At 47.6% G+C, this 240,898-nt stretch overlaps 2 protein-coding genes across 5 annotated transcripts; both read left to right on the top strand.

Moving 5' to 3' along the window:
• Nucleotides 1-4,997: 4,997 nt before the first annotated feature.
• On the top strand, nucleotides 4,998-122,401 carry LOC141167125 (very-long-chain 3-oxoacyl-CoA reductase-B-like). Of its 3 annotated transcripts, none has more exons than XM_073654493.1 (11): nucleotides 4,998-5,225; nucleotides 94,742-94,788; nucleotides 94,859-94,934; nucleotides 97,406-97,516; nucleotides 97,984-98,051; nucleotides 98,226-98,270; nucleotides 98,858-98,892; nucleotides 101,858-101,939; nucleotides 102,145-102,210; nucleotides 108,569-108,718; nucleotides 121,873-122,401. In XM_073654493.1, exons 1-11 carry the CDS (start codon nucleotides 5,069-5,071, stop codon nucleotides 121,987-121,989), a joined length of 954 nt encoding a protein of 317 aa, XP_073510594.1. In that variant the 5' UTR covers nucleotides 4,998-5,068; the 3' UTR covers nucleotides 121,990-122,401. The 3 variants fall into 3 exon arrangements, with proteins under 3 accessions (XP_073510594.1, XP_073510595.1, XP_073510593.1); XM_073654492.1 differs by lacking the exon at nucleotides 4,998-5,225 and adding an exon at nucleotides 79,805-80,133; XM_073654494.1 differs by lacking the exons at nucleotides 4,998-5,225; nucleotides 108,569-108,718 and adding an exon at nucleotides 79,801-80,133.
• A 12,677-nt stretch (nucleotides 122,402-135,078) lies between these two features.
• On the top strand, nucleotides 135,079-225,723 carry LOC141167123 (very-long-chain 3-oxoacyl-CoA reductase-B-like). Of its 2 annotated transcripts, none has more exons than XM_073654490.1 (11): nucleotides 135,079-135,477; nucleotides 138,202-138,248; nucleotides 138,319-138,394; nucleotides 140,850-140,960; nucleotides 141,445-141,512; nucleotides 141,662-141,706; nucleotides 141,806-141,840; nucleotides 142,457-142,538; nucleotides 156,508-156,573; nucleotides 219,547-219,696; nucleotides 220,013-225,723. In XM_073654490.1, the coding sequence occupies exons 1-11, from the start codon at nucleotides 135,321-135,323 to the stop codon at nucleotides 220,127-220,129; spliced, it is 954 nt and encodes a 317-aa protein (XP_073510591.1). In that variant the 5' UTR covers nucleotides 135,079-135,320; the 3' UTR covers nucleotides 220,130-225,723. The 2 variants fall into 2 exon arrangements, with proteins under 2 accessions (XP_073510591.1, XP_073510592.1); XM_073654491.1 differs by lacking the exon at nucleotides 135,079-135,477 and adding an exon at nucleotides 135,514-135,675.
• Nucleotides 225,724-240,898: the final 15,175 nt, after the last annotated feature.

Genomic DNA, 240,898 nt, shown 5'->3' with positions numbered 1-240,898 from the left:
TCTCGCTGCTCCTCCTCGCTTCCCCCCTCTTGCTCCTCCTCCTTTCTTCCCCCCTCTTGCTCCTCCTCCTTTCTTCCCCCTCTTGCTCCTCCTTCTCTCCCTTCCCCCCTCTTGCTCTTCCTCCTCTCCCTTCCCCCCTCTTGCTCCTCCTCCTCTCCCTTCCCCCCCTCTTGCTCCTCCTCCCTTCCCCCCCTCTTGCTCCTCCTCCCTTCCCCCCCTCTTGCTCCTCCTCCTCTCCCTTCCCCCCTCTTGCTCCTCCTCCTCTCCCTTCCCCCCTCTTGCTCCTCCTCCTCTCCCTTCCCCCCTCTTGCTCCTCCTCCTCTCCCTTCCCCCCTCTTGCTCCTCCTCCTCTCCCTTCCCCCCTCTTGCTCCTCCTCCTCTCCCTTCCCCCCTCTTGCTCCTCCTCCTCTCCCTTCCCCCCTCTTGCTCCTCCTCCTCTCTCTTCCCCCCCTCTTGCTCCTCCACCCTCTTGCTCCTCCTCCCCTCTTGCTCCTCCTCTTGCTCCTCCTCCTCCCCTCTTGCTCCTCCTCCTCCCCTCTTGCTCCTCCTCCCCCTCTTGCTCCTCCTCCTCCCCCTCTTGCTCCTCCTCCTCCCCCTCTTGCTCCTCCTCCCCTCTTGCTCCTCCTCCTCCCCCCTCTTGCTCCTCCTCCCCCCTCTTGCTCCTCCTCCCCCCCTCTTGCTCCTCCTCCCCCCCTCTTGCTCCTCCTCCCCCCCTCTTGCTCCTCCTCCCCCCCTCTTGCTCCTCCTCCCCCCCTCTTGCTCCTCCTCCCCCCCTCTTGCTCCTCCTTCTCCTCTTGCTCCTCCTTCTCCTCTTGCTCCTCCTTCTCCTCTTGCTCCTCCTTCTCCTCTTGCTCCTCCTCCTTCTCCTCTTGCTCCTCCTCCTCTCCTCTTGCTCCTCCTCCTCCCCCCTCTTGCTCCTCCTCCTCCCCCCTCTTGCTCCTCCTCCTCCCCCCTCTTGCTCCTCCTCCTCCCCCCTCTTGCTCCTCCTCCTCCCCCCTCTTGCTCCTCCTCCTCCCCCCTCTTGCTCCTCCTCCTCCCCCCTCTTGCTCCTCCCCCTCCTCCTCCTCCTCTCTTCCTCCCCCCTCTCTTGCTCCTCCTCCTCCCCCTCTTGCTCCTCCCCCTCCTCCCCCTCTTGCTCCTCCTCCTCCCCCTCTTGCTCCTCCTCCTCCCCTCTTGCTCCTCCTCCTCCTCTCTTGCTCCTCCTCCTCCCCCTCTTGCTCCTCCTCCTCTCTTGCTCCTCCCCCTCCTCTCTTGCTCCTCCTCCTCCCTCTCTTGCTCCTCCTCCTCCCCCTCTTGCTCCTCCTCCTCCCCCTCTTGCTCCTCCTCCTCCCCCTCTTGCTCCTCCTCCTCCTCCCTCTCTTGCTCCTCCCCCTCCTCCTCCTCCTCTCTTGCTCCTCCTCTCTTGCTCCTCCTCCCTCCCCGCTCTTTTCTATACCCCATCGTAGTCTACTCTTACTGCCCTTACACTTTATTTCTAGAGGTGACTTCACTGCAGATTTTGCTGTGGAAATTTCTGCGCACTGCAGATCCTCTCCATTCCCCTGGATGGGGTCGTCTCCTATGAGTTGGACACTTGCAGAAGTTTCCGTAATGAAATCTGCAGCTTGTGAACCTGGCCCTAGCCTCAGCGTAGGAGCCCCCCGTGCTGGTTGCCTCCTCCAGCCCAGGGGTGCGGCTGCTGCTTGTCGGGATTGGAGGTGCCTCATAGTGAGGAGGTTTATATACAGCCAAACAATTACTAAAGACCCCCAGATATAAGAGAGCCCCGATCTACCCCCAGACACCCCCAATGTGTGAGCTTGGGTCACTCCAGACCCCCCCACATCTAGAATGAGACAATCCAGGCTGAGGATCGGCATTTGCTATTTTTGTAAACTCGAGAGAAGAATTATAGGAGGCGGAAAAAATATTTTATGTAGCAAAAATTGTATAAAGGATTGAATTTGAAAAAAAAAAAAGATGAAATTGGTTCTATGTTCTTGATCTTAAATAAAGTTATCTCTGCTAGTAACGCTGCCTGCGTGTCAGTCTTCACTGCATTCCTGGTGTTCTGCTCGTGAACCAGGAGGCTCTGGATGAACCCTTGTTCTACAGTACTGGTAATGGCAACTGGAAGAAATAAATGCTAGTGAGTGAAGTGGAAGGGTGCACAAACTTTTGCACATAACCCGTTGCTTAGATTAAGAGGGTTGGTACACAGGTCACCTTTAATACTTTATTTTTGGGGTTGGGTTTAGGAGGCGTAACGAGCAGAGTTATCAGTCCCTATAGTAATACCAGACGGGTGCACAAACTTTTAAACCCATCACATTCTATGTTTAATATTTGTTGGGGATGAAAAGTGACACGGGGGAAGGTGGGGAGCAGAATTGTACATTCTCCATTTCATAAGCTGTAGGGAAAAGGGTACATAGTGACATTGGAGGGGTGCACTGACTTTTACAGATGCCAATTTTTTTTGTTTGTTTTCCAACCTGTGGTTGTATGTGAACATTTTACCAGATTAAGATCTAACCTGCAACTTGTCCTTATATCTTACAAAAAAAAACTTGAGGGGTTCATAAACTTTTGCACAGGCCACTTTTCAGCTCCTTAATTTCCAAGCTGTGATTTTATATTTCCATAGGTCATCTCCATTGATGCTTACTGTAAACTTGATCAGCCAACTCTGCGCATATCAAAAAGGGCCCCCTTTGTAGAGCATGGGGAGGCTGTGGGGCGGGGGGAGGCTGAGGACCATGTGGAGGCTGAGGGGTGGGGGGAGGCTGAGGACCATGTGGAGGCTGAGGGGCTGGGGGAGGCTGAGGACCATGTGGAGGCTGAGGGGCGGGGGGAGGCTGAGGAGCGGGGGGAGGGTGAGGAGCGGGGAGGCTGAGGAGCGTGGGGCTGGGAGGCTGAGGAGCGTGGGGCTGGGAGGCTGAGGAGCGTGGGGCTGTGGGAGGCTGATGAGCGTGGGGCTGTGGGAGGCTGATGAGCGTGGGGCTGTGGGAGGCTGATGAGCGTGGGGCTGTGGGAGGCTGATGAGCGTGGGGCTGTGGGAGGCTGATGAGCGTGGGGCTGTGGGAGGCTGAGGAGCGTGGGGCTGGGGGAGGCTGAGGAGCGTGGGGCTGGGGGAGGCTGAGGAGCGTGGGGCTGGGAGGCTGAAGAGCGTGAGGCTGAGGAGCGTGGGGCTGGGGGAGGCTGAGGAGCGTGGGGCTGGGGGAGGCTGAGGAGCGTGGGGCTGGGGAGGATGAGGAGCGTGATGCTGGGAGGCTGAAGAGCGTGAGGCTGAGGAGCGTGGGGCTGGGAGGCTGAGGAGTGTGAGGCTGGGAGGCTGAAGAGCGTGAGGCTGAGGAGCGTGCGGCGGGGAGGCTGAGGAGCGTGGGGCTGGGGGAGGCTGAGGAGCGTGGGGCTGGGGGAGGCTGAGGAGCGTGCGGCTAGCAGGCTGAGGGGCGGGGAGGCTGAGGAGCGTGGGGCTGGGGGAGGCTGAGGAGCGTGGGGCTGGGGGAGGCTGTGGAGCGTGGGGCTGGGGGAGGCTGTGGAGCGTGGGGCTAGGAGGCTGAGGAGCGTGGGGCTGGGGGAGGCTGAGGAGCGTGGGGCTAGGAGGCTGAGGAGCGTGCGGCTGGGGGAGGCTGAGGAGCGTGCGGCTGGGAGGCTGAGGAGCGTGCGGCGGGGAGGCTGAGGAGCGTGGGGCTGGGGAGGCTGAGGAGCGTGCGGCGGGGAGGCTGAGGAGCGTGGGGCTGGGGGAGGCTGAGGAGCGTGCGGCGGGGAGGCTGAGGAGCGTGCGGCGGGGAGGCTGAGGAGCGTGGGGCTGGGGGAGGCTGAGGAGCGTGGGGCTGGGGGAGGCTGAGGAGCGTGGGGCTGGGGGAGGCTGAGGAGCGTGGGGCTGGGAGGCTGAAGAGCGTGAGGCTGAGGAGCGTGGGGCTGGGGGAGGCTGAGGAGCGTGGGGCTGGGGGAGGCTGAGGAGCGTGGGGCTGGGGGAGGCTGAGGAGCGTGGGGCTGGGGGAGGCTGAGGAGCGTGGGGCTGGGGAGGCTGAGGAGCGTGGGGCTGGGGGAGGATGAGGAGCGTGATGCTGGGAGGCTGAAGAGCGTGAGGCTGAGGAGCGTGGGGCTGGGAGGCTGAGGAGTGTGAGGCTGGGAGGCTGAGGAGCGTGGGGCGGGGAGGCTGAGGAGCGTGCGGCGGGGAGGCTGAGGAGCGTGCGGCTGGGGGAGGCTGAGGAGCGTGGGGCTGGGGGAGGCTGAGGAGCGTGCGGCTGGGGGAGGCGGAGGAGCGTGGGGCTGGGGGAGGCGGAGGAGCGTGGGGCTGGGGGAGGCGGAGGAGCGTGGGGCTGGGGGAGGCGGAGGAGCGTGGGGCTGGGAGAAACGGAGGAGCGTGGGGCTGGGAGAAACGGAGGAGCGTGGGACGGAGGAGCGTGGGACGGAGAGATGGAGGAGCGTGGGACGGAGAGATGGAGGAGCGTGAGACGGAGGAGTGTGGGATGGAGGAGTGTGGGACGGGGAGATGGAGGAGTGTGGGACGGGGAGATGGAGGAGTGTGGGACGGGGAGATGGAGGAGTGTGGGACGGGGAGATGGAGGAGTGTGGGGCGGGGAGATGGAGGAGTGTGGGGCGGGGAGATGGAGGAGTGTGGGGCGGGGAGATGGAGGAGTGTGGGATGGAGGAATGTGGTTTCCATTTGCAGATTTCTCATTGGTGAAAATTCCGAAGGTTCTAGAATGCTCATGTGCTGCTGACTTGAGAGCTTTTGATGGCCCATTTTTGGGAGTTTACCCTCCACCCTATGGACAGCACCTTTAGGGATGGAGCCGAGCTGAGTCACGATGATGCCGGTAGATCTTCTGTCATTTATCTCGACACTTTCCACCAGTAAGGGACATTGTCCTCTGCGTGGATCTCATCACAGCCACATGTAATAATTTACCAACATTGTAACTCCACCCTGGTCGCCGGCACTTGCTCCACCACCTGTCAAGGACAATATATGTGCTGCTGACTTAGATCTCCTGCTATTAGCTGGAGGTGGGACTGTGGAAGTTTACGTGCCGGTATAACCAGGTGACGTCCACTGATCAACTACACGAGAGAAGAGATGGAGTGTCTTCTGTCTCAAGGGCTCAACCTGCTGGGACAGCTGGCACTGTGCTACCTGGTCATCAAACAGTTATGGATCGTCCTAAAAGGATTCAAAGTCCATTTCCTCTCCAGGGTGTGGAGGACAGACCTAAAAAAGTATGGAGGCTGGGCAGGTAAGTGGCATCTGGCACGGGCACTCTACTTCTATATTTGCCATGAGATTATGTGGGACACATGGTGGAGGGAGGGCTTCACTGCAGCAGAATAATATAGAAATCCTGATAAAAACCTGCTGCGGGCCGCAAGAAGGCTGCAACCCTAAACCACTGGGCATGGAGGATGGACCTGAAAAAGTATGGAGGCCGGGGCAAGTAAGTGTTTGTGGGGGTATTCTGAAGAGGCGTATCCAACACATACGTTGGCCCCTTCCACTGTGCCGGGCTAGTAATGTGGGGAACAGCCCTAGCGGTGGGGCGGATATGACAGCAGCAAAGAGATGCAGTCATGGCCGAAAGTGTTGGCACTCTAAATTGTTCCAGAAAATGACGTATTTTTCCCAGAAGATTGTTGCAGTTACACATGTTTTGTTATACACATGGTTATTTTCTTTGGAACAAAACAAAAAAAAAATGGGAAAAAAGGCAAATTGGACATAATTTCGCTCAAAACCCCAAAAATGGGCGGAACAAAATTGTTAGCACCCTATACTTAACATTTGGTTGCACAACCTGTGGAATAAATAACTGCAATCAGTCGCTTCCTATAACCATCAACAAGCTTCTTATACTTCTCACCTGGAATTTTTGGCCTACTCTTCTTTTGCAAACTGCTCCAGGTCTCTCATATGTGAAGGCGTCTTCTCCCAACAACAATTGTAAGATCTCTCCACAGGTGATCAATGGGATTTAGATCCGGACTCATTGCTGCACCTTCAGAACTCTCCAGCGCTTTGTTTCCATCCATTTCTGGGGGCTTCTTGAAGTATGTTTGGGGTCATTTTCCTGCTGGAAGACCCATGACCTAGGACGCACACCCATCTTTCTAACACTGGACACTACATTGCGACCCAAAATCCTTTGGTAATCTTTTTATTTCATGATGCTTTGCACACAGTCAAGGCACCCAGTGCCAGAGGCAGCAAAACAATCCCAAAACCTCTTTGAACCTCCACCATATCTGCCTGTAGGTGCTGTGTTCTTTTCTTTGTAAGCCTCATTTCGGTTTTTGGTAAGCAGTAGAATGATGTGCTTTACCAAAAAAATCTATCTTGGTCTCAAGACGCTTTCCCAGAAGGATTTTGTGTTACTCGCGCACATTTTGACAAACTGCAGTCTAGCTCTTTTATGTCTCTGTGTCAGCAGCGGGGTCCTCCTGGGTCTCCTGCCAGAGCGTTTCATTTCATTCAAATGTGGACGGATAGTTTCTGCTGACACTGATGCCCCTTGAGCCAGCAAGACAGCTTGAATTTCTTTGGAACTTGATTGGGGCTGATTATCCACCATCCGGACTATCCTGGGTTGCAGCCTTTCATCAATGTTTCTCTGCCGTTCACGTCCAGGGAGATTAGCTACAGTGCCATGGGTTGTAAATGTAGCAACCGAACCCTCGGGGCGCTACAGGGGTATTGCACCTCAACCAAAGGTGTGATATTCCACTCCCAGGTAAGGATGGAGTGTGGACCAGGGCTCAGTTAGCTGCATGCACCACACACACCCCATTTCCGAGGGACAGCTCAACGGTGCTCCCAGCTGCAGGCACAACTGACCATGTCCCTGGCTGGAGTGGGGAGGGGGGAGAGAACTTAGTGGTGTAGGAGCAGGAGGGGACGGTTTCTGGAGCATAGGAAGGAGCTCATTGGGTGCAGGTCACCTGAGCTCAGACACAGAGAAGCAGATAAAAGGTGGGAGCCATCTTAGTCAGTAGTAGTTCAGAGGAGAGAAGTAGTTCAGTCAGTCAGAGCTGACAGGGAGCTGAGGCTCAGCCTGAGCTCAGCTCCACGAGGCAGGCCTAGAGAGAAGGCCGGGGCCAGAGAGGAGAAGAGACAGAGGAGTGGAAGGGCTCCAGAAACAAGAAGGCAGAAGGGACCCTAAGAGTGCAGAACGGACAGCAACCGTTGCATACCCCATTATACCGGGTGGATCAGGCTGTGGAAGGGTACCGGATTCCCAAGTTGGTGGAGGTAAATCATCCCTCAGCCAAGAACCGGAGGTCGTGATCATTTATTGGTGCGACCCCCCCCGTCAAACCTGCTAGGAAGGCGCCATATAGGATAGTGGGAAGCGGAGGCCAACACTTACCCGACACGGTCCGCGGTAGCTGGACAGAAGTTTGGTCACTGGTGGGGCACGAGAGGCCAGAGAAAGAACAGAAGGGGGTCCTGTGCCATACTCCTGAATTGCCTGGGGGTTGACCGAGCTCCTCATCTGGTGGACGTAGCCCGGCATGGGCAGTCATTGCTGACAGAAGTAACTTGGATAACAACTGTGAGTAAAAGACCCTGGACTGCATGATTGGCGTGATTTCTTCTGCGCCTGCACCATCACCCCCAGCATCCACTTACACTGCCCTGAGGCTACACTCTTCCCGTGGGGAGTTATCCTACCCCTGTGCTGCACACCAACACCAGCCTCCGCGGTCTGCCTTGCAGCGGCGGTTATCCCTGACCGCAATCCACGGGTGGCATAGTCGGACATTCACAAAACACTGATAAATAGACTGCCACAATTTGGTCTGACCACCCCGAGCCACGGGATAGGGTTGCCACTACTACCCCATCAGCACCGTACACTAGAAGGCCCGGTTCCGGGTACCCCACGGCCCAGGGGGCGAGTCATAAACTTCTTGATTATGTTGCGCACCACAGATAAAGGAACATCAAGATCTCTGTGGATGGACTTGTAACCTTGAGGTTGTTGATACTGTTCAACTATTTTGGTTCTCAAGTTCTCAAACAGTTCTCTTCTCCTCTTTCTGTTCTCCATTCTTAGTGTGGCACACAGACACACAATGCAGAGACTGAGTCAACGTCTCATTTTATCTGGTTTCGGGTGTGATTTTCCTATTGCTCACACCTGTTACTTGTCATTGGTGAGTGTGAACGAGCATCACATGCTGGAAACAATGTTGTTTACCCACAATTTTGGAAAGGTGTCAACAATTTTGCCCGGCCCATTTTTGGGGTTTTGTGTGAAATTATGTCCAATTTGCCGTTTTTTTTTATGGTGTTCCAAAACACACAAAGAATATAAATATGTGTATAACAAAGCAGGTGTAATTCCAATAATTTACTGAGAGAAATACTTCATTTTCGGAAACAGTTTCAAGGGTGCCAACACTCAGCCATGACTGCAGAGATGGACAATGAAAACCTGCAGCAGGTACCAAGGTGGCTGCAAACCCAAAGCGTAACTCCTAGGGTGTGACCCGTCCAGCTCATGCGTGGGTGGGATACTGGACCCTTGTCGAGGCTTTACTGAAGAGCAATACCTAGTAATCTGCAAAATAAGACAATCCCAAAATGCATATGGCCTCTGGGGTGTGGGGAGCCGACGTCTGGAAAAGACATATCCAACACATGCATGAGACCCCTGTTTCCCTTTTTCGATAGTATTAGGGTGGTTATGTGGGACGCCGCCCTCGTGGCGTGGAGGCTTCACTGCAGCAGAATACATAGAAATCCTGGATGAAAACCTGCTGCAGACTGCAAGAAAACGGCAACCTCAAAGCTCATAACGTCTCTAAGGTTGGAGAATGATCCTTGGAACCTTTGGAGTAGCTGTGCAACTATTATAAAGAGGAATATCCAGTACATGCATGGGCCCTCTACTCCCCCTTTCCCCTATGATTATGGGGTATATGTGACCCTTGTGATGGGGAGGAATTACTACAGTAAAGCAGATAGTAATCCTGGATAAAAACCTGCTGCATTCTGCAAGAAAACCCTCAACATTCATGTTGTGGAGGACGGACCTGAAATAGTTTGGCGGCTGGGCAGGTAGGTGGCCCTGGGGCTATTCTGAAGGTACACATCCAACATATACGTGGGCTGTAACGGTGCCAATGGTGGTAGCCGCAGGTGAGTGTCATGTCTCCGACACCCCGGCATGTTACAGACAATTGTGCGTCCTGGCTGGGTGTTCGTATTGTGAAAGCACTAACCCCCATGTGAGGCAGTGACCGGGATCGTATACGAGGGACGTTATATCTCCCCCAGAATGTGTACAGAGACCTATTAAACCCATTGGAGTGCATTGCAGTCATAGACACAGCTGCGGCTGCAATGCAGGAATGAAGGTGAGCATTGACCTGGTCAGGCTATCTGGCTAAGGCAGATTAAGTAAAACCCGGCAGGGCCTTCATTTCTTGGAGGGGGCTACAGGAGGCAGTGGGGCGGCCTCCTCCCTCCAACCCGGGTTTTCCAGTGGCTCTTGTCACAGGTCCTTTAAAATCCCTGCACTAAGGATTAGTGTTGTTCTATGTTGGGACCTGCTAGGAGCAGAGCAGGAAAGCTCAGCAGGATTGAGGGTGGCTGAACCCACGCCTGGGAAGGCTCTGCACCCGTCAGGCTCTGCGCGGCCCGGCGCGGCCGTTGCCCCTGGCAACCGGTGTTTATGGACTCATGTTAACCCGGCTGCGAACCGGAGGACTTTATACTTTAGCTGTGAGTTGCTGAATAAAAGCTGTTTATGTTGGACTTGCTTGGGTCACTGCCTCAGTTACTGCACGGTGTGAACACCGCCGCCTTACACCGTGCAGGCCGCTGGTAGCTGATGGTATTGGTTGGCCAGGACCACGAGTGCCACAGATTAATAAAGGAGACTTCTGTTCAAACATGGGAGCTTTATTGAACTTGACGAGGGTTATGTACAAGGAATAGCAGGTACACAGTCTTAAGCACTTTTCATTCACCTCAAGAAGCCTTTTCACTGACATCGTTTCCTTCCACTGTCGTCTACTCGAGGGCTGCTAGGGCACACTGCTTCACCCTACATCTTCACAGCCTACCTTGTCGCCACTGTACTGTACTGTTCAGCGAGTCTCTCTATATCCGCTCAGTGGCTCCGCGTCCTATTGCTATGGATGCCCTAGATCTACCGCTCGGGACCCTCACTAGTCCCACAGTCTCAGTCCTCTGTAGGTCCGTACCTTCAGCGTTTATCAAGCTCAGGGTTTCTCGTGACACATCGTCCTATCCAAGAACCCCTTTAAGATGGAAGGCCACTCACTCTCTTCTATCAGCTCCTGGTCGCGCTACCTCATTGTCACTTTGTCTCTTTTGCTGTAGTTCACCCAAACGGCAGCACTGCCCACTTGTCACTTCTTGAGACTCTAACTCCTTTCTCACTAACTTCAGGAAGTAGGTCACTTGCCCTAGCACTAAGCCCTCCCCCTGTGGGCTAGTCCCAACATTAACACTCACCCTGACCCTGCAGTCTGTTTCTGGGGAAATGTACCCTTCACCTACATTCTATGCAAACACTACCTTATACTCTAAGTTCTAACCTATGTCTTTCATGCAGGGCTACCACCAGGAATTTCAGGGCTCCATACTGGCAACATTTTGGGTCCCCCTGAGACCCCGCCCAGACTCAACCCCAGCTCCACGTCCATCCCTCAAACCTTCCACAGTCCCAGCACACACTCTTGGAAAAACTCCACTTCTGCACCACATCCTCACCAATCACACAATAACAGTTCCCATCGAACACCATATCACATGCACAGCCATCAGCTTTTGTTTTGGACAAAAGATTTTTAAGCCGCCACCACGACAAGGTAGACTCTTCTGTGTTATGATCTGTAACATAAACTAAGGAAAGATAAGGAAAAGCTGTCCCTACAATAAGACTAAGCTGAATCCCTACGATGTAGCGGGCAACCTGTTCCTTGTGAACAGACCCGCCTTCGTCCTCGGCTAGTCTGAACGGAGACCTATAGAATAAAGGGAGGGGTCCCTAAAGAACTAAGGACTGGGACAAAAATGGGACACCTCCTAACAGAAGTTGTTGCAGAGAAAAAAGACAAACTGACAAAAAGTACTAGAGGTCCCAGAGGACCAAGCGAACTAGACAGAGATAGGCACCGAAGCACCTGGCTAGAGAGACAGTCAAATAACACTTAAGTCCAGCAAAGCCAGTAGGGCAGAGCTGCAATATATAGGCAGCAGGTCACGTGACCGCAAAACACAAGATAGCAAAAACTAACAGGAGGGTTCTAACAGTACCCCCTCTTCTATAAGGATCCTCCGGATCCTCCAGGCCCAGGCCTATCAGGAAACCTCGTGTGGAAAGCTTTAACAAGCCTAGGAGCAGAGACATCATCTGTCCTTACCCAGGAGTTGTCTTCGGGACCGACACCCTTCCAGGAGACAAGATACTGTAATCTCCCTCTATGCCATCTAGAATTCAAAAATACGAGAAATTTCATATTCGCCGTCTTCCACCACAGGAGGAACTGTGACAGTGGCGTCCCTATCAGATACGTCAGCCTTTTTCAACAAGGAAACATGAAACACAGGATTAATCTTCCAGGAGGTGGGAACCTCCAACCTAACAGCAGACGGGTTAACAACCTGAAGCACTTTAAATGGTCCCATAAACTTAGGACCCAGTTTCTTAGAAGGAATCCTCAACCGCAGGTTCCTAGAGGACAACCAAACCATGTCACCCACAGTAAACAAAACCTCCTTACGTTTCCTGTCAAAATACTTCTTGGACTTTTTGTTAGCCTCTTGCAGGTTATAACGTACATTAGTCCAAACTCTCTCCAAATCACCAGAAAAATTCTCCTCCTCAGGCACAGCCGACTCCAATTTGGAGAACGAACCAAAAGACGGATGTCTCCCAGTGCAACAAAAAAAAGAACACCCAGCAGAAGAGGATGTATGGTTGTTAAGAGCAAATTCAGCGAGTGGCAGAAACTCAGACCATCCCTCTTGATTGTCTGCCACAAAGCAACGCAAGAACTGCTCAACATCCTGGTTCTTCCTTTCTGTCTGGCCATTACACTCAGGATGATATCCGGATGAAAATGACAAATGGACTCCCAACCTGTCACAAAAGGCAAGCCAAAAGCGAGCCACAAACTGAGGTCCTCTATCAGAAACACTATGCGTGGGAACGCCATGAAGCTTGACAATCTACTTAACAAACGCCTCAGCGAGTGTCTTGGCGCCGGGCAACTTAATGAATGGAACCAAATGACACATCTTACTAAAACGGTCCACGACCACCCAGATGACAGTAAAACCCTCGGACACAGGAAGATCAGTAATAAAATCCATAGTGAGATGAGTCCAAGGTGCACTAGGAACCTCCAGAGGGCAAAGCAACCCCGCAGCAGGAGCATGCGAAGCCTTTGACCTAGCACACACAGTACATTGAGGCACCCACTTGATGACTTCCTTCTGCCACCCAGGCCACCAAAAACTGCGACTGATAAGTCTCTTAGTCTCAGAAATTCCTGGATGACCTGCCAACCGAGACTCATGACACTCCACAAACAAATCTCTCCTAAAGGCTCTAGGCACGAACAACCTCCCATGGGGAGTGTTAGATGGAGCATCATCTTGAGCATTCAGAATCCCATTCTCCAAATCGGAGTCCAATGCCGAAACCACAACTCCTTTCTGTAAAATGCTCTCCTCCTCCTCGGCACCGACCGTAGCAGAGAAGCTGCGAGATAAAGCATCGGCTTTAACATTCTTAGTACCAGGGATATAGGTAACAGAAAAATGAAACCGAGAAAAAAAAAGTGCCCACCTAGCTTGACGGGCATTCAAGCGCTTGACAGCATCAAGATAGATCAAATTCTTATGATCTGTGAAAACCTGAATAGGAAATCTAGCGCCTTCCAAAAAATGACGCCAATGTTCAAACGCGAGTTTAATAGCCAGCAACTCCCGATTTCCAACATCATAATTCAGTTCGGTTTCCGAAATTTTTTTTCGAAAAGAAGGCACAAGGATGTACTCCACCCTGTTCTCCTGAGACAAAACTGCTCCGACCCCCACTGATGAAGCATCGACCTCGACCAAAAAAGGCTTGGTCTCATCAGGCTGCATAAGGATAGGGGCAGAGCTGAACCTCTCTTTGAGATACTCAAACGCTTCAATAGCCTCAGAAGTCCACTGGACCGTATTAGCACCTTTCCTGGTGAGATCGGTCAGAGGTTTAACAATTACAGAAAAATTCTTAATGAATTTCCTGTAATAATTGGCAAAACCCAAAAATCTCTGTATAGATTTCAAACCAATAGGCCTAGGCCATTCCTGCACAGCCTGAACCTTCACCGGGTCCATCTCAAAGCCCTCGTTGGAGACAATGTTGCCCAAAAACCTAATTCTCTGCACAGCGAACTCACATTTCTCCAGCTTAGCAAAAAGCGAATTATCAATCAATAACTGCAATACCTCACGTACACTCTGCCAATGAGACTCCAGATGTGGTGAATAAATCAAAATGTCATCCAAATACACAACCACATTCTTACCAATCAAAGGTCTCAGGATGTCATTAATAAGGTTCTGAAAAAACGTTGGTGCATTGGTAAGACCAAAAGGCATAACCAGATTCTCAAAATGACCTACTGGAGTGTTAAAAGCAGTTTTCCATTCATCACCCTCCTTCACTCGTAACAAATTGTATGCCCCCCGGAGATCAATTTTAGAGAACCACTTGGCCCCCACTAACTGGTTAAACAAGTCAGGAATTAACGGCAATGGGTAGGAATTGCGTACGGTAATCTTATTAATTTCACGAAAATCCAGACAAGGACATAAACCGCCGTCCTTTTTTTTAACAAAGAAGAATCCAACTGCCACAGGCGACTTAGAAGGTCTAATGTGACCAGCAGCCAAGCTCGTCTGTATGTACTCCTCCACGGCCTTTCTTTCAGGGATAGTCAGATTAAACAAGCAGCTTTTGGGAAGAGTAGCTCCAGGAACAAACTCAATGGCGCAATCATAATCCCTATGAGGAGGTAAAACTTGTGACTCCTCCTCCAAAAAAAACCTCCAAAAATCTTGAATAGGTACAGGTAATTCCCCTCTTTCCACAGCCGCAATGCGACCATTACAACATTTATCATAGCACTTCGGACTCCAAGACTTAATCACATTAGTAGACCAGTCCAACAAAGGATTGTGCAGTTTTAACCAAGGTAAACCTAAAACGACTGGAGAGGGTAAATTATCCAAAACAACCAAGTCCAAAATTTCTTGGTGAACACCATTGATAGTGAGGGGAAATGCTGCAGTCTTGTGAGTAATACATTTCAAAGGAGTGTTATCAATTGCAATCACAGATATAGGTGATGACAACGTTTTGGATTTCAATTTAAGTTTTTCCAAAAACCCTTTATCAATCACATTAAGTGTTGAACCACAATCCACAAATACCTGAAATTCAATCAAATCTCCCTGCAGAGTAGTACACCCAGAAAGAAATACTCCTGCAGAGCGTAAACAAGCTATACGGGCGTAACTGACCTTTTTTTTTCCTTTACTTAAACGACGCTCACAATACTTAATCAAATGGTCAGCTTTACCACAATAAAGACACAAACCTTCGGCGAATCTCCGATCTCTTTCTTGAGAGCGGAGTGACATCGCCCCAACCTCCATTGGTTCTCCGCTGTCAGAGCAGATTTTCTGGAAACTAGGAACTGAAGTTACAGGAGTTTTTACATCATTGACCCTGGACCACACGAACAGCTAACTGCAGGGAATGCAATTAGCAAATCCTTAACCCTTTCACTCAGACCAGCAAGAAATAAACTTTTCAGCGCCGAATCATTCCACTTAACTTCTGAAGCCCACCTTCTAAAGTGTGTGCAATAATTTTCAACATCATCTGACCCCTGATTGAAACGTCTAAGTTCTGATTCAGCAGATGAGATTCGATCAGGATCGTCATATAATTGCCCCATAGTAGAAAAAAATTCTTCAACAGAACTTAAACACGGATCATTAGGCTGGAGAGAAAAGGCCCAACCCTGTGGTTCTTTGCGCAAAAGTGACATAATAAAACCAATGCGCTGTGATTCATTCCCAGAGGATCTTGGTCTCAAACGAAAATATAACAAACAAGCATTTTTAAAGGAAAAAAAATCTTGCTGTTTACCATAAAAAACATCAGGCAGTCCTACCTTCGGTTCCACAAAATGCGCTCCAGGACAGCTACTCACGTGTTGCTGAAGCTCGGCCACCTCCAGAGACAATCCCTGCAGGCGTTGAGCCAAATCCTAGACGAAGACCATACTGATCCCCGAATTTCTTTCCTTTTAGTTTTTTTTTTGGGCTGGACTTACTGTTATGGTCTGCAACATAAACTAAGGAAAGAATGGGAAAAGCTGTCCCTACAGTAAGACTAAGCTGAATCCCTACGATGTAGCGGGCAGCCTTTTCCTTATGAACAGACCCGCATTCGTCCTCGGCTAGTCTGAACGGAGACCTATAAAATAAAGGGAGGGGTCCCTAAAAGAACTAAGGACTGGGGCAAAAATGGGACACCTCCTAACAGAAGTTGTTGCAGAGCAAAAAGACAAACTGACAAAAAGTACTAGAGGTCCCAGAGGACCAAGCGAACTACACAGAGATAGGCACCGAAGTACCTGGCTAGAGAGACAGGCAAAAGAAACTGAAGTCCAGCAAAGCCAGAAGGGCGGAGCTGTAATATATAGGCAGCTAGTCATGTGACCGCAAAACACAAGATAGCAAAAACTAACAGGAGGGTTCTAACAGCAGGTGACTCCCACGGGTCAGAAGGCAGGGACTGACCGGTACAGCCGATGAGCAAGGCAGGCAGGCTGACGGGTGATCCGGGTAGACGGACTGGTAGACACGGCAGGTAACAAGCAAGAGCCTCCAGGTAGGCTGGCTGGTAGGCACGGCAGGTAACAGGCAGGTGCTTCCAGGTAAGCAGGCGGGCAGGGCCCATAGACAGACTGGCGGACTGGACTGTAGACACTGTCGGGCTTGAGAGTAGACAAGCTAGCGGACAGGACTGGTAGTCAAGCTGGCGGACAGGACTGGTAGTCAAGCTGGCGGACAGGACTGGTAGTCAGGCTGGCGGACAGGACTGGTAGTCAGGCTGGCGGACTGGACTGGTAGTCAGGCTGGCGGACTGAACTGGTAGTCAGGCTGGTGGACTGGACTGGTAGTCAGGCTGGCAGACTGGACTGATAGTCAGGCTGGCAGACTGGTAGTCAGGCTGGCAGCGGGACCTGAGGGCTGAAGCAGAGTTTAACACACAAAGCTACAACCTTGCACGGGCACCTCCATTTTTGAGGAGGTGCCTTTTATATGAGAGGTCCTTTCTAAGCACAGTGCCCGGGAAGCAGCGCGCTCCGGCAGCAGCAGAAGCAGGAGCACTGGAGGATGCCGGGCGGGGAGCGCAGCGGTAAGAGGGACAGCGTCTCTGCCTGTCAGGGGGCAGATACGCCGATACTACAGTACCCCCCCTTTACGCCCCCTCTTTTTTAGGCCTGAAAGAAATTTTTTAAGGAGAAGCGGGGCGTGGATGTTCTCCCTGGGTTCCCAAGTTCTTTCCTCTGGGCCAAACCCCTTCCAATTCACCAGAAAAAAGGTTTTTCCTCTTACCCTCTTGGTGGCCAGAATGTTCTCTACCTCATAGACGTCCTCAGCGGAGACCGGAGCTGGGGAGGTACCTGGATTGTCGGAAAAATAATTAAGCACAACTGGTTTGAGAAGAGATACATGGAAGGAGTTGGGAATCCGTAAGGTGGCCGGGAGTTTTAACTTGTAGGCTACTGGGTTGATTTGCTTGAGGACTTCAAATGGACCGATGAACCGGCGTGGACCCAACTTATAGGATGGTATTTTGAGACGAACATGTTTGGAGGAGAGCCAAACCTTGTCTCCCAGATGGAATTGAGGCGGATCCAGACATCTCTTATCAGCATGTTTCTTCATCCGCTCGGAGGATTGAAGAAGTGCGGATCTAGTGTCCTCCCAAATAGTGGAAAATTCGCTGACCAGAGACTCCCCGGCAGGGTTGTCTACAGAAGCGGAAACAGGAAACGGAATCCGGGGATGTTGACCGTAGACCACAAAGAACGGGGACTTGGAAGAAGATTCGCTCTCATAGTTGTTATAGGAGAACTCGGCCCATGGTAGGAGCTCCACCCAATCGGTATGGTGAGCATTGACAAAGTGCCGAAGGAAGCTGGTAAGGATCTGGTTGATACGTTCCACTTGGCCATTGGACTGCAGATGATAAGCAGAGGAGAAATCCAGGGTGACATCCAGCATCTTACATGTAGCTCTCCAGAAGCGCGAAGTGAACTGGACCCTCCGATCAGACACAATGTGGAGGGGTAGGCCGTGGAGACGAAAGATGTGATGGATGAAGTCCTTAGCCAGCACAGATGTAGACGAGAGACCAGGCAGAGGGATGAAGTGGGCCATTTTAGAAAAGCGGTCAGCGACCACCCAAATGACCGTACAACCGGCAGAAACAGGGAGATCAGTAATAAAGTCCAAAGCAATGTGTTGCCACGGGGCAGCAGGCACGGGAAGATTCAGAAGACGGCCGGTTGGAAGATGTCTGGGAACCTTGTTGCGGGCACAGTACGAACAGGCCGTGACGAAGTCTACCACATCCTGGCACAGGGTAGGCCACCAGTAATGCCGGTTAATGAGCAGGAAGGCCTTCTTCTGGCCAGCATGGCTGGCTAGTTTGGATGAATGACCCCAGTGAAGAACCTTCTTACGATCCGGAACCGCTACAAACGTCTTACTGGGTGGGAGATGAGACAGGTCCAAGGGGGCCACATTCATCACTTTGGAGGGGTCGATGATGTGCATAGGCTCCTCCTCTTGATCGGAAGACAGGAAGGATTGGGACAAGGCATCGGCTTTAACGTTCTTGTCTGCCGGGCGGTAATGTAGGGTAAAGTTGAAGCGGGCGAAGAATAAAGACCACCGGGCCTGGCGTGGATTGAGTTTTTGGGCATTCTGTAGATATGCCAGGTTTTTGTGGTCAATATAGATGACCACCGGGTGCAGAGTCCCCTCGAGCAGGTAACGCTACTCCTCCAGCGCCAATTTGATGACTAGTGTGTCACCCTGGCCTGGATGCCACAAAGTGTAATAAAGCTGTGTCTGAGAGCAAGGGGGAGGTTCTCTAGTCAGGGGAACATTAGCATGCAATGCCTCCTGTCTCAGGCCAGTAGAGGGAGCAGGCTGCCCCTATAAAAGCTGGTACTGGAGGCAGGGTTAGAGAGAACTGGACGACCTGTCTGAGGATTCAGGTCCCAGAGCAGAGAGGGACAGTTGTATTGCACCTAAGAGGAAGTGTGGCAGGAGGAGAGCCACAAGCCAGAGACAAGAGGCGAAGTGAGCCTGTCTTGGCAGATAAAAGACTTACTTTACCAGTCTTTGGTGTCTGAGGCTGGGAGGATTCCACATCCCCCAGCAGATAACCAGTCCGCAGGGGACTGTATATTCCTTGGCCTAAGAAGCCTGGAGGCCCTGCCACAACCGAAGGGACCTGCAAAGCCGTACAAGGCTGGGAGCAGAAAGGAACCCACGTCGCAGGCCATACAGGCGAGAATACATGGAGAGCTCGGAAGCGTGGGCTGTTATCCTATAAGGAGGAGATAGCCAGAAGGAGCGCAGAAAGCACGGTAGGCCTACACCCTCACCCTGACCAGGGCCAATTTCCCCATTGCTCTCAGACATCCAGGTCCCCTCCTAGCCGGGACTGTTTGTGGGTCAGTTTACCTGTTCAAGTAAAGACCCTAGACCGCAACCTGTTGTCTGTGTGCTCCTTCACGCCTCCAGCACTACCGGTACTGGGACTCTCACCACCATCACTCCCACCATCCATTATACTGCCCTGGGGCCGCACTCTTCCCGTGGGGAGCCACACCATCCCAGCTGCATACATCATCAGCCCCAGCGGTCTGCCTTGCAGCGGCGGTACCTAATAACCGCAAATCCACGGGTGGCGTAGTCGGACATAACCAACAGCACATAACAGACTACCACTGTTCTGACCACCCTGAGCCACGGAACCGGGTTGCCACTACTACTCCCATCGTTCCTCTATTGCCCGGATCCGAGTGCCCCACGGCCCAGGGGGCGAGTCAGCTTTGGCGTAGTGGGCAGGATAGAAACCAACCCGCCACAAACGGGTATTGCGTGCCTAGAAAAGACTTTGCACTTACCTGAAAAGAGGTTTCCCGCCATCCGGAGCCGTTTCCCGCCATTTCCAGCCGTCTCCCGCCATCTTCCGCCGGTTCCCGCCATCTTCGGCCGTTTTCCCGCCATTGGACGCCATCTTCAGGACGCTGCGCAGGAAGAAGAGGGGCGTGGACGTCCAAACCACGCGAGACCCGAAGCTCCGCCCCACGTACCGACGCTGCGCAAGGTCCTGGAAGGGAGAGAGAGCGACGCTGACGTCATCGGGACGCGATGCAAGGTCCTCGTCCAGAGCAGCAGCAGCGGAGCCGCGGCCTACAGAAGAGGATCGTCGGAAGGTAGGCCACGCTTAACTAGGGGGGAGGAAGATGTCGGATACAGAGGCGCCCACTACCACCAACGCGGCTGCAGCAGCGGTGATGCCCTTTTCCCTGCCCTACATCCCTGGAGCGGCCTGGCTGCCTAAGTATTCAGGGGAGCCCCATGCCCTAACTGACTTTAAGGAAAGGCTATACAGTTTGTTCCAGGTTTACCCCCTGACAGAGGAACAGAAGGTCAGCATATTGACAGGGCAGTTAACTGGCGCAGCCCAGAGGGAGGTAAAATCATGGCCCACTGAGGAGAAAAGGACCGTGAAGGGTATTCTGGCCCGGCTGCGGGGTACCTTTGACACACGTACCTCCGCTGAGATTAAAATGAGGTTCTATGGATGTAAGCAGCGGGCACAGGACAGCATCAGAGACTATGCCCTAAATTTGCAGGAAGCCTTGAGGGCTATTCAACAAACTGACCCTGGCAGTGTGCAGGAAACCGATAAGCTGCTAACAGAACAATTCATAGAAGGTCTTCTGTCCAGCGCCCACAGGGCCCAGCTGCGCCTCATGTTCTTTCAGAACCCCGACCTGACCTTTGCCCAATTTAAGGACAGGGCCATAAGGGTGCTCCGTGAATCTGCAACCAGTGGCGCTATAAACCCCCGGCGCCATGCTCTCACCTACCACCAGGAGGCGGCGCACTCCTCTATGGACTCCGTGGGGGCTGATGCACAGGCCCTGAATCAAGCCTCGTTGAAAGACCTGCACCACCAAGTCCAGGAGCTGACCAGGAGCGTTGCGGCGTTGACCAGGACCGTCCAGGCATTGCAAGTGGACCCGTCAAGGCCCATCGAGTTGGCTTCAAGTCCGGAGGATGTCCCGTGGCGTTGACAGAGGAGGATCCCGTCGTTCCGAGGGAGGCCCACAGACCGCTACGCAGAGGATGGACAGCCTATTTGCCGTCGATGCAACCAGCCCGGACACATTTCCAGGTACTGTAATTTAAACGGGTCCAACCTGGGGCAGAGGGCCGACCCCCAGGCATAAGATCACCAGGCCCTTATAATTGGCGTGATAAGTACGTTGGGGGGCGCCCGGTTTTACCCGTGGTGCTGGACGGTATCCCCATGAGCGCCTTGCTGGATACTGGGTCGCAAGTAACCACAATCCCTTATGTACTTTTTAAGCAGTATTGGACTGACGCTGATATCACACAGTATCCAGACAGTAACTTGAGCATCATCGCCAGTAATGGCTTACCCGTGCCGCAGATGGGGTTCAAGGAGATGACCATTAAAATTGGTAAAGTTGAACTGCTGGCACAGGGAGTGATTATTGTGGACATTGACCGTCATGAAAGTCACCCTAAAATAACTGTGGGTACTAACATAATTGAAAATTGTCTTTCAGAGGTAATTGTAATTCTACAACAGGTGGCGGTGAATGCTAGTTCCAGCCAACAGAGAGTCCTCAACAAGGAGATAAAAGCCCTGATGAGACGGCAGCAGGTAGAACTGTCTGGTGGTGAGATCGGTAGCGTAAGACTGAGTGACCCATTCCCCATTTCCATGCCTCCCAAAAGTGAAATGATGATCTGGTGTCGGACTGCAATCGGGTTGAGAGGTAGAGACTACCAAGCCATGGTAGAACCCGTGTACTCAGACAGCAGGCCCACCATTTTGACAGCCCGGGTGGTGGTTGATGTCCATCATGGGAGGGTGCCCGTCCGCATTCTCAACATTGGGGAGAGGGAAGTACACTTACCCAGGTACGCTACACTCGCCAAACTGTTTGTTGTCGAACACCAAGCTATCAGGGCCGTGGAGCCCTTGCCTCCATCTCCTCAGGCGGAGGGTAATGGCTCCCAGAAACACACGGAGGACTGGTGCCAGAAACTCCACGTGGGTGCTGACTCCACTCCCCTGCACCAAAAACAAGGAGTCTACCGGGTGGTACATGAGTACGAGAGAGTCTTTAGTAAGCACCCGCTAGACTTCGGCCGAGTAAAGGGATAGAACACCACATCCCCACGGGGAGCCAACCACCAATAAAAGAGAGGCACAGACCTGTACCCCCTGCACATTATCAGAACGCAAAGGGCATGCTAAGAGAAATGAAGGAAGCTGGGGTCATTAGAGATAGCTGTAGCCCCTGGGCAGCCCCCTTGGTTCTGGTGAAAAAGAAAGACGGCACCATGAGAATGTGCGTGGACTATAGACAAATCAACCATATCACCCACAAAGACGCATATCCGCTGCCTAGAATAGAGGAGTCTTTAGCCGCACTAAAATCTGCTAACTTCTTTTCTACTTTGGACCTTACTAGCGGGTACTGGCAGGTTCCTGTGGCAGAGGCTGACAAGGAGAAGACCGCCTTCACCACCCCGATGGGACTGAGCGAATTCAACTGTATGCCTTTCGGGCTCTGCAATGCACCAGGGACCTTCCAGCGGCTGATGGAATGCTGTCTAGGGCACCGAAACTTCGAGACGGTCCTCCTTTACCTGGACGACGTGATCGTCTATTCGAAGACCTACGAGGACCATCTAAAGCACCTGGCCGAGGTGTTCGAAGCCCTGGCAGGCTATGGCCTGAAGGTGAAACCATCGAAGTGTCACCTGTTGAAACCAAAGGTCCAGTACCTAGGGCACGTGGTAAGCGCGGAAGGAGTGGCCCCCGACCCTGACAAGGTCACGGCAATCAAGAGCTGGCCAAGCCCCTCGAGCATCAAAGAGGTGAGACAGTTTCTCGGGTTGGTAGGCTACTACCGAAGGTTCATCCCCGGGTTCACTAAGATGGCAGCTCCTATGCAGGACCTCCTGATCGGACAGTCTAAGTCTAGGAGTCAAAAGCCACCTTTCAAGTGGGATAAACCGGAAGAGGAGTCCTTCCGCCAGTTGAAGATGGCCCTCACAGGGGATGAGATCCTGGCCTACCCTGATTATGGCCAGCCTTTCATTCTCCACACAGACGCCAGTAATGTGGGACTGGGAGCCGTACTGTCCCAAAACCAACAGGGCAGAGAACGGGTGATCGCATACTCCAGTCGGAAGCTGAGGCCCACCGAGAGGAACCCGGAGAATTACAGCTCCTTCAAGCTAGAATTCTTGGCGGTGGTGTGGGCCGTGACGGAACGCTTCAAGCATTACCTGGCCTCCGCAAAGTTCACCGTGTACACGGACAACAACCCGTTGACACACCTGGACAATGCAAGACTGGGTGCCCTGGAACAGCGGTGGATGGCCCGTCTCTCCAACTATGACTTCGTGATCAAGTACCGGGCAGGCAAAACCAATGCCAATGCGGACGCCCTATCAAGAATGCCTCACTTACCTGAAGGTGACGAAGACCCAGAAGAGCTGGAGGAGGTAGAACTCCCCGCGTTTCACCGGTATGGAGCCGCTCAATACTCCCACCGCGTGAAGGAGGAGGATCTAACAACCGTGATGATCAATCCCCTACCTCACCACAGCTGGGCCGAGACCCAAGATAGTGACCCTGCCATCCGCCTGGTGAAAGATCTGTTGACCCAGGAAGACGCCCGCTTAGATCCAGATGCCCCAGAGGAAGCCAAGCAGCTATGGAAGAAGAAGAGCAAGCTGTTCCTCTACGAAGGCAAGTTGTGCAGAAGGATTGTCAACCACCGGACGCACGAGCTGACCTGGCAAGTCGTGGTCCCAAGGCGGGATGCAGCTATGGTCCTGGGGGCTTACCATGACAGAGCGGGGCACTTCGGTTGGAAGAAACTGGAGTTCCTACTAAGAGGAAGGTTCTTTTGGGTCGGCATGAGAGGAGCTGTAGAAAAATGGTGCAGAGACTGTGGCCCTTGTCACCTAAGAAGGAAGGACCGCACCAGCCAGAAGACACCCTTGAGGCCCATCGTCACCACGCAGCCTCTTGAGCTGGTAGCTCTGGACCACGTCAAATTGGCTCCAAGCCGGTCGGGATACATCTACGCCCTGACAATCGTGGACCACTGTTCCCGTTTTCTAGTGGTGGTCCCAGTGAAGGAATTGACAGCCAAAACAGCGGCCAGAGCCTTCCAGCAATACTTCTGCCGTCCACACGGGTATCCGGAACAGGTCCTGACAGACCAGGGTCCAGCGTTCGAGGCTGAAATCTTCCAGGAGTTCTGCAACCTCTATGGCTGTAAGAAAATTCGTGCAACGCCTTACCACCCACAAACCAACGGGATGTGTGAGAAGATGAACAATATAGTCATTGATCTCCTGAAGACGTTGCCCCTGAAGGAACGCAGCCTGATAGACTTATACAATCATATCCCGGTGAACGCTACCAACTGCACCTCGGCTTACCTGATGCGAGCCAGACCAGGTAAGCTGCCCATAGACCTGGAGATGGGAGTCCTAACACCTGAGGGCACCTCCCCGGATGCAGACTGGGATACGGAAAGTCAACTGCAGTACAAGAAGGTACAGGAGAGTGTGGAGAGGAGCCTGGCCCAGGTGAGAGAGAGGCAAGAAAAACTCTTCAACCAACACGCCCCTGCTCGTCCCCTGGAACCTGGTGAGCAGGTCCTGAAGCGGAAGAGAAGGCTACATAAGTTGGACGACCAGTGGGAAATGGAACCCTACACCGTACTGCAGTCTGATCACGACAACCCGAAGGTGTGCGTGATCACCAAGGACGGAGGAGAAACCACTAGTACCGTCTCCAGAGACCACCTCAAAAGGTGCCCCGAGCAACTAAGTAGTGCAGAAGAGGATCAGAGTGACCTTGAACCTGCAGAGGACAAGGAAGAAATGATCAGCACCGTTCTCGGAGAGTTCCCTCAGTCCTGGACTCGCATAAACGATGCCATAGTGGTACCCGTCCTGCATTTCCTGCAACCGGCACAGCAACAACCAACACCAGAGCCGGAAGGTGAAGAGGAGCAAGCGGTTCCAGAGGCAGAAGAGCCTGTACCAGCAGCCCAGGAGAGTCAACCCTCTGCTGACAGTGAGCCTGCCATGCCTGCGGTAAGCCAAAGAACCCGCAGACAGTTGCCTGCCCTACCTGTACACACAGCTGGTAGCTGCACCCCTAACGCTAGTGGGGAAAGCCAAGTCAGTCCACCACCAGACAGTGGGTTAAGGAGGTCAACCAGGAGCACAAAGGGGCAGATACCCGCTCGCTGGAAAATATAGGATGCACTAAGATTGTAAATAACCCTGTTGCCAAATGTTGAATTGTTTGCCAAGTTACCTGCATGTTTGGTAATTCTATGTTTCAGTTTCTTGCAGCTACCGTAAGGACTCAAAGGTTATGGACTTTTTATAACCGGGACCTTGTATGGACTGCGTTCGGAGCCTAACCCAGGAATGAACTAAGACTGTAAAGGACTTGGGGTAGGACAGACCCCCCCCCTGGTTAAGGCTCCCCGTTGTATTGGTGATATGGACACCCGGTCACAGACCACACTGTGACCTTAAGAACTCAATCTGTGCGTCGTCTGTCTGTTAATGTTTTATGGTTGTGCATATTGTCTTTGTTTATTGTTTAGTCCCGGAGTACTAAATTTCACTAGGGGGGAATGTGTCACCCTGGCCTGGATGCCACAAAGTGTAATAAAGCTGTGTCTGAGAGCAAGGGGGAGGTTCTCTAGTCAGGGGAACATTAGCATGCAATGCCTCCTATCTCAGGCCAGTAGGGGGAGCAGGCTGCCCCTATAAAAGCTGGTACTGGGGACAGGGTTAGAGAGAACTGGACGACCTGTCTGAGGATTGAGGTCCCAGAGCAGAGCAGGGACAGACAGTTTTGTATTGCACCTAAGAGGAAGTGTGGCAGGAGGAGAGCCACAAGCCAGAGACAAGAGGCGAAGAGAGCCTGTCTTGGCAGATAAAAGACTTACTTTACCAGACTTTGGTGTCTGAGGCTGGGAGGATTCCACATCCCCCAGCAGATAACCAGTCCGCAGGGGACTGTATATTCCTTGGCCTAAGAAGCCTGAAGGCCCTGCCACAACAGAAGGGACCAGGAAAGCCGTACCAGGCCTGGAGCAGAAAGGAACCCACGTTGCAGGCCATACAGGCGAGAATACATGGAGAGCTCAGAAGCGTGGGCTGTTATCCTATAAGGAGGAGATAGCCAGAAGGAGCGCAGAAAGCACGGTAGGCCTACACCCTCACCCTGACCAGGGCCAATTTCCCCGTTGCTCTCAGACATCCAGGTCCCCTCCTAGCCGGGACTGTATGTGGGTCAGTTTACCTGTTCAAGTAAAGACCCTAGACCGCAACCTGTTGTCTGTGTGCTCCTTCGCGCCTCCAGCACTACCGGTACTGGGACTCTCACCACCATCACTCCCACCATCCATTATACTGCCCTGGGACTGCACTTTTCCCGTGTGGAGCCACACCATCCCAGCTGCATACATCATCAGCCCCAGCGGTCTGCCTTGCAGCGGCGGTACCTAATAACCGCAAATCCACGGGTGGCGTAGTCGGACATAACCAACAGCACATAACAGACTACCACTGGCCTGACCACCCTGAGCCACGGAACCGGGTTGCCACTACTACTCCCTCCGTTTCCTTATTGCCCGGATCCGAGTGCCCCACGGCCCAGGGGGCGAGTCACTAGCAGTTCTCGGTCTCCTATGGAGTAGTTGCGCTCAGACGAGGAGAAGAGCTTGGAGAAGAAGCCGCAGGTTACCCTTCTCCCGGATGGAGATTTCTGGGTGAGCACCGCTCCAGCTCCGGAAGAGGAAGCATCCACCTCCAGAAAGAACTGTTTGTTGCTATCCGGACGGTGCAGCACAGGGGCAGAAGAGAAGGCTTGTTTTAAGGAGAGGAAGGCCTCCTCTGCTTCGGACGGCCATTCCTTAGGATTTGCTCCCTTTCGGGTGAGCGCAGAGATGGGAGCAGTCCGGGAAGATAAATGTGGGATGAAGAGACGGTAATAGTTGGCGAAGCCCAGGAATCGCTGAATCGCCTTCAACCCCTCCGGACGGGGCCACTTTAAGACGGCTGAGATCTTCTCGGGGTCCATCCATAGACCTGTCTTAGAGATAATATAGCCCAGGAATGGAAGAGAGGTCTGTTCGAAGAGGCATTTCTCAAGTTTTGCATATAGGTGATTCTGCCTGAGCCTAAGCAGGACCTGACGAACATCCCTTCGGTGTGTAGGAAGATCCGGAGAGAAAACCAAGATGTCGTCCAGGTACACCACCACGCAAGAATATAAGAGGTCACGGAAGATGCTGTTAACTAATTCTTGGAAGACGGTGGGAGCATTACAGAGACCGAAGGGCATCACACGGTATTCATAGTGACCGTCCCATGTATTGAATGCTGTCTTCCACTCGTCTCCTTGGCGGATCCGGACCAAGTTATATGCCCCACGAAAATCGAGCTTGGTGAAGATCTTTGTGCCTTTAAGGCGGTCGAACAGCTCAAAGATGAGGTATTTGTATTTGTTTTTTTATAGTAATTTGGTTGAGTCCTCTATAATCGATATAGGGGCATAGTGAACCATCTTTCTTTTTTACGAGGAAGAATCCGGCTCCAGCTGGGGAGGAAGATTTCCGGATGAATCCCCTAGCCAGATTTCCTTCGATGTACTCCGACATGGCCTGGGTATCGGCCAACGACAATGGGTAAATACGCCCACGGGTGGAGTGGCACTGGGTACCAGGTCGATAGGGCAATCATATGGCCTATGAGGTGGCAGTGTCTCTGCCTCCTTCTTGTCAAAGACATCAGCATAGGACCAGTAAGGTGCCGGTAGACCAGGTAAAGTAGCCGGAGTAGATGGAGGTCGAGCCGGGCGAACCGAAACCAGGCAGGTCTCATGGCAATCCTGCCCCCAAAGGAGCACCTCACAGGATTGCCAATTCAGAACAGGTTCATGTCTCTGTAGCCAGGGTAGACCTAGCAAAAGGGGGTGAGAGAGTCCGGAAAGCACATGGAAGGAGATCCTCTCTGAGTGCAGCATTCCCACCTGCAGGGTTATGGGCTCTGTGACGAGCAAGATGGTCACCGGAAGGAGTCTTCCATCCATGGAAGCAACTGCCAATGGTTCAGCCAGAGGTTTGGTAGGAATCTGATACTTCTCTACAAGGGACTGGGAAATGAGATTCCCAGCGGCTCCGGAATCCAGATGTGTGGTTTCAAAGAAGCGCTTCTCTCCACAGGAGATAGAGACGGATAAAGTCAAGAATGGAGAGGATTTACTCTTGCCTAGGACTACCTCTCCGAGCGGTCCTAGACACTGGAGTTTCCCGGCTTCACCGGACAGGAACGGATCAGGTGCTCCTTACTACCACAGTAGAAACAGCTCCCCTTGGCTCGGCGTGTTTCTTGGCAAGACTTGACCATCTTGGTCTGGTCGATCTGCATAGGTTCGGACGAGCGTGCCTGGGGAGTTGCTGGTTGGGAAGCCGGTTTCTGGAAAACAGAAGCAAGATGAAATCTTCTCTCCCCGGTAGTCTCCTTAGCACGTTCTAGGAAACGGATGTGGTAGGAATGTCCCGGCCGGCTAACTCATCCTTAATCCGACCGGAAAGATCCTCCCGGAAGGTGGACACCAGGACCTCGTTGTCCCAGGCAAGCTCAGAAGCGAGGGTACGGAACCGTATGGAATACTGGCCCACGGTGAGACTCCCTTGGCGGAGACGGAGCAATGAGGAGGCAGTAGAAATCCTTTGTCCGGGTTCATTGAAGACCCTCTGGAAGGCAATGAGGAAAGCCGGAAGATCGGACACCAGGGAATCCCCTCTCTCCCATAGAGGGTTTAGCCATGCCAATGCTTCCCCGGTGAGGTGAGACATGATGAACGCCACCTTGGCGCGGGCGAAGGGAAACTGATGTGCCAGAAGTTCAAAGTGCAGTGTGCACTGGTTCAGAAAGCCCCGACATAAGATGGGGTCACCTCCAAAACGAGGAGGCGCAGAAAGCCGGGGTCCTAGGCTGGATGCTGTGGTATTGGTAGGCAGTGTTGCTGTCGGAGCGGGTGACGCTCGACTCAAGGCGTGCACAGGTGGGACAGACAGTGTGTCCAGGCAAAAGTTGACAGACCGCAGGTAAGTCAGGACGGTTTCCTGTTGGGATCTCTGACAAGAAACCTCCTGGTACTGGTCAGCAAGCGAAGGGGCCTGGGGGCCACCGGGTTCCATGGCCCGTGCAAACTGTTACGGATCCGGGTGGTGGAACCTCTGTGCTGCGGTGCAGAGATGCCAATACTACAGATCCCATGTAATCTAATTATCTCCCTAGCAAAAACTTGCGCCAAAGTTCTGGCATTCGGTAAAGCTGGTAATGCGACAAAATGAGACATCTTACTCAACCACTACAAGAATTACAGATTTCCCCACCGACACGGGTAGATCTGTGATAAAATCGACCGATAAGTGAGTACAAGGTCTGCTGGGAGTCTCCAACGGTTGGTGGGCCCCCGACGGATGAGAATGATGGGTCTTACAATGCGCGCAGACACTGCAGGCGGCGACATCCTTATGAACACCAAAAACGCCGGAAGAGCAAATCAGCGGTGGCCTAATTAACAGGATGTCCGGCCAACATTGTATCGTGATGTTCGCTAAGGACTTTAAGACTGAGATTTACAGGAACAATCAGTCTACAAAGTGGACAGGCAGCAGGGGCATATCCCCGGAGTGTCAACAACCTCTCTTTCTAGATCTGAGGATATAGACGCCATAACCACCCCCTTTTGAAGAATAGGTACTGGTTCACACTTATCTCCTACCCCAGGAAAGCAACGGGATAAGGCATCTGCTTTAATGTTTTTGTTCCCCGGCCTATAAGTGACAAAGAAGTTAAACCTGGTAAAAAACAATGCCCACCTAGCCTGACGAGGTGTTAGAGACGTTTCGCCATTTCCAGGTATACCAGATTCTTATGATCCTTGACTACCATCACAGGGTGGACAACCCCCTCCAAAAAATGACACCACTCTTCAAAAGCCCATTTGATAGCTAAGAGTTCCCTATTACTAATGTCATAATTCCTCTCAGCAGATGACAGTTTTTTAGAGAAATAAGCACATGGTTGCCATTTACCAGGAGACGCACTCCCACCTCAGATGCATCAACCTCGACGACAGAAGGCTGAGAGACGTCAGGCTGTATAAGAATCAGCGCAGTAGAAAAACACTTTTTCAACATATCAAATGCCTCCCTGGCAGGACTGGACCACCTGGAGAAATCCGTCCCCTTACTAGTCATATCCGTAAGAGTTTTGGCTACTACTAAAAAGTTTTTTATGAACTTAAGGTAGTAGTTGGCGAAACCTAAAAACCTTTGTAATGCCTTCAAATCCTCCGGACGATCCCACCGGACTTTCACTGGATCTATTCGAAAACCGGTGGAGGACAACACATATCCAAGGAAAGGAATCTCCTCAACCGAGAACATACACTTCTCCTGTTTAACATATATAATTTATTGTCTCGAAGTACTGTATATGAAATACCTGCATGACGTGTACCTGGTGTGACTCAAGGTCAGAAGAATAAATCAGTATGTCATCAAGGTAGATAACCACGAATCTGCCTATCAGATGGCTAAAGATGTCATTTATAAAGTGTTGAAAGAAAGCTGGCGCATTCGTCAACCCAAAAGGCATCACTAGATTCTCATAGTGTCCTTCAGGCATATTGAACGCGTTCTTCCACTCATCTCCCTCTTTAATACGTGTAAGATTACACTGCGTGTCGAATTATTAGGCAAATGCATATTTTGATCACATGATACTTTTTATACATGTCGTCCTACTCCAAGCTGCATATTCTTGAGCGCCAACTACCAATGAAGTAAATCTGGGGATGTACATCTCTGTAATGAGGAGGGGTGTTGACTAATGACATCAACACCCTGTATAAGGTGTGCTTAATTATTAGGCAACTTCCTTTCCTTTGGTAAAATGGGTCAGAAGAGAGATTTGACGGGCTCTGAAAAGTCCAAAATTGTGAGATGTCTTGCAGAGGGAGGCAGCAGTCTTGAAATTTCCAAACTTTTGAAGCGTGATCACCGAACAATCAAGCGTTTCATGGCCAATAGCCAACAGGGTCGCAAGAAGGGTGTTGGCCAAAAAAGATGCAAAATAACTGCCCATGAATTCAGGAAAATCAAGCGTGAAGCTGCCAAGATGCCATTCGCCACCAGTTTTGCCATATTTCAGAGCTGCAACGTTACTGGAGTATCAAAAAGCACAAGGTGTGCGATACTCAGGGACATGGCCAAGGTAAGGAAGGCTGAAAAACGACCACCTTTGAACAAGAAACATAAGATAAAACATCAAGAATTTCTGGAAGACAACTTCTTCAAGCAGTGGTACAGGAAGAAGTCAGTATCGTTCAAGAAAAACATGATTTTCATGCAGGACAATGCTCCATCACATGCATCCAACTACTCCACAGCGTGACTGGCCAGTAAAGGTCTAAAAGAAGAAAAAATAATGACATGGCCCCCTTGTTCACCTGATCTGAACCCCATAGAGAACCTGTGGTCCATCATAAAATGTGAGATCTACAGGGAGGGAAAACAGTACACCTCTCAGAACAGTGTCTGGGAGGCTGTGGTGAGATCTACAGGGAGGGAAAACAGTACATCTCTGGGAGCAATGTCTGGGAGGCTGTGGTGGCTGCTGCATGCAATGTTGATCGAAAACAGATCAAGCAACTGACAGAATCTATGGATGGAGGCTGCTGGGTGTCATCATAAAGAAAGGTGGCTATACTGATCAGTAATTTTTTTGTTTTTTGTTTTTGCATGTCAGAAATGTTTATTTCTAAATTTTGTGCACTGATATTGGTTTACCTGGTGAAAATAAACAAGTGAGATGGGATTATATTTGGTTTTTATTAAGTTGACTAATAATTCGGCACAGTAATAGTTACCTGCACAAATAGATATCCTCCTAAGATAGCCAAATCTAAAAAAAGCCCACTCCAACTTCCAAAAATATTAAGCTTGGATATTTATGAGTCTTTTGGGATGATTGAGAACATAGTTGTTGATCAATAATAAATATAATCCTCTAAAATACAACTTGCCTAATAATTCTGCACACAGTGTATATGCCCCCCTGAGGTCCATCTTGGAGAACCATTTAGTCCCTACAATTTGTTTAAAAAGGTCTGGATTGAGCGGAAGCGGATAAGGATCACGGATAGTGATCGCATTGAGTTCACAGAACTCCAGGCAGGGAGGTAACCCCCCCCATCCTTTTTATTACAAAGAAAAACCCAGCGGCAATGGGGGAAGAGGATGGTCTGATATGACCCTTAGCCCGGCTTTCCGTGATGTAATCCTTCATGGCCTGTCTCTCCGGACCATATATATTATAGAGTCTTCTCTTGGGCAGCTTGGCCCCAGGCACTAGATTTATGGCACAGTCATAGGGACGATATGGAGGAAGTTCTTGGCACCACTGCTCCGAGAACACATCCCCAAAATCCGACAGGTAACTAAGCACAGACCGGGTATCCACCCTGGCCAACCGGGTACTCAAGCAGTGTCCTTGGCAAAACCCACTCCACTTAACTACTTCCTGAGTCTGCCAATCTATCTGGATTGTGCAGACCAAGCCAAGGAAGACCCAGTACCACGTGTGAGGGCAGACCCTCTAGCACATAACAGTCTAACACCTCAGAGTGCATGGACCCCACCTGAAGTCGCAAATCACGGACAACTTGAGTAAAGTGCCCCTGACTCAAGGGGGTGGACTCGATGGCAATTATGGGTATGGGTCTGGACACAGTATGTGGACTGAGGCCTTGGGTTTGGACAAACTTAGAGTCAATCAAATTAATCCCCGCCTCACTGTCCAGAAAGGCCGACACCTCAACCTTAACTCCCCCCCACAAGAACTACGGCTGGTAGAAAAAACTGTGTCCTACCCACAGAGGTGATAAGTACACCCGGGTTGCTAACCCCCCCGCAACCCGGGCCATCTAGTTTTCCGGCGGTTGCTTATTATGGCGTCAGAGAGGACACGTACCCACGAAATGGCTCTTTCTCCCACAAAAGAAACACACTCCCCCTTACGTCGGATGACCGGCAATTTACCAGAGAAAAATGCCGCACCCACCTACATCAGTTCCACAGGTGGCTCCACGCTGACCTCCCTTGACTCAGGGATCCCCCGCACACGGAGGTGACTCCCCCCCGCAACCCGAATCGCCAGAGACATGGCTGTCTCAAGGGAGTCAGGAGTCTCATACAGAGCCAAAGCATCCTTTATCCTCACTGTAAGCCCCTCACAGAACTGACTACGGAGTGCGGGGTCATTCCACTTGGTATCCGTGGCCCACGGATACCAAGCAATATTCCTCTGCCGGCCGGTCTCCCTGCCGAAGTTGGCGCAATGCAGACTCGGCTAAGGAGATGCGATTGGGGTCATCATATATAAGGCCCAGTGCCCGGAAAAAACCCTCCACCGCCTGAAGCGATTGTGAGTTAGACGGGAGAGAAAACACCCATGCTTGGGGATCCCCCTGAAGGTCAAGATCACTATCCCCACACATTGCTCCTCTGTACCCGAGGAAACCAGACGTAGCCTGAAGTACAGTTTACAGGCCTCTCTGAAGACAACAAACTTGTCCCACCCTCCAGAGAACATGTCAGGCAACACGATCTTGGGCTCCACTATGGCTTGTCTGAGAGACGCGCCTCCCACACCAGACATATTAGGGGACTGCAAGACCACTGTGCGAAAATTTGCTACCTCCAGACTGAGCTGCTGTAATTGTCCCATCAGGGCAGTGATAGGAGACATCAAGGACCAGAAGAAATGGTTGCGGTCTGAGCTAACACAGCTGTCGAAAGATCCCGGACATGTGACACCTACCCTGTCCCTGACGCTAGGGGGCGCCCTCACTCGCCCTACTTCCCAGGATACCTCTGAATGTGAGGATGCCGGGGCCTCCGCCCCCACCCTACCTCCTGAATAAGCCCTCTGTCTGTTCACCTTCCTCACCCGGGAAGAGGGGCGCTACTGTGCACCATAGTACATTAACCCGACGAATAGGGCAACACAGACAAGGGTAAACAGAAAAACTCCAGGCATACAAAATATTCACTCACATATAACAGAGAAATGCGCCGGGGTGTGAAGGTAAAGGAATAAACCAAAGTAGAGAAGGTTAAGGGATAATCACGCATGCAAACCAAACAACAGTCACTGATTACTCCTCCAACTCTCCTTCTCATTACAACTCCTCTTCCTCCGTTAGCCATGCAGCAAGAGCTAGCTTTGACAAAGATTAGTATCAGAGCCCAGATTATAAAGGGAAAAGAAGTAGCTAACCGAGCTCAGCTGTGAACACAGGGATTTCCAACATGGCCGTTTAACCCCTATTCTGCCAGAAGAAAATAAACACATTTAAAATGACGGAGAAGTGCTTCTTCTCGGAGCTGGAGTAGGAGCCATCCGACGCTGTGGCCTTCTGGCTCTACACTGTTGCGGTAACCCCGTGACAGCCATTACTACTAGAAGGGTCTCGGAGCTTGTGACTCTGTCTTGTTGCAATCCTTACCTTATTCTTCATCAGGATAAGGTACTGTTGAGGCTGGTTCTGTCTTTTTTCCCTAAGGTAGTTTCGAGTTTTCACCTTAATGAAGATATTTTTTTTTTACCTTCCTTTTGCCCGGCACCATCTCATCCTAGGGAGAAGGTTCTGCACAACTTGGATGTTCTTAGAGCCTTAAAGTATTATTTATTGGCTAATGCCTCATATAGGCATTCTGATTCTTTTTTTATTATACCAGAGGGCCCTCATAAGGGTCAGGCCACTTCCAAAGCAACTATTGCCCGCTGGATCAAGTCTGCTATTGTCCAGGTCTACAAAGCTCTAGTCCAAAGAGGCCCCATTTAGGATTAGGGCGCACTTTACGCGAGCGGTGGGATCTTCCTGGGTGGCTCATCATCAGGCATCAGCTTTGCAGCTCTGTAAAGCAGCTACCTGGGCATCGGTGCATACATTTTTGAAGTTTTTACAGGGTTCACACTTTTGCCTCGGCAGATGAAAGTCTTGGTTGGAAGATACTGCAGGCGGCAGTAACCCAGACTTCTGAGTTACGGGGTGGTAACGGTATGATATTTAATACAATATTACCCTAGGGACAGCTTTAGGACGTCCCATGGCCCTGTGTCCCCCTATGAGATAAACGAGAAAAGTAGATTTTTTACTCACCCTAAAATCTGTTTCTCGTAGTCTTCATTGGTGGACACAGCTCCCTCTGTTGGTGGCCAGGTTGGGCCATGCAGTTATGTTTCTTCTTGCGTTAATTCTTTTCTCCTCTTACTGCTTTCTCACAAGACTGAGGAAGCCTGGCTCCAACAGGCAAGGTATAGTCTGCTGGGTAGGAGCAATTTTATTAAAATGCAATAATTGTGTCAGCCTCCAGGTGGCAGCATACTATCCCATTGTTATGTGTCCCCCAATGAAGACTACGAGAAACAGATTTTACGATGAGTAAAAAAATCTACTATTTTGGAGTTCGAGTTATAAGTCATGTGACAAGGCTCGTTAAAGGGTCAATACTGACTTTTAGGATTGCTACTTCCTATAGGTGGCACTAGAGTTACATAGTTACATAGTTACATAGTTTATAAGGCCGAAAAAAGACAAGCGTCCATCCAGTTCAGCCTATTTCTTGTGCACTGCAGCTATTCCGCAGCGTTGATCCAGGGGAAGGCAAAAAAAAATAAAATACATGCGGTATAGGCCAATTTACATCATTGAGGAAAAATTAACTTCCTGACACCAATCTGCCAGTCAGATTAAATCCCTGGATTAATTAACTATCACTAAGCATAAGATGTAATTTTATTGTTCTCAAGAAAGGCGTCCAGGCCTCTCTTGAGCTCATTAAGTGAGTTGGACATCACCACTTCCTCTCCCAGAGAGTTCCAGAGTCTCACGGCTCTGACCGTAAAGAATCCCCTTCTATGCTGGTGCAGGAACCTCCTTTCCTCCAGACGCATAGTGTGCCCCCTCGTCTTTGTCACCATCCTTGGTATAAACAGGTCATGGGAGAGATCTCTGTACTGCCCCCTGATGTATTTATACATGTTTATGAGGTCTCCCCTAAGCCTTCTCTTTTCCAACGTAAATAGGCCTAATTTTGACAACCTCTCTGGGTATTCTAGTCCCTCCATTCCCTTTATTACCTTAGTCGCCCTCCTTTGTACCCTCTCTAGCTCCAATATGTCTTTCCTGAGCACCGGAGCCCAGAACTGTGCACAATATTCTAAGTGCGGCCTTACCAGCGCTTTATACAGAGGAAGAACAATGTTCTCATCATATGCCCCTATTCCTCTTCTGATGCATGCCATGACTCTATTTGCCTTCGCAGCTGCTGCCTGACACTGGGCACTCCAATTTAATTTGCTGTTAACCAAGATGCCCAGGTCCTTCTCCATGTCAGATTTCCCCAACGGTTTCCCATTTAATATGTATGGGTGACTGCTGTTTTTCTTTCCCATGTGCATGACCTTACATTTATCAGCATTGAACCCCATTTGCCATTTTTTGGCCCAACTCCCCAATTTATCTAAATCCTCCTGTAGCTGTGCCCTATCCTCATCTGTATTAACTACTTTACAAAGTTTAGGATCATCTGCAAATATTGCTATTTTACTATGCAACCCTTCCACTAGATCATTAATAAATATATTAAATAATATAGGGCCCAAGACAGACCCTTGAGGCACCCCGCTAGTAACCCTGACACCCCCTGAGCTTACTCCATTGATAACCACCCTCTGCTTTCTATCACTCAGCCAGCTAGTTACCCACTTGCACACATTATCCCCCAGACCAAGCATTCTCATTTTATATACCAACCTTTTGTGTGGCACGGTATCAAACGCTTTGGAGAAGTCAAGGTCTACAACATCCACTGACTCTCCCCGGTCCAGCTGTGAGCTCACCTCCTCGTAGAAGGCCATCAGGAGCGATCCCTCATGAATCCATGTTGATATGGAGTTAGACAGTTATTATCATTAAGATATTCTACAATAGCATCTCTAAGAAATCCTTCAAACAATTTACCCACAACAGACGTTAAGCTGACTGCTCTATAGTTCCCAGGGTCACTTTTACACCCCTTTTTGAATATTGGTACCACATTTGCTTGGCGCCAGTCTAGTGGGACAGTCCCTGTCCATAAAGAGCGCTTGAATATAATATACAGCGGTCTGTCTATCACATTACTTAATTCTTTTAGTACCCGGGGGTGTATGTCATCTGGGCCTGGTGACTTGTCTATTTTGATATTATTTAGGCGTTTCTGAACTTCCTCCTGGGTTAGGTGGGTGATATTTAGCGGAGGGTTTACTTTATCACTCTGCATTTCCTCCGATAAATTGTTTTCTTTTGTGAAAACAGTGGAGAAGAAGCTATTGAGTAGGTTCGCTTTACCCTCATCGCCCTCTAGGATTTTACCCAGGTTATTCTTCAATGGGCCAACGCCATCAGTTTTAATCCTTTTACTGTTTATATAGTTAAAGAACAGTTTGGGATTCGTTTTACTTTCCTTGGCAATTAGTCTGTCTCCTCTTTTGCTATTCTTATTTGTTTCTTACAGATTTTGTTTTTTTCCCTATAAGATATTAGCGCTTCCTCGCTGCCTTCTTGTTTAAGTTTACCGAAAGCCCTTTTTTTGTTTTTCATTGCCCTCTTGACCTCCTTATTTAGCCACATTGGCTTCCTCCTATTCCTAGCCCTTTTATTCCCATAAGGTATGGACCTTCTACAGTGACTATGTAGGACTGTTTTGAAAATTTCCCATTTTCTCTCCGTGCTCCTATTACTGAAGATACTATCCCAGGCTATAAGGTGAAGGGCATCTCTTAGCTGAAGTTCAGTGTTTTTGTGACCCCCTTGCTGGGCACCTACTGAAGCACATGTGGAATTGTATAATGTTGTGGTCACTATTTCCCAGGTGCCCCCCGACCTGCACCTCAGTTATTCTGTCTGGCCTGTTAGTTAATATTAAGTCTAAAAGGGACGTCCCTCTAGTTGGTTCCTGCACAAGTTGTGACAAATAATTGTCTTTGATAATTGACAGAAACCTGTTTCCTTTCTGAGATCTACAGCTTTCGGTTTCCCAGTCTATATCGGGGTAGTTGAAGTCCCCCATAATAAGCACCTCATTATTTTTTGCTACTTCGTCTATTTGTCTCATTAATAGACTTTCCGTGGCTTCTGCTATATTTGGTGGTTTATAACAGACTCCTATGATAATTTTATTATTGTTTTTTGCCCCATGTATCTCCACCCATAAGGACTCGACCTCCTCATTTCCCTCCCATACATCCTCCCGTATTGTAGGCTTTAGACACGTCTTTACATATAGACAGACTCCACCCCCTTTCCGACTTCTTCGATCCCTTCTAAACAGACTGTAACCCTGTAAGTTAACTGCCCAGTCATAGCTTTCATCTAACCATGTCTCGGTTATTCCCACTATGTCATAGTTACCTGTAGATATTTCTGCTTCCAGTTCATCCATCTTGTTTGTCAGGCTTCTGGCATTTGCTAGCACGCAGTTTACACGATTTTGTTTTGTTCCAATCTTCTCCCTGTGGATTGTATTAGAAATTTTCTTACCTCCCTTCCAAGTATCTTGTCTTGGACCTTCTTTGTGGCACTTCATATCTTTCATTAGTATGTTCTCTGGTTTCATGTTCGTGTCCGGCGTTTTTCTTCCCATCCCCTCTTCTTCTAGTTTAACGCCCTCCTGATGAGTGTTGCGAGTCTCCTGGCGAATGTGTGTTTCCCGGGTTTGTTGAGGTGTAGTCCGTCTCTGGCAAGGAGTCCATCATAGAGGTAATTCACACCGTGGTCCAGGAATCCAAATCCTTGTTGTCTGCACCATCGTCTCAGCCAGTTGTTCACATCAAGGATCCTGTTCCATCTCCTGACGCCATGCCCGTCTACTGGAAGGATAGAAGAAAAAACTACCTGCGCATCCAGTTCTTTTACTTTCTTCCCCAATGCTTCAAAGTCCTTGCAGATTGTCAGTAGGTCCTTCTTTGCCGTGTCATTGGTGCCAACATGTATCAGAAGAAATGGGTGGACATCCTTGGAACTGATGAGCTTCGGTATCCTATCGGTAACATCCTTGATCTTCGCCCCTGGGAGGCAGCATACTTCTCTTGCGGTTATGTCCGGTCTGCAGATAGCTGCTTCTGTTCCTCTCAGTAGTGAGTCTCCCACCACTCTTCTTCCCTTCTTGGCTGTCCTTTTTCTTGTTGCTTCTGGGTGTTTCTGGGTGCTCTTTTCTTTTTTGCTTGCTGGTAGTGCCTCATCCTTAGGTGTGCCATCTTCGTCCTCCACTAGTCCTTGGAATCTGTTTCTCAGTTGTGTGGTTGGTGGTGTCTCCATGGTCTTCTTGCTTCTTTTGGTCACTTGCCTCCACTTGTCTGCCTCTGGAGGTTCTCTGACGCTTCCTTCACTTTCCGTGACCAGTAGTGACGCTTCTGTTCTGTCCAGGAAGTCTTCATTTTCCTTGATGAGTTTTAATGTCGCAATTCTTTCTTCCAGTCCCCGCACCTTTTCTTCTAAAAGAGCCAGTAGTCTACACTTCTGGCAGGTGAAGTTGGTTTCATCTTCTGGTTGATCTGTGAACATGTAGCACATGCTGCAGCTCACCATGTAGGTTGTCACATCTGCCATGCTGCTCCTTGTCCCTGCTGACTTGATGTCTGTCTTCTTTCTTGTGATACCCTAGGATAAACAAATTAAACAAAGACGTCGCGCGGTTTGGCAATGCTTTCCAAGCAGCTGGTCCCGGCTGTACCCAACGATCTTCTAGCTGAAGGAGACTCTTCGCTTTTCCCAGAAAGCACCTGGAATATGCAAATTGTCCTCTTCAAGCTTCAATCCCTGGTTTGGCGATGCTTTCCAAGCAGCTGGTCCCGGCTGTACCCAACGATCTTCTAGCTGAAGGAGACTCTTCGCTTTTCCCAGAAGGCACCTGGAATATGCAAATTGTCCTCTTCAAGCTTCAATCCCTGGTTCTAGTTCTCTTCCTCTCTGGAGAGACAATTTGCATATTTCCCAGAGGAGAATTGCGACTCGAAAAGTCTCCTCACCTTGACGTGCTTAGCATGTCGCTCTCCGCAAAGAGAAACGTTACTTCTTAGATACCGGTCTGACTCCTCTCACCCAGCCAAACCAGAACTGACACTTTGAACTGACGAGGTGCAAAGGCTCCTGAACACCTTGAGTGCTGTTTCTCCGCCTTCCGGCATCGCCACTTGGGTGGCTTAAGCCGGTCGCTGCTTTTGGGAGATAGCCAGGAGGATTCGGGAGAGAGATCCTGGAAGCTGTGTGTGGATGATGGGAGTCCAGCTTCAATTCTCGGGGACCGGTGATAGAAGGGTCAAAAATGGATTCATTATTGACATCGCTGAAGATAAGACGTTGCATTTTTCTCTGGGATATTTGGTCAACGTGGTGTTTTATGACATCCTGAAGATTCGGAAGTCTGAGATAATATCCCTGCAGGAGTTCAGGAGGGCAGGCAGGTACGTGCTGGTGCTATCTTCTATGGCTGCTTGCCACAATTTGTTTACTGCCCTGAAAATGGAGTTGCAAATCCTTTGCTGGAAGATCTTACCTTTACTGTGCTTTACTCTAAGGGGGATATCCCACTTGTAGTTTTGATGCACATCCCTTTTGTTTCCCTGGATGACATTACTTTATTTTTAAAGAGACATTGCATTTATGTTCAGTACTTCCACAGGGTCCTGAATGGAGAAGGGCTCTGGACTGGGAAGTACAATTTTTTTTTGTGAGGTTTGGGATGGATCTATGAGGCATCCATTACCCCCCTCTTAATTTTTCTTACCCCCCTCTTAATTTTTCAATTGGGAAGAATAGTGTTTTTTTTGTTTTTCCCAGATGCCCTGATGTACTGCAGGAGGTGTAAACATTTCGGGCATACCCAGGATAGTTGCGAGGAGATGCCAACTTGCAGGAATTGCAATGGTTCTGGCCATATGGCGAAAGACTACACAAATCCTGTTATGTGCAATGCTTGTGGTGAGGAGGGCCATAAGTATCGGGACTGTAAGGCCAGGACCAGTCCTAGGTGTTACGCTGAGGTCTCAGGTGGGACGGCTGCACCCCCTGCTGCTGTTGTTGACATTCCACAAGTTACAGGCCTGGATCTTAATGAGGAATCTGAAATCATGGATGCACACAGGCTTGGACTGGCCTGGCGGGGTGCCGGGAAATTTCCCGGTAGGCCCCGGGCCCCTTGCAGAGAAGACAGAGGAGAATTTAAAAAAAAAAGACAAAAAAAAAGTGGTCGCGGGCCCTTTAAGGGCGCGCGCGCGCACTTTCACCGCCGCAATGCCCAGGGTAGTAGCGGGAGGGGCCTGGGAGCAGGAGAGCAGGGGCTTGAACTGCAGCGTCACACTTAGCAGACAGGACCCCACGTCTGCTAAAAGTGACATCACAGCGCGCCCTGCACTGCAGTCTCCTGCCTAGGACTGCTTCTGTACACTATAGGGGCCGGACTGGAGACAAGCCAAGGTGGTAATATTTGTGTGTGTTTGTATGAATTTTTATGTATATGCTGCCTGTGTGTGTGTGTATGTATGCCTGTGTGTGTGTGTGTGTATATATGCCTGTGTGTGTGTATATATGCCTGTGTGTGTGTATGTATATGCCTGTGTGTGTGTGTGTATATATGCCTGTGTGTGTGTGTATATGCCTGTGTGTGTGTGTAAAGTGTGTGTATATGCCTGCCTGTGTGTGTGTATATATGCCTGTGTGTGTATATATGCCTGTGTATATATGCCTGAGCGTGTGTGTATATATGCCTGCCTGTGTGTATATATGCCTGCCTGTGTGTATATATGCCTGTGTGTGTATATGCCTGTGTGTGTGTGTGTATATGCCTGTGTGTGTGTACATATATGCCTGTGTATGTGTATATGCCTGTGTGTGTATATGTGCCTGTGCGTGTGCATATATGCCTGCGTGTGTGTATATATGCCTGTGTGTGTATATATGCCTGTGTGTATATGCCTGTGTGTGTGTGTATATGCCTGTGTGTGTATATGCCTGTGTGTGTGTATATGCCTGCATGTGTGTACAGTGTGTGTGTGTATATGCCTGCATGTGTGTGTCTGTATATGCCTGCATGCGTGTGTTTGTGTGTATGTATTTGAGTGCCTGCATGGCTACGTGTGTATATGTGTCTTCACACGTGTGTGCATGTGTGGCACCCCAGGGGGTCTGGTTGCCACAGTGGCAGAAATACCATGTCTGAGAGCAAGCAGGAGTTTCCTGGTTAGGAACACTTTATCATGCAACACCTCCTGCCCCAGTCCAGGGAGGGGAGGAACCTGCCCTTTATAAACTGGATCTGGAGGCAGGGTTAGCTGAGAACAGTCAGAGTGAGGAGCTCTGTAGGACACAGGAGCAGAGAGCCAGGGACTGGAGCTGGTAGAGCTCGTCCTGGCCAAGAGACACCAAGAACCGGACACCGGAGTCCGAGGCTGTGGGGATTATACATCCAGCAGCAGAAACCACACGGCAGGGGATTTCAGGTTCTCTGGCCCCAGGAAGCCCGGAGGCTCAGTCACACGAGAGGGACCGGTACCGCCACAGAGGAGCGAGGAATACCAAGGGCCCGAGTCACCAGCCATACGGGTGAGCACCACACGGTACACTCAGGAACGTGGGCTACCATACGACTACAGCAGGGTAGCCAGAAAGAGTGCAGTCAGAACGGCAGGCCTACATCTCCACCTGGCCAACGGAACTCTTAGTTTGCTCTCAGACCGGCCAGGCCTTCATTGCCAACCAGTACTCCCGGCGGGGTCTAATAATTGCCATCCGTAAAGACCCTGAACTGCACTGCCAAGACTCTGCGTCGTTACTTCCGCGGCTTGCACCATAACCACCACCATCCACTCCCGCTGCCCTGAAGCTACACTTCTCGTGTGGGGAGTCACATCATCTAGCTGCACACACCATCAGCTTCAGCGGTCTGCTCCGCAGCGGCGGTTCCTCATAACCGCAATCCACAGGTGGCGTAGTCGGACATTAACCTTATAAACAACATCACACAAATAGACTACTACCCTGGTTTGACCACCCTGGGCACGGACCGGGTCACCGCCACGGTGACTACAAGCCCCAACGTCTACAGAAGGCCCGGCTCCGGGTATCCCCACGCCGCCCAGGGGGCGCGTCACATGTTTCCCTGCGTGTCTGCATTTTTGTGTGTGTGTGTGTGCTTGCCTGTGTGTGTACATGTCCCCATTTCTGTATGTGTATCTGCGTGTGTATATTAGGGCTCTTTCACATGTCCTGATTAGTTTTGAGCCACCCCCGTAGTGTTCGAGTTCGGTTCGGTTCGTTGAACACCGGTATGTTCGTGGAACTGTTCGTCAATCTGTTCGTCGAACACCTTCGAACACCGTTAAAACCAATGGCAGGCAAACAAAAACACATAGAAACACATAGAAAACACATAGAAAACACTTCAAAGGTGTCCAAAAGCTGACAAACTGCTCAGAAGACACAACTAACACATGGAAAAGTGACAAGTACATATAGTCATGCGAAAAGAAAAGAGGTGGAGGAGTAAAAGGAGGAGGAGACACAGATATAGGCATGTCATGCCCTTCTACAATCAAGAAAGGCTGGAGTAAAAATCTAAAATCAGCCTACCAACACCCAGACGTCATGACAAGAAAATTAAAAAAAGAAATATCTTTAGGTAGAATGGCGGTTCCATTCAGAACACTTTCCTTACAAGAAGTAGTGGTATCCCCGTTGTGAGTTGTGCCAAAAACGGAACCCAATACATTCGGACTAATCCACCATTTGTCATATCCAAGGGGCAGGTCAGTAAACAACAACATCGACACGGAACCAAGTACAGTAGTATATACTGTACATCCTTTGACAAGGCAATCAGGCGGGTCAAGAAGTTGGGAAGGGTCACCCTAATGGCCAAAATAGACATTGATGCGGCGTTCCGGTTACTTACTACCTGTGCCTCCGAATAGTGTCCACCTATTGGGCTGCTTCTGGGAAGGAGCATACTATATAGATCGCTGTTTGCCCACGGAGTGCTCCAGATCCTGCTCACTATTTGAGGCGTTTAGTTGCGTCCTCGAATGGGTTGTAATGGACGTTTCTAAGGGGGCACATATTATCCATTACCTCGACAACTTCTTATGCCTGGGCCCAAAAGATTCGCCACAGTGTGAATACACGCGGTAGTCCACCTGTGACAAGGAGAGAGCTGGAGGGAGAGCGGACACCACAGAGCCGAGGGGTTAGATGGAGAATGGAAGAAGGAAAGAGGGCGAGGGAGATGAGGGAGTACAGTGGAAGGCCGACCTGAGCTCCCCCACGTTCCTGCTGGGCGGGGAACAGCCCTGGGAAGAAAAGCCGCTTGCGCATCCCTTTGAGGTTACGGGCGCGAGCGGGCAGAGGGACTACGCTGGAGTGCGAAGCCGACACGGCCAGTCCGTTCCTGCCCGTGAGACCTCCGTGTCGCCGGGTTTGTGCCAGAGCCGCGGTGGACCCTGACGGCCAGCCCCCCTCTCCCAATACTGGTGCCTGTCCGCTGGTGGGTCGAGTAACATCTGCAGAAGAAAGACCATCTTCCAGCCAAACTAAGATGTCTACTTCTTTTCGTGGACAATGTGATACGATCCATTTCTTACGGACACGTCCATCGCTACAAATTCCAGATGAGTCACAAAAACAGCAGGTGCTTCAACGGATATCAAGTGCTCCTTCAAGTGGGCTCTCCTCCACCTCAACTTCAACATCACAAATACTCCAGTCCTCAGAGGTGTCACCCCAATCGCACTTGCTTCCTCACAGCTCCCAAGTCTCCAGCTGCTCGTCTGAGTATGGGGTAACACAGATAGTTGAGTCTGCAGAGCTGTTTACTCATACTATAGCCTGGGAATCAGAGGTCTGCTCCAGAGCTTCTGTTAATCCAGACGAGGAAATGATCTGCACTGATGCCCAGAATCTTTATGAGTCGGATCCAGGACCAGATGAAGAAGGTTCTGAGCATAATGTAGACCCTCGTTCCCAAATTGTAACTCCCGTTGGTGGAGACAATGATGAAGACGATGATGAGACTCAAATACCTGATTGGAGTGACAACTTGACTTTTCGGTCAGGGCAGGAAGAGGTTGGCTCTGAGAACGACGGGTGTGATAACGCACAGGGTGATGATGACGAGGTTGGAGATCCCACTTACTGTCAACCCACAGTCAGCCAGTCGATGAGGTCAGCAGAGGAGGTGGAGGAGGATGTGACTAGCCCAGGGGATGGGGATGACTCGGTACCCGGGCCTTTGCCTGGCCTTGGGGATGTCGCGGTGGTCGGCTCCCGGGTCCGTACCCTGGGGTCACTCTTTAAAAGGGTGGATAATTGTTAATTTTATAAGAGTTTGTGACGCCACCTGTGGTATCTGGTGAGAAGCACCAGCACTGCAGCAGTCCACTGAGGGTGGTGATAAGGCAGCTCGATGGTATAGCTCCCCACAGGTGGAGCTAGGCCTCAGGGCAGCGTATGCAGGGGGAATGCAGGACAGGCGAGACCCAGCTGGGTCAGAGCAAGAACGGGAATGGACACGGTAGTCACTTCAGTACCTTTTACTGGTGGAAATTCAGGCACATCCCGGAGCACTGTAGGGTGAAAGGTGCATATCAGGATCCTCCCCAATTAGCGCGTGTAGGGCCTCCTGTTTCTTGCCTCTGCGTAGTAAGTTTCTGACCTGCCTGGAGCTAGGCCTAACTTTGTCTCTGTCCTGCGCTGGCTGACCTTGTGGTAGGGCCTTGTCTTGGAGTTCACGCTCCCAGTATGCAGGGCCTAAGCGTCTCCTGGCTCTGTTACGTATCAGCACCTTAGCGATCCTGGGACTTGTAGTTCTCCAGGGATTCCGGTTATGCCTTACTGGGTCATAGAGATCTCGGTAAGCTCGGATCCGGTGTCCGGTAAATGCTTCGGGGTGAGCTGGTTAAGCTCCTCTGCCCCCTATGTACTAACTCTCCACTCGCCTTCGGCCTACTCGGGCCCTCACTAGGCTATACACACTAACGGCAGCTTGCCGCGCTTCACCGATCTTATGGCGCTGGCACACCTTAAGCTCTAACTGGGCTCCCTGAATCTAGCTAGCAGGAGCCTCGTGCTCCACTGCTGAACTATTAACTGAGTTCTCTAGACTAGACTGAGCTCCACTGCAGACTGACCTCTCTTAGGCTTCTCTACTGCAGGAACTCTTCAGAGGAACTGAACTGCCTAGCTCCACCTTCCCTATTTATATCCCTAACGGGCTCCCTCTGCTGTTCTGAGGTGGAAGGTGGAGATGTGTGAATGTTTATGGGGGCCTCTTGTGGAGGATTCCATCAATGCACTCTTCTAGGATCTGTGATACCAAGCGCAGCTGGGCGTCACAGATGCTATTGACGACGAGGTTAGGTTGCGCCTTCCTGGACAGAGACGGAGTACTGGAAGCACGTCAACAACTGCATCCTCAACCACAACTCTGCCTCTGACCACAAGTCGTGGTGGCTCTTCAGGTCGCATGGGTGCTAAGCCTTGCATAGCCTGGGCATTTTTTCAGATCGATAAGGATGACCCAACTCGTGTTATCTGTAATATTTGTCACCAAAAGCTAAGTAGAGGCCAAAAAATCCATAGTTTGAGTACTTCATGCATGAACCGTCACATGGATATGAAGCATAAGTTGCAGTGGGAAGCTCACTGTGCTACAATGCGGCCTAGCGGGCCGGGCCAACCACCGTCTGCCCCATCTTGTGAATCCGCGGCCTCTTCATCCTCTGTGACTGGGGGGACAGCAGTCACACATGTTTTTGGACGCAGACCTGCCACCTCTTTACCCGCAAAAGCCAGTGTGATTGGCAGGTCGTCAGTTCATTTGGAAGTGGAAACACCTGCTGGTGTTGAGCGCTCTCCGACATCGAGAGCACCACCTTTGGATCAAGGCAACCTAACATGTCCGCCTGCATCTTCCTCACAGACCGGCAGTTTGCCAGGGACACCCTACTCAACCCCGTCTAAGCACAACAGCCATCCCTCGGTCCCTCAGATGTGGACAAGTAAAAGACCATTTCCTCCTAGCCATGAGAAAGCTAAGACGTTGAATTTCACCATCTTCAAGCTGTTGGTTACAGAAATGCTGCTTTTCCGCCTGGTGGACACAGAGGATTTTCGAGACCTTATGTCCGTCGCAGTGCCCCAGTACCAGATGCCCAGTCGGCACTACTTCTCAAAGAAAGGTGTGCCTGCGCTCCACCAGCATGTCGCACACAACATCACCGCTTCTTTGAGAAACTCTGTGTGTGACAGGGTGCATTTCACCACAGACACTCGGACGAGTAGGCATGGACAGGGGCGTTACATGTCGCTGACTGGGCACTGGGTAACTATGGTGACCGCAGGACAAGGGGCTGCTGTCCAAGTCTTGCCGTCCCCACGAGTTGTGCGTCAATCCTCTTTATCTCGAAGTTCCTCCACTGCTTCTGCCTCCTCAACCTCCTCTTGGTCCTCCACCTGCACCCAAAGCCTGTCTGGTAATGCCACCCACTTTCTAACTGCACAGAAGGAATCCTGCACACCTCCTTACTATGCTGGCAGCAGGGCTCAACGGCATCAGGCGGTGTTTACTTTGAAATGTCTGGGAAATGTGAGTCACACAGCTGAGGAGTTGTGGTCAGCTCTGGAGACTCAGTTTCATGAATGGTTGTCTCCACTGGACCTGCAACCAGGGAAGGCCATGTGCGACAATGCTGCAAACCTGGGTGCGGCCCTTCGCCGGGGCAATGTCACACACGTGCCTTGTATGGCTCACGTGTTGAACCTGGTTGTCCATCAATTTTTAGCCCACTATCCTGGACTAGATGGCCTTCTGCAGAGGGCACGGTCGCTGTGTGCTCACTTCCGCCGTTCGCATCCCACAGCTCAATGACTTACATCTCTACAGAAGTCGTTGGGCCTGCCAGTTCACCGGCTGAAATGCGATGTGCCGACACGGTGGAATTCAACTGTGCACATGTTGCAGCGACTGTGGCAGCACCGACAAGCCCTGGTGCGATACGTTCTGACGTATAGCCTGGGCCAACGAGATCCAGAGGTGGGGCAAATCACGCTGGAGGAGTGGTCTCAGATCAGGGACCTATGAAGTTGACGTGCCCCCTGGGCCGTGGGGTACCCGGAGCCGGGCCGGTAGACGCTGGGGGTTGTAGTCACTGTGGCAGTGACCTGATCCATGACCCAGGGCGGTCAATCCAAGGGTAATTTGTATATATGGGTTTTATAATGTCCGACTACGCCACCTGTGGAGTGCGGCCAAAGGGGCCGCCGCTGCGGAACAGTCCTCTGAAGCTGGTGGTTTTGCAGCAATGGTATTATTACTCCCCACAGGAAGAGTGTAGCTTCAGGGCAGTGTGGGTGGATGATGGTGGTTGTAGTGCAGGAAGTCAGTAATGAACACAGAGTCCGTGTGATGCAGTCCCAAGATCTTTACTCACAGTTGTTGCAGTCCAGATTACAGGTACCAGAGCAATCTCACCCGTCGTGCTGTGCATACTCAGTGAGGGGCTCAGTCCACCCCCAGATAGCTCCGGAGTACTTAGCAGGACCCCTTCTGTGTGTCCTTTCTCTGGCCTTCTCCCTGCACCTCACACCCAGTGACACTTCTATCCGGTATCCTCGGGCCTTGGCGGGCGACGTGTGTTCCGTCCCCTGGGTCCTATGTGTCTACCTTCTTAGTGAGACTGGTGTGGACTTTGGCCTGCAGTACATGAAATGCTGCAGCCTCCGGTTTCTAGTTGAGCCTTGCTGTTTCTCCGCTAGTTGAGGGACCGGTTCCCCTTATCTGGCCTGACCCCTTTACCTCCTGGTAGCAGCGGGCGTACGAGTGGCCTTCTGCACGGCCCGTACCCCTAGGGTCCCTTCGGTTCCTGGAGCCTTCCTGCTCCCACTCCTTTCTTCTCTCCTTCAGTCCTGGGCCTCCCAGGCTAGGCCCACCTCTGGAGCAGAGCTCATGCCGAGCCTCTGCTCCTGTCACTTTTCCTCCTCTGACTGGCTTGCTCTTTCTAAGATGGCTTCCTATTTATACTCTCCCTGTCATGTGCTCCCCTAAGCTGCTCCCCTAAGCACCCACTACATAGGACCCTCCCGCCAGCTAGGGACCTGATACTGTGCTCTCCGTTAGGAGAAATCTCGCCCTACCCCCACTGCGGGTATGTGTTGGATGCAGGTGTTAGGGTCCCGAGCCATACGCCTTCCTTACCTGAGGGTGAGATACCACACCTCTGGGTGAGATGCAGTAACTCTGTGGCGACTGAACCCTCAGGGGCGCCACACACCCTTCTGCACAGTTTTGAAATGGCGACGAAGATGTTTAGTGCTGACGACGATGCCATTATCAGCATGACTATTCCGGTGATTTACATGCTGGAGCACATGTTAAACAGAATTCAGAGTCAGGTGGTGGGACAAGAGGAGGTGGAGGAAGTAGAGGAGGAGTCGTATGTGGAAGGGATAACATCTCCAAGGTCCAGACGGTTGGAAGCACCAAGGCGGCAGGCATGGGAGGGTGGGGGAGAGGGATTAACCAGGGCGCATGGTAGCAGCCAAACTGTTGAGGAAGGTGCAGGAGCCGAGGAAGAAGTGGAGGACGAACTGGCGATGGGCATGGAAGACTCATCAGATGAGGGAGACCTTGATCACATTTCTGTTGTGCGAGGTTGGGGGGAGAGGACAGAGGAAGGAAGCATGATTGTTACCTCGCCACCAACACAACAGGGACTTGGTCCTCCTGGATGCGCAACACACATGAGTGCCTTCTTGCTGCACTACCTGCAACATGACCCTCAGATTGTCAGAATTCGAAGTAATCCCGACTACTGGGTTGCCACACTGTTAGATCCCCGGTACAAAAGTAAATTTGCCGAAATTATTCCTGCCATAGAAAGGGATGCACGCATGCAGGAGTATCAGCAGAGACTGTTGCAGAATCTTACATGTGCTTTTCCACAAAACACCAGTGGTGCACGTAGTGAATCTCACAGTTCTAACTTGCCAACCGTGGGACTGTCGAGTCTTCATCACTCAAACAGTAACACAGTATCTGCTGGTAACAGCAATTTTGTGGAATCGTTTCACCACTTTTTTAGACCATCCTTTGCAAGGCCACAGGAGACAAGAAGTCTGACACATAGTCAACGTCTAGAGACGATGGTACAGGAGTATCTCCAAGTAAACATTGAAGCCATGACTGTGTCACTGGACCCTTGCTCTTTTTGGGCTTCCAATCTGGATAAATGGCCGGAGCTAGCCACTTACGCCTTGGAGATCTTGTCATGCCCTGCAGCCAGTGTTCTGTCTGAACGTGTGTTCAGCGCTGCTGGTGGTGTGCTGACAGATAAGAGCACGCGGCTCTCCACTGATAATGTAGACAGACTCACGTTCATAAAGATGAACAAATCATGGATCCGAAACGACTTTTCTACCCCTGTGTCATCCTGGGGAGACTAAAAGCTTGAGGATTTGGTAAAATCACCTCCCCAACCGTTTTAAGCAACTCTGGGGCAATTGATGCCACTTAACCCTAGAACGCATGACCATAAAAATCTACACTTTCACATACCTGGGGCCCTTTAGGCCCGTGTGCAAATAACATAGAATAACTCAAAGTCAAATGACAAACAACTATATACATGAAGAATACCTAGAGTTGAAAAATTCTAACTAAAGTAATCTTGCAGAAAATAGAAAACAATTAACAGGGCGGGCCTGCGAGGCCCCAGGTATGCGTTCTAGGGTTAAGTGGTGTCTGTGCCACAATTTTTGGAAAAAATGGAGACTCTTTTTGGAGTCCCCTTGCTGTGTTTTACGGGACGTTGGCATCGTCAATTCCAGATGGGTTGGGTCGCTCCCCCCCCCCTTTTAACTGTAAGAAACTACATACACTATGGCTTGGGGTAACATAGATGGTTGAGTCTGAAAAGCTGTTTACTCAGAGGTCTGCTCCAAAGCTTCAGTGTCTGCTAGTCAGCATAGAATTTTTAACTGCATCTAGCCTAGGCAATACTTTGGGCGTAGTAGCCCAGCTGCGAAGCAAGCTGCACCGCCTGTGTATCTAATAAGAATTTTTAAATGCATCTAGCCTAGGCAGACTGTGAGGACCCCCAACCAAACCCAGACGCTCAGCCCCCCCTACCGCCCCCCTTTCCTTGACAATACAATAATGTAACTCTTACAACTGGATGGGTGAGGATCGGTCACAGCTTTATTAACTCTTTATACTCATTCCATTAGAAAGGCATTTTATTTCTAAAATAATTCAGCTTGTTGCAGCATGCCCTGGGTCTCCACTCCGGCAAGTTGGCCAACAAGTGTAACTCTCCAACATGTCCTTTCTATTTCCAGGCCACGGAGGATCCTGTGTACTCGTATGCAGGACTCTGACCCCCATCCATCACTCTTAACGCTTGTTCCACTCCGTCCTGGAGTCCTGACGGGAATATGTCCAGTCCAATATCCATTAAGTGAACACCGTCGGGCCGTATGAGGCCTGCTTTATCTCCTTCCAGTTGTCGGTGTTGTATCACTACACCGCCTCTGTCTCTTCTAAATTTTGCCATCCGAATATTTATTACCCACCTTGTCCGTTCGATGGCCGTAATGTCTCGCGCACCTTGCCATACCGCTATCTGCACAATCTCTGACCATACTATAGTTAGTTTTGTGAAAAATTCTCTGAAGCGCTCAGTGTCTAGTTTCATTATTGCCATTAGTTATGCGCTCTTGTGATGACCTAGGTTGTTTCCCCCGACCTGTATAACTAAGATGACCGGATCTCTTGCCTCTCTCCCTACCTTGATTACCTCCATTAGTACCTGTGGCCATAGCAAGCCTCTAATACCTCTCCAGTTGAAATATGTGTTATGAAACTCTAATTTCCTCCCGCCTGGGCGGACTTTCGCCCTTTTTTCTGCCCAATATATATACGAGTGGCCTATCACCCACACTGTTGGCTTAGCGTCACCTGTAAAAGAAACAAACCACGTTAGGATAACAAGTCCGGTCTTATGTATCTCGCCAAACACGTGGATCGCCATCTCCCTATCCTCTGAACTTCCGTTTCTGACAGTCCTGCTCTTGCTGCTTCCGTGGCTGCACCTATGCAGAATGAGTGTGTCCCGTAATCTTTGGGGTGGTTCCCTGCCGATGTTATGCATTTATTAAATATAGCTTGGAACTGGTATCTTGATAATGGCGTTCCATCAATGTGTGATAGGAAGAAATTACTTTGTGATCTGATGGTTATATATGTTTTTACTATTGCTACCCGACTCAGTGTACCGTTTGTGGGTTGTAGAAGTACCCAAGTGCCCCGGCCCGCTGGAACCGTTTTCGATTTGTGTATGCGTAGACGTACTGCATTATTGGCTATGACTACGTCCTGGTGTAATAAGCCTCCACTGGTGGTAATTTTGGATTGAGGGACTAATTCGCTTATGCATAGCGCCCCGAAGAAGGCGATCGCAAATGCAGTAGACAGTAGTGTTGCTTCGAATTGTGAGTGTCATGTTAATGGTGTTAGGGATATGATGTGAGAAATCAGTTTTAGTGACATGGGACGGGACGTCTACACTCCTGACTTGGCTGACCCCTTTTCCACCCTTTTATGGATTGTCTGGTGATGAATCTTTGTCACATCTCCCCAATTCAGTAGTTGGAAGTGAAATGCTACTCCGGTCAGACACCACTGCGCTGACGCCCCTGATATGCCCCTCATCATTAGCTGGTGGAGAAATTCTATGGTGACTTGTGATCTGGCTTGTTCACATTGGTCAACCCGTCTGCCTGCTACTAGTCGTGTCCACTCTTCCCATGCCTTACCGTATGCTTGCCACGTCGACGGGGCAACTGACGCTCTGATTAATGGCATCAACTATTCGCCACTAGATCCCATAGGGAGGGTGGGCAACTGTTGCCCAATGGGTGGGCATTGGGGAGGAGCTCTGTGAAAATCTGCCAATTGAATTGTGATAAAGCGTTAGCAGCAGCTTTAGACCCCTTAGCATCGTGGCTAGCGCGGACCCATACATTGTGTTTTAGGCACAGGAATGCTAGCCGGCGTAGTAGGCCTAGCACTGGGAGAGACGATGATGCCATCTTATTAATGCAGTGCGCTAGGCTGGTGTTTTTTGTTATGAAGCGTATATTTTTGTTAGCCAGGCGCGCGCCCCATATTTCTATTGCTACCACTATTGGGAAGAAAAATTATTTTCCGGGCTAGATGCAGCTAAACATTATTATTAATTTCAAAGCTAGTGGAGCTTGGTATAGATGGCCTAATACAATGAGTACCACACACTGCTACAAGCCCAAATATTTTTTCAGAGCTAGATGCAGATAAAAATTATTTTTAATTTGCAACCTGGTGGAGGTTAGTATAGATGGACTAATAGAACAAGTCCCACACACTGCTACAAGCCCAAATATTTTTTCAGAGCTAGATGCAGATAAAAATTATTTTTAATTTGCAACCTGGTGGAGGTTAGTATAGATGGACTAATAGAACAAGTCCCACACACTGCTACAAGCCCAAATATTTTTTCAGAGCTTGATGCAGATAAAAATTATTTTTAATTTGCAACTTGGTGGAGAAACTAAAGAGGAAAAACACACTACAGGCTGATCCAACTGTGATGTAATGTCCTTAAAACAAGTCACAATGAGGCTGAGTATTGTGTGTGGCCTCCTCGTGCCTGTATGACCTCCCTACAACGCCTGGGCATGCTCCTGATGAGGCTGAGTATTGTGTGTGGCCTCCACGTGCCTGTATGACCTCCCTACAACGCCTGGGCATGCTCCTGATGAGGCTGAGTATTGTGTGTGGCCTCCACGTGCCTGTATGACCTCCCTACAACCCCTGGGCATGCTCCTGATGAGGCTGAGTATTGTGTGTGGCCTCCACGTGCCTGTATGACCTCCCTACAATGCCTGGGCATGCTCCTGATGAGGCTGAGTATTGTGTGTGGCCTCCATGTGCCTGTATGACCTCCCTACAACGCCCGGGCATGCTCCTGATGAGGCTGAGTATTGTGTGTGGCCTCCACGTGCCTGTATGACCTCCATACAACGCCTGGGCATGCTCCTGATGAGGCTGAGTATTGTGTGTGGCCTCCACGTGCCTGTATGACCTCCCTACAACGCCTGGGCATGCTCCTGATGAGGCTGAGTATTGTGTGTGGCGTCCACGTGCCTGTATGACCTCCCTACAACGCCTGGGCATGCTCCTGATGAGGCACAGTATTGTGTGTGGCCTCCACGTGCCTGTATGACCTCCCTACAACGCCAGGGCATGCTCCTGATGAGGCACAGTATTGTGTGTGGCCTCCACGTGCCTGTATGACCTCCCTACAACGACTGGGCATGCTCCTAATGAGGCTGAGTATTGTGTGGCCTCCACGTGCCTGTATGACCTCCCTACAATGCCTGGGCATGCTCCTGATGAGGCACAGTATTGTGTGTGGCCTCCACGTGCCTGTATGACCTCCCTACAACGCCTGGGCATGCTCCTGATGAGGCTGAGTATTGTGTGTGGCCTCCACGTGCCTGTATGACCTCCCTACAACGCCTGGGCATGCTCCTGATGAGGCTGAGTATTGTGTGGCCTCCACGTGCCTGTATGACCTCCCTACAACGCCTGGGCATGCTCCTGATGAGGCTGAGTATTGTGTGTGGCCTCCACGTGCCTGTATGACCTCCCTACAACGCCTGGGCATGCTCCTGATGAGGTTGCGGATGGTCTCCTGTGGGATCTCCTCCCAGACCTGGACTAAAGCATCCGCCAACTCCTGGACAGTCTGTGGTGCAACGTGACGTTGGTGGATGGAGCGAGACATGATGTCCGAGATGTGCTCAATCGGATTCAGGTCTGGGGATCGGGCGGGCCAGTCCATAGCTTCAATGCCTTCATCTTGCAGCAACTGCTGACACACTCCAGCCACATGAGGTCTGGCATTGTCCTGCATTAGGAGGAACCCAGGGCCAACCGCACCAGCATATGGTCTCACAAGGGGTCTGAGGACCTCATCTCGGTACCTAATGGCAGTCAGGCTACCTCTGGCGAGCACATGGAGGGCTGTGCGGTCTTCCAAAGAAATGCCACCCCACACCAGGATTGGCAAAGTCGCCACTGACGCCTTGTGCTCTTCACAGATGAAAGCAGGTTCACACTGAGCACATGTGACAGACGTGACAGAGTCTGGAGACGCCGTGGAGAGCGATCTGCTGCCTGCAACATCCTTCAGCATGACCGGTTTGGCAGTGGGTCAGCATTGTAAGAGTTAGGTTTATTCAGGGGCTCAGTGTAGATATTGTTATTAAGGAGCATTATAATGACACTGCTATCTTTAAGGGCATCGTGTGGGGATGTGCTGCAGAAGACCGGAGAAGATGGAAGTCTGCAGAGACGAGCTGTGGATGAGAAAAGTCATCAAGGGGTCTGGACAAGATGGAGACGAAAAGAGAGAGAACGACTCTAATCAGAGAAGACGTCTCAGGTAAGGTACCTGGATGTAAATGTTCATCTGTGATCCTGCCTGTGTCTCATCAGTACTGTGGTTCCTGTATGGTCCGCAGTCTGATGATGACTGATAACAACTCCCAGTATCTCTATTGTTAATTACATACTGGGAGTTGTAGGTTTATGCGATAGAAAGATATATGGGGCTGACCTGACATTACAATTGATGGTGGTCGGATGATGCATTCATGTACTGATGTGTTTGTGCGCGTCTACGTATCTGGAATAATATGTATTTGTGTAAGCTGCGTGTATGTAACTGTGCATTGTGGTGTGTAATAACATTCACATGCTTGGGGCACCTTTACTAAATCTATTAGGACTTGCTGACATGTGTTAGGGAATTCCATTTGTCTTTCCACAAATTTCGAACAGACAAGTGAAATTTGCTAACCTTGTCATAACTGTCACCATTGGGATGTGCTTGTATGGAGCGAGTTCAGGAGGTGAGCCTGCTTCATACCGGGCAGATGTCGGCTGTGTTACATAGCCGGCGTCTGCCTGTAACTGCAGTGATCAGAGCTCGCCTTGATTGCTGCTGTTTTGAGTATTTAAGTGCCCTTGTCAATCACTGACAGCAGCATTATATAGCACGATGGCCGGTGCATGCAGTCACCTGCTCCCTTCAGCCCCCTGTGACGCAGTTGCAGGTTGCTGACGGGTTGCCAGTAGTGCTGAGTGAGTGTAATGCAGGTGCCGGGATGCAACACACAGAGACACAAGGCGAGAACAGTCAGAGATGATTGTAAACAGTTTTATACAACAGGTATACTGAAACAAGGGATTAGCAACAAGGGTAATGAACAGTGGTTTCAAATATCAGAAAAATACGAAATTTCTCAAAGTAAGGTGCAGTCTCTTAAAATAAGGTGATGCCCTCAAGCATGAGAGACACCACACAAGTTCTTTAACCGTGAATTTGGCCCTAGCGGGGGTCACCGGTTATTCCCGCTAGGCCGTGAGTCTCTTTCCGGATGAATTCAATTAAATCACGTTGTGCTACTTTAGCCCCAACCGTCCCCCTCCCAACCTGAGTACTTAAACCCAATTGTCCCCGGTACCGTGGGTGAACAGTGGAAGTGACGGCCCTGCTCACGTATGCAGCTCCTCTCTGCTTGGCTGTTGGGGGCAGTCTCTCGAGCCTTGGATAGGGGGGTCCAGGCCTCGTCTGTCGGCGGCCGACGTCGGGTTCCGCGAACTCACTCAGCACCGCGATCAGGTTCCTAGTATCCTCAGCAGGCACAGCACTCGGGTCACAACTGTGAGGGATCCGGAGCTCTTTTACCGGTGCCCGGCTGGAGCACCTCTCAGGCCTCTGGATTTGGCCTGTCACACGGGGTTTCTCAGGACGCAGGGAGCACGTCTGCTCCTCTCTGCTGCTTGGCGCCAAAGACGGCTCAGGCTTGGCGCGCTGGCCTCTTATCTCTCTGAACTCCTTCCTGGAAGTCACCTGATCGGATCCAGCGTCTGAATCTGCCCTCCCTGCAACTTCCCTTGTATATTTTGGCTCCGCTTGACTGTCTCTGGCCAGTAGATGGCAGTCTCGCTCCATCCTTGAAACGTCATGTTGAAGTTCTTTTACAAGCTTTCTTGCTCGTTCTACATTCCTCCTTCATTTTTGCTCGCCAGTCCTCGGGCGAGTGGACTCCTCGCAGAATTGATGCCTCCTTCCAGGCAGTGCAAGCTCAGACAGGAGTTGGGCACACTCCTGCATTTTCTGTTGGATTCGAGACCAGATAAACTCTTCCTGAGCATACCGGTTAGGAGGAATTCCGGCATTAGCCCGCTCAGTTCTGCGGAGCTCTTCTTGCGGAGGAGACTCCGGGAGATCAGAGGAATCAACTACTGGGGATTGCAAATCATTTCCTGACTCATTCTGACTTCCACTCGGGAGTGGCACCAACGGTTCTGAAGGGCCCAACTGCATTGTGGCCCACCCTTCTTCATCCCCCAAGGTTCCTGTATGTGGCACTTCAGACCCGTGACAGACTTCTGCTTCAGAGGAGCAAGGTCGCAACATATTACGGTGCAACACCCTGGATGTCGCGGCATCATCCCCTTCGGGCCTAACCTCGTAGACGGGGTTGTCTATGTGAACCTTCTTCACCACCCGATATGGTATTGCCTCCCAACGATGGTCCAGCTTACTCCCAAATCGTTTAGCCCTCACCAGCACTCGGTCTCCTGGCTGAAGCGATCCACCTGTGGTCGGGGGCCGAACTGCATGCTCTACTTCCTGAAACTTCTGAGCAACCAGTCTTCTCACGGTATGGAGTCGACGCTGGTGTTCTCGAAACCAGGTACTTGGGCTACTGCCCGGACCGGGGTCTTGTGAGTCTAGCTCCAGTTCGGTGATTTCTCGGCCACTTCTTCCAAACAGCAACATGTAGGGGGTATAGCCGGTGGTTGCATGAACTCGATTATTATACACCCACACCAGCTCGGACACGAATTCGGGCCACTTCATCTTTTTGTCCGCTTCCAGTGTTCGCAACATTTGCAACAGGGTTCGGTTAAAGCGCTCGCATGCACCGTTCCCTTGCGGGTGGTGGGACGTTGTCCGGGAACGGTCGATCCCATAGATGCGGTATAGCTCATCCATCACTCGTCCTTGGAAGCAGGCCCCCTGGTCAGAATGTATTCGCTAAGGGCACCCATAAATCCGGATGAAATCTTGACAGATGGCCTTGGCTGCGGCTTCTGCCGTCTGATCTTTAGTGGGCGTCACTACTGCAAACTTGGTGAAGTGATCAGTTATGACTAAACAGTGTCCATAACCGTTGTATGAAGTTCCTACCATCAAGTAGTCAATCATCAAGACTTCCAAGGGGGCAGAAGTTCGAATGGTCTGAATGGGAGCTCTTTGCTCCGGGGGCTTGTTCAACTCACACTGGCGACATGTTCGGCAGACCCCCTCGACTTCTTGTCACAGTTGAGGCCAATACACCAGCCATTGCAACCACCGGAAGGTCTTTTCTACTCCGAAGTGAGCACCTCTTCTATGAGCTTCTTGGGCTAGCTGTGTTACTAGCGCTCCTGGAACTACCACTTGCCAGGTAACATCAAACTCTCGAGGCAGCTGGATTCTTCGGCATAGCAAGCCATCCTTCAAGAGGAGCCTCTCCCACTGGCCTAGGATTTGTAGGGTAGTTGGAAGTGAAGCGGCTCTGGTTTCCTGGTCGGGTCTCTGATTAAGGGCGACCCATTCTCTCAACTTTGCTAGCTCCGCGTCGGATTGCTGCAGATGTATCCATTCGTCTCTTGAACGGCCCAGAATCTGAGTGGGCCTCGGCTCCTCTCTGGTCTCTTGGGCGTCGACCACATCAGCGGCGAACTGGCTGAAATCCGGGATCTCGTCGCCTTCGAGCTCCTCATCTCTGTCCTTCTTCGACCCCGCCTGAGTGACTCGGGACAGGGCATCTGCATGCGTGTTCAGGGCCTTGGACTGATAGGCGATTTTATACTGGAATTTGGACCTCCTTGCGACCAACCGCTGTTCTAACGCGCCCAGTTTGGCGTTCTCTAAGTGGGCCAAAGGGTTGTTATCTGTCCGCACTTGCACTTCTGACCCTGACAGGTACTCAGCAAATTTCTCGGCCATGGCCCACACCAGTGCCAGTAGTTCCAGCTTAAACGAACTGTAGTTGTCCGGATTCTTCTCCGTATCTCGGAGTGACCTGCTGGCATACGCGATCACTCGCTCTTTCCCTCCTTGTACTTGAGCCAGCACTGCTCGCAGCCCATGCAAGCTTCCATCAGTGTACAACATGAAAGGCTGTGAAAAGTCAGCGTAGGCCAGAATCGGGGCATCTGTTAGCGCCATTTTCAATGCTCGGAATGCCTCTTCTTGTCGTGGGCCCCACTGAATGGGCTGCCGCTTGGCTCCCCTGGCTGTTCCTCTCAGCAATTCATTGAACGGGATCGCAATCTTAGTGAAGTCTTTAATGAATCTGCGTTAGTATCCAGCAAGCCCCAGGAATGCCCTTAGTTCCCTTAGATTGGCGGGCGTGGGCCACTTCTGCACGGCAGCTACTTTCTCCGCAGCGGGGTGCACCCCTGCACTGGACACAGTGTGCCCCAGATATTCAATTTCTCGTCTGAAGAGATGACACTTATGAGGCTTAATTTTCAGGCCGTGCCTTTGTAGCCGTTCTAACACTTGTTCCAATCGGCGGAGAGGATCCTCAAACATTGCGGAATAGATAATTATATCGTCCAGATATATTAAAGTGGCTTCAAAGTTGAGGTCCCCCAAGCATCTCTCCATCAGCCGTTGGAAGGTTCCTGGCGCATTTGTTAGTCCGAACGGCATTCGATTGAACTCAAACAGGCCCATAGGGAGAACAAAAGCTGTCTTCGGACGATCCTTCTCAGCTACTGGGACCTGCCAATAGCCACTGGCCAGGTCGAGGGAGGAGGAGAATTTGGCGCTCCCTAGTGCAGATAGAGACTCTTCGATTCGGGGGAGTGGATAGGAGTCCCGTACTGTACAGGCATTCAGCTTTCGATAGTCTACGCAGAATCTCAGGGTACCGTCCTTCTTTCGGACCAGCATGATCGGAGCCGCCCAGGTGTTATGTTCTGCTACCAGAGCTAAGGAAAGAGAGGAGATCTGTCCCTACGATAGAACTCAGCTTTATCCCTACGATGTAACAGGGGACCTGATCCTGCGATCAGACCTGCTAAAGTCCTAAGCTAGTCTGTACGGAGACCTATAGATGTGGGGAAGGAATCCGTACAAGTACTAAGGACTGGGAGGAAAATGGGACACCTCCTAACAGAAATAGTAGCAGACAGACAAACAAACAAAATATATAGAACATAGAGGTCCGTAGACCAAGCAAACTAACAGAGTTAGATACAGAGCACAGGCTAGCTAGAAAGTAGTTATACAATGAAGTCCAGCAAAGCCAGAAGGGCGGAGCAGGATTAAATAGGCCAACAAGGTCATGTGACCAGCAAAGGAAAAAACCTAAGAGCAAGGTTCTAACAGTACCCCCCCTTCTAAGAGGATCCTCCGGATCCCCTAGGACCAGGCTTATCAGGAAATCTCCTGTGAAACGCTCTGATAAGTCTGGACGCGGAAACATCATCTGACCTCACCCAAGAGTTATCCTCGGGTCCGAAACCTTTCCAGGCCACAAGATACTGCAAACTACCTCTATACCGTCTAGAGTTAAGGATGCGAGAAATTTCATATTCCCCGTCCTCCACCACCGGAGGAACAGAGGCAGAGGCGTCACCATCCGACACAACAGCTTTTTTTAATAGAGAGACATGAAATACCGGATTAATTCTCCAGGAGGTAGGAACCTCCAACCTAACAGCAGATTGGTTGACAACCTGAAGCACCTTAAAGGGCCCTACAAACTTGGGACCCAATTTCTTAGAAGGAATCCTCAACCGCAGATTCCTAGAGGACAACCAAACCATGTCACCAACAGCGAACAAAACCTCCTGTCGTTTCCTATCAAAGTAGTCTTTAGATTTTCTGTTGGCCTCCTGAAGATTACCACGCACATCCGTCCAAACTCTCTCCAAATCACCGGAAAAATTCTCCTCCTCAGGCACGGCAGATCCCAACTTGGAGAACGACCCAAACGACGGATGTCTCCCAGAACAACAAAAAAAAGGCGAACAACCAGTAGAAGAAGATGTATGATTGTTCAGAGCAAATTCAGCAAGTGGCAGAAACTCAGACCACCCCTCTTGATTGTCTGCCACAAAACAATGCAAGAACTGCTCAACATCCTGGTTTTTCCTTTCTGTCTGGCCATTAGATTCAGGATGATATCCGGACGAGAACGACAAATGAACTCCCAACCTGTCACAAAAGGCACGCCAAAAACGAGCCACGAACTGAGGACCCCTATCAGAAACAATGTCAGTAGGAACGCCATGAAGTCTGACAATTTCCTTGACAAAGGCCTTAGCGAGAGTTTTAGCGCAGGGCAGTGTGACGAAGGGAACCAAGTGACACATCTTGCTAAAACGGTCCACGACCACCCAGATGACAGTAAAACCCTCAGAGGGGGGAAGGTCAGTTATAAAGTCCATAGCCAAATGTGTCCAAGGAGCACTGGGAACCTCCAAAGGACAAAGCAACCCCGCAGCAGGAGTATGTGAGGACTTAGATCTAGCACATATAGTACATTGACGCACCCACTTAATGACTTCCTTCTGCCATCCAGGCCACCAAATACTGCGACCCACCAGTCTCTTGGTCTCAGAGATTCCGGGATGACCTGCCAACCGAGATTCGTGACACTCAACAAACAAATCTCTCCTAAAGGTCCCAGGCACAAACAACCTCCCATGGGGAGTGTTAGATGGGGCATTCTCCTGTGCTTTAAGAATCTCATCTTCCAAAACGGAGTCCAAAGCAGCTATCACAACACCTTCTTGTAAAATGTTCTCCTCTTTCTCAGCACCGACTATGGGAGAAAAACTGCGAGACAAGGCATCCGCCTTAACATTCTTAGTACCAGGGATGTAAGTAACGGAGAAATTAAACCGCGAGAAAAACAGTGCCCACCTAGCCTGACGGGCTTTCAGGCGCTTGGCAGCATCAAGATATATCAGATTTTTATGATCCGTAAGAACCTGAACGGGAAATTCCGCACCTTCCAAGAAGTGGCGCCAGTGTTCAAATGCGAGTTTAATAGCCAATAATTCCCGATTACCAATATCGTAATTCAGTTCAGTCTCCGAAAAATTTTTTGAAAAAAAGGCACAGGGATGTAATCCATCCCCGTTATCCTGAGACAATACTGCGCCAACCCCCACAGAGGAAGCATCAACCTCAACCAAAAACGGCTTAGTAACATCAGGCTGCATAAGGATGGGAGCAGAGGTGAACCTCTCCTTGAGATACACAAAAGCTTCAATAGCCTCAGAAGACCACTGAACCGCATCAGCACCTTTCCTGGTGAGATCAGTCAGAGGTTTGACAATACTAGAAAAATTTTTTATGAATTTTCTGTAATAATTGGCGAAACCTAAAAACCTCTGTATCGATTTCAAACCAATAGGCCTAGGCCATTCCTGTACAGCTTGAACTTTAACCGGGTCCATCTCAAAACCTTCACTGGAGATAATGTAACCCAAAAAACTAATTCTCTGTACAGCGAACTCACATTTCTCCAGCTTAGCAAAAAGCGAATTGTCCATTAATAACTGTAATACCTCACGTACGCTCCGCCAATGAGACTCCAGATCTGGCGAATAAATCAAAATGTCATCCAAATACACAACCACATTTTTGCCGATCAAAGGTCTAAGGATGTCATTAATAATATTCTGAAAAAATGCAGGAGCATTAGTAAGACCAAAAGGCATCACCAGATTCTCAAAATGACCCACAGGAGTGTTAAAAGCAGTCTTCCATTCGTCACCCTCCTTCATGCGCAACAGATTGTATGCCCCCTTAAGGTCAATTTTAGAGAACCACTTGGCCCCCATTAACTGGTTAAACAGATCAGGAATCAATGGCAGTGGGTAAGGATTGCGTACAGTAATTTTGTTAATCTCACGAAAATCCAGACAAGGACGTAAACCGCCGTCCTTTTTTTTTACAAAAAAAAATCCAACCGCCACAGGAGACTTAGAGGGCCTAATGTGACCGGCGGCCAAACTTGTCTGTATGTATTCCTCCAAAGCCTTCCTCTCAGGAATAGTAAGGTTAAATAAACGACTTTTAGGAAGAGTCGCTCCAGGGACAAATTCAATAGAACAATCATAGTCTCTATGGGGAGGCAAAACCTGCGATTCCTTCTCAGAAAAAACTCTCCAAAAATCCTGAATAGGAACAGGCAATTCTCCCCTATCCAAAGCTGCAATACGCCCGTTACAACACTTGTCATAACATTTATGGCTCCAGGATTTAATTTCACTGGTAGACCAATCCAGTACAGGATTGTGAAATTTTAACCAGGGTAACCCCAATATTACTGGAGAAGGCAAGTTATTCAAAACTACCAAATCCAATTTCTCGTGGTGAACACCATTAATAGTGAGAGGAAATTCACAGACCTTGAGAGTAATATTCTTCAAAGGGGAACCATCCACAGAAAGCACAGCAATGGGGGATGATAAAGGTTCGGGTTTTAAATTGAGTCTTTCCAAGAATCGCCCATCAATTACATTCAGAGTAGACCCGCAATCAACAAACACCCAAAATTCCATTAATTTTTCCTGAGCAATCGTGGAAGCAGCTAAAAATACACCCTTGGAATTTAAACAGGCAATACGGGCATGACTGACCTTTTTTTTTTCTTTCTTCATACGAAGCTCACAGCCTTTAATCAAATGACCAGATTTTCCGCAATAGAAACACAAGCCTTCAAAAAATCTACGGTCTTTTTCTTGAGAGCGAGGTGCCACCGATCCAATCTCCATCGGTTCACCACTGTTAGTACACACATTCTCATAACCAGAAACTGACATAGCAGAGGATTTGCTCTCATTAACCCTTGCACGCAGTCTCCTATCCACCCGTATAGCTAATTGCATAGCCTGTTGCAAATCTTCAGGTGTAGGATAAGCAATTAGCAGGTCTTTAACCCTTTCATTGAGCCCAGCAAGAAATAGACTTTTCAGAGCAGAATCGTTCCACCCTGTTTGAGTAGACCAACGACGGAAATGAGTACAATATTTTTCCACATTACCTGATACCTGTTTCAAACGTCTCAACTCAGTCTCAGCTGATGCGACACGGTCAGGATCATCATATAATAGCCCCAAAGCAGAAAAAAAACTATCCACTGATCTAAAGCATGTATCACTAGGTTGCAAAGAAAAGGCCCACTCCTGAGGCTCTTTGCGCAAAAGTGACATTATGAACCCTATGCGCTGGGATTCATCCCCAGAGGACTTGGGTCTCAAATGAAAATACAATAAGCAAGCATTTTTAAATGAAAAAAATTCTCGGTGTTCACCAAAAAATAAATCCGGCAAACATACCTTAGGCTCCAAGAAATGTGCTCCAGGACAGTTACTCACGTGCTGACGGAGCTCGGCCACCTCCAGAGAGAGTCCCTGCAGGCGATGAGCCAAATCCAGAACCGACACCATGATGGAACAGAAAAATCTTTCCTTAGAGAATTTGCAGGCTGGACTTACTGTTATGTTCTGCTACCAGAGCTAAGGAAAGAGAGGAGATCTGTCCCTACGATAGAACTCAGCTTTATCCCTACGATGTAACAGGGGACCTGATCCTGCGATCAGACCTGCTAAAGTCCTAAGCTAGTCTGTACGGGGACCTATAGATGTGGGGAAGGAATCCCTACAAGTACTAAGGACTGGGAGCAAATGGACACCTCCTAACAGAAATAGTAGCAGACAGACGAACAAACAAAATATATAGAACATAGAGGTCAGTAGACCAAGCAAACTAACAGAGTTAGATACAGAGCACAGGCTAGCTAAAGAGTAGTAATACAATGAAGTCCAGCAAAGCCAGAAGGGCGGAGCAGGATTAAATAGGCCAACAAGGTCATGTGACCAGCAAAGGAAAAAACCTAAGAGCAAGGTTCTAACACCAGGGGCTCTGGCTTTCACGGATCACACCGTTCCGCAACATGTGGGCCAACAGCTCTTTCACCTCCTGGTACATTTGAGGCGGGATCTGCCGATATCTCTCTCGGATGGGAGCAGTATTTCCGGTGGGTATTTCGTGCTGAATGTCCCGAGTGCACCCGAAATCATCTTCATGCTGTGCAAACACTCCCTGATATCGCTGTAGAAGTTGTTCGATCTGCCTTACTTGTCCAGCAGAAAACTCAGTCAGGTTAGCTTCCATTTCTTCCAGGAGGTGACGTCCAGCCAACGGTTCTCTTCCATGTTCCTGGCTATTGAGGGACACCTCTAGGGTCCATGGTTTTCCTTCCACAGGTGCCAGCCCTATAGCGTCAGCTCTAGTAAGGGCCTCCGGCATTACGCACACTCGCGCCACCTCTTGTCGGGGCAACAACTGTAAACTGGTGCCACTTAAATTGATGCAGCGCACGGGTACTCGACCGTGCCGCACGGTGGCCAGAGTTTGAGCAATCAGGAGTCCAGAGGGCGCTTCTTCTCCCTCCATTGGTTCAACTTGAATGTCCACGCCCTCTAAGGACACATGTGCCAGCACCGGCAAAGTGAGTACAGTCTGTCCCACCGGCAGTGTCATTGTGGCTTCGGGCGGTATCGAGACCTTACCAAGGTACTGGGAGGTAGTGGGCAACTTTTGAATCTGACTGACCCGCACGAGGTGCTGGAACACACTCTTGTTAGCTGGGTCTCGAGTGGCGCGGGTCCAGTTGTTTTTGCTACAGCCCTCAGCCAGGAACTGTCAGACTTCTTTCAGCACATTCATGCCCAGGGTTACAATGGGCCCATCGCCTCCGGGCCCGGTGGTCAGTACGATCCCTTTTCGACCGAGGTCCTTTCCACATGCCCGCAGGGACATCCATACTACTCCCGCTACTGGGATAGGTAGTTGATTAGCCGCCACCAGTTTGACAGTGGGTTCCCGGCAGGAACGAGCGACTTCAGGAAAGTGACTTTGGAAGTACGTCTCAGGCATAGTGGTCACTTGAGACCCAGTGTCCATCAAACAGCGGATCCGCTGCCCATTGAATTAAGCCCAGATAATGGGCCTCTCAGAGAAATGTCTTCTGATCTCCCCCTTCTACTCTCTGAAGCTCGAGACCCCACGGTATGCTCCACAACCGTGGGGCATTTTAGTTTAACGGCTGTCCCCTCCTCCTCCTTTCTCGGTTGGGACAGTCTTTGGAGATATGCCCCCTACCTCCGCAGGTTCAGCACTCCGGTCCTCGTTCTGCCGATAGGTCAGGTACATGTCGTGCTGGGGCCGGATAGGAACGTCTTTCTCGTTCTGGTCTCCGTCCGTGTTGAGCAGTACGGTCCGTCGGCAAGGGGGCAGTAGGAGTCTTCCTAATAGAATTCAGTTCACCCCGAATGTCTCAAATTTCCTGACGTATTTCCCGTACCCAATCAGGCTCTTGGTTGGTGAATCCAGGAGCAATTGCCTCATGACTTCTAACTGTGGCTTTGAGAACAGGAACTTCTCTCTCCAGGACTCTAGCTTCAGCCCCTACCTCCAGGAAGCCCATATGACGAGCCCCCTGGGCCGCGTGGGGAACCCGGAACCGGGCCTCTTGTGGGATGCTGGGGGTTGTAGTCTCAGTGTGGCGGCGACCCGGTCCATGGCCCAGGGTGGTCAAACTAGTGGCAGTCTATTTGTGTTGTAATTGTCCGACTACGCCACCCGTGGATTGCGGTCAGTGGAGACCGCCGCTGCGTTGCAGACCGCTGAGGCTGATGTTGTATGCGCAGCCAAGGATGGGATAACTCCCCACGGGAGAAGTATTGCCTCAGGGCAGCTAATGTGGATGATGGGAGTGATGGTGTGAGCGTCCCAGTACTAATGGTGCTGGTGCAGCGATGAAACACAGAGACTTGTAATTGCAGTTTCCAATGCTTTACTCACAGTTGTTATTCGTGTCAATCCTGCAGGCGATGATGGCCCAAGCCGTGCTGCGTCCACCAGGTGAGGGACTCGGTCAACTCCCAGGCAATTCCAGAGCGTGGCACAGGGCTCCCTTCTCTACCTTTCTCTGGCCGTCCCCACCAGTGACCCACCTTTGTCCAGCTTCCTCGGGCCTTCTGTTGGCGAAACCTATCTCCGGTTTCCCTGACCCTATGTGGTATGCTTTCCTGGTGGATGTAGTGAGGGGTCGCACCTAGATGTGGTCTCAACCTCCGGTCTTTGGCTGAGGAATTTGTTGCCTCCACCAATTTGGGTTCCGGTACCCTGTTCTGCCAACCCGTCACCCGCAGTCTCCTGGGTCCTTAGGGTTCCCTCTGTCCTCGTGTCTCTGGGCCTTTCTCTGTGTTCCTGTTCCTTGTTTCCTTTCTTACTTTCCTTTCCGTTCCTTCTTCTCTCTCTCTCTCTCTCAGGCTCCGGCCTCCTGGCAAGGCCTGCCCGTGGAGCAGAGCCCAGGCAGCAGCTCTGCTCCCTGTCACTTCTCCTCTCTGAACTGACCACTGTCCTAAGATGGTGCCCACCTTATATACCTCCTTCTAACACCCGAGCCCAGGTGACTTGCAACCAATGGGCTCCTACCTATGCCCAGAGACCCACCCCTATCTGCTCCTACACCACTGGGTTTTCCTCCCCCCGCCCCACTCCAGCCAGGGACAGATGCTGTCGTGCCTGCACTTCTATCTAGTGGGAGCACCGTTGAGCTGTCCCTCGGAAATGGGGTGTGTGTGGTGCATGCAGCTTACTGAGCCCTAGTCCACACTCCATCCTTACCCGGGAGTGGAATATCACACCTCTGGACTGAGGTGCAATACCCCTGTAGCAGCCGAGCCCTCGGGGTGCTACATTCCCCCCCCGGTAAATCACAGCACGTCCTCGGGCTGGAAAAGAATAAAACAATTTAAAACATACAAAATTTTTAAAGCGCACTTGCATATAAGACATTAACTCAAAACTCATCCCTTTATGGGAGGTAATCTTTTCCTTTTAAACGTTACTGGTATAAACATTATAAAACATTATAAGACTTTCTTCATACACGTAAAATACTATAAACTCTTTTAGCAGCAAATTAAACTTTTCAATATAAAACATTTTCAAGTAAAACATTTTCAAAACCAATTCTTGAGCTCTGGCCGCTGTGCAACTTGCGACCAGGTAAAGGTGCAACAGTCCAGGTAATCTTGAGGTAGACGTTGCAGTTTTTGCATAAAACCAGTAGGGGGCGCTTTAGGAAGCGCAACTATTTACAAGGGATTGGCCGTTCCCAGTCCTCGGCCGGTTGGAAAGGGGGAATGGCTGCTCACAGTCCTCAGCCTGTTAGGGGATGTAGGGGGTAATTTTTATCAGAAAGCAGTCTTTTTAACAGTTCCAACAACAATTCTTATACCCTTATGGGTAACTATTTACAGTTAATTTTACCGTTTACTCAATAACGGTGTCCTCCTGATGCCCCTTCCTCATAGTCTTCAGATCCGTCCGGATCCTCAGGGTAGTCCATGTCTGGGCGGTACCGCAGCTCCTCCTCTGTTAGACGGTGGACATGGAGGGCATACAGTCCCTTTGCGCCCTTGTGCCGGGTGTAGGTGACAACGTCACTGGGGTACAGGTCACGGCCGTGATGTCCCTCTGGCAGGTGGCTTTCTACGTCTCTCCTGGTGACGAAGACGTCGGTTGCGGCCTCCGGGTGTACTAGGCCTTGCGTCCCGGCCTGTGACGTCTCCAGCTTTACGGCGCCTAGGTTCAGAGGGCACAGCGCAGGGCGAGGCTTGACGGCGACGCTTGCAGCCTGAGGCCTAGCTGGCGGCGGTGGAGGCGTGGTCTCAGGTACGGTCCCCGGGGCTTCGGGTCCCGTAATGGAGGGTGGGGGCAGGTTGGTGGCTTCAGGGCTTGGGGTGTTAACATCCCCACTACTTGCCTCGGCCTCCGTGGTCTCCTCCGCGGCGTCGTCCGCAGCCGCCGGTCCCTCTTCTCCTCGCCCAGCGGCAAGCGCGCTGCTCGGTCCTTGCGGGGTCCTCTGCTGGCTATCTTCGTGCTGCCAGGCCAACTCCTCTCTCCACCCGGCAAACACATCCCGCTGCGCCCGGACCATCCTTCTGTTCAGGTCTTCCAGCGCCGCGCGCACGCAGTCCGGGTCTCTAGGCAGCTGGGCCAGCAGCTATATCAGGCTGCAGGGTGGCTCAGCTTGCAGCAGGCTGCGGGCCAGGGTGCTGGTGGGGTTCGCTGCTCCCTCCATCTCCGGGTGCAGTGGGTCCAGACTGATCCAGGCCGCGCCCGGCCCCACAGTTTTCTTTCCTATCCGCCCCCATGGGGGTTGATCCTGGGGGCATCTGCTGACAATCACCCTTAGGGGCAGCCCCCCCACGTTGATGGACATTTCCATTGCTGCACTCATTGTTGCTGGGGGCGGGCTCTTTCTTTGGCGCCACTCTGGGACCTGGCCCACGATGGGAGGCGGCTTCCTGCTGTCCTTTGGTGCTCACATAATGGCGTCCGCTCTGCCAGGGCGGGAAAAACGGATGAAGATGGCGGGAAACGGTCCAAAATGGCGTCTGATGGCGGGAAATGGCTCCGGATGGCGGGAAACGACTCCGGACGGCGGTAAACTTCTGGAAATGGCGGAGACTTCTTTTCAAGGTACATGTACAATCTTCTTCAGGCACGCAATACCCGTTTGTGGCGAGTTGGTCTCGATCCTGCCGACTACGCCAAAAGTTGACGCGCCCCCTGGGCCGCGTGGGGAACCCGGAACCGGGCCTCTTGTGGGATGCTGGGGGTTGTAGTCTCAGTGTGGCGGCGACCCGGTCCGTGGCCCAGGGTGGTCAAACCAGTGGCAGTCTATTTGTGTTGTAATTGTCCGACTATGCCACCCGTGGATTGCGGTCAGTGGAGACCGCCGCTGCGTTGCAGACCGCTGAGGCTGATGTTGTATGCGCAGCCAAGGATGGGATAACTCCCCACGGGAGAAGTATTGCCTCAGGGCAGCTAATGTGGATGATGGGAGTGATGGTGTGATCGTCCCAGTACTAATGGTGCTGGTGCAGCGATGAAACACAGAGACTTGTAATTGCAGTTTCCAATGCTTTACTCACAGTTGTTATTCGTGTCAATCCTGCAGGCGATGACGGCCCAAGCCGTGCTGCGTCCACCAGGTGAGGGACTCGGTCAACTCCCAGGCAATTCCAGAGCGTGGCACAGGGCTCCCTTCTTTACCTTTCTCTGGCCGTCCCCACCGGTGACCCACCTTTGTCCAGCTTCCTCGGGCCTTCTGTTAGCGAAACCTATCTCCGGTTTTCCTGACCCTATGTGGTATGCTTTCCTGGTGGATGTAGTGAGGGGTCGCACCAAGATGTGGTCTCAACCTCCGGTCTTTGGCTGAGGAATTTGTTGCCTCCACCAATTTGGGTTCCGGTACCCTGTTCTGCCAACCCGTCACCCGCAGTCTCCTGGGTCCTTAGGGTTCCCTCTGTCCTCGTGTCTCTGGGCCTTTCTCTGTGTTCCTGTTCCTTGTTTCCTTTCTTACTTTCCTTTCCGTTCCTTCTTCTCTCTCTCTCTCTCAGGCTCCGGCCTCCTGGCAAGGCCTGCCTGCGGAGCAGAGCCCAGGCAGCAACTCTGCTCCCTGTCACTTCTCCTCGGACTGCACTCCTCTCTGAACTGACTCCTGTTCTAAGATGGTGCCCACCTTATATACCTCCTTCTAACACCCGAGCCCAGGTGACTTGCAACCAATGGGCTCCTACCTATGCCCAGAGACCCACCCCTATCTGCTCCTACACCACTGGGTTTTCCTCCCCCTGCCCCACTCCAGCCAGGGACAGATGCTGTCGTGCCTGCACTTCTGTCTAGTGGGAGCACTGTTGAGCTGTCCCTCGGAAATGGGGTGTGTGTGGAGCATGCCGCTTACCGAGCCCTAGTCCACGCTCCATCCTTACCCGGGAGTGGAATACCACACCTCTGGCAGAGGTGCAATAACCCTGTAGCAGCCGAGCCCTCGGGGTGCTACACATATCAGGGCTCAAACGCAGCCGCTCCTTCAGGATCTGCCTCAGGGAAGGGTCTTTCAAGCCAGCAATCAGTTGGTCACGCAACACCTCACCCAATGGTCCCAGTCCTCGGTTCCCATCTCGAGTTTTCTTAGTGATATGGGCCGTCACTTCCTGTAATGCATTAACATACTGATTTACTGTCTCATTTTCCCCTTGGACCCGCTGAAACAACCGTAAGCGCAAGTGTCCCAAATCTGTAGTGTCACCGTGCATGTCCTCTAGAATTTTTATCACTTTATCCACGGTGTCACGGTCCCCAGGTGGGCGGTACATCACAGTCTGTCGGGCCTCTCCATCAAGGGTTAGGAGGGCTAGCTCCGCCTGGGCTAGAGGGTCAAGGGGATACATACGTAGCATACTTCTCAGTCTTTCTGCCCAGTCCCAAAGTGACATGCCATCCCCTGTAAACTTGGGAAGATGGCTGAGCATAGCCCCCAGGGGTATATGGCTCCGGCTGGACCCAGCCACAGACTGATCCGCCATCTCTGCGTCTGAATGTTGCATCCTGCGGACTACGCCAAATGTAATGCAGGTGCCGGGATGCAACGCACAGAGACACAAGGCGAGAACAGTCAGAGATGATTGTAAACAGTTTTATACAACAGGTATTCTGAAACAAGGGATTAGCAACAAGGGTAATGAACAGTGGTTTGAAATATCAGAAAAATACGAAATTTCTCAAAGTAAGGCGCAGTCTCTTAAAATAAGGCGCAGTCTCTTAAAATAAGGTGATGCCCTCAAGCATGAGAGACACCACACAAGTTCTTTAACTGTGCATTTGGCCCTAGCGGGGGTCACCGGTTATTCCCGCTAGGCCGTGAGTCTCTTTCCGGATGAATTCAATTAAATCACGTTGTGCTACTTTAGCCCCAACCGTTCCCCTCCCAACCTGAGTACTTAAACCCAATTGTCCCAGGTACTGTGGTTGAACAGTGGAAGTGACGGCCCTGCTCACGTATGCAACTCCCCTCTGCTTGGCCATTGGAGGCAATCTCTCAAGCCTTGGATAGGGGGGGTCCAGGCCTCGTCTGTTGGCGGCCGACGTCAGGTTCCGCGAACTCACTCAGCACCGCGATCAGGTTCCTAGTATCCTCAGCAGGCACAGCACTCAAGTCAAAACTGCGAGGGATCCGGAGCTCTTTTACCGGTACCCGGCTGGAGCACCTCTCAGGCCTCTGGATTTGGCCTGTCACGCGGGGTTTCTCAGGACGCAGGGAGCACGTCTGCTCCTCTCTGCTCTTTGGCGCCAAAAACCCCTCAGGTTTGGGGAGCTGGCCTCTTATCTCTCTGAACTCCTTCCTGGAAGTCACCTGATCGGGTCCAGCGTCTGAATCTGCCCTCCCTGCAACTTCCCTTGTATATTTTGGTTCCGCTTGACTGTCTCTGGCCAGTAGATGGCAGTCTCGCTCCATCCTTGAAACGTCATGTTGAAGTTCTTTTACAAGCTTTCTTGCTCGTTCTACATGAGCGTGGTCTGATAATGTGTGATCCCAGCATGCTCGGATGTTGTCCGAGTATCTTGTAGTGCTCTGCTAGTATGCTCGAGTCCCCGGGGTAGCATGTTTTGCGGCGGTAGACAGAAGCAACACATGCAGGGATTACCTAACAAACAGGCAATTCCTGCATGTGTTGCGTCTGTCTACCGCAGCAAAACATGCTACCCCGGGGACTCGAGCATAGTAGCAGAGCACTACAAGATACCTGGATAACACCTGAGCATGCTGGGATCACACCTTATCCGACCATACTCACTCAGCACTAGTTGCCAGGTGCTGCTGCCATGTTAGTCATTCAATGAAGCTCAGCCTGAGGTTGGGCTCCAATGAAGTGTCACAATCAAGGTGCCGGACGTTATTGCAGCACGCTCACTTTGTAGTTCGCGGTGACTGTAATGTCTCTTATCTGACCACGCTCACTTTGTAGTTGTGACTGTAATGTCTCCCTCCTTGCACTGACTCAATAGCAGGAAGCGAGTGGCGACAGGGAGAATAAATCTCAGTGTAGCCAACGCTTTTCCAATAAGCCGTCTAACCAGACTTTAAACCCTATTTACCTGCAGATTATCCCTATATCTGCAGATAAATAGCGTTTTTCAAGGTGACAAGTTACCATTAAAGGGACTCTAGCAGTACGGAATGACTGTTCGAACAAAGTCCTGCCGCTCAGTGCTTCACAGCGCGGCCAATCATGTAACTATAGTGCATTATAGAAAAGCATAACAAGTAATAAAACCGTTTATGGTGAGCTGTACTGTGGGCCCCTAGAGTCAGTTCCCCTGGTGGGCCCTAGACACCCCAGTCCGACCCTGGATGCACATGAGGAGGCTCTGCCCCAAATGGAGTCTCCCAGCCCATAGGCGGCGAGTTTGGAACTTGCTGAAGTTGAGTGTGAGCTCCCTCATCAGTCTGATGTCTGCGGGGAGGGAGAGTTGGGCGGTTCTCTTGGTAAGTCCCCCAGTGTATCTTGGATAGCTACTGAGAAGGAGTTGGCCAGTTGTGGAGGTCAAGGTGACTTCACTCTTACAAGGTCCTCTGAGGACGAGGAGCCTGCAACTTCCTGTAAGAAGCCCAGAACGGATTGGGCAGACGCCGGTGAAGATGTTTTAAGTCCGGTGAGTGAACGTAGTTACCCTCAGAATGTCTTCTCTCCTGACACCAGTGCTTTTTTAGGCATTCCCGCAGACCTAAACAGATTTGAGGAGTTCCAGTTCCAGATGGAAGATGAAAATGGTTGAAGAGGAAGTGGCCTGTTTGTCGTGATGTATATAATACCATCATGTTATGGCTCCCCAGGCTGGTTGGGGCATTGCGTCCCTGAATGTCAGGCGAATTAGATCCAAATCCAGGAGGACAACTGTCCTAGATTATATCAAACAGATGAATCCTGATATCTTCTGTCTTCAGTAATGAGGGATTGTGGACTCTCCAAGTGATAAGGACTGGCCTTGCGGACAGCATGTATGGTCCGGCTCATGTGTTAATAGGTGTAGGGATATTAATGGGTAACAGGGAGATTAGTTTGGATAGCTACACGGTGCTAGAGGTGGGTAGATGTATAATTGCACATGTTAGCTATAGGGGGTGGCGGGTTAGAATTATTAATGTGTACTATCCACCAGGAAAGGACCAAAAAAAAAAAGGAGCGATTGGCTCTTTTGGAAAAATTAAGTTTGTTTCTTCCGGGCAAAATGCCTACAGTTTTACTTGGGGACTTTGATTGCATCACTGCAATGTGACAGCGTGACATCACCGGTAAAAAGTTATCAAATCTTATTTCTGATTTTTCCCTTCTAGATGCAGCTGCTCTTGAATTTGGCTTCCCACCACCACCAACATACCATGCTGATAGGGGTAGTATAGTATCCAGAATAGATAAAATGTTGTTTTCCAAAAATATGTTGTGTATGAATTTTGAACAAAATGTTGTACCTTTTTCTGATCATGAGTGTTTGAGAGGAGCGTTTAGTGCAATTGATGACCGTGTGTATTGGGGTGGGGTATGGAAGTTGGATGTAAGATTGTTAGAAGATGAGGATGAGATGAATGAATTAAAAATAAAGTATAAAGAGTGGAGAGTATGTAAGAGGAATTCTGCGTGTGTGCTTGAATGGTGCGACTGGGTTAAGGTGTGTTGCAAAAAGTTCTTCAGAAACTGGGGCTATAAAAAAGCTGCTATTCAACTGAGCAGATTTAATGATTTAAACAGGCGGATAGACTGGTTAAGAAAGTGTGGAGCAAGTGGGATGAATGTGTCTGAGTGAATTAAAGCGTGTTATGGATGAAAAAGGGAAAGAAATCATTTATCATACCAAAATGGAACATCTTGAGAAAGATGAAAAGTGCACAAGGTTCTTTTTTAAGAAAATGAATGGGAGAAAGGTTGATATGGATAAAGTCCTGGATAGGAATGGTTTGTGTGTGTCAGGTGTGAATGTGATAAAGGAGGTGAATAGGTTCTATAGCAAGTTATATGATAAAAAATGGATTGATTCTGGTCTTGTTTCAGAAGTGCTGAATGGGTTAGAGAATAAGTTGGATAGTGATGAATGTGATGTTTTGAATGAGGATGTGATTATGGATGAAGTGGAAAACGTGATGAAGAGTGCTAAAAAGAATAAGACACCGGGTAAAGATGGATTGGCGGTAGAATTCTATGTGAAAGCATGGCATTTTCTGGATATATGTAAGTATATGTGGGAGAATGGTAAGTTGTGTGAATCTATATGAAAGAAGTTGTGGTTGTGCTTGTGTACAAGAAAGGTGAGAGAAAGTGTTCAAGGAATTGGAGACCTAAAACGTTGTTGAATTCAGATTGCAAAATCTACAGCAAATTTTTGGCGAATCGTATGCGTGAAGTGATTGGTACTCTTGTAGGTGATTATCAAGTGTGTGCTGTGCCTGGAAGGAGTATGAGTGATAACTTGTTATTATTAAGGGATTTGATTGGAGACGGCATGGTGAGGAAGCAGAAGTGTATGATTCTGGCAATTGATTTTGAGAAAGTGTTTGATAGGGTCTCGCATGTGTTTTTGTTTAAAGTTCTGGAGAGAATGGGATCTCCTAAAAAAATTGTGAATGGGATAATGTCTTTGTATGATCGTGTGTCAAGTGAGTTTCTTGTTCATGGGTGGTTGAGTGAGAAAGTGAATATTATGTCTGGTGTAAGGCAGGGGTGTCCCATGCCCCCTGTCTTGTTTGTATGTGTGATTGAACCTTTGCTGTGCTTGGTGAGATGTGATAAAATGGTGCAAGGATTGTTGGTACCTGGGAGTGGTGGTGTGGCACCCTGCTGTGCACTGGTGCCACAGAACCCAGAAGGGTGCATGGATGGACTTCTCCACAAGAGGCCCTCACACATTCACACACCTCCACCCTACCACCTCAGACCAGCAGAGGGAGCATGTTAGGGACATATATATAGGGAAGGTGGAGCCAGGCAGCTCAGTGAGTGCAGAGTGATTCAGAGATCAGTCAGACTGAGAGGAAGTCTGAGAGTGTGCTGATGCTCAGAAAGCAGTGAAGAGGCAGCACGCTGGCTGCCGTGCTTAGGCAAGACAAGGCCTACAGCACGTGTGAAAGCCTAGTGAGGGCCCTGAGTGTGGCCGAAGGCAAGAGGAGAAGGAAGAAGTAGTAAGGGGGCAGAGGAGCATACCAGGCTCACCCCGAGATATATACCGGACACCGGGTCCGCGCCTACGGGGTCCCTTTATACCCAGTAGGGACCACCGGAATCCCTGGAGGACTACAGGTCTCAGGTTTGCCAAACGCTGACTGCATTACCAGGGCTAGGAGTCACGGAGGCCCCAGCGACCAGGGAGAGTGATTTCAAGGAGAAGGCCCTATCACCAGGTCAGCAGGTGGAAATGAGAGACAGTAACCACACTAGGCCTAGCTCCTGGCAGGTCAGAAGCTTAACGAGTAAAGCCACGGATCAGGAGGCCCTATACCCGCTCACTGGGGAGAGTCCAAAAGTGCGCCCTTCGCTCGGAGTACCCTGGACCGTGCCTGCACCATCACCAGTAAAGGTACTGAAGCTTACCCCCGTGTGAGTGTCCCCGTGTGAGTGTCTGTCTTTCCTCCAGGACCGTCCTGCTGTCTCTTGCCAGCATCCATCATATACCCCTACACTGCCCTGGAGCTTGCTCTACCTGTGGAGAGCCACACCATCCCTGCAACCGTAACACGAGCTCCAGAGGACTGCTCCGCAGCCGCGGCTCCCTTTAGCTGCAATCCACAGGTGGCATCATGAACTTTCCAAATTTCCTATAAACAATTCCCCCTTTTTATTGATCGCCCTGGGTCACGGACCGGGCCAGCCACCGTGATATCCCCCGCAAGCAGCCATAGGCCCGGCTGCCGAGTACCCCACGGCCCAGGGGGCGCGTCAGTGGGAAGCATGTGAAAGTTCTTGGATATATGGATGATGTTGCCTCTATGAGTAGGGTTAAGGGTTTTTTCTGTGGTGCGTCTGGCTTTAGAGTGAATTGGAATAAATGTAGTTTTAAATGTTTTGGGGCTGGAGAGGGTAAAGTGTGAGGAGGATGCTATCAAAGTGCTAGGAGTATTATTTAACAAGGATTTGGAAGGTAAGGAGAGCTGTGAGGAGTGTGGATTGCGCATAGAACGTAAGTTACATTTTTGGCGCCTTAGAGACTTGACCCTGAGTGGTAAGATTTTGATCATAAAAGTGGTGATTCTTCCGATTTTGCTTTTTATTGCAACAGTTTTTCCACCGTCTTATGGGAAAATCAAAAGAGTGGAGAAGTTAGTTTTTACTTTTTTTCTGGAGCCGTAAAATTGAGAAACTTAAGAGAGAACGTCTCTTCAAGGCTTGTCATCATGGTGGCATGGCCTTTCCGAACATTGAGATTTTTCTGGGGCTTCAGTATATCAAAACGGTAGTTATGTTGTTGAATAAAGAGAATAAGGAAGAGTATGTGGCTGGTTGGATGTTGTATGGCTTATGTTGGAGAGATAAGGATGCTAGAGTGCCGGTTGCTTTGAAGTGTCGGGTCTGGTATGAGTTGATTGAACAGTTTGTGAGGAAGCATTGAGTGTGCCGATGAATGGTTTTACAATGGCTAAGAATGTGATGAAAAGAATATGTAGGAACGAGGTGCAGTGTAATATTGTGGGGTTGAGAGGGAATGAAGTTTTGGTTGCATGTAAGAGTTAGGGAACGCATGGGATGTCTAGTAGACAAAGGGATATTGTATGGATGTCCTTGCACAATATTTTGCCTTTGAGACAGGTTCAGAAGAGAAGAGGTCTGACCATAAAGGATGTGTGTCGGAGAGAAGGATGTGGTGGATGTGAGACTGTGTGGCACGGTGATTATGTGTACAGTGTGTGGAAGAGTGTAGGTGGGTCAATATTAAAGGGTCAATATTACCTTTTAGGATTGCTACATCCAATTGGTGGCACTAGAGTTCTAGTCCTCTTCCTCTCTGAAGAGACAATTTGCATATTTCCCAGAGGACCATTGCGGCTCAAAGTCTCCTCACTTTGACGTGCTCCGCAAGGAGAAACGTTACCTCTTAGGGCCCCGTCACACTAAGCGATGCAGCAGCGATCCCGACAACGATACGACCTGTCAGGGATCGTTGCTGCATCGCTAATACATCGCTGGTGAGCTGTCAAACAGGCAGGCTCACCAGCGATCAGGGGAGCAGCGATATCGTGGAAAGAATCGTTCCACGATGTCCTGCTCCTGTTACCAGCCTGCTGCAAGCAGGAGCAGGCTGGTAACTATGGTAAACATCGGGTTACTAAGTGCGCGTGTGCCCCTAGTAACCCGCTGTTTACCATGGATACCACTCTGCTACGGTGCGCGGGAGCCTCCGTGCACCGTAGCAGAGTGGTATCCATGGTAAACAGCGGGTTACTAAGTGCGCGCGTGCCCCTAGTAACCCGATGTTTACCATAGTTACCAGCCAGATCGTTGGTCCCGCTGGTCACACACAGCGATGTGTGCTGGCCAGCGGGAGGCCAACGACCAAAAAATGGTCCAGGACACTTTGCAACGATCAGCGATCTCACAGCAGGGGCCTGATCGCTGCAACGTGTCACACACAGCGACATCGCTGGTGAGGTCGCTGGTGAGTCACCAAAACCGTGACTCAGCAGCGATATCGCTAGCGATATCGCTATGTGAGACGGGGGCTTTAGATACCGGTCATACGCCTCGCCTCTCATCCAGCCAAACCAGATCTCACACTTTGCACTGACGAGGGGCAGTACCCCGAAACACAGTCTCTGCAAATTGAGTTTCTGGTCTTGGATTTTATCCTAAGTCGTGTGACAAGGCTCGTTGAAGGGTCAATATTGACTTTTAGGATTGCTACTTCCTATAGGTGGCACTAGAGTTCTAGTCCTCTTCCTCTCTGAAGAGACAATTTGCGAAGTTGGATTTAGTTGCCTAACGAGCAGAGTTATCAGTCCCTATAGTAATACCAGACGGGTGCACAAACTTTTAAACCCATCACATTTTATATTTTAATATTTGTCGGGGATGAAAAGCGACACTGGAGAGGGGCCAGAATTATACAAATGATTTTTTTTTCCTCCATTTTGTAAGCGAGGACGACGACATAGTGACACTGTAGGGGTGCGTAGATTTTTTACAAATGCCAATTTTTTTGTTTCTTTTCCAAGCTGTGGTTATATATAAACATTTTTGACTCCACATTCAGATCTAATTAGCAACTGGTCCTTATATCTTACAAAAAAAAACAACTGAAGGGGTGCATAAACTTTTGCACCGACCTCTCAGTTTCCAAGCTGTGATTTTATATTTGCATAGATCAAGTTGACAGTAAATGTCAATGGGGATGATCAGCTGACTTTGAGCATATCGAAAAGTGCCCCCTTTGTAGAAACCACGCTTCCCAACCAGACTTTAGTTAAGCATTTTTTGGCAAAAAGTTGGGGATGGAGGAGTGTGGGACGGAGAGATGGAGGAGTGTGGGATGGAGTGATGGAGAAGTGTGGGATGGAGGAGTGTGGGATGGAGGAGTGTGGGATGGAGAGATGGAGGAGTGTGGGACGGAGAGATGGAGGAGTGTGGGACGGAGAGATGGAGGAGTGTGGGACGGAGAGATGGAGGAGTGTGGGACGGAGAGATGGAGGAGTGTGGGACGGAGAGATGGAGAAGTGTGGGACGGAGAGATGGAGGAGTGTGGGACGGAGAGATGGAGGAGTGTGGGGCGGGGAGATGGAGGAGTGTGGGGCGGGGAGATGGAGGAGTGTGGGATGGAGGAGTGTGGGGCGGGGAGATGGAGGAGTGTGGGGCGGGGAGATGGAGGAGTGTGGGGTGGGGAGATGGAGGAGAGTGGGATGGAGGAATGTGGTTTCCATTTGCAGATTTCTCATTGGTGAAAATTCCGAAGGTTCTAGAATGCTCATGTGCTGCTGACTTGAGAGCTTTTGATGGCCCATTTTTGGGAGTTTACCCTCCACCCTATGGACAGCACCTTTAGGGATGGAGCCGAGCTGAGTCACGATGATGCCGGTAGATCTTCTGTCATTCATCTCGGCACCTTCCACCAGTAAGGGACATTGTCCTCTGCGTGGATCTCATCACAGCCACTTGTAATAATTTACCAACATTGTAACTCCACCCTGGTTGCCGACACTTACTCAACTACCTGTCAAGGACAATATATGTGCTGCTGACTTAGATCTCCTGCTATCAGCTGGAGGTGGGACTGTGGAAGTTTACATGCCGGTATAACCAGGTGAGGTCAACAGAGCAACTACACGAGAGAAGAGATGGAGTGTCTTCTGTCTCAAGGGCTCAACCTGCTGGGACAGCTGGCACTGTGCTACCTGGTCACCAAACAGTTATGGATCGTCCTAAAAGGATTCAGAGTCCATTTCCTCTCCAGGGTGTGGAGGACAGACCTAAAAAAGTATGGAGGCTGGGCAGGTAAGTGGCATCTGGCACGGGCACTCTACTTCTATATTTGCCATGAGATTATGTGGGACACATGGTGGAGGGAGGGCTTCTCTGCAGCAGAATAATATAGAAATCCTGATAAAAACCTGCTGCGGGCCGCAAGAAGGCTGCAACCCTAAACCACTGGGCATGGAGGATGGACCTGAAAAAGTGTAGAGGCTGGGGCAAGTAAGTGTTTGTGGGGGTATTCTGAAGAGGCGTATCCAACACATACGTTGGCCCCTTCCACTTTGCCGGGCTAGTAATGTGGGGAACAGCCCTAGCGGTGGGGCGGATATTACAGCGGCAAAGAGATAGAAATAGAGAATGAAAACCTGCTGCAGGCTCCAAGGAAACTGCAAACCCAAAGCATCACTTCTAGGGTGTGACCCATCCAGCTCATGCGTGGGTGGGATACCTGACCCTTGTCGAGGCTTTACTGAAGAGCAATACCTAGTAATCTGTGATTAAAAACCTGCTGCATGCTGCAGAAAAAGACAACCCCAAAATTCATATGGCCTCTAAGTTGTGGGGACCAACTTCTGGAAAAGACATATCCAACACATGCATGAGACCTTTGTTTCCCTTTTGCCACGGTATTAGGGTGGTTAGTGGGACGCGGCTCCTCGTGGCGTGGAGGCTTCACTGCAGCAGAATACATAGAGATCTTGGATGACAACCTGCTGCAGGCAGCAAGAAAACGGCAACCTCAAAGTTCATAAATAGGGATGAGCAGACCCATGGGTGTTCGGGTTCATTGGGTTTGACCAAACTGTAGTCCAAAGTATTGTTCGGGTACCAGAAGTCTATCAGAACTTGAGCTAGAACCCCATAGACGTCAATAGGGACCCGAACTTTTGTGCTGTAAAATGGCTGTAAAATGATCATAGTGAGGGCTAGGGGGGTTCAAAAGGCAGCAAAATGGGGGTAAGAGCAGGACAATTGGCCTGCAAACAAATGTGGATAAGGAAATGACTTAAAATAACAGAGAATAAAAAAAATAAATAAATAATAACCAGAAGGCAGAGGTCCAAGTGGAGGAGAAGGTGGAGGTGCACGTGGCGGTGTAGATGAAAGAGTCGGAGGGGGAGGAGGAAGAGGAAGCCAACACTGTTTTTGTATTTTTGTCTTTTTCTAATTTGGGGAGGCCCCAAAACATTGGTAATGGAAAACAGAATGAACATACTGCGGTGGAGTATAAGAATGGCTGTGTGCGACTGGTATTCAGCCAAAGGTACAGACAAGTCCTGTGGGATCCACACGTGGTTCACTGTAATGAATGTGAGCTACCCACGTTGGCTGTGGATAGGCAGATGCGCCTGTTTGTGATCGCACCTCCTGCCAAACACACATTCCGACATGACACTTGCCACAGGGCAGGGCAGCACCTCCAAGGTGTAAAGAGCAAGCTCAGGCCATGTGTCCAATTTGGTGACCCAGAAGTTTAACCGGTTCAGGACCGCCCACTGTACATAAACGTCGGCGCTGCCTGGGCTCTGTGCAGCGCCGACGTTTAAAAACGGTGGGTGGTCCTGCAGCGCTCAGGACCCCCAGGGTCCTGCTAGCGCTGCGGTACCGGTTCAGAGCGATAGCTCTGACATGTGGCATCATGGGGACCTGATTGGATCAGGTCCCCATGATGTTAACCTGTTCCTATCTTCTAGATGCCGCGATCCATAGCGATCGCGGCATTTAAAAGATAGGGACAGCCGGTGGTCGGCGATCGGGACCCCCCACATACCTGTCAGCGGCGGGGATCCCGGTGCTGTGACCTCTGACATCATCGAGACCTGATTGGCTCAGGTCTCGATGATGTCAGCGTCACACCAGCCAATCAGAGAGATCACCAGGGAAGTTTGTTTATGCAACAAACTTTCCCGGGCGATCTGCGTGATAAATGCAGTTTCTCCTCCAATCTCAGTGAGAGAGCAGAGGAGAAACAGTGTGACAAGAGCTGTCAGCCTTGCCACTGTGAAAGTAAAAAAAAAAGAAAATAAAAAAGAAAGTAAGAGTTAGGGTTAGTGAGTCTGTCAGATCAGTCAGTCCTATCAGATCAGTCCAGTCAGATCTGTCAGTCAGTCCTGTCAGATCAGTCCAGTCAGATCTGTCAGTCCTGTCAGATCTGTCAGTCAGTCAGTCCTGTCAGATCTGTCAGTCAGTCAGTCCTGTCAGATCTGTCAGTCAGTCAGTCCTGTCAGATCTGTCAGTCAGTCAGTCCTGTCAGTCCTGTCAGATCTGTCAGTCAGTCAGTCCTGTCAGATCTGTCAGTCAGTCAGTCCTGTCAGATCTGTCAGTCAGTCAGATCTGTCAGTCAGTCAGTCCTGTCAGATCTGTCAGTCAGTCAGTCCTGTCAGATCTGTCAGTCCTGTCAGATCTGTCAGTCAGTCTTGTCACATCAGTCCAGTCAGTCCTGTCACATCAGTAAGTCAGTCCTGTCACATCAGTAAGTCAGTCCTGTCAGATCAGTCCGGTTAGTCCAGTCCGGTCCCGTCCTTTCAGTCCGGTCCGTTCAGTCCAGTCAAAAAATATAAAAATAAAATGGCCCGCCAGACTTATACCGCAGAGGAGGTGTATGCCCTGCTGTGTTCTGACACTGATGACAGTGCAATCTCAGATGGAGATGTGTATTTTGAGGGCTTTAGTAGCGGCGACACTGAGAGCTCAGAAATGAGCGGTGATTCTGGTCCATCCTCAATCCCAAGGACCAGTACAACAATAGGGGCAAATAGCGCTACTGGAGAAATGTCTCCAAATCAGGGACCACTGCCCAGTACAAGCGCTGTCCCTGCTACTAGTGAATTGGCGCACGCCAGTGTACAAGGGGCTTTGCCACGTGATCTAGCATTTCCCAGATGGGAGGCTTCGGATTCGGCTGCTCCATTCAGCCCTGATTTCAACGCCATTCCTGGTATAAATGTGGAGGTGGAAGATTTTGGACCAATTCATTTTTTTAATTTGTTTTTTACAGACAGCTTGCTAGAGCATATTGTCGTGCAAACAAATTTATACGCGTCCCAATTCATAAGCCAGAATCCCCGATCTTACTATGCTAGGGCAAATTTATGGACACCAACTAATGTCCCGGAAATAAAAAAATTTTTAGGACTTACATTTGCCATGGGGCTTGTTAAAAAACCGAGCATTCGATCCTACTGGTCCAACCACCCTGTTCAAGCCACCCCTATGTTTTCAGTCATTCTGCCTAGGACCCGTTATGAAATGCTCATGCGGTTTTGGCATTTTAACGACAATAGTCAATGGCTGCCCAGAAATGCCCCAGAACATGACAGGTTATATAAAATTAGACCCATCATTGAAAATTTGTCAGAAAAATTCTTAAGCCTCTACACCCCAACACAAAATATTTCTATAGATGAGTCCCTTGTAAAATTCAAAGGAAGACTGCACCTCAAGCAATTTATCCCATCTAAAAGGGCAAGGTTTGGAATAAAGCTCTATAAAATGTGCGAAAGTTCAACCGGATACACATCCGCTTTTCGCATATATGAGGGGAAAGATAGCCAACTAAACCCACCAGGATGGCCTACTTATCTGGGGACATCTGGAAAAATTGTTTGGGAGCTGATAAGTCAATTTTTTCAAAAAGGCTACAATCTATATATGGACAATTATTACACCAGCATACCCCTATTTAAAAGTCTGGTTGAACACAACATCGGGGCTTGTGGGACCATCCGTAAAAACCGTCAGGGGTTTCCACAACCATTGGTCAACCAAAAGTTTCAAAAGGGGCAGTCAGGGGCTGTACGCAACAGAGAGCTGCTTGCCCTGAAATATAGGGATAAGAGGGATATTTTTGTCCTCAGCTCGATCCACACAGATGCCACAAGGGCCACTGTAGAACTAGGATCCACCACTCCGAAGCAAAAACCTGTGTCAGTCATTGACTACAACAAACACATGGGGGGTGTGGACCTTGCAGACCAGGTTCTACAGCCATACCAGGTATCAAGAAAGTCCTATACCTGGTATAAAAAGTTGGTTATCTATTTGTTTCAGGTGGCCACATACAATTCTTTTGTGTTCTACAAAAAAGCAGGAAATTCAGATCCTTTTCTTGATTATCAAGAAAAGGTAATTGAAAATCTTGTCTTTCAAAGTGTTAGCCCCGCTGATCCATTAGAATCTGAGGATGTGAAAAGACTCACTGAGCGACATTTTATTGCACTTATTCCAGCAACGGAAACAAGAAGGAACCCCCAGAAAAGATGTTGTGTATGTACTAAGAGAGGAATGAGGCGTGATACCCGCTACTATTGCCCACAATGCCCATCATTGCCAGCCTTATGCGTCACTGACTGCTTTAAAATCTTCCACACAGAACCACGTTTTTAAACTGTAAAAATGTATCCCAATTTGTCATTCAAACATTTGGTTCATTTAGTGAATGACACATTCGAGTAGAGCTCACTTAATTTCCAGGGGGGGTTCTCCAGAATCTAAACCTTCCATTGCGTGCTTGTTTCTGGAAATCATCCATTGAGTTAAAATGGTCACTAAACCCATAGATGAATTCCCAGAGGGGTTTCATTTCCAAAATGGGGTCACTTCAGGGGGGATTCTTTAGCTCTGGTACTCTGAAAAGTGCCAGAACAGCATAATCCCCCCTGAAGTGACCCCATTATAGAAATGACACCTCTGTGGGAATTCATCTATGGGTTTAGTGACCATTTACCTATCTACTTATTTTCCCACCACTAGATTAATTTATACAGAGGAGTAGATTGTAAAATTCGGTCACTTGTTGTGGGTTTCCTCTGTTTAGGCACGTCAGGGGCTCTCCAAATGCAACATGGCGTCCGCTATCCATTCCAGTCAAATTTCCATTCCAAAAGTCAAATGGCGCTCCTTACCTTCCAAGCCATGCCGTGCGCCCAAACAGTGGCTTTGCACCACATATGGGGTATCAGCGTGCTCAGGAGAAATTGCACAACACATTTTGGGGTCCATTTTTTCTGGCTGCCCTTGTGAAAATTAAAAATTTGAGGCTAAAGTAGCAGTTTTGTGTTAAAAATGTGTTTTTTTATTTTCACACTTCAACATTATAAAATTCTGTGAAGCCCCTGGGTGTTCAAGGTGCTCACCACACATCTAGATAAGTTCCTTGAGGGGTCTAGTTTCCAAAATGGGGTCACTTGTTGGGGGTTTCCTCTGTTTAGGCACCTCAGGGGCTCTCCAAATGCAACATGGCGTCCGCTATCCATTCCAGTCAAATTTCCATTCCAAAAGTCAAATGGCGCGCCTTACCTTCCAAGCCATGCCGTGCGCCCAAACAGTGGCTTTGCACCACATATGGGGTATCAGCGTGCTCAGGAGAAATTGCACAACACATTTTGGGGTCCATTTTTTCTGGCTGCCCTTGTGAAAATTAAAAATTTGAGGCTAAAGTAGCAGTTTTGTGTTAAAAATTTGTTTTTTTATTTTCACACTTCAACATTATAAAATTCTGTGAAGCCCCTGGGGGTTCAAGGTGCTCACCACACATCTAGATAAGTTCCTTAAGGGGTCTAGTTTCCAAAATGGGGTCACTTGTTGGGGGTTTCCTCTGTTTAGGCACCTCTGGGGCTCTCCAAATGCAACATGGCGTCAGCTATCCATTCCAGTCAAATTTCCATTCCTAAAGTCAAATGGCGCTCCTTACCTTCCAAGCCATGCCGTGCACCCAAACAGTGGCTTTGCACCACATATGGGGTATCAGCGTGCTCAGGAGAAATTACACAACACATTTTGGGGTCTATTTTTTCTGGCTGCCCTTGTGAAAATTAAAAATTTGAGGTTAAAGTAGCAGTTTTGTGAAAAAAAGTTAAATGTTCATTGTTTTCTTCCACATTCCAAAAATTCCTGTGAAGCACCTGAAGGGTTAATAAACTTCTTGAATGTGGTTTTGAGCACCTTGAGGGGTGCAGTTTTTAGAATGGTATCACTTTTGGGTATTTTCTGTCATAAAGGCTCCTCAAAGTCACTTCAAATATGATGTGGTCCCTAAAAAAATGTTTTTGTAAATTTTGTTGGAAAAATGAGAAATCGCTGGTCAACTTTTAACCCTTATAGCTTCCTAACAAAAAAAAATTTTGGTTCCAAAATTGTGCTGATGTAAAGTAGACATGTGGGAAATGTTATTTATTAACTATTTTGTGTGACATATCTCTCTGATTAAAGGGCATGAAAATTCAAAGTTTGAAAATTGCAAAATTTTCAAAATTTTCGCCAAATTTCCGATTTTTTCACAATCAAACGCAAGTGATATCAAAGAAATTTTACCACAATCATGAAGTACAATATGTCACAAAAAAACAATCTCAGAATCAGGGGGATCCGTTGAAGCGTTCCAGAGTAATTACCTCATAAAATGACAGTGGTCAGAATTGAAAAAATTGGCCCGGTCACGAAGGCAAAAACAGGCTCTGGCGCGAAGTGGTTAATAGGGCAGACCCATCACTCAGTATGTGGAGACGTGTGGACACGTACTCTTCCATCATGCTGTTGAAACGCGGCCTCCTGCTAATACGGACCATATCAGATGGTGTTGCCGGATGTTGTGCGTGCTGAGGGTTTTCCACATTTCGTCCAGGCTAACCCTCCCTTTCGAAGCGGTGCCGATGGCGCAGCTGCATTGGCGACTTCCTCCTCCTCTGCTTTGTTTTTCCACTGAGTCCAGGTGGGGACACCATCAGTAGTGTGTCTACCAGCTTACGCTTGTATTCCTGCATTATCCGATCACGCTCCAGTGATGGAAGTAAGGATGGTACATTGTCCTTGTAGCGGGGATCCAGCAGATTGGCCACACATTAATCAGCACTGGTAATAATCCAGGCAACTCGGCAGTCATTGTGCAGGCACTGCAGTATATATTGGCTCATGTGTGCCAGGCTGCCCAGAGACAACGACAAGCTGTCGTTTCCCACTGGCTGTGCTCAAGTTGGTGGTGCAAGTGTTACTGTGACTGGATGAGGAGGCGGTGGAGGAAGCGGAGTAGGAGGAGGTGGGAATTTGGACAGAGAAATGTTCAGCAATCCTCGGTGGTGGTAGGACATGTGCTAGAACGCCTTCCGCCTCTGTCACATCCGACACTACCTTTACCCAGTGGGCAGTTATGGAGATGTAACGTCCCTGGCTGTGCTACTGGTCCACATATCAGCGGTTATATGGACCTTGTCACTGATGGCATTGCACAGTGCACACCTGACTTAGTCCACAACATGTTTGTTCAGGGCAGGGATGCCCCACCGAGAAAAGTAGTGGGGGCTGGGAACAAAGTACTGTGGGACAGCCATCACCATCACCATCAGTCTGTTTCTACCACCCGGAATGGCGGCATTTCAAAAGTCAGGAATTTTGAAATCCTGTCATTCTAGACCATCGCTCGTGGGTGGGTAGGGGTGGTACTTCCTCTTTCTCTCCAGTTTTTTGGGGATGGAGAGCTGAACAGTTCTATGGCATGGTGTGGAGATGCTCGGTGACACTGGTGGTGGTGCTGTCACATGCTCTCTTTGCGGGGAGCCAGGTGGCCCTGTTGCTCGTGAGCGGGAGGAAGAGGCCGAAACCGCAGCAGAAAAGGGAGCAGGAGGAGGCTCAGATCTTTAAAGGTTTTACAGGTGTGTACTCCACTGCACCTCGTGCTTGGAATTCAGATGCCTCGGCATGCAGGTGGTGCTCAGGTTAAGAACATTATGCCTCGCTTCAGGCTCTGACGGCAAAGCGTGCAATCCACCTGTCTCTTGTCTTCAGCACATTGCGTGAAGAAAACCCACGCCAAGGAGCTCCTTTAAGCTGGCTTTGGTGTGCTCAGTTTGTCAGTGCGGTGGGCAGTCGTTGTACTGGCTAGGGGCCGGCCACCCTGCTTCCTCTTATGCTGTGCAGCTGGGGCAGCATGACCACCTCCTCTTCCTCTGAACTGCCCACGTCACTCGGATGGCTTTGACTCCATGTGGGGTCTACTACCTCATCATTCCCCACATCATTTTCCACCCACTCCTCACCCCTGCCCTCCTTGCTGGTCTGCACACTGACACCGCTGACTGTGTGCACTAGTCCCACGTACTCCTCTTCAAACTGAACAATGGTTGGGCAGCAGTGCACTCAATCTCTTCCATTTGTGGGGAATGGCCCGGATGATGGGTCACGGCTCCCCGGCCAGCAGTCATCAAAAAGCAGAAGTGACTGCTGCATGACTTGGGGCTCAGACTGCTTGCCTGAGGTGGAAGACAGATGCCCATGGGCCGCCGATGCAAAATCTGTGCTTTCAATCCTCTCGCCTGTGTGCACCAGAGGAAGGTGTTTCATTTTTGGCGTGTAGCAGATCGACCACATTCTCTCTCCCTGCAGCAGCTACAGGTACATCACCAGCTACACAGTCACGTCTCCTATTTGATGCTCTCCTCATCCTTTGCACCTCAAAAAAGTGCAGAGTATTACACAGCTTGTATGCAGAGCACTCCCCACAGAGGCTATTTTATAGAGCCCCCCACAGAGGCTATTTTTCAGAGCACCCCCCCACTGAGGCTATTTTGCAGAGCCCCCTCACTGAGGCTATTTTGCAGAGCCCCTGTGGCGCCCTGCTGTGCATTGGTGCCACAGAACCCAGAAGGGTGCATGGATGGACTTCTCCACAAGAGGCCCTCACACATACACACACCTCTGCCCTACCACCTCAGACCAGCAGAGGGGGCCCGCTAGGGATATATATAGGGAGGGTGGAGCCAGGCAGCTCAGTTTGGTGTTTAGTCTGAAGTGAGTGTCCAGAGTCAGAGAGGGACAGGGCTCAGAGTTGAGCAGAGAGCGTGCTGACGCTCAGAGAACAGTGAAGAGGCAGCGAGCTGGCCGCTGTGCTTAGGCGAGCCAAGGCCTATAGCACGTGTGAAGGCCTAGTGAGGGCCTTGAGTGGGCCGAAGGCAAGAGGAGAAGGAAGGAGTAGCAAGAGAACTCCGACCTAAAGTCAAACATACATGAGAAATGGCAGCCAAATTCCTTGTAGTTTAGATGTTTTACTAAAATAGCATAGGGTGTGAATATTTATGCATTCAGTTATTTTCTCTTGTGTAGATTTGTTTTCATCTGGACATCCGAGAGAAGTCATCTACCGTCTGTGTTGTGATACGTTATGTCGTAAAAATACAAGGGTGTGAATACTTTTTTAGGATCTGTGTAGAGTTATGTAAAGATTCATTATCTCAATCTGGATCCGCCCGATAAGTTTTTGGTTACCTCTTCCCTATAAGTCATGCACTGTTATCAGCTGCTACGTCGTCTCCACACCCTACAGCCCAGATTGAGACCTCTTCTGAAGGGTAAAGTCTGCAGTAAAGTAATAATTAGCCAACGTGGTAAAATTTATTGCTGCAGCCAAATCCGGAGAGGCCGATCTGTGCCACGATTAGAGAGTCCTCAGAGGTCATTGTCATTACTGACATCAGGTTCAACATCGCCTGGATGAGATTATACCTGGGGGTGGCCTCCTGCTTTCTAGACTCAGGGCCATGGGGGGCCGTGTTGTGGTGGGTATTGTTGTGGAGATTTACGATCGCAGTCCAGACTCCGAATTGTGACATTGACAAGAGTTCACCAAGTTTTTACATCTTACAAAAGACAAATATACACTATATATATATACTGGGAGGGGAGCACAAACTTTTTCATGTGCCACTATTTTAACTCTTTGTTTTCCTAGCCATGGTTGCACATAAACCGTTTCATTGTCAAATTAAGATTTAACATGCTGAGTTCCCAAACTTTACAAGAATAAAAATATTCTGCAAGGGTGCACAAACCACCTTGTGAGAAAGTTTGTTTTTCAATTGATCATTGGTGGTCTACACAGTCACAGGTATTATTGTGGGCCGTTCCTTGGGGTTTGTCCATTTTGGACAATTTGCTGCTGCCATCAGGGGGTATATTTAGGGCCAATTTTTAGAGCTGTGAAAGCACTAACCCCCATGTGAGGCAGTGACCGGGATGGTATACGAGGGACGTTATATATCCCCCAGAATGTGTACAGAGACCTATTAAACCCATTGGAGTGCATTGCAGTCACAAACTCACCTGCGGCTGCAATGCAGGAATGAAGGTGAGCAATGACCTGGTCAGACTACCTGGCTAAGGCAGATTAAGTAAAACCCGGCAGGGCCTTCATTTCTTGGAGGAGGCTACAGGAAGGCAGTGGGGCGGCCTCCTCCCTCCAACCTGGGTTTTCCAGTGGCTCTTGTCACAGGTCCTTTAAAATCCCTGCACTAAGGTTAGTGTTGTTCTGTGTTGGAACCTGCTAGGAGCACAGCAGGAAAGCTCAGCAGGATTGAGGGTGGCTGAACCCACGCCTGGGAAGGCTCTGCACCCGTCAGGCTCTGAGCGGCCCGGCGCGGCCGTTACCCCCAGCAACCATTGTGTATGGACTTCTGTTAACCCGGCTGCGAACCGGAGGACTTTCTGTTAACCCGTGAGTTGCTGAAATAAAAGCTGTTTATGTTGGACTTGCTTGGGTCACTGCCTCAGTTACTTCACGGGGTGAACACCACCGCCTTACTGCTTGGTGGAGAATGCGGGCAGTGTGACTCAGGCATACCCCCACTGGCAGCTGCATGACCACAATCCGGCCGGCCACCTTTCAGCTTAAACCTGGGGCCAAAATGGAGTAGCTATTAAGGCAATTGGTCCACACGCAGCGGCAGCAACAGCAAACCAATGAGCTGATCATGGAGCAGCTCACAGCTCTGCGGGAGACGCTGACGGCACCAGCTCTGGAACGTGGAGAGGCCCTCCTAGATTCGGGGAGCCTAGTGACTGTTGTACATGGGTCTCTGGTGGCAGGAGACAACCCCGGTGGATGGACAGTCGGGGTTGTGTGTATCCATGGGGACCTCCGAGAGTACCCAACCGCGGAGGTAGTTTTGTCCACGCCATATGGAGACATAAAACGTGGTGGGGGTGGTAAAAACGCTTCCCTATGGGACTGTGTTGGGAGGAGACTTGCCCCAGTTCTGGACTCTGTGGAAAAACAAAATCCACTCTCCCCCGGTAAAATGTATTACAGGCGCTGTACCCAACGAACCCGAGTCAGGGGTACCTGCCGTAGGGGTGTCCAACCTAGGGACAGAGTGTGACCCCGATAGGTTTCCCCTAGAGGTGTTGGCAGGAGAGGTCAAGGAGACCCCATTGATCCCCAAGCTGGAAGTGTCCCGGGGCACGTTTGGGACAGCTCAGCTACAGGATCCGACTCTAACTCGGGCGCGGGAAAGGGTGTTAGAGGTAAATGGTGTAGCTCAACAGCCTGGTGCAGATACTGTGTTTCCACGCATGGTGGTCAACGGTGAGTTGCTCTATAGGGTAGACAAAATCAGGGACGAGGTCGTGGAACAGTTAGTGGTACCTCAGTCGTACCGTCGGGCGGTTCTGGAGTTGGCACACACACACCTGCTGGGTGGACACTTAGGGGTTAAAAAGACGCAAGAGCTTATCTTGCAGCGGTTCTTTTGGCCGGGGATTTACACGGAGGTCCAAAAGTACTGCGAATCCTGTCCCGAATGTCAGTTGACCACACCCACCGCAAGATTCCGTAGCCCAGTGGTACCCCTGACAGTGATAGAGGTACCTTTTGAACGGATTGCAATGGACTTTGTAGGGCCCATTGTAAAATCCGCTCGTGGCCACCAGCATATACTGGTGGTTGTCGACTATGCCACGCAGTATCCGGAGGCTATACCGCTACGCCACACCTCGGCAAAACTGATTGCACGGGAGCTGTTTGCCATGTTCTGTCGCCTTGGACTGCCTAAAGAGATCCTGATGGATCAAAGGACCCCTTTTATGTCCAAAGTGACAAGGGAACTGTGCAAACTGCTAAAAATTAAACAATTGCGCACCTTGGTGTACCACCCTCAAACCGACGGGCTAGTAGAACGGTTCAATAAAACCCTCAAGTCCATGTTAAAAAAGGTGGTTTCTAAGGACGGAAGGGATTGGGACATGTTGCTACCCTATTTGATGTTCGCCGTCCGTGAGGTACCCCAGGCTTCCACAGGGTTCTCTCCCTTTGAGTTATTCTACGGCAGACACCCTAGGGGTCTGTTGGACGTAGCCAAGGAGACGTGGGAACAAGAGCCGACTCCTCATAGGAGTATGATTGAACACATGGCTAGTATGCAGGACCGGATCGCGGCGGTCATGCCCATCGTGAAAGAACATCTGTTAGATGCCCAGGCAGCCCAGAGGCGCACATATAATAAAAGAGTCAGAGTCAGGTCTTTTAACAAGGGCGATCGGGTGTTAGTTCTGGTACCCACAACCGAGAGTAAACTCATGGCCAAGTGGCAAGGGCCATATGAGGTTTGAGAAAAGGTGAGGGAGGTAAATTACCGGGTGTATCAGCCCAGAAGGAGGAAACCTGAGCAGCTTTATCATGTAAACCTGCTAGAACCTTGGAAAGATCGAGAGTGTTTAGTTGCAGACGTCACTCCGGACATATCACCAGAGAGTTCTCTACCGTCAGCCAGGGAAGCATCCTGGGGAGAGGTCAGGATAAGTGAGGCTCTCACTAAACAGCAGCGACGGGAGGCTCGCTCACTGGTGCAGCACAATACCGACGTGTTCTCAGAGCTGCCGGGTAGGACTACAGTTCTCCAACATGACATTGTCACCGAACCTGGGGTAAGGGTGCGAATGAGACCGTACCGGGTACCCAGAGCCCGGAGGCAAGCCATCACGGCTGAGGTAAAACAGATGCTCCAGTTAGGCGTTATCGATGAATCACAGAGTGAGTGGGCTAACCCCATCATACTGATTCCGAAACCAGACAGATCGTTACTCTTCTGTAACGATTTCCGAAAACTAAATGAAGTTTCGAAGTTTCACCTTTATCCAATGTCCAGGGTGGACGAGCTGATTGAGAGACTGGGGCAGGCCCACTACTTTACCACGCTCGATCTCACCAAGGGTTACTGGCAGGTACCTCTCACGAAATCGGCGAAGGAAAAGACAGGCTTCATAATTCCGGAGGGTCTATATCACTATGTGGTCTTACCTATTGGGTTACATGGGGCCCGGCTACATTCCAGAGGTTGATGGACATAGTGCTCAAGCCTCATCAGGAGTACGCATCCGCGTATCTAGATGATATTATCATCTTTAGCACCGACTGGCATACGCATCTATCCCAGGTACAAGCAGTGCTGGATTCTCTTAGAGCGGCGGGGTTAACGGCAAACCCCAAAAAATGTGCGATAGGGCTAGAGGAAGCCCGATATTTGGGGTATGTGATAGGCCGAGGAGTTATCAAGCCCCAAATCAATAAAGTTGAGGCCATAAAAAATTGGCCTAAACCGTCAAGTACAAAGCAGGTGAGGGCGTTCCTTGGCATCCTTGGGTATTACCGCCGGTTTATACCTAATTTTGCTGGGAGAACGGCGGCCCTGACTGATCTCTTGAAAGGAAAAAAGTCGGCAATGGTTCGGTGGAACCCTCAGGCAGAAGAAGCCTTTCAGTCCATGAAGTTGGCCCTGTGTGGACAGCTGGTCCTCATCAGCCCCAACTTCAGTGAAACCTTCATTGTACAGACAGATGCCTCGGAGGTAGGCCTAGGGGTGGTATTGTCACAAAAAGTGAATGGTGAAGAGCACCCGGTCACCTACTTGAGTAGAAATCTTGTCCCAGAAGAGAAAAACTATAGCGTGGTAGAGAAGGAGTGTTTGGCTATTAAATGGGCCTTGGAATCACTACGTTATTATTTACTCGGGCGTCAGTTCCGCTTGGTGACGGACCACTCACCCTTGGTATGGATGAGAAATGCCAAGCAGAGGAATGCGCGAGTCACCAGGTGGTTCCTGTCACTGCAAAATTTCAGTTTCTCTGTAGAACATCGCCCTGGGAAGTCGCAGGGAAACGCGGATGCCCTGTCCCGGGTACTGTGTATGGTGTCAAATGTTCAACTCCACAAGTTTGAACAGAGGGGGGGGATATGTGAGGCAGTGACCGGGATCGTATACGAGGGACGTTATATCTCCCCCAGAATGTGTACAGAGACCTATTAAATCCATTGGAGTGCATTGCAGTCACAAACTCACCTGCGGCTGCAATGCAGGAATGAAGGTGAGCATTGACCTGGTCAGGCTATCTGGCTAAGGCAGATTAAGTAAAACCCAGCAGGGCCTTCATTTCTTGGAGGAGGCTACAGGAAGGCAGTGGGGCGGCCTCCTCCCTCCAACCCGGGTTTTCCACTGGTTCTTGCCACAGGTCCTTTAAAAACCCTGCACTAAGGTTTAGTGTTGTTCTATGTTGGGACCTGCTAGCAGCAGAGCAGGAAAGCTCAGCAGGATTGAGGGTGGCTGAACCCACGCCTGGGAAGGCTCTGCACCCGTCAGGCTTTGAGCGACCCGGCGCGGCCGTTGCCCCTGGCAACCATTGCGTATGGACTTCTGTTAACCTGGCTGCGAACCGGAGGACTTTCTGTTAACCCATGAGTTGCTGAAATAAAAGCTGTTTATGTTGGACTTGCTTGTGTCACTGCCTCAGTTACTGCACGGTGTGAACACCGCCGCCGTATTACACCCAACACATTTTTACACTGTATTATTTTCTGTTTGTTTTTTTTCAGTAGTAACAGGAGCAACAGATGGAATTGGGAAGGCCTACGCTGAGGAGGTGAGTGGACACCAGTCTATCTATGTATCCGTCACTTCTGTGTCCTCATACCTCTGTGTCTTCTCCATAGTTGGCCAAAAGGGGTTTCGATGTCGTCCTCATCAGCAGGACTCTAGAGAAGCTGAAAAATGTTGCGAAAGAGATTGGTAAGAGATGATTCTGGACTGGAAACTGAAAGATAATGTTAGATGAGGTGAATGAAGATATGATATATATGGACAGTATTAGTCTTGTTCATCATACCGGTGCGTAAAGTTTTGACAGGCATAATCTAGAAATTTTGTCTTGCCTTGTTCGTATTTAGACCAAGTCAAGGAGGTCTCCATATGTAGACAGGATGACCTCTGTAGATATAGAAGGTTTCAGAAGGGCTCATTCATCCTACCAGCATATATTTATCTTGTCTATGTCTACATCAGGTCAACGAGGTCTCCAAATATAGAGGAGCTGAGGGAGAGCTCTTACCTTTATGACAGTTTCTAGAGTCTTTCCTCAACATCTCATTCTGGAGGTCTTGTGTATCATGTCCATATCTAGAAAAGGTTAACGAGGTCACCAGATATGGTCAAGTTGAAAGAAAATTGTATTTAGGGTCTTTATTTGTGCTACCAATATCTAAAGTCTTTTTTCACCCTGTCTTAATTTGGAATGTATATAATCGGTATATGGACTGGATTGAGGAGGGCTCTGGAGATGGTTACATAGGTTGAAAAAAGATCTAGGTCCATCAAGTATAACCTTTCTCCACCAATTATACATTTTTGGCACTAAATTTCTATAACCCATAATTAAATACTCTACGTATGCAATATCCACAATCCTTAATCTTTTCTTTATCTGAAGACATTATTGATAGACAGGGTCAAAAAGATCTACAAATAATAAGGTGGAATAAGTCTCAAGATACAGAGGGATTGTAGGACTCATATACACTGGCATTTTCCAGATTTCTTCTCCGTCCTGTCTCTATCTGGAGCTATTGTTTATCTTGTCAGTATCCAAACTCAGCTAGGGAGGTTTCCATATGTTAACAAAGTGATTGAGCCATACATGTCAAACTCTGGCCCGTGGGCCAACTCTGGCCCGCAGGGAGATTATATTTGGTCTACGACACCAGAACCACCACCCTTATGTGGGGCTATTATTCTGTATGGAGGACTATGTGGTCCTTTATTCTGTATAGAGGACTACGTGGGGCCATTATTCTGTATGGAGGACTATGTGAGGCCCATTATTCTGCAAGGAGGTCTATGTGGAGCCATTATTCTGTATGGAGGACTATGTGGGGCAAATTGTTCTGTATGGAGGACTATGTGGGGCCATTATTCTCTATGGATCACTATGTGCAGCCATTATTCTGTATGGATGACTATATGGGGTCATTATTCTGTATGGAAGACTATGCAGGGTCATTATTTTGTATGGAGGACTATATCGTGCCCATAATACTGTATGGAGGACTATGTGGTGTCCATTATTCTGTATGGGGGACTATGTAGGGCCCATTATACTGTATACTTATTGGTCCGTGACTTTGTCCAAGTTTTTAATTTTGGCCCTCTGTGTGTTTGAATGTGACAACCCTGGAATTAGCTCTCCAGATACAGATAGGATAAAGTCTCCAGATATAGAGGGAAAAAATTAATTCATCCTTCCAGTTTCTAGATTTCTTCTTCACCCTGTCTCCACCTGGAGATCTTGCTTAACTTGTCCATATCTTGACACATCAGATGTCTCCAAATACTAATCTCAGATACATAGTCTGTTTCTGCAAACATCTGGTATTCTTAGAACATAAATAAGATTTCAAGGCACATACAGGTAGAAGGACAATTCTGGACTCGGCATTCATTCTGGAGTGCATATTCAGTCTCTTTGCATCTGGAAACCTCACTTAACCTGTCACTACCAAGACATTCATCTTGACTTCATCTGAAGACGACCTTATACTTATCTAACACCCAAAGGATAAATGGAGGTCTTCTGAGACTGGTGGAAGAGGAACCCTAGATATTGGCAGCATTAATAAGGACTTGTCCTAATCTGTAAACCTTGATCTCGTCTAGATACTGTAAACAAGATATCTCTAAATTAAGACATTGAGAAGGAAGACCTACCAATCATCATTATTGCTGCCAATATCTAAAGTTCTCTTCCTCTTCTTGATCAATATCTAGCGAGGATGAAGAAGGTATCCAGATACAAATGAATTGAACAAGGTTTCTATGTAAAAGCCGAACAAACAAGGACTTATTTTCCCTAGTCTTTATGTAGATATTTCATTAATATCATTAGCATATCATAAGATCAATTAGGTCTCCAGATAAAAAGATGAAATCTCCAGATGCCTGCAGAAGAAATAAATTATCTAGATGTAGTCGGGATGGAGGATATCTTCAAATAAAAGGCTTGTAAAGACTCCAAATACAGAAACTCTCTAGATACTGTAATATGTAGTCTGATACATGAAGTTTCTCGATACAGAATGAATTTAGGCTGAGGTTGGTTGGGCATGGGGTCAATAAGGAGTCCTGATTCTGGAGCACTGCTGATTTTCTTATAAGTTTTTGAACTTAAGAAAACCTTGAAACTTACAAAAGTTTTTAACCTTTTACAGAGGAACAAACCAAAAGGAAAACCAAAGTAATCCAACTGGACTTCACAGGTGGACCTGATATTTATCCCAAGGTTGAGAAGGAGTTGAAGGATCTGGACATTGGCATCCTTGGTAATACCATTCTCCGATGTCATATCTAGACCTCATCTAGAGGTCCAGGATCCATTACACTTTGTAGCCAAAAATACTCAGATTGTGGGGTGGAGTCAAAATTTGGACCAAAACTCAGACCACCTCATGAGTCCCCTACATAGAAATGGTTGGCCGATCAATGTTATTGGAAAACAATACAATGTAGCTGTACCCAATGTCATCATTGGATTGGTACAAAATTGAGATATATTAGAAGATGTTATCTGTGCAGGGCTGGGATGATAAGTCTCAAACCCCAAGACTTTTATTGCTACAGTCATAGTGGTGGCCCAGTTTGGTTTTAGGGCCCCCTTACTTCTAGATATTCCAGTGCTCTCCTTTCTTTTCTTCATCTGTGATGTGTCCATGTTTGGCTTCCTTCTTCTTCTGCTGAATTGTACTTTTGCTTCAAGACAAGTTGTGAATGATTGGTTCTTTTGTTGCAGTCAATAATGTTGGGATGACCATCAGTCCGGAGCCTACCATGTTTCTCGATGTGCCTGACCTCAGCCAGGTGAGTGTGATGTTGGATGAATCTCCTGCCTTCCTACACAAGGCGCCCAGCATACTCAGTCAGCCTTATGACATCCATGTATCTATGGTGGAACAATCCAAGTTCGGTCATAACCTGAGACAAATCCAAATGTAATAGATTGTTCTTTGTTCTGTATATTTTTTTTTCCAACAGAAAGTAACTGACATAATGAACTGCAACATGACATCCGCTGTACAGGTAAGAAACAACAGATATGTACATCTGCTCCTCCCCCTGCGGGGTGATACAGATGGGAGGAACTATGAGTCTCCTCCCCCTGAAGGGTGATACAGATGGGAGGAGCTATGAGTCTCCTCCCCTGCAGGGTGATACAGATGGGAGGAGCTATGAGTCTCCTCCCCCTGCAGGGTGATACAGATAGGAGGAGCTATGAGTCTCCTCTCCCTGCAGGGTGATACAGATAGGAGGAGCTATGAGTCTCATTCCCCTGCAGGGTGATACAGATAGGAGGAGCTATGAGTCTCCTTCCCCTGCAGGGTGATACAGATAGGGGGAGCTATGAGTCTTCTCCCCCTGCGTGGTGATACAGATAGGAGGAGCTATGAGTCTCCTTCCCCTGCAGGGTAACACAGATAGGAGGAGCTATGAGTCTCCTCCCCCTGTAGGGTGATACAGATAGTAGGAGCTGTGAGTCTCCTAGCCCTGTAGGTGAAACAGATAGGAGGAGCTGTGAGTCTCCTTGCCCTGTAGGGTGATAAAAATAGGAGAAGCTGTTACTTCAGTTGAAGATATCTCAGGTTAATGCCATTTTTCTTGCTTTCCAGATGACGGCAATTGTCCTACCAAAAATGGTGCAGAGGTTGGTGTCAGGATGTAAACTATTTTCTGCATTGTGTTCTGTACTATAAACCCCTTACATATTAAGGAGAAGTTGGCTGAACTCACTAAGTGGTCGATAAATGAACTATGGAGATGGCAATGTGGTTGGATGACGGTCAGACTGTGCTGATGGCGGTGTGGTTGGATGACTGTATGACTGTGAAAATGATGGTGTGATTCGACAAGGATTGGACTGTATAGATGGCGATGTGGTTGGAGGATGGTTGGACTGTGGAGATGTCTGTGTGGTTGGATGACTTTTGGACTGTGGAGATGTTGGTGTGGTTGGATGACAGTTGGACTGTGGAGATGACGGTGTGGTTGGATGACTGTACGACTGTGAAAATGATGGTGTGATTGGACAAGGATTGGACTGTATAGATGGCGATGTGGTTTGAGGATGGTTGGACTGTGGAGATGTCTGTGTGGTTGGATGACAGTTGGACTGTGGAGATGGAGGTGTGGTTGGATGAGGGTTGGACTGTGTGGATGGTGGTGTGGTTAGATGAGGGTTGGACTATGTCGATGGCAGCATGGTTGGTCAGACTGTGGAGATAGTGAAGTGGTTGAATCACGGTCCGACTGTGGAGACAGCAGCATGGTTGGATGAGGGTCACACTGGAGATGGCGACATGTTTGGATGAGGGTCAGACTGTGGAGATACCAGAGTGGCTGAATCATGGTCGGACTGTGGAGATGGCGCCATGGTTGGATGACAGTTGGACTGTGTGGATGGTGGTGTGGTTGAATGAGGGTCTGACTGTGGATGGCAGCATGGATGGACATTGGTTGGACTGTGGAGATGGCAGATTGTTTGGTTCACTGTCAAACTGCGTAGATGGCAGCGTAGTTGGATGGCGCTCATACTGTGGAGATGGCGGTGTGGTGGGATGACATTCGGACTGTGGAGATAGCGGTCAGACTGTGTAGATGACAGTGTGGTTGGATGACAGTCGGACTGTGGACATGGCAGTGTGGTGGGATGATGGTCGGGCTGTGAAGATGGCAGTGTGGTGGGATGATGGTCGGACTGTGGAGATGGCGGTGTGGTCAGATGACATTCGGCCTGTGGAGATAGCAGTCGGCCTGTGTAGATGACAGTGTGGTTGGATGACTGTCGGACTGCGGAGATGGCAGGGTGGTTGGACAACACTCATACTGTGTAGATGTCGGTGTGGTTTGATGGTGGTGGGGACTCTGAGATGGTGGAGTGTTTAGACAATGGTGAGGACTGCGTAGATCAAGGGTGAGGAACCTTTTTTCTGCCAAGGGCCATTTGGATATTTGAACCATCCTTCGGGGGCAGAACAAATCGCGTGCTAACACTGCCCACAAAGTATGGCCTGGCACTGGTACTGGTGCCAGGATGTAATATTTCATTGCACGCGCCTCTGCGTTCATTAGTGAAACTAAAGGGCCAGCGGCTGTCAAAACACAGGTGCCATCCCAAGCACTGGGGTCCCCAGGAATCTGTGCGGGGGCCGGATAAAGGGTCACTGCGAGCTGTAAACGGCTTGAGGTACCCCACCCCCGGTGTAGATGATGGTTAGACTGTGGATATAGCAGTGTGGTTGGTTGATGGTCGGACTGTGGTGATGGCGGTGTGGTTGGATGATGGTTGGACTGTGGAGATGGTGGTGTGGTTGGAAGATGGGCAGACTGTGGAGATGGTGGTGTGCTTGGATGACGGTTGCACTGTGTGGATGGTGGCGTGGTTGGATGAGGGTCTGACTGTGGATGGCAGCATGGTTGGACAGTGGTTGGACTGTGGAGATGGCGGATTGTTTGGTTCACTGTCAAACTGTGTAGATGGCAGCGTAGTTGGATGACGGTCATACTGTGGAGATGGAGGTGTGGTGGGATGACAGTCGACTGTGGAGATGGCGGTGTGGTGGGATAATGGTCAGACTGTGGAGATGGCGGTGTGGTGGGATGATGGTCGGTCTGTGAAGATGGCGGTGTGGTCGGGTGACAGTCGGCCTGTGGGGATAGCAGTTGGCCTGTGTAGATGACAGTGAAGTTGGATGACTGTCGGACTGTGGATATGGCATTGTGGTGAGATGACGGTAAAACTGTGTAGATGGCAGCGTAGTTGGATGACAGTCAGACTGTGGAGATAGCGGTCAGACTGTGGACATGGCAGTGTGGTGGGATGATGGTCGGACTGTGGAGATGGCAGTGTGGTGGGATGATGGTCGGACTGTGGAGATGGCGGTGTGGTCAGATGACATTCGGCCTGTGGAGATAGCAGTCAGCCTGTGTAGATGACAGTGTGGTTGGATGACTGTTGGACTGCAGAGATGGCAGGGTGATTGGACAACCCTCGTACTGTGTAGATGTCGGTGTGGTTTGATGATGGTGGAGTGTTTAGACAATGGTGGGGACTGTGTAGATCAGGGGTGAGGAACTTTTTTTCTGCCAAGGGCCATTTGGATATTTGAACCATCCTTCTGGGGCAGAACAAATCGCGCACTAACACCGCCCACAAAGTATGTCCTGACACTGGTACTGGTGCCAGGACGTAATCTTTCATTGCACGCCCCTCAGCGTTCATTAGTGAAACTAAAGGGCCAGCGGCTTTCAAAACACAGTTGCCAGCCCAAGCACTGGGGTCCCCGGGAATCTGTGCGGGGGCCGGATAAAAGGTCACTGCGGGCCGTAAACGGCCTGAGGTAGCCCACCCCCGGTGTAGATGATGGTTAGACTGTGGATATAGCAGTGTGGTTGGTTGATGGTTAGACTATGGATATAGCAGTGTGGTTGGATGATGGTTGGACTGTGGAGATGGCTGCGTGGTTGGAAGATGGGCAGACTGTGGAGATGGTGGTGTGGTTGGATGACTGTGGGGACTGTGAAGATGGCGGCATGGTTGGACAATAGTAGGACTGTGGTTGGTTGGTCCGTTGTTCAGTAAATCTTGCCCATTTTTTTTCTCTATTTTCCAGGAGGAAAGGTCTGATAATAAATGTGTCGTCTCAAGGTGGTGCCCATCCGTACCCACTGATGAACATATACAGTGCCACCAAGGTAGCGCTGCCCTCTAATTTACTCATTTGTGTATAATTGGGCATGGCTGTAGATATTTCTATGGTGGAAGCTGTGTCGTTTCTGTACACAATCTGCACGGATCAAAGTCTTAGGGAAAAATGGCTCCTTTATTACATAACACAATGAGCGTTTTCTCTCTGGTATCAGCCACCTGTAGCTCTGACAATGTTCTTTTCTCTTTCAGGCGTTCCTGGATTATTTTTCTCGTTCTCTTTACATAGAATATAAATCGAAGGGGATAATGGTTCAGGTAAAGTCTGATCCGCCGAGAATACTGACTCACAGGATGGGATTAGATACAGAGCTCAGCAGACAGTATCACACATGATGGGATTAGATACAGAGCTCAGCAGACAGTATCACACATGATGGGATTAGATACAGAGCTCAGCAGACAGTATCACACAGGAGAGGATTAGATACACAGCTCAGCAGACAGTATCACACAGGAGAGGATTAGATACAGAGCTCAGCAGACAGTATCACACAGGATAGGATTAGATACACAGCTCAGCAGACAGTATCACACAGGATAGGATTAGATACACGGCTCAGCAGACAGTATCACACAGGATAGGATTAGATACACAGCTCAGCAGTCAGTATCACACATGATGGGATTAGATACAGAGCTCAGCAGACAGTATCACACAGGAGAGGATTAGATACACAGCTCAGCAGACAGTATCACACAGGATAGGATTAGATACACGGCTCAGCAGACAGTATCACACAGGATAGGATTAGATACACGGCTCAGCAGACAGTATCACACAGGAGAGGATTAGATACACAGCTCAGCAGTCAGTATCACACAGGAGAGGATTAGATACAGAGCTCAGCAGACAGTATCACACAGGATAGGATTAGATACAGAGCTCAGCAGACAGTATCACACAGGATAGGATTAGATACACGGCTCAGCAGTCAGTATCACACAGGATAGGATTAGATACAGAGCTCAGCAGACAGTATCACACAGGAGAGGATTAGATACACGGCTCAGCAGACAGTATCACACAGGAGAGGATTAGATACACGGCTCAGCAGTCAGTATCACACAGGATAGGATTAGATACAGAGCTCAGCAGACAGTATCACACTGGATAGGATTAGATACAGAGCTCAGCAGACAGTATCACACATGATGGGATTAGATACACGGCTCAGCAGACAGTATCACACATGATGGGCTTAGATACAGAGTTTAGCAGACAGTACGACACAGGAGAGGATTATATACATAGCTCAGCATATAGTATCACACGCGATAGGATTAAAGGTAAAAAACTGGGGAGAGAGTAGCGCAAATAGGGTCTTACATGACAAACAATTGAAATAATAATCAGATTATGCTATCCTGATCCATAGATTTAAGCATTTTGAACGTTGTTCAGCTGCTGTGGATCCACACCAGGAATTTTCAGGGCCCCATGCTAGCAAAATTTTTGGGCCTCTTTGAGACTCCTCCCAGGCTCCACTCCAGCTCCGCCTCCATCCTTCGAACTTTCCACATCCTTACCAATCACACATTAACAGTTAACATCGAACACCATATCACATACACAGCCAGCAGCTTTAATTTTGGCCAAAATATTTTTTTAAGCCGCCACCACAACAAGGTAGACTCTTCTGTCAGGGCCCTACTCTACTCTAACTTATTAAACATTTCTTAAAATATACAATACACTTTTTAGGTATATTTTTATTTATTTTTCTTTAAGGGAATGTGTCACGTACATTTTTTTTAAATAACTAATAATACCACATGCAAGGAACAAATACCGTTACACCATGGCCAGACCACATATTACCACCACATAGTGACCGAGTAATACCAAATATAAGGAACAAACACCACCACACCATGACCAGCCCACATATTACCACCACATAGTGACGAATAATACCACATACAAGAGACCAATACCGCCACACCATAATCAGACCGGATATTACCACCACACCACCACATAGTGACCGAATAATACCACATACCAGGAGCAAATACCGCCACACCATGAGCAGATCACATATTATCACCACACATTGACCTAATAATACCATATACAAGAGACGAATACAGTCACACCATGACAAGATCAGATATTACCACCACATAGTGTTTGAATAATACCACATACAAGGGACAATTACCATCACACCATGACCAGATCACATATTACCAACACATAGTGGCTGAATAATAGCACATACAAGAGACAAATGCAGGCACACCATGACCAGATCACAAATTACTACCACCTAGTGACTGAATAATACCACATACCAGGAATAAATACCACCACACCATGAGCAGATCACATATTACCACCACATAGTGGCAAATAATATCACATACAAGGAACAAATACCTCCACGCCATGATCAGACAACATATTACCACCCCATAGTTACCAAATAATACCACATACAAGGAACAAATACTGCCACACCATGATCACACCACATAGTGACCGAATAACAGCACATACAAAGAAAAAAATACCACCACACCATGTATCACTGTTGACATTACACACAGGAGCTCTGCATTTAGTGTATAGTGGACAGGTAATACAAGGATCACTAGTGACATTATACACAGGAGCTCTGTATATAGTGTACAGGTAATAAAGGGATCACCAGTGACATTATACACAGAAGAGAAGTATATAGTGTATAGTATACAGGTAATACAGTGATCACCAGTGACATTACACACAGGAGCTCTGCATATAGCCTACAGTGTATAGTGTAAGTGTACAGGTAACACACTGACTTACCGGTATACACAGGAGCTCTGTAAATAGTGTCAGTGTACAGGTAATACAGGGATCACCAGTGACATTATACACAGGAGCTCTGTATATAGTGTATAGTGGACAGGTAATACAGAGATCATTCATGACATTATGCACAGGAGCTCTGTATATAGTGTTAGTGTACAGGTAATACAGGGATCACCAGTGACATTATGCACAGGAGCTCTGTATATAGTGTACAGGTAATACAGTGATCAACAGTGACATTATACACAGGAGCTCTATATATAGTGTCAGTGTACAAGTAATACAGGGATCACCAGTGATATTATGCACAGGAGCTCTGTATATAGTATACAGGTAATACAGTGATCACCAGTGACATTATACACAGGAGCTCTGTACATAATGTCAGTGTACAGGTAATACAGGGATCACCAGTGATATTATACACAGGAGCTCTGTATATAGTGTACAGGTAATACAGTGATCACCAGTGACATTATACACAGGAGCTCTGTATATAGTGTCAGTGTACAGGTAATGCAGTGACCACCAGTGACATTATACACAGGAGCTCTGTATATAGTGTCAGTGTACAGGTAATGCAGTGACCACCAGTAACATTATACACAGGAGCTTTGTATTTAGTGTCAGTGTACAAGTAATACAGTGATCACCAGTGACATTATATACAGGGGCTCTGTATATAGTGTATAGTGGACAGGTAATACAGGGATCACTAATGACAATATACACATTAGGTCTGTATATAATGTCAGTGTACAGGAAATACAGAGATCACTAGTGACATTATACACAGGAGCTCTGTATATAGTATATATTGTACAGGTAATACAGTGATCACCAGTGACATTATACACAGGAGCTCTGTATATAATGTCAGTGTACAGGTAATACAGGGATCACCAGTGATATTATACACAGGAGCTCTGTATATAGCATATAGTGTACAGGTAATACAGTGATCACCAGTGACATTATACACAGGAGCTCTGTATATAGTGTCAGTGTACAGGTAATGCAGTGACCACCAGTGACATTATACACAGGAGCTCTGTATATAGTGTCAGTGTACAGGTAATGCAGTGACCACCAGTAACATTATACACAGGAGCTTTGTATTTAGTGTCAGTGTACAGGAAATACAGAGATCACTAGTGACATTATACACAGGAGCTCTGTATATAGTATATAGTGTACAGGTAATACAGTGATCACCAGTGACATTATACACAGGAGCTCTGTATATAGTGTATAGTGTACAGGTGATACAGTGATATTATACACAGGAGCTCTGTATATAGTGTCAGTGTACAGGTAATACAGTGATCACCAGTGACATTATACACAGGAGCTCTGTATATAGTGTTAGTGTACAAGTAATACAGTGATCACCAGTGACATTATATACATAAGCTCTGTATGTAGTGTATAGTGGACAGGTAATACAGGGATCACTAATGACATTATACACATTAGGTCAGTATATAATGTCAGTGTACAGGAAATACAGAGATCACTAGTGACATTATACACAGGAGCTCTGTATATAGTGTAGGGTAATACAGGGATCACCAGTGACATTATACACAGGAGCTCTGTATATAGCATTAGTGTACAGGTAATGCAGTGATCACATGTGACATTATACACAGGAGCTCTGTATATAGTGTCAGTGTACAGGTAATACAGGGATCACCAGTGACATTATACACAGGAGCTCTGTATATAGTGTCAGTGTACAGGTAATACAGTGATCACCAGTGACATTATACACAGGAGCTCTGTATATAGTGTCAGTGTACAGGTAATACAGTGATCACCAGTGACATTATACACAGGAGCTCTGTATATAGTGTCAGTGTACAGGTAATACAGGGATCACTGGTGACATTATACACAGGAGCTCTGTATATAGTGTCAGTGTACAGGTAATACAGGGATCACCAGTGACATTATACACAGGAGCTCTGTATATAGTGTATAGTGGACAGGTAATACAGAGATGATTCATGACATTATACACAGGAGCTCTGTATATAGTGTCAGTGTACAAGAAATACAGGGATCACTAGTGACATTATGCACCGGAGCTCTGTATATAGTGTACAGGTAATACAGTGATCACCAGTGACATTATACAAAGGAGCTCTGTATATAGTGTACAGGTAATAGAGGGATCACCAGTAACATTATACACAGGAGCTCTGCATATAGTATATAATGCACAGGTAATACAGTATTCACCAGTGACCTTATACACAGGAGCCCTGTATATAGTGTCAGTGTACAGGTAATACAGGGATCACCAGTGACATTATACACAGGAACTCTGTGTATGGTGTCAGTATACAGGTAATACATTGATCACCAGTGAGATTATACACAGGAGCTCTGTATATAGGGTACAGATAATACAGGGATCACCAATGACATTATACACATTAGGTCTGTATATAATGTCAGTGTACAGAAAATACCGAGATCACTAGTGACATTATACACAGGAGCTCTGTATATAGTGTAGGGTAATACAGGGATCAACAGTGACATTATACACAGGAGCTCTGTATATAGTGTACAGGTAATACAGGGATCACCAATGACATTATACACATTAGGTCTGTATATAATGTCAGTGTACAGGAAATACAGAGATCACTAGTGACATTATACACAGGAGCTCTGTATATAGTGTAGGGTAATACAGGGATCACCAGTGACATTATACACAGGAGCTCTGTATATAGCATTAGTGTACAGGTAATGCAGTGATCACATGTGACATTATACACAGGAGCTCTGTATATAGTGTCAGTGTACAGGTAATACAGGCATCACCAGTGACATTATACACAGAAGCTCTGTATATAGTGTATAGTGGACAGGTAATACAGGGATCACTAGTGACATTATACACAGGAGCTCTGTATATAGTGTACGGGTAATACAGGGATCAACAGTGACATTATACACAGGAGCTCTGTATATAGTGTACAGGTAATACAGGGATCACCAGTGACATTATACACAGGAGCTCTGCATATAGTATATAGTGCACAGGTAATACAGTATTCACCAGTGACATTACACACAGGAGCTCTGTATATAGTGAAGGTGTACAGATAATACAGTGATCACCAGTGACCTTATACACAGGAGCTCTGTATATAGTCTACAGTGTATAGTCTAAGTTTACAGGTAACACACTGACTCACAGGTGACATCTCTAGGTGAAGTCCTTCATCTTCACTTTTCTTCTTCATCCAGTGCAGACCGCCATCACTTCTTTCAGCCAGGACTCGTCTCTGCATAAAATAACACACAGTTATCTAGAGCACCGCTTCCAGGGCACTTTCCCACTTTTCCCCCAACTTCTACACTACGCAGCTGATCATAAACATGCACCCACCATTAATATATAATTAGTTATTATGCAACACACCATTGAAAATATAAATTGTTATCCATCACTGCACCCCCACTAACTGTAAATAGCCACTTTCTCCACCCAATAAATATATAAATTAATTAGCACATGTACTCTTTCCACCAATTCATTACCAGTCACACTCCTGCATCCTCCACACCCTCACTCTGTTCCTCCCACTCCCCCGATTCTTTATACTTACATGGCCCCCTCCTCTCCAATTCATTATGTCATGTCCTCTCTCTCTCCCACCTCCACCCTCTATTCATTATCAACTGGTCCCCATACACTAGTAAGGGCAGTAATACCCTAATGGCGGCTCTGTCAGACAGTATCACACACGATGTGATTGGATACACCAGATATAATGTTTCTCCCTTTGCCCACAGTCGGTGCTGCCCATGTTTGTTTCTACAAACATGACCCAGAATTTACCCAGCAATCTTCTAGTGAAAAAGGCCAATGACTTTGTCCGGGAGGCTCTGAACATGGTGGGATACACGCACCGAACCAACGGCTGCCTCTCCCACTCCATCCAGGTAATGAACTATGAATGCAGCTCTGGAGGTGACTGAGGTATAATACATGTTGTGCAGCAACAAAGTAACACTAAACATATGTAACATTACATACAGTCATGGGCAGAAGTGTTGGCACCCTTGAAAGTGTTCCAGAAAATAAAGTTTTTCTTCCAGAAAATTATTGGCAATTACACGTTCTATTATACAGAGGTTTATTTCCTTTGTGTTTATTGAAACAACACAAAAAATTGATAAGAAAAGGCAAATTGGACATAATTTCACACAAAACCCCAAAAATGGACCGGATAAAATTGTTGGCACCCTTAACTTAATATTTGGTTGTACACCCTTTGGAATAAATAGCTGCAATCAATCGCTTCCTATAACCATAAACAAGCTTCTTACACCTCTCAGCTGGAATTTTGGCCTACTCGTCTATTGCAAACTGCTCCAGGTCTCTCATATCTGAAGGCGCCTTCTCCCAACAGCAATTTTAAGATCTCTCCAAAGGTGTTCAATGGCATTAAAGATCTGGACTCATTGTTGCCACTTCAGAACTCTCCAGTGCTTTGTTTCCATCCATCTCTGGGTGCTTCTTGAATTATGTTTGGGGTCATTGTCCAGCCGGAAGACCCATGACCTAGGACACGAACCCAGCTTTCTAACACTGGACACTACATTGCGATTTCATGATGGCTTGCACACAGTAAAGGAACCCAGTGTCAGAGGCAGTAAAACAACCCAAAAACATCTTTGAACCTCCACCATATTTGACTGTAGGTACTGTGTTCTTTTCTTTGTATGCCTCATTCCGTTTTTGGTAAACAGTAGAATGATGCGCTTTACCAAAAAGCTCTATCTTGGTCGCATCTGTCCACAAGATGCTTTCCAAGTAGGATTTTGGCTCATGTACATTTTGGCAAGCTGTAGTCTAGCTCTTTTATGTCTCTGTGTCAGCAGTGGGGTTCTCCTGGGTCTCCTGCTGTAGAGTTTCATTTTGTTCAAATGTGGACACATTATTTGTGCTGACAATGATGCACCCTGAACCTACAGGACATCTTGAATTTATTTGAAATTTGATTGGGACTGTTTATCCACCATCTGGATTATCCTAAGTTAAAACGTTTCATCAATTTTTCTCTGCTCTCCACATCCAGGGAGATTAGCTGCAGTGCCATGGGTTGTAAACTTCTTGATTATGTTGCGCACCGTCGAGAAAGGACATCAAAACCTCTGGAGATGGTTTTGTAACCTTGAGATTGTTGATATTGTTCAACAATTTTGGTTCTCAAGTCCTCAGACAGTTCTCTTCTACTCTCTCTGTTCTTCATGCTTAGTGTGGCACACACAGATACACAATGCAAATATTGAGTCAACGTCTCCACTTTTTATCTGTGTTATCACGGGCTGGGTGGGGGAACTACTGTGCCTTGATCTGAGGAGAGCCTGAAGGGGCATGACTAGGGACCTCACCAAGTCCGACTTCGGATGCATGGTGGCTTGACAAGAGAGGCGGGACCAGGTACTACTCCGGGACTGACCTCAGTTGGTTGGCAGCGGACCCCTAAGGGACAGGAGGCAGGAATGGCCAGGAATGGTAGATGGGCTGACACCGCTGGTATGGTGACTGGCACGTCAGTCATTCGGGTAGGCAGGTACAGGCGGACACAGGTGGAGTACAGGCAGGCGGGTACAGGCGGGCACAGCTGATAGACAGGCAGGCAGGTACAGGCAGGCATGACTGGTTTATAGGCAGGCTGGTGCTGGCGGGCACAGCTGATAGACAGGCAGACGGGTATGGCTGGTATACAGGCAAGCAGGTGCAGCTAATAGACAGGCAGGCACGGCTGATAGACAGGTAAGTATACAGGATACGAGCACTGGGACCTGAGGACTAGCAAGTGTTTTAGTAACAGACATACAACGTTGCTCAGGCACCTCTCATCATGTGGAGGTACAGTATCTTAAATAATAAGTGTCTCCCAGCCATTGGGACGGTGCAAGCTGTCCCTTTAAGAGGATGGAACAGCTCGTGCCCTAAGCACAGTGCCCAGAGATCTGCGCGTGGCACTCAGCAGCAGAACCAGGAAGTGCAGGACTGGGGCCACGGCGGTGAGTGAGTTGCCGTCTCTGCCCGGGGAATGAGGCAGAAGGCAGTGGCACCGGCATTACAGTACCCCCTCCTTTACGCCCCTTCGTTTTCAAGCCTGCAAAAAAATCTCTCCATGAGGAGAGGAGCATAAATGTTCTCCCGAGGTTCCCAAGACCTCTCCTCAGGACCAAACCCTTTTTCAGTCCACAAGAAAAACGGTCTTTCCTCTTACCTTCTTGATGGCCAGAATGTTCTTTACCTCAAAAACATCTTCAGTGCTGCCTGAAGCAGGAGTGGTACCAGAGTCTTTGAAGAAAGAACTGAAGGCGACAGGTTTGAGAATAGACACATGAAAGGAATTGGGGATTCATAAATTCATTAAAAGTCTGGGAGTTTGAGTTTGTAGGCTACTGGATTAATTTGTTTCAACACCCGTTGAAGGGACTGATGAAGCGAGGGACCAATTCATGTGACGGTACCTTGAGACAGACATACTTGAATGACAACCAGACTTTATCCCCAGAACAAAACAGAGACAGATCCAGACGATTCTTGTCTGCGTGTCTTTTCATCCTCTCTGAGTTTAATGAGGATTGAGAAAACCTTGATGTCTTCCCAGATCTCACAAAAACTCTTCACGCGGGAATCAGCAGCAGGAATATCGGAGGAGTTAGACACAGGGAACGGGATATTGGGATGTTGATCGTAGACCACAAAGAACGGAGATTTGGCAAAAGATTCGCTCACATGGTAATTGTTTGAGAATTCGACCCAAAGCAGGAATTTGGTCTAGTCACTGGTGGGCATTGACAAAGTGCCGGAGGAAATTTGTCAGCATGGGATTGACCTGTTCCATCTGACCATTGGACTGAGGATGGTAAGCCGAGGAGAAATCATTCAGTAGCTTGCAGTAACAAGAGGTAAGCTGGATGCCTCTATCAGAGATAATGTGGAGTGGCAGACCATGGAGGCCGAAAATACACTGCTCAAAAAAATAAAAGGAACACTTAAACAATAGCTTCCACTTAGGAAGCAACACTGATTGATAATCAATTTCACATGCTGTTGTGCAAATGGAATAGACAATAGATGGAAATTATTGGCAATTATCAAGACACCCTCAATAAAGGAGTGGTTCTGCAGGTGGGGACCACAGACCACATCTCAGTACCAATGCTTTCTGGCTGATGTTTTGGTCACTTTTGAATGTTGGTTGTGCTTTCACACTCGTGGTAGCATGAGACGGATTCTACAACCCACAGAAGTTGCTCAGGTAGTGCAGCTCATCCAGGATGGCACATCAATGCGAGCTGTGGCAAGAAGGTTTGCTGTGTCTGTCAGTGTAGTGTTCAGAGGCTGGAGGCGCTACCAGCAGACAGGCCAGTACACCAGGAGACGTGGAGGGGGCCGTAGGAGGGCAACAACCCAGCAGCAGGACAGCTACCTCCGCCTTTGTGCAAGGAGGAACAGGAGGAGCACTGCCAGAGCCCTGCAAAATGACCTCCAACCGGCCACAAATGTGCATGTGTCTGCACAAACGGTTAGAAACCAACTCCATGAGGGTGGTATGAGGGCCCGACGTCCACAGATGGGGATTGTGCTCATAGCCCAACACCGTGCAGGGCGCTTTGCATTTGCCACAGAACACCAGGATTGGCAAAGTCGCCACTGGCGCCCTGTGCTCTTCACAGATGAAAGCAGGTTCACACTGAGCACATTTGACAGACGTGACGGAGTCTGGAGACGCCGTGGAGAGCGATCTGCTGCCTGCAATATCCTTCAGCATGGCCGGTTTGGCAGTGGGTCAGTAATGGTGTGGGGTGGCATTTCTTTGGAGGGCCGCACAGCCCTCCATGTGCTCGCCAGAGGTAGCCTGACTGCCATTAGGTACCGAGATGAGATCCTCAGACCCCTTGTGAGACCATATGCTGGTGCGGTTGGCCCTGGGTTCCTCCTAATGCAGGACAATGCCAGACCTCATGTGGCTGGAGTGTGTCAGCAGTTCCTGCAAGATGAAGGCATTGAAGCTATGGACTGGCCGCCCGTTCCCCAGACCTGAATCCGATTGAGCACATCTCGGACATCATGTCTCGCTCCATCCACCAACGTCACGTTGCACCACAGACTGTCCAGGAGTTGGCGGATGCTTTAGTCCAGGTCTGAGAGGAGATCCCACAGGAGACCATCCGCAACCTCATCAGGAGCATGCCCAGGCGTTGTAGGGAGGTCATACAGGCACGTGAAGGCCACACACAATACTCAGCCTCATCAGGAGCATGCCCAGGCGTTGTAGGGAGGTCATACAGGCACGTGGAGGCCACACACAATACTCAGCCTCATCAGGAGCATGTCCAGGCGTTGTAGGGAGGTCATACAGGCACGTGGAGGCCACACACAATACTCAGCCTCATCAGGAGCATGCCCAGGCGTTGTAGGGAGGTCATACAGGCACGTGGAGGCCACACACAATACTCAGCCTCATCAGGAGCATGCCCAGGCGTTGTAGGGAGGTCATACAGGCACGTGGAGGCCACACACAATACTGAGCCTCATCAGGAGCATGCCCAGGCGTTGTAGGGAGGTCATACAGGCACGTGGAGGCCACACACAATACTCAGCCTCATCAGGAGCATGCCCAGGCGTTGTAGGGAGGTCATACAGGCACGTGGAGGCCACACACAATACTCAGCCTCATCAGGAGCATGCCCAGGTGTTGTAGGGAGGTCATACAGGCACGTGGAGGCCACACACAATACTCAGCCTCATCAGGAGCACGCCCGGGCGTTGTAGGGAGGTCATACAGGCACGTGGAGGCCACACACAATACTCAGTCTCATCAGGAGCATGCCCGGGCGTTGTAGGGAGGTCATACAGGCACGTGGAGGCCACACACAATACTCAGCCTCATCAGGAGCATGCCCAGGCGTTGTAGGGAGGTCATACAGGCACGTGGAGGCCACACACAATACTCAGCCTCATCAGGAGCATGCCCGGGCGTTGTAGGGAGGTCATACAGGCACGTGGAGGCCACACACAATACTCAGCCTCATCAGGAGCATGCCCAGGCGTTGTAGGGAGGTCATACAGGCACGTGGAGGCCACACACAATGCTCAGCCTCATCAGGAGCACGCCCAGGCATTGTAGGGAGGTCATACAGGCACGTGGAGGCCACACACAATGCTCAGCCTCATCAGGAGCACGCCCAGGCGTTGTAGGGAGGTCATACAGGCACGTGGAGGCCACACACAATGCTCAGCCTCATCAGGAGCACGCCCAGGCGTTGTAGGGAGGTCATACAGGCACGTGGAGGCCACACACAATGCTCAGCCTCATCAGGAGCATGCCCAGGCGTTGTAGGGAGGTCATACAGGCACGTGGAGGCCACACACAATACTCAGCCTCATCAGGAGCATGCCCAGGCGTTGTAGGGAGGTCATATAGACACGTGGAGGCCACACACAATACTCAGCCTCATCAGGAGCATGCCCAGGCGTTGTAGGGAGGTCATACAGGCACGTGGAGGCCACACACAATACTCAGCCTCATCAGGAGCATGCCCAGGAGTTGTAGGGAGGTCATACAGGCACGTGGAGGCCACACACAATACTCAGCCTCATCAGGAGCATGCCCAGGCGTTGTAGGGAGGTCATATAGACACGTGGAGGCCACACACAATACTCAGCCTCATCAGGAGCATGCCCAGGCGTTGTAGGGAGGTCATACAGGCACGTGGAGGCCACACACAATACTCAGCCTCATCAGGAGCATGCCCAGGCGTTGTAGGGAGGTCATACAGGCACGTGGAGGCCACACACAATACTCATCCTCATCAGGAGCATGCCCAGGCATTGTAGGGAGGTCATACAGGCACGTGGAGGCCACACACAATACTCAGCCTCATCAGGAGCATGCCCAGGCGTTGTAGGGAGGTCATACAGGCACGTGGAGGCCACACACAATACTCAGCCTCATCAGGAGCATGCCCAGGCGTTGTAGGGAGGTCATACAGGCACGTGGAGGCCACACACAATACTGAGCCTCATCAGGAGCATGCCCAGGCGTTGTAGGGAGGTCATACAGGCACGTGGAGGCCACACACAATACTCAGCCTCATCAGGAGCATGCCCAGGCGTTGTAGGGAGGTCATACAGGCACGTGGAGGCCACACACAATACTGAGCCTCATCAGGAGCATGCCCAGGCGTTGTAGGGAGGTCATACAGGCACGTGGAGGCCACACACAATACTCAGCCTCATCAGGAGCATGCCCAGGCGTTGTAGGGAGGTCATACAGGCACGTGGAGGCCACACACAATACTCAGCCTCATCAGGAGCATGCCCAGGTGTTGTAGGGAGGTCATACAGGCACGTGGAGGCCACACACAATACTCAGCCTCATCAGGAGCACGCCCGGGCGTTGTAGGGAGGTCATACAGGCACGTGGAGGCCACACACAATACTCAGCCTCATCAGGAGCATGCCCGGGCGTTGTAGGGAGGTCATACAGGCACGTGGAGGCCACACACAATACTCAGCCTCATCAGGAGCATGCCCAGGCGTTGTAGGGAGGTCATACAGGCACGTGGAGGCCACACACAATACTCAGCCTCATCAGGAGCATGCCCGGGCGTTGTAGGGAGGTCATACAGGCACGTGGAGGCCACACACAATGCTCAGCCTCATCAGGAGCATGCCCAGGCGTTGTAGGGATGTCATACAGGCACGTGGAGGCGACACACAATACTCAGCCTCATCAGGAGCATGCCCAGGCGTTGTAGGGAGGTCATATAGACACGTGGAGGCCACACACAATACTCAGCCTCATCAGGAGCATGCCCAGGCGTTGTAGGGAGGTCATACAGGCACGTGGAGGCCACACACAATACTCAGCCTCATCAGGAGCATGCCCAGGAGTTGTAGGGAGGTCATACAGGCACGTGGAGGCCACACACAATACTCAGCCTCATCAGGAGCATGCCCAGGCGTTGTAGGGAGGTCATATAGACACGTGGAGGCCACACACAATACTCAGCCTCATCAGGAGCATGCCCAGGCGTTGTAGGGAGGTCATACAGGCACGTGGAGGCCACACACAATACTCAGCCTCATCAGGAGCATGCCCAGGCGTTGTAGGGAGGTCATACAGGCACGTGGAGGCCACACACAATACTCATCCTCATCAGGAGCATGTCCAGGCATTGTAGGGAGGTCATACAGGCACGTGGAGGCCACACACAATACTCAGCCTCATCAGGAGCATGCCCAGGCATTGTAGGGAGGTCATACAGGCACGTGGAGGCCACACACAATACTCAGCCTCATCAGGAGCATGCCCAGGCATTGTAGGGAGGTCATACAGGCACGTGGAGGCCACACACAATACTCAGCCTCATCAGGAGCATGCCCAGGCGTTGTAGGGAGGTCATACAGGCACGTGGAGGCCACACACAATACTCAGCCTCATCAGGAGCATGCCCAGGCGTTGTAGGGAGGTCATACAGACACGTGGAGGCCACACACAATACTCAGCCTCATTCTGACTTGTTTTAAGGACATTACATCACAGTTGGATCAGCCTGTAGTGGGTTTTTCCACTTTAATTTTGGGGGTGACTCCAAATCCAGGCCTCCATTGGTTAATAAATGTGATTTCCATTGATGATTTTTGTGTGATTTTGTTGTCAGCACATTCAGCTTTCTACAGAACAAAGTATTCAATGAGAAGATTTCATCCATTCACATCTAGGAGGGGGGATTTCACTGTTCCCTGTATTTTTTTGAGCAGTGTATGTAGGATGAATTTCTTTGCGCACTGGAAGATCGGGGTGCGGAGTGAAGTGAGCCATCTTGGAGAAGCGGTCCACAACCACCCAGATAACAGTACACCCAGCCGACACTGGCAGATCCGTGATGAAATCCACAGCAATATGCTGGCAGAAACTGATGGAACGGACAAGGGAAGTAGCTGACCGGTTGGAAGCTGTTAGGGAGTTTTGTTTTAGGCACATGAGGGACAGGCAGAGATGAAAGTTGATGAGTACAAAGGACAAAGACCACCTGGCCTGTCATTGATTAAGTCTGCAAATAGGCTAGATTCTTGTGGTCCATGTAGATAACCCCCAGGTGTATTAACCCCCTCCAGCGCCAATTTTATTGCATGCAGTTCCCGATTGCCAATAGAGTAATTGCATTCTGGAGCAGAGAAGATCTTAGAAAAGAAACCGCAAGTAACCATGCGGCCTGATTAGGACTTCTGGGTAAGAACGGCTCCGACCCCTGAGGATGAAGCATCCACCTCCAGAAAGAATTGCTTATTTTTGTCCGGACGATGCAGGCGAGTAGCAGAGGAGAAAGCCTGCTTTAATGATACAAAGGCACTTTCAGCCTCCATATTTTAGGATTGGGCCTTTTGCGGGTCTGGGATGAGATGGGAGCAGTCCGGGAAGAGAAATGGGGGATGAATTGGCGGTAGTAGTTAGCGAATCCTAAAAACCGCGGGATAATTTTCAAACCGTCTGGACTGGGCCACTTCAAGACGGCAGACACTTTTTCTGGATCTATTTTCAGGCCGGTATCGGGATTATGTATCCAAGAAACGGTAGAGAAACCTTCTCAAAGACGCACTTTTCCAATTTGGCTTAGAGACTGATCTTCCTTAACCTCTGCAGAACCTGGCAAACATCTCTTCGGTGTAAAGGCAGGTTGGGGAGAACACCAAAATATCGCCCAAGTACACTACAACACATGTCTAGAGAAGATCCCGGAAGATGTCGTTCACCAGTTCTTGAAAGACTGCAGGTGCGTTGCAGAGTCCAAATAACATCACATGGTACTCGTAGTGGCCATCACGGATATGAAAGGCCATTTTCCATTCATCTCCCTGGCAAATTTGGATCAGCTTGTACGCCCCCCGAAGGTCGAGTTTTGTGCAAACTTTGGAACTTTTAAGGCGGTCGAATAACTCAGAGATGAAAAGCTGAGGATATTTATTTTTAGCATGATTTGATTTAATCCCCTATAGTCAATACAGGGTCGAAGCGAACAGTCCTTCTTCTTAACAAAGAAGAATCCTGCTCCAGCTGGGGAGGAAAGTTTCTGGATAAATCCTCTAGCAAGATTCTCTTTAATATATTCGGACATGGCTCGGGTCTCGGCCTGCGACAGGGGATAGATTCGACCTCGTGGGGGGGATGCGCCTGGAAGAAGATGGATAGGACAGCCATACGACCTATGAGGTGGTAGTGTCTCAGCCTCCTTTTTGTCAAACACGTCGGCGTACGTCCAATATGGCCACGTACGTCCAATCTTTTCTGAGTGTAGCATCCCTACATGAAGTTCCACGGGCTCAGTAAAGAACTGGATGGTCTCGGAAAGAGGTTTTCTATCCAGTGATAAAACCATCAACGGATCCTGTAGACGTTGGATCATTTTATACTGCTCGACAACGGCTTGTTGGATGAAATTGCCTGCGAAACTGGAGTCCAGGTAGGCCGACCCAAAAAAATGAATGTTGCCGCAGGAGACCTATACAGTCAGAATCAGCGATGGAGAGGAGTGATTCTTGCCCAAGGTATCCTCTCCAATCGACCCTAGGCACTGGAGTTTTCTGGCATCTCGGGGTAGGATTGGATAAGGTGTTCGGGACTGCCACAATAGAAGCATGTTCCTTCTGCATGACGAACCTCCTGACGAAGCTTAGCCAACCTCACCTGTTCAATCTGCATTGACTGTAGGGGAGGTGCCGCAGAAGGGGCTTGCCGGGTAATTAAATTTTGGAAGGTAGGAGCTAGGCGCACAGATTACCTGTTTGGTCTACTCCTGGAATCTTTTATGTCTATCCGGGTTGCCAGGTTCACCAGGTCATCCAATGAGGTGGGTATTTCCCAACCGGCCAGCTCGTCCTTGATTCGCCTTGAGAGGCCCTCCCAGAAGGTAACCACCAGAGCCTCGTTATTCCAGGCAAGTTCGGATGGCAGGGTACGAAAAACGGACAAAAAGTAAAAAAAAGCAAACACCATCTCACCCTGACTGAGGTGTCCTGAAGCACTGAATAGACGAGGAACCTCTCGCCGGCAAATTGCAGAAAAAAAAAAGGAGGAAGGATTCCAGCTTCTAAAGTGCAGCAGACGTTTCGAACGCTCCAATCTGCGTTCTTTTCCAAAGCTACATACAAATGTTTTTTTATACAGATAATCACCAATAAGATTTCATAAAAATGTCACATGACCTGGAACAATTTACATACATGATTATTTATACAAAAAAAACATACAACATATTTTAAAAAATTCTTTCTCTTTCAATACAATGTTTTTTGAGCACCCTGACTGCAGAATCTCAGACATATTGTCATCATGCAATATTGGCAAATATTTATTGATTATTTTTTTAATCTGATTAAATTACAGACTGAATTTTAAAGATAATAATGGTTTCATTTTCTTTTTTTTCACCAGTTTTACGCTCAGAAACATCAATTAGTTTTTCTCTGTCTTTTGTAGCTACGATCGCTGAGGCTCTATCCAGAGTCCAGGGTGGGTAACCTCTCCTAATTAGTTTATCCCAACAAGTAGTGATCTCACTTTCTAGTTTGTCAGCTTTACTGCAGTTATGCTTTATCATGCTATCCTCTCCCACTGGGATTGCTTTTAGGCTGGTTTCACACGTCCGGATATTTCCGGTACTGGAAAAAACGGTACCGGAGATATCCCTGCCCCATGTGGTCATGTGTATGTTTTCCATGTGGCACATGTGCCACACATGGATCACACGGACAGGTGCCTGGGAATCAGCGCTACAAGTAGCGCCGTTCCCAGGCGCCGGTGCCGAATGCTGCCCTCATCATGGTTCCCTGTCGGCACTGTGATCAGCACCAGCAGGGTATTTTCAGTGTCCCTACCTGTAAAATTAAGAATAAAATAATAAAATTCTTATACTCACCTCTCCTAGGTGTCCCCCGCTGTCCACTGCTGCAGAGAAGCCGGAGAGAATGAGCGGCTCCGAGCTGCAGTTCAGGAGCGGTATCCTGTCACTCACTGAGCGCAGCTCCGGAGCGGCTCATTCTCCCCGGCTTCTCTGCAGCAGCGGTCGCATGGAGGACAGCGGGGAACACCTAGGAGAAGTGAGTATAAGCATTTTATTATTTTATTCTTAATTTTACAGGTAGGGACACTGAGAGTACACTACTACTGCCCTCATCAAGATGCCTGCTAGAGCTGATCGCAGCGCCGGCAGGGAACCATGATGAGGGCAGTGTTCAGCCCTGGCGCCTGGAAACAGCAACATTCCCAGGCACCGGTACGTGTCGCACGGATGACGCACACGGATGTCATCTGTGTGGTACATTTTGTGGGCCGTGTGTCTACAAAAAACCGGACTTGTCTCTGTGTGGAGCAGACTCGTCAAAGACCTTACGGAAGGCCTCTGGTAAGGACTGGAGGTTTGACACAAGAGGATCCCCTCTCTCCCAAAGAGGATTGAGCCATGTCAGGGTTCGCCAGAGAGATGGGATATGATGAAAGCCACTTTGGCCCAGTCCGAGATGAACTGATGGGTCAGACGTTCAAAGTGCAGCATGCACTTGTTGATGAACCCCTGACATAGGGCAGGGTCTCCACCATAGCGTGGAGAAGTAGACAGTCGAGGTCCAGGAACATAGCTCACTGGCTGATGTGTTGTGACTGTAGTTGCCTCAAATTTGGGAGTTAGGGCTGCAGCCAAAGTTGCCAGCGTATCTGGGCAGGTGGTCACAGTTTGCACGTAGGAAAAGATTTTATCCTGCTGGTCTTTGTGGCGGGAGACCTCCTGGTACAGGTATGAGATAGAGGAGGCCTGGGAACCAGCGATTCCATGGCCTGGGCAAACTGTAACGGGCTGGGTGGTAGAAACACTGTGCCATGATCCGAGTAGAGCCTGGAGGAGCGTGACTAGGGACCTCACTAAGTCCGACCTCGGATGCATGGCGGCTTGACGATACCACGATACAAGAAGGGAAGAGGGAGGCGGGACCAGGTGCTACTCTGGGACTGACCTCGGGTGGATGGCAGCTGACCCCCAAGGAACAGGAGGCAGGAATGGCCAGGAATGGTAGATGGGCTAAAACCCCTGGTATGGTGCCAGACACATGGCAGGCAGGTGAAGGCGGACACGGCTGATAGACAGGCAGGCAGACACAGGCAGGTGTATAAGCAGACTGGTGCTGGTGGGCACGGCTGATAGATAAGGCAGGCGGGCATGGTTGGTATACAGGCAGGAAGGCACGGCTGATGGAAAGGTAGGTATACAGGATGCGAGCCCTGGGACCTGAGGACTAGCAAGGGTGTTAGTAACAGACATACAACATTGCTCAGGCACCTCCCATCAGGTGGAGGTGCTTTATATAATAAATGTCTCCCAGCTATTGGCTGGGAATACTTTAGGACGGCGCACGTTGTCCCTTTAAGAGGACAGGAAAGTGTGCGCACCCTAAGGACTGTGCCCGGAGATCTGCTCGTGGTCCGCGCAGCCCGGACATCAGTAGCGGAACCAGGAACTGCAGGACTGGGGCCGCGGCGGTGAGTGAGTTGGCGTCTCTGCCGGGGGAGGAAGGCAGTGGTGCCGGCATTACAATCTGGTTTCAGGTGTGATTTTCCTATTGCCCACACCTGTTACTTGTCACAGGTGAGTATGAATGTGTTTACCCACATTTTTGGAAAGGTGCCAACAATTTTGTCGGGACAATTTTTAGGGTTTAGTGTGAAATTATGTCCAATTTGCCTTTTTTATCTGTTTTTTTTTGTGTTGTTCCAATACACATAAAGGAAATAAACAGGTGTATAACAAAATATGTGTAAGTGCAATAATTTTCTGGGATAAATACTTGCTCTAATGGTATTTCCTGAGAAAGTCGCACTGTAACCCCCTCACTGCCAATGTAAGCTGCGCTGCAGGTGGAGCATGAAGTCCCAGTAATGTATTATGGTGCCCCTAGTGGTCAGAAATTAGTATGTTTAGTACTATGAGGCTCACCCCACAATATATCTCCTTGTGATAAAATAAGTGTTACGTGCGGAATCTTCTCACTTCGCGAATTCTTCTTTCAGAGTTACTTTATCAACAATATTATCTCGGACACCCTGCTAGCCTCCAAACTGATGGAAAGCTTCGCCATGTCAGTCAGAAGGTCAATGGAGGAAGCGGTAAAACAAAAGAAGCAGTAGAAGAAGCAGCAGCAGCTGAGGGAGGTCTACCAACTACAGACCCCGAAATAATGTGATCTATAAAGGAAGAAATACATGTTTTCTGAAGAAATGACTGTAACTTTCATTATCCAGAATAGAATTACTGCAGAACCAAAACCATAGGCCAGCATTCCTGTTAGTGTAAGAGCAACTTGTAGGTGCCCATTCACACTGCCGCCATTAACAGAAAAAACTAACAATCAGGACTATGGACACCCTGCAGTAAGTAAATACCGTAAGTAGCAGTAATACATAAAAATAATATAGGGGGACTTAGTTAACACTACTTTGATCACATCGCGATAAGGTGTACCTAATCGGGATATAACTTCTGTAATACTGCCCCCTCTATGTATAAGAATACACCGCCTTCCAAATTATGCAAATGCAATTTGTCTCTGATTTTCCTAATTGGTGGATGCAAATGAGTCACAATAATATTCAAAACATCAACCTTTAGAGGATAAATCTCATTTTGTTAGACAAACCTAACAGGATTTTTTTTTCCAAACTAAAAAACACTCAAAATGCAGCAAATGATTCTGTACACCAGAGTTTCCAAACATTTTATAGGTTGTAAAGAGCTGAAAATGGTCATTTGTGCAATTTGCTGCTACACACACGCCCGGACTGACTGGCGTGAGCGTGGTTAGTGATCCCACTGGACCATGAACCGAGGAGTGCATGGAGGGGCGTGACTAAGTATCAACTCGGTCCGACCAAGGTCGCACGGCGGCTCTGTCGACTCCGTGAACCAGGGAGGAACCGAGCAGAGAGACCAGGTGCTACTCCAGGTCAGACTCCGGTCACAGCTGTTGACCCACACTGGGGAAGGCAGGAACAGACAGGTTAGGCTTGCATACTGACAGGTGGGTACTGGCAAGCACGGCTGGTATGCAGACAGGTGGGTACTGGCAGGCACGGCTGGTATGCAGACAGGTGGGTACTGACAGGCACGGCTGGTATGCAGACAGGTGGGTACTGGCAGGCACGGCTGGTATGCAGACATGTGTGTACTGGCAGGCACGGCTGGTATGCAGACAGGTGGGTACTGGCAGGTAGGAACGCAGGCAGGATAGGGACCAGTACAGACTGGGATACAGGAACAGAGCCGCAGGTGCGGCAGACAAGCAGAACAGAGCAAAAACCCGCAGGTGCGGTAGACAAGCAGAGCAGAGCAGAGCAAAACCCGCAGGTGCGGTAGACAAGCAGAGCAGAGCAAAACCCGCAGGTGCGATAGACAAGCAGAGCAGAGCAAAACCCGCAGGTGCGGTAGACAAGCAGAGCAGAGCAAAACCCGCAGGTGCGGTAGACAAGCAGAGCAGAGCAAAACCTGCAGGTGCGGTAGACAAGCAGAGCAGAGCAAAACCCGCAGGTGCGGTAGACGAGCAGAGCAAAACAGCAGGTGCGGTAGACAAGCAGAGCAGATACACACAAGGTACTTGCAATGAAGTAGCGAGTGGACACTAAACTCACAAACAGAAGTACAGAGACAACGAGTTGGAGTTAGGTGCAGGTTCAGACACTGCAGGAAAAGGGAAGATACGAACATAGAGACAAACAAGTAACGGGCTAGGACACTGTTCAGACAGGAACTGAACCAGGAACAAGATACAGGAACGTTCCTGGGAACTCAGCCCCCAGGGTGGCGGAAACAGACTAGAAGTCACAGATACAGATAGCGGGCCTGAGTATACAGCCCCCAGGGTGGTGGAACAGACTCGAAGTCACAGATACAGGTAACAGGCCTGGGTACTCATCCCCCAGGGTGGCGGAAACAGACAAGATACAGGACAGGACCTGGCAACTCAGTTGCACAGAACACACTGAAAGAAAGTGTTGCTCAGGCACCTCCTATGGGGTGGAGGGGGTTTAAGCAACCAGTAACTCACAGCAATAGACTGGGGAGGCATTAGGACTGCGCACACTGTAACTGTAAGAATCAGGCAGTAACCGCGCCGCCGCCCTAAGCAATCAGACAAGAGACATGCACACAGCAGGTACTGGAGCAAAGTGTGCAGCCAGGACTGATAGGTAAGATGGCGGTCTTGCATGGTGGGAGGTGGTGAGCCATGCCAGCACGCCGCCAGAGATGTTACATTGCTGTATTACGAGGCCACATTTACTGAAATCAAAAGCTTTTTCAATTAAAAACATCTTAACAGGCTAAATTATATGTAACATAGGAGCAAGGGGCATATGTGGCGCCCTGCTCCACACAGGTGCCACAGAACCCAGTAGGGTGCATGGATGGACTTCTCCACAAGAGGCCCTCACACATTCACACACCTCCTCCCTACCACCTCACACCACCAGAGGGAGCCCGTTAGGGTTATATATAGGGAGGGTGGAGCCAGGCAGCTCAGTTTGAGTCAGAGAGTGTGCTGGCACTTAGACCAGTGAAGTCACAGCACGCTGGCTGCTGTGCTTAGGTGAGCCAAGGCCTACAGCACGTTTTGTGTTCTGAGGGCCCTGAGTGTGGCCGACGGCAAGGAGGAGAGGAGAGAGGAGTTAAGGGGGCAGAGGAGCGTACCAGGCTCACCCCGAAATATACACCGGACACCGGGTCCGCACCTACTGGGTCCCTTTATACCCAGTAGGGACCACCGGACACCTGGAGGACTACAAGTCCCAGGTCGACCAATGCTGACTACAATACCAGGTCTAGGAGTCACGGAGGCCCCAGCGTCCAGGGAGAGTGATCTCCAAGAGGAGGACCTATCACCAGGTCAGCAGGTGCAAGAGAGAGAGACAGTAATTAAGCCAGGCCTAGCTCCAGGCAGGTCAGAAGCTTAGCAAGTGGAAGCAACGGATCAGGAGGCCCTATACCCGCTCACTGGGGATAGTCCAGAAGTGCACCCTGCCTACCGAGTACCCTGGACCATACCTGCATCTACACCAGTAAAGGTACCGAAGCGAACCCCCGTGTGAGTGTCCGTCATTTCTTCCTGAATCGTCCTGGCCGTCTCTCACCTGCACCACCATCCATTACCTCACGCTGCCCTGAGGCCTGCTCCACCTGTGGGGAGCCGTTCCATCATAAGCTGCCCTAACATCTGCCTCAGAGGACCTGCTCCGCAGCGGCGGCTGCCTTTAGCAGCATTCCAAAGGTGGCGTCACGAACACTTTACAAATCCCCTATAAATAATTCCCCTTTTTGTTGACCGCCCTGGGCCACAGACCGGGCCAGCCACCGTGATATCCCCCATCAGCATCCATAGGCCCGGACGCTAAGTACCCCACGGCTCTGGGGGCAAGTCACATACATAGAAATTATGGGGCCCCATATCAGAAGTCCCCCCTCCCGCCCAAAACCTTAATATTCAGCGGGGTCGCCGAAGAGCATATCGCACAACTTTACAGCCTTTTTTACAAAGTCATTTTCTTCCTATTGAAGCCCCTAGATTGTCTTTTCATTGCATTGCCCCCATAAAGTATGATGCCAACTATAGTGTCCTCCCGAAACACAGCATGATACCCACACAATGAATAATTCCACAGTACCCTCCACAAACAGGGTATGATGACCCGACTATACCCCCCCTCCCTGGCAATGTGTGGGGACCCTAACACAGTATGATGTCCCAACTGTGATTGCCACACAGCCCTCCATACAGTATAATGGGCCTCCTTACAGTATAATGTCCCCCACACCCCTCCGCTCACCATAGTATGATGGCCCCAATACAACCATCCACACTGTAAAATGGCCCCCCACTAGCCCTCAAAAAAGTTTAATGGCCCCCCACCCAGCCATCCATATAGTATAATGGCCCCCATCCAGCCCTCCAAACAGCATACTGACCCCCATATATCCCTTCAAATAGTATAATGACCCCACATAGCATAATGGACTCCACAAAGCCCTCCAAACAGCCCTGTATGATTGCTTTCATACAGTATAATGGCCCCCACATAACCCTCCAAACAGTATAATAATCCTTACATAGCCCTCCAAACAGTATAATGGCCCACATAGCCCTCCAAACAGTATGATGGCCCCAGACATAGCCTTGCAAACAGTATACAGTAATGGAGCCTCCACATTGTCCTGCAAACAGTATAATAGCTCCTACATATACCTGCAAATAGTATAATAGCCTCCACATGAACCTGCAAACAATATACTGGCCCCCACATAGACCTTCCAGCAGTATAACAGCCCCCATATAGTCCGGGAAACAGTTTAACAGCCCCACATAGCCCTCAATACAGTATAATGGCCCCCACATAGCCCTCAAAATAGTATAATGGCCACCACATAGCCCTCAATGTCACGCAAGGTGTGGGAAAGACTTAATGCAACACAAAGGGAAGAGGGAAAGGAAGTCCAGACTCTAGGGAAAGGGGGAAGTGGAGACCTGCTAGGCTGATAGAATATCACCCTGTCTCCCCTAACGTCCCTATATTGGTTCTTCACCAATCGCCGCACGTGTACCTGCCCTGTCTTTCCCTGGCATTTGATCCTGGCTAGGGAAGGAAGGGGATGAGCACTAGTCGATCCCCACTGAACACTTAAGACAACAAGGGAGGACAAACAAAGGAAAATGGCTTAGCTTTAGACAACTCCAGACAAATGCGCACATGTCCTCTAGCTCCAGAGAGGAAGAAGTACTGCTCTTGCTAAAGCCTTCACAGGCAGTAAATGAATATCGCTGGCACCTCCCTCTGATACACAGCAGGTATTTATACACCCAGGCCAGGTTGTTAATTAGCCAGAAGTAGGTAGCCGCTGTGTCCTAGAGACAGCCTCTACGAAGGTGCCTGCAATGCCAAACGTAGAGCTCTCCTGCAACCAACTGCAGGGCGACTATCTGTCACTTCTGACACACCCGTGACATCCACATACAGTGGTGGCCAAAAGTATTGGCACCCCTGCAATTCTGTCAGATAATACTCAGTTTCTTCCTGAAAATGATTGCAATCACAAATTCTTTGGTCTTATTATCTTCATTTAATTTGCTTGCAAGGAAAAAACACAAAAGAGAATGAAGCAAAAATCAAATCATTGATCATTTCACACCAAACTCCAAAAATGGGCCGGACAAAAGTATTGGCACCCTCAGCCTAATACTTGGTTGCACAACCTTTAGCCAAAATAACTGCGAACAACCGCTTCCGGTAACCATCAATGAGTTTCTTACAATGCTCTGCTGGAATTGTAAACCATTCTTCTTTGGCAAACTGCTCCAGGTCCCTGATATTTGAAGGGTGCCTTCTCCAAACTGCCATTTTGAGATCTCTCCACCGGTGTTCTATGGGATTCAGGTCTGGACTCATTGCTGGCCACCTTAGAAGTCTCCAGTGCTTTCTCTCAAACCATTTTATAGTGCTTTTGGAAGTGTGTTTTGGGTCATTGTCCTGCTGGAAGACCCATGACCTCTGAGGGAGACCCAGCTTTCTCACACTGGGCCCTACATTATGCTGCAAAATTTGTTGGTAGTCTTCAGACTTCATAATGTCATGCACACGGTCAAGCAGTCCAGTGCAAGAGGCAGCAAAGCAACCCCAAAACATCAGGGAACCTCCGCCATGTTTGACTGTAGGGACCGTGTTCTTTTCTTTGAATGCCTGTTTTTTTTTCCTGTACACTCTATGTTGATGCTTTTTCCCAAAAAGCTCTACTTTTGTCCCATCTGACCAGAGAACATTCTTCCAAAACGTTTTAGGCTTTCTCAGGTAAGTTTTGGCAAACTCCAGCCTGGCTTTTTTATGTCTCGGGGTAAGAAGTGGGGTCTTCCTGGGTATCCTACCATACAGTCCCTTTTCATTCAGACGCCGACGGATAGTACGGGTTGACACTGTTGTACCCTCGGACTGCAGGGCAGCTTGAACTTGTTTGGATGTTAGTCGAGGTTCTTTATCCACCATCCGTACAATCTTGCGTTGAAATCTCTCGTCAATTTTTATTTTCCGTCCACATCTAGGGAGGTTAGCCACAGTGCCATGGGCTTTACACTTCTTGATGACACTGCGCACGGAAGACACAGGAACATTCAGGTCTTTGGAGATGGACTTGTAGCCTTGAGATTGCTCATGCTTCCTCACAATTTGGTTTCTCAAGTCCTCAGACAGTTCTTTGGTCTTCTTTCTTTTCTCCATGCTCAATGTGGTCACACAAGGACACAGGACAGAGGTTGAGTCAACTTTAATCCATGTTATCTGGCTGCAAGTGTGATTTAGTTATTGCCAACACCTGTTAGGTGCCCCAGGTAAGTTACAGGTGCTGTTAATTACACCAATTAGAGAAGCATCACATGATTTTTCAAAGGGTGCCAATACTTTTGTCCACCCCCTTTTTTAGGTTTGGTGTGGAATTATATCCAATTTGGCTTTAGGACAATTCTTTTTGAGTTTTTTCATTGAAGACAAATTAAATGAAGATAATAAGACCAAAGAATTTGTGATTACAATCATTTTCAGGAAGAAACTGAGTATTATCTGACAGAATTGCAGGGGTGCCAATACTTTTGGCCACCACTGTAATATAATGACCCTACATAACTTTTTCAAGTTCCCATATAGCCCCCCGTACAGTATCATGAGCACCACATAGTCCTAAATACAGTATAATATGCCCCATATAGTCCTCCATACAGTATAATAGGCCCCATAGAGTCGTACATACAGTATTATAGGCACCACATAGTCCTCCTGTGAAGACCCGTGGTCTTCCCTGGGCGTAATAGTACTCAGACAACACAGGGTGAGGGTAAAACAGTGTGGAAATACTTTATTGAACCATAAAGTGGACAATAAACACACAGAACAGTCCCAGCAAATACCCAAGATGGTGCAACATTACACAGTCCACACCCTTCCGCTGGACCGCCTGGGACTGAACAGCTGCGACTTTGGGACTTCCAGGGCCGACTACCTCCACCAGCTAGTACAACAGACAGGGCGGGGGCCCATTGAAGCAAAGGCGGCCCAGCGATCCTTGCTAGACTTTGTCAGGAGGACTTGCGGCCTAGAGGGATAACCTAGGGCCTATGTTAGAAGACGTGCTAATACAGTGTTTTTTTCTAGTACTTGTATCATCCCCTTTGTCAGAAGTTATAAAAACGTACAAGCAGAGACTGCTAAAGTAGCTAGATTGAACCTGAGGATTCTTTGTACATTTTTTATTGTATATTTCGTGTTGTAATTATCCTGTTTAGCATTAATTGCTGTTGCTATAGTTACCACAATGCACGCCATATCAGGGAAATAAATAGTTTCATGCGTTGCATTCGGTGACCTGCTTACATTTGGCGTAGTCGGCAGGATTCAGCACAGAAATGGCGGATCAGTCAGTAACCAAGCCCGCCATAGGGCACATTTCCCTGGGGGCTATGCTGACCAACCTCCTGAAGTTTACGGGAAGCAACCTACTGTTGTGTGACTGGGTGGAGCGATTGAGGAGCATGTTGTATCCTATGACCCCTTCGAAAGCGAAATTGGCCCTAATGAACCTGGACGGAGAGGAACAACAGACGGTCATGTTCAGACTAGGGACTGCAACACCAGAGATAAAGTAATCAGAATCTTAGAGAATATGCACGATGACACCACAGACCAAGGCAATTTATGTATGCATTTATTCCGTCATGTCCAGGGGGAGGGCGAGATTGTAGCCCAGTACGTAAATGACTCGCCCCCTGGGCCGTGGGGTACCCGGAACCGGGCTTCTATGCGATGCTGGGGGTAGTAGTGGCAACCCAATCCCGTGGCTCAGGGTGGTCAGACCAAATGGTGGCAGTCTATTTATCAGTGTTTTGAATGTCCGACTACGCCACCCGTGGATTGTGGTCAGGGATGACCGCCGCTGCGAGGCAGACCACTGAGGCTGATGTTGGTGTGCAGGACAGGGGTAGGATAACTCCCCACGGGAAGAGTGTAGCCTCAGGGCAGTGTAGGTGAATGCTGGGGGTGGTAGTGCAGGCCGCAGTAATAAGAGTTCAGAGTCCGCTTCAAATGGTCCAGGGTCTTTATTGCAGATGTTATTACTGACCCAACAGTAGTACCGGTTAGGAGTGGACCTGGGTATCTGAGAGCATTCAGGCGAGCCCCACTGGTCAGGGTGAGTGTGAAGGCCTACCATTCTCTCTCTGCCCTTGCTGACTATCCCCCTTTTCGTGGTGTAATAGCCCACGTCCCTGAGCTTGCCGTGTACTTCTCGCCTGTATGGCTTGCGACTCGGGCCTTGTGTACCTTTTGCTTTCTCCTCGCTGTACCGGTCCCTCTTTGTGGCGTAGCCTCCAGGCTTCTTAGGCCAAGGGACCTGAAATCCCTCGCGGGTTGGTTCTCTGCTGCTGGGCTTACAACCCTGACAGCCTCGGACCCCAATGTCCGGTAGTGTAGTTCTCTCAGCCAGGACCGGCTCTCGTCGCCTCTGTCCCTGGCTCACAGCTTCTCCTCTGCTTCACGGACTCCTTGGCTACAGCTGAACTGTCCCTCCTTCTCTGGGACTAGTCTCAGTCCTGAGCTAGGTCGTCCAGTTCTCTCTAACCCTGCCCTCAGTTCCAGCTTTTATAGGGGCAGCCAGCTCCCCCTACTGGCCTGGGACAGGAGGTGCTGTATGCTAATTGTCCCTGACCAGGGAACCTCCCTCCTGCTCTCAGACACAGCCTTTAATATTTGTGGCATCCAGGCCTGGGGTGACACAAACACCCTGCAGGAAGTGACGGCCCACATCACCAAGAAGACCCAAGACGGATAGAGAGGGCCGGGAACATTAGATGAAGTGCTACGGTATCAAGTGCTTGCTGGACTGAGAGACCCCTATCTAAGCTAGGCCCTAAAAGAACACATACACTTCAATCCCAGCATAAGCTTCCTGGAAGTTGGGGCAGAGGCCTGAGTCCTGGAACGAGAAGCCCCTGTCCTGACAGGCATTGTGCGGAGTTATGAAGTGGTCACCTCTGAGACAACAAATAAGGAGAATGACTGGGCCTGAGAGCTATGCCAAGAGATCCAGAACATTAGGGGCAAATTGCGTAGCATCAAGGGGATCCCCACTAACGTCACTACTAGTGATTAGCGAGCATGCTCGTTACTTGAGATTTACAAGCATGCTCGGGCTAACACCAAGTATCTTCACTCCCGTGTGCATGATTTGTGACTGTTTAACAGCCTTAATACATGTGAGGAATGCCAAAGAAACAGGCATTCCTCACATGTATTAAAGCTGTCAAACAGTCGCAACTCATGCACACGGGAGTAATTCAAACATAACACCGAGCACGCTGAAGATACTTGGTGTTCGCCCGAGCATGCTTGTCGAAAAAAGGATAACAGAACATACTCGCTCATCACTAGTCACTACGCCTGATTCTACGGTCCAATATGGTCGGAGCAAGAACACAACTTCTCTCGTATCCCATCGCTTCACACCCGTCGCCCATCAGAAGAACGTGTAGTGGAATGTTGGACCTGCGGCGGAAGGGGACACATCTCACGGGACTGTTCAAACCGGGAAAGAAGGAGGTGGGGGCATCTGTTAAACTAGCGCGCTGCCCGGTCCAGCACACACCGTGGGCTCCCACGGCCCAGAGAGAGAGAGGATGAAGGCCCCTAGAATATTGTTTCCGAGAGACTCATTACCTGGGCTGAGTTTAATGGACAACATATTCACTGCCTGATGGACAAGGGGTACCAGGTGACCACTATGCCTGAAGAGTACTTCTGAATTCATTTCCCCGAAGTTGCCCACTCCAGGAAAGAACTAATCATTCAGCTAGTGGCTGCCAACCAGCTGCGTATCCCGGTGGCCGGAGTGGTGTGCATGTCGGTATGAGTGTGCGGGAAGGAACTAGGCAGAAAAGGGATCGTATTGGTAAAAGGCCCCGAAGGAGGGGGACCCATCTTGACCCTGAGGATGAAAGTCTTGAAAGCTGTAGGCCAATTCTTGGCTGATGAGCCCCAAAGCAACAATTGGACCTGAAAAAAATCGCTATCACGCCAGTAAGAGAGTGTTCCAACAGCTCATGCAGGTCAGCCAAATCCAAAAACTACCAGCCGCCTCCCATCGCCTCAGCAAGGTGCCAGAGTCTAAGGTGACCTTACCATCAGGACAGACTGTACCTACCATGCCAGTGCTGCCACTAGAAGGAGTAGATGTCCAGATTAAACCCGCAAAAGGGGCCGAAAAAATCCCGAAACCGCTGGTTGTACGCACCCTAACTACCATGTGTCAATGCCCGTGCACTGCAAACATTTGAGTGGTACAAGTATACAGCTGATTCCCCGAAAGGAAGCAGCTTAAGTATATATGATACCAGAAGATCTCACAAGGGCCGATGCCATAATGTTAACACACGTGAAGGAGGACCCGTGGACTTTGTGTCCCTCAATGCCCAGGAATAAAAAAACGAGGACCCGGCCAATCGCCACCTCCCAGAAAAAATGGTAACGAACCTCACTGAGTTCTCCCTGAGACAAGTGGGGCAAGTAGAGCAGTTGTTACAGTGGTATCAAGCAGTGTTTGCTCGGAATGAACACTGCTTCAGGTGCACCACAAGATCCTCACAGGAATTACAGTCCCCATCCGAGAGAGGTATTGGCAAGTCTCGCCTCAATTGTACCAGGAGGTCAAGGAACTGCTGTCACATATGCTGCAAAATGGAGTGATACGGGAGAGCCAAAGCCACTGGGCAGCACCTTTTGTACTAGTTCGAAAGAAGGATGGGACATTGAGGTTCTGTGCTGCACCGTGAGGGACTCTTTCTCTTTACCCAGGATCGAAGAATCCCTGTCCACCTTTGGGAAGGCCAAGTATTCCCCGTCTCTCGATCTGGCCATTGGTTACTGGTATGTTCCAGTGGCTGCGGAGGATCGGCCAAAGACTGCCTTCGTCCTCCCCATAGGGCTAGTTGAGTTTAACCAGATGCCATTCGGATTGCCAAATGCACCAGGAAAGTTCCAATGCTTGATGGAAGGATGTCATAGGGACATGAATTTTGAAGCGACGCTCATACAGTATATCTTGATGATATCATAATTTACTCACCTACCTTCAAAGACCATCTTATTCAGCTGGAACAGGTGTTGGAGCGGCTTCAAAGACGTGGGCTAAAGTTCCAACCTCAGAAGTGCCACTTGTTCCAGCGGGAGATTGAATACCTAGGGCCTATTGTTTCCAGCACCAGAGTCTATCCCACCATGTAGAAAGTGGCCTCAGTGCAGAAGTGGCCTACCCCAATGACACTAAGAGAGATGAGGGCGTTCCTGGGACAGGCTGGGTATTACCGGAAATCTATAAAGAACTTTGTCAGAAATGCAGCACCACTCAACAAGTTACTAAGGGGCATGGCAGGGGGAGCCAAGCGACAGCAAATCCAGTGGGGCCCCATGCAAGAAGAAGCTTTCCAGACCTTGAAGATGGCATTGACAGGTGCCCCCATCCTAGCCTACGCTGACTTCTCCCAACCCTTCATGCTGTATAACGACTGAAGCCTATATGGACTGAGGGCCATGCTGCCTCAGGTACAAGAGGGAACTGAAAGAGTGATCACGTATGCCAGCTGGTTGCTGAAAGAGACCGAGAAGAACCTGGACAACTGCAGCTCATTTAAGTTGGAGTTGCTGGCACTGGTCTGGGCCATGACCAAAAAAATTGCAGAATACCTGTCCTGGTCGGAAAAACAAATGCACACTCAACAATACCCTGGCCCACCTGGAAAATGCAAACCTGGGTGCACTGGAGCAAAGATAGGTAGCGTGACTGTCCAAATGCAGGTACAAGATTGATAACTGGTCCAAATCCAAGAAAGCATACAGATGTACTGTCCCGGGTCAATCAAGCGGGTCCAAAGAAAGATACAGACAAAGAACTCGAAAACTATGAAATCCCAAATTTCAAACAGTTTGCAGTGGCCGTAGTAGTCAGCAAAGAATTCAGACCCACCCAAATTCTGGGCCGCCCCAGAGACGAGTGGGTGCACCTGCAGCAGTCAGATCCCAAGTTAGCAGGGCTGAGGAAATGCAAGGACTGCTCTACCTGCAAACACCCTGCAGATCCTGGGCCAATGGGAGAGGCTCTTCATGAGAAATGGGTTGTTATATTGGAAAATCCAGTTATCTCGAGAATTTGGCATCACCTGGCAAGTGGTGATTCCGGAAGGATTGGTGGTAAGTAGGGATGAGCAAGCATGCTCGGATATCAAGTTATCAGAGCATGCTCGGGTTCCGATAGAGGTGCCGACGTGCTTGAGTTAAATGCTCGTATACCCACGGTCCCATGTATCGTGACAGAGAATGCCCAATACACTGACATTCTCTGTACATTTATTGGCTGTGTATCGGGCATTCTCCGCCACGATACATGCGGCCTTGGGTACACGAGCATTTGACTTAATGACGCAGTTCCTCTTAGTGCCAAGTGAAGGAATGGGCAGGACGTGTATGAAGTAAGACGCTGAGGCCGAGGTGACAGGCCTCTGCAGAAGGCATGAGGCAGTGGGCTGTGGCGCACCTGTAAGCAGAACCCAGGCGGCACCAAGCAAGTTTCGGAATCCAGACCCCACCGGTTAAGTTCCGAAAACCTGACATGCGCCAGTCAAGACCTGGAGTCCAGATCCATCAAGAGCCGAGGCCCAGCCCTCATCTCACCGGGCACAAGAGACATCCGCCATGGTTAAGCACTAAAGATACGGGAGAAGACTCCGCTTGTAGGTGTACGCCCACGGTGATGAAAGGGTGGCGCGAGTGAGCTGAACTGTTGCTTCCAGAATCAATGTAGGGCACAGGGGTTGGTCTGGACTAGTACAACGGACAGAGCGAGGGCCTATTGAATCGAAGGAGGCCTAGCGAGCCTTGTTAGACTTTGTCAGAAGGACTAGCGGGAAGGACCGGAGACCCCCACTTGGGTCTGTGTTAGAAGAAGCGATGATACAGTGACTTTCTCTAGTACCGGTATCAATTCCTTTGGCAGAAGTTATAACAACGTATAACCAGAGACTGCAATAGTAGCTAAAGTGAACCTGAGGATTCTTTGTACATTTGTTATCATATATTTCATGCTGTAATTATCCTGTTTAGCATTAATTGCTATAGTTACCACAATTCACACCATATCAGGGAAATAAATAGTTTCAGTGGTTACTTCCGCCTTGTGCTTTGTCTGTGCGTTGCATTCGGTTATCTGCTTACACATACTGTACATTGAGTGTAACTCCACCCTGGTCGCCGGCACTTGCTCCACCACCTGTCAAGGACAATATATGTGCTGCTGACTTAGATCTCCTGCTATTAGCTGGAGGTGGGACTGTGGAAGTTTACGTGCCGGTATAACCAGGTGAGGTCAACAGAGCAACTACACGAGAGAAGAGATGGAGTGTCTTCTGTCTCAAGGGCTCAACCTGCTGGGACAGCTGGCACTGTGCTACCTGGTCATCAAACAGTTATGGATCGTCCTAAAAGGATTCAGAGTCCATTTCCTCTCCAGGGTGTGGAGGACAGACCTAAAAAAGTATGGAGGCTGGGCAGGTAAGTGGCATCTGGCACGGGCACTCTACTTCTATATTTGCCATGAGATTATGTGGGACACATGGTGGAGGGAGGGCTTCACTGCAGCAGAATAATATAGAAATCCTGATAAAAACCTGCTGCGGGCCGCAAGAAGGCTGCAACCCTAAACCACTGGGCATGGAGGATGGACCTGAAAAAGTATGGAGGCCGGGGCAAGTAAGTGTTTGTGGGGGTATTCTGAAGAGGCGTATCCAACACATACGTTGGCCCCTTCCACTTTGCCGGGCTAGTAATGTGGGGAACAGTCCTAGTGGTGGGGCGGATATTACAGCGGCAAAGAGATAGAAATAGAGAATGAAAACCTGCTGCAGGCTCCAAGGAAACTGCAAACCCAAAGCATCACTTCTAGGGTGTGACCCATCCAGCTCATGCGTGGGTGGGATACTTGACCCGTGTCGAGGCTTTACTGCAGGGCAATACCTAGTAATCTGTGATTAAAAACCTGCTGCATGCTTCAAAAAAAGACAACCCCAAAATTCATATGGCCTCTAGGGTGTGGGGAGCCGACGTCTGGAAAAGACATATCCAACACATGCATGAGACCTCTTTTTCACTTTTTGCAATAGTATTAGGGTGGTTATGTGGGACGCGGCCCTTGTGGCGTGGAGGCTTCACTGCAGCAGAATGCATAGAGATCCTGGATGAAAACCTGCTGCAGACTGCAAGAAAACGGCAACCTCAAAGCTCATAACGTCTCTAAGGTTGGAGAATGATCCTTGGAACCTTTGGAGTAGCTGTGCGACTATTATAAAGAGGAATATCCAGTACATGCATGGGCCCTCTACTCCCCCTTTCCCCTATGATTATGGGGTATATGTGACCCTTGTGATGGGGAGGAATTACTACAGTAAAGCAGATAGTAATCCTGGATAAAAACCTGCTGCATTCTGCAAGAAAACCCTCAACATTCATATTGTGGAGGACGGACCTGAAATAGTTTGGGGTCTGGGCAGGTAGGTGGCCCTGGGGCTATTCTGAAGGTACACATCCAACAGACCTTAAAAAGTACAGAGTAGATCTATAGACATGTCGAGTACAGACCCCTGTTGTGTGATTACATAGAAATCCTGGATATAAACCTGCTGCAGACTGCAAGAGAACTCCGACCTAAAGTCAAACATGTGAGAAATGGCAGCCACATTCCTTGTAGTTTAAATTTTTTAACTAATATAGTAAAGGGTGTGAATATTTATGCATTCAGTTATTTTCTCTTGTGTAGATTTGTTTTCACCTGGACATCCATGAGTAGTCATCTACCGTCTATCTGTTGTGACACGTTATGTCATAAAAATACAAAGGGTGTGAATATTTTCATGGGCTCTGTGTAGAGTTCTGTAAAGTTTCATCATCTCGCTCTGGATCCGCCCGATTCTTCGTGATTCTTTGATTGATTCTTCCTCATGCACTGTTATCAGCTGTCGTCTCCACACCCTACAGCCCAGATTGAGACCTCTTCTGAAGGGTAAAGTCTGCAGTAAAGTAATAATTAGCCAACGTGGTAAAATTTACTGCTGCAGCCAAATCCGGAGCGGCCGACCTGTGCCACGATTAGAGAGTCCTCAGAGGTCATTGACATTACTGACATCAGGTTCAACATCGCCTGGATGAGGGGATACCTGGGGGTCGCAACCTGCTTTCTAGGCTCATAGCCATGGGGGCCCCCCCCCCCCGTTAGATGGGTTTTGTTGTGGAGCTTTACGGCAGCAATTCAGACTCCATATTGTGACATTGACAAGAGTTCACAAAGTTCTCACACATTACAAAAGAAAAAATATATACATAATAGGAGGGAGCACAAACATTTGCACGTGCCACTATTGTAAATGTTAAACTATACTTATTTCTGTATATTTTTATATGTAGGACTGTTTACCAGATGCGATTCTTCAAAAGGACATATCATGAAATCTTATAGAAAAATGTAGCGCTTTATTCTTGGAATGTCCATTAAAAAGAATAATTGCAGCAGTTACATAAAATAGGTGAAATAGTTACAAAGTGATTGTCCATAATTAGCTTATTAGTTGAGATTCACCCATCTTTTCCTGGGATCCTGAATGGTAGGCTGCGTCTGTCTGTGTCCAGCACGCGTGTCAGGGCCTACACATCATCTGCTTCCTCCACACGTAGATCCTACGTCTGGTGTCGTGTGAAGTCCTAGAGAGCCCCTCCCTATGTCTTACAGGGGTTATATAGGCCCCTCATAGCATCTGTTCTTCATATATGGCATTAATTTACACTGAGCTAAGAATAGCACTTTGTGATGTCAGCTAAAAACCTAGCACGAGGCTTCTGCAATGTATGGGTACAGTATTCAGAATTAATAAATAAAATGAATATCCATAATTAATATTTAACAGTAACTCCTTGTTTTCCAAGCCATGGTTGCACATAAACAGTTTCATCATCAAATTAAGATGCTAGGTTCCCAAACTTTACAAGAACAAAAATATCCCGCAAGGGTGCACAGACCACTTTGTGAGGAAGTTTGATATTTGGTTGACCATCCATGGTCTACGCCGTCACAGGCATTATTGTGGGCAATTAATCGGGGTTGTACATTTTAGACAATTTTCTGCTGCCATCAGAGGACAAATTCAGGGCCAAATTTTTAGAGCTGTGAAACCACTGACCTCCAACCTCATATTTTTACACTGTATTATTTTCTGATTTTTTTTTCAGTGGTAACAGGAGCAACAGATGGAATTGGGAAGGCCTACGCTGAGGAGGTCAGTGGACACCAGTCAGCCTGTCTACTTGTCACTTCTGTGTCCTCATACCTCTGTGTCTTCTCCATAGTTGGCCAAAAGGGGTTTCGATGTCGTCCTCATCAGCAGGACTCTAGAGAAGCTGAAAAATGTTGCGAAAGGGATCGGTAAGAGATGATTCTTGCCTGGAAACTGAAGGATAATGTTTGATGGGATGAATGAAGTTGTGAGAAATGGACAGCTTTAGTCTCATTCATCTAAAGTTTCTGCCATGATCTATGCAAATTGCCTCTTTAGAGAGGAAAAGGACTAAAACTCTATAGCGCCACCCGTTGGAAGCGGCGATCCTAAAAGTCACTATCGACCCTTTTAACGAGTCTTTCATTATGACTTAGAAATATAAGCCAAATCAGAAACTCAGTTTGCACACACGGTGTTTCGGGGTACTTCCCCTCGTCAGTGCAAAGTATGAGATCTGATTGGCTGGGTGAGAGGCTCTGGACTGAGCTCTAAGGGATAACGTTTCTCCCTGTGGAGAGTGACATATCGTCTCTGGCATGCCAGTGTAAGGAGACATATTCGCAATGCTCCTCTGCCATGATCTAGAAATTTAGTTTGTCTTGTCCATATTTAAACCAGGTCAAGGAGGTCTCCTGGTAGAAGGGAGGTTCAGGAAAGACTCCTGGATGTTGTCAGTATCTGGAGTCCCACCTAACTCTATGCAAGTCTATTTATCTTGCCAGTATCTAGAAAGGGTCATAGAATTCACCAGATACAAACTAAAAGAAAACTGAATTTGGTTCCTTATTTCTGCTACCAATCTACAGAGTCTACATTCACCATGTCTTTATCTGGATCTAGTCCTCTTCTTCTCTGAAGAGACAATTTGAGTTTATCTTGGAGTGTATCGTATCAGCATCTACATGTTCATATAGTTTGAAAGACTCTATATCTGGAGTCCATTATGCCAGTATGCAGCGTCCTCCAGCATTATGTCTCTACTTTCAGATCTTATCTTAATTAAAAATAATCAGGATTAAGGAGGTCTCCAGATGACAGCAGGATGACATCTCTAGGTGTAGAGAGGTTTCAGGAGGGCTCATTCATCTTACCATCATCTACTGTACTTATCTTGTCTATGTCTACATACGATCAATGAGGTCTCTAGATATAGAGGAGTTGAGGGAGAGCTCCTGCTTTTTGGACAGTTTCTAAAGTCTTTCTTCAACATCTCGTTCTGGAGGTCTTGTGTATCATGTCCATATCTAGAAAAGGTTAAAGAGTTCACCAGGTATGGACAAGTTGAAAGAAAATTGTATTTTAGGGTCCTTATTTTTGCTAAAAGTTTCTAAAGTCTTCATTCACCCCATCTTAAGTTGGAGAATATATTATCAGTATTTAGACAGGATCAAGAAGGTCTCTGGAGATGAGTAAAGACTATATGTACTGTATGCAATATCCACAATTCTTCATCCTTTATTTATCTGAAGACATAGACAAGGTCAAAAAAGGTCTCCAAATTAAAGGTGGAAAAGGTCTCAAGATAAGGCTTGACGAAGGACTCATTAATACTGGCATCTTCCAGATTTCCTCTTCATCCTGTCTCTATCTGAAGGAATATAGTTGAGCTAAGTAGGCTTCCAAAGGTTAACAAAGGGAATGAGCTCTCCTCTCCAGATACAGATGGGAAAAAGTCTCCAGATCTACAGCAGACGAAGAAAAACTAATTCATCTTTCCAGTTTATAGAGTTCTTCTTCACCCTGTCTCTACCTGGAGATCTTGCTTATCTTGTCCATATCTTGAAAAATCGGAGGTCTCTAAATACTAATCTCAGATACATAATAACATAAATACGATTTCAAGATTCAGACAGGTAGAAGGACAATTCTGGAATCTACATTCATTATGGAGTCCCTTTTTAGTCTCTCAATTAACCTGTCACTACCAAGACCTTCATCTTGACTTCATCTCAAGACTTCATACTTATCCAAGTCCCGAGAGGATAAATGTAGGTCTCCTGAGACTGGTGGAAGAGGAACCCTAGATATTGGCAGCATTAATAAGGACTTCCTAATCTGGGAATCTTCTTGATCATGTGTAGATACTGTGAACAAGAAGGACAACCCTCCTTGCTGCCAATTTTTAGAGTTCTCAACTTGATCAATACTTACAGAAGATGAAGAAGGTCTCCAGATACAAATGAATTGTTTGTATATAATAGTATCAAAATTTAGAACTTTTTTCCCCCAGTCTTTATCTAGAGATCTCCTTAATCCTATCAGTATAAGATCAATGAGGTCTCCAGATAATAGGATGAAGTCTCCAGATGCCTGCAAGATAAAGTATCTAGAAATAGTCAGGATAGATGAGATCTTTAAATAAAAGTAAAGTGCGTAAAGTCTCCAAACAGAGAAACTCTCTAGACACTGTATTATGTAGTGTGATACATGAAGTTTCTAGATACAGGATGAATAATAAGATCTACATTTAGGCTATGACAATGAGGTTGGATTGGCATGGAGTCAATAAGATCTCCTGATTATGGAGGTGCTTGGGGGAATATATCATCTTGAACTTAAGATAACCTTTACACTTAAAAAATAATGTTTAACCTTTTACAGAGGAACAAACCAAAAGGAAAACCAAAGTAATCCAGCTGGACTTCACAGGTGGACCTGAAATTTATCCCAAGGTTGAGAAAGAGTTGAAGGATCTGGACATTGGCATCCTTGGTAATACCAATCTCCAATGTCCTATTTGGACCTTGTTTGGCCTGTGTTCATTACACTTTGTATTTTGTATTTTGGCCAGAAACTGAAATTGTGGGGTGGAGCCAAGACTTGGACCACCTCATGAGTCTTCTCCATTGGAATGAATGGCTGATCAGTGGTATTGGAAAACAATAAAATGTAGCTGTAACCAATGTCGTCATTGGATTTTTACAAAATTGTAGCATGTAAACCCAACCTAGAGATATATTAGAAGGTGTTATCTGTGCAAGGCTGGGTTGTTAAGTATCAAACCCCAAGTCTGCTGTAGCTACAATCCTTGGAGGCCAAGCTAAGTTTTAGAAGCCCCCTTACTTCTAGATATTTCAGTGCTCTCCTTTCATTTCTTCATCTGTGATGTCTCCATCTTTGGCTTCTCTCTTCTTCTTCTGTTGAATTCTAGTTTTATTTCAAGTCAAGGTATGAATGTTTCGCTCTTCTGTTGCAGTCAATAACGTTGGGATGAGCTACAGTCCGGAGGCCACCACGTTTCTTGATGTGCCTGACCTCAGCCAGGTGGGTGTGATGTTGGATAGATCTCATTCCTTCCTACACAAAATGAACTGCATGCTCCCCCAGTCTCAGGACATCCGTGTATCTGTGGCAGAACAATCCACAATTTATAATCTAATAAATTGTTCTTTGTATATTTTTTTTTCCAAAAGACAGTAACTGCCATAATGAACTGCAACATGATGTCCGCTGTACAAGTAAGTAACAATGGATATCGTGAGGATACAGATAGGAGGAACTATGAGTCTTTGCAGTTGAAAGTATCTCAGGTTAATGCCATCATTCTTACTTTCTAGATGACCGCAATTGTGCTACCAAAAATGGTGCAGAGGTTGGTGTCTGGGTGTAAATCATTATATAGTGCATTGTGTTCTGCCCTATAAGCCCCTTATATATTAGGCAATGGTTGGATGAACCCATGGTAGGGTAGGATGATAAGATTGTGGAGATGGCTGTGTGCTTGGATAATGGTTGGACTGTGGAGATGGAGGTTTGGTTGGATGATGGTGCTGACTGTGAAGATGGTGCTGTGGTAAAATGATCGTCATCGGACTGTGGAGATGGCGGTGTGGTTGGATGATGGTTGGACTGTGCAGAATGCGACGTGTTTGGATGACAATTGGACTGTGTAGATGGAGATGGTGTTGTTGGATGATGGTCAGACTGTGGAGAAGGTGGCATGTTTGGATGATGGTTGAACTGTGTAGATGTCGGTGTGGTTGGATGATGGTCAGACTGTATAAATGGCAGTGCGGTTGTATGATAGTCGGACTGTGGAGATGGCGGTGTGGTTGGATGATGGATAGACTGTGGAGATGGCGGTGTGGTTGGATGATGGATAGACTGGGGAGAAGGCGGTGTGGTTAGACAATAGTAGGACTGTGGTTGGTTGGAAATTGCTCAGTGAATCCCAGTTACTTTATTTTATTTTCTTCTCTATTTTCCAGGAGGAAAGGTCTGATAATAAACGTGTCATCTCAAGCTGGTGCCCACCCGTACCCAATAATGACTATATACAGTGCCACCAAGGTATTGCTGCCCTCTAATTTACTTATCTATATTATAAGCGGCTAAGCGTCCCTCTGTCTGAAGCCTTTATAGACTGCGCATGCGCGACGCGCAGTCTGGCTCCAGACAGAAGACCGCATCCAGCTGTTACAGGTAAGAGGAGGTGTATGGCGCCGGAGATCGCGGTATGCTTAGACACTGAACGCATACCGTGATCTCCGGCGCCGGACAGCGCGGTTTGGCACGCGCGTACTCCAGTGCCACACTCCTCCCCCGGCCTCCGGCAGAACAGGACACGGCAGCACTGGAGCACAGGGAAGAAAGGGGAGTATAAGTGTTTCTTTTTTTGTATGTGTGTACAGCGTGAAAGAGATGAAGGGTGCCAAGCATACCAGGATTGTGGGGTGAGGGGACCATACATACCAGGATTGGGGGGTGAGGGGGACTATGCATACCAGGATGGAGGGGTACCACACATATGAGGATTGTGGGGTAAGGGGACCATGCATACCATGTTAGATAGGGGAAAGGGGAAGTAGGAGAAGTGTGGATATATAGAAAAATTTAAAACTCATAGCCTTTATTAATTTATTAAATCTTTAAAATACAAAATATCTAATGCATCTATAGATGCATATAAGGTAACCATCTATTAGAGTATAAAGATGGTACCCACTAATAAGTCTGGCTAGATGCAGTGTAGGGCAAATTAGGGACACCTCTGTCCAGTCCCTCTAATATAGGACCGAGGTTATATGTAAATGATATCCCCATATATTGTAATAGCCTCAATGCTAATATCAGGTGGAGCAGTTATACAAATCCAATGAATAGGAAAATTAATTGTTATCTTGGCAAATTATTTCACTGTCATGTATAAATCTGCCTTGGGACACAACTGTACACCCCCTGATTATCCCATAAAAATGAGATGACATTAGTCTAGCGGTTTGTAATATTATGGTAGTGATAGATGTCAGCTATAATCACTAACTCTGCCCAATACCGCAGTAGTCCATAGTAAAGTGCACTGTGTGTATTAGTGCTTGTAATAACTGAGCCGGCACCACTTGAAATCTTTGGCAGGAGGAAAACCTCACTGCCAAGCGATCATAAATATTATGACACTGAGGAGCGGCCCACTGTGCCGAGCTATAGCTCTGAGGAGCAGCCCGCTGTGCCGAGCTATAGCTCTGAGGAGCGGCCCGCTGTGCCGAGCTATAGCTCTGAGGAGCGGCCCGCTGTGCCGAGCTATAGCTCTGAGGAGCGGCCCGCTGTGCCGAGCTATAGCTCTGAGGAGCGGCCCGCTGTGCCGAGCTATAGCTCTGAGGAGCGGCCCGCTGTGCCGAGCTATAGCTCTGAGGAGCGGCCCGCTGTGCCGAGCTATAGCTCTGAGGAGCGGCCCGCTGTGCCGAGCTATAGCTCTGAGGAGCGGCCCGCTGTGCCGAGCGACTCCTCACATGTCAGGTACTGATGATCGCACTACTGTTCAGCGTGCCTGGCTGATCAGCTAATCACTGGGGTGAGGGGCCGTCTATTGTCCCCTGTCTCACTCCCCGCACATGTGCTCAGCGTCCCGGCTTCAAACAGTTGATCGCTGCAGTGAGGAGCGATACACATAAAAATTAAAATCCAAATAATAATAAAAACATTTCGTGATGAGATTTAAGTGAAGAATAATTTCCCCTTTTTCCCCTCTCCTTCTCTTTTTTCTTTTCTCCTTTATCCCTTCCTTTATATCAATTCTCTCTCCCTTTATCTCTCTGAAAACCTATTTAGAGGTATTAATTCAAATATATCTGAACACTGAAAGATCAATTAGTTGTAAAATATGAGCATAGGTATATGAAAATGATTTTCTTGAGTCACCTTTGCTTCCTTTCTCATGTTATATTTATAAACCATGATGTGGGCTATGCAAATGGATAATCTGTTTGTTTTAATATTGCTCAAGTAGTATGATTCACACATATAAGAGCTATTTGTAATTTAGAGAAAAGAAATCTTTCTCTTTTGCTTAACATAATCTGATTGGTCGATCCTCCTGTCTATCTAGTTAGAGGGTATAAAGATCCTGAGTTGGAGGCCGACTCTACCCTTAGAAAAAGCCGGTATACCGGCGAAACGCGCGTCAGGGATTATATCTGAGCTATTTGATAGTGTAGGGGGGAATGAGATTAAGCCCTAGGAATATGCACACAATTGCGGTACTCTGACAAGGGAGAACCGCATCAGTACTCCAAGCTGCAGTGGACAACAGAGAGTCCAGGTCTGCAGTGATCAGCTGTTGTAGCCGGCACGGGACACACGTGTGCAGCGAGAGAACAAGGAGACGGTGTATCGCTCCTCACTGCAGCGATCAGCTGTTTGAAGCCGGGACGCTGAGCACATGTGCGGGGAGTGAGACAGGGGACAATAGACGGCCCCTCACCCCAGTGATTAGCTGATCAGCCAGGCACGCTGAACATTAGTGCGATCATTAGTACCTGACATGTGAGGAGTCGCTCGGCACAGCGGGCCGCTCCTCAGAGCTATAGCTCGGCACAGCGGGCCGCTCCTCAGAGCTATAGCTCGGCACAGCGGGCCGCTCCTCAGAGCTATAGCTCGGCACAGCGGGCCGCTCCTCAGTGTCATAATATTTATGATCGCTTGGCAGTGAGGTTTTCCTCCTGCCAAAGATTTCAAGTGGTGCCGGCTCAGTTATTACAAGCACTAATACACACACAGTGCACTTTACTATGGACTACTGCGGTATTGGGCAGAGTTAGTGATTATAGCTGACTTCTATCACTACCATAATATTACAAACCGCTAGACTAATGTCATCTCATTTTTATGGGATAATCAGGGGGTGTACAGTTGTGTCCCAAGGCAGATTTATACATGACAGTGAAATAATTTGCCAAGATAACAATTAATTTTCCTATTCATTGGATTTGTATAACTGCTCCACCTGATATTAGCATTGAGGCTATTACAATATATGGGGATATCATTTACATATAACCTCGGTCCTATATTAGAGGGACTGGACAGAGGTGTCCCTAATTTGCCCTACACTGCATCTAGCCAGACTTATTAGTGGGTACCATCTTTATACTCTAATAGATGGTTACCTTATATGCATCTATAGATGCATTAGATATTTTGTATTTTAAAGATTTAATAAAGGTTATGAATTTTAAATTTTTCTATATATCCACACTTCTCCTACTTCCCCTTTCCCCTATCTAACATGATTATTTTTGGTGGTGTATACCTGTGGATATAGATCTGATGAGAATAGACCATCTCCTTGACCATGCATACCAGTATTGGGGGGTGAGGGGACCATGCATACCAGGATTGGGGGGTGAGGGGATCATGCATACCAGGATGAGGGGGACCACACATACCAGGATTGGGGGGTGAGGGGACCACGCATACCAGGATTGGGGGGTGAGGGGACCACGCAAACCAGGATGCGGGGGTGAGGGGACCATGCAAACCAGGATTGCGGGGTGAGGGGACCATTCATACCAGGATTGCGGGGTGAGGGGACAATGCATACCAGGGTGAGGGGTACCACACATACCAGGATTGGGGGGTGAGGGGGACCATGCATACCAGGATGAGGGGTACCACACATACCAGGATTGGGGGCTGAGGGGACCACGCATACCAGGATTGGGGTGTGTGGGGACCATGCATACCAGGATTGCGGGGTGAGGGGACCATGCATACCAGGATTGCGGGGTGAGGGGTACCACACATACCAGGATTGGGGGGGTGAGGGGCACCATGCATATCAGGATGAGGGGTACCACACATACCAGGATTGGGGGGTGAGGGGACCATGCATACCAGGATTGGGGGGTGAAGGGACCATGCATACCAGGATTGGGGGGGTGAAGGGACCATGCATACCAGGATTGTGGGGTGAAGGGACCATGCATACCAGGATTGCGGGGTGAGGGGAACCATGCATACCAGGATGAGGGGTACCACACATACCAGGATTGGGGGGTGAGGGGACCACACATACCAGGATTGGGGGGTGAGGGGGACCATGCATACCAGGATGAGGGGTACCACACATACCAGGATTGGGGAGTGAGGGGACCATGCATACCAGGATGAGGGGTACCACACATACCAGGATTGGGGGGTGAGGGGACCACGCATACCAGGATTGCGGGGTGAGGGGTACCACACATACCAGGATTGCGGGGTGAGGGGTACCACGCATACCAGGATTGCGGGGTGAGGGGACCATGCATACCAGGATGAGGGGTACCACACATACCAGGATTGGGGGGTGAGGGGGACCATGCATACCAGGATGAGGGGTACCACACATACCAGGATTTGGGGGTGAGGGGACCACGCATACCAGGATTGGGGGTTGAGGGGACCACGCATACCAGGATTGGGGGTTGAGGGGACCATGCATACCAGGATTGGGGGATGAGGGGACCATGCATACTAGGATTGCGGGGTGAGGGGACCATGCATACTAGGATTGCGGGGTGAGGGGACAATGCATACCAGGATTGCGGGGTGAGGGGACCATGCATACCAGGATTGCGGGGTGAGGGGACCATGCATACCAGGATTGCGGGGTGAGGGGTACCACACATACCAGGATTGCGGGGTGAGGGGGACCATGCATACCAGGATGAGGGGTACCACATATACCAGGATTGGGGGGTGAGGGGACCACGCATACCAGGATTTGGGGGTGAGGGGCCACGCATACCAGGATTGGGGGGTGAGGGGTACCATGCATACCAGGATTGCGGGGTGAGGGGTACCACGCATACCAGGATTGCAGGGTGAGGGGACCATGCATACCAGAATTGGGGGGTAAGGGGACAATGCATACCAGGATGAGGGGTACCACACATATCATTATTGGGGGGGTGAGGGGACCATGCATACCAGGACTGGGGGGTGAGAAAACCATGCATACCAGGATTGCGGGGTGAGGGGACCATGCATACCAGGATTGCGGGGTGAGGGGTACCACGCATACCAGGATTGGGGGGTGAGGGGGACCATGCATACCAGTATGAGGGGTACCACACATACCAGGATTGGGGGGTGAGGGGACCACGCATACCAGGATTGGGGGGTGAGGGGACCACACATACCAGGATTGGGGGGTGAGGGGACCACACATACCAGGATTGGGGGGTGAGGGGACCACACATACCAGGATTGGGGGGTGAGGGGACCACACATACCAGGATTGGGGGGTGAAGGGACCACACATAAAAGGATTGGGGGTGAGGGGACCACGCATACCAGGATTGCGGGGTGAGGGGTACCACACATACCAGGATTGCGGGGTGAGGGGTACCACACATACCAGGATTGCGGGGTGAGGGGTACTACACATACCAGGATTGCGGGGTGAGGGGACCATGCATACAAGGATGAGGGGTACCACACATACCATTATTGGGGGGGTGAGGGGACCATGCATACCAGGACTGGGGGGTGAGAAGACCATACATACCAGGACTGGGGGGTGAGGGGACCATGCATACCAGGACTGGGGGGTGAGGGGACCATGCATACCAGGATTGCGGGGTGAAGGGACCATGCATACCAGGATTGCGGGGTGAAGGGACCATGCATACCAGGATTGCGGGGTGAAGGGACCATGCATACCAGGATTGCGAGGTGAGGGGACCATGCATACCAGGATGAGGGGTACCACACATACCATTATTGGGGGGTGAGGGGACCATGCATACCAGGACTGGGGAGTGAGAAGACCATGCATACCAGGATTGGGGGGTGAGGGGACCATGCATACCAGGATTGGGGGGTGAGGGGTACCATACATACCAGGATAGGAATGTGGGGTGCCATGCATACCATTATGAGGGATGGGGTGCCATGCATACCAGGATGAGGGGTACCATGGATACCAGAATAGGAATGAGGGGTACCATGCATACCAGGATAAGGATGAGGGGTGCCATGCATACTAGGATGAGGGATTGGGTGCCATGCATGCCAGGTTTCTGGGATGAGGAGGCCATACATACCAGAATTGGGATGAGGGGTGCAATGCATACCAGGATGAGGGGTACCATACATACCAGAATAGGGATGAGGGTTACCATGCATACCAGGATGAGGGATGGGGTGCCATGCATACCAGGATGAGGGGTACCATACATACCAGGATAGGGATGATGGGTACCATGTATACCAGGATTGGGGATGAGGGGCCCATTGTTATGCACACGCCCGAACTGACTGGCGTGTGCGTGTTTATGTAGTGATTCCACTGTGCCATGTACCGGAGAGTGCCTGGAGGGGCGTAACTAAGTATCTGCCCGATCCGACCAAGGTCGCACGACGGCATACGACGCCAGTGCACCAGGGAGGAACCGAGCAGAGGAACCAGGGTCTACTCCAGGTCAGACTCCGGACACGGCTGTTGACCCACACCGGGGAATACAGGAACAGGCAGACTAGAGCGCAGGCTGGGTAGGGTCCAGTACAGACTGGGAGACAAATTCGAAACCGCAGACGCGGCGGACAGGGCTGAGCAAAGCGAAAACCGCAGACGCGGCGGACAGAGCCGAGCAAAGCGAAAACCGCAGACGCGGCGGACAGAGCCGAGCAAAGCGAAAACCGCAGACGCGGCGGACAGAGCCGAGCAAAGCGAAAACCGCAGACGCGGCGGACAGAGCCGAGCAAAGCGAAAACCGCAGACGCGGCGGACAGAGCCGAGCAAAGCGAAAACCGCAGACGCGGCGGACAGAGCCGAGCAAAGCGAAAACCACAGACGCGGCAGACAGGGCTCTGTTCACACGGAACAGACTAGAAGGGAAAGGCAGAACCAGATACCCACAGGGTACTTGCAGAGAAGTAGCGAGTGGACCACAAACTCACAAACGGAAGTTCAGTGACAACGAGCAGGAGTTAGGTACGAGTTCAGACTCTGCAGAAAAAAGAAAGGAACGGACAAAGAGAAAAAACAGGTAAAAGATAGGAGAGAGTTCAGACTGGAACTGAGTGTACGGAGAGACCGACACTGCAGCGGGATACAGGAGCGGGTCTGGGAATACGGCCCCCAGAGAGGCGGGACGAACAGGCAAGGAGCGTGTTCAGACTGGCCTGGAAATACAGCCTCCAGGAAGGCGGAACGAACAGGCAAGGAACGAGTACAGACTGCAGGTTAAGGTACACAGATAGGACACAGTACAGACATGGGAACAGATACTGAAAGACAGGTAACATAGACAGGACCTGGCATGTCAGAGACAAAAGCCAACTGACAGGGCAAGATGCTCAGGCATGGGTTAATTGGAGCAGCTGGTTTAAATACCAGGTGACAGACAGCAATAGGCTGAGGACGCACAAGGGGTGTGCCTGCAGCAGGTACAAAAAGCAGGAAGTGATCGGGCGCCGCCCTTAAGCAGCAGACACAGAGGCAAACAGACAGCATGGAGGGAAGCCAAAGAGACATTCTGGACTGGAGATCAAGTGCGCGCTCTTGCACAGTGGGAGATGGACCACTATGCAAGGACGCCGCCAGGTATGTTACAGTACCCCCCCCTTTACGCCCCCTCTTCTTCAGGCCTGCCAGAATGTTCCGCAGGGAATTCGAGGGCCAATCCTTCACTTCAAGGAGATCACTTCCACTGTCCACTGGAGAAACTGGTCTCATCTGGTTAGCTAGGATGCTACCTCCTATCCAGCCATCCTCAGCAACAGACGAAACGGGTGGAGTACCAGGAACAGCACACAGAGAAGTCTCTCTCCACTTATTATCAGGTAGCACCCCAGAGGGTTCAGGAGACAACTGGAAGTCCTCCGCCGGGTTGGAGGGGTGCAGAGACTCGGGGGTAACCTCTGCTTCGGGGTACATCTTGTCAAGCTCACAGGATGAAATGGGCGAGGTATCAGGTACAAGGTGTAGAAAAGTCCCTGTTACCTTGTTATCTCGTGGTACCCAGGAGGATTCAGGAAACAACTGGGGGTCCTCCGCCGGATCAGAATAGTGCAGAGACTCGGGGGTAACCTCTGCTTCGTAGTACACTAGGTCGGACTCGCTAGATGAAGCGGGCGAGGTATCAGGTACCGAGTATAGGAAAGTACCTGTCCATTCGTTATCAGGTAGCACCCCGAAGGGCTCAGGAGACAACTGGAGCTCCTCCGCCTGGTTGGAGGGGTGTAGAGACTCAGGGATAACCTCCGCTTCGGAGTACACTAAGTCGGACTCACTGGAAGAAGCGGCCGAGGTAACAGGTACCGAGTATAGGAGAGTCTCAGTCCATTTGCTATCAGGTAACACCCCGAAGGGTTCAGGAGACAACTGGAGGTCCTCCGCCTGGTCGGAGGGGTGTAGAGACTCGGGGATAACCTCTGCTTCGAGGTACATCTTGTCAAATTCACAGGAAGAAATAGACAGGTTATCAGTTACAGGGTGAGCAAAAGTCACTGTCTCTTTGTTATCTGGTGGTACCCCGGAGGAGTCAGGAAACAACTGGAGGTCCTCTGCCGGGTCAGAAGAGTGCAGAGGCTCGGGGAAAACATCTGCTTCAGAGTACACTAGGTCGGACTCACTGGACGAAGCAGGCGAGGTATCGGGTACCGAGTATTGGAAAGCCTCTGTCCATTCACCACCAGGTGGCACCCCGAAGGGTTCTGGAGACAACTGGAGGTCCTCCGCCTGGTCAGAGGGGTGTAGAGACTCATGGGTAACCTCTGCTTCAGAGTACACTAGGTCGGACTCACTGGACGAAGCAAGCGAGGTATCAGATCCAGGATATAGGAAGGTCTCTGTCCATTCACCACCAGGTGGCACCCCGAAGGGTTCTAGAGACAACTGGAGGTACTCCGCCTGGTCGGAGGGGTGTAGAGACTCGGGAGTAACCTCTGCTTCGGAGTACACTAGGTGGGACTCACTGGACGAAGCGAGCAAGGTATCAGGTACAGAGTATAGGAGAGTCTCTGTCCTTTCGCTACCAGGTAGCACCCCGAAGGGCTCAAGAGACAACTGGAGATCCTCCGCCAGGTCGGAGGGGTGAAGAGACTCATGGGTAACCTCTGCTTCAGAGTACACTAGGTTGGACTCACTGGATGAAGCAGTCGAGGTATCAGGTACCGAGTATAGGAAAGTCTCTGTCCATTCGCTACCAGGTAGCACCCCGAAGGGTTCAGGAGACAACTGGAGATCCTCCGCCTGATCGGAGGGGTGTAGAGACTCAGGGGTAACCTCTGCTTCGGAGAACACTAGGGTCGGACTCACTGGACAAAGCGGGCGAGGTATCAGGTGCAGGGTATAGGGAAGTCTCTCTCCAATTGTCCTCAAGTGATATCCCGGGGGATTCAGGAGGCAACAGGGGGTCCTCCGGTGTAAATTCTGGGTGGGCAGCAGTCTCTTCGGGCAGGAGAACTGGTGCACTACCCACGCACATTACCCGTTGGGGCTTCTCCGGGATACAGGGAGATGAAGCTTCAGTAGGGACTTCAAGGTTGGGGTCAGGAGGTCTCAGGGAGGACAGACCCTGGCGTGACGGCTTGCCTCTACGTCTAGCACGTCTGGACTGCCTCTTGAGGTTGGGAGAAGTATTCCGGAGAGTGTAGTCACCCTGTGAGGATTCTGGGTGGGCAGTAGTCTCATTGGGCTGGAGGACTATTGCGCTACCCACACACATTACCCTTCGGGGCTGCTCCGGGATACTGGGAAGTGAAGCTTCAGCAGGAGCCTCCGGGTTAGGAACATCAAAGACCATTAGAAAGGCCACCAGGAAGGCCATTATGTCCAGGACGATAGGATCCTGTGTTTCCCATAGGGGGTTGATCCATTCCAAGGCATCACCCGCTAGGTTAGACATAATGAATCCCACCTTAACCCGATCGGTGGGAAAACAAAGAGGGTAGAACTTGAAGTGTAGCATGCATTGCTCCACAAATGCACGACTCTGTCTTGGATCCCCATAGTAACGTGGCGGATCCGCAGGAACGAGAGCAGATAGATCCATCTGGACGGGTGCGTAATTCGCCTGGAACTCAGCTAGAGAAAAAAAAAAAAAAATTTTATTTATTTTTAATGCACGTATTCGCTGGAAAAAGTCTCAGAGAGCGAAGGCCGTGGGGCTCAACGGGAACCATGGCCTGAGCATGCTGTTATGCACACGCCCGAACTGACTGGCGTGTGCGTGTTTATGTAGTGATTCCACTGTGCCATGAACCGGAGAGTGCCTGGAGGGACGTAACTAAGTATCTGCCCGATCCGACCAAGGTCGCACGACGGCATACGACGCCAGTGCACCAGGGAGGAACCGAGCAGAGGAACCAGGGTCTACTCCAGGTCAGACTCCGGACACGGCTGTTGACCCACACCGGGGAATACAGGAACAGGCAGACTAGAGCGCAGGCTGGGTAGGGTCCAGTACAGACTGGGAGACAAATTCGAAACCGCAGACGCGGCGGACAGAGCCGAGCAAAGCGAAAACCGCAGACGCGGCGGACAGAGCTGAGCAAAGCGAAAACCGCAGACGCGGCGGACAGAGCTGAGCAAAGCGAAAACCGCAGACGCGGCGGACAGAGCTGAGCAAAGCGAAAACCGCAGACGCGGCGGACAGAGCTGAGCAAAGCGAAAACCGCAGACGCGGCGGACAGAGCTGAGCAAAGCAAAAACCGCAGACGCGGCGGACAGAGCTGAGCAAAGCGAAAACCGCAGACGCGGCGGACAGAGCTGAGCAAAGCGAAAACCGCAGACGCGGCGGACAGAGCTGAGCAAAGCGAAAACCGCAGACGCGGCGGACAGAGCTGAGCAAAGCGAAAACCGCAGACGCGGCAGACAGGGCTCTGTTCACACGGAACAGACTAGAAGGGAAAGGCAGAACCAGATACCCACAGGGCACTTGCAGAGAAGTAGCGAGTGGACCACAAACTCACAAACGGAAGTACAGTGACAACGAGCAGGAGTTAGGTACGAGTTCAGACTCTGCAGAAAAAAGAAAGGAACGGACAAAGAGAAAAAACAGGTAAAAGATAGGAGAGAGTTCAGACTGGAACTGAGTGTACAGAGAGACCAACACTGCAGCGGGATACAGGAGCGGGTCTGGGAATACGGCCCCCAAAGAGGCGGGACGAACAGGCAAGGAGCGTGTTCAGACTGGCCTGGAAATACAGCCTCCAGGAAGGCTTAACGAACAGGCAAGGAACGAGTACAGACTGCAGGTTAAGGTACACAGATAGGACACAGTACAGACATGGGAACAGATACTGAAAGACAGGTAACATAGACAGGACCTGGCATGTCAGAGACAAAAGCCAACTGACAGGGCAAGATGCTCAGGCATGGGTTAATTGGAGCAGCTGGTTTAAATACCAGGTGACAGACAGCAATAGGCTGAGGACGCACAAGGGGTGTGCCTGCAGCAGGTACAAAAAGCAGGAAGTGATCGGGCGCCGCCCTTAAGCAGCAGACACAGAGGCAAACAGACAGCATGGAGGGAAGCCAAAGAGACATTCTGGACTGGAGATCAAGTGCGCGCTCTTGCACAGTGGGAGATGGACCACTATGCAAGGACGCCGCCAGGTATGTTACACCCATGCATACCAGGATAGGGATGAGGAGTGCCATGCATACCAAGATAGGGATGAGGGGTGCCATGCATACCAAGATAGGGATGAGGAGTGCCATGCCTACCAGGATAGGGATGAGGAGTGCCATGCATACCAGGTTTGGGGATCACGGAGCCATGCATAACAGGATTGGGGATGAGGGCTGCCACGCATAACAGGATTGGGGATGAGGGCTGCCACGCATACCAGGACTGGAGATGAGGGAGCCATGCATACTAGGATTGGGGATGAGGGAGCCATGCATACCAGGATTGGGGACGAGGGGTGCCATGCATACCAGGATTGGGGATGAGGGAACTATGCATACCAGAATTGGGGACGAGGGTTGCCATGCATACTAGGATTGGGGATGAGGGGTGCCATGCATACCAGGATTTAGGGATGAGGGAGCCATGCATACCAGGATTGGGGACGAGGGAGCTATGCATACCAGAATTGGGGATGAGGGTTGCCATGCATACCAGGATTTGGGATGAGGGGTGCCATGCATACCAGGATTTAGGATGAGGGGTGCCATGCATACCAGGATTGGGGATGAGGGGTGCCATGTATACCAGGATTGGGGATGAGGGGTGCCATGTATACCAGGATTGGGGATGAGGGGTGCCATGCATACCAGGATAGGGGAAGAGGGGTGCCATGCATACCAGGATAGGGATGAGGAGTGTCATGCATACCAGGATGGGGGTGAGGGGTGCCATGCATACCAGGATTGGGGATGAGGGGTGCCATGCATACCAGGATTGGGGATGAGGGGTGCCATGTATACCAGGATTGGGGATGAGGGGTGCCATGCATACCAGGATTGGGGATGAGGGAGCCATTCATACCAGGATAGGGGAAGAGGGGTGCCATGCATACCAGGATAGGGATGAGGAGTGTCATGCATACCAGGATTGGGGGTGAGGGGTGCCATGCATACCAGGTTGAGGGATACCATGCATACCAGGATTGGGGATGAGGGGTACCATGCATACCAGGATAGGGATGAGTACCACACATACCTGGATTGGGGATGAGGGGTGCCACGCATACCAGGATTGAGGGTGAGGGGTGCCATGCATACCAGGATTGAGGTGAGGGGTGCCATGCATACCAGGATTGGGGATGAGGGGTGCCATGCATACCAGGATTGAGGGTGAGGGGTGCCATGCATACTAGGATTGGGGATGAGGGGTGCCATGCCTTCCAGGATTGCGGTTGAGGGGTTCCATGCATACCAGGATTGGGGGTGAGGGGTGCCATGCATACCAGGATTGGGGGTGAGGGGTGCCATGCATACCAGGATTGGGGGTGAGGGGTGCCATGCATACCAGGATGAGGGATACCATACATACCAGGATAGGAATGAGGAGTACCACGCATACCAGGATTGGGGATGAGGGTTGCCACGCATGCCAGGATTGGGGGTGAGGGGTGCCATGCATTACAGGATAGGGATGAGGGGTGCCATGCATTACAGGATAGGGATGAGGGGTGCCATGCATACCAAGATAGGGATGAGGGGTGCCATGCATACCAGGATTGGGGATGAGGGGTGCCATGCATACCAGGATTGGGGATGAGGGGTGCCATGCATACCAGGATTGGGGGTGAGGGGTGCCATGCATACCAGGATTGGGGGTGAGGGGTGCAATGCATACCAGGATTGGGGGTGAGGGGTGCCATGCATACCAGGATTGGGGGTGAGAGGTGCCATGCATACCAGGATTGGGGGTGAGGGGTGCCATGCATACCAGGATTGGGGGTGAGGGGTGCCATGCATACCAGGATTGGGGGTGAGGGGTGCCATGCATACCAGGATGGGGGTGAGGGGTGCCATGCATACCAGGATTGGGGGTAAGGGGTGCCATGCATACCAGGATTGGGAGTGAGGGGTGCCATGCATACCAGGATTGGGGGTGAGGGGTGCCATGCATACCAGGATTGGGGGTGAGGGGTGCCATGCATACCAGGATTGGGGGTGAGGGGTGCCATGCATACCAGGATTGGGGGTGAGGGGTGCCATGCATACCAGGATTGGGAGTGAGGGGTGCCATGCATACCAGGATTGGGGGTGAGGGGTGCCATGCATACCAGGATAGGATGGTGGGGACAGGATGGGGGCAGCACAAATACCAGGAGGGGGGCAGCACATACCAGCATGGGAGACCATATACCAATAAAAATTCTTGCCACCCGGGCGTAGAACGGGTTGAATAGCTAGTTTGTGTATAATAGGGCATGGCTGTAGATATTTCTATGGTGGAAGCTGTGTCGTTTCTGTACACAATCTGCACGGATCAAAGTCTTAGGGAAAAATGGCTCCATAATTACACAACAGAATGAGCGTTTTCTCTCTGGTATCAGCCACCTGTAGCTCTGACAATGTTCTCTTCTCTTTCAGGCGTTCCTGGATTATTTTTCTCGTTCTCTTTACATAGAATATAAATCGAAGGGGATAATGGTTCAGGTAAAGTCTGATCCGCCGAGAATACTGACTCACATGATGGGATTAGATACAGAGCTCAGCAGACAGTATCACACATGATGGGATTAGATACAGAGCTCAGCAGACAGTATCACACAGGAGAGGATTAGATACACAGCTCAGCAGACAGTATCACACAGGATAGGATTAGATACAGAGCTCAGCAGACAGTATCACACAGGATAGGATTAGATACACAGCTCAGCAGACAGTATCACACAGGAGAGGATTAGATACACGGCTCAGCAGACAGTATCACACAGGAGAGGATTAGATACACGGCTCAGCAGACAGTATCACACATGATGGGATTAGATACAGAGCTCAGCAGACAGTATCACACAGGATAGGATTAGATACACAGCTCAGCAGACAGTATCACACAGGAGAGGATTAGATACACGGCTCAGCAGACAGTATCACACAGGAGAGGATTAGATACACGGCTCAGCAGACAGTATCACACAGGAGAGGATTAGATACACGGCTCAGCAGACGGTATCACAAAGGAGAGGATTAGATACACGGCTCAGCAGACAGTATCACACAGGATAGGATTAGATACAGGCTCAGCAGACAGTATCACACAGGATAGGATTAGATACACGGCTCAGCAGACGGTATCACACAGGAGAGGATTAGATACACGGCTCAGCAGACGGTATCACACAGGATAGGATTAGATACACGGCTCAGCAGACAGTATCACACAGGATAGGATTAGATACACAGCTCAGCAGACAGTATCACACAGGATAGGATTAGATACACGGCTCAGCAGATAGTACCACACATGATGGGATTAGATACAGAGCTCAGCAGACAGTATCACACAGGAGAGGATTAGATACACAGCTCAGCAGACAGTATCACACAGGATAGGATTAGATACACGGCTCAGCAGATAGTACCACACATGATGGGATTAGATACAGAGCTCAGCAGACAGTATCACACATGATGGGATTAGATACAGAGCTCAGCAGACAGTATCACACATGATGGGATTAGATACAGAGCTCAGAAGACAGTATCACACAGGATAGGATTAGATACAGAGCTCAGCAGACAGTATCACACAGGAGAGGATTAGATACACAGCTCAGCAGACAGTATCACACAGGATAGGATTAGATACACGGCTCAGCAGACAGTATCACACAGGAGAGGATTAGATACACAGCTCAGCAGACAGTATCACACAGGAGAGGATTAGATACACAGCTCAGCAGACAGTATCACACAGGAGAGGATTAGATACACAGCTCAGCAGACAGTATCACACAGGATAGGATTAGATACACGGCTCAGCAGATAGTACCACACATGATGGGATTAGATACACGGCTCAGCAGACAGTATCACACAGGGTAGGATTAGATACACGGCTCAGCAGACAGTATCACACAGGAGAGGATTAGATACATGGCTCAGCAGTCAGTATCACACGGGATAGGATTAGATACACGGCTCAGCAGACAGTATCACACATGATGGGATTAGATACAGAGCTCAGCAGACAGTATCACACAGGATAGGATTAGATACACGGCTCAACAGTCAGTATCACACAGGAGAGGATTAGATACACGGCTCAGCAGACAGTATCACACAGGATAGGATTAGATACACGGCTCAGCAGACAGTATCACACATGATGGGATTAGATACAGAGCTCAGCAGACAGTATCACACAGGATAGGATTAGATACACGGCTCAACAGTCAGTATCACACAGGAGAGGATTAGATACACGGCTCAACAGTTAGTATCACACAGGAGAGGATTAGATACACAGCTCAGCAGTCAGTATCACACAGGATAGGATTAGATACAGAGCTCAGCAGTCAGTATCACACAGGATAGGATTAGATACACGGCTCAGCAGACAGTATCACACAGGATAGGATTAGATACACGGCTCAGCAGTCAGTATCACACAGGATAGGATTAGATACACGGCTCAGCAGACAGTATCACACAGGATAGGATTAGATACACGGCTCAACAGTCAGTATCACACAGGATAGAATTAGATACACGGCTCAGCAGTCAGTATCACACAGGATAGGATTAGATACACGGCTCAGCAGACAGTATCACACAGGAGAGGATTAGATACATGGCTCAGCAGTCAGTATCACACAGGATAGGATTAGATACAGAGCTCAGCAGTCAGTATCACACAGGATAGGATTAGATACACGGCTCTGCAGACAGTATCACACAGGATAGGATTAGATACATGGCTCAGCAGTCAGTATCACACAGGATAGGATTAGATACAGAGCTCAGCAGTCAGTATCACACAGGATAGGATTAGATACACGGCTCAGCAGACAGTATCACACAGGATAGGATTAGATACACGGCTCAGCAGACAGTATCATACAGGAGAGGATTAGATACACAGCTCAGCAGACAGTATCACACAGGATAGGATTAGATACACGGCTCAGCAAACAGTATCACATAGGATAGGATTAGATACACGGTTCAGCAGACAGTATCATACAGGAGAGGATTAGATACACAGCTCAGCAGACAGTATCACACAGGATAGGATTAGATACATGGCTCAGCAGACAGTATCACATAGGATAGGATTAGATACACGGTTCAGCACACAGTATCATACAGGAGAGGATTAGATACACAGCTCAGCAGACAGTATCACACAGGATAGGATTAGATACACGGCTCAGCAAACAGTATCACACAGGATAGGATTAGATACACGGCTCAGCAGACAGTATCACACAGGATAGGATTAGATACACAGCTCAGCAGTCAGTATCACACAGGATATGATTAGATACACGGCTCAGCTGACAGTATCACACAGGATAGGATTAGATACACGGCTCAGCAGTCAGTATCACAGGGGATAGGATTAGATACACGGCTCAGCTGACAGTATCACACAGGATAGGATTAGATATACAGCTCAGCAGTCAGTATCACACGGGATAGGATTAGATACACGGCTCAGCAGACAGTATCACACAGGATAGGATTAGATACACGGCTCAGCAGACAGTATCACACAGGATAGGATTAGATACACGGCTCAACAGTCAGTATCACACAGGATAGAATTAGATACACGGCTCAGCAGACAGTATCACACAGGATAGGATTAGATACACGGCTCAGCAGACAGTATCACACAGGATAGGATTAGATACACGGCTCAGCAGACAGTATCACACAGGATAGGATTAGATACACGGCTCAACAGTCAGTATCACACAGGATAGAATTAGATACACGGCTCAGCAGACAGTATCACACAGGATAGGATTAGATACACGGCTCAGCAGACAGTATCACACAGGATAGGATTAGATACAGAGCTCAGCAGTCAGTATCACACAGGATAGGATTAGATACACGGCTCAGCAGACAGTATCACACAGGATAGGATTAGATACACGGCTCAGCAGACAGTATCACACAGGATAGGATTAGATACACGGCTCAGCAGACAGTATCACACAGGATAGGATTAGATACACGGCTCAGCAGTCAGTATCACACAGGATAGGATTAGATACACGGCTCAGCAGACAGTATCACACAGAATAGGATTAGATACACGGCTCAGCAGACAGTATCACACAGGATAGGATTAGATACACGGCTCAGCAGACAGTATCACACAGGATAGGATTAGATACACAGCTCAGCAGTCAGTATCACACAGGATAGGATTAGATACACGGCTCAGCAGACCGTATCACATAGGATAAGATTAGATACACGGTTCAGCAGACAGTATAATACAGGAGAGGATTAGATACACAGCTCAGCAGACAGTATCACACAGGATAGGATTAGATACACGGCTCAGCAGACAGTATCACACAGGAGAGGATTAGATACACGGCTCAGCAGACAGTATCACACAGAATAGGATTAGATACACGGCTCAGCAGACAGTATCACACAGAATAGGATTAGATACACAGCTCAGCAGACAGTATCACACAGGGTAGGATTAGATACACGGCTCAGCAGACAGTATCACACAGGATAGAATTAGATACACGGCTCAGCAGACAGTATCACACAGGATAGGATTAGATACACGGCTCAGCAGACAGTATCACACAGGATAGGATTAGATACACGGCTCAGCAGACAGTATCACACAGGATAGGATTAGATACACGGCTCAGCAGACAGTATCACACAGGATAGGATTAGATACACAGCTCAGCAGTCAGTATCACACAGGATAGGATTAGATACACGGCTCAGCAGACCGTATCACATAGGATAAGATTAGATACACGGTTCAGCAGACAGTATCATACAGGAGAGGATTAGATACACAGCTCAGCAGACAGTATCACACAGGAGAGGATTAGATACACGGCTCAGCAGACAGTATCACACAGAATAGGATTAGATACACGGCTCAGCAGACAGTATCACACAGAATAGGATTAGATACACAGCTCAGCAGACAGTATCACACAGGGTAGGATTAGATACACGGCTCAGCAGACAGTATCACACAGAATAGGATTAGATACACGGCTCAGCAGTCAGTATCACACAGGAGAGGATTAGATACACGGCTCAGCAGACAGTATCACACAGGATAGGATTAGATACACGGCTCAGCAGATGGTATCACACAGGATAGGATTAGATACACGGCTCAGCAGCCAGTATCACACAGAATAGGATTAGATACACGGCTCAGCAGACAGTATCACACAGGATAGGATTAGATACACGGCTCAGCAGATGGTATCACATAGGATAGGATTAGATACACGGCTCAGCAGACGGTATCACACAGGAGAGGATTAGATACACAGCTCAGCAGACAGTATCACACAGGAGAGGATTAGATACACGGCTCAGCAGACAGTATCACACAGGAGAGGATTAGATACACGGCTCAGCAGACAGTATCACACAGGATAGGATTAGATACACAGCTCAGCAGACAGTATCACACAGGATAGGATTAGATACACAGCTCAGCAGACAGTATCACACAGGAGAGGATTAGATACACAGCTCAGCAGACAGTATCACACAGGATAGGATTAGATACACGGCTCAGCAGTCAGTATCACACAGGATAGGATTAGATACACGGCTCAGCAGACAGTATCACACATGAGAGGATTAGATACACGGCTCAGCAGACAGTATCACACAGGATAGGATTAGATACATGGCTCAGCAGACAGTATCAAACAGGATAGGATTAGATACACGGCTCAGCAGACGGTATCACACAGGATAGAATTAGATACACGGCTCAGCAGTCAGTATCAAACAGGATAGGATTAGATACACGGCTCAGCAGACAGTATCACACAGGAGAGGATTAGATACATGGCTCAGCAGTCAGTATCACACAGGATAGGATTAGATACAGAGCTCAGCAGTCAGTATCACACAGGATAGGATTAGATACACGGCTCAGCAGACAGTATAACACAGGATAGGATTAGATACACGGCTCAGCAGACAGTATCACACAGGATAGGATTAGATACACAGCTCAGCAGTCAGTATCACACAGGAGAGGATTAGATACAGAGCTCAGCAGTCAGTATCACACAGGATAGGATTAGATACACGGCTCAGCAGACAGTATCACACAGGATAGGATTAGATACACGGCTCAGCAGACAGTATCACACAGGATAGGATTAGATACACGGCTCAGCTGACAGTATCACACAGGATAGGATTAGATACACGGCTCAGCAGTCAGTATCACAGGGGATAGGATTAGATACACGGCTCAGCTGACAGTATCACACAGGATAGGATTAGATACACAGCTCAGCAGACAGTATCACACAGGACAGGATTAGATACACGGCTTAGCAGACAGTATCACACAGGATAGGATTAGATACACGGCTCAGCAGTCAGTATCACACAGGATAGGATTAGATACACGGCTCAGCAGACAGTATCACACAGGATAGGATTAGATACACGGCTCAACAGTCAGTATCACACAGGATAGAATTAGATACACGGCTCAGCAGTCAGTATCACACAGGATAGGATTAGATACACGGCTCAGCAGACAGTATCACACAGGAGAGGATTAGATACATGGCTCAGCAGTCAGTATCACACAGGATAGGATTAGATACAGAGCTCAGCAGTCAGTATCACACAGGATAGGATTAGATACACGGCTCAGCAGACAGTATCACACAGGATAGGATTAGATACACGGCTCAGCAGACAGTATCACACAGGATAGGATTAGATACACAGCTCAGCAGTCAGTATCACACAGGATAGGATTAGATACACGGCTCAGCTGACAGTATCACACAGGATAGGATTAGATACACGGCTCAGCAGTCAGTATCACAGGGGATAGGATTAGATACACGGCTCAGCTGACAGTATCACACAGGATAGGATTAGATACACAGCTCAGCAGTCAGTATCACACGGGATAGGATTAGATACACGGCTCAGCAGACAGTATCACACATGATGGGATTAGATACAGAGCTCAGCAGACAGTATCACACAGGATAGGATTAGATACACGGCTCAACAGTCAGTATCACACAGGATAGAATTAGATACACGGCTCAGCAGACAGTATCACACAGGATAGGATTAGATACACGGCTCAGCAGACAGTATCACACAGGATAGGATTAGATACAGAGCTCAGCAGTCAGTATCACACAGGATAGGATTAGATACACGGCTCAGCAGACAGTATCACACAGGATAGGATTAGATACACGGCTCAGCAGACAGTATCACACAGCATAGGATTAGATACACGGCTCAGCAGACAGTATCACACAGGATAGGATTAGATACACAGCTCAGCAGTCAGTATCACACAGGATAGGATTAGATGCACGGCTCAGCAGACCGTATCACATAGGATAAGATTAGATACACGGTTCAGCAGACAGTATCATACAGGAGAGGATTAGATACACAGCTCAGCAGACAGTATCACACAGGAGAGGATTAGATACACAGCTCAGCAGACAGTATCACACAGGAGAGGATTAGATACACGGCTCAGCAGACAGTATCACACAGAATAGGATTAGATACACAGCTCAGCAGACAGTATCACACAGAATAGGATTAGATACACGGCTCAGCAGACAGTATCACACAGAATAGGATTAGATACACAGCTCAGCAGACAGTATCACACAGAATAGGATTAGATACACGGCTCAGCAGACAGTATCACACAGAATAGGATTAGATACACAGCTCAGCAGACAGTATCACACAGAATAGGATTAGATACACGGCTCAGCAGACAGTATCACACAGGATAGGATTAGATACACGGCTCAGCAGCCAGTTTCACACAGAATAGGATTAGATACACAGCTCAGCAGACAGTATCACATAGGATATAATTAGATACACGGCTCAGCAGACAGTATCACACAGGAGAGGATTAGATACACGGCTCAGCAGACAGTATCACACAGGATAGGATTAGATACACAGCTCAGCAGACAGTATCACACAGGAGAGGATTAGATACACAGCTCAGCAGACAGTATCACACAGGATAGGATTAGATACACGGCTCAGCAGATGGTATCACATAGGATAGGATTAGATACACGGCTCAGCAGACGGTATCACACAGGAGAGGATTAGATACACGGCTCAGCAGACAGTATCACACAGGAGAGGATTAGATACACAGCTCAGCAGACAGCATCACACAGGATAGGATTAGATACACGGCTCAGCAGCCAGTATCACACAGAATAGGATTAGATACACGGCTCAGCAGACAGTATCACACATGATGGGATTAGATACACGGCACAGCAGTCAGTATCACACAGGATAGGATTAGATACACGGCTCAGCAGACAGTATCACACAGGATAGGATTAGATACACGGCTCAGCAGACAGTATCACACATGAGAGGGTTAGATACACGGCTCAGCAGACAGTATCACACAGGATAGGATTAGATACACGGCTCAGCAGACGGTATCACACAGGAGAGGATTAGATACACGGCTCAGCAGACAGTATCACACAGAATAGGATTAGATACACAGCTCAGCAGACAGTATCACACAGAATAGGATTAGATACACGGCTCAGCAGACAGTATCACACAGGATAGGATTAGATACACGGCTCAGCAGCCAGTTTCACACAGAATAGGATTAGATACACAGCTCAGCAGACAGTATCACATAGGATATAATTAGATACACGGCTCAGCAGACAGTATCACACAGGAGAGGATTAGATACACGGCTCAGCAGACAGTATCACACAGGATAGGATTAGATACACAGCTCAGCAGACAGTATCACACAGGAGAGGATTAGATACACAGCTCAGCAGACAGTATCACACAGGATAGGATTAGATACACGGCTCAGCAGATGGTATCACATAGGATAGGATTAGATACACGGCTCAGCAGACGGTATCACACAGGAGAGGATTAGATACACGGCTCAGCAGACAGTATCACACAGGAGAGGATTAGATACACAGCTCAGCAGACAGCATCACACAGGATAGGATTAGATACACGGCTCAGCAGCCAGTATCACACAGAATAGGATTAGATACACGGCTCAGCTGACAGTATCACACAGGATAGGATTAGATACACTGCTCAGCAGACAGTATCACACATGAGAGGGTTAGATACACGGCTCAGCAGACAGTATCACACAGGATAGGATTAGATACACGGCTCAGCAGACGGTATCACACAGGAGAGGATTAGATACACGGCTCAGCAGTCAGTATCACACGGGATAGGATTAGATACACGGCTCAGCTGACAGTATCACACAGGATAGGATTAGATACACGGCTCAGCAGACAGTATCACACATGAGAGGGTTAGATACACGGCTCAGCAGACAGTATCACACAGGATAGGATTAGATACACGGCTCAGCAGACGGTATCACACAGGAGAGGATTAGATACACGGCTCAGCAGTCAGTATCACACGGGATAGGATTAGATACACGGCTCAGCTGACAGTATCACACGGGATAGGATTAGATACACGGCTCAGCAGACAGTATCACACAGGATAGGATTAGATACACGGCTCAGCAGACAGTATCACACAGGATAGGATTAGATACACGGCTCAGCAGACGGTATCACACAGGAGAGGATTAGATACACGGCTCAGCAGTCAGTATCACACGGGATAGGATTAGATACACGGCTCAGCAGACAGTATCACACATGATGGGATTAGATACAGAGCTCAGCAGACAGTATCACACAGGATAGGATTAGATACACGGCTCAACAGTCAGTATCACACAGGATAGAATTAGATACACGGCTCAGCAGTCAGTATCACACAGGATAGGATTAGATACAGAGCTCAGCAGTCAGTATCACACAGGATAGGATTAGATACACGGCTCAACAGTCAGTATCACACAGGATAGAATTAGATACACAGCTCAGCAGACAGTATCACACAGGATAGGATTAGATACACGGCTCAGCAGACAGTATCACACAGGATAGGATTAGATACATGGCTCAGCAGTCAGTATCACACAGGATAGGATTAGATACAGAGCTCAGCAGTCAGTATCACACAGGATAGGATTAGATACACGGCTCAGCAGACAGTATCACACAGGATAGGATTAGATACACGGCTCAGTAGACAGTATCACACAGGATAGGATTAGATACACAGCTCAGCAGACAGTATCACACAGGATAGGATTAGATACACGGCTCAGCAGACCGTATCACATAGGATAGGATTAGATACACGGTTCAGCAGACAGTATCATACAGGAGAGGATTAGATACACAGCTCAGCAGACAGTATCACACAGGATAGGATTAGATACACGGCTCAGCAGTCAGTATCACACGGGATAGGATTAGATACACGGCTCAGCAGACAGTATCACACAGGATAGGATTAGATACATGGCTCAGCAGTCAGTATCACACGGGATAGGATTAGATACACGGCTCAGCTGACAGTATCACACAGGATAGGATTAGATACACGGCTCAACAGTCAGTATCACACATGATGGGATTAGATACAGGGCTCAGCAGACAGTATCACACAGGATAGGATTAGATACACAGCTCAGCAGACAGCATCACACAGGGTAGGATTAGATACACGGCTCAGCAGTCAGTATCACACGGGATAGGATTAGATACACGGCTCAGCAGACAGTATCACACATGATGGGATTAGATACAGGGCTCAGCAGACAGTATCACACAGGATAGGATTAGATACACGGCTCAGCAGACAGTATCACACAGGATAGGATTAGATACACAGCTCAGCAGTCAGTATCACACAGGATAGAATTAGATACACGGCTCAGCAGACAGTATCACACAGGATAGGATTAGATACACGGCTCAGCAGACAGTATCACACAGGATAGGATTAGATACACAGCTCAGCAGTCAGTATCACACAGGAGAGGATTAGATACACAGCTCAGCAGACAGTATCACACAGGATAGGATTAGATACACAGCACAGCAGTCAGTATCACACGGGACAGGATTAGATACACGGCTCAGCAGACAGTATCACACAGGATAGGATTAGATACACGGCTCAGCAGTCAGTATCACACAGGATAGGATTAGATACACGGCTCAGCAGACAGTATCACACAGGATAGGATTAGATACACGGCTCAGCAGTCAGTATCACACAGGACAGGATTAGATACACGGCTCAGCAGTCAGTATCACACAGGATAGGATTAGATACACGGCTCAGCAGACAGTATCACACAGGATAGGATTAGATACATGGCTCAGCAGTCAGTATCACACAGGATAGGATTAGATACAGAGCTCAGCAGTCAGTATCACACAGGATAGGATTAGATACACGGCTCAGCAGACAGTATCACACAGGAAAGGATTAGATACACGGCTCAGCAGACAGTATCACACAGGATAGGATTAGATACACGGCTCAGCAGACAGTATCACACAGGATAGGATTAGATACACAGCTCAGCAGACAGTATCACATAGGATAGGATTAGATACACAGCTCAGCAGTCAGTATCACACAGGATAGGATTAGATACACAGCTCAGCAGTCAGTATCACACAGGATAGGATTAGATACACAGCTCAGCAGACAGTATCACACAGGATAGGATTAGATACACGGCTCAGCAGACCGTATCACATAGGATAGGATTAGATACACGGTTCAGCAGACAGTATCATACAGGATAGGATTAGATACACGGCTCAGCAGACAGTATCACACAGGACAGGATTAGATACACAGCTCAGCAGACAGTATCACCCAGGAGAGGATTAGATACACGGCTCAGCAGACAGTATCACAGCATAGGATTAGATACACGGCTCAGCAGACAGTATCACACATGATGGGATTAGATACAGAGCTCAGCAGACAGTATCACACAGGATAGGATTAGATACACGGCTCAGCAGACAGTATCACACATGATGGGATTAGATACAGAGCTCAGCAGACAGTATCACACAGGATAGGATTAGATACACGGCTCAGCAGACAGTATCACACAGGATAGGATTAGATACACGGCTCAGCAGACAGTATCACACAGGATAGGATTAGATACACAGCTCAGCAGTCAGTATCACACAGGATAGGATTAGATACACGGCTCAGCAGAACGTATCACATAGGATAGGATTAGATACACGGTTCAGCAGACAGTATCATACAGGAGAGGATTAGATACACAGCTCAGCAGACAGTATCACACAGGATAGGATTAGGTACACAGCTCAGCAGTCAGTATCACACGGGATAGGATTAGATACACGGCTCAGCAGACAGTATCACACATGATGGGATTAGATACAGAGCTCAGCAGACAGTATCACACAGGATAGGATTAGGTACACAGCTCAGCAGTCAGTATCACACGGGATAGGATTAGATACACGGCTCAGCAGACAGTATCACACAGGATAGGATTAGATACACGGTTCAGCAGACAGTATCATACAGGAGAGGATTAGATACACAGCTCAGCAGACAGTATCACACAGGATAGGATTAGGTACACAGCTCAGCAGTCAGTATCACACGGGATAGGATTAGATACACGGCTCAGCAGACAGTATCACACAGGAGAGGATTAGATACACGGCTCAGCAGACAGTATCACACAGGAGAGGATTAGATACACGGCTCAGCAGACAGTATCACACATGATGGGATTAGATACACGGCTCAACAGTCAGTATCACACAGGATAGAAATAGATACAAGGCTCAGCAGACAGTATCACATAGGATAGGATTAGATACACGGTTCAGCAGACAGTATCACACAGAATAGGATTAGATACACAGCTCAGTAGACAGTATCACACAGGATAGGATTAGATACACGGCTCAGCAGTCAGTATCACACGGGATAGGATTAGATACACGGCTCAGCAGTCAGTATCACACAGGATAGGATTAGATACACGGCTCAGCAGACAGTATCACACAGGAGAGGATTAGATACACAGCTCAGCAGTCAGTATCACACAGGATAGGATTAGATACACGGCTCAGCAGACAGTATCACATAGGATAGGATTAGATACACGGCTCAGTAGACAGTATCACACAGGATAGGATTAGATACACAGCTCAGTAGACAGTATCACACAGGATAGGATTAGATACACGGCTCAGCAGTCAGTATCACACGGGATAGGATTAGATACACGGCTCAGCAGTCAGTATCACACAGGATAGGATTAGATACACGGCTCAGCAGACAGTATCACACAGGAGAGGATTAGATACACAGCTCAGCAGTCAGTATCACACAGGATAGGATTAGATACACGGCTCAGCAGTCAGTATCACACGGGATAGGATTAGATACACGGCTCAGCAGACAGTATCACACAGGATAGGATTAGATACATGGCTCAGCAGTCAGTATCACACGGGATAGGATTAGATACACGGCTCAGCAGACAGTATCACACAGGATAGGATTAGATACACGGCTCAGCAGACAGTATCACACAGGATAGGATTAGATACACGGCTCAGCAGTCCGTATCACACAGGAGAGGATTAGATACACGGCTCAGCAGACAGTATCACACAGGATAGGATTAGATACACGGCTCAGCAGACAGTATCACACAGGATAGGATTAGATACACGGCTCAGCTGACAGTATCACACAGGATAGGATTAGATACACGGCTCAGCAGACAGTATCACACATGAGAGGGTTAGATACACGGCTCAGCAGACAGTATCACACAGGATAGGATTAGATACACGGCTCAGCAGACAGTATCACACAGGAGAGGATTAGACACACGGCTCAGCAGTCAGTATCACACGGGATAGGATTAGATACACGGCTCAGCTGACAGTATCACACAGGATAGGATTAGATACACGGCTCAGCAGTCAGTATCACACGGGATAGGATTAGATACACGGCTCAGCTGACAGTATCACACAGGATAGGATTAGATACACAGCTCAGCAGTCAGTATCACACGGGATAGGATTAGATACACGGCTCAGCAGACAGTATCACACATGATGGGATTAGATACAGAGCTCAGCAGACAGTATCACACAGGATTGGATTAGATACACGGCTCAACAGTCAGTATCACACAGGATAGAATTAGATACACGGCTCAGCAGACAGTATCACACAGGATAGGATTAGATACATGGCTCAGCAGTCAGTATCACACAGGATAGGATTAGATACAGAGCTCAGCAGTCAGTATCACACAGGATAGGATTAGATACACGGCTCAGCAGACAGTATCACACAGGATAGGATTAGATACACGGCTCAGCAGACCGTATCACATAGGATAGGATTAGATACACGGTTCAGCAGACAGTATCATACAGGAGAGGATTAGATACACAGCTCAGCAGACAGTATCACACAGGATAGGATTAGATACACGGCTCAGCAGTCAGTATCACACTGGATAGTATTAGATACACGGCTCAGCTGACAGTATCACACAGGATAGGATTAGATACACGGCTCAGCAGACAGTATCACACAGGATAGGATTAGATACACGGCTCAGCAGTCAGTATCACACAGGATAGGATTAGATACACGGCTCAGCAGTCAGTATCACACAGGAGAGGATTAGATACACGGCTCAGCAGATAGTATCACACAGGATAGGATTAGATACACGGCTCAGCAGACAGTATCACACAGGATAGGATTAGATACACGGCTCAGCAGTCAGTATCACACAGGAGAGGATTAGATACACGGCTCAGCAGACAGTATCACACAGGATAGGATTAGATACACGGCTCAGCAGTCAGTATCACACAGGATAGGATTAGATACACGGCTCAGCAGTCAGTATCACACAGGAGAGGATTAGATACACGGCTCAGCAGATAGTATCACACAGGATAGGATAAGATACACGGCTCAGCAGACAGTATCACACAGGATAGGATTAGATACACGGCTCAGCAGTCAGTATCACACGGGATAGGATTAGATACACGGCTCAGCTGACAGTATCACACAGGATAGGATTAGATACACAGCTCAGCAGACAGTATCACACAGGATAGGATTAGATACACGGCTCAGCAGCCAGTATTACACAGGAGAGGATTAGATACACAGCACAGCAGTCAGTATCACACAGGAGAGGATTAGATACACAGCTCAGCAGACAGTATCACACAGGATAGGATTAGATACACGGCTCAGCAGCCAGTATTACACAGAATAGGATTAGATACACAGCTCAGCAGACAGTATCACACAGGGTAGGATTAGATACACGGCTCAGCAGTCAGTATCACACGGGATAGGATTAGATACACGGCTCAGCAGACAGTATCACACATGATGGGATTAGATACAGGGCTCAGCAGACAGTATCACACAGGATAGGATTAGATACACGGCTCAGCATACAGTATCACACAGGATAGGATTAGATACACGGCTCAGCAGACAGTATCACACAGGATAGGATTAGATACACGGCTCAGCAGACAGTATCACACAGGATAGGATTAGATACACGGCTCAGCAGATAGTACCACACATGATGAGATTAGATACATAGCTCAGCAGTCAGTATCACACAGGATAGGATTAGATACACGGCTCAGCAGACAGTATCACACATGATGGGATTAGATACAGAGCTCAGCAGACAGTATCACACAGGATAGGATTAGATACACGGCTCAACAGACAGTATCACACAGGATAGAATTAGATACACGGCTCAGCAGACAGTATCACACAGGATAGGATTAGATACACGGCTCAGCAGACAGAATCACACATGATGGGATTAGATACACGGCTCAGCAGTCAGTATCACACGGGATAGGATTAGATACACAGCTCAGCAGACAGTATCACACAGGATAGGATTAGATACACGGCTCAGCAGACAGTATCACACAGGATAGGATTAGATACACGGCTCAGCAGACAGTATCACACGGGACAGGATTAGATACACGGCTCAGCAGACAGTATCACACAGGATAGGATTAGATACACAGCACAGCAGTCAGTATCACACGGCACAGGATTAGATACAGAGCTCAGCAGACAGTATCACACAGCATAGGATTAGATACACGGCTCAGCAGACAGTATCACACAGGATAGGATTAGATACACAGCACAGCAGTCAGTATCACACGGGACAGGATTAGATACACGGCTCAGCAGACAGTATCACACAGGATAGGATTAGATACACGGCTCAGCAGACAGTATCACACAGGATAGGATTAGATACACAGCACAGCAGTCAGTATCACACGGGACAGGATTAGATACACGGCTCAGCAGACAGTATCACACAGGATAGGATTAGATACACGGCTCAGCAGACAGCATCACACAGGATAGGATTAGATACACGGCTCAACAGTCAGTATCACACAGGATAGGATTAGATACACAGCTCAGCAGACAGTATCACACAGGAGAGGATTAGATACACGGCTCAGCAGTCAGTATCACACAGGATGGGATTAGATACACGGCTCAGCAGACAGTATCACACAGGATAGGATTAGATACATGGCTCAGCAGTCAGTATCACACAGGATAGGATTAGATACACGGCTCAGCAGACAGTATCACACAGGATAGGATTAGATACACGGCTCAGCAGTCAGTATCACACAGGATAGGATTAGATACACGGCTCAGCAGACAGTATCACACAGGATAGGATTAGATACACAGCTCAGCAGTCAGTATCACACAGGATAGGATTAGATACACGGATCAGCAGCCAGTATCACACAGGAGAGGATTAGATACACGGCTCAGCAGACGGTATCACACAGGATAGGATTAGATACACGGCTCAGCAGACAGTATCACACAGGAGAGGATTAGATACACGGCTCAGCAGACAGTATCACATAGGATAGGATTAGATACACGGCTCAGCAGTCAGTATCACACAGGATAGGATTAGATACACGGCTCAGCAGTCAGTATCACACAGGAGAGGATTAGATACACGGCTCAGCAGTCAGTATCACACAGGATAGGATTAGATACACGGCTCAGCAGTCAGTATCACACAAGATAGGATTAGATACACAGCACAGCAGTCAGTATCACACAGGAGAGGATTAGATACACGGCTCAGCAGTCAGTATCACACAGGATAGGATTAGATACACGGCTCAGCAGTCAGTATCACACAAGATAGGATTAGATACACAGCACAGCAGTCCGTATCACACAGGAGAGGATTAGATACACGGCTCAGCAGACGGTATCACACAGGATAGGATTAGATACACGGCTCAGCAGACAGTATCACACAGGATAGGATTAGATACACAGCTCAGCAGTCAGTATCACACGGGACAGGATTAGATACACGGCTCAGCAGACAGTATCACACATGATGGGATTAGATAAAGAGCTCAGCAGACAGTATCACACAGGATAGGATTAGATACACGGCTCAGCAGACAGTATCACACAGGATAGGATTAGATACATGGCTCAGCAGTCAGTATCACACAGGATAGGATTAGATACACGGCTCAGCAGACAGTATCACACAGGATAGGATTAGATACACGGCTCAGCAGTCAGTATCACACAGGATAGGATTAGATACACGGCTCAGCAGACAGTATCACACAGGATAGGATTAGATACACAGCTCAGCAGTCAGTATCACACAGGATAGGATTAGATACACGGCTCAGCAGCCAGTATCACACAGGAGAGGATTAGATAAACGACTCAGCAGACGGTATCACACAGGATAGGATTAGATACACGGCTCAGCAGACAGTATCACACAGGAGAGGATTAGATACACGGCTCAGCAGACAGTATCACATTGGATAGGATTAGATACACGGCTCAGCAGTCAGTATCACACAGGATAGGATTAGATACACGGCTCAGCAGTCAGTATCACACAGGAGAGGATTAGATACACGGCTCAGCAGTCAGTATCACACAGGATAGGATTAGATACACGGCTCAGCAGTCAGTATCACACAAGATAGGATTAGATACACAGCACAGCAGTCAGTATCACACAGGAGAGGATTAGATACACGGCTCAGCAGACGGTATCACACAGGATAGGATTAGATACACGGCTCAGCAGACAGTATCACACAGGATAGGATTAGATACACAGCTCAGCAGTCAGTATCACACGGGACAGGATTAGATACACGGCTCAGCAGACAGTATCACACATGATGGGATTAGATAAAGAGCTCAGCAGACAGTATCACACAGGATAGGATTAGATACACGGCTCAGCAGACAGTATCACACAGGATAGGATTAGATACACAGCTCAGCAGACAGTATCACACAGGAGAGGATTAGATACACGGCTCAGCAGTCAGTATCACACAGGATAGGATTAGATACACGGCTCAGCAGTCAGTATCACACAAGATAGGATTAGATACACAGCACAGCAGTCAGTATCACACAGGATAGGATTAGATACACGGCTCAGCAGACGGTATCACACAGGAGAGGATTAGACACACGGCTCAGCAGACAGTATCACACAGGATAGGATTAGATACACGGCTCAGCAGACAGTATCACACATGATGGGATTAGATACACGGCTCAGCAGACAGTATCACACAGGATAGGATTAGATACACCGCTCAGCAGACAGTATCACACAGGATAGGATTAGATACACAGCTCAGCAGTCAGTATCACACAGGATAGGATTAGATACACAGCTCAGCAGACCGTATCACATAGGATATAATTAGATACACGGTTCAGCAGACAGTATCACACAGGATAGGATTAGATACACGGCTCAGCAGACAGTATCACACATGATGGGATTAGATACAGAGCTCAGCAGACAGTATCACACAGGAGAGGATTAGATACACGGCTCAACAGTCAGTATCACACAGGATAGAAATAGATACACGGCTCAGCAGACCGTATCACACAGGAGAGGATTAGATACACGGTTCAGCAGACAGTATCACACAGGATAGGATTAGATACACAGCTCAGCAGACAGTATCACACAGGATAGGATTAGATACACGGCTCAGCAGACAGTATCACACAGGATAGGATTAGATACACGGCTCAGCAGTCAGTATCACACGGGATAGGATTAGATACACGGCTCAGCTGACAGTATCACCCAGGATAGGATTAGATACATGGCTCAGCAGTCAGTATCACACGGGATAGGATTAGATACACGGCTCAGCTGACAGTATCACACAGGAGAGGATTAGATACACAGCTCAACAGTCAGTATCACACAGGAGAGGATTAGATACACAGCTCAGCAGACAGTATCACACAGGATAGGATTAGATACACGGCTCAGCAGACAGTATCACACAGGATAGGATTAGATACACGGCTCAGCAGTCAGTATCACACAGGGTAGGATTAGATACACGGCTCAGCAGACAGTATCACACAGGATAGGATTAGATACACGGCTCAGCAGACAGTATCACACAGGATAGGATTAGATACACGGCTCAACAGTCAGTATCACACAGGAGAGGATTAGATACACAGCTCAGCAGACAGTATCACACAGGATAGGATTAGATACACGGCTCAGCAGACAGTATCACACAGGATAGGATTAGATACACGGCTCAACAGTCAGTATCACACAGGGTAGGATTAGATACACGGCTCAGCAGACAGTATCACACAGGATAGGATTAGATACACGGCTCAGCAGATAGTACCACACATGATGAGATTAGATACATAGCTCAGCAGTCAGTATCACACGGGACAGGATTAGATACACGGCTCAGCAGACAGTATCACACATGATGGGATTAGATACAGAGCTCAGCAGACAGTATCACACAGGATAGGATTAGATACACGGCTCAACAGACAGTATCACACAGGGTAGGATTAGATACACGGCTCAGCAGACAGTATCACACAGGATAGGATTAGATACACGGCTCAGCAGACAGTATCACACAGGATAGGATTAGATACACGGCTCAGCAGATAGTACCACACATGATGAGATTAGATACATAGCTCAGCAGTCAGTATCACACGGGACAGGATTAGATACACGGCTCAGCAGACAGTATCACACAGGATAGGATTAGATACACAGCTCAGCAGTCAGTATCACACAGGATAGGATTAGATACACGGATCAGCAGACAGTATCACATAGGATAGGATTAGATACACGGTTCAGCAGACAGTATCACACAGGATAGGATTAGATACACAGCTCAGGAGACAGTATCACACAGGATAGGATTAGATACACGGCTCAGCAGTCAGTATCACAGGGGATAGGATTAGATACACGGCTCAGCAGTCAGTATCACACAGGATAGGATTAGATACACGGCTCAGCAGACAGTATCACACAGGATAGGATTAGATACACGGCTCAGCAGGCAGTATCACACAGGATAGGATTAGATACACGGCTCAGCAGACAGTATCACACAGGATAGGATTAGATACACGGTTCAGCAGACAGTATCACACAGGATAGGATTAGATACACAGCTCAGCAGACAGTATCACACAGGATAGGATTAGATACACGGCTCAGCAGTCAGTATCACACGGGATAGGATTAGATACACGGCTCAGCAGTCAGTATCACACAGGATAGGATTAGATACACGGCTCAGCAGACAGTATCACACAGGATAGGATTAGATACACAGCTCAGCAGTCAGTATCACACAGGATAGGATTAGATACATGGCTCAGCAGACAGTATCACATAGGATAGGATTAGATACACGGTTCAGCAGACAGTATCACACAGGATAGGATTAGATACACGGCTCAGCAGTCAGTATCACACGGGACAGGATTAGATACACGGCTCAGCTGACAGTATCACACAGGATAGGATTAGATACACGGCTCAGCAGACAGTATCACACAGGATAGGATTAGATAAATGGCTCAGCAGTCAGTATCACACGGGATAGGATTAGATACACGGCTCAGCAGACAGTATCACACAGGAGAGGATTAGATACACGGCTCAGCAGACAGTATCACACAGGATAGGATTAGATACACGGCTCAGCTGACAGTATCACACAGGATAGGATTAGATACACGGCTCAGCAGACAGTATCACACATGAGAGGGTTAGATACACGGCTCAGCAGACAGTATCACACAGGATAGGATTAGATACACGGCTCAGCAGTCAGTATCACACGGGATAGGATTAGATACACGGCTCAGCTGACAGTATCACACAGGATAGGATTAGATACACGGCTCAGCAGTCAGTATCACACGGGATAGGATTAGATACACGGCTCAGCAGACAGTATCACACATGATGGGATTAGATACAGAGCTCAGCAGACAGTATCACACAGGATTGGATTAGATACACGGCTCAACAGTCAGTATCACACAGGATAGAATTAGATACACGGCTCAGCAGACAGTATCACACAGGATAGGATTAGATACATGGCTCAGCAGTCAGTATCACACAGGATAGGATTAGATACAGAGCTCAGCAGTCAGTATCACACAGGATAGGATTAGATACACGGCTCAGCAGACAGTATCACACAGGATAGGATTAGATACACGGCTCAGCAGACAGTATCACACAGGATAGGATTAGATACACGGCTCAGCAGACCGTATCACATAGGACAGGATTAGATACACGGTTCAGCAGACAGTATCATACAGGAGAGGATTAGATACACAGCTCAGCAGACAGTATCACACAGGATAGGATTAGATACACGGCTCAGCAGTCAGTATCACACGGGATAGTATTAGATACACGGCTCAGCTGACAGTATCACACAGGATAGGATTAGATACACGGCTGAGCAGACAGTATCACACAGGATAGGATTAGATACACGGCTCAGCAGTCAGTATCACACAGGATAGGATTAGATACACGGCTCAGCAGTCAGTATCACACAGGAGAGGATTAGATACACGGCTCAGCAGATAGTATCACACAGGAGAGGATAAGATACACGGCTCAGCAGACAGTATCACACAGGATAGGATTAGATACACGGCTCAGCAGTCAGTATCACACGGGATAGGATTAGATACACGGCTCAGCTGACAGTATCACACAGGATAGGATTAGATACACAGCTCAGCAGACAGTATCACACAGGATAGGATTAGATACACGGCTCAGCAGCCAGTATTACACAGGATAGGATTAGATACACAGCACAGCAGTCAGTATCACACAGGAGAGGATTAGATACATGGCTCAGCAGACAGTATCACACAGGATAGGATTAGATACACGGCTCAGCAGCCAGTATTACACAGAATAGGATTAGATACACAGCTCAGCAGACAGTATCACACAGGGTAGGATTAGATACACGGCTCAGCAGTCAGTATCACACGGGATAGGATTAGATACACGGCTCAGCAGACAGTATCACACATGATGGGATTAGATACAGGGCTCAGCAGACAGTATCACACAGGATAGGATTAGATACACGGCTCAGCAGACAGTATCACACAGGATAGGATTAGATACACGGCTCAGCAGATAGTACCACACATGATGAGATTAGATACATAGCTCAGCAGTCAGTATCACACGGGACAGGATTAGATACACGGCTCAGCAGACAGTATCACACAGGATAGGATTAGATACACGGCTCAACAGACAGTATCACACAGGATAGAATTAGATACACGGCTCAGCAGACAGTATCACACAGGATAAGATTAGATACACGGCTCAGCAGACAGTATCACACAGGATAGGATTAGATACACAGCTCAGCAGTCAGTATCACACAGGAGAGGATTAGATGCACAGCTCAGCAGACAGTATCACACAGGATAGGATTAGATACACGGCTCAGCAGACAGTATCACACAGGATAGGATTAGATACACGGCTCAGCAGACAGTATCACACGGGACAGGATTAGATACACGGTTCAGCAGACAGTATCACACAGGATAGGATTAGATACACAGCACAGCAGTCAGTATCACACGGGACAGGATTAGATACACGGCTCAGCAGACAGTATCACACAGGATAGGATTAGATACACGGCTCAGCAGACAGTATCACACAGGATAGGATTAGATACACGGCTCAGCAGACAGTATCACACAGGATAGGATTAGATACACCGCACAGCAGTCAGTATCACACGGGAGAGGATTAGATACACGGCTCAGCAGACAGTATCACACAGGATAGGATTAGATACACGGCTCAGCAGACAGTATCACACAGGATAGGATTAGATACACGGCTCAACAGTCAGAATCACACAGGATAGGATTAGATACACAGCTCAGCAGACAGTATCACACAGGAGAGGATTAGATACACGGCTCAGCAGTCAGTATCACACAGGATGGGATTAGATACACGGCTCAGCAGACAGTATCACACAGGATAGGATTAGATACATGGCTCAGCAGTCAGTATCACACAGGATAGGATTAGATACACGGCTCAGCAGACAGTATCACACAGGATAGGATTAGATACACGGCTCAGCAGTCAGTATCACACAGGATAGGATTAGATACACGGCTCAGCAGACAGTATCACACAGGATAGGATTAGATACACAGCTCAGCAGTCAGTATCACACAGGATAGGATTAGATACACGGCTCAGCAGCCAGTATCACACAGGAGAGGATTAGATACACGGCTCAGCAGACGGTATCACACAGGATAGGATTAGATACACGGCTCAGCAGACAGTATCACACAGGAGAGGATTAGATACACGGCTCAGCAGACAGTATCACATAGGATAGGATTAGATACACGGCTCAGCAGTCAGTATCACACAGGATAGGATTAGATACACGGCTCAGCAGTCAGTATCACACAGGAGAGGATTAGATACACGGCTCAGCAGTCAGTATCACACAGGATAGGATTAGATACACGGCTCAGCAGTCAGTATCACACAAGGTAGGATTAGATACACAGCACAGCAGTCAGTATCACACAGGAGAGGATTAGATACACGGCTCAGCAGACGGTATCACACAGGATAGGATTAGATACACGGCTCAGCAGACAGTATCACACAGGATAGGATTAGATACACAGCTCAGCAGTCAGTATCACACGGGACAGGATTAGATACACGGCTCAGCAGACAGTATCACACATGATGGGATTAGATAAAGAGCTCAGCAGACAGTATCACACAGGAGAGGATTAGATACACGGCTCAGCAGTCAGTATCACACAGGATAGGATTAGATACACGGCTCAGCAGACAGTATCACACAGGATAGGATTAGATACATGGCTCAGCAGTCAGTATCACACAGGATAGGATTAGATACAGAGCTCAGCAGTCAGTATCACACAGGATAGGATTAGATACACGGCTCAGCAGACAGTATCACACAGGAAAGGATTAGATACACGGCTCAGCAGACAGTATCACACAGGATAGGATTAGATACACAGCTCAGCAGTCAGTATCACACAGGATAGGATTAGATACACGGCTCAGCAGACAGTATCACATAGGATAGGATTAGATACACGGCTCAGCAGTTAGTATCACACAGGAGAGGATTAGATACACGGCTCAGCAGTCAGTATCACACAGGAGAGGATTAGATACACAGCTCAGCAGTCAGTATCACACAGGATAGGATTAGATACACGGCTCAGCAGTCAGTATCACACAGGAGAGGATTAGATACACGGCTCAGCAGTCAGTATCACACAGGATAGGATTAGATACACGGCTCAGCAGTCAGTATCACACAGGAGAGGATTAGATACACGGCTCAGCAGACAGTATCACACAGGATAGGATTAGATACACAGCTCAGCAGACAGTATCACATAGGATAGGATTAGATACACAGCTCAGCAGTCAGTATCACACAGGATAGGATTAGATACACGGCTCAGCAGTCAGTATCACACAGGAGAGGATCAGATACACGGCTCAGCAGACAGTATCACACAGGATAGGATTAGATACACAGCTCAGCAGACAGTATCACACAGGATAGGATTAGATACACAGCTCAGCAGTCAGTATCACACAGGATAGGATTAGATACACGGCTCAGCAGACAGTATCACACAGGATAGGATTAGATACACGGCTCAGCAAACAGTATCACACAGGATTGGATTAGATACACGGCTCAGCAGACAGTATCACACAGGATAGGATTAGATACACGGCTCAGCTGACAGTATCACACAGGATAGGATTAGATACACAGCTCAGCAGTCAGTATCACACAGGATAGGATTAGATACACTGCTCAGCAGACAGTATCACACAGGATAGGATTAGATACACGGCTCAGCAGACAGTATCACACAGGAGAGGATTAGATACACGGCTCAGCTGACAGTATCACACAGGATAGGATTAGATACACGGCTCAGCAGACGGTATCACACAGGAGAGGATTAGACACACGGCTCAGCAGACTGTATCACACAGGATAGGATTAGATACACGGCTCAGCAGACAGTATCACACATGATGGGATTAGATACACGGCTCAGCAGACAGTATCACACATGATGGGATTAGATACACGGCTCAGCAGACAGTATCACACAGGATAGGATTAGATACACGGCTCAGCAGACAGTATCACACAGGATAGGATTAGATACACAGCTCAGCAGACAGTATCACACAGGATAGGATTAGATACACAGCTCAGCAGTCAGTATCACACAGGATAGGATTAGATACACGGCTCAGCAGACAGTATCACACAGGATAGGATTAGATACACGGCTCAGCAAACAGTATCACACAGGATTGGATTAGATACACGGCTCAGCAGACAGTATCACACAGGATAGGATTAGATACACGGCTCAGCTGACAGTATCACACAGGATAGGATTAGATACACAGCTCAGCAGTCAGTATCACACAGGATAGGATTAGATACACGGCTCAGCTGACAGTATCACACAGGATAGGATTAGATACACGGCTCAGCAGACGGTATCACACAGGAGAGGATTAGACACACGGCTCAGCAGACTGTATCACACAGGATAGGATTAGATACACGGCTCAGCAGACAGTATCACACAGGATAGGATTAGATACACGGCTCAGCAGACAGTATCACACATGATGGGATTAGATACACGGCTCAGCAGACAGTATCACACATGATGGGATTAGATACACGGCTCAGCAGACAGTATCACACAGGATAGGATTAGATACACGGCTCAGCAGACAGTATCACACAGGATAGGATTAGATACACAGCTCAGCAGTCAGTATCACACAGGATAGGATTAGATACACGGCTCAGCAGACCGTATCACATAGGATAGGATTAGATACACGGTTCAGCAGACAGTATCATACAGGAGAGGATTAGATACACAGCTCAGCAGACAGTATCATACAGGAGAGGATTAGATACACGGCTCAGCAGACAGTATCACACAGGATAGGATTAGATACACGGCTCAGCAGACAGTATCACACAGGAGAGGATTAGATACACGGCTCAGCAGACAGTATCACACAGGATAGGATTAGATACACAGCTCAGCAGACAGTATCACACAGGATAGGATTAGATACACAGCACAGCAGTCAGTATCACACAGGATAGGATTAGATACACGGCTCAGCTGACAGTATCACACAGGATAGGATTAGATACACGGCTCAGCAGACGGTATCACACAGGAGAGGATTAGACACACGGCTCAGCAGACAGTATCACACAGGATAGGATTAGATACACGGCTCAGCAGACAGTATCACACATGATGGGATTAGATACACAGCTCAGCAGACAGTATCACACATGATGGGATTAGATACAGAGCTCAGCAGACAGTATCACACAGGATAGGATTAGATACACGGCTCAGCAGACAGTATCACACAGGATAGGATTAGATACACGGCTCAGCAGACAGTATCACACAGGATAGGATTAGATACACGGCTCAGCAGACAGTATCACACAGGATAGGATTAGATACACAGCTCAGCAGTCAGTATCACACAGGATAGGATTAGATACACAGCTCAGCAGACCGTATCACATAGGATAGGATTAGATACACGGTTCAGCAGACAGTATCATACAGGAGAGGATTAGATACACAGCTCAGCAGACAGTATCACACAGGATAGGATTAGATACACAGCTCAGCAGACAGTATCACACAGGATACGATTAGATACACGGCTCAGCAGACAGTATCACACATGATGGGATTAGATACAGAGCTCAGCAGACAGTATCACACAGGATAGGATTAGATACACGGCTCAGCAGACAGTATCACACAGGAGAGGATTAGATACACGGCTCAACAGTCAGTATCACACAGGATAGAAATAGATACACGGCTCAGCAGACCGTATCACATAGGATAGGATTAGATACACTGCTCAGCAGACAGTATCACACAGGATAGGATTAGATACACAGCTCAGCAGACAGTATCACACAGGATAGGATTAGATACACGGCTCAGCAGACAGTATCACACAGGATAGGATTAGATACACGGCTCAGCAGTCAGTATCACACGGGATAGGATTAGATACACGGCTCAGCTGACAGTATCACACAGGATAGGATTAGATACATGGCTCAGCAGTCAGTATCACACGGGATAGGATTAGATACACGGCTCAGCTGACAGTATCACACAGGATAGGATTAGATACACGGCTCAACAGTCAGTATCACACACTAGAGGATTAGATACACAGCTCAGCAGACAGTATCACACAGGATAGGATTAGATACACGGCTCAGCAGATAGTATCACACAGGAGAGGATAAGATACACGGCTCAGCAGACAGTATCACACAGGAGAGGATTAGATACACAGCTCAGCAGACAGTATCACACAGGATAGGATTAGATACACGGCTCAGCAGCCAGTATTACACAGAATAGGATTAGATACACAGCTCAGCAGACAGTATCACACAGGGTAGGATTAGATAAACGGATCAGCAGTCAGTATCACACGGGATAGGATTAGATACACGGCTCAGCAGACAGTATCACACATGATGGCATTAGATACAGGGCTCAGCAGACAGTATCACACAGGATAGGATTAGATACACGGCTCAGCAGACAGTATCACACAGGATAGGATTAGATACACGGCTCAGCAGATAGTACCACACATGATGAGATTAGATACATAGCTCAGCAGTCAGTATCACACGGGACAGGATTAGATGCACGGCTCAGCAGACAGTATCACACATGATGGGATTAGATACAGAGCTCAGCAGACAGTATCACACAGGATAGGATTAGATACACGGCTCAACAGACAGTATCACACAGGATAGAATTAGATACACGGCTCAGCAGACAGTATCACACAGGATAGGATTAGATACACGGCTCAGCAGACAGTATCACACAGGATAGGATTAGATACACAGCTCAGCAGTCAGTATCACACAGGATAGGATTAGATACACAGCACAGCAGTCAGTATCAAACGGGACAGGATTAGATACACGGCTCAGCAGACAGTATCACACAGGATAGGATTAGATACACGGCTCAGCAGACAGTATCACACAGGATAGGATTAGATACACGGCTCAGCAGACAGTATCACACAGGATAGGATTAGATACACAGCTCAGCAGTCAGTATCACACAGGATAGGATTAGATACACAGCACAGCAGTCAGTATCACACGGGACAGGATTAGATACACGGCTCAGCAGACAGTATCACACATGATGGGATTAGATAAAGAGCTCAGCAGACAGTATCACACAGGAGAGGATTAGATACACAGCTCAGCAGTCAGTATCACACAGGATAGGATTAGATACACGGCTCAGCAGACAGTATCACACAGGATAGGATTAGATACACGGCTCAGCAGACAGTATCACACAGGATAGGATTAGATACACAGCTCAGCAGACAGTATCACACAGGAGAGGATTAGATACACGGCTCAGCAGTCAGTATCACACAGGATGGGATTAGATACACGGCTCAGCAGACAGTATCACACAGGATAGGATTAGATACATGGCTCAGCAGACAGTTTCACACAGGATAGGATTAGATACACGGCTCAGCAGTCAGTATCACACAGGATAGGATTAGATACACGGCTCAGCAGACAGTATCACACAGGATAGGATTAGATACACAGCTCAGCAGTCAGTATGACACAGGATAGGATTAGATACACGGCTCAGCAGACAGTATCACATAGGATAGGATTAGATACACGGCTCAGCAGTCAATATCACACAGGATAGGATTAGATACACGGCTCAGCAGTCAGTATCACACAGGATAGGATTAGATACACAGCACAGCAGTCAGTATCACACAGGAGAGGATTAGATACACGGCTCAGCAGACAGTATCACATAGGATAGGATTAGATACACGGCTCAGCAGTCAGTATCACACAGGATAGGATTAGATACACGGCTCAACAGTCAGTATCACACAGGATAGAATTAGATACACGGCTCAGCAGTCAGTATCACACAGGAGAGGATTAGATACACAGCTCAGCAGACAGTATCACATAGGATAGGATTAGATACACGGCTCAGCAGTCAGTATCACACAGGAGAGGATTAGATACACAGCTCAGCAGTCAGTATCACACAGGATAGGATTAGATACACGGCTCAGCAGTCAGTATCACACAGGAGAGGATTAGATACACGGCTCAGCAGTCAGTATCACACAGGATAGGATTAGATACACAGCACAGCAGTCAGTATCACACAGGAGAGGATTAGATACACAGCTCAGCAGTCAGTATCACACGGGACAGGATTAGATACACGGCTCAGCAGACAGTATCACACATGATGGGATTAGATAAAGAGCTCAGCAGACAGTATCACACAGGATAGGATTAGATACACGGCTCAACAGTCAGTATCACACAGGATAGAATTAGATACACGGCTCAGCAGACAGTATCACACAGGATAGGATTAGATACACGGCTCAGCAGACAGTATCACACAGGATAGGATTAGATACACAGCTCAGCAGACAGTATCACACAGGAGAGGATTAGATACACGGCTCAGCAGTCAGTATCACACAGGATAGGATTAGATACACGGCTCAGCAGACAGTATCACACAGGATAGGATTAGATACATGGCTCAGCAGTCAGTATCACACAGGATAGGATTAGATACACGGCTCAGCAGACAGTATCACACAGGATAGGATTAGATACAGAGCTCAGCAGTCAGTATCACACAGGATAGGATTAGATACACGGCTCAGCAGACAGTATCACACAGGAAAGGATTAGATACACGGCTCAGCAGACAGTATCACACAGGATAAGATTAGATACACAGCTCAGCAGACAGTATCACATAGGATAGGATTAGATACACAGCTCAGCAGTCAGTATCACACAGGATAGGATTAGATACACGGCTCAGCAGACAGTATCACACAGGATAGGATTAGATACACGGCTCAGCAGTCAGTATCACACAGGAGAGGATTAGATACACGGCTCAGCAGACAGTATCACACAGAATAGGATTAGATACACGGCTCAGCAGACAGTATCACACAGGGTAGGATTAGATACACGGCTCAGCAGACAGTATCACACAGAATAGGATTAGATACACGGCTCAGCAGTCAGTATCACACAGGAGAGGATTAGATACACAGCTCAGCAGACAGTATCACACAGGATAGGATTAGATACACGGCTCAGCAGACAGTATCACACATGATGGGATTAGATACACGGCTCAGCTGACAGTATCACACAGGATAGGATTAGATACACGGCTCAGCAGACAGTATCACACATGAGAGGGTTAGATACACGGCTCAGCAGACGGTATCACACAGGAGAGGATTAGATACACGGCTCAGCAGTCAGTATCACACGGGATAGGATTAGATACACGGCTCAGCAGACAGTATCACACAGGATAGGATTAGATACACGGCTCAGCAGACAGTATCACACAGGATAGGATTAGATACACGGCTCAACAGTCAGTATCACACAGGATAGAATTAGATACACGGCTCAGCAGTCAGTATCACACAGGATAGGATTAGATACACGGCTCAACAGTCAGTATCACACAGGATAGAATTAGATACACGGCTCAGCAGACAGTATCACACAGGATAGGATTAGATACACGGCTCAGCAGACAGTATCACACAGCATAGGATTAGATACATGGCTCAGCAGACAGTATCACACAGGATAGGATTAGATACAGAGCTCAGCAGTCAGTATCACACAGGATAGGATTAGATACACGGCTCAGCAGACAGTATCACACAGGAGAGGATTAGATACACGGCTCAGCAGTCAGTATCACACAGGATAGGATTAGATACACGGCTCAGCAGACAGTATCACACAGCATAGGATTAGATACATGGCTCAGCAGACAGTATCACACAGGATAGGATTAGATACAGAGCTCAGCAGTCAGTATCACACAGGATAGGAATAGATACACGGCTCAGCAGTCAGTATCACACAGGATAGGATTTGATACACGGCTCAGCAGACAGTATCACACAGGATAGGATTAGATACACGGCTCAGCAGACAGTATCACACAGGATAGGATTAGATACACAGCTCAGCAGACAGTATCACACAGGATAGGATTAGATACACGGCTCAGCAGACAGTATCACACAGGAGAGGATTAGATACACCGCACAGCAGTCAGTATCACACGGGAGAGGATTAGATACACGGCTCAACAGTCAGAATCACACAGGATAGGATTAGATACACCGCACAGCAGTCAGTATCACACGGGAGAGGATTAGATACACGGCTCAGCAGACAGTATCACACAGGATAGGATTAGATACACGGCTCAGCAGACAGTATCACACAGGATAGGATTAGATACACGGCTCAACAGTCAGAATCACACAGGATAGGATTAGATACACAGCTCAGCAGACAGTATCACACAGGAGAGGATTAGATACACGGCTCAGCAGTCAGTATCACACAGGATGGGATTAGATACACGGCTCAGCAGACAGTATCACACAGGATAGGATTAGATACATGGCTCAGCAGTCAGTATCACACAGGATAGGATTAGATACACGGCTCAGCAGACAGTATCACACAGGATAGGATTAGATACACGGCTCAGCAGTCAGTATCACACAGGATAGGATTAGATACACGGCTCAGCAGACAGTATCACACAGGATAGGATTAGATACACAGCTCAGCAGTCAGTATCACACAGGATAGGATTAGATACACGGCTCAGCAGCCAGTATCACACAGGAGAGGATTAGATACACGGCTCAGCAGACGGTATCACACAGGATAGGATTAGATACACGGCTCAGCAGACAGTATCACACAGGAGAGGATTAGATACACGGCTCAGCAGACAGTATCACATAGGATAGGATTAGATACACGGCTCAGCAGTCAGTATCACACAGGATAGGATTAGATACACGGCTCAGCAGTCAGTATCACACAGGAGAGGATTAGATACACGGCTCAGCAGTCAGTATCACACAGGATAGGATTAGATACACGGCTCAGCAGTCAGTATCACACAAGGTAGGATTAGATACACAGCACAGCAGTCAGTATCACACAGGAGAGGATTAGATACACGGCTCAGCAGACGGTATCACACAGGATAGGATTAGATACACGGCTCAGCAGACAGTATCACACAGGATAGGATTAGATACACAGCTCAGCAGTCAGTATCACACGGGACAGGATTAGATACACGGCTCAGCAGACAGTATCACACATGATGGGATTAGATAAAGAGCTCAGCAGACAGTATCACACAGGAGAGGATTAGATACACGGCTCAGCAGTCAGTATCACACAGGATAGGATTAGATACACGGCTCAGCAGACAGTATCACACAGGATAGGATTAGATACATGGCTCAGCAGTCAGTATCACACAGGATAGGATTAGATACAGAGCTCAGCAGTCAGTATCACACAGGATAGGATTAGATACACGGCTCAGCAGACAGTATCACACAGGAAAGGATTAGATACACGGCTCAGCAGACAGTATCACACAGGATAGGATTAGATACACAGCTCAGCAGTCAGTATCACACAGGATAGGATTAGATACACGGCTCAGCAGACAGTATCACATAGGATAGGATTAGATACACGGCTCAGCAGTTAGTATCACACAGGAGAGGATTAGATACACGGCTCAGCAGTCAGTATCACACAGGAGAGGATTAGATACACAGCTCAGCAGTCAGTATCACACAGGATAGGATTAGATACACGGCTCAGCAGTCAGTATCACACAGGAGAGGATTAGATACACGGCTCAGCAGTCAGTATCACACAGGATAGGATTAGATACACGGCTCAGCAGTCAGTATCACACAGGAGAGGATTAGATACACGGCTCAGCAGACAGTATCACACAGGATAGGATTAGATACACAGCTCAGCAGACAGTATCACATAGGATAGGATTAGATACACAGCTCAGCAGTCAGTATCACACAGGATAGGATTAGATACACGGCTCAGCAGTCAGTATCACACAGGAGAGGATCAGATACACGGCTCAGCAGACAGTATCACACAGGATAGGATTAGATACACAGCTCAGCAGACAGTATCACACAGGATAGGATTAGATACACAGCTCAGCAGTCAGTATCACACAGGATAGGATTAGATACACGGCTCAGCAGACAGTATCACACAGGATAGGATTAGATACACGGCTCAGCAAACAGTATCACACAGGATTGGATTAGATACACGGCTCAGCAGACAGTATCACACAGGATAGGATTAGATACACGGCTCAGCTGACAGTATCACACAGGATAGGATTAGATACACAGCTCAGCAGTCAGTATCACACAGGATAGGATTAGATACACTGCTCAGCAGACAGTATCACACAGGATAGGATTAGATACACGGCTCAGCAGACAGTATCACACAGGAGAGGATTAGATACACGGCTCAGCTGACAGTATCACACAGGATAGGATTAGATACACGGCTCAGCAGACGGTATCACACAGGAGAGGATTAGACACACGGCTCAGCAGACTGTATCACACAGGATAGGATTAGATACACGGCTCAGCAGACAGTATCACACATGATGGGATTAGATACACGGCTCAGCAGACAGTATCACACATGATGGGATTAGATACACGGCTCAGCAGACAGTATCACACAGGATAGGATTAGATACACGGCTCAGCAGACAGTATCACACAGGATAGGATTAGATACACAGCTCAGCAGACAGTATCACACAGGATAGGATTAGATACACAGCTCAGCAGTCAGTATCACACAGGATAGGATTAGATACACGGCTCAGCAGACAGTATCACACAGGATAGGATTAGATACACGGCTCAGCAAACAGTATCACACAGGATTGGATTAGATACACGGCTCAGCAGACAGTATCACACAGGATAGGATTAGATACACGGCTCAGCTGACAGTATCACACAGGATAGGATTAGATACACAGCTCAGCAGTCAGTATCACACAGGATAGGATTAGATACACGGCTCAGCTGACAGTATCACACAGGATAGGATTAGATACACGGCTCAGCAGACGGTATCACACAGGAGAGGATTAGACACACGGCTCAGCAGACTGTATCACACAGGATAGGATTAGATACACGGCTCAGCAGACAGTATCACACAGGATAGGATTAGATACACGGCTCAGCAGACAGTATCACACATGATGGGATTAGATACACGGCTCAGCAGACAGTATCACACATGATGGGATTAGATACACGGCTCAGCAGACAGTATCACACAGGATAGGATTAGATACACGGCTCAGCAGACAGTATCACACAGGATAGGATTAGATACACAGCTCAGCAGTCAGTATCACACAGGATAGGATTAGATACACGGCTCAGCAGACCGTATCACATAGGATAGGATTAGATACACGGTTCAGCAGACAGTATCATACAGGAGAGGATTAGATACACAGCTCAGCAGACAGTATCATACAGGAGAGGATTAGATACACGGCTCAGCAGACAGTATCACACAGGATAGGATTAGATACACGGCTCAGCAGACAGTATCACACAGGAGAGGATTAGATACACGGCTCAGCAGACAGTATCACACAGGATAGGATTAGATACACAGCTCAGCAGACAGTATCACACAGGATAGGATTAGATACACAGCACAGCAGTCAGTATCACACAGGATAGGATTAGATACACGGCTCAGCTGACAGTATCACACAGGATAGGATTAGATACACGGCTCAGCAGACGGTATCACACAGGAGAGGATTAGACACACGGCTCAGCAGACAGTATCACACAGGATAGGATTAGATACACGGCTCAGCAGACAGTATCACACATGATGGGATTAGATACACAGCTCAGCAGACAGTATCACACATGATGGGATTAGATACAGAGCTCAGCAGACAGTATCACACAGGATAGGATTAGATACACGGCTCAGCAGACAGTATCACACAGGATAGGATTAGATACACGGCTCAGCAGACAGTATCACACAGGATAGGATTAGATACACGGCTCAGCAGACAGTATCACACAGGATAGGATTAGATACACAGCTCAGCAGTCAGTATCACACAGGATAGGATTAGATACACGGCTCAGCAGACCGTATCACATAGGATAGGATTAGATACACGGTTCAGCAGACAGTATCATACAGGAGAGGATTAGATACACAGCTCAGCAGACAGTATCACACAGGATAGGATTAGATACACAGCTCAGCAGACAGTATCACACAGGATACGATTAGATACACGGCTCAGCAGACAGTATCACACATGATGGGATTAGATACAGAGCTCAGCAGACAGTATCACACAGGATAGGATTAGATACACGGCTCAGCAGACAGTATCACACAGGAGAGGATTAGATACACGGCTCAACAGTCAGTATCACACAGGATAGAAATAGATACACGGCTCAGCAGACCGTATCACATAGGATAGGATTAGATACACTGCTCAGCAGACAGTATCACACAGGATAGGATTAGATACACAGCTCAGCAGACAGTATCACACAGGATAGGATTAGATACACGGCTCAGCAGACAGTATCACACAGGATAGGATTAGATACACGGCTCAGCAGTCAGTATCACACGGGATAGGATTAGATACACGGCTCAGCTGACAGTATCACACAGGATAGGATTAGATACATGGCTCAGCAGTCAGTATCACACGGGATAGGATTAGATACACGGCTCAGCTGACAGTATCACACAGGATAGGATTAGATACACGGCTCAACAGTCAGTATCACACACTAGAGGATTAGATACACAGCTCAGCAGACAGTATCACACAGGATAGGATTAGATACACGGCTCAGCAGATAGTATCACACAGGAGAGGATAAGATACACGGCTCAGCAGACAGTATCACACAGGAGAGGATTAGATACACAGCTCAGCAGACAGTATCACACAGGATAGGATTAGATACACGGCTCAGCAGCCAGTATTACACAGAATAGGATTAGATACACAGCTCAGCAGACAGTATCACACAGGGTAGGATTAGATAAACGGATCAGCAGTCAGTATCACACGGGATAGGATTAGATACACGGCTCAGCAGACAGTATCACACATGATGGCATTAGATACAGGGCTCAGCAGACAGTATCACACAGGATAGGATTAGATACACGGCTCAGCAGACAGTATCACACAGGATAGGATTAGATACACGGCTCAGCAGATAGTACCACACATGATGAGATTAGATACATAGCTCAGCAGTCAGTATCACACGGGACAGGATTAGATGCACGGCTCAGCAGACAGTATCACACATGATGGGATTAGATACAGAGCTCAGCAGACAGTATCACACAGGATAGGATTAGATACACGGCTCAACAGACAGTATCACACAGGATAGAATTAGATACACGGCTCAGCAGACAGTATCACACAGGATAGGATTAGATACACGGCTCAGCAGACAGTATCACACAGGATAGGATTAGATACACAGCTCAGCAGTCAGTATCACACAGGATAGGATTAGATACACAGCACAGCAGTCAGTATCAAACGGGACAGGATTAGATACACGGCTCAGCAGACAGTATCACACAGGATAGGATTAGATACACGGCTCAGCAGACAGTATCACACAGGATAGGATTAGATACACGGCTCAGCAGACAGTATCACACAGGATAGGATTAGATACACAGCTCAGCAGTCAGTATCACACAGGATAGGATTAGATACACAGCACAGCAGTCAGTATCACACGGGACAGGATTAGATACACGGCTCAGCAGACAGTATCACACATGATGGGATTAGATAAAGAGCTCAGCAGACAGTATCACACAGGAGAGGATTAGATACACAGCTCAGCAGTCAGTATCACACAGGATAGGATTAGATACACGGCTCAGCAGACAGTATCACACAGGATAGGATTAGATACACGGCTCAGCAGACAGTATCACACAGGATAGGATTAGATACACAGCTCAGCAGACAGTATCACACAGGAGAGGATTAGATACACGGCTCAGCAGTCAGTATCACACAGGATGGGATTAGATACACGGCTCAGCAGACAGTATCACACAGGATAGGATTAGATACATGGCTCAGCAGACAGTTTCACACAGGATAGGATTAGATACACGGCTCAGCAGTCAGTATCACACAGGATAGGATTAGATACACGGCTCAGCAGACAGTATCACACAGGATAGGATTAGATACACAGCTCAGCAGTCAGTATGACACAGGATAGGATTAGATACACGGCTCAGCAGACAGTATCACATAGGATAGGATTAGATACACGGCTCAGCAGTCAATATCACACAGGATAGGATTAGATACACGGCTCAGCAGTCAGTATCACACAGGATAGGATTAGATACACAGCACAGCAGTCAGTATCACACAGGAGAGGATTAGATACACGGCTCAGCAGACAGTATCACATAGGATAGGATTAGATACACGGCTCAGCAGTCAGTATCACACAGGATAGGATTAGATACACGGCTCAACAGTCAGTATCACACAGGATAGAATTAGATACACGGCTCAGCAGTCAGTATCACACAGGAGAGGATTAGATACACAGCTCAGCAGACAGTATCACATAGGATAGGATTAGATACACGGCTCAGCAGTCAGTATCACACAGGAGAGGATTAGATACACAGCTCAGCAGTCAGTATCACACAGGATAGGATTAGATACACGGCTCAGCAGTCAGTATCACACAGGAGAGGATTAGATACACGGCTCAGCAGTCAGTATCACACAGGATAGGATTAGATATACAGCACAGCAGTCAGTATCACACAGGAGAGGATTAGATACACAGCTCAGCAGTCAGTATCACACGGGACAGGATTAGATACACGGCTCAGCAGACAGTATCACACATGATGGGATTAGATAAAGAGCTCAGCAGACAGTATCACACAGGATAGGATTAGATACACGGCTCAACAGTCAGTATCACACAGGATAGAATTAGATACACGGCTCAGCAGACAGTATCACACAGGATAGGATTAGATACACGGCTCAGCAGACAGTATCACACAGGATAGGATTAGATACACAGCTCAGCAGACAGTATCACACAGGAGAGGATTAGATACACGGCTCAGCAGTCAGTATCACACAGGATAGGATTAGATACACGGCTCAGCAGACAGTATCACACAGGATAGGATTAGATACATGGCTCAGCAGTCAGTATCACACAGGATAGGATTAGATACACGGCTCAGCAGACAGTATCACACAGGATAGGATTAGATACAGAGCTCAGCAGTCAGTATCACACAGGATAGGATTAGATACACGGCTCAGCAGACAGTATCACACAGGAAAGGATTAGATACACGGCTCAGCAGACAGTATCACACAGGATAAGATTAGATACACAGCTCAGCAGACAGTATCACATAGGATAGGATTAGATACACAGCTCAGCAGTCAGTATCACACAGGATAGGATTAGATACACGGCTCAGCAGACAGTATCACACAGGATAGGATTAGATACACGGCTCAGCAGTCAGTATCACACAGGAGAGGATTAGATACACGGCTCAGCAGACAGTATCACACAGAATAGGATTAGATACACGGCTCAGCAGACAGTATCACACAGGGTAGGATTAGATACACGGCTCAGCAGACAGTATCACACAGAATAGGATTAGATACACGGCTCAGCAGTCAGTATCACACAGGAGAGGATTAGATACACAGCTCAGCAGACAGTATCACACAGGATAGGATTAGATACACGGCTCAGCAGACAGTATCACACATGATGGGATTAGATACACGGCTCAGCTGACAGTATCACACAGGATAGGATTAGATACACGGCTCAGCAGACAGTATCACACATGAGAGGGTTAGATACACGGCTCAGCAGACGGTATCACACAGGAGAGGATTAGATACACGGCTCAGCAGTCAGTATCACACGGGATAGGATTAGATACACGGCTCAGCAGACAGTATCACACAGGATAGGATTAGATACACGGCTCAGCAGACAGTATCACACAGGATAGGATTAGATACACGGCTCAACAGTCAGTATCACACAGGATAGAATTAGATACACGGCTCAGCAGTCAGTATCACACAGGATAGGATTAGATACACGGCTCAACAGTCAGTATCACACAGGATAGAATTAGATACACGGCTCAGCAGACAGTATCACACAGGATAGGATTAGATACACGGCTCAGCAGACAGTATCACACAGCATAGGATTAGATACATGGCTCAGCAGACAGTATCACACAGGATAGGATTAGATACAGAGCTCAGCAGTCAGTATCACACAGGATAGGATTAGATACACGGCTCAGCAGACAGTATCACACAGGAGAGGATTAGATACACGGCTCAGCAGTCAGTATCACACAGGATAGGATTAGATACACGGCTCAGCAGACAGTATCACACAGCATAGGATTAGATACATGGCTCAGCAGTCAGTATCACACAGGATAGGATTAGATACAGAGCTCAGCAGTCAGTATCACACAGGATAGGAATAGATACACGGCTCAGCAGTCAGTATCACACAGGATAGGATTTGATACACGGCTCAGCAGACAGTATCACACAGGATAGGATTAGATACACGGCTCAGCAGACAGTATCACACAGGATAGGATTAGATACACAGCTCAGCAGACAGTATCACACAGGATAGGATTAGATACACGGCTCAGCAGACAGTATCACACAGGAGAGGATTAGATACACGGCTCAGCAGACCGTATCACATAGGATAGGATTAGATACATGGCTCAGCAGTCAGTATCACACAGGATAGGATTAGATACAGAGCTCAGCAGTCAGTATCACACAGGATAGGAATAGATACACGGCTCAGCAGACAGTATCACACAGGATAGGATTAGATACACGGCTCAGCAGACCGTATCACATAGGATAGGATTAGATACACGGTTCAGCAGACAGTATCATACAGGAGAGGATTAGATACACAGCTCAGCAGACAGTATCACACAGGATAGGATTAGATACACGGCTCAGCAGTCAGTATCACACGGGATAGGATTAGATACACGGCTCAGCAGATAGTATCACACAGGAGAGGATAAGATACACGGCTCAGCAGACAGTATCACACAGGATAGGATTAGATACATGGCTCAGCAGTCAGTATCACACGGGATAGGATTAGATACACGGCTCAGCTGACAGTATCACACAGGATAGGATTAGATACACGGCTCAGCAGACAGTATCACACAGGAGAGGATTAGATACACAGCACAGCAGACAGTATCACACAGGATAGGATTAGATACACGGCTCAGCAGTCAGTATCACACAGGATAGGATTAGATACACAGCACAGCAGACAGTATCACACAGGATAGGATTAGATACACGGCTCAGCAGACAGTATCACACAGGATAGGATTAGATACACGGCTCAGCAGTCAGTATCACACAGGATAGGATTAGATACACAGCACAGTAGACAGTATCACACAGGATAGGATTAGATACACGGCTCAGCAGACAGTATCACACAGGATAGGATTAGATACACGGCTCAGCAGACAGTATCACACAGGATAGGATTAGATACACGGCTCAGCAGTCAGTATCACACAGGATAGGAATAGATACACGGCTCAGCAGTCAGTATCACACAGGATAGGATTAGATACACGGCTCAGCAGACAGTATCACACAGGATAGGATTAGATACACGGCTCAGCAGACAGTATCACACAGGATAGGATGAGATACACAGCTCAGCAGACAGTATCACACAGGATAGGATTAGATACACGGCTCAGCAGACAGTATCACACAGGATAGGATTAGATACACGGCTCAGCAGACCGTATCACATAGGATAGGATTAGATACACGGTTCAGCAGACAGTATCATACAGGAGAGGATTAGATACACAGCTCAGCAGACAGTATCACACAGGATAGGATTAGATACACGGCTCAGCAGACAGTATCACACAGGATAGGATTAGATACACAGCTCAGCAGTCAGTATCACACAGGATAGGATTAGATACACGGCTCAGCAGACAGTATCACACAGGATAGGATTAGATACACGGCTCAGCAGACGGTATCACACAGGATAGGATTAGACACAGAGCTCAGCAGACAGTATCACACAGGATAGGATTAGATACACGGCTCAGCAGACAGTATCACACATGATGAGATTAGATACAGAGCTCAGCAGACAGTATCACACAGGATAGGATTAGATACACGGCTAAGCAGACAGTATCACACAGGATAGGATTAGATACACGGCTCAGCAGACAGTATCACACAGGATAGGATTAGATACACAGCTCAGCAGTCAGTATCACACAGGATAGGATTAGATACACGGCTCAGCAGACCGTATCACATAGGATAGGATTAGATACACGGTTCAGCAGACAGTATCATACAGGAGAGGATTAGATACACAGCTCAGCAGACAGTATCACACAGGATAGGATTAGATACACAGCTCAGCAGTCAGTATCACACGGGATAGGATTAGATACACGGCTCAGCAGACAGTATCACACATGATGGGATTAGATACAGAGCTCAGCAGACAGTATCACACAGGAGAGGATTAGATACACGGCTCAACAGTCAGTATCACACAGGATAGGATTAGATACACGGCTCAGCAGACAGTATCACACAGGATAGGATTAGATACACGGCTCACCAGACAGTATCACACTGGATAGAAATAGATACACGGCTCAGCAGTCAGTATCACACAGGATAGGATTAGATACACGGCTCAGCAGACAGTATCACACAGGATAGGATTAGATACACAGCTCAGCAGTCAGTATCACACAGGATAGGATTAGATACACGGCTCAGCAGACAGTATCACATAGGATAGGATTAGATACACGGTTCAGCAGACAGTATCACACAGGATAGGATTAGATACACGGCTCAGCAGTCAGTATCACACGGGATAGGATTAGATACACGGCTCAGCTGACAGTATCACACAGGTTAGGATTAGATACACGGCTCAGCAGACAGTATCACACAGGATAGGATTAGATACATGGCTCAGCAGACAGTATCACACAGGATAGGATTAGATACACGGCTCAGCTGACAGTATCACACAGGATAGGATTAGATACACGGCTCAGCAGACAGTATCACACATGAGAGGGTTAGATACACGGCTCAGCAGTCAGTATCACACGGGATAGGATTAGATACACGGCTCAGCTGACAGTATCACACGGGATAGGATTAGATACACGGCTCAGCTGACAGTATCACACAGGAGAGGATTAGATACACGGCTCAGCAGACAGTATCACACAGGATAGGATTAGATACACGGCTCAGCTGACAGTATCACACAGGATAGGATTAGATACACGGCTCAGCAGACAGTATCACACATGAGAGGGTTAGATACACGGCTCAGCAGACAGTATCACACAGGATAGGATTAGATACACGGCTCAGCAGACGGTATCACACAGGAGAGGATTAGACACACGGCTCAGCAGTCAGTATCACACGGGATAGGATTAGATACACGGCTCTGCTGACAGTATCACACAGGATAGGATTAGATACACGGCTCAGCAGTCAGTATCACACGGGATAGGATTAGATACACGGCTCAGCTGACAGTATCACACAGGATAGGATTAGATACACAGCTCAGCAGTCAGTATCACACGGGATAGGATTAGATACAAGGCTCAGCAGACAGTATCACACATGATGGGATTAGATACAGAGCTCAGCAGACAGTATCACACAGGATAGAATTACATACACGGCTCAGCAGACAGTATCACACAGGATAGGATTAGATACATGGCTCAGCAGTCAGTATCACACGGGATAGGATTAGATACACGGCTCAGCAGACAGTATCACACAGGAGAGGATTAGATACACGGCTCAGCAGACAGTATCACACAGGATAGGATTAGATACACGGCTCAGCTGACAGTATCACACAGGATAGGATTAGATACACGGCTCAGCAGACAGTATCACACATGAGAGGGTTAGATACACGGCTCAGCAGACAGTATCACACAGGATAGGATTAGATACACGGCTCAGCAGACGGTATCACACAGGAGAGGATTAGACACACGGCTCAGCAGTCAGTATCACACGGGATAGGATTAGATACACGGCTCAGCTGACAGTATCACACAGGATAGGATTAGATACACGGCTCAGCAGTCAGTATCACACGGGATAGGATTAGATACACGGCTCAGCTGACAGTATCACACAGGATAGGATTAGATACACAGCTCAGCAGTCAGTATCACACGGGATAGGATTAGATACACGGCTCAGCAGACAGTATCACACATGATGGGATTAGATACAGAGCTCAGCAGACAGTATCACACAGGATAGAATTACATACACGGCTCAGCAGACAGTATCACACAGGATAGGATTAGATACATGGCTCAGCAGTCAGTATCACACAGGATAGGATTAGATACAGAGCTCAGCAGTCAGTATCACACAGGATAGGATTAGATACACGGCTCAGCAGACAGTATCACACAGGATAGGATTAGATACACGGCTCAGCAGACAGTATCACACAGGATAGGATTAGATACACGGCTCAGCAGACCGTATCACATAGGATAGGATTAGATACACGGTTCAGCAGACAGTATCATACAGGAGAGGATTAGATACACGGCTCAGCAGTCAGTATCACACGGGATAGGATTAGATACACGGCTCAGCAGTCAGTATCACACGGGATAGGATTAGATACATGGCTCAGCTGACAGTATCACACAGGATAGGATTAGATACACGGCTCAGCAGATAGTATCACACAGGAGAGGATAAGATACACGGCTCAGCAGACAGTATCACACAGGATAGGATTAGATACACGGCTCAGCAGTCAGTATCACACGGGATAGGATTAGATACACGGCTCAGCTGACAGTATCACACAGGATAGGATTAGATACACAGCTCAGCAGACAGTATCACACAGGATAGGATTAGATACACGGCTCAGCAGACAGTATCACACGGGATAGGATTAGATACACGGCTCAGCAGACAGTATCACACGGGATAGGATTAGATACACGGCTCAACAGTCAGTATCACACAGGAGAGGATTAGATACACAGCTCAGCAGACAGTATCACACAGGATAGGATTAGATACACGGCTCAGCAGCCAGTATTACACAGAATAGGATTAGATACACAGCTCAGCAGACAGTATCACACAGGGTAGGATTCGATACACGGCTCAGCAGTCAGTATCACACGGGATAGGATTAGATACACGGCTCAGCAGACAGTATCACACATGATGGGATTAGATACAGGGCTCAGCAGACAGTATCACACAGGATAGGATTAGATACACGGCTCAGCAGACAGTATCACACAGGATAGGATTAGATACACGGCTCAGCAGATAGTACCACACATGATGAGATTAGATACATAGCTCAGCAGTCAGTATCACACGGGACAGGATTAGATACACGGCTCAGCAGACAGTATCACACATGATGGGATTAGATACAGAGCTCAGCAGACAGTATCACACAGGATAGGATTAGATACACAGCTCAACAGGCAGTATCACACAGGATAGAATTAGAAACACGGCTCAGCAGACAGTATCACACAGGATAGGATTAGATACACGGCTCAGCAGACAGTATCACACAGGATAGGATTAGATACACAGCTCAGCAGTCAGTATCACACAGGAGAGGATTATATACACAGCTCAGCAGACAGTATCACACAGGATAGGATTAGATACACAGCACAGCAGTCAGTATCACACGGGACAGGATTAGATACACGGCTCAGCAGACAGTATCACACAGGATAGGATTAGATACACGGCTCAGCAGACAGTATCACACAGGATAGGATTAGATACACAGCACAGCAGTCAGTATCACACGGGACAGGATTAGATACACGGCTCAGCAGACAGTATCACACAGGAGAGGATTAGATACACGGCTCAGCAGACAGTATCACACGGGATAGGATTAGATACACGGCTCAGCAGCCAGTATTACACAGGATAGGATTAGATACACGGCTCAGCAGACAGTATCACACGGGATAGGATTAGATACACGGCTCAACAGTCAGTATCACACAGGAGAGGATTAGATACACAGCTCAGCAGACAGTATCACACAGGATAGGATTAGATACACGGCTCAGCAGCCAGTATTACACAGAATAGGATTAGATACACAGCTCAGCAGACAGTATCACACAGGGTAGGATTAGATACACGGCTCAGCAGTCAGTATCACACGGGATAGGATTAGATACAGGGCTCAGCAGACAGTATCACACAGGATAGGATTAGATACACGGCTCAGCAGACAGTATCACACAGGATAGGATTAGATACACGGCTCAGCAGATAGTACCACACATGATGAGATTAGATACATAGCTCAGCAGTCAGTATCACACGGGACAGGATTAGATACACGGCTCAGCAGACAGTATCACACATGATGGGATTAGATACAGAGCTCAGCAGACAGTATCACACAGGATAGGATTAGATACACGGCTCAACAGACAGTATCACACAGGATAGAATTAGATACACGGCTCAGCAGACAGTATCACACAGGATAGGATTAGATACACGGCTCAGCAGACAGTATCACACAGGATAGGATTAGATACACAGCTCAGCAGTCAGTATCACACAGGAGAGGATTAGATACACAGCTCAGCAGACAGTATCACACGGGACAGGATTAGATACACGGCTCAGCAGACAGTATCACACAGGATAGGATTATATACACAGCTCAGCAGACAGTATCACACAGGATAGGATTAGATACACAGCACAGCAAATAGTATCACACAGGATAGGATTAGATACACGGCTCAGCAGTCAGTATCACACGGGACAGGATTAGATACACGGCTCAGCAGACAGTATCACACAGGATAGGATTAGATACACGGCTCAGCAGACAGTATCACACAGGATAGGATTAGATACACAGCACAGCAGTCAGTATCACACGGGACAGGATTAGATACACGGCTCAGCAGACAGTATCACACAGGAGAGGATTAGATACACGGCTCAGCAGACAGTATCACACGGGATAGGATTAGATACACGGCTCAGCAGACAGTATCACACAGGATAGGATTAGATACACGGCTCAACAGTCAGTATCACACAGGATAGAATTAGATACACGGCTCAGCAGACAGTATCACACAGGATAGGATTAGATACACGGCTCAGCAGACAGTATCACACAGGATAGGATTAGATACACAGCTCAGCAGACAGTATCACACAGGAGAGGATTAGATACACGGCTCAGCAGTCAGTATCACACAGGAGAGGATTAGATACACGGCTCAGCAGACAGTATCACACAGGATAGGATTAGATACACGGCTCAGCAGACAGTATCACACAGGATAGGATTAGATACATGGCTCAGCAGACAGTATCACACAGGATAGGATTAGATACATGGCTCAGCAGACAGTATCACACAGGAGAGGATTAGATACACAGCTCAGCAGACAGTATCACACAGGATAGGATTAGATACACGGCTCAGCAGACAGTATCACACAGGATAGGATTAGATACATGGCTCAGCAGACAGTATCACACAGGAGAGGATTAGATACACGGCTCAGCAGTCAGTATCACACAGGATGGGATTAGATACACGGCTCAGCAGACAGTATCACACAGGATAGGATTAGATACACGGCTCAGCAGACAGTATCACACAGGATAGGATTAGATACACGGCTCAGCAGTCAGTATCACACAGGATAGGATTAGATACACGGCTCAGCAGACAGTATCACACAGGATAGGATTAGATACACAGCTCAGCAGTCAGTGTCACACAGGATAGGATTAGATACACGGCTCAGCAGACAGTATCACATAGGATAGGATTAGATACACGGCTCAGCAGTCAGTATCACACAGGATAGGACTAGATACACGGCTCAGCAGTCAGTATCACACAGGAGAGGATTAGATACACGGCTCAGCAGTCAGTATCACACAGGATAGGATTAGATACACGGCTCAGCAGTCAGTATCACACAGGATAGGATTAGATACACAGCACAGCAGTCAGTATCACACAGGATAGGATTAGATACACGGCTCAGCAGTCAGTATCACACAGGATAGGATTAGATACACAGCACAGCAGACAGTATCACACAGGAGAGGATTAGATACACGGCTCAGCAGTCAGTATCACACAGGAGAGGATTAGATACACGGCTCAACAGTCAGTATCACACAGGATAGAATTAGATACACGGCTCAGCAGACAGTATCACACAGGATAGGATTAGATACACGGCTCAGCAGACAGTATCACACAGGATAGGATTAGATACACAGCTCAGCAGACAGTATCACACAGGAGAGGATTAGATACACGGCTCAGCAGTCAGTATCACACAGGATAGGATTAGATACACGGCTCAGCAGACAGTATCACACAGGATAGGATTAGATACATGGCTCAGCAGTCAGTATCACACAGGATAGGATTAGATACAGAGCTCAGCAGTCAGTATCACACAGGATAGGATTAGATACACGGCTCAGCAGACAGTATCACACAGGATAGGATTAGATACACGGCTCAGCAAACAGTATCACACGGGATAGGATTAGATACACAGCTCAGCAGTCAGTATCACACAGGATAGGATTAGATACACGGCTCAGCAGACAGTATCACATAGGATAGGATTAGATACACGGCTCAGCAGTTAGTATCACACAGGATAGGATTAGATACACGGCTCAGCAGACAGTATCACATAGGATAGGATTAGATACACGGCTCAGCAGTTAGTATCACACAGGATAGGATTAGATACACGGCTCAGCAGTCAGTATCACACAGGAGAGGATTAGATACACAGCTCAGCAGTCAGTATCACACAGGATAGGATTAGATACACGGCTCAGCAGACAGTATCACACAGGATAGGATTAGATACACGGCTCAGCAGTCAGTATCACACAGGAGAGGATTAGATACACAGCTCAGCAGACGGTATCACACAGGATAGGATTAGATACACGGCTCAGCAGTCAGTATCACACAGGAGATGATTAGATACACGGCTCAGTAGTCAGTATCACACAGGATAGGATTAGATACACGGCTCAGCAGTCAGTATCACACAGGAGAGGATTAGATACACGGCTCAGCAGACAGTATCACACAGGATAGGATTAGATACACGGCTCAGCAGTCAGTATCACACAGGAGAGGATTAGATACACGGCTCAGCAGTCAGTATCACACAGGAGAGGATTAGATACACGGCTCAGCAGTCAGTATCACACAGGATAGGATTAGATACACGGCTCAGCAGTCAGTATCACACAGGAGAGGATTAGATACACAGCTCAGCAGACAGTATCACATAGGATAGGATTAGATACACAGCTCAGCAGTCAGCATCACACAGGATAGGATTAGATACACGGCTCAGCAGTCAGTATCACACAGGAGAGGATCAGATACACGGCTCAGCAGACAGTATCACACAGGATAGGATTAGATACACAGCTCAGCAGACAGTATCACACAGGATAGGATTAGATACACGGCTCAGCAGACCGTATCACATAGGATAGGATTAGATACACGGCTCAGCAGACAGTATCACACAGGATAGGATTAGATACACAGCTCAGCAGTCAGTATCACACGGGACAGGATTAGATACACGGCTCAGCAGACAGTATCACACATGATGGGATTAGATAAAGAGCTCAGCAGACAGTATCACACAGGATAGGATTAGATACACGGCTCAACAGTCAGTATCACACAGGATAGAATTAGATACACGGCTCAGCAGACAGTATCACACAGGATAGGATTAGATACACGGCTCAGCAGACAGTATCACACAGGATAGGATTAGATACACAGCTCAGCAGACAGTATCACACAGGAGAGGATTAGATACACGGCTCAGCAGACTGTATCACACAGGATAGGATTAGATACACGGCTCAACAGTCAGTATCACACAGGATAGAATTAGATACACAGCTCAGCAGACAGTATCACACAGGAGAGGATTAGATACACGGCTCAGCAGACAGTATCACACAGGATAGGATTAGATACACGGCTCAGAAGACAGTATCACACAGGAGAGGATTAGATACACGGCTCAGCAGACAGTATCACACAGGATAGGATTAGATACACGGCTCAGCAGACAGTATCACACAGGATAGGATTAGATACACAGCTCAGCAGACAGTATCACACAGGAGAGGATTAGATACACGGCTCAACAGTCAGTATCACACAGGATAGGATTAGATACACGGCTCAGCAGTCAGTATCACACAGGAGAGGATTAGATACACGGCTCAGCAGTCAGTATCACACAGGATAGGATTAGATACAGAGCTCAGCAGTCAGTATCACACAGGATAGGATTAGATACACGGCTCAGCAGACAGTATCACACAGGATAGGATTAGATACAGAGCTCAGCAGTCAGTATCACACAGGATAGGATTAGATACACGGCTCAGCAGACAGTATCACACAGGAAAGGATTAGATACACGGCTCAGCAGACAGTATCACACAGGATAGGATTAGATACACAGCTCAGCAGTCAGTATCACACAGGATAGGATTAGATACACGGCTCAGCAGTTAGTATTACACAGGATAGGATTAGATACACGGCTCAGCAGTCAGTATCACACAGGATAGGATTAGATACACGGCTCAGCAGTCAGTATCACACAGGAGAGGATTAGATACACGGCTCAGCAGTCAGTATCACACAGGATAGGATTAGATACACGGCTCAGCAGTCAGTATCACACAGGAGAGGATTAGATACACGGCTCAGCAGACAGTATCACACAGGATAGGATTAGATACACGGCTCAGCAGACAGTATCACATAGGATAGGATTAGATACACAGCTCAGCAGTCAGTATCACACAGGATAGGATTAGATACACGGCTCAGCAGTCAGTATCACACAGGAGAGGATCAGATACACGGCTCAGCAGACAGTATCACACAGGATAGGATTAGATACACGGCTCAGCAGTCAGTATCACACAGGAGAGGATCAGATACACGGCTCAGCAGACAGTATCACACAGGATAGGATTAGATACACAGCTCAGCAGACAGTATCACACAGGATAGGATTAGATACACGGCTCAGCAGTCAGTATCACACAGGATAGGATTAGATACACAGCTCAGCAGACAGTATCACACAGCATAGGATTAGATACACGGCTCAGCAGACAGTATCACACAGGATAGGATTAGATACACGGCTCAGCTGACAGTATCACACAGGATAGGATTAAATACACAGCTCAGCAGTCAGTATCACACAGGATAGGATTAGATACACGGCTCAGCAGACAGTATCACACAGGATAGGATTAGATACACGGCTCAGCAAACAGTATCACACAGGATAGGATTAGATACACGGCTCAGCAGACAGTATCACACAGGATAGGATTAGATACACGGCTCAGCTGACAGTATCACACAGGATAGGATTAGATACACAGCTCAGCAGTCAGTATCACACAGGATAGGATTAGATACACGGCTCAGCTGACAGTATCACACAGGATAGGATTAGATACACGGCTCAGCAGACGGTATCACACAGGAGAGGATTAGACACACGGCTCAGCAGACAGTATCACACAGGATAGGATTAGATACACGGCTCAGCAGACAGTATCACACATGATGGGATTAGATACACGGCTCAGCAGACAGTATCACACAGGATAGGATTAGATACACGGCTCAGCAGACAGTATCACACATGATGGGATTAGATACAGAGCTCAGCAGACAGTATCACACAGGATAGGATTAGATACACGGCTCAGCAGACAGTATCACACAGGATAGGATTAGATACACGGCTCAGCAGACAGTATCACACAGGATAGGATTAGATACACAGCTCAGCAGTCAGTATCACACAGGATAGGATTAGATACACGGCTCAGCAGACCGTATCAGATAGGATAGGATTAGATACACGGCTCAGCAGACAGTATCATACAGGAGAGGATTAGATACACAGCTCAGCAGTCAGTATCACACAGGATAGGATTAGATACACGGCTCAGCAGTCAGTATCACACAGGAGAGGATTAGATACACGGCTCAGCAGTCAGTATCACACAGGATAGGATTAGATACACAGCTCAGCAGTCAGTATCACACGGGATAGGATTAGATACACGGCTCAGCAGACAGTATCACACATGATGGGATTAGATACAGAGCTCAGCAGACAGTATCACACAGGATAGGATTAGATACACTGCTCAGCAGACAGTATCACACAGGAGAGGATTAGATACACGGCTCAACAGTCAGTATCACACAGGATAGAATTAGATACACGGCTCAGCAGACAGTATCACACAGGAGAGGATTAGATACACGGCTCAGCAGACAGTATCACACAGGATAGGATTAGATACACAGCTCAGCAGACAGTATCACACAGGAGAGGATTAGATACACGGCTCAGCAGTCAGTATCACACAGGATAGGATTAGATACACGGCTCAGCAGACAGTATCACACAGGATATGATTAGATGCATGGCTCAGCAGTCAGTATCACACAGGATAGGATTAGATACACGGCTCAGCAGTCAGTATCACACAGGATAGGATTAGATACACAGCTCAGCAGTCAGTATCACACAGGATAGGATTAGATACACGGCTCAGCAGTCAGTATCACACAGGATAGGATTAGATACACGGCTCAGCAGTCAGTATCACACATGATGGGATTAGATAAAGAGCTCAGCAGACAGTATCACACAGGATAGGATTAGATACACGGCTCAACAGTCAGTATCACACAGGATAGAATTAGATACACGGCTCAGCAGACAGTATCACACAGGATAGGATTAGATACACGGCTCAGCAGACAGTATCACACAGGATAGGATTAGATACACAGCTCAGCAGACAGTATCACACAGGAGAGGATTAGATACACGGCTCAGCAGTCAGTATCACACAGGATAGGATTAGATACACGGCTCAGCAGACAGTATCACACAGGATAGGATTAGATACATGACTCAGCAGTCAGTATCACACAGGATAGGATTAGATACACGGCTCAGTAGTCAGTATCACACAGGATAGGATTAGATACACAGCTCAGCAGTCAGTATTACACAGGATAGGATTAGATACACGGCTCAGCAGTCAGTATCACACAGGATAGGATTAGATACACGGCTCAGCAGTCAGTATCACACAGGAGAGGATTAGATACACGGCTCAGCAGTCAGTATCACACAGGATAGGATTAGATACACGGCTCAGCAGTCAGTATCACACAGGAAAGGATTAGATACACGGCTCAGCAGACAGTATCACACAGGATAGGATTAGATACATGGCTCAGCAGTCAGTATCACACAGGATATGATTAGATACAGAGCTCAGCAGTCAGTATCACACAGGATAGGATTAGATACACGGCTCAGCAGACAGTATCACACAGGAAAGGATTAGATACACGGCTCAGCAGACAGTATCACATAGGATAGGATTAGATACACGGCTCAGCAGTCAGTATCACACAGGATAGGATTAGATACACGGCTCAGCAGACAGTATCACACAGGATAGGATTAGATACATGGCTCAGCAGACAGTATCACACAGGAGAGGATTAGATACACGGCTCAGCAGACAGTATCACACAGGAGAGGATTAGATACACGGCTCAGCAGACAGTATCACATAGGATAGGATTAGATACACGGCTCAGCAGTCAGTATCACACAGGAGAGGATTAGATACACGGCTCAGCAGACAGTATCACACAGGATAGGATTAGATACACAGCTCAGCAGTCAGTATCACACAGGATTGGATTAGATACACGGCTCAACAGTCAGTATCACACAGGATAGAATTAGATACACGGCTCAGCAGACAGTATCACACAGGATAGGATTAGATACATGGCTCAGCAGTCAGTATCACACAGGATATGATTAGATACAGAGCTCAGCAGTCAGTATCACACAGGATTGGATTAGATACACGGCTCAACAGTCAGTATCACACAGGATAGGATTAGATACACGGCTCAGCAGTCAGTATCACATAGGATAGGATTAGATACACAGCTCAGCAGACAGTATCACACAGGAGAGGATTAGATACACGGCTCAGCAGTCAGTATCACATAGGATAGGATTAGATACACAGCTCAGCAGTCAGTATCACACAGGATAGGATTAGATACACGGTTCAGCAGACAGTATCATACAGGAGAGGATTAGATACACAGCTCAGCAGACAGTATCACACAGGAGAGGATTAGATACACGGCTCAGCAGTCAGTATCACACGGGATAGGATTAGATACACGGCTCAGCAGTCAGTATCACACGGGATAGGATTAGATACACGGCTCAGCTGACAGTATCACACAGGATAGGATTAGATACACGGCTCAGCAGATAGTATCACACAGGAGAGGATAAGATACACGGCTCAGCAGACAGTATCACACAGGATAGGATTAGATACATGGCTCAGCAGTCAGTATCACACGGGATAGGATTAGATACACGGCTCAGCTGACAGTATCACACAGGATAGGATTAGATACACGGCTCAACAGTCAGTATCACACAGGAGAGGATTAGATACACAGCTCAGCAGACAGTATCACACAGGATAGGATTAGATACACGGCTCAGCAGCCAGTATTACACAGAATAGGATTAGATACACAGCTCAGCAGACAGTATCACACAGGGTAGGATTAGATACACGGCTCAGCAGTCAGTATCACACGGGATAGGATTGGATACACGGCTCAGCAGACAGTATCACACATGATGGGATTAGATACAGGGCTCAGCAGACAGTATCACACAGGATAGGATTAGATACACGGCTCAGCAGACAGTATCACACAGGATAGGATTAGATACACGGCTCAGCAGATAGTACCACACATGATGAGATTAGATACATAGCTCAGCAGTCAGTATCACACGGGATAGGATTAGATACACGGCTCAGCAGTCAGTATCACACAGGATAGGATTAGATACACGGCTCAGCAGACAGTATCACACAGGAGAGGATTAGATACACGGCTCAGCAGACAGTATCACACAGGAGAGGATTAGATACACGGCTCAGCAGACAGTATCACACAGGAGAGGATTAGATACACAGCTCAGCAGTCAGTATCACACAGGAGAGGATTAGATACACAGCTCAGCAGACAGTATCACACAGGATAGGATTAGATACACGGCTCAGCAGACAGTATCACACGGGACAGGATTAGATACACGGCTCAGCAGACAGTATCACACAGGAGAGGATTAGATACACGGCTCAGCAGACAGTATCACACAGGATAGGATTAGATACATGGCTCAGCAGTCAGTATCACACAGGATAGGATTAGATACACGGCTCAGCAGTCAGTATCACACAGGATAGGATTAGATACACGGCTCAGCAGTCAGTATCACACAGGATAGGATTAGATACACGGCTCAGCAGTCAGTATCACACAGGAGAGGATTAGATACACAGCTCAGCAGTCAGTATCACACAGGATAGGATTAGATACACGGCTCAGCAGTCAGTATCACACAGGATAGGATTAGATACACGGCTCAGCAGTCAGTATCACACAGGATAGGATTAGATACACGGCTCAGCAGACAGTATCACACAGGATAGGATTAGATACACGGCTCAGCAGACAGTATCACACAGGAGAGGATTAGATACAGAGCTCAGCAGTCAGTATCACACAGGAGAGGAATAGATACACAGCTCAGCAGTCAGTATCACACAGGATAGGATTAGATACACGGCTCAGCAGTCAGTATCACACAGGAGAGGATTAGATACACGGCTCAGCAGTCAGTATCACACAGGATAGGATTAGATACACAGCTCAGCAGTCAGTATCACACGGGATAGGATTAGATACACGGCTCAGCAGACAGTATCACACATGATGGGATTAGATACAGAGCTCAGCAGACAGTATCACACAGGATAGGATTAGATACACTGCTCAGCAGACAGTATCACACAGGAGAGGATTAGATACACGGCTCAACAGTCAGTATCACACAGGATAGAATTAGATACACGGCTCAGCAGACAGTATCACACAGGAGAGGATTAGATACACGGCTCAGCAGACAGTATCACACAGGATAGGATTAGATACACAGCTCAGCAGACAGTATCACACAGGATAGGATTAGATACACGGCTCAGCAGTCAGTATCACACAGGATAGGATTAGATACACGGCTCAGCAGTCAGTATCACACAGGATAGGATTAGATACACAGCTCAGCAGTCAGTATCACACAGGATAGGATTAGATACACGGCTCAGCAGTCAGTATCACACAGGATAGGATTAGATACACGGCTCAGCAGTCAGTATCACACAGGATAGGATTAGATACACGGCTCAGCAGACAGTATCACACAGGATAGGATTAGATACACGGCTCAGCAGACAGTATCACACAGGAGAGGATTAGATAGAGAGCTCAGCAGTCAGTATCACACAGGAGAGGAATAGATACACAGCTCAGCAGTCAGTATCACACAGGATAGGATTAGATACACGGCTCAGCAGTCAGTATCACACAGGAGAGGATTAGATACACGGCTCAGCAGTCAGTATCACACAGGATAGGATTAGATACACAGCTCAGCAGTCAGTATCACACGGGATAGGATTAGATACACGGCTCAGCAGACAGTATCACACATGATGGGATTAGATACAGAGCTCAGCAGACAGTATCACACAGGATAGGATTAGATACACTGCTCAGCAGACAGTATCACACAGGAGAGGATTAGATACACGGCTCAACAGTCAGTATCACACAGGATAGAATTAGATACACGGCTCAGCAGACAGTATCACACAGGAGAGGATTAGATACACGGCTCAGCAGACAGTATCACACAGGATAGGATTAGATACACAGCTCAGCAGACAGTATCACACAGGAGAGGATTAGATACACGGCTCAGCAGTCAGTATCACACAGGATAGGATTAGATACACGGCTCAGCAGACAGTATCACACAGGATATGATTAGATACATGGCTCAGCAGTCAGTATCACACAGGATAGGATTAGATACACGGCTCAGCAGTCAGTATCACACAGGATAGGATTAGATACACAGCTCAGCAGTCAGTATCACACAGGATAGGATTAGATACACGGCTCAGCAGTCAGTATCACACAGGATAGGATTAGATACACGGCTCAGCAGTCAGTATCACACAGGAGAGGATTAGATACACAGCTCAGCAGTCAGTATCACACAGGATAGGATTAGATACACAGCTCAGCAGACAGTATCACACAGGATAGAATTAGATACACGGCTCAGCAGACAGTATCACACAGGATAGGATTAGATACACGGCTCAGCAGACAGTATCACACAGGATAGGATTAGATACACAGCTCAGCAGTCAGTATCACACATGATGGGATTAGATAAAGAGCTCAGCAGACAGTATCACACAGGATAGGATTAGATACACGGCTCAACAGTCAGTATCACACAGGATAGAATTAGATACACGGCTCAGCAGACAGTATCACACAGGATAGGATTAGATACACGGCTCAGCAGACAGTATCACACAGGATAGGATTAGATACACAGCTCAGCAGACAGTATCACACAGGAGAGGATTAGATACACGGCTCAGCAGTCAGTATCACACAGGATAGGATTAGATACACGGCTCAGCAGACAGTATCACACAGGATAGGATTAGATACATGGCTCAGCAGTCAGTATCACACAGGATAGGATTAGATACACGGCTCAGTAGTCAGTATCACACAGGATAGGATTAGATACACAGCTCAGCAGTCAGTATTACACAGGATAGGATTAGATACACGGCTCAGCAGTCAGTATCACACAGGATAGGATTAGATACACGGCTCAGCAGTCAGTATCACACAGGAGAGGATTAGATACACGGCTCAGCAGTCAGTATCACACAGGATAGGATTAGATACACGGCTCAGCAGTCAGTATCACACAGGAGAGGATTAGATACACGGCTCAGCAGACAGTATCACACAGGATAGGATTAGATACACAGCTCAGCAGACAGTATCACACAGGATAGGATTAGATACACGGCTCAGCAGACCGTATCACATAGGATAGGATTAGATACACGGTTCAGCAGACAGTATCATACAGGAGAGGATTAGATACACAGCTCAGCAGTCAGTATCACACAGGATAGGATTAGATACACGGCTCAGCAGACAGTATCACACAGGATAGGATTAGATACACGGCTCAGCAGTCAGTATCACACAGGATAGGATTAGATACACGGCTCAGCTGACAGTATCACACAGGATAGGATTAGATACACGGCTCAGCAGTCAGTATCACACGGGATAGGATTAGATACACGGCTCAGCTGAGAGTATCACACAGGATAGGATTAGATACACGGCTCAGCAGACAGTATCACACAGGAGAGGATTAGTTACACGGCTCAGCAGACAGTATCACACAAGATAGGATTAGATGCACGGCTCAGCAGACAGTATCACACAGGATAGGATTAGATACACAGCTCAGCAGTCAGTATCACACAGGATAGGATTAGATACACGGCTCAGCTGACAGTATCACACAGGATAGGATTAGATACACGGCTCAGCAGTCAGTATCACACGGGATAGGATTAGATACACGGCTCAGCAGACAGTATCACACATGATAGGATTAGATACACAGCTCAGCAGACAGTATCACACAGGATAGGATTAGATACACGGCTCAGCAGACAGTATCACACAGGATAGGATTAGATACACGGCTCAGCAGACAGTATCACACATGATAGGATTAGATACACAGCTCAGCAGTCAGTATCACACGGGATAGGATTAGATACACGGCTCAGCAGACAGTATCACACAGGATAGGATTAGATACACGGCTCAACAGTCAGTATCACACAGGATAGAAATAGATACATGGCTCAGCAGACAGTATCACACAGGATAGGATTAGATACACGGCTCAACATTCAGTATCACACAGGATAGGATTAGATACACGGTTCAGCAGACAGTATCACACAGGGTAGGATTAGATACACAGCTCAGCAGACAGTATCACACAGGAGAGGATTAGATACTCGGCTCAGCAGACAGTATCACACAGGAGAGGATTAGATACACGGCTCAGCAGACAGTATCACACAGGATAGGATTAGATACACGGCTCAGCAGACAGTATCACACAGGAGAGGATTAGATACACTGCTCAGCAGTCAGTATCACACAGGATAGGATTAGATACACGGCTGAGCAGACAGTATCACACAGGATAGGATTAGATACACGGCTCAGCAGACAGTATCATACAGGATAGGATTAGATACACGGCTCAGCAGTCAGTATCACACAGGATAGGATTAGATACACGGCTCAGCAGACAGTATCACACAGAATAGGATTAGATACACGGCTCAGCAGACAGTATCACACAGGATAGGATTAGATACACGGCTCAGCAGACAGTATCACACAGGATAGGATTAGATACACTGCTCAGCAGTCAGTATCACACAGGAGAGGATTAGATACACGGCTCAGCAGACAGTATCACACAGGATAGGATTAGATACACGGCTCAGCAGACAGTATCACACAGGATAGGATTAGATACACGGCTCAGCAGACAGTATCACACAGGAGAGGATTAGATACAGAGCTCAGCAGTCAGTATCACACAGGAGAGGATTAGATACACAGCTCAGCAGTCAGTATCACACAGGATAGGATTAGATACACGGCTCAGCAGTCAGTATCACACAGGAGAGGATTAGATACAGAGCTCAGCAGACAGTATCACACAGGAGAGGATTAGATACACGGCTCAGCAGTCAGTATCACACAGGATAGGATTAGATACACAGCTCAGCAGTCAGTATCACACGGGATAGGATTAGATACACGGCTCAGCAGACAGTATCACACATGATGGGATTATATACAGAGCTCAGCAGACAGTATCACACAGGATAGGATTAGATACACTGCTCAGCAGACAGTATCACACAGGAGAGGATAAGATACACGGCTCAACAGTCAGTATCACACAGGATAGAATTAGATACACGGCTCAGCAGACAGTATCACACAGGAGAGGATTAGATACACGGCTCAGCAGACAGTATCACACAGGATAGGATTAGATACACAGCTCAGCAGACAGTATCACACAGGAGAGGATTAGATACACGGCTCAGCAGTCAGTATCACACAGGATAGGATTAGATACACGGCTCAGCAGACAGTATCACACAGGATAGGATTAGATACATGGCTCAGCAGTCAGTATCACACAGGATAGGATTAGATACACGGCTCAGCAGTCAGTATCACACAGGATAGGATTAGATACACAGCTCAGCAGTCAGTATCACACAGGATAGGATTAGATACACGGCTCAGCAGTCAGTATCACACAGGATAGGATTAGATACACGGCTCAGCAGTCGGTATCACACAGGAGAGGATTAGATACACAGCTCAGCAGTCAGTATCACACAGGATAGGATTAGATACACAGCTCAGCAGACAGTATCACACAGGATAGAATTAGATACACGGCTCAGCAGACAGTATCACACAGGATAGGATTAGATACACGGCTCAGCAGACAGTATCACACAGGATAGGATTAGATACACAGCTCAGCAGTCAGTATCACACATGATGGGATTAGATAAAGAGCTCAGCAGACAGTATCACACAGGATAGGATTAGATACACGGCTCAACAGTCAGTATCACACAGGATAGAATTAGATACACGGCTCAGCAGACAGTATCACACAGGATAGAATTAGATACACAGCTCAGCAGACAGTATCACACAGGATAGAATTAGATACACAGCTCAGCAGACAGTATCACACAGGAGAGGATTAGATACACGGCTCAGCAGTCAGTATCACACAGGATAGGATTAGATACACGGCTCAGCAGACAGTATCACACAGGATAGGATTAGATACATGGCTCAGCAGTCAGTATCACACAGGATAGGATTAGATACACGGCTCAGTAGTCAGTATCACACAGGATAGGATTAGATACACAGCTCAGCAGTCAGTATCACACAGGATAGGATTAGATACACGGCTCAGCAGTCAGTATCACACAGGATAGGATTAGATACACGGCTCAGCAGTCAGTATCACACAGGAGAGGATTAGATACACGGCTCAGCAGTCAGTATCACACAGGATAGGATTAGATACACGGCTCAGCAGTCAGTATCACACAGGAGAGGATTAGATACACGGCTCAGCAGACAGTATCACACAGGATAGGATTAGATACACAGCTCAGCAGACAGTATCACACAGGATAGGATTAGATACACGGCTCAGCAGACCGTATCACATAGGATAGGATTAGATACACGGTTCAGCAGACAGTATCATACAGGAGAGGATTAGATACACAGCTCAGCAGTCAGTATCACACAGGATAGGATTAGATACACGGCTCAGCAGACAGTATCACACAGGATAGGATTAGATACACGGCTCAGCAAACAGTATCACACAGGATAGGATTAGATACACGGCTCAGCAGACAGTATCACACAGGATAGGATTAGATACACAGCTCAGCAGTCAGTATCACACAGGATAGGATTAGATACATGGCTCAGCTGACAGTATCACACAGGATAGGATTAGATACACGGCTCAGCAGTCAGTATCACACGGGATAGGATTAGATACACGGCTCAGCTGACAGTATCACACAGGATAGGATTAGATACACGGCTCAGCAGACAGTATCACACAGGAGAGGATTAGTTACACGGCTCAGCAGACAGTATCACACAGGATAGGATTAGATACACGGCTCAGCAGACAGTATCACACAGGATAGGATTAGATACACGGCTCAGCAGTCAGTATCACACAGGATAGGATTAGATACACGGCTCAGCTGACAGTATCACACAGGATAGGATTAGATACACGGCTCAGCAGTCAGTATCACACGGGATAGGATTAGATACACGGCTCAGCTGACAGTATCACACAGGATAGGATTAGATACACGGCTCAGCAGACAGTATCACACAGGATAGGATTAGATACACAGCTCAGCAGACAGTATCACACAGGATAGGATTAGATACACGGCTCAGCAGACAGTATCACACAGGATAGGATTAGATACACGGCTCAGCAGACAGTATCACACATGATAGGATTAGATACACAGCTCAGCAGTCAGTATCACACGGGATAGGATTAGATACACGGCTCAACAGTCAGTATCACACAGGATAGAAATAGATACATGGCTCAACAGTCAGTATCACACAGGACAGGATTAGATACACGGCTCAGCAGGCAGTATCACACGGGATAGGATTAGATACACGGCTCAGCAGACAGTATCACACAGGATAGGATTAGATACACGGCTCAACAGTCAGTATCACACAGGACAGGATTAGATACACGGTTCAGCAGACAGTATCACACAGGGTAGGATTAGATACACAGCTCAGCAGACAGTATCACACAGGAGAGGATTAGATACACGGCTCAGCAGACAGTATCACACAGGAGAGGATTAGATACACGGCTCAGCAGACAGTATCACACAGGATAGGATTAGATACACGGCTCAGCAGACAGTATCACACAGGAGAGGATTAGATACACTGCTCAGCAGTCAGTATCACACAGGATAGGATTAGATACACGGCTGAGCAGACAGTATCACACAGGATAGGATTAGATACACGGCTCAGCAGACAGTATCACACAGGACAGGATTAGATACACGGCTCAGCAGACAGTATCACACAGGATAGGATTAGATACACGGCTCAGCAGACAGTATCACACAGGATAGGATTAGATACACGGCTCAGCAGACAGTATCACACAGGACAGGATTAGATACACGGCTCAGCAGACAGTATCACACAGGATAGGATTAGATACACGGCTCAGCAGACAGTATCACACAGGATAGGATTAGATACACGGCTCAGCAGACAGTATCACACAGGACAGGATTAGATACACGGCTCAGCAGACAGTATCACACAGAATAGGATTAGATACACAGCTCAGCAGACAGTATCACACAGGATAGGATTAGATACACGGCTCAGCAGACAGTATCACACAGGATAGGATTAGATACACAGCTCAGCAGACAGTATCACACAGAATAGGATTAGATACACAGCTCAGCAGACAGTATCACACAGGATAGGATTAGATACACGGCTCAGCAGACAGTATCACACAGAATAGGATTAGATACACAGCTCAGCAGACAGTATCACACAGGAGAGGATTAGATACACGGCTCAGCAGACAGTATCACACAGGATAGGATTAGATACACGGCTCAGCAGACGGTATCACACAGGAGAGGATTAGATACACGGATCACCAGACAGTATCACACAGGATAGGATTAGATACACGGCTCAGCAGATAGTATCACACAGGAGAGGATTAGATACACCAGATATAATGTTTCTCCCTTTGCCCACAGTCGGTGCTGCCCATGGTTGTTTCTACAAATATGGCCCATAATTTACCCAGCAATCTCCTAGTGAAAAAGGCCAATGACTTTGTCCGGGAGGCGCTGAACACGGTGGGATACACGCACCGAACCAATGGCTGCCTCTCCCACTCCATCCAGGTAATGAACTATGAATGCAGCTCTGGAGGTGACTGAGGTATAATACGTGTTGTGCAGCAACAAAGTAACACTAAATAGAAGTACTGTATCATTACATATACCGTAGATTGTTGTAATGGTATCACCTGAGAAAATCACACTGTAACCCCCTCACTGCCAATGCAACCTGCGCTGCCAGGGAACATGGAGTCCCAGTGATGTAAGATGGTGCCCCTAGTGGTCAGACAGGAGTATTTCTGTTCTCCAGTATAACTAGTACTAGCGCCAAAAAATTGTTTTGCGCAGAACCTTCTCACTTCATATCTTCTTCTTTCAGAGTTACTTTATCAACAATATTGTATCAGACACCCTGCTAGCCTCCAAACTGATGGAAATCATCGCCAAGTCAGCGAAAAAGTCACTGGAGAAAGCAATACAGCAAAAGAAGCAGTAGAAGCAGGAGCTGAGGAAGGTCTACCAACTACACACCCCGAAATAATGTGATATATAAAGGGAGAAATACATGTTTTCTGAAGAAATTACTGACTTTCATTATCCAGAATATAACTACTATAATACTGCCCCTATGTACAAGAATATAACTACTATAATACTGCCCCTATGTACAAGAATATAACTACTATAATACTGCTCCTATGTACAAGAATATAACTGCTATAATACTGCCCCTATGTACAAGAATATAACTACTATAATACTGCTCCCTATGTACAAGAATATAACTACTATAATACTGCCCCCTATGTACAAGAATATAACTGCTATAATACTGCCCCTATGTACAAGAATATAACTACTATAATACTGCCCCCTATGTACAAGAATATAACTACTATAATACTGCCCCCTATGTACAAGAATATAACTACTATAATACTACCCCTATGTACAAGAATATAACTACTATAATACTGCCCCCTATGTACAAGAATATAACTACTATAATACTGCTCCTATGTACAAGAATATAACTACTATAATACTGTCCCCTATGTACAAGAATATAACTACTATAATACTGCCTCCTATGTACAAGAATATAACTACTATAATACTGCTCCTATGTACAAGAATATAACTACTATAATACTGCTCCTATGTACAAGAATATAACTACTATAATACTGACCCTATGTACAAGAATATAACTACTATAATACTGCTCCCTATGTACAAGAATATAACTACTATAATACTGCCCCTATGTACAAGAATATAACTACTATAATACTGCCCCCTATGTACAAGAATATAACTACTATAATACTGCTCCTATGTACAAGAATATAGCTACTATAATACTGCCCCCTATGTATAAGAATATAACTACTATAATACTGCCCCCTATGTACAAGAATATAACTACTATAATACTGCTCCTATGTACAAGAATATAGCTACTATAATACTGCCCCCTATGTACAAGAATATAACTACTATAATACTGCTCCTATGTACAAGAATATAACTACTATAATACTGTCCCCTATGTACAAGAATATAACTACTATAATACTGCTCCTATGTACAAGAATATAACTACTATAATACTGCCCCTATGTACAAGAATATAACTATTATAATACTGCCCCCTATGTACAAGAATATAAATACTATAATACTGCCCTCTATGTACAAGAATATAACTACTATAATACTGCTCCTATGTACAAGAATATAACTACTATAATACTGCCCCCTATGTACAAGAATATAACTACTATAATACTGCCCCCTATGTACAAGAATATAACTACTATAATACTGCCCCCTATGTACAAGAATATAACTACTATAATACTGCTCCTATGTACAAGAATATAACTACTATAATACTGCCCTCTCTGTACAGGAATATAACTACTATAATACTGCTCCTATGTACAAGAATATAACTACTATAATACTGCTCCTATGTACAAGAATATAACTACTATAATACTGCCCCTATATACAAGAGTATAACTACTATAATATTGCCCCTATGTACAAGAATATAACTACTATAATACTGCTCCTATGTACAAGAATATAACTACTATAATACTGCCCCTATGTACAAGAATATAACTACTATAATACTGCCCCCTATGTACAAGAATATAAATACTATAATACTGCCCTCTATGTACAAGAATATAACTAGTATAATACTGCTCCTATGTACAAGAATATAACTACTATAATACTGCCCCCTATGTACAAGAATATAACTACTATAATACTGCCCCTATGTACAAGAATATAATTACTATAATACTGCCCCTATGTACAAGAATATAACTACTATAATACTGTCCCCTATGTACAAGAATATAACTACTATAATACTGCCCCTATGTACAAGAATATAATTACTATAATACTGCCCCTATGTACAAGAATATAACTACTATAATACTGCCCTCTATGTACAAGAATATAACTACTATAATACTGCTCCATATGTACAAGAATATAACTGCTATAATACTGCTCCTATGTACAAGAATATAACTACTATAATACTGCCCCCTATGTACAAGAATATAACTACTATAATACTGCTCCCTATGTACAAGAATATAACTGCTATAATACTGCCCCTATGTACAAGAATATAACTACTATAATACTGCCCCTATGTACAAGAATATAACTACTATAATACTGCTCCCTATGTACAAGAATATAACTGCTATAATACTGCCCCTATGTACAAGAATATAACTACTATAATACTGCTCCCTATGTACAAGAATATAACTACTATAATACTGCTCCTATGTACAAGAATATAACTACTATAATACTGCCCCCTATGTACAAGAATATAACTACTATAATACTGCTCCCTATGTACAAGAATATAACTGCTATAATACTGCCCCTATGTACAAGAATATAACTACTATAATACTGCCCCTATGTACAAGAATATAACTACTATAATACTGCTCCCTATGTACAAGAATATAACTGCTATAATACTGCCCCTATGTACAAGAATATAACTACTATAATACTGCTCCCTATGTACAAGAATATAACTGCTATAATACTGCCCCTATGTACAAGAATATAACTACTATAATACTGCTCCTATGTACAAGAATATAACTACTATAACACTGCCCCTATGTACAAGAATATAACTACTATAATACTGCCCCCTATGTACAAGAATATAACTACTATAATACTGCCCCTATGTACAAGAATATAACTACTATAATACTGCCCCCTATGTACAAGAATATAACTACTATAATACTGCCCCTATGTACAAGAATATAACTACTATAATACTGCTCCTATGTACAAGAATGTAACTACTATAATACTGCTCCTATGTACAAGAATATAACTACTATAACACTGCCCCTATGTACAAGAATATAACTACTATAATACTGCTCCTATGTACAAGAATATAACTACTATAATACTGCTCCTATGTACAAGAATATAACTAATATAATACTGCTCCTATGTACAAGAATATAACTACTATAATACTGCTCCCTATGTACAAGAATATAACTACTATAATACTGCTCCTTTGTACAAGAATATAACTACTATAACACTGCCCCTATGTACAAGAATATAACTACTATAATACTGCTCCTATGTACAAGAATATAACTACTATAATACTGCTCCTATGTACAAGAATATAACTACTATAATACTGCTCCTATGTACAAGAATATAACTACTATAACACTGCCCCTATGTACAAGAATATAACTGCTATAATACTGCCCCTATGTACAAGAATATAACTACTTTAATACTGCCCCTATGTACAAGAATATAACTACTATAATACTGCTCCCTATGTACAAGAATATAACTGCTATAATACTGCCCCTATGTACAAGAATATAACTACTATAATACTGCTCCCTATGTACAAGAATATAACTGCTATAATACTGCCCCTATGTACAAGAATATAACTACTATAATACTGCCCCCTATGTACAGGAATATAACTACTATAATACTGCCCCTATGTACAAGAATATAACTACTATAATACTGCTCCTATATACAAGAATATAACTACTATAATACTGCTCCTATGTACAAGAATATAACTACTATAATACTGCTCCTATGTACAAGAATATAACTACTATAATACTGCCCCTATGTACAAGAATATAACTACTATAATACTGCTCCCTATGTACAAGAATATAACTACTATAATACTGCTCCTATGTACAAGAATATAACTACTATAATACTGCCCCCTATGTACAAGAATATAACTACTATAATACTGCTCCTATGTACAAGAATATAACTACTATAATACTGCCCCCTATGTACAAGAATATAACTACTATAATACTGCTCCTATGTACAAGAATATAACTACTATAATACTACCCCCTATGTACAGGAATATAACTACTATAATACTGCTCCTATGTACAAGAATATAACTACTATAATACTGCCCCCTATGTATAAGAATATAACTACTATAATACTGCTCCTATGTACAAGAATATAACTACTATAATACTGCCCCCTATGTACAAGAATATAACTACTATAATACTGCCCCCTATGTACAAGAATATAACTACTATAATACTGCTCCCTATGTACACGTATATAACTACTATAATACTGCTCCTATGTACAAGAATATAACTACTATAAAACTGCCCCCTATGTACAAGAATATAACTACTATAATACTGCTCCCTATGTACAAGTATATAACTACTATAATACTGCCCCCTATATACAAGAATATAACTACTATAATACTGCCTCCTATGTACAAGAATATAACTACTATAATATTGCTCCCTATGTACAAGAATATAACTACTATAATACTCCTCCTATGTACAAGAATATAACTACTATAATACTGCCCCCTATGTACAAGAATATAACTACTATAATACTGCCCCCTATGTACAAGAATATAACTACTATAATACTGCCCCTATGTACAAGAATATAACTACTATAATACTGCTCCTATATACAAGAATATAACTACTATAATACTGCTCCTATGTACAAGAATATAACTACTATAATACTGCTCCTATGTACAAGAATATAACTACTATAATACTGCCCCTATGTACAAGAATATAACTACTATAATACTGCTCCCTATGTACAAGAATATAACTACTATAATACTGCTCCTATGTACAAGATTATAACTACTATAATACTGCCCCCTATGTACAAGAATATAACTACTATAATACTGCCCCTATGTACAAGAATATAACTACTATAATACTGCTCCTATATACAAGAATATAACTACTATAATACTGCTCCTATGTACAAGAATATAACTACTATAATACTGTTCCTATGTACAAGAATATAACTACTATAATACTGCCCGCTATGTACAAGAATATAACTACTATAATACTGCTCCTATGTACAAGAATATAACTACTATAATACTGCTCCCTATGTACAAGAATATAACTACTATAATACTGCTCCCTATGTACAAGAATATAACTACTATAATACTGCTCCTATGTACAAGAATATAACTACTATAATACTGCCCCCTATGTACAAGAATATAACTACTATAATACTGCTCCTATGTACAAGAATATAACTACTATAATACTGCCCCCTATGTACAAGAATATAACTACTATAATACTGCTCCTATGTACAAGAATATAACTACTATAATACTACCCCCTATGTACAGGAATATAACTACTATAATACTGCTCCTATGTACAAGAATATAACTACTATAATACTGCCCCCTATGTATAAGAATATAACTACTATAATACTGCTCCTATGTACAAGAATATAACTACTATAATACTGCCCCCTATGTACAAGAATATAACTACTATAATACTGCCCCCTATGTACAAGAATATAACTACTATAACACTGATCCTATGTACAAGAATATAACTACTATAATACTCCTCCTATGTACAAGAATATAACTACTATAATACTGCCCCCTATGTACAAGAATATAACTACTATAATACTGCTCCCTATATACACGTATATAACTACTATAATACTGCTCCTATGTACAAGAATATAACTACTATAAAACTGCCCCCTATGTACAAGAATATAACTACTATAATACTGCTCCCTATGTACAAGTATATAACTACTATAATACTGCCCCCTATATACAAGAATATAACTACTATAATACTGCCTCCTATGTACAAGAATATAACTACTATAATATTGCTCCCTATGTACAAGAATATAACTACTATAATACTCCTCCTATGTACAAGAATATAACTACTATAATACTGCCCCCTATGTACAAGAATATAACTACTATAATACTGCCCCCTATGTACAAGAATATAACTACTATAATACTGCCCCTATGTACAAGAATATAACTACTATAATACTGCTCCTATATACAAGAATATAACTACTATAATACTGCTCCTATGTACAAGAATATAACTACTATAATACTGCTCCTATGTACAAGAATATAACTACTATAATACTGCCCCTATGTACAAGAATATAACTACTATAATACTGCTCCCTATGTACAAGAATATAACTACTATAATACTGCTCCTATGTACAAGAATATAACTACTATAATACTGCCCCCTATGTACAAGAATATAACTACTATAATACTGCTCCTATGTACAAGAATATAACTACTATAATACTGCTTCTATGTACAAGAATATAACTACTATAATACTGCCCCCTATGTACAAGAATATAACTACTATAATACTGCTCCCTATGTACAAGTATATAACTACTATAATACTGCCCCCTATATACAAGAATATAACTACTATAATACTGCCTCCTATGTACAAGAATATAACTACTATAATACTGCTCCCTATGTACAAGAATATAACTACTATAATACTGCCCCTATGTACAAGAATATAACTACTATAATACTGCCCCTATGTACAAGAATATAACTACTATAATACTGCCCCTATGTACAAGAATATAACTACTATAATACTGCTCCCTATGTACAAGAATATAACTACTATAATACTGCCCCTATGTACAAGAATATAACTACTATAATACTGCCCCTATGTACAAGAATATAACTACTATAATACTGCCCCTATGTACAAGAATATAACTACTATAATACTGCCCCTATGTACAAGAATATAACTACTATAATACTGCTCCCTATGTACAAGAATATAACTACTATAATACTGCCCCTATGTACAAGAATATAACTACTATAATACTGCCCCTATGTACAAGAATATAACTACTATAACACTGCCCCCTATATACAAGAATATAACTACTATAATACTGCCTCCTATGTACAAGAATATAACTACTATAATACTGCTCCCTATGTACAAGAATATAACTACTATAATACTGCCCCTATGTACAAGAATATAACTACTATAATACTGCCCCTATGTACAAGAATATAACTACTATAATACTGCTCCTATGTACAAGAATATAACTACTATAATACTGCCCCTATGTACAAGAATATAACTACTATAATACTGCCCCTATGTACAAGAATATAACTACTATAATACTGCTCCCTATGTACAAGAATATAACTACTATAATACTGCCCCTATGTACAAGAATATAACTACTATAATACTGCCCCTATGTACAAGAATATAACTACTATAATACTGCCCCTATGTACAAGAATATACATACTATAATACTGCTCCTATGTACAAGAATATAACTACTATAATACTGCTCCTATGTACAAGAATATAACTACTATAATACTGCCCCTATGTACAAGAATATAACTACTATAATACTGCCCCTATGTACAAGAATATAACTACTATAATACTGCCCCTATGTACAAGAATATAACTACTATAATACTGCTCCTATGTACAAGAATATAACTACTATAATACTGCTCCTATGTACAAGAATATAACTACTATAATACTGCCCTCTATGTACAAGAATATAACTACTATAATACTGCCCCCTATGTACAAGAATATAACTACTATAATACTGCTCCTATGTACAAGAATATAACTACTATAATACTGCCCCTATGTACAAGAATATAACTACTATAATACTGCCCCCTATGTACAAGAATATAACTACTATAATACTGCCCCTATGTACAAGAATATAACTACTATAATACTGCCCCTATGTACAAGAATATAACTACTATAATACTGCCCCTATGTACAAGAATATAACTACTATAATACTGCTCCTATGTACAAGAATATAACTACTATAATACTGCCCTCTATGTACAAGAATATAACTACTATAATACTGCCCCCTATGTACAAGAATATAACTACTATAATACTGCTCCTATGTACAAGAATATAACTACTATAATACTGCCCCTATGTACAAGAATATAACTACTATAATACTGCTCCCTATGTACAAGAATATAACTACTATAATACTGCCCCTATGTACAAGAATATAACTACTATAATACTGCCCCTATGTACAAGAATATAACTACTATAATACTGCCCCCTATATACAAGAATATAACTACTATAATACTGCCTCCTATGTACAAGAATATAACTACTATAATACTGCTCCCTATGTACAAGAATATAACTACTATAATACTGCCCCTATGTACAAGAATATAACTACTATAATACTGCCCCTATGTACAAGAATATAACTACTATAATACTGCTCCTATGTACAAGAATATAACTACTATAATACTGCCCCTATGTACAAGAATATAACTACTATAATACTGCCCCTATGTACAAGAATATAACTACTATAATACTGCTCCCTATGTACAAGAATATAACTACTATAATACTGCCCCTATGTACAAGAATATAACTACTATAATACTGCCCCTATGTACAAGAATATAACTACTATAATACTGCCCCTATGTACAAGAATATACATACTATAATACTGCTCCTATGTACAAGAATATAACTACTATAATACTGCTCCTATGTACAAGAATATAACTACTATAATACTGCCCCTATGTACAAGAATATAACTACTATAATACTGCCCCTATGTACAAGAATATAACTACTATAATACTGCCCCTATGTACAAGAATATAACTACTATAATACTGCTCCTATGTACAAGAACATAACTACTATAATACTGCTCCTATGTACAAGAATATAACTACTATAATACTGCCCTCTATGTACAAGAATATAACTACTATAATACTGCCCCCTATGTACAAGAATATAACTACTATAATACTGCCCCTATGTACAAGAATATAACTACTATAATACTGCCCCCTATGTACAAGAATATAACTACTATAATACTGCCCCTATGTACAAGAATATAACTACTATAATACTGCCCCTATGTACAAGAATATAACTACTATAATACTGCCCCTATGTACAAGAATATAACTACTATAATACTGCTCCTATGTACAAGAATATAACTACTATAATACTGCCCTCTATGTACAAGAATATAACTACTATAATACTGCCCCCTATGTACAAGAATATAACTACTATAATACTGCTCCTATGTACAAGAATATAACTACTATAATACTGCCCCTATGTACAAGAATATAACTACTATAATACTGCCCCTATGTACAAGAATATAACTACTATAATACTGCTCCTATGTACAAGAATATAACTACTATAATACTGCCCCTATGTACAAGAATATAACTACTATAATACTGCTCCTATGTACAAGAATATAACTACTATAATACTGCCCCCTATGTACAAGAATATAACTACTATAATACTGCTCCTATGTACAAGAATATAACTACTATAATGATCTTTTTATTTAAAAACTGACAACCAAATATTACAGAATAATTACCTTAAAATCACAAAATAATAAATATTAAAGAAAATAAATCCTGTGTTGTTACATCACTTACACAATAATATTAGATAACATTGATAAATCCCGCCACATGAACGGTCCTCCAGTTCACATTACCTGGGTTAATCTTTATGTCCTTCTTATACACTGACTTGAGACTTTCCAGGATCTTATACCTGACACTATCACAGGACAGGACCTCCTTATTGATGAGCAGGCAGCACCGTGCCCACCACAGATGATAGATGGTCTCCACATTTATTACATACAGGGGGCTTCGGTTATACGCCCTGAGCTCAGGCTGGAAGTCTCCGTACAGCAGCTGACCATACGACTGTCCCACCAGGTACGGTAACTTTAGGGACAAGGACACACACTCCCATACCTGCATACTGAAGGGACACTCTAGCAGCAGATGCTCCATGGTCTCCTGTATATGGGGACACTCTAGCAGCAGATGCTCCATGGTCTCCTGTATATGGGGACACTCTAGCAGCAGATGTTCCATGGTCTCCTGTATATGGGGACACTCTAGCAGTAGATGTTCCATGGTCTCCTGTATATGGGGGCACTCTAGCAGCAGATGCTCCATGGTCTCCTGTATATGGGGACACTCTAGCAGCAGATGCTCCATGGTCTCCTGTATATGGGGACACTCTAGCAGCAGATGTTCCATGGTCTCCTGTATATGGGGACACTCTAGCAGTAGATGTTCCATGGTCTCCTGTATATGGGGGCACTCTAGCAGCAGATGCTCCATAGTCTCCTGTATATGGGGACACTCTAGCAGCAGATGCTCCATGGTCTCCTGTATATGGGGACACTCTAGCAGCAGATGCTCCATAGTCTCCTGTATATGGGGACACTCTAGCAGCAGATGTTCCATGGTCTCCTGTATATGGGGACACTCTAGCAGTAGATGTTCCATGGTCTCCTGTATATGGGGACACTCTTCTCTAGCACAGGATCTATCTGATACATTCCTGCACTTTAGGTTGTCTCTGACGTACATCTTACCATGGAGCCCCAGCCACGCCACGTCTCTCATATGAGGGGGGACTCTGGGATCTAGGACGTTTTTTGCAGCCTGTTTTACATCTAGACTTGGGGCGCCCCTCAGTTGTACATGGACACTAAAGTGAGATGACAGCACGTTCTTATACAACTCCTTCCTACTGAGCTGCCTGACGTCCTCATACAGGATCCTCCATCTAACGACCTTATTTATTACATGGACACCATACTAAGAAACATTATTCTTTAGTCGTCCTGAGATTCTCTTGATGGGGTCCCCTACCGACCACACGGACACAAACTGCTGGATCTGGCCCTTAAACAAACAAGACCATGGCGTCTTCTCTGAATTCTTACAAAATGAAAAATTCTTCATAAGAAACATGAGATTAAAGAAGAGCTCAGGACAGGGCATGGAGAGACCACCCTCCTTATGGGGGAGATAGACAATGTTTCTCCTGACCACATTCACTCTGTTACCCCACAAGAAGTGAAAGAAGACATTGGTAAGTCTGGGGAGTAACGCATCGGGCACAGGGAACACCACACTGATATAGAGGAAGAGCGGGAGCAGGAAGGTCTTCAGCAGGCGGACCTTCTCCAGATACGTCAGCTTCCAGTGTCTCCAGCTCTGCACCTTCTGCTCACACACCACCAGCTTCTCCTCCCAGTTCACCTTCCCATCATCTACAGCTCCAAACACTACTCCCAAAATCTTTATCTGACCCTGAACTGTTCTGAAGGGCACAGAGAAGACATCACTGTCACCCCCAACCACAACGCCTCGCTCTTCTCCATGTTCACAGAGGAGTTAGACACATTGGAGAAGGCTGTGATCTCCTGCTGTAGAGCCGCACAGTCATCTCTAGACGACACCACCACCGACACGTCATCCGCATAGGCGCAGAACTTTACATCCTCCACTGTACTCTGCAGGCGACACCTCAGCCCTGTAAAATCTCTATGATCCTGCACTTTTCTGAGGAAAGGATCCAAACTAAAGACATACAACAATGGGCTGAGAGGACAGCCCTGCCTCACCCCTGACATGATCCTGAAGGGCTCAGCCAAGTGACCATTAATCAGCGGCAGGCTTACAGCCTCCTTATACAGAACCTGCAGCCACTGCACAAAACACACCAGGAGGCCATAGTGTAACAACACCTGGTACAGGTAGTCATGATGGACTCTATCAAAGGCTTTACTCTGGTCTAAGCCCACAATATACGCCCCCACATTGTGCTGCTTAATGTACGTCACAGCTTCTCTCACCAGCAGCAATGAGTCCTCTATCGTCCGACCCTTCACACCACACGTCTGGTTGGCGATGATCAGCTCACCCGCCACCTCACTCAGCCGATAATACAAGATCTTGGCCGGGATTTTATAATCAGTGTTTAGCAAAGACAGTGGACGCCAGTTCTTTATATCTTTTAGATATCCCCTCTTTACCAGGAGAACCAGAACAGAGCTATACTGGGACTGTAGGAGCTTCCCTGCAGAGAGGCAATCATTATAGACCTGCACCAGGTCCGGAGCCAACAAGTCCCTGAACTCTCTATAAAACTCGCTGGTCAGGCCGTCCAGCCCTGGGCTCTTGATGGCCTTTAAGGAGTCAATGCTCCTCTTCACCTCCTCCTCAGTTATGGGATCGGCAAGTATCTGAACAGTTCACTCAAAAATTTATCTCTTCCCATGAGAACGGGACAGCGAGAAAGGGTATGCTAGTGGACGTCACAGGGGCATGTGTACATATCCAACAATTAGCAACGGTCTGGTTTTGCTCCTTTAGGCCATCGATTAGAGCAAGATGGTGTCTAATGAATCTATTGTCGTCTCCATCCATGGTGCCTAACCTAGTCCATGCACCTGTGGTCGCAAGTATGCAGGTAAGTATAAATGTCATCATTCTTTGTCCGCTGGTTCTCCTAGTATCTTTTTGCAATGGGACGCGTGGATCCAGGTCTCTTTTCCCTCTAGCTTAACGGCTGTACTTGTGGTCAGCAGAACTTGAAAGGGTCCGTCAAACCGTGGATCTAGGCTTTTCCTCACGTGTCTTTTTATAACCACCCAGTCTCCAGGTTGCAGCGTATGGCTGCTAGAGTCTTGATCTGGATCTGGAAGAGAACTGAAGACATTATCATGTACTTGCTTAATCTTTTTGTGTAAAGCCCTCACATAGGAACTTAGCACATGGTTATTCATTTCTAATGCTTGCGGATAGAAACACCCTAGGCTGGGTACGTTGCCAAACAATATCTCATATGGAGAGAGTCCAGTCTTTCTAATAGGCGTGTATCTTACTGAAAACAGAGCAAGTGGTAAACAGTCCGGCCATGGTTTTCCTGTCTTAGCCATGGCTTTCTGAATTTTTAATTTCAATGTCCCATTCAGTCTTTCCACTTTACCACTACTTTGCGGGTGATATGGGGTGTGGAATGCTTGTTGAATTCCTAGAGCTGACATGACTTCATTCATTATTTCACCTGTGAAGTGTGTACCTCTGTCACTCTCAATTACCTCTGGTACCCCATACCTGCAGACCACCTCCGCAAGCAGTTTCTTTGCGGTTGCCGCAGCCGTGGCTTTGGCAATCGGGAAAGCCTCTGGCCATCCTGAGAACAAATCAATACAGACCAACACATATTCCCATGATCCTGACTTTGGCAGCTGATTATAATCAATTTGCAGTCTCTGGAATGGATAGAGGGGCCGGGGGGTGTGTTTGGGTGGTGTTTTAACTACTCTACCCTGATTATGTGTAGCACATATCATGCACCATTGTACCAGGTTTTCAATACAGGTGGAGAATCCTGGTGCCACCCAATGTTTCTGCATCACACTCATCACAGCCGTTTTAGATTGGTGTGTCGGCCCATCTAGTATCTGGGCAGCTGCTGGGTACAGTGCCCTTGGAAGGCATCGTCGTGTCCCTTTCCCCCATACCCCATTTGCTTCATTCAGGCATGCACCTTCCTTTAACCACTTATCAACCTCTTCCTTTTGAGCCTGAGCCTGCATTTGGGATAAGATGTCCTCCGACACAAAGGGGTTTTTAGGGGCACTTAACTGACGTACTGTTGACCCTTGTTGCGGCTTACAGGCTGCTGTTTTTGCCGCTGCATCTGCCATCGCGTTTCCTCTGCTTACCTGGTCGGTGCGTCTGGTATGTGCTCTTACCTTTATGACAGCTACTTGTTTGGGTAGTTGTAGCGCATCAATTAACTGCTGGACCGCATCAGCATTCTTAATGGGGTGTCCTGCTGCTGTCAGGAAACCTCTTGACTTCCATATTGGACCAAAATCATGCGATATACCGAATGCGTACCTAGAATCTGTGTAAATGTTAACAATACTACCTTCCGCTAGTTTACAGGCCTCGGTTAGGGCCCTAAGTTCAGCTTCTTGAGCCGACTGGTGTGGGAGCATTGGTTCTGACTTGATTACTGCATTGAGGGAGACAACTGCATATCCAGTATGGAAGGTACCTGAATCGTCCTGATGACGGGATCCATCTACAAAAAATTCAAAATCTGCATTTTGTAATTCATGTTCAAATACAGTAGGTAAACCTGCCGTTTCTTGTGCCATCATTTGTACACAGTCATGAGGAACTTCCTCTCTTGGATCTTCCTTATAAAGCACAGTACCTGACCCCTCCTTTAGATCCGAGAGAGGTAACAAAGTTGCTGGATTCAGGGTAGTACACCTCTGTAAAGAAACATTGGGAGGCATTCACAGTGCACATTGTAACCTAAGATGACGTGCTGCTGAGAGGTGAGCGGGTTGCACTTGGTTCAATATAGTGTAGACATCATGAGGTGTTAGAACGGTGAGCGGGTGGTCAAGAACAATGTCTGCGGATTTATGGAGTAATAGTCCAACAGCATGCAGAGCACGTACGCAGGATGGTGCACCTCTGGCTACCGCATCTAATCTGCCACTAAAATAGGCAACAGGTCTCTGATTGTCACCATGTGATTGAGTTAAAACTCCAGCTGCATGTCCAGCTTGTTCATGAAGGTACAGAGTAAATGGGAGCTCATAATTAGGGGTACCCAAAGCTGGAGCGGCCAAAATACGGTTCTTGAGAGAATATAAACAGTCTATTGCCTCTGATGTTAGTACAAAAGGTGTTGGGGTAAGACAGTCATAGAGGGGCTGCATCAAAATAGAGACGGCATGAATCCACTGTCTGCAATAGGAAACAAGTCCAAGAAAAGTTCTGAGGGCTGCAACATTAATGGGGACGGTGAATGCCTGTACTGCTTGTTTACGTGCATTTGTTAAATGACGAGCTCCTGGTGTAATGCAATGTCCCAAAAAGCTGACTGAAGATTTACAAAACTGAAGCTTATCTTTCGATGCCTTGCAGCCAGCGCAATAGAGAAACAACATAAGCGATATAGTTGCACTATGACATTGTTTCCTGGAGGGGGCACAAATGAGCAGGTCATCGACATATTGCAGAACAACGATATGTGGTTCAGACCATCCCTCCAGTATTTCCTGCAGACTTGCAGTGTACATGGTGGGTGAATTCTGGGCACCCTGTGGCAACACAGTCCATGTATATTGACTGCCCTGGAATGTGAAAGCAAACAGGTACTGGCAGTCAGGATGTAATGGATGGTACACTGAAAAATGCATTTGCCAAATCGACCACTGAAAAACAAAGAGAGTTAGAAGGTATCTATGACAGGAGAGTATGCGGGTTGGGCACAACTGGTGTTAGAAGTTCTGTGGCTTTGTTAACCAACCGGAGGTCATGGACCATTCTATATGCGGCTGGTTGTCCTGGCACGCTCTTTTTCTTTACTGGGAACAAGGGAGTGTTGCAAGGGGACTGGGTTTTGACTAGGACTCCCCTCTGTAGTAATTTTTGGACCTGCTGGGCTATGGCATTCTCCTGAGCTGAGCTAAGGGGATACTGCCTCTGTTGAGGCAAGATGGCTCCTGGTTTTAATTTCACCATTACTGGTTGAACTCTTAACCTACCGACATCTGTTTTGTCTGAGGCCCAAAAATCATGTGGTACAGCATGCTCCAATATCAGGGGAAACTCATTTGTCTCTTCTATGCTGGCAATATCTAGTGACATAATTTTGCAAAGGGTGCTTGGTTTTAAACCTGGGGTCATGGTGACAGTGCCATCGGGATGATATTCAATATGTGCTTGTAATTGGGACAACACATCATTTCCCAATAGATTACATTGGCCTCGGGGCGATACCATGAGCTGGCTATGTACAGTAGCTCCTCGAATTTGCAGGGGAATTCTTTTAGTGACAGGAAGCAGGACAGACGGGGAATTGAAGGGGGTGGCAATGACATGATGTGAAAAATCAGTGTCAGTGTATGGCCATCACCTTGCGTAATTACTGAATTGTCGGCCCCCGTATCTACTTGGAAATCGATTTCATGTCCCCCTGGTAGGTTCACCTGCACTATACAACTGGGAGTTGGGGGTAAGGAGATGAGGGGGTTCATGTGCAAGCTACCCTCATCCTATGGGGGCGTTGTTTGGTCGGCAGGAGGACCCGTACTCTGAGCATTTGGATACGGGTTGGTCCTACAGTTCTTTCTAAAATGTCCTGGCTTTTTACATCCGTAACACAGTTTCTGTCCTCCTCCTTCAGTCCGTCCTCTGCCTCTGTTGTTTCTGGGGGTCGTCTCTACTATATGTATTCTGGCAGCTCTCTTTGCCTGCGCTATGTCATGCTGTGCCCCCTGAGCTATTCTAGCTAAATCTTCTGCCTTCATTGATCTCCAGTCCGGTCTACTTGCTTTTACCTTCTCTGCAATCTCTTTCTTTAGTCCATTCATGAAAGCACTTGCTAATACCCTCTCACTAGTCTTATTCCCGGGGTTGAACCCCATTTCTGACCAGGTTTTCTTTAGTGCATAGAAATAATCCTTAGGATCTTCCTCCTTTCCCTGCACTCTATCTTCTAGTGTAACTTGCTTTTCTGCTTGCCTGTCTTGACATGCTTTTACCAACGCTGCTGCGAATAGGACTCCAGCTGCTGCATCATTAGATTCTGCATCTACGGGTCCGGTCCTATTGGCATACTGTTTTTTTGTCTCATCTATCAACCTATCATAGCGGGCTTCATCTGCCAATTTTCCCTTAATTACCCCCTGCAGATCTATTCTAGTGGCATGGTACGTATCCTGTATGGTGGTGATCATTCTAGCGAAACCCATAGGGGACTGGGATGGGTCTGGCAGCTGGGAGATCAGTGCCAACTGCTCTGAAGGGCTCCATGGTCTATACATTAACATTGTACGAGCTTCCTGACCTGGAACCACTGCATCCCCTCCTGCTGCTGCTGCTCCCGGTGCTCCCGGCACAACTACCGTCCTCATTGGGAATAGACTAGCTGGGTGGGGTCTCGGTCCTCCACATGCCACACAGATGTCAACTGTCAAGGGGTTCTGCTGTCCACATCTGGGGCAAACCCAACATTTAGGTTCTTGAGAATTCTGGTACTGGGGTGGGGGTGAATCGGGAGCGGACAGGGAGGAAAATCTGTCATTCCAGTTTTTGTCAGTCTGTAACGTCCGTCTCCTAATTCTTCAATCTTTCCTTCAAAATAAGCGCATACATTCATCCATACATCCACTGTCTTCAACAGACCCTTATCTTTCAACCATCCATGATAGGAGTTAAAGAAGGATTTCCATTTCTCTCCATTCATCTCTCCATTCTCATTCATTCCCGCTTTACACAATATTTTGTCAATTCCAATCAGTGCCTGTTTCCCTTCTCTGCGTACTACTAAGTCTTTGGCTATAATGCCTTCCTTGGCATTTTGGTTCCCCATTTTTTTCGGTTCTCCTCACCTAGAAGAGACTCCTCAGTCTCTTAGACAATGGTCACTTAGACAATGGGCCACAAAGGTTTCTGAACCATTCCACTACTAGCCTCTCTAGGACTTATACGCCAACCAGAAAAACAGACCAAAAACACCAATCCCGGGACACATCCACAACACAATCATCGGATCCATACTTTCATTATTAAATTCTCCAAAGGATAGAAGGCAGGACTGTCAATTTATCTGAGGGGATTCTACTGGTTCAAAGGGACCTGAGCCAGACAACAATCTGTGAATTACCTGGGGAGCCGACCGCTCGGGGGTGAGGGAGTCTCTTCTATGCAGTTATATAATTAGGTAGAATATAACAGTATATATCACCAACAGAGAGCTTCACTCGTCCCACGTCTCGGACCGGTCGAGCACCGATTGGGTAGATTAACTCAAGGTCCCTGTTCGAGGCGCCAGCTGTCGTCACTGAATTTTGGGTCTTCTATCCTTTGGATTACGAGCTCGGAGAGAATGAAGACACAGGACAGGATGTTTGTGTCTAAACATACTCTAAAAACTTTATTACAAAACACAGGGCTAATATACACCCTAAAAGGCAGGAAACGGATTTGCCATATATGGTTCGATTATACAGTTTAGCTGAACAAGCGAAAAAAGCTAGTTTCTGTATGCTTTAAAATATTTAATTAGACTTATCTAGTTAGCAAGGTCATTTCATCTTTCTGCAAGAACACATTATTGCTACAAGAAGAAACATGTGGCCAGGGAGTATACTTTATCTTCTCCCAAGGACACGCTATTGATACAAGAAGGAACATTCATAGCTGTTGTTTTCACCTAAAATAACTGTCAGACTTATATAGCATAGATGGGGCCTTTAAACTTGAGGGACTCCATCTTCTGCTATAACAGGGCAAAGAACCATATACTGTCCCAGCGGTGGAGGACGAACATCAAGAAGTATGGTGGATGGGCAGCTAAGAGGAACGGGATGCAGTGAGGCTATCAGGGACACACATGTGTCTCCAGTATATACACTACTACACCGCGACTTGTATATATACAGGCCATATCCGTTATATACACTACTACACCTTGACTTGTATATATACAGGCCAGATCCGGTATATACACTACTACACCGCGACTTGTATATATAAAGGCCATATCCGTTATATACACTACTACACCTTGACTTGTATATATACAGGCCAGATCCGGTATATACACTATTACACCGTGACCTGTATATACACACAGTCCAGATCCGGTATATACACTACTACACCGTGACCTGTATATACACACAGCCCAGATCCGGTATATACACTACTACACCATGACCTGTATATACACACAGCCCAGATCCGGTATATACACTACTACACCGTGACCTGTATATACACACAGCCCAGATACAGTATATACACTACTACACCGTGACCTGTATATACACACAGCCCAGATCCGGTATACACACTACTACACCGTGACCTGTATATACACACAGCCCAGATTCGGTATATACGCTACTACACCGTGACCTGTATATACACACAGCCCAGATTCAGTATATACACTACTACACCGTGACCTGTATATACACACAGCCCAGATCCAGTATATACACTACTACACCATGACCTGTATATACACACAGCCCAGATCCAGTATATACACTACTACACCGTGACCTGTATATACACACAGCCCAGATCCGGTATATACACTACTACACCGTGACCTGTATATACACACAGCCCAGATCCGGTATATACACTACTACACTGTGACCTGTATATACACACAGTGCCCAGATCCAGTACATACACTCCTACACCGTGACCTGTATATACACACAGCCCAGATCCGGTATATACACTACTACACCGCGACTTGTATATATACAGGCCAGATCCTGTATATACACTACTACACTGTGACCTGTATATACACACAGCCCAGATAAGGTATATACACTACTACACCGTGACCTGTATATACACACACAGCCCAGATCCGGTATATACACTACTAGACCGTGACCTGTATATACACACAGCCCAGATCCGGTATATACACTACTACACCGTGACCTGTATATACACACAGCCCAGATCCGGTATATACACTACTACACTGTGACCTGTATATACACACAGCCCAGATCCGGTATATACACTACTACACTGTGACCTGTATATACACACAGCCCAGATCCGGTATATACACTACTACACTGTGACCTATATATACACACAGCCCAGATCCGGTATATACACTACTACACCGTGACCTATATATACACACAGCCCAGATCCGGTATATACGCTACTTTACCGTGACCAGTTTACACACAGCCCAGATCTGGTATATACACTACTACACCGCGACCTGTATATATACACAGCCCAGATCCAGTATATACACTACTACACCATGTCCTGAATATACACACAGCCCAGAACCGGTATATACACTACTACACCATGACCTGTATATACACACAGCCAGATCCGGTATATACACTGCTACACCATGACCTGTATATACACACAGCCCAGATCCAGTATAGACACTACTACACCGTGACCTGTATATACACACAGCCCAGATCCGGTATATACACTACTACACCATGACCTGTATATACACACAGCCCAGATCCAGTATATACACTACTACACCGTGACCTGTATATACACACAGCCCAGATCCAGTATATACACTACTACACCATGACCTGTATATACACACAGCCCAGATCCAGTATATACACTACTACACCGTGACCTGTATATACACACAGCCCAGATCCAGTATATACACTACTACACCGTGACCTGTATATACACACAGCCCAGATCCGGTATATACACTACTACACCATTACCTGTATATACACACAGCCCAGATCCAGTATATACACTACTACACCGTGACCTGTATATACACACAGCCCAGATCCGGTATATACACTACTACACCGTGACCTATATATACACACAGCCCAGATCCGGTATATACACTACTACACTGTGACCTGTATATACACACAGTGCCCAGATCCAGTACATACACTCCTACACCGTGACCTGTATATACACACAGCCCAGATCCGGTATATACACTACTACACCGCGACTTGTATATATACAGGCCAGATCCTGTATATACACTACTACACTGTGACCTGTATATACACACAGCCCAGATCCAGTATATACACTACTACACCATGTCCTGAATATACACACAGCCCAGAACCGGTATATACACTACTACACCATGACCTGTATATACACACAGCCCAGATCCAGTATAGACACTACTACACCGTGACCTGTATATACACACAGCCCAGATCCGGTATATACACTACTACACCATGTCCTGAATATACACACAGCCAGATCCGGTATATACACTACTACACCGTGACCTGTATATACACACAGCCCAGATCCAGTATA

This window comes from Phyllobates terribilis, unplaced genomic scaffold (genome assembly GCF_046119375.1).
Source record: "Phyllobates terribilis strain yellow unplaced genomic scaffold, ASM4611937v1 Scaffold_11__3_contigs__length_659146591, whole genome shotgun sequence".
Classification (NCBI taxonomy): domain Eukaryota; kingdom Metazoa; phylum Chordata; class Amphibia; order Anura; family Dendrobatidae; genus Phyllobates; species Phyllobates terribilis.
Note: the sequence above shows the minus strand (reverse complement) of the source record. Positions and strands in the feature narration are given on the sequence as shown.

Coding starts and splice junctions, on each gene's coding strand:
- LOC141167125 (XM_073654493.1), top strand. CDS start 5,069: ATGGAGTGTCTTCTGTCTCAAGGGCTCAACCTGCTGGGACAGCTGGCA. Junction 98,052..98,225: donor ATGTGCCTGACCTCAGCCAG/GTGAGTGTGATG, acceptor TTTTTCCAACAG/AAAGTAACTGACATAATGAA. Junction 98,893..101,857: donor CTACCAAAAATGGTGCAGAG/GTTGGTGTCAGG, acceptor TCTATTTTCCAG/GAGGAAAGGTCTGATAATAA.
- LOC141167123 (XM_073654490.1), top strand. CDS start 135,321: ATGGAGTGTCTTCTGTCTCAAGGGCTCAACCTGCTGGGACAGCTGGCA. Junction 138,249..138,318: donor GGAAGGCCTACGCTGAGGAG/GTCAGTGGACAC, acceptor TCTTCTCCATAG/TTGGCCAAAAGGGGTTTCGA. Junction 138,395..140,849: donor AAATGTTGCGAAAGGGATCG/GTAAGAGATGAT, acceptor AACCTTTTACAG/AGGAACAAACCAAAAGGAAA.